The sequence below is a fragment of the Acomys russatus genome, chromosome 12, assembly GCF_903995435.1.
Source record: "Acomys russatus chromosome 12, mAcoRus1.1, whole genome shotgun sequence".
Lineage (NCBI taxonomy): Eukaryota > Metazoa > Chordata > Mammalia > Rodentia > Muridae > Acomys > Acomys russatus.
In genome coordinates, this window is record NC_067148.1 from 13,492,018 (window position 1) to 13,779,648 (window position 287,631).

General features: G+C 45.8%; 4 protein-coding genes and 4 non-coding genes across 9 annotated transcripts; 7 read left to right on the forward strand and 1 right to left on the reverse strand.

Moving 5' to 3' along the window:
- Window positions 1-44,057: 44,057 nt before the first annotated feature.
- Window positions 44,058-115,021, forward strand: Fzd7 (frizzled class receptor 7). Its single transcript, XM_051153869.1, is given in 3 exon segments — window positions 44,058-46,043; window positions 46,045-46,827; window positions 115,003-115,021. Coding segments are annotated over 2 exon segments (1,719 nt in total). The 5' UTR covers window positions 44,058-44,756; the 3' UTR covers window positions 46,477-46,827; window positions 115,003-115,021.
- On the forward strand, window positions 88,154-204,124 carry Kiaa2012 (KIAA2012 ortholog). The gene is made up of 22 exons (XM_051154533.1): window positions 88,154-88,648; window positions 90,594-90,860; window positions 107,778-107,937; window positions 111,386-111,541; window positions 115,477-115,616; window positions 116,773-116,935; window positions 121,351-121,485; window positions 122,307-122,447; window positions 125,308-125,369; window positions 126,941-127,250; window positions 147,518-147,597; window positions 161,345-161,482; window positions 162,039-162,116; window positions 172,505-172,571; window positions 189,439-189,529; window positions 192,204-192,369; window positions 193,267-193,381; window positions 195,529-195,866; window positions 198,586-198,785; window positions 199,573-199,745; window positions 201,019-201,241; window positions 203,832-204,124. The coding sequence occupies exons 1-22, from the start codon at window positions 88,565-88,567 to the stop codon at window positions 203,965-203,967; spliced, it is 3,423 nt and encodes a 1,140-aa protein (XP_051010490.1). The 5' UTR covers window positions 88,154-88,564; the 3' UTR covers window positions 203,968-204,124.
- A 2,046-nt stretch (window positions 204,125-206,170) lies between these two features.
- On the reverse strand, window positions 206,171-224,149 carry Sumo1 (small ubiquitin like modifier 1). Its single transcript, XM_051153870.1, has 5 exons — window positions 223,982-224,149; window positions 213,606-213,680; window positions 211,013-211,090; window positions 208,494-208,565; window positions 206,171-206,774 (listed from the first exon to the last, which is right to left on the reverse strand). The coding sequence occupies exons 1-5, from the start codon at window positions 223,991-223,993 to the stop codon at window positions 206,706-206,708; spliced, it is 306 nt and encodes a 101-aa protein (XP_051009827.1). The 5' UTR covers window positions 223,994-224,149; the 3' UTR covers window positions 206,171-206,705.
- An 11,324-nt stretch (window positions 224,150-235,473) lies between these two features.
- Window positions 235,474-260,541, forward strand: Nop58 (NOP58 ribonucleoprotein). 2 transcript variants are annotated; one of them, XM_051153871.1, is made up of 15 exons: window positions 235,474-235,730; window positions 239,067-239,143; window positions 242,234-242,286; window positions 247,047-247,168; window positions 249,064-249,200; window positions 250,226-250,290; window positions 250,981-251,115; window positions 252,059-252,204; window positions 252,878-253,004; window positions 253,835-253,998; window positions 254,958-255,092; window positions 255,348-255,409; window positions 257,516-257,649; window positions 259,585-259,742; window positions 260,428-260,541. In XM_051153871.1, exons 1-15 carry the CDS (start codon window positions 235,686-235,688, stop codon window positions 260,476-260,478), a joined length of 1,611 nt encoding a protein of 536 aa, XP_051009828.1. In that variant the 5' UTR covers window positions 235,474-235,685; the 3' UTR covers window positions 260,479-260,541. The 2 variants fall into 2 exon arrangements, with proteins under 2 accessions (XP_051009828.1, XP_051009829.1); XM_051153872.1 differs by lacking the exons at window positions 235,474-235,730; window positions 239,067-239,143; window positions 242,234-242,286 and adding an exon at window positions 242,332-242,624.
- LOC127196734 (small nucleolar RNA SNORD70) lies at window positions 241,009-241,095 on the forward strand. Its single transcript, XR_007831509.1, has one exon. It is a non-coding gene; the product is annotated as a small nucleolar RNA SNORD70 (small nucleolar RNA).
- Window positions 242,408-242,492, forward strand: LOC127196735 (small nucleolar RNA SNORD70). The gene has a single exon (XR_007831510.1). It is a non-coding gene; the product is annotated as a small nucleolar RNA SNORD70 (small nucleolar RNA).
- Window positions 252,258-252,337, forward strand: LOC127196737 (small nucleolar RNA SNORD11B). The gene has a single exon (XR_007831512.1). It is a non-coding gene; the product is annotated as a small nucleolar RNA SNORD11B (small nucleolar RNA).
- On the forward strand, window positions 253,062-253,145 carry LOC127196736 (small nucleolar RNA SNORD11). The gene has a single exon (XR_007831511.1). It is a non-coding gene; the product is annotated as a small nucleolar RNA SNORD11 (small nucleolar RNA).
- Window positions 260,542-287,631: the final 27,090 nt, after the last annotated feature.

Below are 287,631 nucleotides of genomic sequence, written 5' to 3' on the forward strand. Positions count from 1 at the left end.
CAAGGTGGGTTTAGAAGGAGGAATATATTACAGAAATTACCCTCCAGCCACCACCTTTGGAAACACAGGGCCCAGGACTCAAATTGTAAATATTTAACAGGGTGAACCCCTTTTCCTTCTGTCTTTAGCCTTACCCTGTACACATTAAAACTTATTCTCCTCCAATAACAAGGCCCACTGTGTTTCCTCTGGCTCTGTTCAGTTGTGTCCATAGAAGCACAGAAAATGCCCATAAACCCCTTTGGCCCCATAACACAATTGATGGTAAGTCTTTGCCCTTCAAGTTGCTACAGGCAGCAGCCCTGGGGCTGGGAAAGGCTTGAGTCTGCTCCTCAGATCAGGTCACAACAGAAAGGGGGCAAGAATCTGAGATGATTTCATTCATGGGGGAGGTATGCCTTCTTTCCCACAGCCAGTCCACACACAGCTGGAATATTCGAATTGGCAGCAGGTGGACACAGAAAAAGCATGGAGACTAGGAAGTAGAGAGCAAGGGTTTGAGGGCCCGATCTTTTCTCCCATCAGCTTCAGCAAAATGGAAAAAAAAAAAAAAAGATCCATCATCGTCAAGACGGACAAGGAAAGATAGGAGGATGGAAAGGCCACCATGCAGCAGTGTGGAGGAACTACGCGGCCGTGGACTGAGAAGTGTCTGTGTGGTGTGGGGAGGGTGGCCACAGCAAACAAAGCCAAGCTGTGATAAACCGAGGTAGAGGCAGTCACACTCTGTAGAGAGTCCCTCACTTGCATGATCCTGTTTGTCTCTTTGACATTAGCCTTGAGGATTAGGTGCAGTCTCTTTTACATATGAAATACGAGCCACACAGATATGATATGGAGAAGTGTATTGTAGGGGGAGGGGCACTCCAGAAAGAGAGAGAGACAGAGACAGAGAGAGACAGACAGAGAGACAGAGAGACAGAGAGAGAGAAAGAGGAGACAGGAACAAGAGAGGGGGGTAAGAAGTAACAGAGAAGCAAGAGAGATGAAAGAGAGAGACAGGTGCATTATTTGCCCCTTTTTTTTTCTTTTTTTTCCCCCTAGACAGGGTTTCTCTGTGTAGCCTTGGCTGTCCTAGACTCACTTTGTAGACCAGGCTGGCTTCGAACTCACAGCAATCAGCCTACCTCTGCTTCCAGAGTGCTGGATCTAAAGGCATGTGCCCCCTCGCCTGCCCCCGGCCCCCCTTTTTTTGAGACAGGGTTTCTCTGTGTACCTCTGGTACCTTTGTAGACTAGGCTGGCCTCGGACTCACAGAGATCCTCCAGCCTCTGCCTCCTAAGTGGCTATGTGCCACTAGGCCCAGAAGATTTGCCTTTTTTTGTTTGTTTGTTTTCCCTCGAGTCAGGGTTTCTCTGTGTCAGCCTTGGCTGTCCTGGAGTCGCTTTGTAGATCAGGCTGGCCTCGAACTCACAGCAATCCATCTGCCTCTATCTCCGGAGTGCTGGGATTACAGGCATATGCCATCATGCCAGGCTTGCCCTTCTTTTATACAGGGCAGCTAGCCCAGCTAGCCGCAGGCAGATAATGACGCCATAGGTTGCTAGGCAGACTGGGGGAGTATGCTAACAGTCTCCCTATGGAGGTGAGGAAGGAGTGCAGGAAGGTGAGTAACTATCTCAAGGCCACGTGACACAGCACTGATGGGGCCTTGCCTTGAACCTAGCTTCCTTATGTGACCTTGGGCAAGACATTTCAGATCCCTAAACCTTGCTCTCCGGAGAATCCAAAATACCATCCTTGACACTTCTAACAGGCTCTGTAACAGGCCAGTGTCCTCAATATCAGATGCCAAACAGCGTTTGTGAGGTGCACAACTCCCTGGCTGCATCATTCATCAGGCTTCCCTTCCAGTGTCTCCTGTCGGTCACAGCAGGGACCGAGCCTGTGGAGTCTGTGTCTACCAGCAGGAAGGCTCCTCACGTGAGCAGCTACAGGTAACGGAGTGGGCCAGAGGGGCCTTGGCTTCTTCTAAGCAGAGGTGCCCAGTCTCTCTGGCTCTGTAGGCAAAGCAAGAAGAAAAGCCACCCCGCAGGCTGCTCCACCCCACAGCCTGCTCCACCCTGCAGCTTGCTCACACGTGCAACCTCTGTGGCATCCTGCTTTGTCTCCAGCTTCTAGCATCTTCCCCCAGGGTGCTGCTCCGCTCCTCTCACGGGCCCTACAGAAAGGGAGCTAGGGAACTACAGAGTGAGGCAACTCAGCTGTCTGGGCAATCTCCCCAAAAGGCAATTTAAAAGCCATGATTCTGTGGAAGTTGCTGGGGACACTCCAAAACCAGAATGGCCTCAGAGACTCCGGAGCGATTTCCTGTCTCATCTTCATCCCCACCGCCGGCTTTTCCGAGAATATGAGAAGCAGGTATTCCGGAAAGCCGACGCTGACATGTGAGATTACATTCCAAGTTGACATAACACAACAAGAGAGAGGCAGGCACAGCGTGGGTAGAGGAAGGAGCCTGGCCACTAAGTAACTCTCTTGGCACAACCTGCCATGGAGGTGTCATCAACTTTTTGCCTTGGTTTCCTCCAAAGTAAAAATGAGGTCCAGTCTAGTCAGTGTGTGACCAGTTTGACTGTGGGAGGGGCTTAGTGACTTCAACCCCTAAAATCAAAACCCCCAGACCTGAGTTTCTGTAAAATAAATGCTTTTTCTTTCTTTCTTTTTTTTCTTCTTTCTTTCTTTTTTCTTTTCTTTTCTTTCTTTCTTTCTTTCTTCTTTCTTCTTCTTCTTCTTCTTCTTCTTTCTTTCTTCTTCCTTCCTTCTTCTTTTCTTTTCTTCTTCGTTCTTTCCTTTCTTTCTTCTTCTTCTTCTTTCTTTCTTTCTTTTTTTTTTTTTTTCTTTTTTTTCTTTCTTTTTCTTTCTTTCTCTTTCTTCTTTCTTTTTGTCTTTTCTTTCTTTTCTTCTTCTTCTTCTTCTTCTCTTCTTCTTCTTCTTCTCTTCTCTTCTTCTCTTTTCTTCTTCTTCTTCTTTTTCTCTTCTTCTTTTTTTTTTTTCTGCTTTTTGAGACAGGGTCTCTCTGTGTTAGCCTTGGCTGTCCTGGACTCGCTTTGTAGACCAGGTTAGCCTCAAACTAACAGCTATCCATCTGCCTGCCTCTGCCTCCCCAGTGCTGGGATTAAAGGTGTGTGCCACCACGCCTGGCTCTCATAAGTATTTTTTAATAAAAAACATTTACATTTAGCTGGGTTCAGTGGCGCACACCTGTAACCCTAGCTCTTAAGAGGCCAGAGGAAGGTACATCTCTGTGAGTTTGAGCCCAGCCTGGTCTACAAAGTGAGTCCAGGACAGCCAAGGTTACACTGAGAAACCCTGTCTTGAAACAAACAAACAAACAAAGTCGCATTTACTTACTTATGGAGATAGGGCACACATGCCAGGTCATCTGTATGGAGATAGGGCACACATGCCAGGTCATCTGTATGGAGATAGGGCACACATGCCAGGTCATCTGTATGGAGATAGGGCACACATGCCAGGTCATCTGTATGGAGGTCAGAGAACTGCTTTCAGAGGTTGGTTTTCCTCACTGTGTGGGTTTCTGGCATCAAACTCAGGTCAGGAGGCATGGTGCCATGTGCCCTTACCTCTGAGCCACCCTGCCAGCTGTCTTTCCCTTTAGAAAAAAAAATCATTTTATTGCGTTTTATGTTTATGAGAGTTTTGCCTTCATACATATCTGTATACCATTTGTGCCCCTGGTGCCCACAGAGGCCAGAAGAGGGTGTTGGATTCCCTAGAACTAGAGGTACAGATGTTGGAAGCTGCCATTTAAGTGCTGGGAACTGAACCCAGGTTCCCTACAAGAGCAGCCAGTGTTCTTAACTTATAAGCCGTCTCTCCAACCCAGTGGCACCCTTTTGAAAAGTATCTTTTGGAAAGAAAAAAAAAAAGAGAGAGAGAGTGTGTTTTATTAATTTATTTAGGTTTCAGAGATGTTTTAAAGCTGTTATTTTATAACTAAGAAGAAAATATAGTTTTTGCTCACTGGCTTCTATCACTGGGCCCAGGGGCTTCACAGACCAAACTCTGAGGCTGCGACCCACTGACCACATTATTGCAATCATGCCTCGCCTCCCCTAATATAACTTTATGCATCTTAGTCATAGCAGCTGATTGACGGGGTTTCAAGGCCTGGACCAGTACTGCACATTCCTAGTGACCTCCATGGGATGTCACAGTCACATTGGGCCAGGGAAGGTAGTCAGTGTGAGCCCACAGATCTGAGGCTACAGCAAAGACAAAGCCGGCCTGCTCACCCAGGGCAGGGTCCTGTGACGTCAGGTACAGCAGGCCTATTACCACTGCAACTTACAGCATTGTCCTAAATTAAAACTAATAGGTCCATTTATACATTACGTGATGCCACTTGACCGCCTACAACCTGCCCAGTGCTTCGATTTTAATTTTAATTTCATGGATTTGTAGCAATTGTCTATAGAAATGTGTTTTAAGAGAGGGTTTTTCCCCCTGTACAGTCTGAAATTATATATCCACATTAAAAACTCAGTGTCAATGCCCAGTATCTTAATATGTTTACATTTAATGTTTAAAAGAATGTTTCCTTGTATTTTCAGGTCAGCCTAGCATGGTGGTGCACACGGGAGGCAGGAGGATCAGGAGTTCAAGGCCAGCCTGTGAGATATATATATATATAAAACAAGTTGAAGGCCAGCCTGGTGACTATGATGTTCCTGGGTATTTGTTTTGGTTTTGGTTTTGAAGACAAAACAAAATGCCAAAACTCAAAACAAAATGGAAAAAGAAATATTTTTGGTCAAGTAGGTTTGTTTAAACTAAAAGAAATCTTTGTGGGAGTCTTTCTATTTTCAGTAAAATTTACACTTTTTTCAACCACGGCCCTTTGGACATATGACAACAACTTGCCCTTAATTATCCGCTCAGATCGCACTGTCCCTGACAGTGTCTCTCGGATGCCGGAGCTTGGGAATTCACCCGTTAGCAATTCTACTACTGACCGTCCCGTTCCCTCTTTGCTTTCTGGAGACAAGTAGACTAGAAATACTTAACTGGTCTAGAAGAATTCATCACTAACTGTGAAAACAATGATAAAACAATAATGGGAATAGCTGGACAAAAAAATATGCACTTTTCTAGTAACAAAAATATGAGGAAATGCCTCTTTTAATGCTAAGTTTCAACAGGAGAAGAGGAGATCATAAAGTCTCAGGATCTAGGAAAAGCCAACAAACACACAAACAAAAAAGCTCCACAACTTGATTCCTGATGTCACCGTGAATTGCCCTCTTTGTCATCTCCACCCACAGAGTAATGACAGACAAATTACATGCCCGAGGTCACTCTCTGGGATGAGGTCTAGACCGCCCTTTTCCTCTTCGTCCCAAACCAGACACTACTGAGCCAACAAGAATCAAGGGGAAAGTGGACAGGGTAAAAATAAATTTTTTTAGGAGTGCCAATGTTGCGTTTGTTAATTCGACGTGCAGGATCTTGCACTCACTGCAGCTGTGACACAATCCAAATATCAGGGATCATAAGAGATCTGATTTTTCCTGCTTGGAGCCATTATAGGAAAGATTTGTAAGAACACTGAGCTACCCGGCCCAGATGTAAAATAGTTGACGACTGTGAAACTCAGGCAAGACCAGAAGGCAGTAGAAGCTGACCTGTCCTAGAGAAACACTGGTCACGAGCCTGTCCAGCTCACTGCCCTGGCAAGTCTGGACATCCAAGAATATAACCAGCTGACCATGGTCAATGACAACTAATATCACTAATGAGGGCTTTGCTGTTCCGTTGGTTTTGCTTTTAAGTCTTATTCCTAGTCCTGAGTGCCGTCCCCCACCCCCACCCCCACCCCCCAGTTCTTCTGCCCTTTACTCAATAGTACTCATCAGATATAAATGCCACCTCATGGGTAGCCATGGCCTCGCATAACCTTGGCTCATGTTCTAAAACTTCCACAAGGAGCAGGAGATACGAATACGATTATGGAATTGCTGGGTTTAGGGGGTCAATTTTTGAATAAAAGGAAAAAGCCGGGAAATGTTTGGAGGATTGCTGTAGTTCGCATGCTTGTCCCTCGTGTTCACGTGTTCGTTTCTCTGCCTTCACAGTAATGACAGTAGGAGGTAGGGCCCGTGGACGTGGATTAAGATATGAAGTGGTGCCCTAAACACATGGGATTTTTTTGCCTCTAGAAACATAAGAAAGCAATTTCTTTTGTTTCTAAGCCACTCAGTCTGTGGCATTTTTGTTTCCTTGGTTTGGTTTGGCTCAGGGAGTGGGGGGAGTGTGGGGGGGAGTGGGGGATTTTGGGGGGCTGTTCCTGTGCACATGGAGGCTAGAAGTGAGCTGCTGAGGTTGCTGCTTTGGGTCTGTTCACCTTGGTTTTTGAGAAAAGGTCTCTCCCTTCGACCTGAGGTTCACTAAACAAGCTCGCTGGCCACCACGCCCAGGCATCTGCCTGCCTCTCTCTACACAGTGCTGGGATTACAAGCAAAATCCACCAAATTGACTTTTTACCTAGGTGCTCGGTTTCTGACCCAGGTTCTCATATTTGCTCAGCAAACACTTTACCAACCAACCTGGTCCTCCACCCCTATTCAAAAGTTTGTTTGTTTGTTTGTTTGTTTGTTTGCACTCCTGGGGATAGAAAGCCCAAGGTCTCATGCATGCTAGGCAAACACTATGTACCACGGAAGTTGTATCCCCAGCCTTTAAAAGTTCTTTTTTCACATTATGAAACACAGTCTTTGCTAAATTTCCAAAGCAGTACTTTGAGTTTGCAATTCTCTTGCTTTAGTCTCCTGGGGTTACAGGCATGCACCACCATACCAAGCCTAAAGTACTTTAGGCTAAAGTATTTTGCTAAAGCCACCTAGATGGGCTAAGATGAGGCGAGAAACATTTCAAGAGAGCAGAGAAACCTGATGTTGGCAGCAATTCCACATGTGTGAGCAACGGACAAGTGCCGGCCTTCTCTCCTTCTGCGGCCAGTGCATACTGAGGGACACAGCAGGAAGGTCCCAATACTATGACAACGAACGGGACACAAGCTGGGGTCCTCTGGCATTTATAATAGAAAGATGAAACACTGTCACAGTAGGGGCACACAGCAAGCTCTGGGGACAGCTGAGGGACAGAGCCCCAAAGCGAAAAGAAAAGAAGGGAACTCTGTGCTGCTACTACAGGTGAGCCTGTTATCCGGTTGGAGTTGAAGAGGGCAGCCTTTCTGGCTGAAGAATGCAGGGAAATGTTCAAGCTGAACAGGAAAGGAGACCGTGTCAGCTGACAATCTTAAAGCCAGAAGGGACAGCATAGGTTTGATAAGATCAGAAACAGGAGCTCACTTCAGGAGCCAAACTGTGACAGCACAGAAGGGGGGTAATTTCAGCAGATGGTTCAGACAACTCAGGGATGGGAGTTCTGACCTGGGGATATGAAATCCAACTGGAATCAATCCTGAAGTAACCGGCGATGCATGTAAGATGGGTTGGGGGTTAGAAGGAAGTAGAGTTGGGCGGAAGTGAAGATGAGAACTGAGGCAAGCCAGGGAAACAAGGGGCCCTGGAAATCAACAACAGAACGTTATTTCAGCAGTAGTGTTGACAGCAGAAGCCAGACTGCTCTGCTCTGGCAAGAAGTCTAGGAACTGGGTGATGCCAACTGTTGGCAAGGGTTGGCGATACAAGGACACGCTGATGGCACTATGTACTGCTTTAGCAGTCCTGGGGGAACAACTGGCACATTTGGGGAAAGTAAGTGGAGGAAGAATTTACAGCAAGCAATTCTACTCCTGGCTATAAATCTAAAATATGGTCTTCTAGCTGGTGATAATGTTGATCGAATGAGAAACTGGAAGCCATCCAAGAGCTGATCAGTAGCGAATGGGTAAGTCCAGTAAAAACACACCATAGGATGTGGCACAAAGCAATAAATTAAGTATACTCCTAACAGCTAAGAGGGATCTTTAAAATGTGGTACTAAGCCAAAAAAAAAAAAAAAAAAAAAAAAAAGCAAAAGACAAAATAAGTTGCAATGGCATTTATGCAAATAAAAGATACAGACACCAAACTTTTAGCATTTTTAGCATATCAGGTGGTACAACCCTCTCTGCCCCCTCCCCCTCCCACACACACTAAGGTCAGCCCCCATCACTTTCCTCTACTACATTATTTTTCCCATAGCACTTACCACCTTCCGATCTATTGATAATTTTCTTTTGTAAGGGGGGGGAAGGCGAGTAGATAGGGTCTCACTATGTAGCCCTGGCTGGCCTGCAACTCTATATAAAGACCAAGACGGCTTCAAACCTGCAGTGATCTATCTGCCTCTGCCTCTTGGGTGCTAAGACTATAGTTGTGGGCCACCGCGCTGATAGTTTTCTTTCTTTTCTTTTCTTTTTTTTCAGGTGCTGGGCATTGAATCCAGGGCCTTGTGCATGCTGAGCAAATACTACCTGAGCCCTCACCCTCACTGTCTTTTCTGTTTCTCAGCAGAGTCTAAGATATCCGCGCCAGCCTCAACCAGGATGGCATTGAGAATGGCCTTGAATTTGAACATCTGGTGACCTTGCCTCTGTCACCTGAGTGTTAAAATTACAGGTGTGTGCTGCCATGGTTGCTTATGGGGTGCTGGGAATAAAGCCGACTGTTTTCTATGTGTTAGATTAGCCCTACCAACTGAGCCACATCCCTGGTCCTTGCAGTCTTGTTTTTACCGTTATAGGTAAATGTTTACCATCCTGTGAGAATATACATCCCACAAGGACAGGGTTCTTTTGTTTTGTTTTGTTCTGTTCGAGACAGGGTTTCTCTGTGTAGCCTTTGCTTTCCTAGACTTGCTTTGTAGACCAGGCTGCCCTCGAATTCACAGTGATCTGCCTGCCTCTGCCTCCTGATGGCTGGGATTAAAGGCATGCGCCACCACAGGATTCTTTATCAGCTTTGTTCCCCAGTGTGGCCCGAGAAAGTCTGGCACAGAGCAGAAAACTCAACAAACACTTGTTGAATGAATTGATGACCGAGATAGGACATACCTTGTGCAAGACAAAAAAGATCCACTTTAAAGGCATTAAGTGTGGATGCCTATAGAGTGGAAAGTACACAGGGAATGAGAGACAATCCTAAAGCAGCAGAAGAGATGCTCAGGGGACAGTGGGAATGAAAGAGAGATAGTTGGTCTGGGGGGGTGGGGGTGGGGATGAGGCAGGAGCCAACTTGGGGGTGGGGAGTGCAGAACATTCAGGGTTTGGGCAGGTAGGTGGCTCCCTCTCCCACCTCCCAGTGTCAGTCCTGGGCCTGCACTCAACCATGCCCAGCCTTTCTAAGAGATCAGATACTGAAAACATAAGCCCAAGGCTAGTGAGCCCCTGTCCCAGACTCTCAAAAGTCTGAAAGAATCCAGCTGGCAGACCCTCCTGACTCATCTTTTTTCCCTTTTGGGGGGGGAGGGGCAGGTGGTGGGGTGGGTTTTGAAACAGAGTTTCTCTGTGTAGCCTTGGCTGTCCTGGACTCGCTTTGTAGAGCAGACTGATCTCGAACTTACAGCGATCCACCTGCCCCTGCCTCTGCTGGGCTTAAAGGCATGCGTCATTTTAGGAAAGCTATTAGTCAAAGGAATCTGCCCCAGAGACCACTCAGGCCCACAGAAGCTTGGGCAGTTTGTGGATTTGGAATTCCAACTAGTTAACATGCATTAGCAGCTTTAAAGCTCTACAAAGACTGTATTCATGCTAGGAAGCTCCTTACAAGCCATCACCGTCCCTCCCAGGGACATGAGAATTACCTGAGGAGCTTTGGAAAAACAATTCTCAAGCCAGATACCAATTGAGATTCTGACTCAAAAGATCCCTGGGGGTCTGTGAAACTGTTTTGTGCTGGTTTTCAATTCTCCAGGTAGTTGTGGCCTAACTTGGACCAAAGCCACTTCCGCCCCAGAGTGGACAGGCAGAACAACAGTTTGCACCTAGCATCTCTCCTCTCCTCTGGGAAAGCAGTAAATCTCTGGGAGAGGGGGTGGCTGGTGGGAGCATCAGAAGCCAATGCCACAAGAAACGCTGTGTGCAGGCCTGCAGACAATGGGCCCAAACAGCCCCTCAGGCCTGCTTGAGCATCCACATTCCAGGCCTACCCACCTGGGCCCTTGGTCACCAGGAGACCTCACGTGTACACACAGGCTACAACCTGCCCTAAACCCAGATCCGGCTGCCCTTCCCGAGCAAGCGGACTCTCTCAGTCTGCTGGAAACAAAGGCGATTGTTCTCTCTGGAATGCTCTGTAGGGAGGTGGGTGTCTGTCCATCCTCTGCCTCTTTCCCAACCTCTCTTCCTGCCTGGATTCCCGCCTTTAATCCCCGGGAGTCATAGTGTTCTAAATAGGGCTACCCTTGGCAGCTTCCTCGGTCCAAGTTGGAAGTCACAGCTGGTGTGCTCCTGCTTGCTACAGGGCTCATAATCCCCCAACTCTGAATGAGCGCCCTCAGCAGCCAGAGGCGCGTTTTCCACACTGGAGGTTGAGGTGCGGGTAGAGGAAGGGATTTTTTTTTTTAAACACATACTTAGCCAGGCCAAGCTTCCTGTGGGAATCATCCTATTATTGAAAGGAGGGTTGTGTCTGTCCCTGTCCCCACCCGATGAAACAGTAAATTGTAACAAGAGAATCTGGCTGAACAAGTTTCTGGTTCCTCGCTATCTTGTGGACAAAGAACTCTTTGAATATGGTTTCTGTGTTTGGCTTCTAGTGATGGAGTGGAAAGTGGTGTTTTCACTATTGCTGGAATTTTCTCCCTTCGGCAATGTCCAATAACAGCCGTTCACAAGGAAGGCAGCGTTGGGTCCCATGGGGGCAGGGAGGCCACGTGGCAGGAGCGCTCTGGCCCGACCATTTTCTGCTAATTAACCTGTGGATATTGATAATATTTCTCTCTGGGAAGCTGCTGTAGATAAGGCGTCTGTCCCTTGCTGGTCACCAAATCATCAATGAGCAGGCGGCCCCTTTTTAACAGGGTCCATAATCCAAACACGCTGGGAATGAGTGATTGGCAGAAAGTGCCCGCTTTAAAAGGAGTCCAAATCTAAACAGAATGTGTCTGGTTACTAACAAAATTAAATTACCCTCGGCTGAAGGAACTTCCTTTCCAGAGAAAACAAACTTACAGTTGCAGATAAAATAGAAACTTGGGCATAAATTCTTGGCGACTCCTAAGAACAGGCAAATTTATGAGCTTAATTTTATTTTGTGTTTTTCCCCCATTCTGGTATACTTTGTTGGTGAGGAAGTACAATATATATATATGGAAGGGAGAGCTATATTTGAAGGGTCAAAAGTCTAATTGACTAGTCCAAAGCACCTGGAGGCCCAGGTTTTATTTAACCTTCTCTGAGCTGTTCTGGGAAAATTTTTTTTTCTCCTTAGAAACATGATAAGCAGGCTGCTGAGAAGAGAAAGGTCAGGTACGGAATCTTCCTGGCCGAGATGGCGTCGCTCAGCTTTTAGGCCAGCAGAGTCTTGGACTCTGAGGAGAACAGATGGGTCTTCATGGGACCAAATGTTCACACAAGTAATTTGGACAAGTGCCAAGTGAGCGGGAAATGGCCCCTGGATCTAAAAGGCTTGGAGAGTGTTTAGGGAATTGCAGAGAACTCTCCAGAGAACAGACAAAGCCTTTGACTCAATCCAGGGCTAACCCATGAGAGAGCTATCCAAAGTACCCCTAAGCCGCAAACCCTGAGCCTCCACCCAGGTGCTGTTGACCAAAGCGCCTGCACTTCCAGTCTGCAGAGTTGGTTCCAGAGTATTCCTCTGAAGTGAGGTCTCCCCTATGAGACCCAGGCTTTAACAATGACACCCCTTTCTTGTCTTTGAAGTCAGTTTCTAATTCTCCTCCTTGATGGAGAAACTTTACCTCCCACATCCTTGGGGACCCTCTTAGCTACATCATGGTCAGAGAGTCCAGCTAGCCTCTGAAGAGACAAGCCATCTGTGTGGCTTTGTGCTTGGGGGGAGTGGGGATTTGCTTTTATTTTACTTTGAATGAATGTGCCACAATGTCCCATTAGGGAAGGTGCCCCCTCTGTCTCTCTTCCCTAGCCCCCCCCACCACCACCACCAAGCTGGGTGGGTTTCCAAGGGAGCATCTGAGAGAATATGGGTATGCATGTTCTGGTGCTTGGTGGGTCTGTGTGGCTGCAAGACAGTGGCCCGGTCATCACACTCCAGTGAGGTGTCCGCTGCAGTGCTGTGGGCAGTACAGTGGGGAAAGGCCCTCTGGCACCCACTCCTGTCCTTCTCAGGCTCCTGTGGTGTATGGGGTTGCTTGTAAGCTCTTCACCATGAGACCCTGTAGGCTCAATTTTTTTAATCAATTATATTTTATTATGAACTTATTAAACGAGTCTACTTTCCCTACCAAGCCCGACTAACCCAAATAATCAGAAAAGGACGTTAAAAAACACTACAATGAAACCTTAAGGATATCAGTCCCTGGCGTAGTCAACAGAATTTAGACCACTGAGCTATCAGTGAGCTCAATCAGGTTCTTTGTCACCATGTGACCAGTGTTGTGAGGACCTCAGTGTGCCCTGGGTGGCCATAATTAATGTGTCCCATAAGTATTGTTACCATTGTCGCCCATTTTTTTTATGTGCTTTTAGCCATTCTACTTAAGCGTGTTCCCCCCTCCCAGCTCTGCCCCGCCCCGGCCCCTTCAACTCACCGCCGTTCCTTAAAGCCCTCTTTAAGTCTGTAGCAGTGTTTTTTTACATTTCAGTTCAATCCAGAACAAATTTAATGAGAATCCTTTAACTTCATTCACTTCATATTGTTGATTTCCTGTGTTATAGACACCGGAGAGATAACAGCAAACTAGGCTGGCCTTCATCACTGAAGAGAAGACTGTCCCGGACAGTAATGACTATTTATTCCCCAGTCTTCCTGGACGTCTCTCACGTGTTCTCTCCCCCATCTCTTTGGTTCTGCTATAAAGGGAGAGCCTTGCTAAGTCAGCCAGAGCAGTGGAAAAGGAGCCCCTTGGTAAAAGCAGATGTAGGGTCAAAGTGCAGCTCAGTGGCTTCCTTGTTAGGTTGAAAGACATCAATTTACGTGACATCTCTGAGCAGCTTCCTCTCGCGGTGACAAGAAACCATTGTCCGGAGGGGTTCAGTGGGAACTGAGATACCAGACGCTCCGCTCAGTTTGCCATCTGACATGTGGTGAAGTCTAAAGTGGAAGAGGTGCGGCTCTGTGTCCGATCCTTGCTGCTGCCGCCGCTGCCACCACTGCGGTTGGTAACCTCTCTGTGCTCTGTGAGGTAAGGTGTCACCTCCGAGCATCAAGCACTAGGAAGAAGACCACAGTGGGGACATCTGGTCCCAGAAAGTCTCCCAGGGAGCTATCACATCATACCAATTTGAAATTCTCCCTTGCGGTGGCATTTTTAGGTAGCAAAAGCCAAGGTTCTGTCTGTCTGAAGGAAAAAATCCAGTTGGGTCTGCTGTTTTGTTTTTACTTACATGTGATTTTCAGCTGATTTCTTCCGCTTCTAGGAATCAGTCAGTCTTCTTTTTTAAAAAAGTATGTTCTCTGGCAAGTCTCTCATAAAGTAAAAAAAAAAATGCTGGGCTGGAGTTTTACTCTGAGTTACCAGAGGAGGGAGAGACATGACAAGAGCTGCCAGTTCACGCTTAAAAGAAATCATCGCCTCAAAAAAAAAAAGAAAGAAAGAAATCATCGCCATCTCAAAATGTCCCGTTGGAGGATGCTCGTTGTCTTCCTCCTTTGTCTCATCCCTCCATCATCATGTCCTTCCTCCTTTCTTTTTGTAGCTTTGTCAAGTCAGATGAGGCTAAAGAGCACAGGACAATTTGATATTTCCTTTCTTCGCCGCCTTTGATGAGCAGGAGAAAATAAATAACATGGTGGGGTCACTCTGCAGCATTTCACAGTTGAGTTTACAGTGGTCAAAAATACAGAAGACTTGCAGGGCTAGGGAAATGGCTCAGAAGCTAATCACACTGGCTGTTTACGCAAAGGACCATGGATTCTATTCCCAGCACCCACATGGCAGCTGACAACAGTCTGTAACTCCAGTTTCAAGGAATCGGGCACCACCTACTGGCCTCCTTGGGGAATCATGTATGTAGCACATAGACATGTTTGCAGGCAAAACACTCATACATGTGAAATAAAATAAAAATAAATTCAATAGGGGTTGGAGAGATGGTTTGCCAGTTATATGCACTTGCTGCTCTTCCAGACGACCTAGGTTTGATTCCCAGCACCCACACAGTGGCTCACAAGAGTCTGTAACTCCAGTTCCTGGGAAATTCAATGTCTTTTCTGACTTCCAAGGGCATCAGGCATGGATGTGACTGACACACAGACACACATGTAGCCAAAACAAAACAAAATAATTTTTTTTAAATATCTAGAAAATGTATTTGGCAATGTGGCCTTTTTTATACACAAAGATTTTTTGGTCTTTATTATATGTAAAGAATTTTAAGTTTTACAGCTAACCCATTAGAAAGCTCTGCAAGATAAACTGTATAGAAACTCTCAATACATTTTAAAAAAAAATTCCTTCAGCCAGGCATGGAGGTTCAAGGCCAACCTGGTCTACAAAGCTAGTTCCAGGACAGCCAGGGCTACATAGGGAAATCCAAACAAACAATCCAACAACAACAACAAAAAAAAAAAAGTAAGAAAAAAAAGATCTTTCCAATGCACAAATTTAAAATTTTTTTTTTTAGTGTTTAGGATTGAGGCTAGGCAAGTATTCTTTCATTTATTTCTATCTTAGGTCCCTAATTTATAATTTGAATACAATTTTTCTGGTGGGTTTTGGGTTTTGTGGGGTTTTTTGGTTTTGTTTGTTTGTTTGTTTGTTTGTTTTGTTTTGTTTTTTGACCTATTCAATACTTCTATTTCCCACTGTTTAAATCAAAAGGGAAATTTTGCCTGGCATTATTTATTTTTACTCTTTAATTCATATGCCTCTAGAGAATATGTTTTTTGTATGATTCTGTTTTTAAAAGCTTAAGGGAAACAGAAACTGAAATGCTGTTGCCCTGTAAGAGGTTGTCCGGAGGGGTCTCTCTTGAATCTTTTTTTAAGTCATACTTGAGGTCTTTGATGTTGACAGCCCTGAAATATTACCATGCAATTACGTCATAGCCATGAAATGACTTGTGTTGGCTAGCAACATGACTTTTTAAAGAGTTTCCACTAAATACACAAATAATGAAATGAAAAGATGTCGGAGATCTCCAAATGATTAGTGGTGGTATTAAAATGAGTGGTACTGCTATATACTGCAGCTCTAAGAAATCTATAATATTTATGACCAGACCTTCAACTGGCCAGTCTGTCTTCTCTTTTTATTTTCCCGTTTAAAATGACTAGTAATTTCTTCTTTTACTGTTTCACATGATTTGCTATTACCTCAAGACATCAGAGCCTTTGATTTTACTTTTTTTTTTTTTTTAAACCCTTCATGGGGGGAAAAAATCTGTATTCGTATCAGAGTCAATAGTGTAGCTGAGCTAAATAATATCACCTTAAACACTGGCTAATTCAAAAAAAGAAAGAAAGAACAGTACAGTAAGGAATGGTTCACATTCGACTGTGTAACTTGGCCATCCACCAAAAAGAAAGGGCAAGAAAAAAAACGAGGTTTTCAAGAATAGTTATTCTGGGTTGGAAGGATAGCTTGGGGTTAGCAAACTCACCGACCTAACACTTTAATGGTCTAATATACAATGGTTTGTGATGGCTTAGTCCCCAGCAGAAAGGAAGGCAGAAACAGAGGAAGGGGGGGCAGGTACTATTCCAGTCATCCATCCACCCAAGAAGTGAGGCCCCAGAGGCAGCAGTGAGGATACAAACCCTGTAAGCTCAGCTGGCTTTCCCTGCCCTTGTACTTCTTAGGTTGGAGTGCAAAAGCAGCCATCAGAGTGCATATAAGACTTAAACTATTAGGATCCAGCTCACTCATCTGGTTCCCAGCCAAAACTGAGCAAAACAAAGGGCGTCATGACCCATTGTTAGAGCTGTGTTGGCTTTGGTGAAGGAGGTCCCTGGATGGTAGTTTATAAGCCATGGAAGGGATTTTTTGAGGAAAAAAAAAAAACTACACTCAATGGTTTATCTGCCCTACCTTGTACGGAAAGTGCTTAAAACAGCATGTCCCAGTTAGGTCTATCTGCTGGATACAAGGCTCTGTGCTGAAATTACAAAGGAAAGTTCTAGACGACTTGGTGAGTATTTTAGAGACATCTGAACAAGGTTCTATAGAGGTACATTATGTACATATCTGTCGCACTGTAGGCCTGGCCACACTTCTGTAGCACGGGCCAGCCTTGCTATGTCCTTGATACGTCAGTGGCTGCAGCTCCAGAGAAAGTTTAGCTAACTGATCAGTTACTGACCAAACTTTAAATGAGAAGAAACGGAACCGATTTCTTTTTAGAACTAGAGAGTTTACTGTTGGGAGGTGGTGGTAACGGTAGGGTTTTGTTGTTGTTGTTGTTGTTGTTGTTGTTTTAGAACAAACTAGTTGTAAAAACAGAACTGTAGACAGATTTTGTTTGCTGGTCACTCAATTACATTAACAATGAGAAGGTTTTGTCCAGAGCCGGGCATGGTGGCACACACCTTTAATTCCAGCACTTAGGAGGCAGAGGCAGGAGAAACTCTGTGAGTTCCAGGCCAGCCTGGTCTATAGAGCAAGCTCTAGGACAGCCAGAGCTGTTACACAGAGAAACCCTGTCTTGAAAAAGCATTTAACAGAAGAAAAAGAAGGGGGCAGCAATGGAGGAGGAAGAGGAGGAGAAGGTGGCTTTGTCCATAGCATGAGCAGTTCGTATATGTTGCGCAGTCATGGGCCATAACAGCAAACATTAGCTGGTACATACACGCTGGGTTCAAGGAATTGCCTCCCTATCATCAAATAGTCTGGGGCGCACTGAATCTGAAAAACATCATGGCAAGCATTTCTCCCAATAGACGGTTTCCAGACTCCTCGACTACAGAACTGGGCAGTGGGTGGGGGCGACACAGGACTTGTGTCATCCTGGGGGGAGAATGTTGATTCTATGAAAATAAATTGGCAGTGGTTAAACAAAATATTAAGACCCTCCTTCAAGACCTCCACAACAATTTGAGGTCCTGATAGGCCTTCAGTGACCCTGCCTCCTGGTACTCCAACCCACTCATTGCCTGGCTCTTGCCCTTGATGGGCTCAATTGCAGCCATCCTCCTTCTCACACTGTGATTTTTACAGTTTCTTTATATATATATATATATATATATATATATATATATATATATATATATATATAATTCTTTTTATTTTTTTTAAAGATCTATTTATTATTTATACAGTATTCTGCCCACACATGTGCCTGCCCACCACAAGAAGGCACCGGATCTCATTACAGATGGTGATGTGCCACCATGTAGTTGCTGGGAATTGAACTCAGGACCTTCGGAAGAGTAGATGGTGCTCTTAATCTCTGAGCCATCTCTCCAGCCCAATTTTTACAGTTTCTTAGGGGGGAAAAAAGTTACTAACAGTCAAAGTCACTGCCAACCAAGTTCTGGTGTAATATCAAACTATTCCCCAAATCTATACTAACACATAAGATACAGCTCCATTATAAAAAAGCAAAGGGAAGATGTGGGTTCCCAAGCCAAATGAGGGACATCAGAGCACTGCCCATACCCCAGACATCTCTCAGAGAGCTCAGCAGGAGTGGGGCTGCTCTCTACCCAAATCAGGCTTGGGCCTACTCAACTCCATAGAGACAGTAGCCAAGTCGTGATAAAGTCAGACAAGCTTCCAGTTCACCACCAGAGAACTGGCTTCTCAGAAATCATGTGACTGGAAGTCTGCTAATTTGATACTCTTGGAATGTCCCTACCCCACCCCATAACACTTCCTCCCTTGACCTTTTCCCTCCCTTTCCCCTCTGACTCTGGCTATATAAGCTAGGCCCTATTTCAATAAATGATCTGTCCTCTGAAGCAGACTCCCAGATCGTTCATACCCGCCATACTCACTGCTGCCAAGACCCTGCTCCCCACATCCTCTGCGTCTTGAGACCGCCAGTGTGCAGAAGCCGATGGAGTGGGGGACCCACACGAATCTACCTGTTTCTAATTCAGTTCATTTACTCTTAAGCGTTACCTTGCTGGAATAGCAATATCCTATAAGAAATAAATAAACAAACAAACAAATAATAAAATAATTGCAAGCTCTCTTGTAAGTTTTGTAAGTATACAGACAGTACATCGAGCAGTGTCTCTCTTTTCCATCCTTCAGCTCCTGTTTGGTTCAAGTTCTGAATGAGTTTCATATATTCAGTTAGACACTCCAAGATGCTGGAAAGAAAATATACCACCCCTGATCAGGAGCAGAGAGCCAGACAGCAAACGCTGAGTTTCTCACAAGTCAGAGCTAAGTCTTCTCTCCCTCCTTACAAGATCAAATGGATACTGGAAGCGTTACATGCAACCCCACTGACAAGAGAAACAGGGTGACAAGGTAGGAATGTGACTTTAAATGGGGCCATCCTGCCTGGGAATAGTGTGGCTAGAGGGATTACACTGACAAGTCTTGGTAGCTTTATTTCAATATGCGGTAAGAAATGAGAAGCGCGTCCTCATTAAGGCTGATTTACTGGGGAGAGTTTCAGAATCCTCCTTCCTGCTTTTGGCATCATCGTCCAAGTCCCTCATGCTGGTCCATGAAGCTGAGCATCGTTAGCCTAATCATCTGCAGCCCTACAAGCAGGACTGTGCACACAGAAGGTTCCAAGGATGCTCGGCGGCGGTACTGACTGACTCTGGTGGAACAAAAGAACTAAAGGGTCATAGTCAGTGATAGACTTTGATGCAAGGTTTTTGTCTTGTTTTGTTTTGATTTTCGAGACAGGGTTTCTCTGTGTAGCCTTAGCTGTTGTGGGCTCACTTTGTAGACCTGGCTGACCTGGAACTCACAGAGGCACCCGCCTCTGCCTCCAGAGTGCTGGGATTACAGATGTGCACCATTGGAAGGTTTTAGATTTGGTGTTTGGGCATTGCTTTCCCCCTTCTTTTTATCATAACAGAAGAGGTAGGTGTTTTCCAGTGTAATAGAGATAGGCTGGAATTAAGGTCTAGCAAAGTATTTATTTGATCAACAAAATGCTTTACAAAGAACACTGCTGTGTTGCTCTGCTTTCTGTGGCTTTATTGCAGATTCATTCCTGCTGAAAACATCCTCTTTTTTCCTAGCTTCCCTGTAACCTTCCTAGAAGAAGAAAAAAAAAAAGGCCCTGACAGAAAGTTCCCATTACACAGAATGTTTGTTCATAGTGTGGTCATGTCGGCAACTTCAGCTTTAGGGGAAGAGCTGCGGTGACCTGCACTCATGTCTTTGCTCTTAGCTCTGGCAGAGACTATTCATTCACCCTAGAGGATGCACAGTCAGTATCTCAAGGCACTCCTCCAAGTGCTCTGCTGGAGAGCTAGCTGTTGAATCCCAGGGTCTGGCTGCAGATTCCCCCCATAGCGTTGGGTGTGTCTTGCCCCGAGCTTCTGCTTGTAGAGTAAAGCAGCTTGATGGAATGGGAACTTTAAACACTCTTCGGATGTTCCTGGTATTTGAATCACTCTCTAAATGTGTTTCACATGAAAAAAAAAAGTTTGGAATCATTTTTAAGGGAGCACGGAGGAAAAGATAGGACCTATCAAGCGAGTGGTGATCTTGCACTCTCAGCTGGAACCTCCAGGCTGAACTTGTCAGCCTCCTTAAGGATGCGTGACCTGTAAGTTGGACTGGAGACCCCACCGGGGACCTTGATGACCTCACACTCCTGCCACCCTTTTGTCTGAACACGTCTAGTAACATCCTTTGGGGTTGGTCTCAATTTATACAACTCTCTGGATACACAGACCAATATGAGGCCCAGCTGGAGAGTCATCCCATAGAAACATCAAGATCTTTACTGGCCGCTAGAATTGCCAAGGAAACGGGCATGGATGAAATCACTGCACCTGGGCTGTGGAAGTGAAGACCGCAGATTCACTAGCATATGCTGGGCTGAGCAATCAGCCTTGTGAGAGATCTGGAGGAATGACAAAGCTGGTGTGTGGTCAGAGCACACCAGAACAGCAGCTAGTGGGTGTGGTGAAGAGCTACTTAAGGTCTCGGGACTATGGCACACAGGACTGCCCCATATTAAAGATACAAGGGACAGGAGGAGATATTATTTCAACAAAAAAAAACCACTATAGACCTGCCAAAAAGATTAGAAAAGTAGTGACGGGCCAGCCCCAAATAATCTCCGAAAGAGCCATTCTTTTTAGAGATTTGGCAATCTCTAAGGTCTGCAGGTTCCCAGCTTTTTCTCCTTTGCACCGTACTGTGCTGAGGGATGGGGACTAATGTGGATTTATTAGGCCAAAGTGAACCGAGGTTAATTTAATTTTGAGGATTTCTCCACACGCCTTTGGACAGTTGGAGATATTCAAGGTTGCGGAAACAAAAGCTGAAAGTCCCTGAATTTAAAAATCAGCCCAACACTTCAGGGAAAGGGAAAGAAAAGTAGTGGTGAGATTGCGGGGGGGGGGGGGGGGGGGGGGGGGGGGGGGGGGGGGGGTCTTTCAGGCAAATTTAAATAAGAAAAACAGTGGGAGCTGGAGAGATGGCTCAGTGGCTAAAAGCACTGGCTGCTCATCCAAAGGTCCTGGGTTCTACTCCCAGCAACCACTCGATGGCTCACAAGCATCTATAACGGAATCTGATGCCCTCTTCTGTCCTGCAGGGATACATGCAATGGAATGCTTATATATACATAAATAAATAAATCTAAAAGGAAAAAAGCAGTGGTGTTTTCCCTTTTTTGAAAAGTCTCTGAGATCCTCTACACACACACACACACACACACACACACACACACACACACACACACAGTGAGGTGCACTGGGGCCTGCTCTGCTCTGACCCTGAAGGATTGAGTCTGCCTGAGCCCTAGGGCAACCACAAAATGGGAGACAGCTGAGTCAAGGCCTGGGCATCGGCCTTCAAAGGTCAGTCAAGCGAGCTGGTGAGTTTTCCTAAACAAAGAGTGCACACATGCAGGAATTCTTGATTGAAGACAAATTTCTATAAACATTTCCTTCTGAGCAAACGTCAAGGCTCCAGCTAGCTTTTTTTTTTTTTTTTCACCATAGAAGAGGGTAGGGGGAGGTGAATGGAGACAATTACACTCACTAGTTTGCTTTGTGAGGTCATAATGTTTCATTATGTGCCAGAAGTAATAACGTACACATTGAGACGGATAAATCGTCCAACGTGAGCACCAGGGAGCTTTCAGCTCAGTCTCCTGTTAGAAACAGACTCTGAATTCCTCTGCTCTTTTCTATTTCCCTAGACCAGGCTTTGCCCGATGATGGCTGCCATTTTCCTCAACTCATCTTCCTCTAGAGTGGAGGTAGGCTTGGCTTCTTCCGGAAGCTAAGTAGCAGGCTCCTCAGCAGCAGCAGCGGTGTCCATTTGAGGCCCAGGGGATAGAGGTGAAGGCTCTCAGTTCCTACCCTTGAGGAGATAGTTCACTGTGGGGAGCCAAGCACCGGAGGCTCCTCAGAGCCGTTGCTCCTGAACTGGGGCCACGGTTGCTAGGCAATGGGTTCAGAACAGTTACTCAAGTCAGGAAGTCAAGTCCTGCTTTTAGCTCTGCACCCTGACATGTGAGAGAAGTCACTTGTTCCGGATCCTCTGCCCACAGAGTAATACATATAATTAGAGAATTACTTAACGTCGTTCCTATAATGAGCATATGCCCGGATATAGTTTAGTGACTCGAATGAAAAAGGAATACAATCCTTCCTGGGTCTTCTTGAGTAGACCCACAATGCCCTCTCCCCACAGGTCAGTATTATTTCTTTGGTGTCCTCCAAATGCCATTCAGAAGTTGGGGGGGGGGTCTGTTGAGAGAGTGAGCAAATGACTCACAAACCAGCGCCTGGCATTTAAATGACTGTGCCATTCTCTGTCCTGGGTATCTGCCATCTTTCCCACTTAGCATCTATGGCCCGACCCCCACCCCCACAGCTTCTGGTCTGGCTTTGAGGAATGCTTGCTCCCTGTTGGGCTCAATCATGGTGATTTTTTTTTTTTTTAAACAAAGCTAAGTTATGCTAGAAACACAACAGCAGACGTGCGATCATAATAGTCTTGGAAATGGTCAGAGGTCAACTAAGACCGTAGCACCCCAAGATTACTTACTGGCTCCTAATCCTGGAATCTGCACTGCCACCTGTCCCCTCTGAACCTATGTTTCCTATTTAACCTCTACTTCTGTGGCTCTCTGCCTATCTTTATAATAAGTATCTTTTTGCTTGACTTAATGCCTCTTGTCTCAACCGAAATATTCTGACTACTAACATACACCTTCAGAATAGACTCTGGTTATTACAGAAGTCTTCCGGCTAGGAGTGATGCTAGGTGCTTATACGTTTAGTGCTGGGGAAGCTGAGTGGGAAGGTCACAAGTCTGGGGGTACCCTGCACTCTACAGAGACCCTGCCTAGAAAAACACAGGGGGGCAGCAGACAAAGGAGCTTGCTGCCAAGACTGACAACCTACGTCTAATCCAAAAACCAACACCCCCGAGTTGCCCTCTGCCCTCCTGTATGCAAGCACATACGTGGCCACAATAAATAAATGTGATTTCTATTGTTGTTAAAAAGAAAACAGATAAACTCTTTAAAATCTAGTGCAGTTTAAAAAGTTCTTTGTGTTTTCTTGATTTTTGCTTTTTTGTTTTTGTTTGTTTTGTTGTTGTTGGTTTTTCTTTTTTTTTTTTTTTTTTTTTTTTTTTTTTTTTTTTTTTTTTTCTCTAGACAACCAGACCCAAAGGCGTGAAGCAGCATGATCAGAATCCTGACGCTGGTTGGTTTCCAGCCCCAGGTGGGCGGACCACCTGATCAGAATCCTGACCCAGGATCCCAGGTGGGGGGTCCGCCTAGGTAGGAGCCCTTCTGCTACTCTACTGTTTCTGGTTTTCAGCATTACCTAAGGTTACACTGCCTTTTGCTGCAATGAAGGAACTGAAAAGCTGCCACAGGAGACTCATGGTCCACCCAGCCTGCAGCATTGATTGATGACTGTCAGGCATTTTAAAGAGAAAGTTTGCCACACTCCCTAAGTGACTGAGGGTAGCCGGGCTCCACTGGAACTTTAGTCATAGGCAACAAAATCAGAGATTTCACGTTTCTCAAAATATTATGCTTTTGATATATTCCAAATGTTTAAAGATGCAAACAACATTCTTAGTTCACAGACTGGACAAAAATAGGTATCAGGGTCGGAGAGATGGCTTAGGGGTTAAGAGCACTTGTTCCTCTTGCACGTGGGTGCACATAGTGGCTCACAACCATCCATAACTCCAGTTCTAGAGATCCAACACCATCTTCTGGTCTTCATAGGCACTTGGTATGCATGTGGTGCACACATATACATGCAGGCAAGTGTTCACACACATAAATATGAATAAATAGGTAAGCAAATAAATGTCTTTTAAAAATAAATAGCAGGCTAGATTTGACCTATTGGCTTTATAGTCCACCCACCCCAATTAAGCCACTTAGAGTTAGTCTGCTATTTGCAATGATACAACGAAGTTACCTGACAGAGTCAATACAGTTTTACAGACTTTTTTTTTTTTTTTTAAAGTGAGGCAGGGGCCAGCTACAGCCTGACCTCAAACTCCCAACCCTCTATCTCAGACTCAGCTGATCTGGGATTGCAGGCATGTACCTCCGCGCTCAACTTTCACCCCTATACTTTTTGACTATCTTACTATGTGGGAAGCATAGAGCAAGAGCTAAGGCGTAGCCCTTCCTCTCGGTTGTCTCATAGTCTAATTTGGGACTCGCAGAACTTCCACAATTATATTTTCAATGAAGTATTTAATTTTGCAGGGCAGGGGATCGAACGCATGGCCTCGCGTAGTCTCAGCAAAGCACGCTACCGCTGAGCCGTATCTCCAGCTCATCTTTATGTGGGGAAGGAGCAGCATTTATCAATCACTTGCTAGAGTATACAATTACCTTAGATAAATTATAATTTAATTTTCACTAACAATGCCACAATAGGCAGGTAGTGATGGTGCATGACTTTAATTCCAGCACCTGGAAAGCAGAGGCAGGAGGATCTCTGTGAGTTCGAGGCCAGCCTGGTCTACAGAATGAGTTCCAGGACAGTCAAAACTACACAGAGGCCGGGCATGGTGGTGCATGCCTTTAATCCCAGCACTCGGGAGGCAGAGGCAGGCGGTTCACTGTGAGTTTGAGACCAGCCTGGTCTACAAAGTGAGTCCAGGACAGCCAAGGCTACACAGAGAAACCCTGTCTTGAAAAACAAAAAAAACAAAAAACAAAAAAACAAAAAACAAAAAACAAAACCAACCACACAGAGAAACACTACCTAGAAAAACCAACAAAGACCAAATGTCATAAATTGGCTCCTTCTTACACTACAAGTGAAGGAAGTGGAGCCCAGGGAGAGCAAACACTTGGCCCCAGGTCACAGAACTCGACTTTATACTAAAACACCCAACTTAAGCTGAACCCTGGAGAGCCAAGAATTGTGTCGAGGGCACCTTCCCCAGCATGGCTGTCACCCACATTGTGATGCTGGCTGCCTACCGCCATCTTTCCCAGCTACCCAGGACAGAGGAATGAAAAAAAAAAAAAAAGCATCCCACCCTCTTCTCCCAGGTCTGGGAGCACCACATCTGCATCGCTCGCTCCTGAACTCCCACCGGATTCCTGGATCCCTCCTCATCTCCAGCTGACACTTCAGACTGTCAGGCAGCTTGTCCTGTGTGCTTCTTCACCCTAAGCTTTCCTGTTGTGGGGGAAACACAAACATCATTCTGTCTTTCAGAGTCCCCAGGGACAAACACGGTCAGCACAAAGCTGGGAAAAATAAACTGGCGAAAGAAGGGAGATAAGAAGAGAAACCAGGCAGCTAAAGATATAGTTCAGAATCGAGAGTCCCCTGATATGAATAGCAAGAAAACAACAACTAAGAAAGAAAGGCAGGCACAGAAAGGAGATGCCCCAAAGAGGCAGGAAGATCACAAGGTCAAGGTCACCCTTGGCTGCTTGCAAACTTCAAGCCACCCTGGCATATATGAGACCTTGTCTAAAGCAGAGGAGGAGGAAGAGGAGGAATTTTCACACATCTAAGAAGGGAAGAGGAAACAAGAGAAAGTAATTGCGGGGGGCGGGGGCACTAATGTTTACTTTTATATATGGACACACACATATTCTCACACACACACACACGTGACTCATGTGACAGGGCGGGGAACAAGGGACACAGAAGACAGTGGGGAACGAATGCAAAGCACAGTGGTTACACAGACGAAAACTATCAAAACCTATTGTTTTGCATGCTTGTATGGTATTTTTAAACTAATAGGCAAAGCAGGGTGGAGAATGATGCACTTAGCAAGTCGTCATTTTGTTCAGAGAAGCGACAAGCACTCATCCCCAGCTCTGAGAGACTCTGGGGAACCAGGTACCAGTGAGCCCTTCTCAACGAAGAAGAAAAAAGTGCGGGGAGGGGGCGGGGGGGGGAAGAGGGGGCGCAGAGGTCCTTGATGTTCAAACACAACCACTCAAGAAATTGCCCAAATCCGAGAACTAGTACTGTGAAAGGCACAGTGAAAGGACCAGCAATAAACACTGAGTCCAGTTAAACACGGAACGAGGACAAACGCTCTGGAGAAGCAATGTGCAAATCAGAACATAGATGCTATAAACCCAAACGAATTAAAAATCACAGAAGCAGCAAAGCTGGGAGACCAGGAAGAGACGTGGGCACACAAAAGCATCTCACTGCCTGGCAGGGGCATAGCCAAACCTCTCACCTGAATTTCCCACGGACTTTTTATTCTTTTGAGGCCAGGCTGGCCGGCCTAGCACTGTGTACAGGAAGCTGTCATGAATTTGCTGCCGCAATCCTCCTGCTTCTGCCTCCTGAGAGCTCAGATTCCAGGTGGGCACCATGATGCACGTACTTTTCACTAGTTTTCATCATCATTGCCGTTTTCTAGACTGGGATGATATTTTAATGACTTTTTTTTATTTAATTTTATTTAATGACTTTTTATTATTATTTTAATTATGTGTATGTGGTAGAAGGATGCATGGGGGCGGGGGCGAGGCTCAGAGGCCAGGGTTGTCTGATGCCCCTGGAGGCAGTGGTGAGCCTCCTGACATGGATCCTAGGACCAAATCTAATGTTTAGGTCCTCTGCAAATGTAGCATGTCCTCTGAGCCACTGAGCCACCATCACTCTAGGTCACTGGAATAGTTTAAGAATTAATGTATCTTCTTCACATCAGTAAAGTAATAGTTAAGGTTCCTTCATTTCTGTTTCTCTTTCTTCTGCTAATGCTCAGGTAAACCCAACACTATCTAACTTTTTGTGTATTATGTGTGTGGGGTGGGGTGGGGTGTGTGAGCAGGGGTTGAGGGGACCACATGAATGCCACCAAAGCCAGAGGACAAATCAATTCTCTCCTCCCACCTTCACATGAGCCCCCGGGGGATTGAACCCAGTTCCACAGGCTTGTACAACAAGTGCCTTTAGCCACTGAGCTATCTTGCCAGTCCCCCCTTTAAAATGATTTTTTTTAAAGCCTATGTAATGTCATCATGTTACTGTAAAATGCTTCTATGTATATACACAGATAGAATATGTACATGTCTAGAATATATGTCAGCTGTTACTCACTGGTTATTTTAAGACGGCAGCAACAATAGCTCATTCTTAGTATGGTTTCGCTCTGAGTCAAGCACCGTCTTCAAGTACCTCAGTGCATCATTGGATTCAGAAGGAGTGGACACCCTCCTCATCCTGTTTTACAAGTGAGGAAACCGGAGCGTGGAGCGTGGTGATGCCTCCTGCAGTTTACACGCTGGCAAGTGGTTGGGCTACGAATCAAAACCAGTAGCCCAGGCTGCGGAGTCTGTGTGCTTACTCATCGCTATATGCCTCGCTCCATAGGTATAGGTAGGTCACTGGCTGGTTTCATTGTGTTTGACATTTTAATTGATGATCATGCATGACTTTTTTTTTTTTAAGATCAAGGCTGGTGAAATGGCTCAGTGGGTGAAGGGAGTTGCCCCCAACTATGGCAGCCAGAACTCTATTCCCAGGACCCACATAGTGAAAGAAGACTGACACAAGCTGAGCTGTCCTCTGACCTCTAGTGCTCACTGTGCCATGTTCACACACACACACACACACACACACACACACACACACACACACACACACACACACACGTGCGCGCGCATGCATTCACACACTAAATTAATTAAAATTCTGTTTTAAAAGATCATTTTTTTTAAAGTGTCTACTCCTGCATGTGACCCAAGCTCACAGAGCAGAACTAAGTGATTTTTGTTTCTCTCCTCTCACTAATTTAGGCAGGCTCCTTGGAGGAGGTGTGTGGTTCAGCAGAGTCACTCATTCACAACCCACCCAGGCTTCGGAGCAATAGGTAGGCTGAAATTTTAATGCTTGTCATTGCAAAAGGATGATTCAAGATTTTTTTTTTTTATGGGCTCTGTGTAAATTAGCAAGAATAAGCCTCCTTAGTCACTAGAGTGAGAGAGCATGCACAGAAGGAGAGGTCAAGAGGCCCCAGCCGTACACAATCAGGAACCTGGGTCACTGTGCCTCTGAACAATTAGCCCAACTCACACAATGTGAACCATTCTGTATGTGGTAAAGGCTGACACAGAGCAGCTCCCGGGAAGGTGGAGGGACATCTATTTCGTGTCACCTGGGAACGGCGCCCACCTGCAATCCCATCTCTTTGACAACGGTTCTAAAGTGCCCTCCCTTGTCACTGTCACCCACAAATCTAATGACTACAGGCGAGAAGGACCACAAATGCCTAGCCCCTGAAACACAGAGACAGAGAGGGGCAGAGCAAGTTAATAAATAAAACAAGAGCCTGAAGGGAAGAGCTGCTTTGTCAGAATATAAATATTTCCCTTCCCCTTTTATCTTTAATGTAGTGTGAGAAGCTTATTAAAGGGAAATGCCTCCTGTCCCTGGAGCCCTCGCAGGAGCTTATGGGAAGCTGCGCACCCAGCCTGGCCCCACGCTTCTAAACTCTTCCCTGCTGGAAGTGAGTGAAAAGTGCAGAGCGATAAAGAAAGGCTGGGGAAGAAAGGGACGCCATTGTGGCCATCAGAATCCTTACCTTGATGGGCCTGGTGTCACGTTATGTTAATCGCTAGAAGCCACTGAGAGATGGAGGCTGAGGACCGCCTAGTCCTCCCTTAGAGATCTGGCCTCCACTTCAGGGAGATACTCACATTGCTATACTTACCCCCTCTGCGTGGCCAGAGAGTGACACCCTGTTTAGACAAAGGGGAGTTTGTCGAAGGGGTGAGCGAGGGAATTTTGTGGGTATCCTCCATGGAACCTCTGTGGCTGCACACTCACTTTTACAAGACAGCCAACACAGGCAGTTCCAACACCCAGACAAAAAAAAAAAAAAAAAAAAAAGCCCACCCTATTCCTAAAGAACAGAAAAATGGTTCCCCCTCATATCTCTCTTTTAAAAAAGTTAAGAGGAGGATGGGAACAGATCTGAGCGTACATGTAGGGATCCAGTATGTTGTTTTGGTATTAGTTTTGAGATAAGGTCTCGTGTAGTCCATATGTGTGTGTGTGTGTGTGTGTGTGTGTGTGTGTGTGTGTGTGTGTCACCATATAGCCAAGGAAGGTCTTGAACTTCTGTTTTAGACAGGGTTTCTCTGTTTCAGCCCTGGTTATCCTGGAATTTACTCTGTAGATCACATTGGCCTCGAACTGACAGAGATCAGCCTGTCCATGCCTCCTGAGTGCCGAGGAGGGGCCAGCACTGAATATCTTATCCTCTTTCCTCCACCCCTCAAGTACTGGGACTGCAGGTATGGATTACCGTCCACCGTGTGTGCAGTGCTGGGCATTGGACCAAGCACCCTGTGCGTGCTGGGTAAATAGCAACTGAGCTATACCTCCAGTCTGGAGCCGGTATGTTTGAGTGTCTTTCCACAAGGCTGTGCCGATTTTCTTGAACACCATTCTCGATCTGTAAGGACCAGCACAGGGCCTGGCCCACGTGGCTTTGTAGAATGATGGATGTGCACATGCATTTAAAACAATGAGAAGATGATAAGATTTTTTTTTTTTTTTTTTTTTTTTTAGTGGTTCACTCTTTCTGCTGCCTTTCTAAGAGCCCTGTTTTTCTGGTCAGGATTTGAGCTCCCCCAGGCTTGGGGGTTCTCATCATTACTAACATTTGTAGCTGTGCAGCCGTGTGTGATTTACAGGCCAGGAGGAAGGCCACTCATGCATCGGGTGCCACAGACTACCTGAACACTAAGGGGCAAAGAAAATAAGTTAAAATCTGCTGCCAGAAGGCCTATCTATCCTCTCGTTTTTCTTGACAAGTCTCCCAAGAGATCTTAGTTCCATCCCACTCTCCTCCTGAGCCTACCCCGGGCCACACATCTGTGCATTTTGATTTTATCCATGTCTTGAGTAGAACAGACATGTGTAAAGTCTGCCTTTCTAGCTCATTAATGCTTAGACCATATATGACCTCATCAAGGGTGGAGCTGAGGTACCACTCCTTTCTTCCTGATGTAGAACCTCTTTACAACCCACTCAGCCTTCCATCCCCCAACGCTGATGTCTTTTGGAGGTCTCATACTCGCTCATTTTTTGTATGGTGCACGTACCCATAGAATCTTATTAAAGATTCCACTACAAAGCAGAGGACTAGAGTCATTGCTAATTCCACTGAGCTCCCCCATCTTCAGAACCAATTACATCTTAGGGCAACGCCCGTGTTACAGACAAGCATTGATTCGGGGATGCTTAAGGATGCTTAGCTGGTTCCCAGGCAGCTCCTCACCCGTCCTTCTACACACTGCCTGGGAGCTATTTGAGCTACCTGATTTAACATTCCCCTCCTGCTCAAGCCCGCCCAGCCTCCCCTGGGGCTGCACTGGGAGCTTGGAACCATGAGAGGGCCTATTTCCAGGGTTCCCACAAACTATGTAGAGGAGGAGGTTTGGGGGTGGGGTGGCACACACAAATCTGACTGTGTGGAAGGGGAATTAAACATGTACTGTAGGGATCAATGGAAGCCTTGAGGAGGTGGACGTCAGTTCAATACAATGAAGGACTTTTTAACAATTAAAGCTGTCTTAGGTGGAGTGAGAGCTTTTAAAGATAGGCTCCCCTTCGTGAAGTTCAGGCAAAGGTGAGGTCTCACTAGGCAGCATGGTTCATTGGCCAGCAGCATAGGCACCTGACACTTGGCAGTATGATCAATTGGTACCACTGACTGCACAGGTTCGAATCCCAGCCCCAAATGTTACTAGCTTCACAATCTTGGGTGAATTATTCAGCCTTTCCCAAACTCCATTTCTCTCTCTCTCTCTCTCTCTCTCTCTCTCTCTCTCTGTGTGTGTGTGTGTGTGTGTGTGTGTGAAAACATATTACAAGGAATAGGGCATAGCTTAGTGGGAGATAAATTACTATTATTTTGTTTTGTTTTGTTTTTCAAGACAGAGTTTTTCTATGTTATCTTGGCCATCCTGGACTCACTTTGTAGACCAGGCTGGCCTCAAACTCACAGCAATCCGCCTGCCTCTGCCTCCCGAGTGCCGGGATTAAAGGCGTGTGCCACCACGCCCGGCAAATTAATTATTTTAACTGATGTGCAAGGGGCCCTGGGTTTGGTCCCCAGCAACACAAACCATTTTTTTTTTTAACAAGGTAAGAGAGGGCCCAGCAGCTACGAGCACTCTTCTAACGGACCCAGATTCAGTTCTTAGCACCCACGGGGCCATTCACACCATGTGCAACTCCACTTACCGGGCATCGGATGCCCTCTTCTGGCCTCCTTGGGGAGCCAGGCACACAAGTGGTACACAGACATATATGCAGCCAAAATAGACATGCACATAAAATAAAATTAAATGAAAACATACTAGAGGCTGGAGACATATCTCGGCTGTTGGTTCCCAGCACCTGCATAGTGGCTCATAGCCAACCAAGACTCTCCAGTTGCAGCAAAACACATCAGACCATCCCCTAACAGGCCTCCACAAGCACCAGGCACACACCTGGTATACATACATGCATGCAGGCAAGCCACTCATATGCATAAAATGTTAGAAAAAAAATAATGTTTTGAAAATATATTTGGACTGAGTGTGGTGGCACATACCTTTAATGCCAGCAGTCAGGAGGCAGAGGCAGGCAAATCCCTGTAGGTTCAAGGCCAGCCTTGTCTACAAAGTGAGCTCCAGGTTACCAGGCCTGTCTCTTCATCTCTCTGTCTCTCTCATGTGTACTCGGGTATGTGCGTGCGTGCGCGCGCATGTGTGTGTATGTGTACTAATCTCAGCAAGATGGCTCAGTGAGTAAAAATGGTGCTTGCCACTAAGCCTGACAACTTGAATTGGATCCCCACCGGTGACCCACATGGTTGTCCTCTGACAGGTGCACACAGGGAAAAAAAAATTCTCAGTAACTTTCTGGAATATTATAAGATTTCGGGGGATTTTTTGTTTGTTTTTGTTTTAATGTTTATCAAATGAATCTATGAACTGAAGAGAGGGCTCAGCAGTTAAGAGCACTGGCTGCCTTGACAGAGGGTCAGAATTCTGTTCCCAAGATCCACATGATGGTTCACAACCGTCTGTAACTACAATTCTACCATATGCTCCTGCATACATGTGGCACCCATACATACATTCACACAAACACATATGCACATAAAATAAATATTAAAAAAAAAAAAAAAGAATCTGTGCTGGATGCCTAAGTGCAAGGCCAGGCTGTGTAGAAAGATGAATTATTCTTTCTATATTAAGTAATATATAAAATTATTATGGTAACAGTTTTCTTTAACCAGTTAGTTTCCCAATGATTGACACAGAGAGACTATGATTTATTATGAAGCTGTAAGCACTGTATTGGGCAGATTCTAAGCTCCAGGGCCCTGAGCTCAGGCCAGCAATCCACAGACTGTGTCCATCTCGACTGAACCTGGGATTTTGTCTTTTCCTTATTTATATATAGCACAGTTCTTGGTTCCAAGACACCTGGCCCTAAAATGGGCATGCGTAGAAATAAACATGGAATGCCTAAACTATCTTTTCTGTATACAGACTTGGAAAAGCATTCTTTCTCTTCAGCAGCTCTTAGCAACTCATATGTATCTACCTCTGTGGCCTGTTAGCTCACCGGAAGTATTCATACAGAGGGAAGGCCAGCTTTGCTTGGCCCACTCACTCCTGCAATGTTGTCATTCACAGCAGCACGCAGAGTCTGCTGGTGGCCTTCTGAGGAACCACAAGCCTCCACCTCCTGGCTTCCTAAATTGCCTTTCTAAACCTCTACCAACCAGGCCTGGTGGCGCACGCCTTTAATCCCAGCACTCAAGAGGCAGAGGCAGGCAGATCACTGTGAGTTCAAGGCCAGCCTGGTCTACAAAGCAAGTCCAGGATAGCCATGGTTACACAGAGAAACCCTGTGGTGGTGGTGGTGGGGGGGTGTGGGAAAGCCTTCACCAATAGGTTTAAACCAAACCTTACTGTCCATTGGTCATTTACAGCCTGCCAGATACTAAGTTCATCTTATCATCCCATTGTAATCGTCACAATCCCAGGACACAGGTGCTAGTGTAATTACTATCACTTTACAGATAGGGGAAACTAAGGCTGCAAGAAAGAAATTGTTCAAAGCCACACAGCTAACAAACTACTAAATAAGGATTCAAATCCATAAAGTCTTGGCTTTCAACACAAACATACCCATAGACAGAGTGCAGAGGGGCCCCCACCTTCCCCTGACCCCCGCCCGCTCCTGGGGCTGTCTTGCCTTTCCAGCAGCAAAAATGGAACTTTCAAAATAGTTGGTGGGAAAATTCTCCTCCGCCTCCTAGCCAAGTGAGAAATGTGAGCTGGTCACCAGGGGAGGTGGCCTATGTGCTTTATAATGATCGGGCCTCCCACAAACACGGTGGACTTGCAACGTCCTCCTCTTGGACAGCTGGCTGCGGAGATGCCAGACAGGAAGGCAGCCTCACGAAGCATCCTTGGAACACCTGAGCTGACTGTTTCTCTCCGTGCTCTGCGGGCACTTTCCAGGCCAGACACTTAGGCTCATGCTCTTCTAGGCGGGCTAAATTTCAACACCTTTCTTTCCTTTCACACCCTCTCCCTCCCCCACGCCCTTATTAAAGGAAAGAAGTGGGCCCGAAGTTTGTCCCTTACAGTCAGTAGGGTCTGGTACCCCTCAATGACTTGGTATCCTCATCTGTAAAGTGGGTCAATTAAAGGGAGGCCTTTTGCAAGAGCTATTGTGGACGAAGGTTTAGAAGTGTGGGCTGAGGGTGAGCAGGATGTCTTTGGCATGGTGAGCATTAAATAAACGTTAGCAGTTCATAAAAATAGTAAGGATCCTGCTAGCCCCAGACGCTGGAGTCGTCAGCTGGCTTACTCCCAACTGCTCAGCTGGGAATTAAGCTAGGACATCAACATGCCAGGGTGCCAAAACAAAGCAGGACCAATATGGTCTTTAGAACTCGGGGCGGGGAGGGGGGGGGACTTTAAAACAAGGGGCCATCTCTTTGGGCCTGGACTGACTTTGTAAAAAGAAAGCTGGGGAAGAGGAGGGGTGAAGTTTCACAGGGAGACCAAAGTGCCTTTTGCCTAAGTGAGAAGTCTGTCGCCCCGCTCTTCTCTATTGGTTTCCTCGGCCTTCTGGGCAGTCTTGCCTCTCCCCCCACCCTACCCCCTCCCCCTTTTCAGCGGCAGGTCTGCTGCAGGCCACAGGAGCAAGCCGCAGCAGCCCCTTCCCCAGCTCCCTCCTGTGCTGCCGAGGTCAGCCTGGACCTCGGGCCGAAGCTCTCCCGCCCCTTCCTGTCCCTTCCTGATGAGGCCCAGCTGTGAGGGGGTCACCTCCGGCGACTTGGAGGCAAGCTGAACAGCGCATTCACCGGGCGTTCTTGCGGGTTTCCCAGGCTGAAGCCACCTTGGTTTAAAACAAAGAAACAAAACAAAACAAAACAAAACAAAACAAAAAACGGGCCCAGGAGCCTAAACATGTGGATTTTCTTTTCAGTCCTTTCCATCAGCTCACGGACAATAAAAGGTGAGCGTTAGTAAACGTTCAGATTCCTTCTGAAAAACAATCCTGAGTCATTCCTTGCTGCGGCCCCTCCCTTTTGATGCCCCTTAATCTTTCCTTAACATTTTTTACATGTGTTTATTTGTGTGTGTGTGTGTGTGTGTGTGTGTGTGTGTGTGTGTGTGTGTGTGTGTGTGGCACACGTGGCTGTGCATGCCACAGCACATGGGTGGAAGTCACAGGACTGCTAGCGGGAGTCAGTGCTCCTATCTACCAAGTGGGTTCCGGGGATGGAATCCAGGTCATCGGATTTGGTGTCAAGTGCTGACCCACCGCAATGGCTCCTTAATCCGTATTTTTAAGTAAGCGAAGGGGTCGTGTGAGCTTTTCTCAGATGCTTTTCGGTTTGAGTTGGGCCATAGTAACTCATTGACTTGGTTGTTTATTGGGCACTGGGCACCCCCTGTGTGCCTGGCGCAGCATTCCACTGCTAAATTTAAATAAACCTACCAATCAATAAAAAGAAGAACTGGTGGGTGAAGCAGGGATTAAGTGCAAGGACAGATTCCTCAACATATTAATAAGAATAAACTGAGATAGAAAGAACTCTGTTCCCTCCCCCCCCCCTCCCCCCCCCCCCCCCCCCCCCCCGGGCTTCAGCAGTCAATATTCAAATAAAACTTGCTTTAACCAGCTTTCCACTTTGCTAGCCAGAATCAAGGCTAAATTCACAAGGTAGAAGCAAGTCAGGGGAGGGTCTAAGACTTTCACCTGTAAAGGAAACCTCAACGCTCCCTGCAGGCTTGGTTCAGCTCACTTCACCCACGGCCACTTTTCAACCTGCCATCATCTGCCCTGAGGGGACAGCACCAGGTCACGCCCCTACTCCTGCACAGGTGAAGCCATTCTCAAATCACAATGAGGGGCAGCCAAGCTGTAATGATCTGTGTTTATTTAGCAAATGGGTTGATTGCCCCTCATTTGTGGAGATTAAGAGTTAATTTCCCAACTGCAAAGAGAACCGATTTCTTGAAGGGCATCCCCAGATAATTACAAGGTGGGGGTGGGGGGGGGGGGTGGGTGGGAAGCAAAACAAAACAAAACTCAAATGGCTCCCCACTTGTTCCAGCACCACCCCCACCCCTTCCCATCCTACCTTGGCCTTTGGGTGGCCTCTTCTGTCAAGTACTCAAAGGCCTTGGGTTCTCTGAGTTTTCTGAGCAAGGTTTTGGTAAACAAAGGCTTAGGGACGTTCAGCCCCCTTTAAACTGACATCTGGCAAGTTTGAGATCAAGGTAAGTTTCTCTCTCGCCTGCTCCCCTGGCTTTGAAAAAGCGAATGTTTTAAGGTCTGTACCCTCTCCCTTTCAGAGTTTTTAATCAAGTGGAGTGAAACCACTTTGTCTACACCTTAATTGAAGAGCCTGGCTCTAGAGTTTAGAGTGCTATTTATAATAATAGGGAGGAGGCAGCGAAAGGAGGGCGGGGGGTGGGGGGGCAGTGAGGAGATTAAGTGGAAATGTGAAAGGGAAGAAAAGCCATGCGCAAGGGGCCCTTAAGGGAAGGATGGGTTTCCTAACAAATTACACAGGTGGGGAGTCAGTCCACAGGCTTTAAGAGCCCCCCCACCTCCATGCCATACATCCAAGAGAACCCCAACTGTGGGGAGTCCAGAAATTCCCAAACAGAGGTAGAGGCTGCCATAGCCATATCACAAAGGGCAGCTTTCTTTGTGGATAGGCTCAGAGGTGACCAGGCTGGCCCTTAGCCAAGGGTGTGGAGTTAATCAGAGGGTCCCAGGAGTCTTCACCGTCTCTGAAGTACTTCCATTAAATTCTCTAGAGAGAGAAGGAATTCAACACACCATCTCCCGACTGGAACCCACTGACTTAATATATTTTTCAAGAAAAGGAAACTAGCCCTTTCTTTCTGTTTTGTCATCAACTATTTAAAATCCTGGCTTCATATTAGACCCTCTTGGGGAGCGTTTAACAGATGTTTAAACCGAGGGAAGCAGGTTTTTAAAAATTCATCTTTACCACCTTTGAAAGTCAATTCCTTTCCCCGCATACCACTTAATTTAGTTTGCGTATCCCAAGTCTGTGTTCGATTTAGACGAAATCGTCTAGCTTTGGCCCATGATTTTCAGGATCCTGAGGTCTTTTGTCCCTATCTGTATCCTGTACATCTGCCTTTTGTAAATCCTACCACCCCCCACCCCACACACACTAAATTTCAAATGATTGATGAACTGCACAATTTGATTCAACAAAGCAAATGTCCACCTTGGGGATGCCAGAGAAGAAAAAATAAAATATAATCCCTGCTGCGGTCACAAAGCAGAAAGGGAATGGGAGCATTATGGGCCAGGGGTGCTGTGACCAAATAGGACTAGGTTGGCTGCAAAACACAAGACCACAAACATTGAAAAGGAGGTCATCCTCATAGCATGGTGCCAGAGACCCGGACTCCCATCTCTCACTTCTTTCCCAAGTTCTAAACATTAGCAGACGAAGGAGAGGAGAGAAGGGAAGAAGGAAGGCAGGCAGGAAGGAGGTCAATACCTGTTGTGTTAGTGTTGCACACACAGATTATTGCTGACACCCAGGGCCGGGTTCAGCGGCTACCACAAGGAAAAGCAAGAAAAGATGCCTAGTAGATCATATGTGCAGCCAGAGACTCAGAGGCCAGTCGGTTTAGAAGAAGAGCAACACAAAGGTCTCCGCAGGACCGAAATGGGCTAGTCAGCGGGAGAAGATGCTTCGAGGCCCCTGATGATGATGATGCAGTCAGCTTTCTGAGGCTGTGAGCCCACCCACAGGACAGTCAGAAGAAACCCACCCACGTGCTCAACATATTCCAGGCCCTGGCATGTGGTTGGTTGGGTTTTCTCTAGTTGCTTAGTAAAAGATAAGTGGTCAGGTGGTTTCATTAGGGCATGGTAGGATTTTGAGAGCAGAAAAAGAGCTAAGAAGCATCTTCTTGCCTTGGGCCTTTGGTCTCCTGCTGCTGCTGCTGCTGCTGCTCTTCCTCCTCCTCCTCTTCTTTAATTCTTTACTATTTTATTTTTATTTTATATGTTTGGGTGTTTTGCCTCTGTGTATGTCTGGTATCTAGTGGAGATGGGGGCCTTAAAAAGGCATTTGATTCCCAGATTCCTGTAGTTAGAGTTAATACACAGTTGTACGCAAGGGTATGAGCACTAGGACTTGAACCCAGGTCCTCTGGAGGAGAAAAAAAAAAAAACTAGCTAATGCCCTTAACCACCCATATATCTCTGCAGCCCCTGGTCTTCTCTTCTTAAAACAGGTGGATCTAGTCCCTTCTTTATCTGCCTCTCAATCTTTTCTTTCTTCCCTATTTTTCCGCTTTGCCCTCCTGGCTTTCCTCCTATTGCTCCCGCTGCTACCGTTTCATTGCTCTCTACCTGCCCCATTGTCTGAACAGCCATCGCCTCCTCCCAGCGTCTGCTGCTTCTTGATATTTGCCTTTCATGTTCCCAGACCTCCCCCAAACAAAGGATCTAATTAGGTACCCAGCACACACACACACACACACACACACACACACACACACACCTGTTAGACAGTGGTTCATGACAGACAACCTCGTGGCTGGGTCACATATCTATTCATGACTCAGTCTACGAGGCCAGGGTTCATGTGGTCCATGGATGGCAATGTCAGTCCAAGGAAGTGAACTGTGGGAGTAGCAGCTGCTACGCTTTAGAATAGCAGCAGTGAACTTGAGCCTCGGAGATAAGATCCCAGAAGCGAGCTAGCATCACATCATACAGACAATGTCCAACCCTCTCTGTCTCTGCCTTCACCTCCCTCTTTCTATATCTCTCTGTCTCTCTGTGTGTGGCTCTGTCTGTATCTCTCTGTCTCTTTGTCACTCTCTCTCTCTCTCTCTCTCTGGCTCTGTCTGTATCTCTCTGTCTCTGTCTATGCCTCTCTGTTGTCTGTCTGTCTGTCTCTCTCTCTCTCTCTCTCACACACACACACACACACACACACACACACACACACACACACACACACACTATTCCATTACAGATCTTGTGTTTCCAGCCTTCATTTCAAAATGAAATCAGGCGGAGTGAGGACTCTGTGAAACTGAGGACATTCTGTGTGGTACCAGTGACACATGCACTGGTTTGGGATAGAAGTCCCCAAGCCTGACTAACTCAAAAGAATCACCTGGTGAGCTCTTAAAAAAATAAAATAAAAATCCCAAACCCTATGCCAGAGATTCTGACCCAACATGTCTTCCATGAGCTAAGCTTCTTAAGCCCCTCCCTTCCCCTTTCCCTCCCCTCTCCTTCCCTTATTCCATTCTCTCTCTCCATCCTCCTTTCTTCCTTATTCTTCGGATGATCTGGTGCCCATTTAGGTGTGAGCGCCATCGTTCTCCCATCTCCAGTCTTCTGGAAGATTCTCTGGGGGTTTCCACCACTGCTACTAGGGAGAAGCTAGGTGACTCGGCGGAGGCAGGGCAGGAAGTCAGTAGTGAAAACCAGAACCAAGCCAGCCTGCACTGGCCACCTCTGCATTCTTCCCACACCTTAGCACCACAGAGAGTGGCACTGAGACACAGGTGGCAATTACGCACAGTGCTGTGCCCTGATAACCCACACAACCCACGTCTCCTTCAGTCTGTATTCAAAACCGCTCTGCAGATGCAGTCCCTGCAGGGTTTTTTCCTGAGTTGCTGATGGTTTTACATGAAGCAACTTTCTCAACATTCTTTTTCCCTTTGTCCAAAGATGCGTGTTTGAAAAAAGTCCTCCAGAGTCAGGGTTCAGCCCTGACGGTAACAGATGCCAGTGGCACTGTAGCCAGTCAACACTAGTGCCATTCTTAGACTGCAAGGCCAGAAGCCCAAGAGCTGTTTCTCTCTGTGCCCTTGGCTACACAACACTCTGGCCAAAAAGCAAACATTGCTGACCAAGCACTCCCGAGCCTCCACACCTTGCTGCAATCTTTGTTGCCTTTTTTGTTTGTTTGTTTTGTTTTTGTTTTTGTTTTTCAAGATAAGGTTTCTCTGTGTAGTCTTGGCTGTCCTGGAACTCACTTTGTAGACCAGGCTTGCCTTGAACTCACAGAGATCCACCTGCCTCTGCCTCCTGAGTCCTGGGGTTATAGGCGTGAGCCACCTCGCCTGGCTCCTTGTTGCCTCTTAAGTGAGAGTAGCCCAGGGACTTTTCTCTGATGGACACAACATGGCGAACATCACAGGTTATCACTTCAGGCTTAGACTGCGGCTTCCCTTTTGAGTGTCAAAGTCCGAGGCGTTCTTGCTCTCACTCCCACACTCACAGCTCTCTTTCCTTCTGAGCCTTTACCCCAAAGGAAGTTACATGCTTTGAGTGTCCTCAGAGGAGGTATGAAGGACAAGAAATTGATGGATTTGGCCACCAGCCAGTAAGAAGCTGAAGCCTGGCCAGATGCTAATCAAGGTTGAAAGTGGGGCACTTGGGAGGCAGAGGCAGGCAGAACTCTGAATTGGAGGCCAGCCTGGTCTGCTCAGTAAGTTTTAGGACAGCCAGAGCTAGACAGAGAAACCCTGTCTTTAAAAAAAAAAAAAAAAAAAAAACCAACTTAAAAAAAAAAAAAAAGGAAAGAAGAAGAAGAAAGTGTGTCCTTCAGTGAAGCCATGACTAACCCTGCTTGCAACAAGCAGATAGAAAGTCCAGCTATGTTCATCCACGTTCCTCACTTTTAAACTGATTCCAAATATTTGTTATTTCTAAGCTGCTAAATTGGGGGACTTTTTGTTATACAACATAAACTGACTCATAAAACTCTTGACCAATAAGGAAAATGTCAAAAAAAAAAAAAAAAAAAGAAAATGTCGTTCCAACAGATGTCAGCAACGGAATCTGCAATGTAAACCATTTCTGCTCACGGACCAAACACAAGCACCGTTGCGGCACAGACTTCCTTGTCTTCCATCTGGACACGGGCATCTCTAACTTCTGTACCATTTGAAAATATTTTAAAGATTAAAAAAAAAAAATGTTTGGACGGAGAACAAGCCAACACCCTAAACTAAGATGAACACAAACTGACAGCAACCTGGCAATTAAATAGCTCAAATTGTCAGTGTGATAATGTCAAGACTGCCTGGCAAAAGAGAGGCCAGAAGAAAAGTGTGTGTTCCCAGATGCCCTTTCTGGTCTTCCATGGCTCATGCTTATAGCCAGAGTTTCACTGCAGTTACAGGGCTGTGGCACCATGTGGATATTTCAAATCCATCCTGACATCAGAATATGTAATTCAGCCAGATAAACCTGGGACCCAGCCAAAATAAGTAGTACTTGAAAAAAAAAAAAAAATGAAGCTAGTGACTACCACCATTTTCTTTGAGGCCAATACGGCTATGATGTGAAGAAACAAAGGCCTTTGTTATTTTAAAGGGCAGGGACAATTGGAGGGTTTGCAGCAGACAGTTACAAAATTTTCCACCCCTTGCTTTCCAAAGAAGATACCAGTAAGAGGCTCTGGGAGCTGGGTGTGGAAGGTATTGCTTGGAAAGGAAACTAATCCCAGAGAGAATGCAAACCAGCATTGCCACACTTGCCAGAGAGCCCAAACAGACTTGGTCTCACACTGTGAACTCACCTCTTCTGGTCTATTCCCTTATGACATGGCTCCTTAACACCATAGCATTTCACATCGAAAGGAACCTTTTTTCAGTTTTGGTTTTGTTTGTTTGCTTAATCATAGCATTTGACATCAGGCAAGCATAGAAAGTTACAGCAACTGTCTCACACTTTCTCTCCCCCTCCCGGCTCCCCCCTCTCTCACACATACACACACACACACACACACACACACACACACACACACACACACACGGGGGGGGGGGGGGAGAGAGAGAGAGAGAGAGACTGACAGGCAGACAGACAGACAGATAGACAGACAGACAGACAGACAGACAGAAACAGAGAGTGTTTTGTTTGAATCAGAATCTCACTACGTAAACCAGGCTGGCCTTGAACTCATGGAGATCCAAGCACTGAGATTAAAGGTATGTGCCACCACACCTGGTACAAACAATACATTTTTATTTTCTTGAAATAATTTTGGATTGAGATTTTTGTTTGTTCATTTGCTTGGGGTGGTGGTGGTGGTGGTGGTGGTGGTGGTGGTGGTGGTGGGGTGTGTGTGTGTGTGTGTGTGTGTGTGTGTGTGTGTTGGAATCTAGGGCCTCTCACACTCTAGGCAATTGCTCCATACTGAGCTACATTCCCCATGCCCAAACTGAGTGCTGCTGTTCTTGTTTTAAGTCATTTTTAAGAACAGTCTCCCCACCCCAACTCCTAAAATATACCTTTCTTTCTCTACTTCTTTTGCACTTATCTGCCGAGGATAAGTGCTGAGACAGTGGCATTCCCATGTAGCATGGGTTTCCTGTGCCTCGTGCATAGATTTCTTTAAAAATATTTTATTTCCTCCTATTGCCCTAACATCAGAGCTATGGGACCACAAGGATGAGCAGTTCATCAACTAACTGGTTTTTGTTGCATTTGAGGCAGTGTTCTGTCAGTTTTCATTTTATATGACAACAGGGCTTGTTATTTTTCCCTCAATAACCAGAGAAGAGTTAGATCAGAGGCCTGATGAATAAGCATGAAAATTTGATTTAAAAAAAGAGGACGCCCTGAACTCCATGGGTAGAAGAAATCTAAGTCCCCATCACCCACACTTTCAATGACAAAGCAAAACAGCCAATGCCTTAAACATCTTCCAACAAATGTCAACACAGCACAGTGGCAGGCAATAGGATTAATATTTTAGAAAGCAGATGAGGTCTTAAAGAAAGTACGTTGTTAAAAAGGAAAATGTTGCCTATTAATAATCTTTATTGCTTTGGTGTAGATACTCTAAAGGGAGGGGGAGGGGCGGGGCGGGAGGTGGGGGGACGGGTGTGAAGGGTAGACTGATGCTTAGAAGGATTTGGTGATGATTCCTACTGCAGGCCGGATGGAGGGTGTCTGGCACTCTGCTCCGTTCCAAGGGGTTCAGCTCTTTAGACCCATTAACACGAGCACAAAAGACAAAGAACTCTAAAGTGGAAGGAAAGAGCACAGCAAACCTCTGAGATTAAGTAAATAAAAGAAAATTAGAAGAAGCCCAAGTCTGCTAGAAAAGGGAATCCAATTAATTGTCTTAGATTTCAGAATCAGCTTTTTCCTAGACGGAGAAACCGTGTACTGGAGAGAGTTACTTCTGTCAGCATTCAACGGTCGAGCAGATCAAAAATCTCTCAAGCCCCAGCACCCAACTGAGACGGGCAATGGGACTCAGCCAGGAATAACGTTTATTTAAATAGTAAGACTGCAGAGACAGGAGCAGATTCAACGACTCAACTTGTCAATTCCTTGCACGGGAATTCATAATACTCATAATATTCCTTGCTGGCCCCAGTGAGAAGGGCAGAGGTCCCCTTTGTAACTTCCGACCCGTTCGGGGCAATCAGACAACGCGCACAAGCGCCTAGTGCCTGGAGCCGGGTTAAGATTTGACCGTGAACAAAAGAACGCTTGCCAATCAGAAAACTCTACCCCAGAAGGAAAATAACCCCTCTTTGTGTCTCCAAAGCCCTTTAATTAGCAAATGCCTTGGTTTCTAAGGCGCGTTAAAACTTTTCTATGTAGATTCCAAATGGAAAGATCAAATGGTTGCTTCTGCAACGAAGATGGGGTCCCCGAAGGCCACACACCGCAGAACGAAGAGAAAACAGGGCAACCGAAGGCTCTCAAGAAGTCGTACAGAGTTCCGAGGCCCTCGGTCTCAAATTACTTTCATAAGCATCACCCCCCTCCTAACACCCTCACCCCCACCCCGAGCTGCCTTAGAGCTTAAAAAGAAAGAAAGAAAGAAAGAAAGAAAGAAAGAAAGAAAGAAAGAAAGGAAAAGAAAAGAAAAGGGAAAAAAAAAAACAAACAAACAAACTCAGAGCCTCTCGGGCTCCCTAGGCTCTCAACAGTGTGCACGGGCGGGGTGGCTGGCTGATTGAGTGCCGCGCACCCCCAACTCTGGGCCCTCTCCTCCGAGGGTCTGCACTTCCTCCCGCCACAAGTCCGCCCCTCGGCCGACTCGAGTTTCTCCTTCCAGGCAGGACCCCTTATTGTAACTGGGGGAAGGGAGAGAGGATTGTGGCTTCACGTGGTCCGTTGGAGTACTAGAAGAAAAAAAGCGATCCTCAGTCGTCGTTCCAACCCCCGCCCCCCAATACCGACGCTAACCAAAAGCCTCCCGCCCAAGCCAGCCAGGCCGGGCTAACGTGACTCCCGGTCACGTCTCTCCGCCCAAGCGCTGCGCTATTCTCAGCTCCTCTCCAGAGCCTTCAGTCTATGCCCCCCTTCTGCTCAGGAATGTGTATTTTAGGGTACCCGGAAGAGGAACCAATCTTTCAAGCAAATTCCCTTTCTGATGCGTTTTTCTCCCCCGAGCAAATTCTGGGTAAAAGTTTTTCCTAACTTTTTTCTCCCAGTCCCCCGCCCCTCCCCTCAGGAATCCGCCCAGAGCGCCTCAGGCCCCGCCTTCCTCGTTCTTCTTGGCCGCCCCTTCCGACTTCCACCCAATCGAAAGGCGTCTACAGAGAAAACAAAGCGCGCTATTGGATCTCCAGAGGGCTCGGGGCCCGCCCCCGGAGTGGTTTGTGAATGGGGGGAGGGGAGGGGGCGGGGCGGCCCGGCCCGGAGCCCTGCAAGCCCGACGCTTCTTCTAGCCACCAGCGCGGCTCCCAGGCGTTACTCGGCGCTCCTTCCCTGGCGGGCGGCGGAGGACGCGGGGACTCGCGGGCTGGGACTACGCGGGGCAGGAGAGGCGGGTGCAGGCAGGCCGCGGGTGCAGGGCCTCGGCGCTTCGGATTCCGCGCAACTAGCTTTCCAAAAAGAAGTCTCCCAGCTCTCAGCTCCTGAGCACCGATCCGACTCAAAGCAAGAAGGAGCCGTTTGCCTGAAACTTGGGGCTGACCTTCCCCGGGCTGAAGGAGGCTCCAGGATCTGAAGAGGCGGCAGCGGCGGCCCGAGGGGCCTGGAAGCGAGAAGGCGGAGGAGCACCATCGAGGCGGCGGCCCGGGCGACCAGGCAGGGACGCGGGGCGCTGGCCTGGCGGAGGCCCGACTAGGTGTGGGGGACGTGCGCATCGCCGTGCGCCCGGGGCTCGAGAGACTTGGGCAAACTTTGAAGGGTAACCGGAGACGCTTGTTGCCCGTCGCCGCAGAGAAAGCCGCACCGTTACGTCTCGCCGGGGAGGGTAAGGCGACACCCCCCTCCCCGATCCCCCAGCCCAGGCCCAGGAGTTTGATCCCCCGGCGGCCGCGTGAGTGCCACGCGGAGGCGGCGGAGGCGCCCCCTCGGCTGGCGGCCTCGCCCCCGCCGTGCAGGCACCCTAGCACCCTCGGCTCCGCGCCGCCCACGGCCCGGCCTCGGCGCCGGGAGGACTCTCATGCGCCGGGCGCGGCGGCGCCTCCCTGCATCCAAGCCGCTCCCCAGCGCCTGGTCTTTTTCCTCCAGCTGAGAACACCGCTGCACTCGCCGCTGGCGATGCGGGGCCCCGGCTCGGCGGCGTCGCACTCGCCCCTGGGCCTTTGCGCCCTGGTGCTGGCGTTTCTGGGCGCGCTGCCCACGGGCACCCGGGCTCAGCCGTACCACGGCGAGAAAGGCATCTCGGTACCGGACCACGGCTTCTGCCAACCCATCTCCATCCCGTTGTGCACGGATATCGCCTACAACCAGACCATCCTGCCCAACCTGCTGGGCCACACGAACCAAGAGGACGCGGGCCTCGAGGTGCACCAGTTCTACCCGCTGGTGAAGGTGCAGTGTTCTCCCGAGCTGCGCTTCTTCTTGTGCTCCATGTACGCACCCGTGTGCACGGTGCTCGACCAAGCCATTCCACCGTGCCGCTCCTTGTGCGAGCGCGCCCGCCAGGGCTGTGAGGCGCTCATGAACAAGTTCGGCTTCCAGTGGCCTGAGCGGCTGCGCTGTGAGAACTTCCCAGTGCACGGTGCCGGAGAGATTTGCGTGGGGCAGAACACATCCGACGGCTCCGGGGGCGCGGGCGGCAGTCCCACCGCCTACCCTACCGCTCCCTACCTGCCAGACCCGCCTTTCACTGCGATGTCCCCCTCAGATGGCAGAGGCCGCTGGTCTTTCCCCTTCTCGTGCCCGCGCCAGCTCAAAGTGCCCCCCTACCTGGGCTACCGCTTCCTAGGTGAACGCGACTGCGGTGCCCCGTGTGAGCCAGGCCGTGCTAATGGCCTCATGTACTTTAAAGAAGAGGAGAGGCGTTTCGCCCGCCTCTGGGTGGGTGTGTGGTCGGTGCTGTGCTGCGCCTCGACGCTCTTCACGGTGCTCACCTACTTAGTGGACATGAGGCGCTTCCGGTACCCAGAGCGACCCATCATCTTCCTGTCGGGCTGCTACTTCATGGTGGCAGTGGCGCACGTGGCGGGCTTCCTCCTAGAGGACCGGGCAGTGTGCGTGGAGCGCTTCTCGGACGATGGCTACCGCACGGTGGCGCAGGGCACCAAGAAGGAGGGCTGCACCATCCTCTTCATGGTGCTTTACTTCTTCGGCATGGCCAGCTCCATCTGGTGGGTCATTCTGTCCCTCACCTGGTTCCTGGCAGCCGGTATGAAGTGGGGCCACGAGGCCATCGAGGCCAATTCGCAGTACTTTCACCTGGCCGCCTGGGCTGTGCCGGCCGTCAAGACAATCACCATCTTGGCCATGGGCCAGGTGGACGGTGACCTACTCAGTGGAGTGTGCTACGTGGGCCTGTCTAGCGTGGATGCGCTGCGGGGCTTCGTGCTGGCCCCGCTCTTCGTCTTACCTCTTCATCGGCACATCCTTCCTGCTGGCCGGCTTCGTGTCGCTCTTCCGCATCCGCACCATCATGAAGCACGACGGCACTAAGACGGAGAAGCTGGAGAGGCTCATGGTGCGCATCGGCGTCTTCTCGGTGCTCTACACGGTGCCCGCCACCATCGTCATCGCCTGCTATTTTTACGAGCAGGCCTTCCGCGAGCATTGGGAGCGCACCTGGCTCCTGCAGACCTGCAAGAGCTACGCTGTGCCATGCCCCCCGGGCCACTTCCCGCCCATGAGCCCCGACTTCACAGTTTTTATGATCAAGTACCTGATGACCATGATCGTGGGCATCACTACCGGCTTCTGGATCTGGTCGGGCAAGACCCTGCAGTCATGGCGTCGCTTCTACCACAGACTCAGCCACAGCAGCAAGGGGGAGACTGCGGTATGAGCCCTGGTCCTTTACCCTACCTTTGCCACTTCTACTCCTTTGTAGGAGAGGCAGGGTAGGGAACGAACTCCTGAGTGGGGGGTTGTTTCTGTAAGATACACTCCCCCCTCCCCAACTGAGCTTTAATCTGGAAGTGAGAAGTTGTTTGGAAGTGAGAAGAGATTTGGGGTGAGAGGTGGTTTTGAGAGGAGGCCTGAGTGAAAAGGCAGTGGATGAAAAGACTTCTGGCTTAAGACTTGGAGGAGGAGGCTAACTGTGAAAGATACGGGCCGGCTAGGGCCTAAGGGAAAGGTCGAGATCGGCAGAGACTGGTGAGTTCCTCCAGGCCCCAAAGCTGAGCCAGGGCTGTGAGTCCAGTTCCCCCCGCTGTAAGGCAAGTGGCTGTCCTCACTCCAGTGAGGCCTGGGGGGAGGGGCCTGATACCGCTCTGTCTGCAGCCTGGGCTTTGTTGCAAAGATGGGGGACCTCCTGCGGTGCCCTTGTCATGCGGTGGTCAAACCATAATCTCTTTTCACTGGGGCCAAACTGGAGCCCAGATGGGTTAATTTCCAGGGTCAGACATTACAGTCCTCCCTCCCCTACCCCTTCCCGCCTGTTTTTCCTCCCTCCTCCTCCTTTCAAGTCTAGTTAAATAAGCATTTGGAAGGCTGGGGAGGCCTGCCTGCTAGAATCCTAAGGCGCAGAAGGTACCGGGTTTTTTTTTGTTTTGTTTTGTTTTGGGTTTTGGGGTTTTTTTTGTTGTTGTTGTTTGTTTTTTTGTTTTGTTTTTGAGAGGAGGCCTAGGAAAGAAGTAGTAGTTAGGTCTGCTTCTTTTTCATTTTCTAGGGAAGGCAGGAGGCAGAGAGAAAAAAGAATGTTTTATTTGGTTTCATACCCCGAAAAGAAGTGATGACTTGTTGCTTTTCAAAAACAGGAATGCATTTTCCCCCTTGTCTTTGTTGTAAGAGACAAAGAGGGGAACAAAAGTGTCTCCCTGAGGAAAGGCTTAACTGTGAAGACAGCAGCTTTTATAGGCAAAGCAGCAGAAAGTTGAGGTTTCCCCTTTGGTTGTTAATTTGGTTGAGATAAACATTCCTTTTTAAGGAAAAGTGAAGGGCTGCGTGCTCTCCTACCCATTCAGCCAAAGGTTCTGACTTAGATAAAGGAAATGCAAGGAGTTTTGTTATTTGTTTTAAACAGATTTAATTCAGAACACATGATCTAACAGGCTCTGTTAAACTGCTTAATGAAATCTCCATTCTGCACACACACCCCAAATCCAATTCTTAGCTTCCCCGCACCCCCCACTTCTGCCAAATTTGGAGGGGGGGTGTTTTTTGTTTTGTTTTGTTTTGTTTGTTTTTCAGACAGGGTTTCCCTGTGTCGCCCTGACTGTCCTAAAACTGCCTCTAATAGATCCGCCTGCTTTTGCCTCAAGTGCTTGGATTAAAGGCACGGCACGGACCACCATGCCTGGTTCCCCTGTCCCATTTGTATCCTTCAAGATAAAAGAAGAGACATAGTGCTCACAGAGTCAAAATAAAAGAAAAAAAATTAATTTAAAGGCTTAAAAACATGTGCCCACTTTTTCCTTTAGTTCCATAAATCCATGTATAAGACACACAGGTTGCATGAAGAGTTGATGTGCAGAATGCTGGTGAAGGCAGAGGGGAATTTGAACCAGGTTTAAAGAAAGTCATTAAAGGAAGGTAAACTTCAAAGTGATTCTGGAGTTCTTTGAAATGTGCTGGAAGACTTAAATTTATTAATCTTAAATCGTATACTTTTTTTTTTCCTCCTGTGATAGAACTCTGGTTCCTTGGCATGATGGTGTAAGGCAGAGAGCATCATGGGAGTTAACCTTTACTCCACCTTTGACACTGACTGTCCCCCAATCTTGCAATGCTGTTCAGTTTCTCAGAGCAGTTTTTAAATGCCAATCAGGGGGCACTATCAGGAGCACAGATTACTCTATATACACCGCGTTCAGTTGAATGGCCCTGCTTCTACGTTACAGTGCTCTTGTATTTCTGAAACTTTCAAAGCAATCTCACTTGTCAGATTTTTTTTTTTTTTAACTGCCACTACACAGGTTTGGCATCCTTTGTGTTTTATCTCTCAAGTGCATGTGAAATTTGTAAAATAGAGACAGTGCAGTATGTATATTTTGTAAATCTCCCATTTTTGTAAGAAAATATATATTGTATTTATACATTTTTACTTTGGATTTTTGTTTTGTTTTGCCTTTAAAGAGCTACAATGAAGCCCACTTTATCACGTGTACAGATCACAAATAAATTTTTTAAAAAAATACAAAAGTGAATGTTTGTTTGCTCTTCCTGAGATAGTAAACCAAAAAAAAAAAAAAAAAAAAAAAAAACCAAAACCTTATTGTGGAAAGAAGGTATAGCTGGTGTGCCTGGGTGTGTGTCCCATAGAAGAGGCTGGTGGCTTAGAGAGGGTCATGAAGCCTTTGACTGCTTTTTCCTTTGCTCTGCTCTTACTTTTGTTTTCTCTTTCCTACCTCCCTGCCCAGTCTCATCTACCTCTAAGCTAGCGATTCCCAACAGTGTCAGACCCCTTTGGGGGGTCTCCTATCAAATATCCTGCCTAGTAGATACTTATGATTGATAACAGTAGCAAAATTACAGTTACAAAGTAGCAAGGAAATAATTTTATGGCTGGGGAAACGCCTCAGCATTAAGAAGGGGGAGAACCACTGCACTGAGCCTTTTTAAGTGAGAGGTTCAGATCCATGTCTCTGATCTGTAGTTTACTAACCTTAGGAGTCTAAGCCTATGTGTGAGAAGGTCTACAAGATATTTTTGGAATTTTTACTTTCCTATTGACCCTCCCCTTTGGGAAATGGGTATGTGTGTGTGTGTGTGTGTGTGTGTGTGTGTGTGTGTGTGTGTGTGTGTGTGTGTCCCTAATGCACCTCATCCAAATTATTAATATTTAAATGCTTTGAACTTGGGTGGCAGGGAGTGTTTGTAGAGCAGGGGTCACCTTTTTAGAACCCGCAGCTGGAAGCTCCCCTGTACCTTCCTGGTGAACCGAAGCGGAGGCCATGACTCAGCAGCTCTGTAGGAATGGACTCCAAGCCTGACCCTGAGGTGGCCTCAGGAGCCACTCTTACTTGCTCTTGCAGAGGCTAACTTTGGAATCAGATGCAACTGGGTCGCCCCTCAGGGAAATGGTCAAGGCAGTCTCATACTCCCAGACCTAAGCTTTGATAATGTTTTCATTTGTCTCTTGTTTAATTCGGGTGCCAATACCCTGGTTATGCCCAGAGCAGGCGGAGTGCTGATGTTTCTCCCGCCCCACACCGATTGGAAGTTTCTATAGTTCCAAAGTGTAACAGAAACAGTTCTGTTTTTGTTTTAATTAACAGGCTCACACAGGGCGGGCGTGTTTTACAAACGGAAAGAATGACAACCAATGACAGACAACTCTCTCCAGGAGGAGGGAGGCTAGCTAGATACTGCTGCAAAGCAGCATTGTTTGTTTGTTTGGTTTAGTTTTTGTTTTTGTTTTTGTTTTATAAATCTCCTGAGTTCTGAACATCACTATGGGTGTGAGGTCGTTCTAACCGGTAAAGAATTGCGCAGCAAAGAGAGAAAATTTAATGAGTTTGTATCTCTTAAGGCTTATCCAGTTTTCAGTCATAAAGTGACAAATTTTAGGTGAACCATGCCTCTCTTAACAGGGAATACTGTCTGTTAAAAATGTTTGCTTTCAGAGTAGCTGGAAAGAGTTTGCTGTTTTCCTCCTCCTCCTCCTTCTTCCTCCTCTTTTCTTTCTTTCCTTCTTTCTTCTTTATTGTAAACAACCAAGGAAGGCATTTAGACCTTTCTAAGGGAATCCTGTGGCTGCTCCTAAGAAAATACCCCTGCCTGTCTTTCACGGCTCCCAATGATGGAAGAGGCTTGGTCTCTAACGAGGGAACAAAAACAGCATGTGAAGAAATTGGTACCTGCTCTTGTTAGAAAAAAAACAAAAAACAAAACAAAACAAAACCCTACCTCCCTCTATCGTTCCTTCCACATGAGGATGCCCTGTGAAGTCAGCCCTTACCTACACATTTTAACAAGCCCATGGGTTTCCTTCAGAAGTTGCATTTTAGCAGAAACTAGGTGAAGGAGAGTGTGTGCGAGAGAGCAGAAAAACAAAACACACAAATGCAGTGCAACATCTAATCTTGGTAACTGGGTATGTGAGAACTCTTGGCAAGGAAAAACAGTGTCCTACTCACATCTTGCTCTTAAGTTTTTTAATGTACTTAGCATAAAATAGTGATACGGGACATTCTCTTGGTAGGGCTATAGTAACGTGACAGCTGTAGGTTTGAGTCCTGTAATTACACTCAGAAAAATCTCTTCTCACTCTCCCATCTTTAATTTCACTGAAAAAGCAGGTGGCTATTAATAGATGGTATATTTTTGTATATGCATATGTGAATGGTGAATAACAGTCTACAGGACTCCAGGAAATCCTAGAAGAGAGTGAAAACACTCCAGTGTACACTTAAATAAACAGTTCGTCCATGTTACACTGCCTAGCTTTTATGGCAGCTTGACACAGGCTAGAGTCATTTGGAAGGACAGAACCTCAGTTAAGGAAATGCCCCCACCAGATTAGCCTGTGGGCAAACCTGGAGGGGCGTTTTCTTAATTAATGATCGATGTAGGTGGGCCCATGGCTGGTGTGCCATCCCTGAGTGGCTGGTCCTGGACAGGAGCGCAAGCAGGCTGAGCAAGCCAGTAAATCGCACTCTTCCATGCCTCTGCATCCGTTCCTGCCTCCAGATTCCTGCCTTGCTTTCCTGCCCTAACTCCACTAAATGATGAGGGACAATCTGTAAAAGGGAATAACCTCTTTCCTCCTGAAGATGCTTTTGGTCCTGGTGTTTTATCACAACAATAGAAACTCTATGTATCTCCTGTTGCTTCTTTGTTTGTTTTTTGTTACCCCTCTTCAGTGAATTAAACTGATTTAAAAAAAAAACAAAAACAAAAAAAACACAACTCATTCCTAAGCTCTTCTTAATAAGTCATAGGAAATTGGTTTTTTGTTGTTTTGTTGTTGTTGTTTCCAGACAGGGTTTCTCTGTGTAGCCTTGACTGTCCTGAACTCACTTTGTGACCAGGCTGGCCTCGAACTCACAGCAATCCGCCTGCCTCTGCCTCCCGAGTGCTGGGATTAAAGGTGTGCGCCACCACACCCGGCCCAGGAAATTGAACCAAGTTAAAAGGGTTACCACCACAATGCCAGCTCTTTGATAAACATATTATATTTCTTATTCTCTTTTGTTATCTTTTGTATGCATGTGGGGGGGATATGTGGGTGTGTGAACTATGTATGTGAGTATGGGTGTGTCCACAGGTGTGTGTCCACAGGTGCACACATGTGTGAAGTGGAGGCCAGAGGTTGATGCTGGCTGTCTTCCTCTTTTTCTCCACCTTATTTGTTGAGACAAGTCTCTCAGCAGACTTGGAGCTCATCAGTTTGGTTAGAACGGCTAGGCAGCAAGCACCAGCCATCCTCTTGTCTCTGTCCCCTAAGTCCTACTGTTACATTATCACACACATGCAAGTACTCAAACACACACATACTTTTACATGTGTTGGAAATGTGTGTGGCGATCCTAACTCAGATCCTTGTAGTTGTAGGGCAAGGCAAGCAAACCATCTCCCTAGCCCCCTCTCTGGGGAGATAGATAGATAGATAGATAGATAGATAGATAGATAGATAGATAGATAATTGATAAGTAGGTAGATAGATGTGTGTACGTATGTACATATATATTCATTGTTGGAATTTTCTTACTATTGTAGTAGTGGAGAGGAAGCAAGTTTGACAATAGTCGTTTATTATATTTTGGGGGGGGTTGGTTTTTTGGGGGGGAGGTTGTTGTTGGTTGGTTTTTTTTGTTTGTTTTTTGTTCGTTTTGTTTTGTTTTGTGTTTTGTCTTTTCCAAGACAGGATTTCTTTGTGTAGCCTTGGGTGTCCTGGACTTGCTTTGTAGACTAAGCTGGTCTTGAACTCACAGTGATTCGCCCACATCTGCCTCCCTGAGTGCTGAGATTTAAAGCATGCACTGCTGTGTCCAGCTATATGTTCTATTTCAAAACGCAGTGCTCAGCAGCCAGGTCAAAGGTACCAGAGGGAGAACAGGTGACAGGGAGACAGACAGAGCTCTCCTGAAATAAGTCGAGACCCGGTTCAGAGGGACCACGCCCCCCAAGAAAGAATGAGCAAACTAAAAGCTACGATGCTGGACAGAACTGGCAAACATCAGGAGGGGACTCGAATGGCATTTGACCTGTTGTTCTAAAGGTTCATTATTTGACTTAATGCTTACAAGTCTTTCAACCCTGAGACAGAAAGCATTACCAACTGAGAGATGAGCTGAAAGAGTTGGTGAACGGCTATTCACTTGAGACGGTCTTTGAAATATATAAAGGTCGGGACTGGGCAAGTGTTTATTTGGATGGCTGCCTTAATCTAGCTGTGTGATGGTTTTGCCGGCGAGTTCATTACAAAAAGTAATTTAAAAAAAATCAATGAGGTATAGAGATGCAGGTACCAGGGGAGCGAGTGGTGTTCTCACACTGGCTATGGTATGCTGTCTGTCGTCTGCAGCCTAGCCTCCGGCAAGGTGCTATACAGGGCAGCCCAGCTGATCACAGAGAGAAGTCCAGCAAGGATTTGTTCCCAAGAATCCAGATTATGCCGCATGCTGCAACTCGTGTGTACTTAAAATCGCTTTCTTCTCCTGTGGTCTTGCTCTCCTCATCTGAGAAGACGGCCTCTGAAGTGAAAACCTTCCTCCAGCCTTCCAGGGGTGGCAAACACAATCACCACCATGTGGCACACCAAACCGGCACATTCATTTGTGGTGCACCCACAGCTTTCATAAACCTCCTGTAGGTCTGCCCTTCAACCAACCATGTGAGTATGTGCTCTGTATCTACAGAAGCCGCTTTAGACATGGTGGGGGTGGGAGTGGAGGGGAGACACAGCACGGCTCTGAAGCAGACTGTTACATCTCACTCTGGATAACCCACAAGGGTAAGATGTGGCAGATATCAAATGACTGTAATGCCAGCACTGGAAAGGCTGAGGTAAGAGGACCATGCCTTTGAGACAGGCCTAGCTGCTGTACAGTGAGGTTCTCAGAAACAGAGAAACAAAGGTTTTATTGCACATCGTCTTGTCTTCTCTCCAAGCATGCACCCATAACACAGCCAGGCTTAGGCAGTTTCTTGGAATTTTCGCTACTTGGTATTTTACAACCAAATCTACACTCAAAGGTTTGAAATGATAGGGACAGACATTTTTGCTTCTGACCTAGGCAGGAATTAAATGTTTCTCTAGCTTCCTAAAGCCGCTTTCAAAAGCTGCCTAACTGACAAGAGAAACTTGAAGCTATTATGAGGGGTTCGAGTGTGCTTAAGCGGAGGGGCTACTTAGCTGTAAGGATGCTCTCCGGAGCTCTGTTCTGCCGATTTGGCTGGTGAGCTGTCTCCAATGGCCCTGTGAAGCTCTTCGTCCTGCTCAGATCTGGGTCGGGTTCAGCTAAGAGTTCAAGAAGTCTTTAGAGATAAGCCTGTCTGGAGCAAGAAAGGGCATGTAAGAAGCAGAGACAGCCAGGCAGTGGTGGTGGTGGCAAACGCCTTTAATCCCAGCACTTGGGAGGCAGAGGCAGGTGGATCTCTGTGCATTTGAGGCCAGCCTGGTCTACAAATCAAGTCCAGGACAGCCAAGGCTACACAGAGAGACCCTGTCTCGAAAAACCAAGAAAAAGAAGGAAGGAGGGAGGGAGAAGAAGAAGAAGAAGAAAAAGAAGAAGAGACAGCAAGGCATGGTTGCATATGCCTTTAGTCACAGCATTAGGAATGCTGAGGTAGACTGTGAGTTCAAGGCCAGCTTGGTCTACACAGAGAAACCCTGCCTTGAAAAACCATTTAAAAAAAAAAAAAAAGCAAAAACAAAGAGAGGAGGGGGGAGGAGATGCGTACTACATATCCTTGAATAAATAGGCCAGCTGTCCAAGTGATCCAGTGCTACCGACTCATGGGGGATTTAAGCCCCAAACTTTAGCTTGACCAAGAAGGCCACTTGAATCAAAAGGACAGGGAGTAGAAAACACAGTGGCAACAAGGGAGGCATATGCCCCATAACCTAGCACCAACTGTGCTTTTCACATTGGGGGATGGTGCCTATAGCTGGGGAGGGTTGTGCACATAGCTTGTAGTTCTCGGTTCCAGGTCTGGAAGGAAAGCAAGTGGCAGCCAGTCCCTGACTAGCTTTTTACAGCAGATGTAGAGAGAAACTTTAGCTAAAAACCACGATTTTTTCCCCCTGAAGGACATTTTCTAGGGAACCATTTCGGTGTTGGGGGCCAGGAGGGCCCTGTGTTCAGCATAGTGACTAGTAAGATTTGGCCAGCATCCGCCAGGACAGCATCCTACAAAGAACAGCACCCTGCTCGCTTGGGCAGGGAGTGAATGGAAAACAGTGTTCTGTATTTTCAAAGCATCTTCCTCTCCCTGTGGACTTAAAATGCTAACAAATCAATATGGGTACCCTGAATGCTTTCCAAAGACGGGGAAACCACAGCCGTGAGTCTAAAAGCAGTTTATTCAGTGTCCCAAGTAATCCCAAGCCAAGCCGCAGAGAAGGATCCACCCAAATCGCCCTAAAACTGAATCTGCTTCTCTTTCCCCTAGAGCGAAAGGACTTAAATTTGTGGCATGACCAAAGCAGAGAGAGCAAATGGGGTGGGGGGTTGGGGGCGGGGGAGGCCAGAGATTGGTTGTGGCTTCGCACTGGCTTTGTAAGAGGGAACGTGATGGGATGGTATCGACGTGTTGTCAGGGGCAGTACAGGCTGGCTCCTTGTGTGTCCTTGATAATAATGATCATTATCTTTATCGAAGTTAACACTTCCTGAGCACCAACTGTATGCCCAGCCTCACACAGCCCTGCGTGCAATATGGTAGAACGGGCAAGACAACCTAAAAACCCCAACCACAGTTTTTGGTACCTAATAAGTGCTCAGTAAATATCAACATCTTTATGATTAATACACAGTGACATCACTTGCACATTATAACAGCCCTAGGAGGGAGGTGTAATCATCCCCCACGGGCGTGGGGCGGGGGGCGGACCCAGCCATGCAAGGTAAGCCTGAGAGTGGCCACCCGGGCTCTGGTTGCTGCCCCTAATCACCATGCCACAAATATTTACTGAGTTTTTAATGTCTTCCACTCTCTATTATTATTCCTCTTTAATTTAATCCAGAGCCATTCCAAAGGGAGGAAAATAATTTACATCTTGGCAGGGCAGAACTGGGGAGGGGATTTGCAGCGCTAGTTCCCAAAGAGTATTTGGTTTTTTTCTTAGAAAGAGGCAGAAGGCTCATAAATACTGTTTAAATGCTCCCCCCCCCCCCCCCTTTGGCATTTTGAGAGAGTCTGGCTGTGAGCTCAGTCTGGCCTAGAACATGTGGTCCGCCTGCCTCTGCCTCCTGAGTGCTAGGATGACAGGCTTGAACCATCACACCCAGGCGGGCTCATCCTGCTTGCCCAACATGAATTTTTACATCAAGGCTCCAGGACCTGGAAATAAGAGTTAGCTTGGTGTATGGGGCTAGAAATGCACTCTAACACGTAAGAGCTCCCAGGCACAGTCCCCAGAACCAAAGGAATGCATGAGGCCTGAAGGTCAGAAGTTCAAGGTCAAAGGGGGGGGCTGCTGGAGAGATGGCTCAGTGGTTAAGAGCACTTGGCTCCTCATTCAGAGGTCCGGAGTTCAATTTCTCACAACGACATGATGGCTCACAACCATCTATAATAGAATCTGATTCCCTCTTTTGGAGTATATGAAAACTAATATGCATAAAATAAATAAATAAATATTTTAAAACATAGGTTTAAAAAAAGGAATTTCAAGGTCATCCTCTGCTCCACAGGATACATAAGACCTATCATCATCATCATCATCATAACAACAACAACAACTGAGAATGGCACTCCTAACTGTCCAGCAAGTCTGGTCAAAGAGCCCTGGAATGTCACACGGAGAGCCACACGCCACCTAACCAAACCCCCACAACCAGCATGAGAAGCCCCCCTTTCAAGTTCCCAGGGAGGGGAGTCTGAAAGACTCTCAAAACAATATAGGCTGTTGCCATTGTACTCGGTTGCTTCCAGAGATTAAAAGTAGGTCCCTAATGCTAAAGACACCATAGACTTTGGACTCAGGACCCCAAAAATCTGAGCTAGATCCGATCAGAAAGCTTCTTCCATGAGGATTGGAAGGTGCGTGCCAGCTGCCAAGGGTGGGAACCAACCAATCGTCCTATCCCGCTATGGACCACAACAATGACCATCATGGCACAATGGCATTAAGGGGGTGCAGTAGTGGTGCACACGCCTTGGAAGTAAACAACGGCTCTCCAATTGGACTTAAGGAGCACTCAACAGGAGGGAAATCATGCCTGGTACTGGAAACTTACCTGACTACCCAGGGCTAAGGAGGTCATGTGTCTTAGAGGAAAACCTACTACTCTTGCCTTACTAAACCAGCGTCATTTTTAACTACATTCTAAATATGTACCCTTACACCCATTATATGCATATATGAATATATAATTTTTTTAAGGCCACAAATTCAAGACGGAGCAAGGAGGACACATGGGAGTAGTTGGAAGGAAGAAAGAGAAAGGGAAAAATGATGTAATTATTTGGGGTTTTTTTGTTTGTTTGTTTGGGTTTTGTTTTGTTTTGTTTTGTTTTTCGAGACAGGGTCTTTCTGTGTAGCCTTGGCCATCCTGGACTCATTTTATAGACCAGGCTGGCCTCGAACTCACAGCGATCCGCCTGCCTCTGCCCCCCTCCCCCGCCGAGTGCTGGAATTAAAGGCATGCGCCCCCATTCCTAGCTACAAATGATGTAATTATATCTTAATTAAGTATATATTTATGGGGCTGGAGACATGGCTCAGAGGTTAAGAGCACTGGCTGCTCTTCCAGAGACCTGAGTTCAATTCCCAGCAAGCACATGGTGGCTCACAACCATCTATAATGAGATCAAGTGCTCTCTTCTGACATGCAGGCACACATGCAGGCAAACATTGTACACATAATAAGTAAATAAATCTTTTTTTAAAGTATACGTTTATATCTTAACCATATATATAGTTAAATATATAAATAAATTTATTTTTATATAAAATATTTTACATTATACATAAAATTTATAAATAATTATATAAATAAAACAAATATAAATATTCATATATTAATTAAATGTATTTAACTATATATATGCGATTCCCTAGGAGGCCTCCTCTGCTGCTGTGGCTCCTTGCCTACCCATTCCAGCCCTGAAGGAGAGGGTGGGCTACAGGGAGACAAGGACTTGGTGGGAAAGTTCTGGCTTCTCGCTGACCAGGGCAGGCTGTCTCCCCCACTGTCTCCCCACTGGTGAGTCAGCGAGTGGAAACATGAAGAAAACAAGCCCAGCTCCATGGAAATCCCCTTCCTAGAGGCCAATGCCAGGAATTATAAACATGCTTACACTGTCCTTGTCACAGATAATTTCAATGTCATCATAGTGCAATTAAACTATTGACAGCTATCATTTAATAAGTGATTTGATTGATTTTTATTGTTAATTTTTTGTTTTTGTGACAGGGTTTCTCTATGTAGCCCTGGCTGTCCTGGACTCGCTTTGTAGACCTGACTGGTCTTGAACTCACAGAGATCCCCCTGCCTTTGCCTCCCGGGGATTTTTTTTTTTTCAGACAGGGTCTTCCTATGAAGATGACCTGCCTTCACTTCTTGATGTTAGGATAATGTAAAGATCTTAAAATATGTCCATTTTGTGCTAATCACTTGCATTGACTCATTTTGCCCATACACTAGGAGATAAAAAATGATTATAATTCTCATTTAATAGGCTTTCAGAAGTGTGCTGAGCATTAAAACCAGGCAAGCACTAAAGAGAGAGCCATGCAAGCTTCCTGCCTTAATTGCCCTGCATTATCCCAGCTACAGAAAGGACAACTGAGGCAAGAGGACACTCTGCTGGACCTTAAGGACCAAGAGTGAACTCTTTTCAGTATATGCGTCATTGACGGTCTCTTTTATAAACATTAGGGGCGAGAGGGGAAACAATTGCGGAGTATATAGTTAAATTCTTACAGAAAGTGTGTGTGTGTGTGTGTGTGTGTGTGTGTGTGTGTGTGTGTGTGTTGCCTTTAATCCCAGTGAGCTTGAGGCCATTCTAGTCTACATAGTAAATTCTGGGCCAGCCAAGGTGACAGAGTGAGACCTTGCCTAAAATAAAATAAAGGCACAAGTACACACGTTTTCAATAATAAATCCAAAGCATTTTTCAGAGAAATAAACAAGTGTTGCTTCTTCTTCTCCTTTTATTTTTTTCTTTTTCTTGGGGCAAGGGGCAAGGTCTCAAGTATCCCAGGCTAGTTTCCAGATTGCTATGTAGCCGAGCAACTTGAATTCCTGAATATCCCACCTTTACCTTCTGCATGCCAAGATTACAGGAATGCACCACCATGTCCAGATTATATGGTGGTGTGGCTTCCTGCATGCTAGGCAGACAATTCTTTTTTTTTTTTTTTTAAAGATTTATTTATTGCATATAAGTGTTCTATCTACATGTACACCTTGCAGGCCAGAAGAGGGCATCAGATCACATTATAGATGGTTGTGAGCCACCATGTGGCTGCTAGGAATTGAACTCAGGTCCTCTGGAAGAGTAGACAGTGCTCTTAACCACTGAGCCATCTTTCCAGCATCTAGGCAGAGGCTCTTACAACTGAGCTACAGGCCTGCCCAACTTTGTCCCTTCCGTGAGGCCGACTGTCCGGATAGGACGGCATCTGCATCCCTAGCCCATGCCCCTCCTCTGCATGTGTGCCTTGGCAGGCTTACAGGGTTTCCCAGCAAGACCACTAGATTTCCAACAGAAGGGACATTCCTGTTATCGAGGACATAGCAGAGACCAGAAAATAATCCCAAAGCTTTTCCTGAACATGAGTAAGGCCCGCTGATTAAAGGCTGAGATGGGTTCACATTCATTCTTTGATTGTTATTATATTTTATTTATTTGCATTGAGTGTGTGTGTGTGTGTGTGTGTATGTGTGTGTGTGTGTACACACACGTGCCATGCCACAGTCCGTGGGTAGAGATCAGAGGACAACTTGCTGGAGTTTGTTCCTTCCTCCTAGCATACGGGGACCAATCTTAGGCATCAGACTTGGCGACAAATGCCTTTGCCCAGCAGGCCACCACTGTGGCCCTCACAGCCAGCCTCAGTTCATCCATGTCTAAGTGCGCTTTAGGTTGCTTAGGAAGTCTAGCCTCTCACTGAAATTCAAGTCCTGAAGAGAATAAAAGACTTTGTTCACAGTATATGGCTGAGGCTATGGAGCTGTTAGCAGAAGCTCATTCCTTGTAAGGGTACCTTGTTGCCATTTTTTTTTTAAGATTTATTTATTTATTTATTATGTATACAGTTTTCTGCCTGCATGTCCACCTACAGGCCAGAAGAGGGCATCAGATCACATTATAGATGGCTGGGAGCCACCATGTGGTTGCTGGGAATTGAACTCAGGACCTCTGGAAGAGCAGTCAATGCTCTTAACCTCTGAGCCATCTCTCCAGCCCCCTTTGTTGCCATTTTCATCCCGATTTGCAGGTCAGACTTCCAAACAAACAAGCTAGTAGTAAGCAGCAGACTTTCCTTGGCTGTCAATGGATATGATGCTAGCTGGCCAGCAGCGTCCCCAGTTTCCAGCACAGCATGCGATTAGCAGCCATTCTTGCAGCATTCTCCAAAAGCCGAATGGCTTGATAACATTAAGAGCCCCAGAAAATGAGAACAAATGTCTCAGAGCGAGCCGCCTCTCAATTCATGAGGAAGCTTCATTTTACTGTCTGCACAAGTGTCTGGGAAGAGGAAGAGGAGGAGGAGGGAGGAGGCTGAAAACTAAACCCGCAAGTCCTTCATTCCAGATCTACTTGGAAAGTCCCCTCAAAAGAAGTGGGCTCTTGTTTCTCTTGAAGTGGAACCTATTTTTGCTGGAAGACTTAGCTGAAATGGTGAAGAAATTTGGTTCAGTTTCTTCCTCTCCGAGGAAGACAACAATTCCTCCACGCTCCAAATGGATTTTGGTCTACAACTTGGAAAAGTGTGTTCTCTAGCTCAGTGAGTCCCTCCATCAGCAAACCGCCCTGTTAGATACTAAAACTGCTGTCTCTCGGCACTGATGAGCTCTGTCTAAGCAGCTGAAGTGACTATTGGGGGTCCGGGGGCGGAATCCAATGTCTGACAGCCAATCAGAATACCACCTAGATGGGCTTTTGTTATTTTTAAATTAAGAAGCACAGTTTCTGCCTGTCGGAACATCAGGTTTGAATAGCTCTGAATAGGAAGACTCAAGTGATTCCACCTCTAGACAGTCATTGCATAGGAGGAAGAGTCTTTCAAGTCTGGCTATTTGAGTTTTAAAATTAAAACAACAACAACCCAAATATGTATCTTTCTACATAGAACCAGGCTTCAAAAAAAAAAAAAAAAAAAAAAAAAAGCCTAGAATAGGGTTAGCCTCCTTTTCCTCATTCCCTTCTTGAACCTAGAGATGTTTCTTAGACATTTTCTGAATAGAAGAAAAGAAAACACCTTTAATCTCGGCACTCAGAAGGCAGAGGCAAGTGGATCTCTCTGAGTTTGAGGCCAGACAGGGTTGTATAGTTATACCATGTTTCAGAAAAAGAAAGGAAAAGGGGGAAGGGAAGGAAATATATAGAAGAAGAAGAAGAAGAAGAAGAAGAAGAAGAAGAAGAAGAAGAAGAAGAAGAAGGGAGGAGGAAGAGGAGGGGGAGAAGGAGGAGAAGAAAGGGAATAAAAAGGGAATTCCAGGGTGGAGGGTGTTCAAAGAAGAGAGGTTAAGCCTGGAGGCACAGGCCTGTAATTCCAACTGCTCAAGAGGCTGAAGAGACAGATTACAAATTCAAGGCTAGCTTGGGCTACAGAATGAGTTCTAGGCCATTCTGGGTAACTTAGTGAGACCCTGTCTCTAAAAGGAGTTTAAGGAAAGTGGTGGAGATAGAGCTCAGAGGTAGAGTGCTTAACCTAGCATGAATGAAGCCTCAAGCACGACAGAAATAAAAACAAAAAACAAAACAAACAAACAAAACAACAACAAAACAACAACAAAAAAAAAACCAGAAAACCCACAAAGGAGCACACCACAGAGCAAAGCAGTAAGAGAGCACTCTGAACGCACCTTTCCTGACCCATGACCTTTTTTCCCCAACCTTTTTTTTTTTTTTTACAATAAACTGAAGGTCAATGAACTGACTTCTCATTTCTTTCTTTCCCAGTACCCCAGAGTCATGAGCAATGACAACAATCACGGGGGGAGGGGGGGGTGAGGACCATATACCTTTCCTCATTGTCTCTCAGCAGCCTCTCAGACCAATAAATACACTGTCTCCATTGTAAAAAAGCTGAACTGGCACGGGGGCACCGGGACGCATGCCTGTAATCCCAACCCTCGGGAGGCAGAGGAAGGAAGGCAGATCTCTGTGAGTTTGAGGCCACTCTGGTCTACAAAGAGAGTCTTGGGCAGCCAAGGCTACACAGATTAACCCTGTCTCAAAAAACCAATAAAACAAAACCAAAAAGAAAAAAGAAAAAGGCTAAAGACACCAAGAGGTCAACCTGCCCAAGATCTCTTGATTTCTGCACTGTACTTTCATCCCTCTCCTTGCTTCCCCCCCCCCCCGACCCCCATCTAGACATGACTGCCAAATTCATTTTTGTTTTGTTTTGTTTTTCTTGAATTTACAGAGATCCACCTGCCTCTGCCTCCCGACTGCTGGGATTAAAGGCCTGTGCCACCATGCCTGGCCATTCTCAGTCTCCATAGACTGACTCCTTTCTTTGAAGTATCATTGAAAGTGTGGTTAGCTCAAGCCGTGGGGCTTTAGTCAGGCGGTTACTCCATATCGTGTGTCACTTGCTAACAGGGAATTAGACCCTGCTTTTCTATGCCCTGTGTCTACAGACCTCGTCCCACATGATAGGGTGTCGCAGGGGGATTGTGGAGACTGCTGGGGTTAATCCAATTGGAGCTGAGGTAGTTTTGGATTTAGTCCATATCTCCTTGTGTTCTGGCATAAAAGGGTTAAGTGCCTCCCCTGGAAGGATAGGCACAGTGGTCCCCCAAAAAAAGCACCACCCAAGTCAAGATGGCTCACTGTGTGTGTGCTCTGCAGCAGTGTCGCTTTTCACCCTCCAGAATTCCCTGTGAGTATGAGAGACAGGGACGGAAGTCTAAGGAATGCGAAAGTAGGCTGGGGGGAAAGGTGGGGTAGAAAACGTCTGTGTGTGTGTGTGTGTGTGTGTGTGTGTGTGTGTGTGTGTGTGTGTGTAAGTGTGGAAGATGTCACCACTTGCTGTTTCAGCTTAGAGAAATACCTTCAGCTCTGTTTTTGAGTGTCTATTGCTAAATATAACGAAGAGATATATGAATATTCAACAACCCAACTAGCTTCTCCACCACATAGCCTGAGCTGCTCAAGCCATCCCCTCTCCCAAACTAGGTAAGAAGTTGGTGTTTCAAAGCCTTCCTCAGATCTACCCACTCTATTAGTTATTCACTGTGGACTCTAGTGCCCCTCCCCCACCCTCTGCCTTTCTCACTTAGATCGATATAATGGCCCCTAATGAGTTAGACTTCTTGCCTCATTTTGGTGCCTCATCCAGTTGACTGCTGCTGGATACCAGACGGAACATGTGTCTCTTCCATGTTTAGAACCCTAAGCAAAGCCTAGGCTCTCCTGCCTCACCATTTCCCACAAAGCAACAGGGGCTCGCCATGACGACCCGTCACAGGTAGGCTCCTATGGAAGGAATTTGTTGCTATCACAATTTTTAGAGAGGCAAATGAACATACCCTGCTTCCCTTGCTGAATTCTCTGCGGATCCCAGAAACAGGTAGGAATGTGGCTGTGCAGGAAATCAGAGTGAAGGCCTGGGCCTCCGTTCTTCTGCGTTCCCCTAGGACAACTAAATGAAGCCCAAAGAGAAGGGTCTGGGTTTAAAGCTGCCTTGAAAGCAGAGACTATTCTATTTAACATCCGGTGTTCTCTCTGCACCGTATCTGTACACAGCGGATGCTTAGTATGCCGAGCCAAATAATGTCCCCAAATGTGTGTGCTTCCTAGAGCCACAGAACCTAACTGCTTTTGGAGAAGGGATGACAACTGATGCAGTGAGTTAAGACAAGGTCATCATCCTGAGGCAGATGGGCTTCCCTCTGATGCACCATCCTTCCAAGAAGCAGAGAAGAAAGAAGTGGAGGAGATGCCATGCAGTGACAGAGGGAGTCAGCTTCCCAGGACAGCTTGGTCTTGTTGATATCTTGCTGTAGACTCTTGTTGCTAGAGCACAGTGCTCATCCTTGACCCTTGATGAGCACTTGCTACAGCAGCCCTAGGGAAGCAGTGAACTCCCTGAATGCCTCTCGGATAATTTTTTTAAAAAGAGGGGAAGGGTGGAATATAATGATCACCTGAGAGAAATTATTTAGAACTAAATCAATATTAACTCCTAGAACTAGGATTTATAAATCACCAGCCAATATCAGATAGTCAACTCAGAACTGTGAGGGACGAGGAAGCAATTACTTAAGTTTAATTTGAGTTCTACAGGAATTTGTTTTTGTTTATTAAAAATCTCAAGGTAGGGCTGGGTATGGTGGTGTATACTCTTTAATCCCTTGGGAGGCTGAGACAGGTGGATCTCTATGAGTTTGAGGCCAACCTGGTTCATATAGTGATTTTTAGGCCAGGCAAAGCTACATATTGAAACCCATTCTCAAAAAAAAAAAAAAAATGTATATATGTATATAATCCTGTCTGTCTGTCCTAGACTCGCTTTGTAGAACAGGCTGGCCTGGAACTGACATTGATCCGCCTGCCTCTGCCTCCCAAGTGCTGGGATTAAAGGGGTGCATCACCACGCCCATCTCAGGGTCCCTTTTTTCTTGTCAGGATTAACAGAGACATAATGGATTTCAAGGAACCTAAAGTGACAGCAGTAATTGAATCTTAATGCAAACACTCGAGGAACTCCATTACAAAGGAAAATCAATTTGTTAACAATTATCCACTTGTGCTGACGTCCTGTATTGTATTTAGTCAAGTTATATTTTACCAGTTTTAATGGATCCTATTTTTCAGCCAGTTTAACCACCTTTCAGAGAGATTGCTGAATCCTAACCTGCAAGATACAGAGTCTCCTCCCTCCTTCCATCCCTCCCTCCCTTCTTTTCATACAGCACGCACTGACCACCTGTAGTGGACCAGGATGGACTAAGATGAGTAACTTGCATTGGATTAGTGTAGGATCCCCACTGCAGCCACTGGGGCAGAGCCGCCTCTGGGAAGCTGAGATTGCTTTGGTGTTTAGCGGAGGAGCACTGAGGAGCAGGAGGGAGATAACTGACAAGAATGACTGTCCTTTGCCTTCCTCCTGGGAAGTGAGAACAAGATCTGTGGCCACTGCGAGCTCTCTCTCTCTCTCTCTCTCTCTCTCTCTCTCTCTCTCTCTCTCTCTCTCTCTCTCTCTCTCTCTCTCTCTCTTTTAGCCTTTAAGGAAAAGATGCCCCAGGAGGGCATGGAATCAGATCCGTTTGGCGTCACCCTGGCCATTTGGCACTGATGTGAATATCATGCATGCTTCCTTTTACTGTCCCAGAACCTCGAGGACTTTTTTATTTTTTCTTCTTCAGCCCACCAGGCAGTTCCTGCCACCATCTCTAGAGCCAGGAAAGAGAATCTAAAAGCTGTGTGCCAGGAGCCGTCTTTTAAAGACAACTGTTCTCTTGCTTTGCAAAAAAACAAGCAAACCCCCACAAGTCCAGCCATGCTCCTTGGAAGTTTGGAGTAGCCGGTTTCCCCCTGACGGCCGTGTCCTTGTCACCCTGCAACCCCGACGAGCCCCTCAGCTGAGGTAGAGACAGCAAAGAAAGAAAAGGAGGACCCGGTTTCAAGTTTGACACTAGCTTGGATATCAGAGCCTGATATTTTGTGTTCTTATGTGTAGATTAAAAAAAAACAATGCCATTTTTTAAATTATTTATTTTTATGTACCATTCAGCATTTGGCCTCCATATATGTCTGTGTGAGGCAGTCAGACCCACTGGAATTTGAGTTACAGACAGTTGTGAACTGCCATGTGGGTGCTGGGAATTGAACCTGGGTCCTCTGGAAGAGCAGCTAACGGTCTTAACCACTGAACCATCTCTCCAGCCCCAACAATACCATTTTTAAAAAGATTTGTTTATTTATTTATTTATTTAGTATACAGTGCTCTACCTGCATGTACACCTGCAGGCCAGAAGACGGCATCAGATCACATCATAGATGGTTGTGAGCCACCCTGTGGTTGCTGGGAATTGAACTCAGGACCTCCGGTCGAGCAGACAGTGCTCTTAACCTCTGAGCCATCTCTCCAGCCCAACAATACTATTTTTTAAAAGTGCAGCTTTGCCCTTTCGTTCCTCTGCTCTGGAGTGGCTCACAGTTGAGCTCAATGCTAGAAAGTTACTTGGAAAACACCTCCAGGTTCTTCCTGGGCCCCTAAAAGCATAGTTCCAACCATCTGCCGGCAGGAAGTCCTAGCTGTGAGTGGGCCATCCCACAGGATCACAAGGGGTGGAGAAATGAAAGAACGAGGCCTTTTCTGCCAGCCCACGATCTCAGGGTACCTTTCTTCCCCATTCCAGCTTACTCTTGACTCAGAACTTCTGGAAACCAATGGAATCGCCATTTCAAGGCCAAGATGGACAGAAGGGAAGCAAAACGAAACTCGATCTCCTCCTTCTGCCCTCAGAGTGCAGATGGAGCCATGCTTCTGTCTTCTGGTCCATCTGTGTGCTCACTTTGTCTCCTGTGGCCATCCTTTCGCAGCCGGTAGACCCCACCGGAAAGGAAGCGGAATAACAGTCCGCTGAATGATGGCAAAGGCGCCACTGTTGGCACACACGCTCTCTAAGATTTGCTGACACGTTGGCTCCGTGCATACTGCGCTGGCCCAGCTCTCTCTCCACTCATGGGGGTCCTTGGTCCATGAAGATGGCTTGAACAGCTCTTTGATGGTAGTGAGGAGCAAAGCCTTGCTCCCACCTTCAAAGTGCTGGGATTACACGGCAATCAGTCCTCAAACCTGTGGGTTGTGACCCCTTTGGACTTCAAGCGACCCTTTCCCAGGGGTCCCGTATCAGATATCCTGCACATCAGATATTTACAGTATGATTTGTAGCAGTAGCAAATTCACAGTGATGAAGTAGCAACAAAAATTGTTTTATGGGGCTGGAGAGATGGCTCAGAGGTTAAGGGCACTGACTGTTCTTCCAGAGGTCCTGAGTTCAATTCCCAGCAACCACATAGATCTCATTATCTCATCTATAATGAGATCTGATGCCCTTTCCTGGCCTGCAGGTGTACACTCAGACAGAGCACTGTATACATAATAATAAATAGATAAATCTTTAAAAAAAAATTGTTTTATGGTTTGTGCGGGGTGGAGGGTGGGGGGGGCCGGGGGTTGGATTAGGGTCACCACAACATGAGAAACTGTATTAAAGGGTCGCAGTGTTAGGAAGGCTGATGACCACTGGATTGCCAGCGTGAGCCTGTGCTCCTGGCTTTGGGATAGCAGTTCTTCATGTTAGGTTTCTTGATGCTGAAGACTCCCATGGGGTTCATGAGCATAAAGCCTTCCAAGCTCTGACCCTAACCTGGGATGGCTGCTGCAGTGTCACCTGGGACTCAGGCAGGGTCCTCCAGAACTTCCAGGTGTGTGGTTACTTAGCTTCTTACAGCTCACCTCATCTGTGTCAAGCTGTACCCAATCAGCTTTGCTGACCCTGCTGGCCCAGGGTCTCTTATGTGTGGCTTTAAGCAGAAAGCTTGAGGACGATGTTATTTGAACTCATGGCCTCATTCCCAGCCTCCCAATCTCCATCCATCCCGGCATTTCGTGTCCTTTCATTTTCCTCACCTTGTGCTTGACAACGCAGTTTGTGTTTACACAGAGTCGTGGAGCGCTCAGTGTTTCTTAATAAACACTTTCTTTCCTTTTTTTTAATTAAAATACCATTTATCAGTATGGCGGCTCGTGCATTGCCATGGCGTACCTGTGGAGGAGAGGGGACGACTTCGTGGAGCTGGTTCTTTGCTCCCACATTTGCGGGGGTACCCAGGGACCAGGCTCATCGGGCTTCACCCACTTTACTTCCCTCCAGCCTGACATTTTATTTAAAAAAAAAAAAAAAAAAAAAGATTATGTTTGTTAAGTCCTACCTCCGACAACTTTGAAAGGCACAGTTAGGCTCCAACTGCTAAATTTCTCACTATTGACTTGCTCTCGTTTTTTCCGTCTAGTGGCTCCAAACGTGTAACCGTATGCAGAACCACCTTAAATGACCCCTCCACTCTAACCTACGATGCGGTGATCCATGTCCCCAGGATATAAGTATTTATATCACAGGCTCCATTTCAGAGCTGTGCGGCTCTTGTGAGCCTTTCCCTGAGAATAGAGTGTCCAGGGAGCATGTTTCGTCAGAAGGAAGTAGGAAGGGATAAAAGAGGCTCCCAGCAGGTTCGAGCAGCGATGTGATGCCCCGGAGTTGTTTAAATACATATTTAGCATTTATTGAAAATGGCTTTGATTGCAGGAGAAAATTAATTAAAGCAGACGAAAGGCTTCTAATCAGATTTATGCTATCTGACTGTAATTAGACCTGGCTCCGAGGCCATCCCAACAAGTTTATTTGGAGAGGAACAGAGATCACTGTTTGTTGGAATGGCAATAATTTGGGTTCCTTTAATTGACTCCTGGTGTGAAGACGTTGATGCCTGCTGTTCTCTAAGAGGCAACGTGGAAAGTTTCCAGGAAAAGTTCACATTCCAAGGGCAGCTTTGGAATCTACTTTCCATTGCAACCCAAGTCATCCTGCCGTTGGGACTTGACTTTGTACCAACAAAATGCCAGCTCTCAAAGGCAGGCTCCCCAGGCAGCAGTGACCACAGCTGCTGTACTAGGGCCTGGGTAGGGAGGGAGCCTGGCACTGAGCTGGCCCATCGAGATGCTACAAGGCATTGCCCCAGCCTTACCTTCCCCGTGTCTAAAGCACTAAGGGCACCAGTTGCGGCTCCTGGAGCCCAGAGATGCCAACTGGGAAAACGAATGAATATTTTCATCCTAGGTCTGGGTCTGTAGGGCAGAGTCATGGAGCGGGAGAGAGGGTGGCGGAGGCAGGGAAGGGGGCGGAGAGTAGCGGGGGGGGGGGGGGGATAAGGAGAGAAAAGTGCTGATACTCTCTTCCCAATGCTCCCAAATCCAAAAAGCATAGCAGCCAGTTGCCTGATGAAAGTGAAAACCTTCCATGAGAATTTAATATGGTACAAAATAAAAACAATGCAAACTTGCTTGAAAGCAGAGGTACATTTGAAAATTCCTCCCAGAGCTTGGCATATCTTTTCTAGAAAGTATGGGGGGCGGGGCAGGGAGGGGAGTAGAGACTGGAAAATGATGCTTTCCATGCCTGGTTCCTGGGGCTCAGGACAGAGCTCCGTTGCCAGAGTGCTAGCCCCAGAGTGGACCCGGCTTTGGGGTCATCCCAGCACTGGATAAACTGACTGTTTGTGTTCACCCAGAATCCCAACACTCTGGGAGTGGAGACAGGAAGATCAGAGGACATCCTTGGCTAAGTAGTGTGTCTGAAGCCAGCCTGGGCTACATGAGGCCCTGTCTTAGAAAGAAAGAGGTGGGGGGGGGCAGAGGAAGGAAAGAAGAAAGAAAGAAGGGAGGGAGGGGGAGAGAGAGACAGAGAGAGAGAGAGAGAGAGAGAGAGAGAGAGAGAGAGAGACAGAGAGACAGAGACACTTAGTTCAATGCCTGGCTACCCCTGAAAGCCTGATGACCAGCTCTCTTTGCAACCATGACAGCTGCCATTTGTACCTCACGCCTGTGGCACATAACTTGGGCTAATCCTTCCAACCTTGGCGTTTCATGGTATTGTCCTAGCCATACAAACAGGAAGGTGAGGCTCAGAGGTGTTAAGGAACTGGCCAGGATCACATGGCAAGTTTAGCCAATGGCTGAGAATAACTCCATCGTCTGTTCTTTGCTGTGTCTGGCCTGGAGTACCTTATTCACCATTGTCATGGGCTGGCCAGGTAGGCCCTGCAGCAGCAGCCAGCTGTTCCAGATGTGAAGCCACACGATGCTTTGCTGTCTGGATTCTTGGGTTCCCCTAGCTCTCTTTAAAAGGGAGCAGGACTTTATATCTCCTACTTCTCACCACTTTGCTTTTACCTTTCAAGAAAGTGAACCTCAGCTGGGCATGATGGCACGCGCCTTTAATCCCAGCACTTGGGAAGCAGAGGCAGGCGGATCGCTGTGAGTTCGAGGCCAGCCTGCTCTACGAAGTGAGTCCAGGACAGCCAAGGCTACACAGAGAAACCCTGTCTTGAAAAAACAAAAACAAAATGAACCTCTACCAGTCGGAGCCAAAACTAAAGCCCTTTTCCCTTTCTCCATCTGACAAATGTGGTTACAGGGGACCAAGGACATGCCTGGCCCAGGAACTAGGAGAGCAAGAGCTGGGAAAACGAAGTTCTCAGCTGTCCTAATTCCTGACAACACCCCTCAAAAACACACCCCTTGGTGAGTTCATGGGAAGAGCCTTCTTCCGTGAGAAGGTGGGACATGTCACATGATCAGATCCACTGTGTGTGCGTGTTATAGTGTGCGTGCATGTGTGTGAGAGTGTGATGTATGGTGCATGAGTGTGTGTATGTATGTGTAAGTGTGTGTGTGCTGTATGATGTGTGAATATGTGTGTGAGAGTGTGTGTCCGTGAGAGTGTGTGTTTGTGAGTGTGTATGTGGTATATAGTGTGTGAGTGTCTTGCAAGTATGTCTGAGAGAATGTGTGAGTGTGTGTGTGTGAGAGAGTGTGTGTAGTATATGTTATGTGTGTGTAAGAACATATCTGAACGAGTGAGTGTATAAAAGTGTGTGTGTGTGGTGTGTGTGAGTGTGTGAGTGTGTTAGTGTGTGTGAGAGAGTATTGTGAGTGTGTGTGTACATCCTCCAAGGCTCTTTTATATTCTAGGTAAACACGCTACCATCTGAATTGCCCAGCCCTTGGTTGTTTATTTGTATTTATTTTAGATAGGTTCCTACTCAATAGCTCAAGCTAATCTCGAATTTGCTATATAGCCCAGGCAGTCCTTGAACTCAGAATCCTCCTGTCTTAGCTTAATGAATACTAGTATTACAGATCTGTACCACCATAGCCTGTCAGGGGCACCTTAAAAAAAAAAAAAAAAAAAAAAAAAAAAAATATATATATATATATATATATATATATATATTCCATCAAATTATTCTGCTCATCAACATCTTCAATGCTGTCTCATCATCCCTTTATGCTGACTTACAAGAGACCACATTGTCTGGCCCCTACTTACCCTGCTGTGCTTGCATGTGGTTTGCCCCCCACCTCGCCCCACAATGTTCATGTTAGAAATGTGGTCCCTGGTATGGTGATATTAAGAGGTACTTGGGAAGTACAGCCTGATGGGAGGTCATTACATCATCACAGCCCCTCCCCTCAGATGGGACCAAGGTAGATCCTAAGAGATTCTCATTATAAAAACACAGGCCAGCTGGGCGTGGTGGCGCACACCTTTAATCCCAGCACTTGGGAGGCAGAGGCAGGCAGATCGCTGTGAGTTCCAGGCCAGCCTGGTCTACAGAGTGAGTTCCAGAACAAGCTAGAGCTACACAGAGAAGCCCTGTCTTGAAAAACTATTTTAAGAAATTATTGCATGTGTATGTATGTGTGCATGAGTGAGTGTATACACACTGCATGCGTGCAGTAGCTCTTGGAGGTCAGAAGAGCTATTGAATTCCTTGGAACTGGACTTATAGACAGCTGTGAGCTGCCATGTTGGGTGCTGGGAGCCAGTGTGGGTCCTCTGCGAGACTAAGAAATTCTCTCAAGCACTCAGCCATTTCTCTAGCTCCAATCATTTAATTTTTCCTGACAGAATGGCTTTAGCAACCAAAACTAATTCATCCAGTGTGTTCTTTCCAGAAGATCTGGAGGATGTTACTTCCTGCAGAAATGCTAATGTGTGATTACAGAAAACACACACACACCACGACCACCACCACTACCAACAATAACAACAACAACAACAACAACTCATGGCTGTTGCAAGAAAGAACAATTTGCTCAGTTAAATAGCTCTGTGTGAGACCAAAGCTTTATCATGTAACATTTTAACTATTTACTGATATGCTTACAATCCCACTGGTCTCCAAGCTCTCTGAGAGATGGGGCTGCTCGTCACGTCTTATGTGCAAATCGTAGCTCACGGCAAGGTGCATGTCAGTTGTTTAATGCATGTTTCTGGAAAGGGAGGGAAGGATGGAGGGAGGGAGGGAGGGAGGGAGGGAGGAAGAAAGTTAGTTTCAAGTGAGAGTGCAGTAATATCCATGATGAAATGCCCAACCAACCGGCGGTGTATTGAATCATGGATTTTTGTTGTTGTTGTTTTTGTTGGGCTCAACTGTTGCTTTTCTAATTTTCTCTTTGAAGACCTGAAGAGGTTTCAGTGCAGAGAAACCAGGTGGTACATAGCTAGCTAACGACATAAGCATGGCTGGGGATGTAAGCCAGATGGTAAGCCTTTGCCTAGCACTCACAAAGCCCTGGATTCAATCCTAAGGACCACACAAACCTGGTGCGGTAGTGCATGCTTGTCCTCCCAGCACTTATGGGGCAGGAGCAGGGGAGCATTGCAGATTGAAGGGCACCCTGTGCTGCTGCATGGCAAGTTCCAAGCCAACCTAGGCTATAAAATAAACCGTTGTCTCAATAAACCAACATTAAAACTTTAAAAGTTAAGAAGAATATGCTTTAATTTTTTTTTTAAAAAAGATTAGCTGTATGTTAGGAGAATAAGTATTTTGCCTGCATGTATATAGCTGGACCAGGTGCCTACCTGGTGCCCTCAGAGGTCAGAAGAGGACATGGAAGCCTCTGGACCTAGAATTATGGGGAGCTGTGAGCTGCCACGTGGGTGCTGGGAATTAAACCCAGGGCCTCTGCAAGAGCAACAAGCGCTCTTAACCGTTGAGCTCTCTCGCTGTGCTTTCCTGTTACTAGAGCTTATTGAAAGTCATTAACAAGGAAAATTAGAGTGTTTTTCTAATTATTCTCTAGGCTTGCTCTTCGCTCCCCCCTGTCCCCCCCACCCTTGGTGGGAATTTCCCACAGACACTTCCTCCTAGTTAAAATGTCTTTTTTTTTCCCTAGTAGCAACTTCTGAAAGACAGCAGTAATTAGGAAGATAATTGGGAACGAATACTCAAGCAAATGAAACAGGAGCTTTGGAATGCCCTGGGGATGCCGACCTGGCACCATCACAAGACTTGTGTGTCCATCTGGGTCCTCCCAGAAACAGATACCAAGACAAGATTAGATGTGTCTGAGATTTATTAAGGAAAACACCTGTGAGGGAAAACGGGGCAGGAGCCAGGAGAAGCAGCAGATAGGGCCCAGATCCACCCATATGAAAGGGAGTCGGGAGAAAAGCAGGAGGGGTGGAAGTGTTTTAGAGTGCTGTGCCATAGGAGGAAGGTTTCGCAAGGTCACTGGGAATCCCGAAGCCAGTCACCCATCGGAGGTGCGCCCTGTCTGCAGTGTCCCCAGGGCTTAGCCTGTCTGTTATGGTTCTGCCCGCATACTCAGACATGGGTTAGGAGCAGCTTTGGTACAAATGTGGTGAGTCAGAGTGGAGCAACGGGGGCCCTTGTCACTTCTGCTCCTCGGAATTGGTGATGTTAAGAGGTGCTTTTACATGGCTACCCCAAGCTGTGTCCTCTCTTTACAAGTCCTACTTAGACCCTATTTCTTCAACATCCCTTTGAGGGGCACCTGCTCCCCTACCCTTGAGTTCTCATAGTGTTGTCCTCATCTCTCTCTTACACAAATCAGTGCCTGGGTGTGTGTTTGTGTGTGTTTGTGTGTGTGTGTGTGTGTGTGTGTGTGTGTGTGTGTGTGTGTGTGTGTCTTGCTATATGACCTAGGCTGACCTCAAACTCTCAAAATCCTGCCTCCTGCTTGCTGAGGTTACAGGCATGCGTCACCATGCTCAGCTTCAACTTAACACTTTTCATCTTTCATTATTTTCTTGAGATACTTTCTACTTTACACAACACACTCAGTACAAGTAACCTATTAAGACTGTTCTGTGAGGGCCTGAGATAGATAGTAGCTTGCCTACCTACTCTGGGTACTAGAATCTTCACTGAAATATTCAAGGTTTACTTCGTTACCTCTGTGTGTGTGTGTGTGTGTGTGTGTGTGTGTGTGTGTGTGTGTGTGTGTGTTCAGGTATGTGCATGCCACAGTGTACTTGTAAAGGTCAGAGGACAACTTTTGGATGTCAAGTCTCACCTTCCACCCTGTGGAGACAGACCTTCTCAACTTAGAAGTGTGTATAACCACTGCATCTGGCTTTTTAAAAAATTTTTACTGTAAATTTTTAATTTGGTAAATTAAAAATAGTTGTAATCAGCATAAAAATATAAATGACAAATAGTAAAAATGATATTTAGAGTAACTTAGACAATGGATCATTACTCAACAAAAAGATTTTACCAGTGAATGACAGTAAATCAGTATAAATATGGTCAAAGGCTTTGAAGAGGTTACTTTAAAAGGAAAGAGGTGAATAATCATATCAAATATGTCTCCCATTAATGAAAACATTTTATATGCACAGTCACCTTTCATCTAATAAAATGCCAGTCTTGACCAGGCACCATGGCTGGCTGAACACTAAGGAGGTTGAACAGGAGGATTGCCAGGGGTTCCCAGTCAGCCTGGATTATAGGGTGAAACATAGTCTTAGACCAAAACAGAACAGTAAATGTCGGTCTTTACACAAAAATGCACATTGTTGTTCCAGGTGAGAAGAAGAGTATCTCTCACATAAGGAATCATTATAAAAATAGGGAGAGTAGTTTGGTAATTTGTTGTCTTTTAAACTCTTTTTTTTTTTTTTAACTTTTATTGAATATCTATGATTTACATGACATGCACCAAAATCCCTCTCCTCCCCCCAGTAAAACAAAACAAACAGACAAACAAAAAAAATCTTGTCACAGAAGCTGTAGTGTATCACACAGTATAGCCTTTTGTCCACATATGTTTACTTTCAAATGTTCATTGCTACGAGTCATGGGTCTGGTTGGAGGCCTACACTGTCATTATCGGATCCTCACTGGGACTGCTGTTGGATATCCCGTTGTTGCCGTGTGTCAAGGAGATTCTTAATCTTTGAATCTGCAGGTCCAGCCCCTCTATATATTCCAGCAGGTCATACATGGGGTACATGTTGGGTTGAGGTTCACTCAGAGCCCTGGATCAGGGCCTGCTCCCTTGTCTTTAGGACAGGGCCCACTCTCCCACTCCTGTGTCCTCAGGGCGGGCCTGCTCTCCTGCTCCCATGTCATCAGGTCAGGGCCAGCTCTCCTGCTCCCGTGTCCTCAAGGCAGGTCCTGGTCCCCTTTTCCCATGTCCTCAGGGCAGGACCAGCTTACCCACTCCCATGTCATCAGGGCAAGGCTGGCTCACCTGCTCCTGTGTCCTCCGGTCAGGACAGGCTCTCCTCCTCCCATGTCATCGGGGTGGGGCCGGTTCTCCCACTTCTGTGTCCTCAGAGCAGGGCCAGCTCTCCTGTTCTTGTGTCCTCAGGGTCAGCTCTCCTGCTTCCATGTCCTCAGGGCCAGCTCTCCTGCTCCCATGTCCTCAGGGTCAGCTCTCCTACCCCCATTCAATTCTTCAGATTGTTGCTGGCCGTCAAGGCCTGGATGGCCTCCTACTCTTGTAGGTACTGAATCTTGTGGGCCATCAAGCAAGTGGCAAGTGGAGGCCCCTCAAAGTCTTTGTTGAGTAGCTCGCAGAAACCATTGATGCTGGCCCAGCTCAGCTTCTTATCCCGGGGAACTTGTGGCTCTGTTGATTTGCACCTCCTGGGTCTCTGGTTCCATTGCATGTTCCATCCGCCTTGGGCCCCCACCTCAGTGCTGCTGCTAGTATTCACCTCTGCATCATCCAGCTCTCGGCACTGAGTGTGGCCCCAGCCCATGAGAGGAGGTCCATGAGGCCTGTGGTGTGGGCGGTGGAGTCCTCACTGGGGCTCAACTCGAACAGCACTCCCTCCTTGAATGCACCGCACCTGGCTGCAACCCAAAAGGCAGCAGTGGCAGCCCAGGGTCCCTGGGAACTCACCTGAGTGTGGTCCCATGGTCCTGCAGTCCGCAGGAGGGCATGGACAATCCACATGACAGGATTTCCTTCTTTCTGGGAAACACCAGCACTGTGTTTTGGAGCTCTCAGTATGGTCCTTTGGTGGCTGTGTAGTCACTGCTGTTCTGCGGATCAGACACAGTGTGCGATTGACGCCATCTTGGATGATCTCGGCTTGGGTATTTCTAATACATTGCGCTAAGTGTTTCCTCCCAATCAGGCCACTCTCCGGAGTGAACATTTCTGTGAAGCTCTGGAACACAATCATCCTCCTCATAATGCACTGAGGACCTCATCTTTCGAACCCCACCCACCGCCACATCTGACTTTTTACCTGTAGAGGAATTTGAATTCAAGAACATGGCTGCTCTGGCAAGAGATCACATCCAAAGACCTTCTAGGCCTACATGATCTGTCTGGAATGCAAACTCGCCTTTAATCCAGGAAACAGGCATGCAGATCTGAATTCAAGGCTGGCTTGATACAGAGCAAGTTTCAGGTAAAGAAAAGCTGAGGTACATGCATGGTGGTACAAGGCTTTAATCCCAAAGAATGAAGGTAAAGTTAGTTTGTAGAAGGAAGCACCAATGTTTGAAAGTGATGTCTAATTGAGTGGCAGAAAAAGTGAAGAATTTGAGAAAGTTTTAGCAGAATAGTATACGCTCAACTCTCTCAAGAAGAGAGAGAAAAGGGAGCTATGTAGGGCCAGTGCAAAGAGAGAGGAGGCAGTTTTGCCACAACAGTAATAGAGAGACAGGTTGCAGAGAGCGAACCAGCTAGACTCAGGTGAAGACCGAATGAGCCAGAGAATGAGAAGGAGCCAGGAAATTAGAGCAGATTGTTGGAATTAGTTTGAGGCCAACCAGAACAATTTAGAGGCTGAGAGAAAAGTCAGATTGAATAAGTTAGCTGGGAGAGGAGTTTGAGCCAGAACAGCTCAGTTGAGCCAGCCAGCTATGAGCTCAGAAAGGACCAGAAAGGGTGAGCTTATTAAGCATTAAGTCTCAGAGGCTGAGAACATTCTGGGCCTAGGTGAGCAGAAAGAGGCAGTGACCCTCCCAGACAACAACTAGAACAGGTGACTAAAAGTTCCTTTTACGTCTACCTGGTTCCAGGCAGGACTTGAACCTGCATCTTCAGACTTACACAGCTAGTGCCCTTAATTGCTGCTCCCACTCCCTGACACCCCATTTCACTTTTCTTCTCTTTTGAGACAAGTTCTCATCACATATCTGAGAACAGGCTCCAAGTCCCAGGCGTGTGCCTCTGCACACCGGTCCTGAGGGGGCTCTGCCTCACCCTCAGGGTCTCATTTGTACACTTGGTGACATTTCTAAAGTTGAGATTCCTTTTATAATTTTGAGTAATTGCCAAGTGCTGGCAGGAGAGCAACTCGGTGCTAGCAGGAGAGCAACTCAGTGCCGAGTTGTCATCATCTGCCCCATGGGAGAACTCAATAAATAGAGTGAAGCATATTTACAATAAGTGAATATTCAGTATTCGTTGCTGAAGGCATGACTGACGACATTGCTATGTGTTGCAACAAAACAAGTCAAGGGCTTCTCATGACACAGGGGTGGGGGTGGGGTGCCAGCCCACACAGTAGGCCCTGTACTTATACAATAGAAATTGACCAATGTCTCAGGAGAAACAGGGCTTTTAAAGTTAAAGATGGTTTGAAGGAATCAACTCATTTATTGCAAGGTTACCATAGAGCACAGGGCATCCCTCAAGGGGCTTCTGAGTGACTTTCAGAGGAAGCTTCTAGAGACAGACAGTCTTATTAAAGGGAGGACAGACATGAGGTTAGCCAAATAGGAAAAACAAATGAAATCCTGGTAGGACTCCCACCAGGGCACCCAGCCTCCACTTGCTAAAGGGGCTGCGAGCTTAGCTCCACCATGCATCTGAGCACCCCCACCCACACAGCTAAGCAGTGTCGCAACTGTCACAAAGAATTCAAAGAAGCCATAGCCTGACTTTGAAAGAGGCACATCCCCAAGGCCAGACATGGTGGCGCATGCCTTTAATCCCAGGATTTGGGAGGCAGAGGCAGGCAGATCTCTGTGAGTTCGAGGCCAGCCTAGTCTACAGAGTGAGTTCAGGACAGCCAGCCAGGGCTGTTACACTGAGAAACCTTGTCTCGAAAACAAACAAACAAACAAACAAAAACCAGCATTAAGCAAGTAGTGTCCTTAAAAGGCATCTTGAGACTGAGGAGCTAGAGTTAACCCAATAAGTTGGATTACTTCCTTAACTCTCCACATTGATTGATGCTGAGAGGAATTACTGAGAATGATCAAATCCACACCCTGGAACAAGAACAGGAATTCCGCGGAGAACAACGCTGAGCTGGCTGATCTCCGTTTATGTATCACACACGACTCGCTCTCCTCCCTCGCCTATGGAAGACGTCATTCACCATCCATGGAGCGCTGTGTTAAACTAGGCCAGAATTCTACAGTCACTTCCAGCTGTGTGTTCTAGGAAGCCGCCAGGGAGAAACTGACTTGGGTGTGCCTCAAGGAGCCAGCATGCTACCCCTGTGTTATGTTCTTAGGTGGAGATGAGCTCCAAAGACACCACAGAGGATTCTAACAGCCCCTTGTTTTCTCTGGCTTTACCCTAAGACATTCATGAAACTCTCAACAGGAAGAGTGAAAAAGAACAGTCTGGGATTGGCTTGGAATTGCCGTGCAGACTCTGTGGTTTCTAGAACCAGTCTCCCGCACCGCTTTGGCCTACCCCCATTTTGTTATTAAGCACAAAAAGTGCTGTGTTGGGTGACACAGCTACCATGCGTGATAGTATTGATACTTCGATGAGATTTGGAGGTACTATGGAAACATGCCTCTGGGTGTGTCTGTGAGGATTTCCGGAAAGGTGGGAAGACCCACTCGGCGCATGGGGCAGCGCCATCCTAGGGCTGGGGTCCTGAGCTAAACAAAAAGGGAGAAAGCCAACACTGGCCTCTCTTAATCCCTGATGAGATCAGTTGTCTCACACTCCTGACTGTGACAGGCCAGGACCTCAAACTGTGGCCCCAAGCGGTCATTTCTTATGTTACTTGTGTCGGGTAGCTTGTCCCAGCAACAAGAGGAATGTAGTAGTCCGTACATAGCCTCTAAGTCACCCATCTGCCAACTGGTGTATTAAAATTATTTTCTTCCTTATAATTTGCATGCAGGGCAAGATGGCTCAGCAGGTAAAGGTGCTTGCCACAAGGCTGACAACCTGAGTTCCAGCCCCAGGACCAATTGTAAAAGGAAGATATCAAATCCTAAGAGTTGTCCTCTGATTTTCATAGTCACACCATAACAATGAAAACACACACACACACACACACACACACACACACACACACACACACACACAGGTAATATTAGTTTTAAAATATTTTATTATTATCTATTTTTATGTGTATGGGTATTTTGTCTGCATACATGTATATAAACCCTGTTTATGCCTGAGGCCTTCAGAGGCCAGAAAAGGGCCTTGGACCTCTGGAATTGAAATTACAGACAAGCCTGTAACCCCAGCACTCTGGGAGGCAGAGACAGGTGGATCTCTGTGAGTTCGAGGCCAGCCTGGTCTATAAATCAAGTCCAGGGTAGCAAGGGCTACACAGGGAAACCTTGTCTTGAAAAGCCAAAATAATAATCATAATAATCATAATAGTGATAGTAAAAATAATTAAATTACGGACAGTTGTGAGCTGCCATGTGAGTGCTTGGAATCAAACCTGTGTCCTCTCGAAGAACAGCCAGTGTTCTTAACTGCTAAGGCATCTCTCCAGGACCCTGTAGTTAAAAATAAATAAATGATCTTCAATTTTGCTCCACAGATTCATGCTGTCTCATGTACTGACTAATGAAAATGTCAGGTGTTTTATATGATGTGATACTTTGGTCTTCAATTGCTCTGTTATGGATAAGAACCACTTCCTGCTTATAGTCCTGGATGAAAATGAACCCCCTTTTCAGAGACTCTTCAAGCATTCTGGGTCACACTCTCAATCTGTATTTACTTATTATGTATACAGTGTAAATATGTATTTACTTATTATGTATTTACTTATTATGTATACAGTGTTCTGCCTATATGTACACCTGCACGCCAGAAGAAGACACCAGATCTCATTATGGGTGGTTATGAGCCACCACGTGGTTGCTGGGAATTTGAACTCAAGACCTTTGGAAGAGCAGCCAGTGCTCTTAACCTCTGAGCCATCTCTCCAGCACACATCCGTGGTTCTCAAAAATGGCTGAACACTAGAATTACCTGAGGAGCTTCCAAAGTTTATCAGCGCCTGACAGAAGCAGGGACCAGACACGTCTTCTCTGATAACAGGCCTTCCTGGTAGACACTATCATCTCCCATTTTCCAGGCAATGGAGGTCAAAGAGCTTTTTGCACACCTAATAAGGAACAGCTCGACATGCATAATGTTGAGTGTCCTCTGTACCATATCTTGACAGCATATGGCATAGCACCACAACCCTAACCCCACTCACCCTCACACAGGCCAAAGAATCAGACCATCCCCAAGCAGCAGGAAAGACCCCTGCTCACTTCCGACTCTTCCATTCAAGGCAAACACCCGCCCTGTATCCTTGAATCCTCCCTCTCTTGCCCCTCCTATTTCATCTCCACAGTGAACAGGGTGCGCAGCCCAGAGTGGGAGGCCAGGCCGGAAGGCAACATCTTTGATCGACATGGCTACTATTCGTTTTAAGCGTTTTTTATTTCCCGATCATGCTCAGGCCCGAGAGTTCTGTGAGTCTACGTGGATTAGATGAAATTTAGTATTTTTCTTAAAAGCCAGAATGAATTGAGCCGATTGACAAAGCAGTTGAACAAAAATAGCTTGCCTCCTCCCTCAGCTCTACTCCGTTAATTTTCATTTTATTCGGAGTCCAGACAAAACAACCCTAAGTGGTTCTCAGTGAATCTGAGAACCCCGGAAGAGCTCCCTTCTTTATTAGAGTCACTAGCCGATTTTTCCCCCCAAATACTGCATCAAGAGCTCCTTTTTGCTGCAAAATTGCTGCAAAATTTGAGCTGCCAGACATCCTGAGGGAGTGGGGAGAGGCTGCCAGGCTCCCTGGATTCTAAGGAAGGCCGACTTTGCCCTGCCTTGCTCCTGACTGGGGACAAGCCATCCACAATCTGGATTTCTTGTCTGGGTTCAGTCAGCTCCGTCACAGCACAGACCAGCCCAGGACGCAGCCAGTGAATCACGGGACTGAGGGATTTCTGCCTAACAAAGACCTCCAGCGCTGGGAAACTTTCTCGCTTGGTCCCAGTGGAAAAGCAAACCATTTGCACCTAGTCCTGACAAAAACCAGAGCATAGCAGCTGTACTAACCGCGGGCACAGCATGGCGGCGGTACTTGGCCTCACGTACCAACTGCGTCCCAAGATGCAGAGGAGATGGTGATCAGCAGTAATGGTGAGCGGCTCTGTCGGAGCTTTCTTAAGAAGAAAGCGCTTGGAATGAGCCAATGAAAGCTGTTGCCAGGGAACCAGATGCCATGAGCCGGCCACTCCAGCAGTGTTAATACAAGCATACAGGCCTGGAGTGCTGGAGTGAGCATTAAGTATACTTGGCAGCTGAGTCCTACAAGGCCGATTAACCCTTCATGCACCTAACCAGGAGCAGGCTGTCAGGGAGAAGGAGGGTGAAATCCAAACAGCCAAGACACCCCTGCTGCCAGCACATCCCACTGAAATGACAATTGCAAAGCTGTCCTCCCTGTTCGACTGACAACCCTCCCCCCCCCACACCCCGGGACACTACTGAAGATGTGTAGGCATCCCTCAGAGGCAATGAGCGAGGGCTGGCTATCACATGATCGCAGAGGGCACTGCTCATGTCTGCTATACTAATGACTCCTCTCATCTTGTGGCCTGGCGTCTTCTAGCCATTGGCCTCAGGAGGGCGACTCTGCTGCCCCATGTGTGTTGTGTGTGATGAAGAGGACCAGCTTCCCCCCTCCCTAAGAATGTATCCTCGGAGCCTCTGGGCCATTCAGAGACTGGCAGCCTACCCTCACTTTAAGATGCTTGTCTGTAAGGGCAGTAGGTATAGGCTAGCCCTCTGGGGAAATGAGGGCCGGCCAGTCTTGCCATGGGTGGGTCTCCTAGCCTACCTCCCAAGGGTGCATGCCTTTCCTTTCCTTTTTTGTCAATCCTAATCAGGCAGTTGCTCTGGGACCCATTTCTGCGCAGTCTAGTTGAGCAATCTCTCCTGAGGAACTTGCAAATTAATTTGCAGGAGAATCTGAGCACTTCCCTAAAAGAATCTACACAGGCTGAGCGTGGGCAGTGAGGGTTCCTGGAAGGTTAGGGGCTTCTTCACCATGTGAACTCTAGCGACCCGTGGGCTTTGCAAGGAAGGCTCAGAACGCCACCAAGCTTCTTGATACCATTACTTTTGTGTCACACTATCATTCTAGCTCTGTTTGGGCCACGGGTGGGGATGTAATTTGAACACTCAAAAAAAAAAAAAAAAGTCTTCCTAACGTGAGCGAATAATGTTCTAGTTACTTACTGTCTCTACATGTGAGAGCCCCTTGTGAGGCGTGGCCTTCAGAGCATCATTTGTACAGTTAAGACCTTACTTCTGTCGCCTAACAGCTGGGAGCTGCTCCTGCGAGCTGTGTTACCAGACAGAACTAGATCTTAAACATTGCTCGTTCGCTGCATACTGCAAGGCAGTCTGGCCCTTACACCAGTCGCTGTATCCATTAAGTAAACATCATTATAGCCGGGCGTGGTGGGGCACGACTTTAATCCCAGCACTCCGGAGGCAGAGGGAGGTAGATTGCTGTGAGTTTGAGGCCAGAATGGTCTACAAAGCAAGTCCAGGACAGCCAAGACTATACAGAAAAGCCCTGTCTTAAAAAACCAAATAATAAGAATAAGAATTATTATTATTATTATTATTATTATTATTATTATTATTATTATTATTATTATTATTATTATAACGCTAGCCAATGAAACTGTTTTTGTTTTGTTTTGTTTCAGACGGGGTCTCTCTCTGTAGCCCTGGAACTCACTATGTAGACCAGGCTGGCCTGGAACTTACACAGATCCTCCTACCTCTGCCTCTAATTTCAGCATTTGGGAGTCAGAGGCAAGGAGGATCTCTTGAGTGTGATACCAGCCTGGTCTGTGTGAGTTCCAGGCCAGCCACGGCTACACAGTAAGACCCTGTCTAAACAGACGAACAGGACTATAAGCCAATGACACCGATGAAACACTCTAACTCTGCTGCTTAGTGGCTCTAGGCAAGCAGAGCCATGGGTCTCTGTGAGTGACTTCCGCTCTGTCTCCCCTTAGAGCTGAGCTCGTGGCTATCCTGGTCTTCCTTCCTGATCAGTTCCCAGGATTCGCTACTTTTGTTCCCACTGACGGAGCAGCTGGCTAGACAGTGACTGATTCCTCTCACCTTATGAAAGCACCAAGAACATGGGATTGTGTCTCTTCCACAAACTTGCTATCTCCCCACCATAAACTTAAGAGTTTGCAATTACTATGACTATCTCTGATAAGAACATGATGCCTGGAGCAAAAAGATTTTATTTGTTTGGTTGGTTGGTTTGGTTTTGTTGCTGTTTTGTTTTGTTTGGGGTTTTTTGGGGTTTTTGTTTGTTTGTTTTTGTTTTAAGGAACCAAGCATTTTTTTTACTCCCAAAGCAAATCCTTCAAACAGATCTTGAACAAGCAGCTCTCCAGAGCTATCTCCTGAACCAGCCAGGGAAGTGTAGTGGCCTTGATTTATACCTAAGAAAAGAAAGGATATGGGAGCCCAAAACAGCTGCCCCTTACGAGATTCCAGAGAATTATATGTTGCTTTTTGCACTGTCTTTTCCCATAACTGGCCTGAGCCACATGAGAAAGCAGCTCCAGTACCTGAACAAGCCACGGACTCATCCTTAGCAAGCCTGTGCTTTTTCTGACAAGCCGAGAGGGCTGACGCTCCCACACTGTTGTTTGCACGTGCTCTGCCTTTTGTGTACCGAGTCTTGGGTTGGTTGGTGCTTTTAATCTCTGAGTCGAAGCTTTGTACCATGGCCAGACAAACTACCAGCTTCCAAGACAGGCTTTGACCTAATGTTCTCCCTTTATTTCTTTCTCTTAATGGCTCAAAGGTAATTACCCATCTCTTTGAGCATGTTGCAGAGCGAACACCAAATGGTCAGTGAGCTGCTACTATGTGCAAAGGGTGCCACTGGGGAGATGTAGACTAAGATCCAGTGCCTATCTTCTGTGAAAGAGCCCTCACTGTATAAGGCAGCATTATGTGTCAAATGCAGAAGCTGTCTTTTTTTTTTCATTTTGACTTTTTTCCTGTGTTTGTAGGAGGCCCCTGTGGTGGGCTCTCTTGACCTTCATTTGACCTTTCTTGGACTTTAAGAAGTTAAGAGCTGACCCAGACAAATCTGCAGGTCCACTTGCAAGGAGTGGCGAGATGACAGTAGAGGGAGCTCTGAAAGGCAGGTCAGAGGCTAATGTCCTCCCTCCACCTTCATAGCAGCCCCCCCACAGCTAAAGAGGAGCCACAGGCAGGGCTCTGTCCTGACTGCTGCGTATTAGCCTTAAAGAGGTTTCTTGGGGATAGTTGCCCCTGCTCTAGTATAAACAACAGGTCAGAACCAACTTCAGGGAAGGTCCCATGTCGCCTCTGCCTTGCTCCATGGCCTTGTGAAACTATGGGAAGTAAGAGCACACCGGTGAATCTGGCCGACTGAAGACAAAAAAACCTACACGATCCACACGTCTATGTCGAGGGATTTTTTTTTTTTTTTTTTAATCCCGATGCAGCCTTCTCAGCCACTTTTGCAGAGTGACATCCATTGAATCCAACTCTTTGAAACAAAGGGCAGATTCCCAAACACAGAGGGGAGGCGGCATCTATTTTCACCGTTTCATGTGGTTTTTATTTATTTACAGAGTACCAAGGTTATTCATGATGCTTTACAAACCATAAAAAGAAAAAAAAGAAAAAAAAAAAAACAAGGCCTCCGCCCTCTGGAACTTACAGTGTAATTTAAACAGACACGCTGCATGGACTGGCAGGTCAAGCCCGTCAGGGGATGGCGGCAGTGTTGCATGCCGTGGGTGTGGAGGACTCTTTCAGTTATAAATAGTTCCCAGTTACAAGGGCCTTTCATCTGGGATCCCCAAGCACTTTAGAATAGCAATAACCTCTATTGCTTTCTAAACGCACTTTCCATAAACTGTTGTGGAGACTGAGTAAATGCTTTTAAATGCCTATTAATTGATCTGTGGATCTGCTCATTGTCCGTATTAAACAGCACGGATGTAAACACGGTGATTTAGGAGAGGCCTGCTGTGGGCCGCGGGCTGCCTCCTCACAGATCAGGACCCCACAGTGGTCTAGCTGCCTTGCCCTGGCCTTGAGAGAGCTGCATGGGCACCTGGGTATTTTCTCAAGTGAGAGACTCTAACTAGACCCGCACAATCATTTCCCAGTGTCCCGTCCTCCATCTGCAGGCAAATCGACACTTCAGAGTTTGTGGAACTCACAGGAAGAACTTTCCCTGGAGAAACAGGGTCACCTGTCAGCTTCTTCTCAACCACTCCCCCATGCCCCTCTGAGCCATCTTACTCTCTTGTAAGCAATGTCTTTCCCCGAAATGTTCAGATTTCTGTTTTCTCGCCACTTATGGCGTTTCCCTTTCTATATTTCACTTGATGGCCGTTTAGCAACGGACTAGTCACTCCTGACCTATTTGACCAGTTCATTCAAGTCCACATGAAGACTGGTCCCGAGAGGTCACCCAGAGGTTCATGAGCTAAGCACCCTCTTCCTGCTGCCTTTTACAAGGCTCTCAGACTTGCCTTTCTAAAGCCCGGGATGGAACCTCGTCACCTCTTTGCTTTGAAAACCCCACCCGAGTGGACAAGAGGGACAGGAATTCCAGATCTCCATGGCTACGCAGCAATTTCAAGGTCAGCCTGGGATATATGAGACCCTGTCTTTAAAAAGAAAGGAGGGGAAAGGAAAGAGTTGAAGAATAAAAGCCCAGTGGATATATGGCCTTCCTGGTCATGGCTGCCAGAGGGGTCGTATGCTTGCCTCCTATACTGTCTTCTTTTATCCTCACTATCCCATCTTCCCACCAAACTTCTGCCCTTTCATGTCCCATCCTAAGACCCTTCCTGTTTGTGGCCTTCCACGGGCCCCCAGCATCCATGCCCTCCCTCTGCCACACAGTCCTTGCCACCTAGAACACCTTTTGTACACCACCTCTGGGGACACAGCTGTCTTGCAGGGAAAGGATGCTCTCCTAGGCTAGGGTTAGCTCAGCTATAGTTACCACTAGGGAAAGGTTTGTCAAAGGTCTTTTTTACACTTGGAAGAGGCATTGAAGGGGAAGACCAGGGTAACTGTAGCCTAAGACACCTGGAAACTACTCAGAGCCCTGATTTTGCAGGATTTTGTCTCACCTGTTGTGAGGTGGTCACTTTAGGATAATAATGCTGACCACTTGGATTAGCAAGTGTTCAGTTCAGTTTTTTAATATTTTGCTATATATTTGAAAAAAAAAGAATTGTGAGAAAAGATACAGAAGCTTGCCATTTTAACCATATTTAAGTCAACAGTTCCTTGGCACCAAGAACATCCCACCCTGTGGTGAGGCTATCTCCAGAACGATTTTGCCTTGCCAAAAACATTATCCACAGAACGCTAACTTTGCTGTCTCCCTCCCCATCCCCCTTCCCAGGCCCCCCCCCCACATCCCCATCCCCCTTCCCAGGCCCTGCCCCCACATCCCCAGCCCCCTTCCCAGGCCCCGCCCCTAGCCAACACCAGCCCCTTTCCCAGGCCCCGCTCCCACGCCCCCACATCCTTCCCAGGCCCCGCCCCTAGCCACCACTAGCCCCCTTCCCAGTATCATGAACCTGACTACTCATGTAATTATCACCACCCAATATTTGACCAGTGTTGTCACTGGCTTATTTCACTTAGCACAATGTCTTTAAAGTTTATCAGTATGGTAGTACACGGCTTAATTTCTCTTTTTAAGGCTGAATAATGTTTTATTGTATTATATGTGCTTTGTTTCACCATCTCTGTATCACTGGATAATTGGGTTGATTTCACATTTTAACTGTTGCAATTGGTGCTGCCGTGTGGGCATGAGGAAGACAAATCTTAAGCTCTACCTTCAGAAATTACTTTTGGGAATATACCTGAAAGTAGACTTACTGAACAATGTGTTCATTATGTGCTTGTTTTACTTAGGTTTTTAATTAGATACTGTATGCCATTTTCATTGAGCATGCATCTTTTATTTTTATTTTTATTTGTTGTTGTTCTATTTGCTTGTGAAGCATTACCTCACAGTTGGTCTGTCTAAACTCAGTTTTGAACGGCTACACTTGGCACCTTAATTCCTCCAGGCCCAACTCTAGATGGTCTGAGCCAGTCAGGGACAGGGTGGGGGAGGCCTCCACCAAGAGGGAGCTGTTAGGCCCACAGGTTGTTGCACTTCTGAATACCAACCAGCAGGGGGCGGAGCCACAAAGAACTTGTTTCCTTGGTCAAAACTGGAGCCTAACCACTTCCTGCCCCTACGGGACCTTGTGTTCACTCAGTGTCACCACCAAAGAGAAGCAAGTGGGTAAGTTCATAACACGATGCTGAGGGGTACTGCATTATGCAAGACAGTCACACCTTGCAAGACATTTGACATCCTAGGCACCAAAGTGGTATGGTCATATTGGGGTGTGTGTGTGTGTGTGTGTGTGTGTGTGTGTGTGTGTGTGTGTGTTTGTGTGTGTCTGTCTGTGTGTGTGTTGACAACTAAGATGTCCCCCATTGAGAACTGGGTATGCAATGGAAGCCAGAGCTTCCCAATGTCTCCCAGTCATCGCTCAGGCACAGTCATTAGTAAAATGAAGCCACAGCCAAGGGCAATGTCACAGATGGACACAGATGGAGTCTGTTAATACTTGACAGTGACAGCTTCATGTGTCAGGAAAAAGGGGAAGACACTTGCTAAAAGCAAGACGAGCACACATCAGGGGCAAAAAACAAGAACAAAAACAAGAACAAAAACACATCAACACAGCCTCCCACTCCACCTCCTGATACGTCCAGTGGACAGCTCCCACCCCCACCCCCACCCCAGCCAGTGAGTTAGCAGAGCCTTTAGCCTCCTCTGCCTTCCTGGGTTAAACTTCATTTCCCTGTGCTGCCACAGCAACCGGAAACAACCTCCACTCACAATGAGAAGGATGGTGCCTTGGCCCAGATTTGTAGATGCACGCCCGCAGCCTGTAGCAGGGCAACCAGATCTCAGAGACAACAAGGGCTCAGAGGAGCAGAGAGTCCACACAGCCTGCCTGCTGTCTGAGGAGCCAGGCCTAACACAGCCTGCCTGCTGTCTGAGGAGCCAGGCCTTACCGTTTGGTTTTTCTCCCCCACAAAGATGCGCTCTGTCTAAACTGTGTGGCTGGTGGCTGTTACCCGACTGCTGTGTGAGAGGGAGTATAGTTCATAAAAGACCCTATGTTCCCAGTCTCCTTCAGTTTGCTGTTTAGCTCTGGAAACCCTGAAGTGTGACCAGTTCTCAGCCTTCAAAACTGAGATGAACTGCCCTTGAGAGAGAGAGCCATCAGGGAAACATGTTCACCCTCTCTCTCCTGAGCCGAGGACATGGGAAGTTGGTCCAGAAAAAACAAAAGCTGGAAGTCTATTTTGAACCAGAGGTGAGTCTTAGAGCTGGGGCGTGGGGGCGGGGTGGAGGGCACATTCTGAAGATGGGGAGGCCTGTTCTGTCTTTTCGAGCTGTGTTTTAGTGAGTGTTGGACCCAAGATGGTGCAGGTCACTGGTAGATCTTCCCTCTGTTTGCCTGATTCCACTCCCTCCCAAGAATTGCCAAGGGACAGTCTGCCTCCCTCACACTTGCTTCCTGCTGCCTCTGCTCGAGCCTGAAGGAGCATCTAGGTTATCTGGAGACCGGACATTTGGTCCAAGATCAGACTTTGCACCTGGTGTTTAGGAGCGCTGACAGCTGCTGGCTTCGAGGAGCCGTGCTCGGTGGTTGAAACGCTGTGTGTTTGTGTGTGTGTGTGTGTGTGTGTGTGTGTGTGTGTGTGTGTGTGTGTGTGTGTGTGTGTGCCTCTCGATGGCTTTTTTGGAACGTTGTGGACTTCAACCCGCTAGTATTTATATTTAATGGAGGCCAAAACAAATCTCATTTTAGAAGATTTTTCAAGAGGTGGCAAGAATCCCCTTGTTGTGCTCCTCGAGGGCTGCCAGGAACAATAAACACATCGGGGTGCTTTGCAAATCCGCAGGACAGAGATCTCCATCATCGTGGTAGTTTGACATAATATTGGACCTTCACTGCATTAAAAGATATATAAAGCTTCAAAGGACTCCAGTGGCCAATGGCGTACACTTACAGACTGGCTATATAGCCACTTTATAAGCTCCTAATTAGCCAAATTAGGCAGCGTTCCACAGAGTCTGGAATGTACAGATCCCCTCCCTGTGTGTAGCTAAAATGGTGGCGGATTGGAATAGCGTCTCATGTTTAAATTAGTTAATAGCCCAGGTCTAGTTGTCAAGTCATCTACAGCCCTTGATAGTTCCGAGTCCTTGCTTGCATGCCAGGAGATGTAACTAACTGTGGCCTACATAGTGCTCTGCTGAAAGCCTCTAGTCAGGCCCAGCCCTTCTGAAAGTTGTGTGGAGTAAAATGGAATTGTGTACTAGGTTCTACTAATTTTTGCTATTGTGTCGGTTTCTGTGTGTGTGTGTGTGTGTGTGTGTGTGTGTGTGAGTATATGTGTGAATGTGTATGTGTGTGTATATGGGTGTGTGGGTATGTATGTGAGTATGTGTGTGTATGTGTGTCCATGTGTTTGTGTGTATGTGAGTATATATGTACCAGTTATGTATGTGTGTATGTGTGTTTATGTATGTGCACATATATATGTGTATGTGTGCATGAGTGTGTGTGTGTGTATGCATGTGTGTGTTTGCATATGGGTGTGTACACATGAGTTCAGGTACCTGAAGAGGCCAGAGGCAGTGGCTCCTCTGGAGCTAGAGTTACAGATAGCTGTGAACTGCCTGATGTGAGTTCAGAGGCCTGAACTTAGGTCTTCTGGAAGAGTAACAAGTATTCTTAACCACTAAGGTGGTTCTCCAAGCCCATGGTTTTTTGTTTTGTTTTGTCTTGTTTTGTTTTTTGAGTCAGGGTCTCTCTTTGTTGCCCTGGCTGTCTCAGATAGATATTTAGACCTACCTGGCTGGCGTCAAACTCACAAAGCTCCATCTGTCTCTGCTGGCATTAAAGCCCTGCCACACTATAGCCAGAGAGTCTACTCCTAATTGTTAATGGTCATTCAGAGAAAAATTAACAACTGAAGAGAAGAGAGAGGGGGTGAGCAATGAGATGGCTCAGTAAAAGCACTTGCCACTCAAACTGACAACCTAAGTGTGGTTCCCTCAAGCCCTAAGGTGGAAAACAAAAACTGGCTTACCCACATGTCACCCTCTGACCTCCTTACATGCACACGGCACATGTGCACGCATGTGCACACATAAACAAACAGTTTTGGAAAGCCAAAAATCTTTACACAGTGTTTGCTGTAGGAGGATCCTCCACAGTGTCTCAATCGAGGCATTTTCTTTCATTAAAGGACTATTTGAACTGGAAGTCCCCGGAAGACTGCGTCCTGGTAAGCAAGGCCCAGGATGGGGACAGTGCCAGCCAGAACCCCTGGAGCCTCCTTCTTCCTAAGACCTTCAGCACAAGAAAGGGGGCACTGATCCTCTACTCAGAAGGGCTAGCCTTGTCCACATGGCCACCCAGAGAGACGAGGGGAGATCACAGGAAGAAGCCGGACCTTGAACTGCGCACGCTCCAAGACCTCAGAGAAGCCATCTTGGCATACGGAAGGAGAAAGGTGGGTTTGGGAAAGATGGTGTCATGTGCTCATAAGTGCAATCCCAGCTTTGGATGTAAGTAACTTCTTGATCCTGAGGGAGGGAAGACATGGAACTCGCAGGCCTCCACTTCAGTCATCTTGCCCTGTGTGCTGAGAACTACCATCCTAAGGCCCACATGTCATATATGGGGGAAATGCCGAAAGCAAGAAGACTGGAATCCTACCAGTTCACGTTTCTCTTTTAGTTAGTGACACAAAATCACATTCACATCAAGAGCGGAATCAGAACCCTCGAAACCCAGGTCCACAACCACAAGCATCACCATCTACCTCTGATGTCCCCAGCTCGTAGAAATAAGAATGCTTTAAGTATTTACCTTCGGCCTTTTGGCATCAGCAGAAGTTACTTACTTTTCCCATTCTGTGTTTTACTATTAAGGGGAAACTCTGCTCTTTTCTGGTTCATACAGACGTGCACTTGGCCTTCTGCTTTCTTTCATACAACCACATGCATCAGCCCCAAGACAGGCTGGGAAGATATGTCCCTCGGTGAAATTCTAGATTAGAGATGGTGGGTGGGTTACTCCCTAGTTTCAAAGTCTCTCAGTTCTAATAAAGCTTTGGCTTTGATACTAGGTCCTTCACACACTGGCTCTCTCTTCCATGCCCTGCCCTGTACCCCACTTTTTCACACACACACACACTCTACCTCAATGATGGACCCCTCAGAACTAACCCACAGACTACCTTGTTATGGTTATTTTTTTACAAAATTGTGTTTGTTTCTCAGTTTCTCCCTTAACCCAGCTATCACTCAAAGAATTGAGACTATATTATGTTTTTTGTAAACAAGCTTCACAACACAATAACTGACCATTTATTACTCAATTTTTAATCCTCTAGGCTAATCTGGATTCCTTCCAATATAAGCCCCAGAGATACTTGCACTTTGTGACTTTCCTGATCCAGCTCTTCTCTCCTGCTCTCTCCTGCTCTCTCCTGCACCTCTGCCCACACCTGAATCCTCCACTTCCTCCTCTAACTCCTCCCCTGGCTGGCAGGAAGTCCAGTCCTATTCTCTCCTCTGCTCAACAGTTAGCCGTAAATTGCTTTATTGGCATATCAGCAGACAACCGGGGAGTAGCGTTTACACAACATTGAGACAGGAGATTCTCAGAACAAGGCTTGCAACCAGATATGGGGGTGGGGGTACAGAAGCCGGCATTTGAATTACACAATAACCTTATACCTACACTAGCTCACCCCTACAGCTCCTTTTTCAACGATACTTTTGTGCATGCCTCTGGATAACTCCTACACATCTGTCAAAACACAGCATGTCATCTCACAAAGTCTCCCACGTCCCTGGGCAGAAACACACCTGGCTTCCTCCCTCGCAAACATCCCCATCCCATGATGTGTTGAAAGTTCAGTCTCCTTGAGCTTCCAATGGGATAATATGTCCTCTAGGACAGGCACTGTGTCAACTGACTGTGCGGGCTTTCAGTGTTTTCATGTGTTAATTATCAGGCGCCTGAGTCACATATCTGCCACAGGCAAAACAAAAGCCTCTGACCAATCGCCCCACTGCCCTTTACCATGAAATCCTGAGTAAACTCTTGAATGACGGGGAACACTTGTCAAATGTTCATTGTTACTTTAAGCTATTATTTAATTTGACCCTCCTCCATGCTCCCATGAAGTGCAGTTTTTCTCAGCAACCTTCCTTATCCCCAGCTAGCCATCTTTTAAAGACAGAGTCTCACTGTGTAGCCCAGGCTGGCCTCCAGCACTTGATCATTCTGCTCTAGCACCATACGGGCCCTTTTACAAAACAGGAAACTGAAGCTTTAAAGGAGTTGTGTGACTTCCTGAGGTCAGTGAGTGGCAGAGGATTCAAATCTCATCTGTGTGTCTCTCCACCGCTAGCATGGATATCCTACTGTGTGCCTCACCACCATTAACATGGATATCCTACTGTGTGCCTCCATACCACTAGCATGGATATCCTACTGCGTGCCTCTCTACCGCTAGCATGGATAGCCTACTATGTGCCTCTCCACCACTAGCATGGATAGCCTCCTGTGTGCCTTTCCACCGCTAGCATGGATAGCCTATTGTGTGCCTCTCCACCGCTAGCATGGATAGCCTACTGTGTGCCTCTCCACCACTAGCATGGATAGCCTACTGTCTATGAACTTGAAGGGACTCTAAAGGCCATTGTGCCTGGCCAGTTTGTTTTCCACACCTTTCCCTTGCTCTGCTGTGTTCATAGGGTTGACCACAGGCTCCATACAATTTCAGAAACATCTTTGTTAATGAGCTCTTTGTCAATAGGGTTCATGGAAAGGAGACTAGGGGCGGGGGGGGGGGGAGAAAAAGGGAAAATCCAGAAGAGCCACCCACCTTCCATTCCATCCCAGTTGACAAGAAACACCTGTACAACCTAACCTCTGTGGTCCAGCTTGCAGCAGGCAGGCCCACACCGGCCCCAGGCTCTTCTGGATGACCCTCAATCCCGTTCTTCTCTTGGTCTCTAGAATGAGGTGGAGTCAACTCACCAAGATTGCAGATCTCAATATTATCTCAATATGTATTTGACTTCCACACACTCCAATCACCTGTGTAAACAACACCCTAAACTATATTCCTTCTGTTGTTAACATTTGTTTGTTTGTTTGTCTGTCTGTCTGTCTGTCTGTCCATCTGAGAGGACATGCATGCCATGTCATAAGTGTGGAGGTCAGAGGACAACTTCCTCCCACCATGTGGGTTCCAGGGATCAAACTCAGGTCATCAAAGGTTGCCAGGCAGCTGGGCAGTGGTGGCGCACGCCTTTAATCCTAGCACTCGGGAGGCAGAGGCAGGAGGATCGCTGTGAGTTCGAGGTCAGCCTGGTCTACAAAGTGACTCCAGGACAGCCAAGGCTACAAAGAGAAACCCTGTCTTGAAACTCCTCCCTAAAAAGAGGTCACCAGGCTTGGTAGCAAGCACCCCTATCTACCTGCTGAGCCATCTTGCTGCACCCCTTTTATATTTAAATACTTAAAGTGGTTTTTGTTTTCCCTGGCTGGAGTAACTTACTTCCCAGACAGAGAATCCTTTCCATGCCCTTGAACTGCCTATCCATATGGCTACTTTTTGTGTTGGGGGGCAGGGGAATAGGCAGGGAATTTACTAATTTATAAAATCAATTGTTCCAGCAGAGACAACTTTGTCTCTGTCTTTGGTGACATTTGGGCTTTATAGAGGAAGGGAGTTCTCACCCTCCAGTACCTGTTTCTAGTTAGGACTCAAAGCTGTAGGATACAGCGGTATAGACTAACTCTAAATGGCTGGGAGGGAAGTGGTGTAGAGAGGATTTGGAATAGTAATAGGCAGACATTTAAGATTAGGAAACAGGGCCTGGCACATGCCTTTAATCCCAGCACTCAGGAGGCAGAGGCAGGCAGATCTCTGTGAATGCAAGGCCAGCCTGGTCTATAAAACGAGTCTAGGACAGCCGGGGCTACACAGAGAAACCCTGTCTTGAAAATCCACCCCTCCTCCCAAAAAAGACTAGGAAACAGTATTGTAGATTTTACAAGGGAAACAAGTCAAGAGACCTAGGATTGCGTGAGATGAATACTTCAACAGAAGTGAGCTCCCAGAAGGAGAGCTATGGACTCCAGAAACCCAGGAGCCTAACACTCACTTCCAAAAGCCTATAGGGAAACAGTCTCAATCATTCAATCTGAAAAGTAACATGACCTTTCTGAGGGACATTTTGGCAAAGCCTAAAAAGAGTTGATACCCTTTGATTCAGCATTTGGCTTTTAGAAGCTCCTTAGAAATGAAGCCAAGATAAGCCCTAAATGTCTACTACAAAAGCACCATATCTATCACTATGCAGAACCCTGGACACTAAATGTCTCACAAGTGAATATTGATTAAATGAATGACAGTACCACCATGTAACAGATTCTGGGCAGGCAATAAGCAATATATTAATCACAAATCACATGAAAAAATATTCACAGTCTCCTTTTAAAAGTAGACTACAGCCAAGCATGGTGGAGCACACCTTCAGTCCTAGCATTTGGGAGGCAGAGGCAGATAGATCTCTGAGTTCGAGGATAGCCTGGTCTACAGAGAGAGTTCCAGGACAGCCAGGGCTACACAGAAAAGCCCTGTGGCTTGATAGATAGATAGATAGACAGATAGATAGATAGACAGACAGACAGACGTGTGTGTGTGTGTGTGTGTGTGTGTGTGTGTGTGAGAGAGAGAGAGAGAGAGAGAGAGAGAGAGAGAGAGAGAGAGAGAGAGAGAGAGAGAGAGAGAGAGAGTAGGGAGATTACAAAATAGTGTCCATATGTAAGTTAAAAAAATTACTAATGTGTGGCTTAGTGATTAAGAGTGTTGGCTGCTCTTTCAGAGGACTAAGTTTTGTTTCCAGCCTGCAGGTCAGACAACTCTCTACTATCTGCAATTCCAGCTCTAGGGGGTCCAGTGGGTCTCCTTTGGACACTGCAGGCACCCATACTCACACATATACACAAATTAAAAATAAAAATATTTCAGGGTAATAGTGGTGCATGCCTGTAATCCCAGCACTCAGGACGCAGAGGAAGGCAGATCTCTGTGAGTTCAAGGCCAACCTGGTCTACAGAGCTAATTCTAGGACAGCCAAGGCTACACACACACACACACACACACACACACACACAAATCCCTGTCTCAAAAAACAAAAACAACAAACAAGCAAAGTAAAATACTAAAGTTGAAACACTCTTGAGCATTTGCTGTTTTAGGTGGGGTGGAACTGTAGCTCAGCAAACTTCAGAAACAGAGTCCACCATTAGCCACGCCGTCTTCCTCCAGGTCAGGCTGTCTTTGTCTAAATAAAGGAGACTGGTAGTTAAAAAAGGACCACACTCAATGTTAAAGAGCTCAAATGAGGAGGTGGACGGTGACGCCTTTATGGTAGGGACACTTAGTGAAAGTCTATACTGGCTGGGCCAAGAATCGCAACTCCAATAATCAAGACCCCATACAGATCTAGAGAGAGTTTAGCATAGGGGCTTAGGGGTCATATGCGTGTGCACAGCACCTCTGGTTGTGTGCCAGTCTGAGGGCAAGCATGCAGTGACATCTCTGGGTCCACTTGGCAGTTTTCCTGATGACCCAGCTTCCTAAAGAGCAAGGATCAATGAATGTCAAGTGAAAAGACAATTGACCTCAGAGCTCTCAGACCTCTGCAGGCACACCGGGGCCTTCTCTTGCTTTTTGTTCCATTTTGTTTTAAGCCAAGGGAAGTCTCAACACTCTCGCAGTTGAAACCATTCCGGAAGACTTTTATTCATTCAACATCTCCATATTTAGCAGTCACTTTGCCGTAAACCCAGATAGCTGTAATTCGGGGCAGTTTTTAAGTGAAAATATGGCTACAGTCTTGAGGCACAACTGAATATCCCAAAGGGTTTCTAAAATTGTCGAGTGTATTAATTTTCAAATTGTTTTTTCTTTCTCGCTCTTATGGTTTTAACATTTTGTGAATCTGTCAATACTTTTTAAATGCCTGCTTTAGCCAGGCATGGTGGTGCATGTCTGTAATCCCAACGCTCAGGAGGCAGATACAAGCAGATCTCTGTGAGTTCAAGGCCAGCCTGGTCTATAGAGTGAGTTCCAGAACAGCCAGGGCTACACAGAGAAACCCTGTCTCAAAAAAATAAACAGAGTTGCCTGCTTTAGTACTTTTGGCAAGTACTTACCAACCGAATTATCCCCCCCAACTCAGACAGATGTTTTCTGAATGTTAACTGTAACGGGCATCTTATAGACCAAATGTCACTTCACCTGAGCAAGGCTATGGTGGGGTGCTAGTTTTACCTCTGTTTTGTAAGAAAAAAAAATGAGACTTGAAACTAAATAATTTACCCCAAATTACCCAAGCTACGCAACTGGAATGGGAGCTTAGACAATTTGTTCTAAGGCTCAGCTCAACCTCTAGACACTACATCCCTCAGAGGAGAAATGAGTCTCCGCATTTCTAGCAATATGTGTAGGAAGCAGAGCTGGGGCTGCAGGGGGAGGGGCGGTCCAGCTCGTACTTGTCCTGCATGTGTGAGATCCAGAGTTTGCACGCCAATCCCCCTGGCACTATGAGAGAGGGGAGGGCGGGGGAGAGGCAGCAAAGAGACAGAGAAGCAGAAAGACGGATACAGACAGACAGACAGACAGGCGAAAGAGAAGAGTGGAGGGGAGAGGGAGGAGATCTGAGAGTCTTCCAGCACATTCCTTATACAAACCATTCACAATTCTAAGGAAATGAATCAGATTTTCATTAAAATCTAACTGGATTACAAAAAACATTTTCATGCTATATGCATGGTCCAGTGGACTCTTGTTTTTATATTTTTTCATCTATTGGTTCCCTTGTAGAGCTAAGAGAGGCTATTTACTTTTTCATTTTAATTTTTCTTTCTCATTTACTGTGTGAGCACACGCACGTTTGGAAGTCCGTTCTCCTCTTCCGCCTTGTTAACCCAGCATCCTTCCTGTTTCTCCTGCTGATGTACCTCTTGCTCTAGCCTAACTGGCTCAACAGCATCCAGACATGCTCCCAGCTCACCACAGGAGTGCCAGGATTACAAATGCACAGCACTGCATCCTGTTGTTGTTGTTGTTGTTTTGTGTTTTTTCGAGACAGGGTTTCTCTGTGTCGCCTTGGCTGTCCTGAAACTCACTCTGTAGACCAGGCTGGCCTTGAACTCACACAGAGACCCACCTGCCTCTGCCTCTGCTGGGATCCACCTGCCTCTGCTGGGATTAAAGGCGTGCACCACTATGCCTGGCCTGCCTCCAGATTTTTTATATGGGTTTCAGGCTTGCACTGCTAACAACACCCTTTATGCTGAGCCGTCTCCCTGGTTCTGAAGAATATTTATAATGATGACTAATGCCTAGAGCTTATGATGACACCCGTTATTACTCTAATTAGGTTGTAGCCTTACTTAATTCTCACTTTATAAGGCTTGTAGTGTGTGTGTGTGTGTGTGTGTGTGTGTGTGTGTGTGTTAAAGTGTACACAGATTGGCTGGAGAGATGGCTCAGTGGCTAAGAGTACCGTCTGCTCTTCCAGAGGACCTGAGTTCAACTCCCAGCAACCACATGGTGGCTCACAGCCATCTATAATGCGATCTGATGCCCTCTTCTGGTGTGCAGGCGTACATGCAGATAAAGCAACTCATATATAGATACACATATATAGATATAATTTTATCATTTTTATGTGCACAATATACTGCTATTAAGTGCATTCACATTGTTGTACAACCATTACTACCATTTACTTCCATACTTTAAAAAAAAATTCCAAAACTGGGACTGAGGGAGTCAGCTGTGAAGACATTGGGTCTCCCCCATTCAGCTGAGCTAACACCTAACCAACCAGCCCCGAGGACAATGCCTAAGACAGAAGACACCCCACAAACAGTGGTCAGGCGAGCATATTCATTGCCAGTGGTGTCGGCCAGTGGTGTCGTGAGGAGCCACAGCCTCCACCCAAGAGGAGTCCACGGACTGGTGAAGAAAGCTAATAGTGCCCAAATGACACTTGACACAGGCAGTCTTTGAGACAAGCTGGAGTACAACACTGTGGAACAATTAAAGGGTGTGTGTGTGTGTGCGCGCATGCGCGTGCTGTATTATTGTTTGATTTTCATTGTATATATTTATGGGGTACCATGTGATAATTCGACATGCTGATGAAATGTGCGCTGATCAGACCAGGAGAGGTTGCATCCCATTTAACTTCCAAACGGAAACACCTCACAGTTACCATCCCGTCTAGCTTCCCTTAAACATGGCCCAAAACCTCTTTTTTTTTATATAATTTTAAAATTATTTTTATTAGTATGGTTGTTTTGCTGGCATGTATGTCTGTGTGCTGCTTGCAAGCAGAGGGCCAGAAGAGGGCATTGGACCTCCCCTGAAACTGTCCCAGACAGTTGTGAGCTGCCATGTGGGTGCTGGGAACTGAACTGGGGTACTCTAGATATTAGTCATGACTACAGGTTTATTAAAAGTGCTCTTAACCTCGGGGCATAGTGACACACACCGTTAATCCCAGCACTCAGGAGGCAGAGGCAGGCGGGGATCGCTATGAGTTGGAGGCCAGCCTGGTCTACAAAGTGAGTCCAGGACAGTCAAAGCTACACAGAGAAACTCTGTCTTGAAAAACAAAACAAAAGTGCCCTTAACCACTGAGTCATCTCTCCAGCCACTGTCTTAAACCTCTTCTTAAGCCAGTACAGTGGCCTGCGTCTACAGTCCACATACTCAGTTTAGCTGAGCCAAGAAGATCTTTTAAAGCCAGAAGTTCAAGACCAGCCTGGGCAGCATAGTAATTCTATCTCAAAACCCAAAGTCAGAAACAACAGCATACAGATAGCATTGAGGTCCTTTAGATTACTAACCACTTCTGGGCCTGGCTCCGCAGCTAACACAGACCACCAGGCTGCTAACCACCTCCAACTCCCAGCCTTCTGGAGGGAAGAACGGGTTTTACATCCATTCCTTTGAAGGGAAAACCCTGTGTGCTTAACATTTCTGGTTTCGCTGGAGATCTGTGGGTACGAGGGCCTTTGTGCTCTGTTCCCAACACCGTACACCCACTGATGGACGTCTAGGAAGAGTCTATATCTTAGCTATGGATGTGCAGGAATGGTGGTTTTATTTTCTTCAAGTTCTGTCAGGTAGTGACTTTGGTGGCGGATCTGTTTTCAGGGGGGCGGGGTGGAGGGGTCCCCATCCTGTTCTCCACAGTGGAGATGCTGACCCACGCCCTCGTCAACAGTGGTAAGAGTCCCCTTTGTCCCAGATCTCACCAGTACTTGCTATCTGATCATTTTTGTCCTTTTTCAAAGACCAGATCTTGTATCTGATCTCAAACTAACCATGTAGCTGAGAGTGACCTTGAACTTCTGATCCTCTGGCTCCCATCTCTAGAGTGCCAGGGCTTTCGGGCAGCCACGCAACTAAGCCACATCCCCAGATGTGTGTGTGTGTGTGTGTGTGTGTGTGTGTGTGTGTGTGTGTGTGTGTGTGTGTAAATCAGAAGACAACTTTTTGAAGTGAGTTCCCTCCTCCTACCATGTAGGTCCCAAGGATTGAACTCAGCACATCAAGCTTAGCATCAAACACTTTTGCCTCCTGAACAATCTCCCTGGCCCTTTTTATTCTTTGTTTTGTTTTGTTGTTTTGTTTTTCAGAGCTGTGGACCAAACCCAGGGCCTTGCGCTTGCTAGGCAAGCACTCTACCACTGAGCTAAATCCCCAAGCCTTTTTATTCTTTGTAATAATAGCTTTTCTTTTCTTCTCCATCTCCTCCTCCTTCTCCTCCTCCTCCTTCTTCCTTTTTCAAGATAGCGTTTCCTCTGTGTAGATTTGGCTGTCCTGGATTTGCTTTGTAGACCAAGGTGGCCTAGAACTCAGATCTTCCTGCCTCTGCGGGAATTACAGGTATGCGCCACCAAGAACGGCTAATAATAGCCTTTCTAATTGGGGTGAGGCATCTCTCATTGAAGTTCTACTGCTAACAGCACTAAGCACTTTTTCTCACAAGTCTCCTGACCGTTCAGATTTCTTTTGAGAAGGGTCTGTATAAATTGCCCATTTTAAAATTGTATTTTTATTGACTTTTTTGAGTTTCTTCTATATTCTGACTGGTAATCCTTTGTCAGAAGAAATTCTTTATTTAAAACATTCGGTTCTGCAGGCTTTTCCACTCTGTTGGTTTTCTGTGCTGGAGCTTCTGAGTCTGGTGTAATCTCATTTGTCTAATTGTACCTTTGTTGTCTGTGCTCTCAGCGTCTTCGCACCTGGCTGCCACTGAGAGAGTCTAGAGTAGCTTCTTGGAGGAGGAGGAGGAGGAAGAGGAGGAGGAATTTAAATGGAATCTTGTGGTAAAAATAAGAGACACAGGCATTGGTAAGCAGGAGCCCAGAGGGAACAGAGGGAAACTCGGGGAATCAGCCAGGCATAAATTCTTGGCTGCAAAATATTTTTGGAGAATCTGGTGAAGGCTGAAATGTGGAGGGCTTTGACTACTAGCCCTGGTCTTTCTGGGCACCTCTCTTCACCCCCTGTGGACTTCTGCACCCAGAAGCTGAGCCACTCTCTGCAGTTTGGCCTTCCTGAGGGTTCTGGGACCCTGTCACCCTTAGAGGGCGTACAAGCCTTAGCCACAGCCTCCCCCTCTGTGCTGGGACGGGTGGATGGCACTACAGATGCAAGGAGGCACAGGTCTGGGAGTCTGCTTCACCCTTCTGTCTTCCTAGGCCTGGTAGACGTGGAAAAGGCAGCCTGTCAGAGCAAGCCTCTCATTAAAGGTAGAGGGTGCCTAACAGGCTGCTCCACGCATACTAATTACTTGTCTCAAATGGAGCCTGGGTTGACGGGGCAAAGCCAAGGCAGGCTGAACAGGCTGAACCCACTGCAACACAGCCAGCCTCCTGCTGTCTTGTTTATTTCCCTCTTCCAGAAACTCCCTCCCCGGCTCCCTTCTGTCTTCCTTTCTGTTTTCAAGTAACCTCTGAGTGGATGGTTAGATGGAGGGTGCTCCTGGGGAAAGAGGACTTAGGAAAATATGGGAGAGAAGAGGGAGGGCGGATGCAATAAAGTTAGTTAATTTTTAAACTTTCCCTCTTTGTAGGTATAAACTAACCATATGGCTAGAATTTTGATTATATTTTTTTAAAAGAAAAAGAAAAAAAGAATGATGTGTATTCTTGTGCCCAGCCATGTAATGTTGCTCTTGCTAGCATTTTAATATTTTTGTTTCAGTCTTTCCGCAGTCATTATACATAAGGAAGGCACGTGCTCAGGGGGTTGTGGTTACTCTAACTCGTTGCTTCTGTGTTTTGCTTTCTTTCCACTCATGTTCTGCAGACTGGGAACATGAAAATGTCTCCAACTCTAACCAGCCTCCTCGGCTGTGCTGCTCTTCTCTGTGCCCGTGTTTATCCAATGAGGAGGCTTATTAAATAACTTCACAGTTGTCACTCAAGAAATGACCAAGAGAAACTTAAGAAGACCTTAAAGAAACTGGGGCTTAGGGGATGTGGTGGCTCGAGCCAGTAATCCCAGCACTCGGGAGGCAGAGGCAGGTGGATCTCTGTGAGTTCGAGGCCAGCCTGGTCTACAAAGTGAGTCTAGGACATCCAAAGCTACATGGAGAAACCCTGTCTCGAAAAACCAAAAATCAAAACAAGAGGAAAAAAGAAACTGGGGTTGTCAAAAACAAAAACAAAACCACACAGGAACACATGTACACACACAGACACCAACCCAGGATGTCTTTTTCCTAATCCCTAGAGCCTGTTATGTTGCAGGGGACGGGTTGAGGTTGCAGACAGAATTGGAGGCTGCTAATCGGATGGAGTTTGTTTTGATTTTTTTTCTATTTGCTGAGGACTGAACCCAGTCTTGTACATGCTCATCAAGTACTCTACCACTGAGTTCTACCTCGGCCCTTGTTTTGTTTTGTTTTGTTTTGTTCTGAGACAGGGTCTCATCATAGAGTTCAGGCTGCTCTTAAATTCACAGTCTTCCTGGCCCTACCTTATATACTCTGGGATTACAGTACCTTGCTGGGCTTAAAACTGTAGATTATCCAGCCTGGTCTACAAAGTGAGTCCAGGAAAAAAGTAAAAACAAAAAACACTACCAACAACACCACATCTGGAGATTATTCTGGATTTTCTTGTGGGGCCAATGTACTTATGAGGATTCTTGAAATGGAAGGACTAAAAAGGGAGAGCCAGAGAGACCACAGCATGAGAAGAGACCCCATCCAACGTCACTGGCCTGGAAGAGAGGCACACATAAGCCAAGGAATACACGCCTCTTTAGAAGCTGGAAAAGGCTTCAGGGAAACAGTTTTCCAGAGATCTCCAACAGAACACAGGCCTGGCCGCCCCTTGGTATTAGTTCACTGAGACCCATTTCAAACTTCTGAACTGCTCGAAGAAGTGGAAGATAATCCATTGTTAGCCGAGTGTCAGCTGAGTCACTCCTTGTGAGTGAGTTGTTATAGCAGCCACAGGAAACGAATACAGTGGCCAAGATCAGCTTTCAAAGGCAATATGTAAGGAGTCCAGATTCCAAGGCAAGGCCTTCCCTGGCTGGTCTTGGCAACTCCTTGCACCTTGAGCAAGCAGCTCAGCAAAGCTCTCGCTGATACCTTAGAAATACCGGTACACAAGGGCTGCAAGGGGGGTCTTGTGCAGACATTGTGCTGTCTTAGCAGAAGGCATATAGCACCCGAAGAGGCTGACACGGGAACACTCAGAGGAGAGGCAGCTGAAGCAAACGGCTACAGAGAAGAAGTGAGATGCTAAGTCACCTGCAGCGGGTCCTCTGTCTAGTCGCCCCATGGGTCCAGAGATCCCACCTTGGCTCAAAGCAAAAAGAAAGTCACCAGCACACCAGTCTGACGTGTCTATCCCTTCTTTGAGGAAGACAGGATCTTCCAGAAGCTCTCAAGAGCCTCCTATCCAATCTCTTTGTCCAGACCTGGGCCGTACAGTCACTTCAAAATGCAAGGGATTCTGGGAAATGGGCTCAGTTAACAACAAAAATCAAAATGAATTGGGAGTCTGTTAGTAAGCAGCAGTATAAGGAAGAAGCAGTTCACAGTTGCTGTAGGCCCCACCCTGAGCAAGGCGGAGGAAAAAGGCTAATGTTGCTGACCACCTGTTAGAAGTCTAGAATACACTTACTCCTTGGCTTGTTACTCTTTCTGCTGAGCAAAATTAGTTGGGAAGTAATTAGTTTGCCTAAGGACCTGTGCTCAGCAGGAATGGATCTCAACGCTGGTTTGCAGTCTTGTTCAGTGTGCTTTCCTCGTTCCTACTGAGAGCTAGGGGAGCTGCCCCGTGTTCATATGTGCAAGGCAGGTAGGCAGGAGACCATGAGGAGTGATCTGTGTTCATATGTGCAAGGCAGGGGTACGGGAGACCATGAGGAGTGAAGGGAAGGAAACGCTCACCTGCCAGAACTGGACTTAGGAGGACACAGCTCACTTCCAAGATTTTATTCACAGTACCAGAAAGCCCTAAAAGAGGGCTGGCAAAATAACTCAGCCAGTGGGCTCAATGGTAGGAGCAGAGGACAAAGCTGTCCTTTGACCTACACACACACACACACACACACACACACAAACACACACATGCACATATACACACATACACTCATGCACATATATACAGACACACATGTGGAAACACATGCACACACACATAAATGTACACACATAGATATGCACATACACATACAAATATACTGACACACACAGACACAAAGAGTCACATGCACATACACAAATGCATGCACATATACACACGTACACATACAATGCACACACATTCACATGTACATACACATTCACACACATTTACACACATTTACACACACACACACACACACATACACACACACACACACACACACACACACACGCGCGCGCCCTGAGAGAGCCTGATAACATAGGCTTGAAGTTGCACTCGATTCGTGAGCCTGAGGCAGGATGATCCCAGGTTCAAAGCCTGCCTGGACCACTAAAATGAAATCCCATCTCAAGACAAAAAAAAGGGGGGTAGGGGGAAGCTAGGGATGTTGGTTGGTAGTAGAGCACGTGCCTAGCATGTGTGAGGCACTAGGTTCAGTCTACAGGATGGACCATGGGGAGCCATAAAAGACAAGAATTACTTTCTTACTGATGAGATTATATGACCTGGGTGACCGAGACATGGCGCAGCAGGGAGCAGAACTGCGTCCGCTTAGTTATTGATTCCCAAATGATGTCTTTCTGGGACCTCCGGAATCTAATTCTTGTAGGCCATGTGACTCCAAATTCACCAGCTTCCTACTCCTAACATGCTGTTAGCCCCACTTTGGGGAGGCTCCGACTTGCCCATGATCACGAAAGCCCAGAGGCAGAATGAGCCACGAAGGCTGACACCCTGACCGGACATCCGGACTCCGACTGTCCCGGGCTTTCTCTTTTAGCTCCGGCCCGATTCTGCTGGGCCTTCTGCAGTCGCTTCACATCTCCTGTGCCCATTACTGAGGCTCAGCACGTGAGACAGAAGTGAAAGACTTCTCAGAGGTACAAAGGTTCTCACTGCCTGTGGAACTCAGGAGTCATTGAACCTCTGAAATAAACGGCTCTGTTACAAATTCCGCAACCCCCCCCCCTCCCATACGTGAGCTAACGCACTTTCTTTCTCGCTATGTTAGCCATCAAATCGCGTTTTGCTGAATCCTAACAAGCATGACCACGCTGGACTGTAGTCTCACAGCTCTTATTCTCCAGAACATTCGATGAGGCGCCTGCTTCAAACCATCTTTTGTTCCATTATCAAGCAGGTCCGTGGAGCTAAGTGCTGGCCCACTGACGAGATGGTCTGTTCTTAGGGAGCACCAGGCTTTGCGCCGGTGAGGGGCCTAAAGCTTTGAGCTCTGTCTGACTCCAGGGCCAGCCGGCTGAGCCACTACGGGGCACACACGCTCTGTAGTGGTTTAAATATAGCCAAGGTCCCACGTGAGACACTTAACCCCAAACACAGCACTCAGGGTGGGACCTTTAAGGGACGATTTGAACACCGAGGGTTCTGCCCACATAAAAGAATTAATGTAATTATCAACAAGACGGGACTAATTACCAAGGGTGTCAGCTCCTGATTAAAGGGTTAAGTCCAGCCCCTACCCCATCCCCATGCCTGGCTCTCTTTTGTGACGAGTGTACAAGCTCCTCTACGTTGGACAACCTAGATCTGTAGGAAACCAAAAACCTCTATTCTTTTTTGATGCTTTATTTGTTTTTCTGTGTAGCCCTGGCTGTCCTGGCGCGCTCTCTCGCTCTCTCTCTCTCTCTCTCTCTCTCTCTCTCTCTCTCTCTCTCTCTCTCTCTTTGGTTTTGTTTTTTTTTTGTTGTTTTTTTGTTTTTTTTTTTTTTTTTTTTTTGGTTTTTCAAGACAGGGTTTCTCTGTGTAGCCTTGGCTGTCCTAGACTTGCTTTGTAGACCAGGCTGGCCCCGAACTCACAGCGATCTGCCTGTCTCTGCCTCCAGAGTGCTGATTAAAGGCCTGTGCCACCACACCCGGCTCTGGCACCCTCTCTGAAGACCAGACTGGCCTCAAACTCAGATTTCCTCCTGCCTCCGCCTCCAGAGTGCTGGGATTAAAGGTGTGCGCACCATCACCTGGCCAAACCTCGATGCTTTATAAATTCCCCAAGCTCAGATATTGTCCCAGCAGCAATAAATGGGCTAAGATACCCTCCACCTTCCCAGATTGCTTTGCGGCCTTGTGGGAACTGCTTACCTAAGGCACAGTGCATCAGTACTCTCATACCAGTTCTCACTGGAACACTGTGGTCACTCTCATGGATGGAGCATCAGTGAATGTGGGTGAGTGTGAGTGTGTGTGTGTGTGTGTGTGTGTGTGTGTGTGTGTGTGTGTGTGTCCATTTATATAAATGGGTTTAGAAAGCAGAACTGTGATTATCTGGTGGGTAGAGGGAAGATGCTGAGGAAGTGGCTTAGGAAACGAGCTGAGCAGATGAGAATAGTCTGCATTTTATTTTCCACGGTGGTTACAAAGGCATATATAGTTGTCAACTTTCATTAAACTAAAAATCTGAGCTCTTCGCTTGTTATATATAAATTTTGTCTTCCTTTAAAACGAAATTAAGGGGGGCTGGAGAGGTGGCTTGGCATTTTAGAACATTCATTGCTCCTGCAGAGGACCTGGCTTTCGTTCCCAGCACCCACATAGTAGCTCACAACCATCTATAACCCCCATTTCAGGGTATCCGAAGCCCTTTTCTGACCTCAGCAGGGATGAGACACACACAGGGTGCACTTACATACATGCAGGCAAAACACTCACTTATATAAAATAAGGTAAACAAATCTAAAAAATTAATTTTAAGAGCCTGGATTCTGAGATCATGTTCTGCCAGCAATCATGGATGCCATGATCAATTAGTAATGTCTGCCGCCTTTGTGTGTGTGTGTGTGTGTGTGTGTGTGTGTGTGTGTGTGTGTGTGTGTGTTATTCCTGGACCCTTCCTGCGGCCACCGCCGCCACCACCACCACCACCACCACGACCACCCTTTCTCTGTGTAGTGCACTGTCCTGGAACTCTGCTCTGTAGAACAGGCTGACCTTGAACTCCCAGAGGCCAGCCTGCCTCTGCCTCCCTCCTGAGTGCTGAGATTAAAGACATGTGCCGCTGCCACCTGGCTGTCCATGGGCTTAATCAATCATCTCTGCATCACTTAAACTCTGCCCACCTTACCAGATTACAATGAGGCCAAGGCTCGCTATACAATACAAATCCCAGGTCAAGCGTTGGGTGTTGTGTATCTTTTTTCCCCCACATGTCTTGCACTGAGGGGCTGATCTGGGAAGAAAGAGTTTCAGAAAATTCTCTCAGCCGAAATGAAACACAACACCGTCAAATCTTCTCAAATGCTGGGCTCCCTGTGCACATGGACAGGCTTTGTCTGCCTCGGTTTTCATATGAAGAACGCTGCCGCGGCAGGCACACTTTCCGCTGTATCAGGCCGTTTTGAAGGAGCTGACAGGATTTCCACAGCTGAAGCGATTCTTCTGGGGCTTTATTCTTTCCTAATGCTCTAGCTCAAGATGGGGTCTGGCACTTGTCATTTCTCCTTCCCCTCTGACTGTGTGTCTTCAGGAGCCTGCCAGCGTTTACTCTCTGGGCTTTCAGGCTGTGTTTACCAGCCAAGGCATCTGTTCTTGGTGCCTTCCGGCCCCTTCTGGGAGTTTCTAAACTGCTGCTGAGGATTGGCCTGATTGTCCTGCATCAGGACACGTCTCAGGGCCCAGGTGATGGCATGTTTCCTGATTGGTGTCTCCACAGACAAAGCAGGACAGAGCCTGGCAACCTTACCTCTACTTCCGAAGCAAGCCAGAGAGCCAGACCCAACGGCGGATCCAGCCCGGCTATTCGGCCAAGAGATACCTCCGAGGCCTTCTGTGGACATGGCCCCCCGACACCATGTACAGGCTGCAGTGTGCAGGTCAGCAGGAAAACGAGAGGGAGGGAGTGAACCCCAGTCTCCTCCACCTCCCAATCTGATGTGAAGGTGTGTTTCCCATTGATGTCTGAAGCTCCAGGGTTTAAGGTCCAGTTCCACACTATGGCCAAGTCCACAGTCTCCATCCCAGCTAGTGTGTTTTATCTTCCTGACATTTGTGGAAAGAAGGACCACCTAAGTACCTGTCCCTGCTCAAGCGGCTCATCCTTACCCAAGTCCAGAACTTGCTTCTCAACCTGCTCCAGGCAGAGGCCTCAGAGATCTTCCATCTTAAACCCATCTTGTGGTGTTTTTGTTCACAAGACAAAACAAAAAGGTCAAAAGACACAAGAGTATTCATTAGTCCAAGGTCAGCCAGCCAGTAGTAGAGCTGGGCCCAGAAGGCAGATATTTCCTGCATCCACACAGCCTCACACTCTTCCCAGAATTCCCAAGTTCCCTCTCTGAGGTCATCTCGGGTCCTCTTTAAAATGGCCCACTCCCGTCCTGAGTGAGATGAACACCCCTCTGGCTGAGAGAAACCCCAAATGCACCCTGCAGACTTTTGGAAACCTGAAGTGGGAATTCGAGTCACTAGATTCGACACACTACGCCCACCCAAACAGAGAAAAATCACAATATTTGGGACACATTTCTACTAAAAAGTATTCATTGTTTACTTGAAATTTAAATTTAATTGGACATTCTGTGTTTTATTTGGCAAACTACTGGGGATGAGAGGTGGGCGGTAGGATGGGCCAGGCCTCTGCTGCTGCCCGGTCCTCCAGCACCAACAGGACCAGAGAATTCTGGCTTGCTTCTTGTTTTGTAGGTGTACCTGGGAATGGAGAGAAAGCAGCTCCTTGCGCAGGAAGTGGTGGCTTGAAACAGAATGAGCCGTCTGGGCTCATCTGGCCACTGGGTTTACTTTCAAGGCAGTGTTGCATGGTTACAGGCAGTTCTATTTACTCCACGTGTGTGTGTGTGTGTGTGTGTGTGTGTGTGTGAGAGAGAGAGAGAGAGAGAGAGAGAGACAGACAGACAGACAGACAGACAGACAGAGAGACAGACAGAGAGACAGAGAGAGACAGAGAAAGAGAGAGGCTTCTCAACCAAAAAGGTGGGTGGGGCCAAGGCAGAGCAGGCTACAGTCCCACAGCCTGGGCCAATAAATACCCTCAAGAAAGGTTAACACCTTTTAAACAAGGGCAAAGAGATCTCAGCCCCATCCATGACATCCTCTAGCTAGCATGTGTGGCCTCAGAAAAGGTTCACTACCTTCTATGTGTGGGGCCCTCGCCATAGCTCCTTGCTAAAGCTTCTCCTTTAAAGGCCCACAAGCTGGAGCAGCAATTGTGAGATGCCAATGCCAAGGAGAGGCAGTGTCACTCTCTTCCCCTCCCATTTCAGATTGCACTCACTGTGTGACATTAGTAGTGATGTCCTCCTGTCACGGCTTCCTGCCCCTGTCATGGTGAATCCACCCCACACTTCAAGCTTGTTTCTTCTCTTTTTCTTCCCTTCCTAAAAGTTGTTTGCTTGTGTGTTTGTTTTGTGTTTAGAAACAGGGTTTTATATATATCCCTGGCTAGCCTGGAAATTGATATGTAGACCAGGCTAGCATCAAACTCATACACATTTTCCTGTTTCAGCCTGAGTGCTGGGATTAAAGGCATGAGGCCACCATGCCCAGCCTTAAAAAGTTTTTTTTGTTTTGTTTTGTTTTGTTTTTAATTGATCTGGAGAGATGGCTCAGAGGTTAAGAGCACTGGCTATTCTTCCAAAGGACCTGAATTCAAGTCCTTTGATTATGGTGGCTCATAATCATCCATAATGTGATCTGGTGTCTTCTTCTGTCAAATAGGTGTACACGGCAAATAGAGCATTTGTATAAAATATATATATGGGACTGGAGAGATGGCTCAGAGGTTAAGAGCACTGGCTGTTCTTCCAGAGGACCCGGGTTCAATTCCCAGCACCGACATGGCAGCTCACAACAGTCTGTAACTCCAGTTCCAGGGGACTCGACACCCTCACACATTCAACTAAAACAGCAATGCACATTAAAATAAAAATAATTAAAGAAAAAAGCCCATGGTATGGTTAAGCATGCTGGTCCAGATCTAGATTCCCAGCGCTCTGGAGGGTTAGGTAGGAGGATTGCCAGGAGTTTGGGGGGCAAGTAATAATTAACACCTGTCTTGGGGAAAAAATCCATCCCTCCAGCATTTTAGTGCTTGTATTCAACTTTCCTCCAAGTTAGCAAATATATGTGTGTGTGTGTGTGTGTGTGTATGAATAATTTTTAAAGTTTTAAAAATTAACATTTGTCAGTATGCAAAGTAATGAGTTTCACCAGAATGCCTTCATACATATGTCATTAGAGCAGTGGTTCCTAATTGTGTGACCCTTTAATACAGTTCCTCATGTTGTGGTGACCCCCCCCCCAAACATAGAATTATTTTCATTGCTACTTCATAACTGTAATTTTGCTACTGTTACAAATCATAATGTAAATATCTGGTATGGGGTCCCTGTGAAAAGGACCCTTCAGTGCCTTCAAAGGGGTCGTGACCCACAGGTTGAGAACCACTGCATTGGCACGTGGTCTTCTTCCTCTCCTGCCTAGCTGCTTGTCATCCATCTTTATTTACAGTTAGTCCCCTCTCTGCCCCCTACATGGATCCATTGCCCTATTTTTCACCTCCCTCAAGATATCTTCCTGCCCTCTCATGAAGCCCTTTTTGGTTTCATAACCTACATGTGTGTGCATGTGCACACGTGCACGTGCTCACACACACACAGATATACATATATATAAACAAACATACAAAATTTCTAATCTAGACTGCACAGACACGCCTAAATTGACTACAAAGGCTTTTCTAACAATCCCAGCCACTAAATGAGCTTCTGGCCTTCTGACCTCACGTCACACTGATACTCAGAGCTACAGAGTTGAGTGCAGAGAGATCCATCTCTCCAAACAGCTATGAGGAATCCATGCCTCGTTTCCCTGCGTCTGCCCTGTGGCCTAGCAGAGGGCGGCTCCTTAGCGAGACCTCAAGAACTGCTACAGAAGCAAGTGAGACATGCCAACTTGCCATTAGCTCTCTCTTTCTGAAGCAAAACCAGCGAGCAGGCTAGTCAGCACTAGGAAGCAGCCGTGGTTTGGGGTTTGGTTTGGTTTTTTCCCCCAAGAAGGACCTCGTTCCTGGGAATGGTGACATAAGGCTAAGGGCTCAAGTGGTCCAGAAGCACCCAAGGCACGTGACAGATCTTTCCGTGCATTCCATCTGAGCTTCCCAACCGTTCTCACCTTCTAATTGTCCCCTTTGATGTCTGTTCAAAGCCAAGGCTACTACAAGTGGGGGGGACTTGCAGTGTTCTCTAGAACTCCAGGCTGGCTCCCATACTTGATGACATCAATAACTCGCGACCTGTCCCTCAGGACACATCAAGGATTCTGTGTTGCTCCAGGACAGTCAGCTTGGAATGCCCAAGAATCTCAGGCCACAGCAGGATCTTTCAGGTGTACCCCCAAAATACCACCTCCTGCCTGTCATCCCTTCATTTTGGATTCAACAGAGACCATCTTATGAACAAGGTAACTGCTGGGGTTTTTTTTTTTTTCTTCATTTTTCATGTGTATGTGTGCTGGGATGTGCATGTGTGTATGCATGACTGATTGTGTGGGAGCACATGTGGGGGGGGGAGTATGGGTACTCACGCACGTGTGTGCAGGTGTGCTGAGGTCTGAGGGACTCTTCCAATGTATCCACTGAGGCAGGTTTCTCAATCAAACCCAGAGCTCATTGATATGGCACTCTGGCTAACCAACTTACCCTAGGAATCCCTATCCTCTGAGGCTGGATTCTAAGCAGGCTGTCATCTCCATACAGCGTTTAAGTGATTTCTGGGAATTCAGACTCTGATCCTGACACTTACATGTCTGGCACGTTAGCCACTGACTGAGCCCTTCTCCCCAGCCCAGACCTCTTGATTTCATGACCAGTTCAGTTCACAGATACTTGGGTTATTTTTAACAGCTTAAAATAAAGTTTCAAATGCCAAAAACAAAAAACAAAACAAAACAAAAGTGGTGCATGCCTTTAATGCCAGCACTCAGTCAGGAGGCAGAGGCAGGCAGACCCCTGGGGAGGGGTATCAGAACTTCACAACTGTGGGATCAGTGACTTCACTGACACCATCTACCATCACACGGAAAACAGAGTCAGGGCCGACTAGGGAGTATGGTGACAGCCTGAGACTCAAAGCCGTCTGAGCTCTCTGAGCCTCAGCTTCCTCATTTATAAAACTGAGGCGCTGCATACCACTTACACTTCATAGGACTGTATGTGGGTGTTCAAGGCCATAGTGCAGTCCCTGGCACACAGCAAGTGCTCAATAAATGTTAATTACAGACCTCACTAGATATTTTTTCCCAGCATAATTACTAATTGCAATGGCCAATTGCTGGTGATCACAGGGCAAGAACAATCAATGTTAAAGAATTACATGGTGCTCAGAGGCTGAACCTTGGATCCCAGTGTTTTCATTGGTTTAAATTTCATTTCCCCTTAACATCCCTCTGTTTGACTTTTATTTCTTATTTATTTATTTATTTATTTTTATAGGGTTTCTCTGTGTAACAATAACAATCCTGGCTGTCCTGGATCACTGTTTTAGTCCAGGCTGGCCTCGAACTCACAGCAATCCACCTGCCTCTGTCTCCCAAATGCTGGGATTAAAGGCATGCGCCACCATGCCCAGCTTTTTTTTTTTTTTTTTTTAATACATAGGAAATGACCTGGTCGTAAGGCTCAGGTCCCCAGCAATGAGTGATTAGCCAAGCTCTGCTCCCTGCCTCCTCAGTTTACTCATCTATAAAGTGGGAGCCCCGGTATCTTCATCCAGCCTCCACCCCCCACCGTCATGGACTTCTGTGAAAAATCACAGGAGGGCTGGGGAGATAGATGGCTCAGTGAGTAAGAGCACTTGCTGTGATGGCAAGAGGACCTAAGTTTAAATCTCCAGCACCCAGTTAAAAGCTAAGTACGAGCACTCGGGAGGCAGAGGCAGGTGGATCACTGTGAGTTCGAGGCCAGCCTGGTCTGCAAAGTCCAGGACAGCCAAGGCTAACACAGAGAGACCCTGTCTCAAAATAATAATAATAATTTAAAAAATTAAAAATAAATAAAAACAAAAAGCTAAGTATGTCCATGAGTATTTGGAACTCCAGCATTTAGGGATGGAGGATGGTAAAATCCCAGGGCTTGCTGGCCAGTTAGCCAAGATGGAGAGTTTCTCAGTCAGTGAGGGAACCTGTTCAAACACTAAGATTATAAAGAATCAAGAGTTAAAATAAAGCACAGGCCATTAATCCCAGCACTGGAGAGGCAGGGGCAAGAAGACCTTTGTGAGTTCAAGGCCAGCCTGGTCTACACAGCAAGCTCCAAGACAGCCAGGCCTATGAGGAGAGATACTGTCTCAAAAAAGAAGATAAGAAAAGGAAAAGAGAGAATGATAGAGGAATATTTTTGTTCTTGGTGTTTTCTATATGCCCAGATGAGAGAGAGAGAGAGAGAGAGAGAGAGAGAGAGAGAGAGAGAGAGAGAGAGAAGAAGAAGAAGAAGAAGAAGAAGGAGGAGGAGGAGGAGGAGGAGGAGGAGGAGGAGGAGGAGAAGAAGAAGAAGAAGAAGAAGAAGAAGAAGAAGAAGAAGAAGAAGAAGAAGAAGACCACCATAGGGGAGGGCAGGGTAAAAGCTCCCTGCTAGTTCTGAATTGCCAGTCTAAAGCACAATATTGGGATGGTCTGAGTCCATGCTTGATGTACATAAAAATGTAGGTTTGTTCTCCTTTCAACAATCAAAATGTCTAGTGCCTTTCTTGCAAGCCTGGTTCTTTTTTTTTTTTTTTTAAAGATTTATTTATTTATTATTTATATAGTATTCTGTCCACATGTATGCTGCAGGCCAGAAGAGGATACCAAATCTCATTATAGATGTTTGTGAGCCACCATGTGGTTGCTGGGATTTGAACTCAGGACCTTTGGAAGAACAGACAGTGCTCTTAACCTCTGAACCATCTCTCCAGCCCCGCAAACCTGGTTCTATTAAGTGTAAACTAACGTCCCTGACGATGCTTTGTGCTGAGAAGTACCGCTCTCACACAGACTGAGTCACATATTCAATCTCACAGGCAGGGAGAAGTGACCTGTGCACACACTCTACCCACAGCATGTAGGTATTAGGCATGCGGATGTACACAGCTGTCGGGCAAGTATCCATTTGGCCGGAGTTTCACCTCCTCCACCCTCAGAAGTGTATCCGACTCCAAGTGAATCTAACTAGGAAGGTTGGATCTCCAGTCTGGCTTGGCATCAAAAGATCATTCTAGAATTCCTCCAAAGATCTTTAGTGCTATATACTTACTCTGTGTGGGGTTAAGGTCCTCTTGTGAACAGGCCAACATGGCCCTGGGCTATCTAACCATCAAGTTCCTGGGCCATAAAACCCAGGGAGACTTCTGAACTTAAAACCTGAGCTGTGTCTTGTCCGTTAACACTTCCAGCATCACTCCCAATCAGATGCCCTGCAGGCAGAGGAAGGGGGCGGGGAGAACTGCCCCCTGCAACCCCAGGCTTTTGACTCTAGAGCCAATGCCACCACCAAGGATGAGAACGATGGAGGCAGGTGAAGCTGACTGTGGGGACTCCCAGGCGTCCAGCTCTCCATCTCACACAGGGCACTTGAGGTTTCCAGAGCCCTTAGTTGAAAGGCAGACCCACATTGTTCCACAGCGCTGCATGCTGGGAGTAGAGGCAGAGCTGCATGCTGGGAGCGGAGGTATCCCTACAACTTGTCTTCAAACAAGGAAGGCTTGCCAGGCTCTTTCAGCAATAAATCTACCTTGAGTAGGTGATGAAAGTAGCTGCAGGACCCTTTAAACCATCGGTGAAAGATTTAACCATGCCGCAGTCAGCTGTTGACTCAGACCCTTCCTGCAGCCTCAGATGGGGTGAATCCAGAGCGAGGCAGCAGTCTTAGCCCCCTACGGTCCACAGAGGTCTTCCCCCGTCCCCCCCCCCCCCCCCCCCCCCCCCCCCCCCAGCAAAGCGTCAAGGAGACGCCCAGCACCCCCAAGGTCCGGTTTCTAATTCAGCATTTCAGTGGCTGCAGGTCAGGGCTGTGGGGTCACTCACTACACCACACGACCCCACCACCCAGGCTCCCCTTGCCCTACGCACAGAATGGTCACTGTCGTTACCTGCTTTGAGGCCCAGCCAACTCTGTAAGGAAGTGAGGGCAAGAAGTTGGGATCCCCGTTTTACAAGTGAGGAAACATCTCCAAGAGCAAAGTTTCCACCCGTGTCTCCTGACACCCGGGGGAGCCCTGTGTCTACCCTTCCCGTGGAGGCAGAAACGAAAGCGCCAGAGGAACAGGGGCCTGGGCTGCCCTTGCTCTGAGAAGCCAGAAGGAAGGAGCAGTGGCGCCACGCTGTGTCTGAGGTCCCCAACTGACCCACTGTGCCCTTTGCAGGTCAGCAGGGCCTGGATGAAGGGGAAGATGGTGCAATCACAGACCAGGGCTCTGCAGCTGCCCAGACCCACCGCCATCAGGGGCCTCACCTGATGTCCCTCAGGAAGCAACCACGGCGGGAAGATGGAACCCGGGCCGAGGTACCGCTTCTGGAGGGATTCCTTCTGTTCTTCTTGACTTTAAAGGAGACGCTCCCTCTTTTCGCCGTTGCTTGAGACTCGCCAAAGAAAAGAAGGATACTTTGACCCTGAACACTGTCTCCTAATTTGTCACCCAAGGAACCTTGACATTGCCCAGTGCTCCTTTTTAAAATTTATTTTACGTACAAGTGCTCTACCTGCATGTACACCTACAAGCCAGAAGAGGGCGTCAGGTCACATTATAGATGGTTGTCAGCCACCATGTGGTTGCTGAGAATTGAACCCAAGTCCCCTGGGAGAGCAGATAGTGCTCTTAACTGCTACGCCATCTCTCCAGGCCAGCCAGGTGTTCCTTTTAAAGGAGGTTTTCTGCATGTAAACACACCTGGGAAATGCAGCCCATATATCCCCCACCTGGAAAGTCACAGTATGCTTTGGATGCTTGCAGAGGTCCTGGGATGATATGGCCAGTTTAACTGTCAGACTCCTGGTTTCCCACAGTGCTGAACCAGATTCTCCTTGACACGCCCCCCCCCCCCAACCCTATCTAGGCAGCTGTGGTCTGTCCAGAGAGAAAGAACTCGTGGCCTTGGACTTGGACTAACTTCTTGCTACTTAGAATAGACTAAGAACTTCCAGCCTGAATGAACTCTGAAGAAATGCTTTATAAACTCTGTGTGTGTGTGTGTGTGTGTGTGTGTGTGTGTGTGTGTGTGTGACAACCCCCACTCCCCGCCCCCACCATAAGCATTGTATGTCAGACATTCCTTCTTTGGTCAATAACGACATGTTTTGTAGTAATAAACAAACAGCATTAGAGACCATGCTTCAGGCTGGAGAGATGGCTCAGACGTTAAAAGCACTCTGTCAACTCTTCCAGAGGTCCTGAGTTCAATTCCCAGCAACCACATGGTGGCTCACAACCATCTATAATGTGATCTAATGCTCTCTTCTGGTGTGCAGGTGTACATGCAGGCAGAGCACTGTATACACAATAAATCTTTTGAGAGAGAGAGAGAGAGACCATGCTTCTGTGACCTTGTTCATCCTCCCATTCTTCAGACAGATTTCATCCCTGGATCCACAAGGTCTGACTTACAGAGGGAGCTGCTTTAGTCGCTTATGTTTACCAGCCTGTGTGTCTGTCGTTCCCTAGGATGCATTGGTGGAGAGCCACGTCCATGTCCACGCTTCAGAGGAAAGTCACAATGGAAAGACACAGCGCGCTTCCTGGAAGGCCCTTGGGCGTGCCCGAATCGGCTACCCTCAGCCTTCTAGTGACAAGCCCCTCTTCACGTTCTACTGTGGAGCTTTCCCAGGTAGAAAGGCAGGTCTCAGGGCTAGGAAGCCCGAGGCCTGTGTGACGGGAGCACACCTATGCAGCTTCCCTTGAGAACACAGGCTTGCCAGAGGTTTCCTCCCCCTGCCACTCACCCTCGGAAACAGCCGCAGAGTCCAGTTAGTGCGAGAATGAGACTCTGCAGGCTCTCCCCGCCTGGTGCTCAACCACACAAATTCTCTCGTTCAAGTACTGAGTTTGAATTTTGCTGAGGCCGTTTCCTGCCGTGCGGAACACCACCACTCTGAGGATAACGCCACCAGGAGACACAGTGGGGGTTGCATGGGGACATGTAAAACATGCTGTGGAATTCCCTTCCCATGTGTAGTTCTCAGTGTATTCTCACGACCACCTGACTCAGCCAGCCAGAGGCCAGAAAAGAGACTAAGGGTCCCCTGCCTGCCATGGCCAGCTCAGTATCCCTCTGTCTCCCTGATCTTCTTCTTGTCCGCTAAATTTGCATGAAGCTTGTTTCCTGTTCATCTATAGACATACATGATATGTTCATTGTATGTACAGAAGGGGCCCTCGGGTTAGGGTGTGGTGCTATAGACTTGTAGCCCAAGCACTTGAGGAGCTGAGGCACCAGCTAAGACCGCCCTGCATTGCACCAAGAGTTTTAGGATAGTTACCCTCGGTGACAATATGAAGCCCTGCTCAAAAATTAAAATAGAGGGCCAGAGCAATGGCTCAAGGGTTAAAGTATCTGCTGTTCTGTTCTTCCAGAGGACCCCAGTTCAGTTCCCAGAACCCACGCTGGGTGGCTCACAGCTATCACAGCTCCCCGTTACTAAACCCAAGGAGTCTGATACCCTCCAGCCTCAGCAGACATGAATACACACACACACACACACACACACACACACCACACACACATACACACACATCACACACACATACACACACATCACACACACATACACACACACAACACACAATACACACACAACACACACTACATACACACAACGCACAATACACACACACAACACATACACACCCCACACGCCGCACCCCACATACAGCACACACACACAACACACACAGAGAAGACACACACACACACATACCACACACACACATACACACATCACATACGCATAATAAAAACAAGTTTATAAGAAAAGAAAGAAGGAGTTAAAACTCAACAATTCACCCATGCCCACAATTGACAAGTTCTCATTCCTACCTGTTTCTGCAGACAAACAAGGGAACATGAAAGCCCACAAGGCCAGAGGCAGCTGCGTGTCACAGGACCCTCCTGCTGAGAGATGCCTTTTTCCTCCTATAGCATCTGCCGCAGGCTCAGAACAAAGCACCCTTGGGGAAACAACGAAAAAGAAGGTAGGGGAGTGTGTGTGTGTGTGTGTGCGTGTGTGTGTGTGCGTGTGCGTGTGTGTGTGTGTGTGTGTGTCTTGTGTGTTACCTATGGGTGTCTGTGTGTGTATGTGCAAGTGCATCTGTGACTGTGTGTGCATATGCATGGGTGCATGTGTGTGCACATGTGTTTGTGTGTGTATGCATGTATGTATGTGTGTGTGGTTTTGTACATGCATGTGTGTGTGCCTCTGTGTGTGTATATAATATATATGTGTGTGTCTGTGTGTGGTGTCTGTGTATGTACATGCATGTGTAAGTGCATGCATGTGTATGTGTGTCTGTGTGTGTGTTTGTGTACACACATGTGTGTTCCTATGTGTGGTATCTGTGTATGTACATGCGTGTGTGTGTGTGTGTGTGTGTGTGTGTGTGTGTGTGTGTTTACTCCCATCCTCGCAATGAACTCAGATGGCTGTCCGTGAGCACACAAGGTAGAGTTGGAATGAAGATGCTGTGGTAACTTACTGTTGGAAACCCCGAGTTTGAGCGGCCCCCAGTCATTCCTCAGAGCAGAACCCTTTGCTCCGTCAGAGGCCAGGAAGTCTCTCCAAACAGGTGAGGGCAGAGTTTGAGCTTGTGAGCAACTGGTTTGCTACCAATTAAAGCCCTGGGGAAACGGACTCCAGCGATGTTTGCTCAGCTGAGGCTCTGTCACCTCTACAAATGTCGGGTGGTTCGGCAAGCTTGTGGACTCTTTTCAGGAGTCAAGAACAGGGCCAGCAACATGGCGCGGCCCGTAAAGACTCTTGCCACAAAGCCTAATGACCTGACTCAATTCTGAGACTCACATGACAGAATTACAGCACTAACTCCCACAATTGTCCCCTGACGCCCACATGCACACAGTGGCAGACGCCTACTCACAAATAAATATAAGTAAATAGATAGATGTAATAAACATTTTAGTAGTCAAAACCACCCCCTCCTTCAGACGGCTCTGGCCATCTCTGGGCTGACCCTGCCTCGTGATTCCGTATGGGACTTTAGCATGTAGGAAGCTTCTACTGGATAACGCGAGTAGAGTGGAAACTCCAAAACGTTCCGCCCCCCTCAGCCGCTGTGAGAACGTGGGCAGGCCACTCACATCTTCTAAGCCACAGGGAGCCTGTCTGGGGACAGATAATGATGGGAACCTCACAGAGCTGGCAGGGGCACAAGAGATGATGCACTTCTAGGACTTTCTTTGAGTCCAGTGGAAAGCGCCGTAGTGAGGACTCGCACCATTATAAGTGGCCCTGCAGGGCCACAGGCAGTCTGAGCACCTCTGGTGCAAGTAAGGGATGCTGTTTTCATTCTGTTCAGGACTGTCTAGGTGGTCCTAAGTCTGAGCTGTCTTCCCCGGTTCATTTGAGCCAGGAGTAGAGAGCAGACATGAACTCCAGCGTCTCCACCCGGTCCACACAGGCCTGCAGAACACCTGAGCTCTCACATCAGCCAGCCCAGGCCCCAGCCAGGCTCAGAGGAAAGGGCTCCTTTGAAACCCACGCATTTGTTAACATAGGAAAGCGATATTTTCCACTGGGTTAAATCTCTGTGTCAATTTCTAATTAGAATAAAGAAATTAAGGCTTGGCTTGTCAGCCACCCCTCACGCAAGCAGTCTGAATTCCCACACAGCTTTCTCAATGCTACCCTTGTGAAACAGAACCTACAAGGTCGTATTCAAAGCAGGGCTGTTTGTTGGTGGGCGACACCTGCACGGGAGGGTCCCCAGGAACAGACGTCCTATGTGCGTGTGTTGGGCTAATCATTTTCTTAATGTCTCAAAGTTGTAAATATTACTTTGCATAAACTGAGTAGAATTTCCTTCCTCAGTCAACCCCAAGCATGTAGGAGGCTATGCATGCTCCTGACTTCTGATTTTCTTTAAAGCACTTGGGGGTGGGGGTGGGGGCCAAGAAAATCTTTTTTATTTTTCTTTCTGTGAAATCAAACTCTCTGAAAGCCAGCGCCTACACACCTCAGAGCGCTAAATTCATATGCCAAATGCTGCAAGCAAAAAGTGAAGTGTTCTGCAGTTTGACTGGAGACTGGAGAATCCAAGTATTAACCTACAGTACCCCCTAACCCATGTGCGCCACATGTGATACATATGTGATCACATATGTGATACACACACACATAAGCCACACACCACAGACATATACACACACATGCCATAAACATATTAAATATGCAGACATCCCATACACACATACAACACAAACGTGCAGACACACAGATACAACACACCCAACCCACACAAGTCATAAAAATAATCTGTATTCCAAACACTAATTTAATTATGTATATTAATATTCATTTATACTCCTGACTTTGCAGCTAGGCAGGATGACCACACTCTTATTTTAAGCAGGAAATTGAGGGCTCTAAGTCACCAAGGGCACCAGGCACAAATGACTAGTCCCGTTCTCTGCCCCTTCTCACCTAAAGTTGAACAGTGTCCTTCTTGTCTCCTTAACAACCTGTGTGGAGACTCGTTTGTCACAGAAATCCCAGCTGTGACACTTCAACCCTTATCATCGTTCACAGTCACATAAAAACTATTACTCTCTCAAAGGCCCTTGTGGTGGGGAGAGGGGAATTTGAATTTGGAGCAGCGTCTCTTGAAGCACAGGATGGCTTTGAATTTGCCAATTCACTGTGGATGATCTAGAACTCCTGATCCTCCTGCCTCCACTTTCCATGTTCGGGAGTCGCAGATGTGGACCGCCACACCTGGCTTTCTCAAAGGTTCTCAGACTTATCACGTTTGATAAAACTCAGAAAAATCAGGCTGAAAGGGCGAGGGCATGTGTGGAGCTCCCTAGAAGCATCAAAGCAACACACACCACAGCCATCAGTTCGGGCTTCCAGCTGATTACTTGGGCTTCTAGCAGCTATTAGTACAAAAAATACTGCAAGATACAGTATCATTTGCCCTTTGCGGGCAGGGGAGTTTGGAGACCTGCCGTGTTGGTTTTGTGTTTAAACTTTCTTCAGGCACCAAGGGCTCTGAGATTACCGCCTCTTTCAGAAGACACACCCAGAGTCCTCAAGCCCCCGAGGAGCCGATTTAAAGGCCGTGAACCCCCACTGGAGCTCGTCGTCATCCCGATGGAGATTCGGCTCCACGTCCCACAGCCCCCAAGAGAAAAGGCCTGCAGAAGAGGTGGGTCCCTGCTCATGGTGCCTCTGAGGAACTTGGGCAAGCCAGAAAGGGCTGGGAAGTGGGGGGTCCCTGCCAGTGCAACCCATCCCAAAGTGATGGCTGGGCTTCCTGGGGTGGTCCTCAGGAAAAGATCTTTTCCAAACGGAGGAAAAGCAGCAAAATGTGTAAGTCTCTTCTGATCACACCCAATTCGATTTTTAACTATCTGCCAAGGCCCTCGTTATGCCATTCCTGTTACTCAACTAGGAAAATAAGACAGACAGATACAGAAGTCCAGTGTTCCACAAATAGTATAAAAGTGCAAGCTGGGGAGGGGGGTAATAAAAATAAAATAATAAAAATTAAAATAAATAAATAAAAATAAACAAAACAAAAAATGCAGCAACTGAAAATGGTCCTAATTAGGATTGTTATTGCTGAGAGCAGGGAAGAAGGAGAGAGGGGAGGGAGGAAGGGGAGAGGGCAGGGAGGAAGGAGAGAGGGCAGGGAGGAAGGGGAGAAGGCAGGGAGGAAGAGGAGAGGGCAGGGAGGAGGGGGAGAGGGCAGGGAGGAAGGGGAGAGGGCAGGGAGGAGAGGGAGAGGGCAGGGAGGAGAGGGAGAGGGCAGGGAGGAGGGGGAGAGGGCAGGGAGGAAGGGAGGGAGGGACAGTCAGGTTTAGTCATGTCCCTGCCCTGGAACACTGGCTCAGTCACAGAGCCACCCTGGAGTCAGAGAATGAACACAGATTTATCCAAGCCCCATTGTGCAAGCAAGGGGGAGCTGGGTCTCCACAAAGACAGGACACGTGGCAAAAACAACTTAGGTTTTTCTTTTCCTTCTAGGTGCTCAGCTCCCAGAGTCGGAACCAGAAGAAGCCATGCCTTTGTGGCGCCCTCTCCGGAAGCGTTTGTTCTTAGAAAAGCCAAGGGGGATAAAGGTGCATCCCTCAGGGGACAGCGGCCAGGACACGCCCTCCCCTCAAGGTACCAGATCCTCTCTCCCTCCAGGACCCCACAGGAACCTCACTCTAAATGGAAACAAAGACATAGGAGGGTTCCCAGCGGAGAGACAGGAGGCTGCCAGGGAGGTTAGTTCACGGCCAGCATCTTGAAGATGGCTGTCCTGTTGCTCAGCAGCGAGTGCCTTAGCCCACCAGCTTCCGTACAGCTAACAGTGTTCAGCTCTCAATTGGCTCACTCACTAGATCATGCCCCTATAATATTTTCTGGTGACAATTGTACAATGGCACCTCATTGGCTAAAACTTTGCTGCATGCCCTGTTGCTAATCCTGAAATGTCATCTCTAATCTTTTATGAATATGTACTTACTAATTTAAAAGGTTGTGTAGAAGTTATGCACATGGGGCCAGGTGTTGCAGGGCACACCTTTAATACCAACACTCGAGAGGCACAGGCAGAAGGATCTCTGTGAGTTCGAGGCCAGCCTGGTCTACATAGCAAGTTCCAGGACAGCCTGGGCTACAAAGAGAGAGACCTTGTCTCAAAATTTTTTTTAAATGTTTAAAAATAATAATAAGGAAGTTATGCACATAGGCGTTGTTTGTTTGTTTTTTCAAGACATGGTTTCTCTGTGTATCCCTGGCTGTCCTGGACTCACTTTGTTGACCAGATTGGCCTCGAACTCAGAGATCTGCCTGCCTCTGCCTCCCAGAGTGCTCGGATTAAAGGCACGAGCCACAGCACCCAGCTCACATAGGTATTTTGAAGTTCATATTTTATTTATTAAGTATACAGTGTTCTGCCTCCATGTAACACCTGCATTATAGATGGTTGTGAGCCACCATGTGGTTGCTTGGAATTGAACTCAGGACCTTTGGAAGAGCAGCCAGTGCACTTAACCTCTGAGCTATCTCTCCAGCCCTTAAAGTTCCTATTTTAATGCAATATGTCAAAAGTGATGAGTCATATGTGGAAAATTCTCCATTTTCAGAAACCTGAGCCTTCTCCCAACATGTACAAGATGGCAGGCTCATGAGTGACAGGTGATTACCAGGCACCTCAGCTGGAAGCAGAGGGGGACACATTGGCTTGTGTTACAGTCCCCTCTGTGCTAGGCTCTGCTCTCGGGTTTTTAACACACATTCTCTCAGGTGCCCCTCACAACAACCCTGCCTTCATTTTACAGACCAGAAAATGTAGATGCCGAGAGCCAAGGCCACACAACTCCAAGTGGCCTGGCTGAGACTGAAGGTCAGGACCTCCGAGCGTTCAACTCCATGTTGTGCCCTTTACCCTACACTGCCCTTGAGAAAAGACACACCGAAGAACTCAGGGTGTTCTTCAAACGTATTATCAGTGGCGCACGCCTGTAATCCCAGCACTCAGGAGGCAGAGGCAGGTGGATCGCTGTGAGTTCGAGGCCAACCTGGTCTACAAAGTGAGTCCAGGTTAGCCAAGGCTGCACAGAAACCCTGTCTTGAAAAACCAAAAGGAAAAATAGAAAGAAAAGAAAAAGGTATTATCAGAGCAGAGGCTTAATAGGCCTCTTATGTGAATGGCAGCCGTCCACTTTGTAGCTTCTTTAGATCTCGTACAGGCAGGGACCCCGTTCTGTCACTGTCCTGTTCATAGCCAGAGCCACAGAGATGAAGAGGCACAGTGGAGTTCACTTCCAGCATTGCTCATCCTGTACCTGCCCTCCATTCCTTTTGACCTACTGTCTTTACCCACTAGGGCTGAGTGCCAAGAGCTAGCCCATCTTTAGCTGCTACGCCGGGTAGAAGCTGGCCTAAGAAGTCTCTGATGGGTTAGGGTGAGTTAGTTCAGTATATGACCTGACCTTGTAAGAACGGGAGCCAAAGGAGGTCATAAGTTCAAGGCCATCCCCAGAAACAGTGACATCCCAACTCAGAAAAAAAGGAGGTGCCAAGGAGACAGGCTTTTTCACAGACCTGGTACGGGATATTAAGAACTGGAAAGTGGGCCTGTCCCATGGTTGCACACCCCCAATCACATACCCACATACACACATACTTTATTTTACTGCAGTCTATGTGGGGGTGGACATCATACATTCTATCAATATAAAATCTCCTCTCAGCCACAGTACAGTGACCACTTTCAAGAAAGTTAATAGTAGTGCAGAAATGTTTTCCAATATAAAACCCATATTCCAAATGTCCTACTTACAAGAACAACATTCTCTGTTTGTTGTTTTTTTCCCCAAACCAAAATTCAATTTCAGGACCACGAATTACATTTAGTTATCACCTCTCATCAGGGCTTTTTAACCTGTAAGGATTTTCTAGGTATGTTTTTGTTATTTGGGTTGTTGCTGCTGCTATAGTTTAGCTTTGGTTTGGTGTGGGGTTTTTTTGTTTGTTTGTTTGTTTGTTTGTTTGTTTTTGTCTTGTGAGACAGGGTTTCTCTGTGGTGTGGTTTTTTGTTTGTTTGTTTTGTTTTGTTTTGTTTTTTCAAGACAGGGTTTCTCTGTGTAGCCTTGGCTATCTGGTCTCACTCTAGACCAGGCAGGCCTCGAACTCACAGAGATCCACCTGCCTCTGCCTCCCAAGTGCTGGGATTAAAGGCGTGTGCTACCACCGCCCAGCTGGTGTGGTTTTTTGACACAGAATCTCACATAGAAATATAGCCCAAGCTGGCTCCAAACTCACTGTGTTTCTGAGAATAACCTCGAACTCCTGATTCTCCTGTTTCTATCTCCCAAGTGCTAGAATGACAGTTGCTCATGGGTACATCAGGTTTCCAGGCTAGTTTTTTATGACATCAGTGTCACTGTGTTCCATAGGGGGTGATGCTATGCACTACTGAGCCAAAGGTGGTGTCTGCCAGATTTTTCCACTGTGAAAACACTTCTTCTGCCAGGTATGGTGGCGCATACCTTTAAAGCCAGCACTTGGGTAGCAGAACCAGGTAGGTACATCTCTGTGAGTTCAAAGCCACCCTGGCCTACATAGTGAGTTCCAGGACAACCAGGACAATGTGGAGAGACTCTGCCTCAAAAAAAAAAAGTACTTCTTCCTTTTGTAATAAGTAAACACCCTGCGAAACTGAGATTGTGTGTGAAGCCAGCTTTTGAGCCTCAATGGAACAGTTGTGTCAAATGTGAAATCACGGCCATTGTCTCTGAAGGGCAAAGCCAGGCTTTTGGAGGTGAGGGCCAGTCCCTGCTGGGTCTGAGAGGAGAGAATGGGGGTGAAGGGTAAGAGGGGCTTTCTGAGGCAGAGGCAGGCGGATCGCTGTGAGTTCGAGGCCAGCCAGGTGTCCAAGTGAGTCCAGGGCAGCCGAGGCTACACAGAGAAACCCTGTCTCAAAAAACAAAATAAAACAAAAAAGGGGCTTTTTGGTGTTTTTTATCAGTGCTGTGGCCCTCTGTCTGTTTACCATCTGGATGGTGGCATATTTGGCCCTCCATATCCATGCTGTCACGCTACATGCACAGATTCAACCACTGAAGTATTTGGGGGGGGGGGGAACTCTCAACTGTAGGCCAACAATGGTGGCACATGCCTGTAATCCCAGCACTTGGGAGGCAGAGGCAGGCAGAACTCTATGAGTTCAAGGCCAGCCTGGTCTACGGAGCAAGTCCCGGACAGCCAGGGCTATACAGAGAAACCCTGTCTCAAAAAGAAAACCCAAAACTGGAGCCTGGAGAGATGACTCAGTGGTTAAGAGCACAGTCTGCTCTTCCAGAGGTCCTGAGTTCAATTCCCAGCAACCACATGGTAGCTCACAACCATCTATAATGAGATCTGGTGCCCTCTTCTGGTGTGCAGGCACACATGTGGGCAGAACACTGTATATGTATAAATAAATCTTTTTTTAAAAAAGACACAAAAACAAACAAACAAAAACTCACTCAACTTACTAAACACCCCTTTCTTTTTATTTTATTGCTACTTTCCCCTAAACAGTACACCATAACAGCTATTTCCATAGCATTTACATTGTATCAGCTATTTTAAGGAGCCTAAAGACAAGTGCACAAGGGAATCCAAGTAGGTTATAAGTAAATACTAAGCCACTTTATATAAGGACTTAAGCATCCACAGTCTACCCTGGAGTCAACAGGCAGCTATACTTCGTCCCCTGCCTACCTTGAAAAGAGAATGTGGCCATTGGCTACATTGTCTAGCAAAATGGTTTTGTCAGAAATCTGTGTCTAGCTGGGTGTGTTAGCATAGGCCTGTGATCCTAGCATTTGGGAAACTGAGGCAGGGAGACCACACTTTGGAGCCAAACTGGGCTTCGCAGTAAGCTATTGTCTCGAAAGGGAAGAAAACTGTACCCCGTCATCAAAATCCCTAGAGCCCTAAAGCAGGAATCTTGTGCTCAGAACCTGGGGAGGGGGAGGGGCTACAGCCTCTAGGCCACTCCCACCTATCATGGCGGTAACAGCTATCGCTTCTCCCGTTCTTCCCGCTCTGGGAATTCCTCAAAGGAAGGGGCCCGTGTTGTAGCCAAGAGCAATTTCACTATGTGGCTCCCTACTCCTTAGCAGGCCTGGGAAAGAGAAATGAAGCTGAAAACAAATCGATCCATCATTCTAAACACAGTGGCTGTTTACGAAGCCAGAAAAGCACGCTCTGGTCTTCCCGATTCGAGCGTATTCCATTCATGGTTTTCCCATTTTGCTTTAGAAAGTGGTGATATCCTGGCCCAGAGCATAAACCCATCACCGGGTCTCCTACCACCGATTAAAAGAAAGAAAAGCCCCAAGATCCAGAGGGAATTGGGCAGCATCAGGACACCAGGCTGCAACAGTCCCATGGGTCGCCAAAATGAAAGGACACCGCCCGCAGGACCAGGTAATCATCGCGAGGTGCTCGGACACTCTACCCCACTGTCTTTTCTGTGGCTCCTGTCCGGGGCTGCAAGGCAGCCATGAACTAGGTCCTCGCCGAAAAGGGGAAATGGTGGGATTTCCAACTGTATTAGTGACACTAATATTGAGCCATGCCCCTGAAGAGTCTGAACTTGTTTGGAGGGTTTGATGTACCTTCCGGCAGCTATGCGAGATGACTTGGGTCCCTGAACTCCTAAGGCGCACACCACTTAGACACTTGGCAGTCAAGGAGGGACGAAAATCAAGACCAACACTGCTGGCTGGAGAGATGGCTCAGTGGTTAAGAGCACTGATTACTCTTCCAGAGGTACTGAGTTCAATTCCCATCTATAATGAGATCTGGTGCCCTCTTTTGGCCTGCAGGCATACATGCAGGCAGAGCACAATGTACATGATAAATAAATCTTAAAAAAAAAAAAAAAAAAAAGCAGCACAGTGCGGTAGCCACTCACACAGGTCTTTGAACTGTAGAGTGCAAAAGTTTCTGAGTTACCCCTGAAATCTCAAGAGAGACTCCATGCTAGAAACTCAGGTGATTGTCAAAGAAGTGCAGCTGGGGGCGCTGGAGAGCTGGTTCAGCACTTGCATGGTGGCACACACCTTTAATCCTAGCATTCAGGAGGCAGATTACTGTGAGTTCGAGGCTAGCCTAGTCTACAAAGTGAGTCCAGGACAGCCAAAGCTACATAGAGAAACTTTGCCTTGAAAAAACAAAACAAAACAAAACAAAGTGTTTGTTTTTTCCAAGGCCTCCTGCTCTGTTGCCAGCACCCAAGTTGTCCACAATCATCTGTAACTCCAGTTCCAGGGAATCTGACTCCCCCTTCTGGACTAGGCAGGCACATAGTGTATCTACATACATGTAGGCAAAACGCTCATACGCATAAAATAATAAATCTTAAGATGTTTTTTAAAATGCAGCCAGTTCAGTGTTCCTCCTCCCTCAGAGCCTTGGGTGACTTCCTCCTCTGAGGAGCACCAGATGAAGGAGCTAGCAAGCACGGAAGAGACAGATTATGCAAAGCAAGAGGCATCTCTGTTTCTAGCACATTCACCCTGAGAAAGAAGAAACTGAGGGCCTGGGAGACAACAGTTAGACTCCTTTCCTTTCATGCTACTTGGTTTTTGGTTTTGGTTTTGGTTTTGGTTTTGGGGGGAGGGTTGTGTTTGGTTTTTTTGTTTGTTTTGTTTTGTTTTTTCAAGACAAGGTTTCTCTGTGTAGCCTTGGCTGGCCTGGACTCACTCTGTAGACCAGGCTAGCCTCGAACTCACGGCAATCCGCCTCCCTCTGCCTCCTGAGTGCTGGGATTAAAGGCATGCGCCACCACGCCCGGCTCCTTTCATGCTACTTGGAAACTGGCTGCCTCTACTTAAATCAATCACTCTCTCCCTGCCATAGCTAGCTTCCTGTCCAGCTCTCATTCTGTCCCCAAAGCATGTGGGTCTGAATTCTTGTAAGCATAAATTAAATCTGTAAGTCAATAACTCCATTCTGTGTTTACAGTCTCACTCAAAATCAAAGTCCCTCCTTTCCACCCATATCTTTCTACTCAAATACCTTTGAGGTTTTTGTTGCTCTTGTTGTTTTTTTCTCATCGTCATCTCTTTACACATGATACAAATGGCCCAAGCTTAACCAATGTCCCTTCTTCACCAAGGGTCATTCTGGAGGTCAATAGCCCCAGAGAAGTCACAGCAGACATACACACCTGGTCTTGGATAACCTCATAAAGGGAGAATGTGATTAGACTGGAATAGCACAGCCATGGCTGAGACAAGCGTATATACTCGGGGGGGGGGGGGGGGGGGGGGCAGGGGGTGTACATGTGTAAGTGAATACATGTATGTTCATGGATCTCAGAGTGTGTAGTATACATGTGCTTATCCGTTCATATAAGTACATGTGTGTGCTGTATTCGTGATACATCCCTGTATGTGTCTAAACATGTCTTAGTACGCATCTAAGGTGCGTTCAAGCCTATGACAGTGCACATTTCAGTGCATGTATGTTTGGGGTTTGTTTGTTTGTTCATTTTTGTTTTGTTTGTTTGTTTGTTTTTCGAGACAGGTCTTCTCTGTGTAGCCTTGGCTGTCCTGGACTCCCTTTGTAGACCAGGCTGGCCTGGAGCTCACAGCGATCCACCTGCCTCTGCCCCGCGAGTGCTGGGATTACAGGCGTGTGCCATGATGCCCAGCTTGTGTGCCACTGTTTTTATGTGACACGCTTATAAGCTTGTATGCCTGTATGTATGTGGCTGTGTACATGTACATTTGTCTTTTGCGAGTATGCACATACTTTGCACATGTGTATGTACCTTTATGTACAAGTATACATATGCATATGTCTGTAAGTGAATTTCGTATATGCCCCTCAGCATCTACTCCAGCTGGAGGCCTGCTTTCCTACTTACCCCTTTGCCTTGGAAACAGGAAAAGCAAAAGCAGTACAATATGAGCTATGTGCAGCCTCTGGCCCCGGTTTCTGTCACAGACCTAAAATCCCATGCACTTTCCAGATAGAAGTGGCTCTTCTTACTCATGGGGACCCTCTTTGATAACAATGGAATTTATGCTACTGGGGCCACTTATACTCAGAAGGGCACACCCCACCCTGTGCATCTCATCACCTGGCTGTTGGGCTATATTCCCTATAACACATTAGTAGACCTAAGTGCCTGCGAGTGAGTTCTGTGAATGTCCCAAGAAAGTATCAGATTCAAGGAGGGACCTGTGGAAGCCCCACTTGAAAACTGGAGGGTCAGGAGCACAGGACACAAGTCGGGGCTTGTAATGGACAGCTGCAATGGGAACAGCCTTGCAGGTCTGAGGCATTAACCCCAGGAATCTGACATGAGCTCAAGGGAGCAGCATCAGCATCAAACTGTAGAGGAAATGTGGGAAGCCCCACTGTGAGCTGCTAGAGGTGTGTCTCAGTGAGAGGGAATCTCCACGCGTCTAGTCACAAGCGTATTCTAGACTGAGACAGAGAGCAGAGAAGGAAAACGAGCTCTTCTTTCGTGTAAGTTTACGTCAACACATTGAGTCTCTGCTCTCAAGGATGAACAGCCTTGTGCAGCCTGGGCTGGAGTTCCTGTGCAGTCCCAACACTTGATCCTAGTCTGTGGCTATACACATGGAATGCCGCACAAAGGCATTGACTGTGAGAAGAAACAAAGGCAGGAGTCACCAGATCCTGTACCCAGGGACTAGGCTGCATTCAACTGAAGATGGTCCCCCACAGACCTAGCCCCGCCCTCAAAATGCCCAGCACTGCCACCTTCTCCGGACTCTTCATGGGTACAGTGTAGACTGGTGGAAAACCCCTGCCCCCATCTCATCCTGGCCCCAGAGGACTGGGCCTGGACAATACACCTGCTCTGCCAGACACCTCTGAAGCTTGGCAACCACAGAGCTTATCAGAGTATCCATCCAAGTGCCCACCTGGGCTCACGAGAACACGGCCAGACTTAGCCTCTCCCAGCTGCACTGGGGCTAACGCTGCCCATACATGCATTTATTTTCAAGAAGATTGCAGAGGTCCCGCCCTGAAACACTTTTTGCTGTATCCAGATGATGAAAATGTCTGCCTGCCCGTCCTGGGACTCATGGGGATAGAGGCACTTCCGCTGGGACGAGGTAAGGTAACACATTCCGACTCAGCCCGTTTTCAGAGGGGAAAAACTTTACCTTCAGTTCCCAGCAGCAGCAGCAGCAGCGGAGACATCATTAAAAACAGACATGAAGCAGCCAGCTTTTCCCGCTCTCTGACACAGAGGTTCCTCTGTGGTCCAGACACAATAACCCTATGTTCGAAGAACAAGTTCCCTCTTGCCGGAACATCTGGAGACAGGAGTTGCAGAGGAGATCTACTGTGCCATGCTGCTGCCTTGATCAGGATGATAAAGCCCTTTTGGTATTTGCCCAAACTAAACACTGCCTTTTCTCTTCTTTCCAACCACGCTCCTGAGGTGGAGGTGGCTAACTGGTAATCCAATCAGGCACCCTTGTTATGTGTGTTGGTTCACTGCTATGAGTCACCTGGCTCCTGACAGACAGACAGCAAGGCAGTTTCCAAAACCCCTTTTGGCATGGGAACTTTTTGGAAAAGAAGTGCTGGCTCTGGGCAATAGCCATTTTACAAAGGAAAAAGAAAAGAAAAGAAAAGAAAAAAAGAAATGAAGCCGGTGAGCGTCAACCACCCAGAAACCCTCAGGATGGGCTTGCATGAGTTGTGTGGCCAGCAGGCCCCTTGATGAGGAAGATTAAAAGCTGCACGCATTGGTGGGTTGTGTCACAACTGGCTTAATGAGTGGGGCCTGGGTGCAGAGCCAGATTTCCATAGCCCTGGCTTGTCCTCTGTGTGGCCCGATGATGTTACTATGTTCATAGTTCCTCACCTGCAATGACAAGATACTCACAAAACTCACACAGACACACACACACCACACACCACACCACACCACACACATATACCACACACACATACACACACACCACACACACACACACAAACACATCACACACACACACACTACACACACATACCACACGTGCCACACACACACAATACACACACACCACACACATACACACACTCCACACACACAAATTCACACACCACACACACACACACACATGCATGCACGCACACACATACCTTAATTGCATCTTATAGCCTGCGCCTATTGCTGTAAGTTCCACCCACTGTAAGGGCTTCTGGGAAGTATGATGCATTTGCTTCTAAATTCAGTATCCAAGATCTTCCATCACCATTTGGGTTATACCAGAAGGTGAGTTTTTAAATATCTTGGGTCTGAATCTGTTGGAGCAGGAGTGAGACAGTTGGAAGGACAGTGCGGTCCAGCTGGTGGGACAGCAGGGAAGCAAATGGGACTTTCACCAGCCACACAATTGTCGGTGATGTTCTAGAAGCAGCAGTTTCTCTTTGGACAATGCAAAAGCAAGTAGCAGAAACAGAAATCTTTAAGTATTGAGTTTGTTGTTGCCACTGTAGGCACAGTGTTTCTGGTGCTTCCTGCAGATGCTTCAGTGTCCCCAGCACCCATCACAGTCACCCGCACATGAAGTAGCATTACAGTGCGTGTTCACCGAAAAAGAGTTCACTTGGACTTGCAGTAGAGTGCCTGGCATGCACAGAGTCCTGAGTTCGAGTCCCAGCAAACCCCTATCCCCCAGTGCCAGAGAAAGGAAAAATAAAACTTAGGCTACACAGAGACTTGCCTGCATCTTCTCCCAGCCCCAAGGGTGACACATTCTCTCTCACTCACTTTTCAAATTCAAAAGCGTCCATTGTGAGCTTGCTGAATGAATCAGCCGGGCACTCTCCAGCTTATGCTGCACACAGCTGCTTGACCTTCCGTCTCGGTGGAGATTGGATGGTGCCTTAGAAAGTGAGGAAAACCCTTACGTTCACATCTCCCTGCAGTGACCCAAAGAACAGGTCAGCCTTTCTAAGAGACTCCATTAATTGAAGCACATTTTTCAATATTGTACTTATTTATACTTTGTGTATGGGTATTTCCTGTGTACATATCTGTGCACCATGTGCACACAGTACCCACAGAGGCCAAAAGAGGGCATCAAATCCTCTGTTACTGGAGTTTCAGATAGTTGTGAGCAATGCGTAGGTCCCAAGTTCGAGCCCAGGTCTTCTGAAAGAGCAGCCGGTGCTTCTAACTGCTGAGTCTTCTCTCCAGCCCCTGAAGGATGTTTTTGTTGTTGTTTTATTTTGAATAGTTTGTGGATTTGGGGGCTTTGGTCTCTTGATTTTTGGTTTGGTCTCACAGGACTTGCTCTGCCACAACGGACTCTCAGATCCATTTGTTTTGTTTGTTTGTTGTTTTTTGAGACAGGGTTTCTCTGTGTAGCCTTGACTGCCCTGGGCTCACTTTGTAGATCAGGCTGGCCTCTACCTCCCAAGTGCTGGGATTAAAGGCGTGTGCCACCATGCCCAACTTCAGATCCATTTTTTAAAGTTTATTTTACTTACTTATATTAATTTTGGTGCTAGAAATGAAGCCCAGGGCCTTCGGCAAACTAGGCAAAAGGTCTGCCTCTGAGCCGCATCCAGCCTCAATATTCACGGCCACTGTTTCCACACGCCCTTTCCAATACCACCTCCCACATGTTCAGCGTGGCCTCCGGTGATCCCTCCAGTTTTCCATTAATGGCCCAAATGTTCAGCTTCCAGTCTTTTCTCTCCAAGCCTTTTCCTGAGTCATCCCCCAAATATTCAGACAAGATCTAAGTTCATCTTTTCTAGGACATTTTCCTGAATAACTTTACCCCCCACCCCTCCATACAACCGCCTAGACGTGCTCTTGCTCCTTTCCTCTCTCTCAGCCCTACCTTTGTGATTTTGGCTTTATCTGCATCTGTTTTCAGTGTGGCTCCTAGGGAACCCCTTCTTTTTACCATATGTCCAAGAAATGCATGTTGAGTGACTGAATACCTCAGGTGCCACACAGAAGAGTTCTTTGGGGGAACATAACAAGGTTTTTGTTTTGTTTTAATATTTTTTTAAAAATCTTAAGTAAAAGAAGGAATATGATCTGTCTGATCTTTCTGGAACTTTAAGGCTCTGTCAACAAGTATTTGGAAATAAATTCTTAGGCAATTAGATCATGATAGTTTGCTTTCAAGCAGCAGAGAGAGATGAATATAACCTTTAGAAGAAGAAGAAGAGGGAGGAAAAGATGTGAAGGCTAGGGCTGGAATCTGACTCTCTCGTTCATGTCGGGTTATTGCAACACTCCCAGAACTCAAAGGCTTACGAAAGGAGAAGTTGGCTTGGAAAGGTCTAAGTCAAACATTGGCTACGCTCTCTAAATTGCTTACCCCCGACACAAATCCTCAAATATTCTTCTTGTCGCCGTGCCAGTGGCACACACTTCCCCTCAGGAGCACTTCTATCTACATGCTTCAGCCTGAGAGACACTCAGAGACGTCTGTGCCAAGGATTCTAGTTGGGACTTCAGGTTCCATATAGATTTCACATTTCCAAAATCTCTTCCAAGGTTCTCAATTAGCATTCAGCCTTGTCCTAACTGAATTTTTTTTTTTTTTTTTAATTTAACCCAAAATGCTTCTCATTTGCTTATTTGTTTGTTTTCCTCCGGCCTTTTTGTTTTGTCATTTAATTAGCATCCTTACCCTGGAAACTTTTTCTGGTGCGGCAGTTTTAATACACGCGCTCAAACTACTTGACCTATCTCCCTTCAAAAGGATACAGTGGTCAGTGTCTAATAAACATTGATGTGGACGGAGGTAAGGCGTGTCCTTTGGGAGTAGGGTCCGTCCCAGCCCACTCTCCATTGCCGGAACAGAAGATGCAAGACTGGGTGGTTTAAAAAGAAGACAGACTTATTTTGGATCATGGTTTTGGAGGCCACGCAGGCCATGCAGCAGCAGCAGCAGCAGCAGTATGCACTGTGGGGAGGGGACGGTGAAAGGAAGGAAATTTCAAAGGGGTGCAAGCCAGTTCACCTGAGTTCTGGGAACCCGCTCTTACAGTAACTGCCGCAGTCCTGGAAGTTCGAATGCCCTCATTTCTTTACCAAGTAGCCCACCCTAGGGAAGCATTGTTCCCTATTGCTCCCTGAAGGCAAAGCTCACACACCCATCGAAGGCCTCCTCCTCTCTTAACTCTTATGGCACAGGATGGATCTAGGTTTAAGGTGAGAAGGAGGACATTTTTGTAGGAGGTGGTTCTTTGCTTTAATTTGGTTTGGTTGTTGGTTTGGTTTGGTTTGGTTTTTCAAGACAGGGTTTCTCTGGGTAGCCCTGGCTGTCCTGGTACCTGCTCTGTGTACCAGGGTGGCCCCTCGAACTCAGGGATCCTCCTGCCTCTGCCTCCTGAGATTAAAGGTGTGCACCACCACTGCCTGGCAAGAGGAGTTTTTGTTGTTTTGGTTTGGCCTCGCTATGTCACTCTGCCTGGTCCGCAGTTCACAGGGTCCTTCCAGCCTCAGCCCCCCAAAGCCTAGCTCCCTGATATTGCAACAGTGACCTTAGGGATGGCCCATCCCAGATTCCCAGATCCATGTCACTCCCAAATTCCACCCCAAGTTTGTGAGAGATTAGAAAGTTGTATTGCTTCAACTCACTAGTGTGAGGGAAATTCATGTTGCAATAACAGATCGCTCATTCTCTCTGCTGAACCCCGAGTTGGGGAGAGGGGTCTTTCCATGCTGGTGGACATGGGACAGAATGCAGTTTCTCCCTGAGCAGCTTATCTCTTAGCAGCTGCTGTCGTAAAGATGATGCCTAGAAATGTAAGGAACGTCTTTCAGTAAGTCTGTGTGTGGACAAAGAAAGAGCCCTCAAGTAAATGCCCCGCAGTCCAACGACAAGCCCTACCACCTATGGCTTTGGTGATCACGGACAAATAACATCACTGGTGTGGACCTCAGCTTCTTCGTATGGAAAAAGGAAAGTTGCTTTGAGATTCAGTCCTCCAGCACGTGTCCTGTGGGTCGCCTGTGCCTGAGAAGGCTGTGGGCAGCACACAAAGAAGGAGAGGTCGAACGTATTTGGGGTTGAGTAGACTAGAGTTGAGCAGATTCCTGTTGTAGAAGCATGCCTCCTAGAGACGCTTTCCAAATTTGCTTGGTCACTGAATACTTGTTGTTGTTGTTGTTGTTGTTTTTAGCAAAATGTCACATGGATCTAATCATTTTTTTTGAGATGTACTTTGGAAAACACTGAATAGTAGGTCCTAGGGAGCCTTTCAGGAGTGTGTGTGTTTCTGCATGGGCCTTCTCCAGAAGATTCCCTCAGTATGGACGCTTCTGCTCTCTGAGCCTGAAGCAGGGTGTTAGCTTTCTCTAGCTTCTGACTGTTCCTGCTTCCCTTCTCCAAGCACCAGTTCTGCATCACATGGCGCACAGTGCTTGCACCTCCAGGTGGGAAGGAGAGGAAGGTGAAGAGGCGGAGGCCCGTGTGGTAATAGCTCATGCTCTTCCTCTTACCCGGTCAGTGTTCGCTAATTACCCATAAGAAATAACGCTGGCAGGTGTTATCAGTTCTACTGATCTCTGATCAAACGTTTGAATAAAGAAAAACATGGCAGGCTACGGTTGTTGGGCATCCAACCTTCCTGTACTGAAGACACTAGCCGGCTAAAAAAAACTACATTTCCCACGTAACATTTGCAGCTAGGGGGTTTGAAGTGAAATTGTGCTCTTCCAGTGCTTTGATCGCATGAGATTTGGACGGTGGAAGTGAGGCAGAGGCATACAAGATTGGGACTGCTTATGTTGGCACCAAGCTCATGAAGACAACATTTTGGGGTTGTTGGTTGGTTGGTTGGTTGGGTTGGTTTTTCGAGACATGGTTTCTCTGTGTAGCCTTGGCTGTCCTGGATTCACTTGGTAGACCAAGCTGGCCTCAAACTTACAATGATCCACCTGCCTCTGCCTCCCCAGTGCTGGGATTAAGGGCGTGCGCCACCATGCCCAGCTGAAGACAACATTTTGAAAGGCAATGTCTTAGTTAGGGTTCTGTTGCTGGGAAGAGAAACCATGACCACAGCAACTCTTATAAAAGAAAACATTTTGTTAGGGCTGGCTTCCAGTTCAGAGGTCTAGTTCATTCTCATCATGGAGATGTGCAGGTAAACATGGTGCTGGACAGATAGCCAAGAGCTCTACATCTGGGTCGGAAAGCAGCAGGAAGAGAGAGTGAGCCACTGGGCCTGGCTTGAGCTTCTAACATCTCAAAGCCCAGCTCTGGTGACACACTTCCTCCCACAAGGCCACACCAATCCACTAAGACCTCACGCTACTCCCTTAGAGTCTGTGGGAGCCATTGTCATTCAAACCACCACAGATAGTTTCAGCCAATTCGCAACCTTGTTTCTTTCTTGACTACCTGACTACCTGAGTGGTTTCTGCTCTGCAGTGGACCCCTCGCTGATAAGCAATCCTTAGAGAGACTACAGGGAACCCGCAGTCTCCCATCAGCCTCAGCTCTAGACTAAACCTCATCTGTCTCATGTACCCCAGTGTTGAATGCTTCAGAAAGGACAGCTTGTCAGCAGTGTGTCCCAGTTTTCAGAAGAAAGCCAGGTTCGTTTCTCTCCCCATTAAGAAACCAGTAAGGCCTCCACAACCCACACTGTCCATCCTTTGATGGCCAGCATCAAAAGTTCCTGTAGGCACTAGGGACTGACTCTCCTGCCTTTTATTTGTTTTGGGTTTTTTTTTTTTTTTTTTTTTTTTTTCCTTTTTCTTTTTCAACAGGGCCTCACTACAAAGTAGACCCTGAACATGCTGTCCTTTTTACCTCAACTTCCGGAGTGCTGGGAGTATAGGCCTGAGCCATCACACCTGGCCCCTTCCTTTCCTTTGGCAAAGGCCTCTTGAGATCTGTGAAAGGTGACATCATCATTCCTCTATGAGCCCCACCCAGAGAAGAAAAACCTCAAAGAAAATTTTAATTTTTTTTTTTCTCTGAACCTGCTAGAGAACGTATAACTGTGGATTTAGAGTCTCCCTTGTGTAGCGCACACTGGCCTCAAACTCACAGCAACCCTCCCATGTTCTGGGACTTCAGGTGTGTGCCACCAGACCTGGCTCCGCAATTCCTCCTTTGAGGAAAAAGCATAGTAATCAATTTCTCTGTGTTGTTGTTGTTGTTGTTGTATTTCGGTTTTGTTTGGTTTTGGTAGGTTGCTTGGTTTGTTTGTTTGTTTTTCCCTTTCAAATGACAATGCTTGTATCACTTGCATCATTTTTACAGAGCCTGTGAAGGTACCATCCTTCTGTCCTTCCCATCCTGTCTCACACACACACACCACCACCACCACCATCACCACCACCACATCCCTCCCAGCGTATCCACAGCCCAGCTTACACTTCCATTCCTAAAATGTTGCCTGGATTGTAGAGTGTCCATACTAAGCTGTTTGAGCCCAGAAAACAAGTGTGAAAACCATTTTATTTTATAGATAAGAGACCTGGGAGCCAAAGGTGTGTGATTTTTTTTTTTTTTCAGTCATACAACTTCTGTGTGGTAAATCTGGACCACAAGCTCCTACGGGTTGTTAGGTCAAAGTCCTCCTCACGTGCCATGTTGCCCCCATTTTGTTTTGTTTTTGAGACACGGTCTTGCTATATATCCCAAGTTGGCCTTGACCCCACCACCTTTCTTGCCTTCTCAGACTCCTAGGTGCTGAGATTACAGATGTGTGCCACATCTGCCTCACTTCCTTGATTTCCTAGACCCTTGTTCGTCTTTCCTCTTTTAGATTTAAAATTCCTCTGATCTACTTCCAAACATCCCAGAAAACACAAGTGGTCCTTACAGAAAACACTCATAAATGTCAGAGCTACCAACTGTTCCCAATGTCCATCCCTCCACTATTTCTAGAATCCTCATCCTTGACTGTTTGTGGAGCATGTGGACACCTAACTCGGGATTGTATTTCCCTGCGTGGTGTGCCCCTAGCTCCGGTTGTGTGGTTAATATGAACAGCAACTACGCGTGTGGCTTCCAAGTCATTTCTTTAGTCTTTCTTCCTCTCTCCTTTACCTTTGCACTTGACTGTGATGGTAAAACAGTTTCAACCAATGGGGAAGAGAATCATATACTATGAGATGACAAAGCGATAAATTATAGCCAACCAGGTGCCCACATAACTTCACTGATGCCAGTCCACACTGTTTTGCCCACTTACCTTTGGACTCTTTTTTTTTTTTTTTTAATCATTTATTTTTATTTCATGTGCCTTGGTGTTCTATCTGCATGTATGTCTGAGAGAGTGTCAGGTCTTGCTGTTACAGACAGCTGTGAGCTGCCATGTGGGTGCTGGGTATAGAACCCAGGTCCTCTGGCAATGCAGTCAGTGCTCTTAACTGCTGAGCCATCTCTCCAGGCCCCATACTTCTGGACTGTTATGTGCAGGAGAAATAAATGAGTATCTCTGGGAAGCCATCTTGTTACTCCTCCGTAACACCCTTTCGTCACTCACTTCCCAGCACTCTGTCTAGTGCACAGGGACCTTACAATCCAGGTGGGAAACTCGTCACCAGCAACTGTGTCTACCGCAAGGCAGAATGGATCAAGGCCCAAGCAACACGACTCAGGGCTGCTAAAGGAGTGACCAATTGTAGCCTAGGGAGAGCTTTTAGGGAGGGCCTCCCATTTGCACGACCCTTTGAGACATCAGGGGAAGTGAGCAAATAGTGAAGTAGGGTAGATGGACTGCTGTGGACTTGCGGGAACAGAGATAAAGAGAGGTTAGGGAAGCAGGGAGCTCTGGCTCCATATGGGTGTGCCAGCCTCCGTGAGGGACCAGTAAAGAGGCACAGGGCTCCAGCCACCCCTGGTCCACACAGCAGCCAGTGAATAGCTGGCCAGAGACTCTCCTCAGGGCTGCTGCTGTCATGTGGGGATGAACTCAGAGCAACCAGAGACAAGCCTGTTTGTAGAGTGTCCACAAAATTGGCTACAATTACCCTATTCTGTTTTCACTTTCCGTTAAGAAATTACCAATGTGGGGGGGGGGGGCTGTATGTCTGGTATATTGTAATTAAGATAAAACAACAGTTAAGGCCCTGGAGCCCGCATGTGCCACCCCCACCCCCACCCTCACACCCTCACCCCTTCACCCCAGCAGCACCCACAGGGCCACAGATCCTGTAGCTTCCTCATTTCCAGTCACATTTCCACCAGCTTAAAAAAAAACAGCCATGTGCTTGCTGTAAACGCAGCAATGGCTGGGGGTTTTGCTGTAGAGAAATGTTTGGGCTACCTAACTAGCAGTCAACTGTGGCATTAAGGACCTAAGGAACCCTGAGAGAAGATTTCTTGGGAGCCAGGAGAGAAAAGGAGAGAGAGAGAGAGAGAGAGAGAGAGAGAGAGAGAGAGAGAGAGAGAGAGAGAGAGGAAGAAGAGGAGGGGAGGGGAGGGGGAGGGAGGGGAGAGAGGACTCCTCCTGCATTCACCCACTCCCACTCACACGGGGTTTCTCTTTCAGGACTGTTCTAGCCCCCTTTTCCCTTTCAACCACCGGACCGCTCAATTCTAGGAGGGAAAATTAACATTCATTATGCAATTTATCTCTCTCCTTTTAATCCAGAGTGTCTGTCTCCAAGGTCCCTGCTCAATAATTAATGTTTGTTCTCATTTTCCATTCTCCAGAGCATCTATTCTTGAACTGGAGGGTCAACAATTAACACTAATTATGGCTTTTTCTCCCTCCGCCGTTGGCTCTCTGGATTCCAAATTGGCTTCTCAAGCCTGGGTTCTGGGCGTGCCTGTGACTGCTTGTGTGCGCTCGCCCGCAAGCTGAAGGGAGAACACAGGAGGCTACGCCACTGCGGCTGCGCAGATCCATGCTGCCCCTTCTTTGGCAAAGTCTGGTATACTTATTGTCAGTAACAGATTAATGAAGCAAAAGGAATTTTAAAAGGAGAAGTACTTGGAAATGAGCCTAGGTGGGTGTTTACCTGGGAGCTATGTCGCTCCTAGCTTAAATTTTCTAAGCTGCTTTGTGAATTTTTTTTTCTTATTACTCCCACCGCTTCTCTCCCTCTCTCCTCCCCCCCCACCATCTCTGTCCAGTCTTCCTCAGTTCCGCCTTCTTTATTCTTTCCAGCCATAAAAGCATCATTCTTTAAACTCATTTTCATTTTGGCTAACAAGGACAGCTACAGTAATTCTCACCCCGAGTGACTCTAACAGATTGGGAAAAAAAAAATAAATACATAAATAAAAATCTGTGAAAAATGTCTGTCCTGGCCCCAGCCACCTTTTGTGTGGAAGCTGTCACTGGAGACCCGGGCCTGAGGTGGCATCACACACCTGCAGCTACCACTGCGCATGTCCAATATCAACTGGCCAGTGCTCTTGCTGGTCAAAGCTTCTCTGCTCATAGCTTCAGCACCCTGAGTCCTGCAGGGCTTCGCCTTTAAACCCCTTAAATAAAGTCTCCTCTGTGGCTTTTGAATCCTCCTCTCTATAGGCATCCATACCGTTTCAAAGCCATACATCTCATCACAAGGCTTAAATCCAAGCATCCATTGACTTACTCTTTTTCCCCCGTTATACACTAATGAAAGTAGGCCTTTTTTTTTCCCCCAAGTTTTTCATACTCTTAGTTAAAATTCTTTCTTGTTTTTCAGTCTGGGACTCTGTCCAGTCTACTCATCATTATAAAGAGGAAGGACCCCAATACTCCTGAAGAATCAGCTTTCTCTTTAAAAAGTCACCCCAACTTGTCAGCGTCGTTCAACTCATGAATGTATTATGTCATACCTAGCTCTCCAGAAACACTAAGCCCCTCCCCTCCCCACCCCACCCCTGAGCAAATATACCAGTAAGTAGGAGACGATGAGGTGGCTGTTGCCCCCTACAGCGGGAGCACAGTTCAGCCTGCACAACTACAGACTAGGACGCTGGAAACCCCTCTGTGGCTCGTGTCTTAAATGGAGGGCCGAGGGCAATTCTGCCTCCCGTTACTCCACAGCCTCTCTCCCACGGAGAGATGCAACCCTTCACCGCTCTTCCTCCAGCCGCAGGCATGGCTGCCCGTTTCAGACCAGGATGAGGGCATGATTACACAGGCGCCCTACTTCTCCTAAAAATAGTCTCTGGTGAAGAGTAAAACGTGTGTGGTCTTCCTGGTTGCTCATTTCAGGGGAGGCAGCCATGAATCCTGAGTGAGGAACCTGCTGTAGTAACAGGACGCAGCCGACGGAAGCTGGCTGGCCACAGCTGAGTGGGAGGTGTTGCTTTTCCTAGGGATTGCAGAAGTGGGGGGGGGGGCACAGCCATGTGCTCTGTCCCCAGCTGGCCCTACCTGTTACCTCTTTGCCAGGCTCCTCAGTGACAAGTGTCTGTGTCTGTTTTGTTCAACGTTAATGTAGAAGCGGGCTATACAGCAGTTCTTACATAGGAGCCCTGTTGTAAAGATGATGGAAGTGATAACGATGGTAGCAGTTGCTGCTACAGGTTTCTGGTGTGTTGGGTCCTCCATTTCACCAGGTCTCGCCCAGTGCCTCTTCCGGTTCTCAAAGCAATACAGCTTTGCTGGGTCCATTGGTCAGCTCACTGGCCATAAGAAAAAGATCTTACCCTGTCTGGGGCCCAACACCCCCCACACACACATTTGTTTTTAAGGAGAGAGATAGATAACACTACCCTTCGACTGGGTGACGCTTCCTGAACTGATTGCAAAGAAAAATTTTAAACATCTGTCATGAGAGTCATCTATAGAATTGTCATACATTTTTTGGGTTTTTTTGAGAACTTTGTTTTGATGAAATTTTTTAGATTAAATAGATAGGAGCTTAAAAATAGTACACAGTTGATGGGCTTTGTGGGTAGTTTCAACTCTTTGGAATTGTATTTAAAAGTCAGGGACACACTGAACAACAATAAAAAATAAAAGCATAATAAAACAAGTCAGGGACACATTGAACAACAGTTTTTTCAAGGCATAATATTACAAAAAAAAAAGTCAGGAACAAGCAGCTTGCTCAACCTAGCAGGAAATAGAGCGCCCACAGACCTAAGCTTCGCAGGACCTGGGACCCACTGTTCTAGCAACTCAGACAGACACAGGGGAGGGGCTCACAAGGAGGAAGACTTTACACTATACATTTTAAGGCCCGCACAGATTTTAAAAGAAGGGAATTTCTCTTAAATAAAAGTTTAAAACATTAGCTTTTCTTTTATCACAGTAACTAAAGGTTTTAAATTTCATTAGCCAGCAATCCGTAAATATCACTTTGTGTCTCACTGCCCTTTGGGAGTGTGTGTGACTGGAACGGGAGAGACTGCTCAAGGGTGTCTGCCCTCTTAGTCTGGGTGTCTTTTCTGCTTCCTTCACACACTGCCCTACGGTCTGAGGGCATCAACACTGTTGCTTTCCCCACAATTCTTCCCTTGAAAAACTAATGTAAGCACCAACATTGGATCATGCATGACAAAAGAATAAGTAAGGTTATTTTACAAGACACAAAGAAGTTGCTCATTCATTAATTCGGCCAATAGCAAATGACCATCTGCCAGCAACAAGCACTACACCAGGCACGATAATGCAGTGGAAGAGACAAAGCCGCACCTTAAAGGTGGACATAACGGTAGATGAGTGAGTTGATGGCTAAGTACAAATTATGAGGTATGGAGGTTGTTGCTTTTGGAAGGAAAGAAAAAAAATACCTATAGCAGAGTTTCTGTGCATCCGTGTAGGAACTAGTCAAATGGAAAAGAAAGGATTCTAGAGGGAAGGTGGCCTTGGGAGTGTTAGGGAACACGGCAGGACGGGGAGAGAGATGAGCAGCTTGTAATTCCTGAACAGCAAAAGCACAGGTAGGGTGAGGAAGACAAGAGGAGAAGTGGGCCGTTCAGGGCAGCCATACCCGGCACATGCTTATGAGTCCTGTGACAAGTCCTCACTGGAGGGTTTCTTAAGTCGCCAATATTTACTGCTGCACAGTTGAAATTTAAATTTCACAGTGCAGCTTGGTTTCCATTTTAGGCTTGGTAACCTGCCACGAGCCGTTGGACTTCTCCATTAAAAAAAAAACCCAAAAATTATGAACTTTTGAAAGAAGTGTATAGTCCCCAACCCAAAAGTTAGACCCTAGAGGCTGAGCTAGGTCTAAGAAATGTAAGTAAAGAAAAGGACTGATATCCCAAATTGGAAGAAAAACACTGCTCTCACATTTGCAAGGCACGTCCATATTTAAATTCTGACTGAGTCATATTTTCTAGACTCCTTAGCTGGACCTCCCAGGGGTCTGTCTTTGGCCTGGAGGCCGTCTCAGGTCCCTAGCAATTGTTTAATATGCCTATCTCACTCCCCTTCTCAGCCAAAAAGATTTAAAAGGAAAATGTGTAGCATAAACAAAGTCTTAAATCTTATCCTAAAAATCTGATAATAGCATCACCAACATGCCTTCTTGGGTCGTGGTCTCCTGTGCTCAACAAACACCATAGGTCATAAGCATCTTGAGTCACATCATATAAAATATTTTTAGATATTTTTAAGGAAAGGTCAGATGCTCTGCAGTCTCCTTCCTTTTATAGCTACGTTTACCCTGGGAAGAATTTTTTTTTAAATAAACTGGAATTTGCATTTTCCATTTATGACCAAAACACAAAGCCTTGTAGGTACCAGGGCTGACACAGTGAGTCTTCTCCTACTTGTTGCTGCTGGGGGTCAGCAAGGCTCTGCACAAAGCCGGTGAAGGCAAAGGCACTCTGAGGCCTGTGTGTCAGCAGATAGTATCTCGCGCCTGCCCTACGGTGACACTGCAAGTTAGGAAGGAAATTCTATGACAGCAGCCCGGCGATCAAAGGGTGTGCTCTTGAGAAATGGTGTGTGGAAAAAATGCCCCGAACAGATTTCAAGAGGCCCCTGCCAGCACTTCCAACAGTTTCTGCCCTGGTAACCATTTGGCTACTTTGGAGCCTGCAGGCCAGTTTACCAAGCCCTGACACGCTCTCGGCGAAGGAGCCAGGTGGCCCACCTGTCCTGATAAGGCGGCTTCCTCGGAGTTAGGCTTCTATTCTGCTACCAGATGGGTCCCATCAGGGTCTCCCCACTCCGGGAAATAAGCACTCTGAAACAGCAGGAGTAAATATAATTGTATTTCATTTTTATTTAAAACAGTAATTTGGGAATTAAACATCGTCAACACAGATTTAGATAGGAAGAAGTTTAAAGGAGCCGAGTTCCACGCTAGAATCAGATGCACGCTCCACCTTCCAAGGTCTAGGTGTTTGGTAAAGACGGCGGCCGTGATTTGAAGAAGGCAGAAGAGGCCCGCCGAGGATAAAATCCCTCTAGGCAAGGTCACCTCCGAATAGCCCAGTTATCTAGTGAGGAGTGCTATCTCCTCACTAAAAGCTGGTGGTTAGATTAATGAGAGTATTTGAAAGTCTGCTCAGTCTTGCTGGTGAGCAGCCAGGGAATGTGTTTTCTGTTTATCTCTATAGCGGCAGACATACTGACTCATCGAAAGGCTGTGTGCGGTTTCAGGCAGCCCCGAAGGAGAGCGGAAGTAGCGTGAGGTCTTTGGTTGAGCGCACCAGCTCCAGAAACAGGAAGAAGGCCCCACCCTAAGTTGACAGCCAGTGGCATGGGTTGCTCAAGAGGTAGATCTCCCCATATTGCTCCAGGAGGGAGTTTTACCACCCCCACCACCCCACCACCCCACCCCCTTTATCTCACAGGAATGTAGCTGAGGTCTCAGCTCGTCCTTGATAGCGCGGACCTCGGTAAATCACCAAGGTCTTGACCCAAGAGATGAGAAGTCCTAAGTGGTTTTTCAGTCTCCTATCTAAAGATGTGTTTACATTTCTTGAACTCTGGCTGGCTGACTCATTCTCCTGCTACGACAAGACCTTCTCTTATGTATGCATGAGGATTTTATACGTGTCGTTTCTGAAAGGCCCAGGGTCCTGCTCTCCAAGCCGCTGCGACGTGAACCTCATCGAAGCACAGTTCTTCTGTGTGGGTCTGTCCAGAGGATGGAGCCTGGCCAGGCAGCTGGGATGTGGCAAGCACCAGCGAGGCTAGCGGGAGGAGGCAGCACGGTGCAGCAGGGAAACAGGAGACACCGCCCAGAACACTTGGGGTCTGGTACCTCGTCTAGCTAGTTTAAAATAAGGTTGTAAGCTTGAAGCCACAGAGACCCATTCCCTCTGAGCCTCAGTGTCCCCGAATGGGTTTTAAGTTTATGCAGAAGCCATTCTCAAACCAGGAAGAAAGAAAATATATAGCCGGGGAAACCTCCCCCCCCAAGACCAATGAGACCTAGAAGAGACATACACTGTCTTGGAATCAAAACAGTGGGGATGGGGCGTGGATGTGGCTGCATGCGCCTAAGCATTGATGCCTGTTGGGAAGAGGGAGAGTAAGTCCCAGGAAAGAGACTAAAACTCTGCATCTATAGAACCATGTGCTCAGCTCAATGTGACTCCCCCGCCCCCGCCCCAAGATTAGCATCTCTTTATGAACATACCGCCACCCAGACAGCACCACGGAGCCCATGGCCTTAGTGCTTCCACAGAACTTTACCAGTTGGAGCTGGGTATGGTGGCACGTGCCTATAATTCCCTCACTCCGGAGATAGAGGAAAGAGGATGAGGAATTCAAGGTCATCCTTGGCTATACACTGAGCTTGAGGCCAGCCTGAGCCACATGAGACCCCATCTCCAAACCAGAGGGCGGGATGCAGGGGTTAGCTACAGATCGATGCTTGTTAGGAGCACTTGCTGCTCTTATAGAGGACCCAAGTTCAGGTTTCAGCCCACACCCACGTCAGGTGGTTCACAACTGCCTCTACGTCCAGCTCCAGAAAGGTCTGACACAATCTTCTGGCCTCCATGGCAACAGGCATCCACAGGCACAAACCCACGCACACTGGCACACACACACACACACACACACACACACACACACACACACATACACACACACGTGATTTTAAAATTAAGTAAATTGCAAAAATATCATGAGTTGCACAGCCAGTTGTGCCTTTGGAGTCCTACCTATAGTAACCAATGGCAGGAAGAACAACAGAAATTACAGGCTAATGCCACACTGGCTCAGGCCGAGGACGCCACGCTAGCCTTTGCCTCTCTTGGCTGCACCGTCTCACTCTCCTGTTGGCCTCCACATTTGAGGGGGAGGGCGAAATCTCTGATCTCTCCCTGGAAGCTTTCAGAAGCATTTTCCTATTTCAGCAAAGAGCGATCATACAAAAGTTATATTCAACAGCATAGCAGGGCTTTTTTTTTCCCCCATCAATATTTCCTTTTTAATTTCAGCTTTATCTGAGCTCCAATGGCACAAAGAATCTACCTTTGTTCTTTTAAATACCAATCAAAAAATTTTTTTAATTCTATTAAGACAGGGTTTCTCTGTGTAGCTTTGGCTGCCCTGGACTCCCTTTGAAAACCAGGCTGGCCTCAAATTCACAGAGATCCACCTGCATCTGCCTCCCAAGTTCTGGGATTAAAGGTGCCACAACACCCAGAAAAAAAAAAACAACTAAATTTGAATATAAAATTTAACCCCACTCAACAAGGGGTCTACAGAGACTATAGCAGGTGATGCCTGGTAACACCATGGGTGTGTGCTTATAATCCTTAATGCACATGAGCCAAGCATGTATGCATATGGCTCATGTGAAAGTTCATGAGACCTAAATCTGGCACCTTGACCCCCTTTCTCTCTGACTTTCACCATAGAAAACACTGGATCCAGAACCAGCCTTCACGGAAATCTTTATGAGGGCTCCTCTCCTTTGACCGCAGCAGCTAAGCACCAGGTACAGTATGGACTCTGAACAAGCATGACACTGTCCGGGGTTCTTGTTCTGACTTGCTATGTGACCCTAAGTGAGACTCTTCCTCTTTCGGGGCCTTGTTTTTCTCCTCAGTAAAATGAGCAAGTAAAGTGTAACACCACCAGGTTCCTTTTACTCTCAAGCTTGGGATTTGGATTCTGTTGTTTGCGCAAAGAAGCAAAGTTGACATTCCCCACACTTCTACAAAGTCAGGAAGGGGAAAAGAATACAAAGAACAGTGACAGGTAGGCAGGCCACATTTTCCTTCCAAACCGGGAGAGAAAATAGCGATCATGTCTTGTTGCTTGTCGTTTTTAAATCATCAAGGATAGGAGATAGGGAGATGGCTCCATCGATAAATGGCCTGCCGAGCAAGCAAGCAAGCAAACATGAGGGTCTGAGTTCAGATCCCCACACCTCACATAAAAAGCCTGGCAGGCACAGCACAGTGGTACACACCTGTAATTGCAGCACTGTAGGAGGTGAAGAGGAGACAGCCAGATCCCTGGAGCTCACTGGGCAGTCAGCCTTGCTGACTGGATGAGAACCAGGTTCAGTGAGAGACCCTGTTTCAACAAATACCATGGAGAAAGATACAGGCAGACACCAGATGATGTCAACCTCTGGCCTCCAAGCACATGTACACACACCCAAGAACACATACCACACAGACACACACACCCAAGAACACACACACACACAGAGGGCTAGGATAATTATGAAGGAGAAAGGCTTTGGATAGCTTGGGGATATCTCATGTTTCCATGAAATGTGCACAGACTTATTGGTAAGTGAGCCTCCATCGGAAGCTCTGAGGGTGACGTTCCCTTCCGTCTCTCAAGAGAAACTAGTGCGGAATTCCTACAGCTGAATCCAGGGACTGGGAGAGTGAGGCAGATGCTGCCACCACTGCTCCAGGGGACTCCTAGGACTCTCCCCTTGTCTGGCAGCTTGGAGGGCAGGCTCTCCATTCCACTCTTATCTCCAACTTCCTGCTGCCTGCCATCGGCCTTTCCTTCCTTGCCCAGCACTTATCAACAGAGCAGAAATGAGTCTGTTTGCATGTGTGTTTGAATTGAGCTCTCACGGTAAAACACCAGGCCTGAATCGGGCCTCCACTGAAGCAAAGCACACCCAGGCCACCTCTCCAGGACTGAGGAACCACAGAAACAACATATACTGTATGCATACACACACACACACATATATATACATATATATATATATATATATATATATATATATATATATATATATTGCATCTGTTGTATATTCTTTGCCTCCATTAAAGACAGTCTTCATATGGCATCTGAAGACCTCGAGTTATAACAATAGCAGTAATAATTAGAGAGCTGTGACTAAGAAAATACAATATACTTTGGTAGTCTCATAGCTCCAAAGGCCATGCAAACACTGCCAGTACTCCCAGCATATTGCAAACTCGTGCAGCCCTATAGCTCTACTGGGTGAGGCTGATAGAACCTGTGGATAGTGGCCCAGACATGACAAACTAAACCAGACTAAATTATGAACTTTGCAGTAAGACTAGAACAGAGCCTTTAGGTCTTACGCTCCAAGCCTGGTTTATCTGCAAAGCTTGTTGGTAAGTTCTCGAACTCTGAGAATGCCATGTGCCTCCTTTGCAAAACTGAGGAAGGGTCCCCTTCTGAGCTACTTGGTCATCCTACATTTAAAAGGAGCCCCAGGAGGAGAAGCCATATGAGGAAACGTCTAGGGGAGCCCAACCAGCCCCCAAGCCAAGAAAAATGGGGTGGAGGGTGCAGAGGGACTTCCTCTTGCTGCTCTCACCCCTCCCCCTTACTTCTTGAGGCTAACCGACCCTTTATTAGGTTAATCACTGCCTCGGATTTTAACTACTTCCTCAACCTACTCCACACAAATGACTAATTTCATGTTTACTATAAAAGCATCTGGAAAGGATTTAGAAACAAATTTCTACCCAACAGACTTGAGTTACCTACCTTGATGGGCCACTGGCCCAAAGCGTACTTTCCCTGCCTCTGCTAGGGCCTTTACTTGCTCTGAAGCTCGAAGCTGGCTTGCAGCAGCAACAGCTGCAGCTGCGGCAACTAAACCCTTCTTCCTTTCCTATTGATCCCTCCCGGACTGGCCTCCTACCACCATCCTTTAGGGTCTGGCCACGTCATAAGTTCACTCACCCAAAATAAGTTTGTTTTGTTTTTTGTTTTTAAGTGCTAGCTGAGAATCCCAACCCTTTTGGATACAGCCAACCTTTGAGAAGTCACAGGCCTAGACCGGGAAGGCTGAGGGAGAGGAAGCCTGGCGGTGAAGTCCAAGTTCATCGAGTCCCCCGGGGTCCGGAGGCTGCCTCGGGCGCCCCCTCCCGGTAGTATTGAAAACCTCTGTTCTGAGTCTTAGGCTGCAGCCAAGCTAGAGGCCAGAACTGGTGAGGGGCTCGCGCCTCCCAGTACCGTTTCCAGGAAAAGGCTCCCCCAGGAACCCCTTCCACACCTAACCAGAGGTCCCGGCCCTCGGTGTCAAGTGCATCAGTGAAATGAGCGCCATCACAGATGCCATCAGCAACTTCCTTGGAGATAGAAGAGGGGGTTAAGTCAGAGAAACAGGGATGGGGGTGGAAACTACAAGGGGAATTTGGAGATGAAACGAGCAATGAAAAAAGAGAAAGGAGACAAGTAGACGTGTTTCAACTCCAAGCTCCCATTTCCCCTTTCAAATGAACGGCCTCCCTACTGTGAGCAGAATCAAGTATTTATGAAGGCATTTTTTGCATATTAATAGCTGCATGGGCATGGTGCCTTGCCATCTCTTAAATCCTAAAGGTATGGTGCCCTTTTTTTAATACAGGTCTTTCCAGCTCCTCGGAATCTGGTTTTCTCCTTCAGATTTATTCCCCCTTCTGCCTTGTGGCTCCCCCTGGGGCCCTACAAGTGATTAAGAGAAATTAGTTCCCGGGCTGCCTTCAGAGACCCAGGATCGCTCTTCCCTCTGCGGGTAACTGACATCAATTGCCAAGCGCTTTTCCTCGTCCCCAGGGCCTCTGCGGAGAGGCTGGAGGTTGGGTGAGGTGACCAGCACCTAAAAAGAATGTTAAAATTGTAAATGAAAGTTCCAGAAGGAGACGTTAATACCATGCATCTGTGCAGTGAAAGGAGAAAGTAAAACTAAAAAGGAGGGGGGAAATGCAATCACTTCATTAACCTTGCTAGTACTGTCTAGCTGCAGTGAGGACTGCATTCCATTTTTAAAAGGAAAACATTGAGAGTTAGAAACATAAGTAAAAGACAAACATTCATGTAAAAATAAGAGGAATAGGCAAGAATGTGAGCTCTGGGTCCTTGCCTGCCACGGGTGCGGCTCTGGGTGTGATCTGGAACTTTCTCCCCACCACACACACAACACTGCTTTTGATCCCCGGGACCACATAAAATCAGGTCTGGTGACACACACCTGCAATACCAGAGCTTGGAAGGTGAGGCAGGAGGCTCGGAAAGTCAAGACCAGTACACAGGACACAGCAACTTTCAGGCAGCCTGAGCTATGTGATTTCCCTGGACTCTGTGGTTTGACACTGGGCAATATTAAGGCTGGTGAGGAAGATCCAGCCTAGGCTTTGCAGAATGGTGCGTACCACTCCTGGCTTCCACACCTTTCTGAATGTTGCCTGGGAAGCAAACCAGACTCAGCCCCACCCCCTTTCTCCTTTCTTTTTTTGTTGTTACTATTTTTTGTTTTTGAGACAAAGTCTTACTATGTACCACGTTAGGCTCGCCATCCTCCTGCCTGACTGAAATTATAGGCATATGCCACCACACCCAGTTTGACTGACTATTTTGAAAGTGCAAAAATCAAAGTCATAAGTCAGTCGTGATTGCGTCTATGGTTGCGGCTTGTGTGTGTTTTGTGCTTAAGCATCCGTAAGGGAAAGCCACCGCAGGCAGGGAGCTTGAAATTAGGCTGTGCTGGGTTCAAACTGTACTGTGTTTCCCTGGGGTTGTTGTTTTTGTTGTCTCTCCATTTCCTTCTTTATTCTCTCATGAAAAAGAAAAGACAATCATACAAAGAGTTCGTTCATTTTCAAGATGGCCATGGGTGCATAACTCTTGGAATCCAGGACCCTAGAAGCTGAAACAGGGCCTTGACTACTTCAAAAATAGACTGAGCACACTGACTGGAAAAACCAAAAGAATCAAATAAGTAAATAAGATTTTTGGTTGGGGGGGTTGTTTGTTTATTTGTTTGTTTTTGACAGGGTCTCACTATGTACACAAGGCTGGCCATAGACTCACAATCCCTTCAAAGTGCTGGGATTGGAGGCATGCACTACCACACCCAGATAAATAAATAAATTTTAAAGTGTACATTGTATCCAGGGGTAGCTAAAGTGACCCAGGAGTCACAATGTACAGCAACAGGTCCTGCACAGCAAGCTAAGCAACAACAACATCTCTTAACACGACTCCTTTAACAGATTTTACATTAATCAGATTTATACTGGGCTGTTGCATGGGGCCCTCAGGATTTACCTTTCAAGACTTCAATTCCTTTTCAAACATTTTATCCTTCTAAGCCTCGGAGGTCAATGAATTCGTCTCTTATTTTCGTTTGCACCTCAAGTATGACCCTCTCGTGCCCACTCAGGTCTATATATGTGGGACAAGTGGGTCTCTAAGCCCTGGTTTGCAGAGCTGTGAGGCCACAGAGGTCGCCAGTGGAGTATCAAAGTGACTGAAATAATGGAGTGAGCTGATGGCAAGATCAAGTTATGTTATTTAAATGCAGCTTTATTGGGAGCAGCAGGGGAAGGTGGAGAGATAGGCATGCATGGAGAGAGAGAGAGAGAGAGAGAGAGAGAGAGAGAGAGAGAGAGAGAGAGAGAGAGAGAGAGAAGAAGAAGAAGAAGAAGAAGAAGAAGGAGGAGGAGGAGGAGGAGGAGGAGGAGGAGGAGGAGGAGGAGGAGAGAAACCAAAATGCCTGGATTGTATAGTGAAGAGCCTCTGGGGGAGGGGAAGCCCTGCCCCTGGGCTAGGGAATTCAGGGGAGAGGACAGGGTGTGCCATCCACACCACACAGCAGGTAGAGACCTACCACAAAGAACAAACTCAATCCCTAACTAGATTTCCCAAGAATCACTGCATCCCTTTGTCTAAAATAAAGCATCCAGGCTTGGTGGTGCACATCTTTAATTCCAGCACTCCGCGGGCAGAAGTGGGCAAATCTCTGGGAGTTCAAGGCAAGCTGGTCTACATAGTGAGTTTCAGGATAGATAGATAGATAGATAGATAGATAGATAGATAGATAGATAGACAGACAGAGATAGATAGATGATAGACAGACAGACAGATAGATAGATAGACAGACAGATAGAGTTTAGAGCAAGCTTCACCTGTCTTCCCTTCAAACTCCTTCCTTTGTTCAAACCAGCTTGGACTTAGAAAAGACAAGGACCCTTTCTAACATGCTACCACTCCTTAGGTGTTTTGGTCTGGAGTTTTGTGGTTGCTTTGTAGAGATCAGAACTCTGGCAATGCCCTAAAAGTCTTGTTAAACTGCAATGATGTCCTTTTTCATCACATCACAGAGCTATTTCGTTTTCCACCTAGCCTAGCTAGTTCGGGGTTTGAGTTTACTGTAGCACCAGTTTGTATCTGCTCTATGTGTCTTCCATTTATCTGTTTTTGGATTCCCAAGGGTAGCCTGTCTCATTCCAACTACGATAGGACTTGCGTCAAATAAGGCTATGTGTACATCATCTGTCTCAGATGTGATGTTTGAGGTTACCATGACCTTTCCTCCTTCCAGACAATAAGCCCGTATACTCATGTGTAGATATACTGTGTTTTGTACAAAAGTAACCTTTTTATCGGGGGTCCCGATGATCCATGTTGTACCTTGTCGTCTAGTTAACTTTTTTTTTTTTTTAGAGATAGGGTTTCTCTGCATCATAATCCTGGCTTCCCTGGACTCACATGTAGACCAGGCTAGCCTTAAAATCAGAGATCCAACTCCCTCTGCCTCCCGAGTGCTGGGGTTAAAGTGTGCCACCACTGCCCAGCTTGGTTAACATTTTAGTAAGCTCCCAAGCTTTAAACCTAATTTATCTTAGTATTCTATTGTCTGACATAATTCCTGGTATATGAAAGCCACTGGAATACAAAAGACTTTGTTGATATGTAAATTTTTATGTTCAAGAAAATTCACAGTCCATAGAAATACGCAATCCATAGGAAGAGTCCACCGTCCTTGGAGGAGGGTTCAGAGGTGACCTTGAGCCGACTTTCTCCCACATCTCCTGCAGCCTCCAGGGCTGTGGAAAGCCGGTGGCCATCCGGACTTGATTATCCCCGCTCTAGAAAAGCTCCAGGTCATGTGCATATCTGCAGATGTCACTTGGCATCCTTAGGAGAGAGATGAGCTCTAGCATTGATTCCAACAACTAACTTTCTGTATTTCCTATGAAAGGAGGAGGGAACGGCTCTATGTTCCCTTTCCTGCAAAAATCTCTCTCCCTCCCTTTCCCCCCTCTCCACCCCCTCCTCTCCTTTTTTTTTTTTTTTTTTTTTTTTTTTATAAGTACCTCTTTGGTTGTGGAACTTGATTCTGAAGACCTGGGCAAACTTCCTTTCTGGCCTAAGTATACCCAAATCTGTCCACTTCTTAACTCCCTAGACAAGTCAAGGACAATTTTCTACAGTTTTGTTTTTGTTTTGTTGTTGTTGTTGTTTTGTTTTGTTTTGAATTATAAAACCAAAGTGTTCTATGTTGGATTTACGTGGCTACCATTATTCCAATAATCCTGTACTTACTGGCCTCTTGGTTGCTGGTGACACACGATAGCTGACGCCTTAAGCCCTCTTTCATTTTTCTTTTTATGTTGGACAATTTCAAACATAGGTAACATAAAGGGACTAATACAGTGAGCATCCAGGTTCCTGCCCACAAATCTGAACAATTGTCTCCCTATAATCTTGAGAGAGGCTTTCTGAATAGTAGGTAATGGCAGCTGATGGTTTAGGGGTTCATGCAAAGGACTTAGGGTTATCTCCCTCAGTATTTATATTGTGGGTACAGTTATGGCCTCTGTTTCATACTGGAGCCCCTGTTCACAGTGAACCACCCTCCAAAGAGGCCTGGCAGAAGACTGGGGAGCCCAAAAAAAGCCATATTTAGATGGCATCTTCCTGCTTCCTGGCTCTGTGGCTTGGGGCACATTACCTAACCTGAGATTCTGTTTCCTCCCATGTAAAAGATGCCATTTCCCCTTTGGGGTCCTGCAAGGATTATATGAGTCAGCATACAGCCAGGGATTGGCCGGCTCTGAGCACAGGAGGAGGTTCACGATATGACTCCTGCTCTCTTACTCCCCTGTTGTCTACCCTAAAGGTTATCATCAGGTCGGACTCAGATGGGAAGGAAGGAAGCAGGGAGTTTGGGGACTAGGATCACCCACCCCAGAACAAATGCCAGGGAAACCTTAGAAGTTAGGGACGAAAGGGCTGGGTGGAAGGGAGGAGGCAGGAGAGAAAAGAGGACATTTTTGTGTTATCTTACTCCAACCCTCTTCTGTCCCAGCATTGCTGGGACTAGTTCAACTTCACAGTCTTTCTAAATTATGGGGTAGATAAGCTTTTATGGCCCAATCTGGGAATCAAAGCACCACTGGTAAGTTGATTTCTCTAGTGACTGATTTAAAATGACCCTTTTATCGTGGAATCAAGTTGAGGTTCCCTGTCTGTTGATCGTCAGACTGAAGAGGTCACACCAACAAAACAGAGTTGGGGGTGGAAGGCCTGAGTTAGAAGGAACTGGGGGGGGGGGGTCTATTTCCATCCCCTCCCCCACCCTTCCATCTCCTGTCCAAGGCAGACTTCACTCAGACCTAGGAGAGGTGCCCGCCTGAGCCCGCCTAGACACCCCCTCCTGGAAAACACTGGGCTCCACCTCCCTAGGGGCATGGCAGATTTCTCTTTTGGCTCAAAAGTTTTCTCCTTCCCCCCCCCCCCACCCCCTCCAGCTAAGCCAGATAAACAACGATTGTGTTGTGTCAACAAAGCACTTAATTAAATTGAGGACAATATCAATTAGAATTCCTGGATAAGATTTGCTTGCAGATAAGGGAAACCCTGGGGCTAAAGTGCCCAGTGGTTCATTACTGAAAATCTCCCTGAGAACAAGGAACTGAGCACCTTTCTCTAGGTTGAGAAGCAGGCCCAGAAAGCTTAGTGACTAGGCAAAAAAAAAAATCCCTGAAATTAGCCCTCACTAAGGCAAGGACTAGAAGTTGGGGCTGCTTTTCCTTCGACCAGGGCTTGCTAGTTGTGAGTTAATTTGCTAAACACTGAGGAGACTATGCCAGCAACTTTTTTTTTAAGATTTATTTATTTATTATGTATACAGTGCTCTGCCTACATGTACACCAACAGGCCAGAAGAGAGCATCAGATCACATTATAGATGGTTGTGAACCACTATGTGGTTGTTGGGAATTGAACTCAGGACCTCTGGAGGAGCAGTCAGTGCCCTTAACACTCTGAGCCATCTCTCCAGCCCACCAGCAACTTTTATAGACTTGAGATATGGAAAAAGTACATGAAGGGCTTGGGGATATAGTTCAGTTGGTAGAGTTATTGCTTGCTTAGTGTGCATAAGATCCTGGGTTCAATCCTTACCACTGCAGGAACTGACATGGTGCCCTACATCTGTAAACCCAGCTCAGGAAGCAGAGGTAAAAGCATCAAGATCGTCCTCAGCTATTTAGGGAACTCAATCAAAGACAGCCCAAGACCCATGAGACTCCATCTCAAAAAAGGAAGGAGATGGGGAAGGATAAAGTGCTGAGGACCAAAATTCTTAACAGGAGACTGAACAAGGAGCCCCCTTGACGCCTAAAAGCCAACTGTCTCCACCATGCCCACTGCTCCTAAAAAGTCCCACTGGGGATCTGGAGAGATGGCTCAGAGGTTAAGAGCACTGGCTGCTCTTCCCAGCAACCACATGGTGGCTCACAACCATCTAGAATGAGATTTGGTGCCCTCTTCTGGCTGCATGTGTACATACAGGCAGAATACTGTATATATAATAAATACTTTTTTTTTTTTAAGTCCCACTGGGCACATGTTGCCACGCCCACACATTCATGGTGAGTGAGTGGAGCGAGAATGCTGAGTGCATTGATGGCAGGCAGGGGTGGGCACGGGGTGAACTACGTCGTAGGCTGACTGCAGACCCTTTGCCCTTGGGAGGCTGGGTGGTGAAGTAAGATCTTCCAGTCCTTTGTGATCTTCTCTGCACTAGACTGCTCTCCTCTCCCAGGCAGGGGAGACAAGGTAGGAGACCACTCATGGGTACCTGGGCGGGAGGGAGTCGGCAGTGTCTGCAGACCGCAGCCCTCACAGACAGCCGCTCTCTTGGAGAAGCCAGATCACCAGGAGCCAGCAAAGTTTCAAGTGCAAGGCGGCCCGCCCCTAGGCCTTAGGTAGCAAAACCGAGGGAACTGGTCAGGCCCTTTATTTAGGCTGAAGTTCTCATTTTCAGGATTTGCTTGTGAGGAGAGAGGTTCAAATCCCCGGTCCGGTCCTCCCCCTCTACATCTAGAGACTGACTTTGTTGGGTCTTCCTTCCCCACCAGCGTTCAAAGCTCCCAAGGATAGGAGAGTTAAGTCCACGGAGGGGGTCTGATGGTCAGGACTCTCATTTTTGTTTGCTCACAGAAGGGGATAAATGCCCGAGTGCGCAGAGGTTTGATGTGACAGAGAAAAGGACCCCAAGGGGGATTTAAACCCAGGTGTCCCCACTGCTCTGCTCTGCTACTTTTCCAAGCATTAAGAGAATGGTGAGGTGTCCCGTCCCACCCGCCCCACCTCCCCCAATTCAAATCTTGGCTACCCAGGCTCTCCCTCCCCCCTCGAGTTTCCTTCCCCAAAGCTCAGCTGTCCCACAGGTTCCCAGAGACTCTTGGCAGCTTGGCTCTCAGAGGGGAGCTGTGAGCTGCGTGGGAGGCAGCGAGGCAGTTAGCCGGCCAGAGTGTTGCAGCCTACTTAATGAGGGACAGGAGCTCCTGCTGGAGTCATTAAGCGGCAGCAACAAAGGTGGGGAACCCCAATTAGAAAGGAGTGGGAGACATCAGGAGGAGGCCCCTCGGGACAGATCCTTGTCTTGGGTGACTCTGTGGGACTCATGGGTGGAGTAGGAGCTGGGTTCAGAGTCTCGTTTTTTAAAGTAAGATGTCCCAAGGTCTGTTTGGAAGAGTCACTTGTGAAGCTTTAAGAAGTCTCAAGGGAGGAGGGGACATGACTGGGGGGTCGGGTGATTCTCCCGGAGTGTACCGTTCAGATATTTCAACCAAAGGGAATGATAAGCTGTTCACTTAATTTTAACGGACACCCCCTTGCAGTTCGGCTTCTGTGTGTTCCTAGGGATGTCTGGACACAGCCAATGGCCCCTCCTGTTGATAGAGCAGCTGAATCTCATTATGTTTACAGCAAGATAATAATCCTGGGTTTTCCGTGGCTCGCTCTGTCAGAGTGTAAGATTAGCCCTTGAATTCATTAGCAGCCGCCTCCTTTTAAATGTCAAGTAACTGCTTAAATGCCAAGCGCTCACGAAATGCCTTTCTGCGCAATCAAATCAGCTATACCAGATTAACTAATTCATCTTCGTTGTTTCATTTACTAAAGAGAAATGATTCCAGGTGTTTGTTTGTTTGTTTGTTTTAAGCAGAGCCTAAAAATAGTACAATATTTACAGCGCAACATAGGGAAGGGAGCTGGATGAATTTTGATTTTTCTCGGAAATATGTCACCTTTCCATCAGTTTCAAATCATTTCCACCAAAGTGTGCGCATGAGAAACAGAAACAGCTTTGGGCCTCTGCTTTCTTCTAGCCACAACCCCCCTGCCCCTCTGCCTTCCTTTCAGTTAACCCTGGGCTGCCTTCTCCTTCCTGCACTTTTAGAGACCTTGACCCTGGGTTAACTCTCTACGCTGCTGTCTTTGCTCTCAACATACCCCAGGGCTGCAAGGGTCTGTTTTGACTGCCCTGCCCTGCAAACACAAAGGGGGAGCTCACAGGGTCAGGATGGAGGCCCAGAAGGCTGGAGCAAAGGCAGTCTGGAAATCAAGAACTCTCCTTTTAAAGAACCCTGCCTGAGTTGGACCTCCAAAATAATCAGATCTAGGAGCTACTGGGAAAGACAGATGGGGTCTAGGCTTCCTCCTTCTTGCCAACCCAATGTGGGCTCTACCATTACCTCCTCGGAGAGGTCCTCCCTGACTGGACCAAGGCATACCGCCAACTGATGCCCCCATCAGCTGCCAGTCTCTCACTGTGTCTTCATAGATGACTCACCATCTAAAATCATCTGCTGACCTGTGCTGGCTTGTCCCTGGTAGCCACTCTAAATACCTGTTTTTTAATGAAAAGACACAAACCACCCAAGCACACGGGCTGCTTTTTCTGCTTCTAATTCTCTGACTTTTTCTCCTCTTATCACCTCTCAGAATCCTCTTTATGTGTTTAATCATCTTTACTCCTCCCGGGCTCTATTTTACTATCATCCATTTGCAGAACCATTTGATGATGATGATGATGATGACATCATCATCCACCACAACGACAGTACTCCTGAAAGCGTTTCATCACGCTACAATTAATGGCTCCTAAATGACAAAAGAGATGAGCAGAGTGGCCAAGAGAATTGTTAGAGAAAAAGACTTAAGAGTCAAGAGGTGGGGGTCGGGTGGGGGGGCAGGGAGGACTCTTCTCAAAGCCCTTGACTCCCAGCTCTTTTACGTTGAATCCCACATAGGAGCTGAAGTCATTCCAGGCACGCTCCAGCCTAGTCTTTCTTGGCCATGCCCTTGTCCTCTAAGCCAAACACAAAAGTCTTCTGTAGATAACACAGAAATGTATCTCAAATCACACCGCCTGATTTCCATCATCCAGGCAGTGATCCATGAAGGATTGTGAGGCTAGCCAGCTTGAATCCTGTCAGATGCTAGCTTGAACCAAAAGCTAGCTCTCATTGGAGTTAGAAGAAGGCAGGGAGGGAGATCTCTGCCTGAGAAGCTAAACAGATATATGGCTAAAATGACAAAAAAAAAAAAAAAAAGATGTGTTTTTCCAGAAAAATCTTTATCTTTAGACATGTTTCAAAACAAAGGAATGTGGTTGCTCACTGGAATGACGGTCGCTCGTGAGGACCCACCAACTGGTAATTCCTCATGAATTCTCCTTACGAGTGTACAAATGTTATGGGAGGGATGGTTTACAGCTTTTTTTGTCCAGAGAGATAGACATCTAGAGTCAGTCTCCTAGAAAGTATGGAACTGATCAAAATTCCCACCCAGGGTGACCTCATAGCACATCATTAACGTATGCGGACCCCCCTCCCCAAATAAATAACTTTCTCTTTGCAAATGAGGGGATCAAGGAGCACTTCCTGTGAAGGGTGCTTCCTGTCCCCTCCCCATTTGAGGCGAGGTAAGCCCCACTCATGGCGGCCTCTGCTAGTCTCCACTCAGCCTTTCCTTACTCTTCACCTCAGGCCAAGTGTGAATCCCACGCAGTCCTTGGCTTCCTTCTTCGTTCTCGCTTCCCTTTCAGCGGAGTTCAGTGTGCCCCTCCCGAGGGTACACACGTCTGCTTCCCTCATTCCGCACCATTTTCCTACCTCCTCCTGCCGTGCATGAGAAAGATGCCCAATACGTATTTGTTGTATGACTGAAAGAAAGCAAAAAGACCAGCATCGGGCAAGAAGGCCCTCATAAGCTCTGTAAGATGGTTGGCCTTCCTTCATTCCACAGGCAACGGCCTTTGAGGGTTCGAAGCGGAGGCCGGGCAGGCGTGACCACATCGCTTCTTAGATCACCCAGTTTGCAGTGGGAGGCGCAGGCTGGAAGGCAGCTTCAGGCCAAACTTTCAGCGCTCTGAAATGTGACACCATTTGCTCGTTTTGGTGACCACAGAGAGTGTGTGGCCCAAGAGATCTTAGGGCCCCTGCGGCCTCCCAGGCTCCTGTCTCGGCCCATTCTTCCTTCCGTCCCTGCCGCATTTGTTCAAATCACTCTTCCGAACACATCAAACACGTCTCAGCTGGCAAAGGAGCCGAACTCTTGCTGTCGGCATACGTACCGCAGGACAGACTTGATGGCCATTCGGGGGGTGGGGGATTTTTTTTTAAAGCCCCATTTTAAAAAGGAGTCTAGATATGAAGACGCTGGCTTATGATCCCAACACTTTTGGAGGACAAAGCAAAGGAATCACAAGTTTGAGGCCTGCTTGGGCTACACAGAGAGGGACTGTCACAGGAGAGAGGGGGAAAAAAAAAAAAGAAAGAAAGAAAAAGAAAAAGAAAGAAAGAAAAGAAAAAAAAGTCTTGCCTTGCTTGGGCAGTGATCTGAACTCTTCCGAATGCCACCTAAATGGCTTTGGGCAAGTTGGTTTCCTGGTCTGTGATATGGGGGCAGCCAGACGTGCCTCCCAGGGTCGCTGTGTACAGTAAGTGAATTAATTACCATGCCGGGAAGGTCCCTTTTCCCACTGCTCTGGATACTATTAGCTGGTCTCTACATCTGTGTAACCCTGTGTCCCCAACGGGCAAAGTAGATGTTGCCTATTCCTGATGCCATGGTGAAACAAAATGCTTTTTATAAATATTAGGGGGTTTGGCCCAGCTCTTGTTGCCCTGTGTATTATCCCTATGAAATTCGGTCTTTCTGCTTCTCTCCCAGGGAGCCCCGCAGTCCTTGGAGGCAGCAGCTCAGAAGACGGGAGAGCCTCAAAGTTGTATAAATAAAGGGCTGATATGTTCAAACGGAAAAGAATTTTACACACGCAAGCTGCACATCGACATGATGCCGTTCCTGAAGGTGATCTCACACTGAGAAGACAAGGGGTTTATAGACACATACACGGGGATGCCGGTTAATACACTTCTGCATGCTACAAAAACAGCTCAGAAGTCCCTCTGCGCTCTTACTCTATCTAAAAGGGCAGAAAATAGGCGGCTTGTAGCAGATGAAGACAGAACAAATTAGGACAGTAATCCCAGCCAGCCATCGGGGACAAACCGGTTGGGTGTCTGGTGTAGGTAGTGGGGGACAGTGGAACAGAGAGGAAAGGGATAACTTTGAACTGCCTCCTAAAACAGGTAAATAGGATTCATTTCATCCTGACAAGTTCCCCGCGTAATTGCTACTGTTTGTGCCCATACCTTGGTAGAGTGATGCTCCTAAGACCACTAATTCTTGAGTTAATTATTTCAAAGTTGGCTGTAGATTCTCTCCCGGGTACCGGCTCTTGCTTTCTGTTCTCTAACAGCTCACTGATCTCCCAGGCTCAGCTTTGCTCCTGGTTAAGGGCACAGAGCACTCCTGAGGTGAGGTTGGCATGAGTCCCCCTTTGCTGCTCTCCCTCCCCCTCCAGCATGGAACTCCGCCCTGGTCCATGGCCCCTGTTCCACAGCTGAAGGCCTTCCCCAGCCCCTTCTTTGTCCTCTTCTGGGTATGCTGAGCTAAAAAAAATGGTCACAGAGTCAAAGACACCGACTAGAACAGCACCAAGAGAGGCGTGGAAGGACTTCCGAGCCTTCACACTACAGTTAGCAGACACCATCCCGGGCCCTTGATAAGAAGGGACAAGGAAAGACAGACGGACACAGGACAGGACAAACGCTTGAGAACTCATGATGACATCAAGACCACTCTTAACATCGGCTAACCCAGAATTCTCAGGCCATGCTTCTGTGGACTTCCTTGAGCCAATTCTGCAAGGCGGGGCTTTGACCTGGAGCCGTGTGGGTAGTCAGTGGTGCTCACAAGCTTGGGATCTTAGCAGCTGGGAAGTAGAGAGAGGGAGTTCAGGAATTCATCCTCACTTTCAGCTACCTAGGGAATCTGGTGCCACCCTTGAGCACACAAGAGCCCACTTCCTAACAAACAGAAAGCCACCTGTAAGTTGACCCCAAATCTATTTGTCTCTGTGTCTTTCCCAGCCTTCCTCCTGTGCTCTTGTAGTGGAGGCAAGATGGCTACTGGCTTGGATCCCATGTTCTAATGAAGCCACTGGTCCAGCCTGGATCCACAGAGAGTGACAATGCGGAAAAGGCAGATGTCTTTTTTTTTTTTTTTTAACATGAGACATGCTCTGTCTCATGTACACCTGCAGGCCAGAAGAGGGCATCAGATCACATTATAGATGGCTGTGAGCCGCCTTGTGGTTGCTGGGAATTGAACTCAGGACCTTCGGAAGAGCAGTCAGTGTGCTTAACCTCTGAGCCATCTCTCCAGCCCAAGACAGATGTCTTACAGGGCACTTAAATTACAAGACAGGAAGATGATTTCTGTACAGCAGAATAAGAGATGTTTACTATAAAAATCAAACAAACAAACAAAAAAGATGCTAGTGAAGTCATTCCGCCCCCCCCCACTTTTTTTTTTTTTTTTTTTTTTTTTTTTTTTTTTAATTTCAAGACAGAGTTGCTTTGTGTAGCCTTAGCTGTCCTGTAACTCACTCTGTAGGTCAGGCTTGCCTCAAATCGAGAGATCCACCTGCTTCTGCCTGCAGAATTCTGGGATTAAAACCGTGTGTCACCACGCCCTTCCCTCCCCCTCCCCCTTTCCTCCCCCTCCCCCTCCCCCTTTCCTCCCCCCCATACCCTCCCCATCCCCTCCCCATTTCCTCTCCCTCCCCCTCCCCCCACCCCCTCCCCCCTCTCCCTCCCCCTTCCATCTTCCCCCCCTCCCCGAGACAGGGTTTCTTTGGGTAGCCAGGCTGGCCTCGAACTCATAGCGACCCGCCTGCCTCTGCCTCCCAAGTGCTGGCGTTAAAGGTGTGTGCCACCACGCCCAGCTGAGCCCTTTTATTCTTAGCAACAGTGTTGGTTTTGCCTTGGAGCTTAAAAAAACGATAGCTGCAACCGTCTGAAACAGTGAGCGTGTCATCGTTATCACTGTTTACCCGTTCGTTTAATTACTATTTTGAGAAGCCTAGCCCCTCCTGAGTATCTGGGGGTCTGTCCATGAACAAAATAGACTGAGGTGGGCTGAGACTAGACTGTAGCTCAGTTGGAGAGTGCCTGCCTCACATGCACAAGGTCCTAGGTTCAATCCCCTGCACAAGCTGATGTTGACCCCAGGTTCTGTTTACACAGATGTGTTCCACTACCTGGTGAAAAAAAAAAAAAGAAATAGGTAGGAAAGGCCATGACATGGCTGCTCCTAGGTAGTGGAGGAGGAAGTGTATTATAGTGATGTGGGAGAGCATAGTCAGAGGCAGACACATCTGGGAGAGTCCAGTGTGGTCCTGACCCTGAGCCATTGGCAGGGGAGGGGAAGGGAGAGCAGGAAAGCAGCATGGGGGGGGGGGCGCAAAGGTACAAAGAGAACAAAAGGAGGAGTGGGTAACTAAAATGCATGAATTATATAGGAAAGGGCCTCTGGAGTAAGGGCAGGCAGGAGAGTTCAGGGTAGAGGTACAGATAAGAGCACAGGTAGAGCCGTACCCTGGAACAGGTAGGGACAGAGGGATGCTGGGAGAAGCTGGTGGCCAGGTCTGCTTTGATATGTTCAATAGGCACCTCAGCCAATTTTCCGGGCTTTGAAACTTAATACCTAGAGGATCGCTGCCAGTGCCTTCTGTGGTCACATCAGAGGGGGCTTCAATGAATTGAATGGGGGTAACAAGGCCATAAGGCTTGGCTTAAGACCCTGTCCAATCCCAGCACTCGGAAGGCAGAGGCAGGTGGATCGCTGTGAGTTTGAGGCGAGCCTGGTCTACAAAGTGAGTCCAGGACAGCCAAGGCTACACAGAGAAACCCTGTCTCGAAAAAACAAAAAAAAAAACAGTAGTAGTTTGCAAACCCCAGGGCTTCACACATCTGGAGTGGCCTTCTCACACTCCGAAACACTATTTCCTTTTTGCAAAATGGAGATGCTAAAAGCAATCTCAGCACACCTGCTTCTCAACTACAAGGTGAGAATCACATAAAATAACAGTTTTATAAACATGCTCACGGCTGTAACAGGCTCAGCCCAGGAGAGGAAGGAACACACACTTGGGCCCCATAAGGCCAAGCCCCTCACACGCTGAAACTTGCTTACACTTCCAGCAGTGTTCAGATTCCCCTCACTGGAGAACGCCAGGCTTACCAAGTACCCAGGCCATGGCTGACGCAGGGAGCTACCAGGCTTACCGACTGCCCAGGCCATGGCTGACACAGGGAGCTACCAGGCTTACCGACTGCCCAGGCCATGGCTGCCGCAGGGAGCTACCAGGCTTACCGACTGCCCAGGCCATGGCTGCCGCAGGGAGCTACCAGGCTTACCGACTGCCCAGGCCATGGCTGCCGCAGGGAGCTACCAGGCTTACCGACTGCCCAGGCCATGGCTGCCGCAGGGAGCTACCAGGCTTACCGACTGCCCAGGCCATGGCTGCCGCAGGGAGCTACCAGGCTTACCGACTGCCCAGGCCATGGCTGCCGCAGGGAGCTACCAGGCTTACCGACTGCCCAGGCCATGGCTGCCGCAGGGAGCTACCAGGCTTACCGACTGCCCAGGCCATGGCTGCCGCAGGGAGCTACCAGGCTTACCGACTGCCCAGGCCATGGCTGCCGCAGGGAGCTACCAGGCTTACCGACTGCCCAGGCCATGGCTGCCGCAGGGAGCTACCAGGCTTACTGACTGCCCAGGCCATGGCTGACGCAGGGAGCTAGTGAAAAGCTAGTGAAATGCAGTGTGAAGTGGGGTCTCTCAATTCTGCTTCTGCGAAAAATTTAATTTCACACCTTTGCTCTGGCTTCAGAACCTAAGAAGAAAGCAGCGATTTGATAATTATTTCAACTTTGAACAATCCACAAAACACTTTATGATTTTCGTTTCTTCATTATTTGTTCTGGTTTTTGTTTGTTTCGAGACAGGGTTTCTCTGTGTAGCCTTGACTGTCCAATTTTTTTTTTTTTTTTTTTTTTTTTTTTTTTTAAGGTCAGAGCTTTGTTTCATTTCAACAGTTTCTGTTTTGTTTTGTTTGTAACATTTATTTTTTTGGGGTGTGTGTGTGTGTGTGTGTGTGTGTGTGTGTGTGTGTGTGTGTGTGTGTAATGCACCCACCACAGAATGTGTAGGTCAGAGAACAACTGCTTAAAGTCAGTTCTTTTCTTCCAGCATGTGGGTCCTGGGGATTATACTCGGGTCCCCAGGCTTGGCAAAAAGTGAATTAACCTCTGATCATTCTCACTAGCCCCACTATTGTTGTTGTTGTTTGTTTTGTTTTGATGTAGCCCTGCCTGGCCTACAACTGCAGAGATCTGTCTGCCTCCCCCAATGCTGAGACTGAAGGTATGCATCACTACCACTGAACAGTGGTGAGTGATGGAGCACACCTTTAATCCCTGCGCTTGGGAGGCAGAGGCAGGCAGCCTGGTCTACAGAGCAAGAGGATAGCCAGGGCTCCACAGAGAAACCCTGTCTCAAAAAACAGAAACAGAAAGAGAAAAGGAAAGAAAGAAAAAGAAACAAGGAAAGAGAACGGTGAAATGTCAGCGTGCACGATTGCTCGGTGGCGGAGCTGGAGAGATCGCTCTGAGAGGAAAGAGCACTAGATGCTCTTCCAGAGGACCCGGGTTCAACACCCAGAACCCACATGATGCCTAACCACCATATATAACTCCAATTCTAGCAGACCTGATGCCCTCTTCTGGCTCCTGTGGGCAATGCACACATGTGGCACTGTGCAGGCAAAACAGCCATATACATGAAAACAATTTTTTTTAAAAGATAGCTCAGTGGGTACCTGCTACCAAGCCTGACAACCTGAGCTTGATCCCAGAACCCCACATAGTGGGGGAAAAAAGAACTGAGTCCCCTGAGTTGTCCTCCGACCTCCACAGGTGCAGACATGCACGTGCACACATGCACGGGTGCATTAAAAAAAAAAATTGCTTTGGGGTATCAAATGTCATGTTACACAGAATTTCCAAACGTATTTTCCAAGTTGAACACTTTGGGAGCTCTATCATCTGTTTATTTCCCAACAAGATCTTTTGCCCTTGAGTTTCTGATCCTCCTGCCTCCACGTTTCAAGTGCTGGAACTTGAAGCGTTCGCCACCCTGTCCAGCGCTCTGTGTGTTATTTATTACGTTCTCATCTCACTGATGGAGGGCCTAGGGCAAGTCACGAGGCAACTGGAGACAGACAGAAGTCCCTCCTCTTCCTTCTGTATCCTGGGTGCCCCATCTCTTGGGTGCCCTGGAAAAGCCTGATGTGGGCAGAGACGCACCATGCCCAGATGGAGTGCCCGGCTTGAGGGTGGAGGGTCAAAGCTGCTAGAGGTTTTCCAAGGATGGATAAGTGGTGAAAACTGATAAGCGGTTCCTGGTCCGTCAGTCATAAGGGCAGGAGCTAGGATTTGAGAGCAAGCTTTAGACTCGACTGCCTGTGTATTTCTGGGAACTGCCTCACATATTGTCCCAGAATTTCTTATGTTTGTTACTCTAACCGAGCCCTACCCAGGCCTCTAATTCCACACCGCTGTCATTGCTTTTTCTAAACACAGTGTTGTCACCAGTTTGCTTGAAAGCCCTTACCATATCCACACAGACTCTGCAGTTCAATTCCCATCTTTGAAGATGTCTTTCTTTTACAAGTAGAAAAGTGTAGCAGATTCAGTTTTTCTAAAACTTCAAACTGTACCATGCAAGATGAGGCCTATATCCAATTTATGCAGGCCGCCACTGCAGCCACCAGGCTCCCACTAACAAACCCTTGCTGTTCCAAGGCAGGGCTTGGAATTGCCCTGCCTTCCCACTCCTGCAAGACTTCACACTGTGCCTGCCGGTAAACAACCCTCCTGAGCCTAATTTAGCTTCACCTCCCTTGAGGTCCTGGGGAAACCTGTTACAATCCATCACAGCATTTACACTCTGTCTTACAGCTGTGAGGTCTCTTGTCATTTTCCTTCAAGAAAGGGAGCGTCCCACAAATAAGTCTTTCAACTTTGTGTTCCCAGGGCCTAGCACAGTACTTGGCACATGGCAGATACATGTCAGTAACTGTCATTTGCTGCAGAAACAGAGGACAGCCAAATCAATTAAGCCAGAGTGACAGACTGGAGATTTAAATTGTCATCTTTTTTGCTCACTCAACAAGATGAGCCTCTATAATCCCAAAATGTGCAATCTGAAATGCTCCTAGATCAGAAAAATCTTTGGATAACAAAAACAAACAAACAAAAAGCCACAAATGCAAATTTCTACATCTGAGCTTATGTGATAAGTGACAGTAAAAATGTGTGTAAAGACCAGACGTGGTGGCACACCTTTGGCACCAGCACTCGGGAGGCAGAGGCAGGCGGATCTCTGTGAGTTCAAGGCCAGCCTGGTCTGCAAAGTGAGTCTAGGACAGCCAAGGCTACACAAAGAAATTTTCTCTCGGAAAAAAATTTTTTAAAAAAATAAAGAAAATGTTGTGTAAAATTATCCTCAGGCTGCTTGCCCAAGACATGTCTGAACATAGGTGGATTTTGTGTGTACATTTGAGTATCTTTCCCATGATATCTCACTATTTGTATGTGAGATATTATTCCGAAATCCAGTGTGTGTGTGTGTGTGTGTGTGTGTGTGTGTGTGTGTGTGTGTGTACTCTGAAACACTACTAATCCCAAGTATTTCAGACACTTGTGTTTTGATCACTCAGTTTAGTGATTTCGTTTTAGTGTTCTGTTGCTGTTTGTTGGGTTTTGTAGTATTGGGGGATTGAATCCTTGTCCTTGCATGCTAGGTAAGGTCTCTACCACTGACCTACCCATCCAGCTTCTGATTTGGAGTCTTTCAGACAGGGTCTCGCCTGAAGCTGTGATGGGCCATCTTGAATGTCAACTTGACTGAATGGAGAATAGCCTAGAAGCGGGGAGTAAAGGCCATGGTGTCTGTGAGCACCATCCCAGGGAGGATTAGCTAAAGTGAAGAAGGCCCACTGTGGGTGGCACCATCCCATAGGCTGAAGGTCTGGACGAAATGGAAACGGGAAAGGAAAGAGCCACTGAGAGTAGAATTCTGTCTGCCTGGCCACCATGTAAGCCATTCTTCTGCATGCCTTCCTGGCACAGTGGACTGACTCCTTGGAAACTGGGAAACCAGCTCTTCCCCTCCCCCCTTTAAATTGTCTCTCCCAGGAAGTTGTCAGAGATGGAGGTTTAACACTGTTAAAGCCCAGGAGCCTGGGGCACCTGAGCTTCTCTGGTTTAGCCTCCTGAGTACCAGGGTTAGTTTTAGTTTTCAGCTGAAGTTTTGAATCTGATGGCTCAAAAAAGTCTTTTTTTTTTTTTTTTTTTTTAAGATTTATTTATTTATTATGTATACAGTGCTTTGCCTGCATTTGTGCCTGCATACCAGAAGAGGGCATCAGATCCAAGTATAGATGGTTGTGAGCCACCACGTGGTTGCTGGGAATTGAACTCAGGACCTTTGGAAGAACAGTCAGGGCTCTTAACCTCTGAGCCATCTCTCCAGCCCCACGCCCCCCACCCCGGAGTCTTTTTATTCTTATTCATCCGGGCTTGGTGGGGCTCATGGCTTCACACTTACTATGTAGATGACATTGACCTCCTGATGTTACCTCCGCCTCCAGAGTGCTCGGACTACAGGTGTGTAGCACCGTGCCTGGCCCTGTGTGCCCTCGCCGAAGTGTGGAGAGCAATGCAAGCAGATAAGTAGTAGACTGGATTTTCAGGGAAACTGGTGTGTCATTCATTACACACTGTTCAGAGTCTTATTCTTAGGTTTCTTAGAGTTCTGTGTCACCTCAGAGATTTACCTTGCTCTTCCTAACCTGCCATCATTAATTTAACTGGTCTCCAGTTGATAGGCCATGTGGGCTGTTTCCCACCTGTTGTAACAACAACAACAAAACCCTTAAGTACATTATTTCACATGTGTGTTCATATGCATATATATACGTGTGTGTGTGTGTGTGTGTGTGTGTGTGTGTGTGTGTAAATGACAGGCAGAAGCCAGGCAGTGATGGCGCACGCCTTTAGTCCCAGCACTTGGGAGACAGAGGCAGGTGGATCTCTGAGTTCGAGTCCAGTCTGGTCTACAAAGCAAGTTCAGGACAGTCAAGGCTTTAGAGAGAAACTCTGGCTCAAAAAACAAAACAAGGGAAAATATAAATTGCTGATAATGTTTATTATTAAAAGCCTATAATTATCACAGTTTTTTGGTTTTGTTTTGTTTGTTTGTTTATTGGAGGGTTTTGTTTTTTTTTTTTTTTTAGTTTTTCAAGACAGGGTTTCTCTGTGTTAGCCTTGGTTGTCCTGGACTTGCTTTGTAGACCAGGCTGGCCTCGAACTCACAGTGATCCACCTGCCTCTGACAGTGGTTTTATTTAAGCCTCTATCAAACAATAAAAGACACACCTGAAAGATTGTAGACAAGCCTCATTCCACCTGGGCCTGGGCAGATATTAACCCCTAAGCTTACCTTGTTACCACCCAGCCCCTCATCCCATGCCTCTTCCTTACTCATGCCCATCTGGGCTGCTTTCCATCCGTAATTCCGTAAGGACTTGCACATGCTTCCCATCTGGCCTGTGTCTCTCCAACACCGGTGATCCAGCCACGAGGTTCTCCCCTTGCTAACCCTTGGTGGTCCGCCTTCCTTCCTCTCTCCTGCTCTTCCCATGATCCTCTACGTCCTCCAAGCACAAAAACCTTCACCAGGCATACCTCACTTCCGCCCTGCCCTGCAGCCTTATTTAGCAAACCGGTACATTTGGTATCTGTGACTGACTGCTCCTAGAACGGTAAGGATGGGAGGGGAGGGCATGGGGGAGGAGGGACAAGATCGAAAGGCTTTATAAACAAGGGGGTAAATTTGATATATTATCTAGTTTCCTAACTCAGCAGGTTACTATAACTGAGGAAGGTTTTCACCATGTTTTGTTTTGTTTTCCCATGTTTGTTTTTTATTTGTTTGTGTGTGTCTGTTTGTTTTAAAGTTTCTTTTATTCCAGGACAGTTTTTGGTTTTGTTTTTACTTTACTTATTTAGTCTTATTTCGTGTTATTTTTACTATACTGGGCACACCTGCTTTGTCTCCATAATGAGAAACCCAAAAGAAAAACAAGTTATTCACCCTGTAGCATTGTCAGCAGAAGCCATCAACTCTAAGCCCTAGGCCAGCAAGAAGGAAACACAGAGGGGATGTTGAGGAGAAAGCCTTAGCACCGAGGTTCTCCACCTCTCTAAGGCTGCAACCCTTTAATACCGTTCCTCACATTGCAGTGAGCCCCAACCGTAAAATTAGTTTTTGTTGCTTGCGAGATGGCACACGCCTTTAATCCCAGCACTCAGGAGGCAGAGGCAGGCAGATTGCTGTGAGTTCGAGGCCAGCCTGGTCTACAAAGCAAGCCTAGGACAGCCAAAGCTACACAGAGAAACCCTGTATCAAAAAAAAAAAAAACCTAAAAATTAGTTTCTTTGCTACTTCATAACTATAATTTGCTACTGTTATGAGTTGTAATGTAAACATCCATGTTTTCCGATGGTCTTAGGCAACCCCACCCCCAAAGGGATCTCAATCCACAGGTTGAGACCCACTTCTTAGCAGAAAATAAAATTTCTCTTCCCAACGTGGGCAAGTTGATAACAGGTAGAAACATGATTGTCACTAAAAGGTGAGCCTATCAGGAGGGACCTCCAGGGCCTACACCACGCAGTGTCTCAATCCGGCTGCAGAAGGGGTAAAGCCAGGAGCAGCCTCGTCAACAGCCCAGGGGCTCTCCACCCTTGCCAGCTCCACCTGCTGTGGTTTTGGGGCTGCTAAGGAGCTGCCCTTCAGCTGCTAGAGGACGACAGGGGCTCTGGACCCAACTGTGCACTGGAACAAGATGCCTTAAAGCCACACTATCCCCACAGAGTCCGATTTTGCTTGGCGTTTGATCCTAGGCATGGTGTTTCCATTTGGTTGGTTTTGGTTTCTTTAACTCTTCAAATAACTCTGATGAGGCGCAGCTGAGATGAAAAAGGTCTGTGAGGGGTGGGGGTCCCAGACAGTGAAGTTGCTGGTGTGCCTCGGGGAAAAGAGGGAAGAGGGTGTCAGATGAGAGAGGAAAGCCAGTGCGTGGCAATCCTGGGAATGCCACCTAGGACCTGGCTGACCCTTTGGCTTCCCTGCTTTTCCTTGGCAGCATCTATTTGTTCTCAAGATAACGGATGAAATCCTTACCTTGCCTTGGGGGCTCTGGCTCCTCCCCAACCTTCCCAGTTGTCTCAGCCTTTACTCCCTCTCCCGCCAGCCCTCTGTCAAGTCCCTAGGGGTGCTTCGCTCCCTCCCACAAGTTGGCCTTGGCCTGGGCCATTCTCCTTCCCTTCTCTCAGTAAACATCATACCTGGGCCTTTGAACGACTAACCAAGGCACCACTGAGATCAGCGGGACTAAGGTTCCCACAGTGTTATGCGCTGCCCTGTCCACTTGGCTCTTTAAAACTGATCTCTGGGCACTTGAACTGAGAAAAACACACAAAGAAGATGAGCTGAGGGTGTAGGTCAGTGGCAGAGGAAACCCCGCGCCTGGCATGGGCAGACACCCTGGGTATAATCCCCAGCACCACTAAGCAATGGGGGTTGGCGCACACCTTTAATCCCAGCCCTTGGGAGGCAGAAGCAGGAAGATACCTGAATTCAAGGCCAGCCTGGTCTACAGAGTGAGTTCCAGGACAGCCAGGGCTACATAATAACACCCTGTCCCAAAATAATGACACTGAGGCCCAGCACGGCTAAGAAAAAAAGGAGGTAGGGCGACAAGGGAACTTGGGTCCACTTTACCCAAAGGGCATGGGCAGAGGGTGTTTGCGTTTGTAGTGTCTCATTGTTCGTTGTGGTGTGCTTATCCAACAGGAACCTGAAACTGACTCTTGTGAGGAACCAGGAGGACCCTATGGAGAAAATGACGAAGACGGACAAGGTAGAGTGCGCTGGCTCCGGGTGTATACCATCACTCAGCCTAGGATGAGCTCTGTGCTGTACAGACCCATTAACAGAGAGCGGGCTTTCCGTTTCCCCTCAGACTGGGACCTGGAAGTAAAAACCAGAGCGTTTTTACTGTTGCAAGCAAACGGCTGGACGTGCTTTCTGTTCTTGGATTACTTTTTAAAAGATGTATTTATTTATCATGTATGTATACAGTGCTCTGTCTGCATGTACACCTACAGTCCAGAAGAGGGCGCCAGATCACATTATAGATGGTTATGAGCCACCATGTGGTTGCTGGGAATTGAACTCAGGACTTCTGGAAGAGCAGTTAGTGCTCTTAACCTCTGAGCCATCTCTCCAGCCCTTGTTCTTAGATTACTTAAAGATGTCTTTCCTACTAGAGACTGCAGACTGATGCAAGATTAGAGACTTCAGGATGTTACCAAAATGCCCACGCCACACTCCCACCCCACGCATGCGTACTCTGTCCTCGTACTTTCATAGAGCTGTGGATATCCTTGTGAGGAGGCTGGGGTTCCCTGGCTGGGGTTCGCTGCGGAGAGAGATGCTGGTGCAAGAAAGCAGGACCTATCCATCATCTTTAGAGACCTAGCTGTTGTCATCCACAGCCCCGGGTGGTGAGAATGCCTTGATATGCCTTGGATAGTGGCACAGGCCTTGAATCCCAGCACTCAGGAGACAGAGGCAGGTAGATCTCTGGGAGTTCAAGGCCAGCCTTCTCTACTTAGTGAGTCCCAGGACAACTAGGGCTACAAAGAGACTTTCTCAAACAAACAAAAAGGATGCCTTATTGGTGGCTTCCTTCAAAACCAAGTCTTTATGTTTGGTTGTGATAGGTGGTGGTAGTTCTAGGAAATACTGAGCCTAAGACCACTGGGTCTGGAGGCACAAATAGTTGATAGCCCAGAGATGGAATTAGACTCTAAGCTCTTTTGCAGAGCGCCTGGACATGTTACATGGTACTCCAGTCAGCTGGGCCTCTGGCAGCGGAAGTTCTTTATCCTTACTGCTTCTAGTCTCAGTGTGTGACTCTGGCCACCCTGGAACTCACAGAAATCCTCCTGCCTCTGCCTCTGGAGTGCTGGCATTAAAGATGGGTGCCATCACGCCAGAGTCCTCACTGCTTCTTGTGGAGGTGGAAACCCACTTAATATCTCTAAGGGCAGGTCCCAGGCCACAGCGAAGCCATGTGCCTATTGTTGCTATACAAAAATGTCCAGCAGAGGGAGGCCGTGAGGCTGATCTCCAGCCTAGGCCTAAACCATAAAGCACTCAGGGACACTTGTTTTTCTTACTTGGCCCATTTTAAAAAGTCACAGGCGAATGCGTCACTTACCCAGGCTGGCAGCTGCAGGTCTGTGCTACTGAACTGAGCTTGAGCCTTGGAGTGGACGCTCCACACCTGGCATTGTCATCTGCCCCAGGGACTGATAAGAGCACTCCCTCAATCGGGCACTAAAGCAAATCAGCATCTTCCTTCCTGTGGTTGCTATTTACCGATCTGTCAAACGACACCGATTCTTTCTGTCTCTATTTAAAGTCAAGGTTTTGGGTTTTTTGTTTGTTTGTTTTTCCTCGTTTGCCTTTCACGATTTCTTTCCATTGACATCCTAGTCAAAAATAATAATTTTTGTACTGGTTTTGTTTTTTCTAAAAATTGTCTCCTTAATTTTTATTTGTATGTTATTAATATTTATTTTATGTGTATGGGTGTTTTACCTGCATGTCTGTGTACCATGTTCATGCAGTGCCTGAGGAGACCCGAAGAGGGTGTCAGATCCCCTGGAACTGGAGTTATAGATTATTGTAAGCAAACCTGTAGGTGCCGGGAATAGAACCCAGGTCCTCTGGAAGCGCATACAGTACTCTTAACCACTAAACCACGCCTTATACTGTGTAGCCTTGATTGGTCCAGACTCTCTTTGTAGACCATGCTGGCCTCGAACTCACAGAGATCCACCTACCTCTGTCTCCTGAGTACTGGGATTAAAGGCATGCGCCATCATGACCAGCATTATTCTGATTTTTCATGATGTTACTTTGTGGCAGAGTGAGCCCTGGGTTGGTCAAGATTTTAGGCAAAGATTCTTCTAACATGAGGAGGCCCTGTCACCTCTGTCTTCAAAGCTGAGTGACACTAGCCAGGAAAATGTACTCTGACCTTCAGATCCTCCCTATTGTAAATCACACATCCCAAATGTGACAAGGCTCCAACGTCTCCGCCAAGTGCAGCACAGGCTTTAGGCACCACAGAACGCGGCCCAAAGTAAGCAATGCCTGAGTCAGGCAAAACAGATTTCCTGTCTCATGACGCCAGGCCAGGCTCCGGCCGGCCTAGTCCTCGGAGCTTGGCCAGACCTCCTCTCGTGTGTGAAATGCCACCACAGTCAGTCACAGAAGGCATTTGCCTGTCCTGAATGACAAATGTTAGTTTTTAGAAAGGATTTCCGACCTTGGAAAGCAAGAAGAAGGAAGTACTAAGGAAATGCTTTTAGTTGTTTAAAGAACAGGTCTCCTGTTTGAGTCTTAATGGTCAAGTTGTTGTTCCTACTTTAAATTCAGTAGTGGTTGTTGTGGCTTACTGTAAGGCGTGAGGCAGCGCCTGGGGTACAAGGCCGTGTCAGAGCAGTGGCCTAGGATATGCCAAGCCCTGGGTTCAAATCACCACCCACACATATATTACACATACATACATGCATAAGTAAATTTTTTTCAGAAATGAGTGAGCTACTGAGAGGATTTAGGAGTTTGCAAGTTTCCACAAGGCAAAGCCAACCAGCCACCTCTAAAATCCCAGCAGATTGGGGAACTAGCTCTTGTCCCAAAGTCCAAGGAAAGAATAAAACTTCAATTCTAGTTACTTCCTGGACCAATGGTTCTTAAACCTTAGTACACTTCAGAATCACCTAGAAGTTTTGTTTTGTTTTTGTTTTGAGGCATGGTTTCTCTGTGTGTAGGCCTGGCTATCCTGGAACTCAGTCTGTAGGCTAGGCTGGTCTTGAACTCAGAGATCCTGCCTCTGCCTCCCTGCACGCTAAGATCAAAGGCACAGGCATGTGTCACCACAGCCATCACAGCCACCGCAGCTCAGCCTTACAGGGAAGGTTTGCAGTGGTTTCTAGTCGTCATTGGCTGCAACTCAGCAGTTGAAAGGCTAAGGTGTGAGGCATGCAAATCCAGGGCTAGCCTGGGCTACAGACACAGACCTTGTTTCCAGAATTAAACAAAGAGGGTTGGAGAGATGGCAACGTTGTTAGGAGAGCTCTCTGCCCTTCCAGAGGCTGTGAGTTCAGTTTCAGCATCCAAGTCAGGGGACTAACGACCACCTGTAACTCCAGCGCCAGCACATCTCTGTCGCCCTCTTCTGGCCACCAGAGGCAACCACACACATAGTATACACTTAACACAGACAAATCATGTACATATACCAAAATACAAATAAATATTTTATAAAATTATCTTAATTAGAGGATACAAGCAAACAAAAGCCAACCTGAGTGAGAAAAAGAGATGTCTGGATTTCTCTGCAACATTTTTAGTCTCATTTAGACCTGGGCAGAGGCCTGGCAATATCCATTCTTAGTGAATTCCTAACTTGGTGCTGGAGGCTCAGTATTTGTTTCTCTGAATTCTCTAGGGTCTATTTAATCTGCTCTTTTGGGAAAAAAATAATAGTGTTTTGGGAAAGGAATTGGTGAGCAGGCACTATTTAGAATATGCTTGGAATACCTGTCTCAGGGGTGGGGGGCCAAAGGTCACTCAATACACTGTGAGGCATACACCAGGCACAGGGTTCAGTGCCTCGCACCTCATAAACTGTGCGTGACGGCACTTAGGTGTAACCCTAGTACCCAGGAGGTGCAGCCAGGAAGGTTGGAAGTTCAAGGTCACGCTGGCTATGTAACAAGTTCGAAGCCAGCCTTGGACAGTTAGACCTTATCTCCAAAAGACAATAGAAAGAGAGCGCCTGCCACAGACTGAGTGCTCCGGAACACTTAGCTATGTGCTCGTTCACTATGTGTGTGCATGTGTTAGGTATGTGCACATGGATGCAGGTACCCATGGAGGCCAAGAGGCATCATATCCCCACCCCACCCCACCCCTAGAGTTAGAGATGTGTGAGCTGCCTGAAATAGGTGCTGAAACCACACTCAGGTCCTCTACAAAGCAGTCAGGATGTTTAACTGCTGAACGGGACCATCTCTCCAGGCACCATTCTGTGTTGTCCAAACCTGGATTCTGTAGCCACACTTTCATCCTGTCCCAGGTCCACATAGTGATGCCTTTACTTTTAACCACTGGGACATTTGCTCTTTGATGGACGTACTTAGTTCTCTGTTGAAATCCCTCTTTAGCTGCTGTCCAGACATCCCTGTGATTAAGAGCACTGTTTACGACCGGGTGTGATGGCCCACGCTTTTAATCCCAGCTCTCGGGAGGTGGATTGCTGTGAGGCCAAGGCCAGCCTGGTCTACAAAGTGAGTCCAGGACAGCAAAGGCTACACAGAGAACCCCTGTCTCGAAACCCCCCCCCAAAAAAAACTGCTTATGGAGTCTTACTTCCTGGGTTCAAATGCTAACTTCACCACTAGCTGTGAAGCCTTGAAGACATTACTGAATTTCCCTGGACATCTATTTTCCTTCAGCTAGAAAGTGAGGAAACAATGATATTTATCCCCTGGGGTGGCTGTAAGTACCTATCCCAGATGGTCCTCAAGATGTGTTATTAGCAAAAAAAAAAAAATAATAATAATAATAATAATAATTATATATATATATATATATATATATATGTATGTATATATATGGGTAGTTGAGACCTAGGCTGTCCTCAAACTCACTATGCAGCTAAAGATGACTTAGAACTCCTAGTTACTTCCGCCTCCCAAATGCTGAGATTGCTGGCGTGTGCCACCATGCCCAGCAATCTATTTAAGAACAAACAGAAAAGAACCCTTTAATTACATGGCAGTAACATGTATTAGTATCTTATCAAGAAAGCGTTGTTCTAACATACTGTCCAAGCCAGTGCCGTGGCAAGGCACGTGGTGCTGAAGACCCGATAAGCCTCTCTCTGCCTTAGTCCCTTAGGTATAGACCCGAAGCGGGAGGGGACCCCGGGATGAGTGAGGCAGCCTCAGCAGCCTCTCCGTTCTGTGCAGAGGGCACAGCACCGCTCCAGAGGGTCAAGGGCGGTAGTGCTCGCCGTAACTCCAGTGCACAAGCAAATGGCCATACATATGGCTAGCCTGGTCTACCTATTGAGAGACTGTCTGAAGAAATAAAACCGTTCCTTGAAATGTGGCAGAATGCTTTAAGATTTATGCCAGACAGCCAGCTCAGGCCCTCACGCAGGCCAGGCAAAGCCTCCATCGCTGAACAACCTCTCCAACTTTACCTTAAGGTGACCCAAAAAACGTTCTCTGACCCCGCCTGAGGTAAATGAAGTCGGGAGGGAACAGCCTAAGTAGTGACCGGAGGGGTAAACCTCAGAGAACAATTAGCCACTCCCACAACCCCATTCAGAAAGAGAAGGCCCAGGGTATGCCACCTCAGCAATGTGTGCGGCTGCAGGGATGGCTCCGTGGGTAAAACAGTGGCTGCCCTTCCGGAGTGCCTAGGTTCAGTTCCCCGCACCCACATGGTGACTCACAGCCATCTGTAACTCCAGTTCCAGGGATCCAACGCCCTCCTCTGGCCTCAGTGCACATACCTGGTGCACAGATAAGCATGCAGTCATTGCGCGCATATACATAAAATAATAATAAAAAAGGAGGGATGTGGGAGCATTGTTCTGTCTTAACAAAGGCTAAGTAACATAAGCAGGAGGGAAGGCTTATTCATGTCTGCCTTGAGAACAAAGCCAAGCCAGCAGGCAGGTAGAGGCAGGGAAGTGCCACCACAGGAAGCTATCCAGAGGCCCCAGGCCCAGCTTCCTTCTCAATACTTAGGAATTGGTTCCCTGTGCTGATTCAGCGCCTTCCTCACGCCACAGGACACGGGAGGAAGGGTCGCTGGTGGGTGCACTACCACCTTTAAATTTTCATATTTTTAATGTATTTATTGGGGACAGGCGTGGCACATGCCACAGCACGTGGCCAGGTCAGAGGACAACCTGCAGTAAGTAATCAGCTCTCGCCTTCCACCATGTGGGGCCCAGGAATTGAGCTCAAGCTGTCAGGCCCCATGGCAAGTCCTTGTTTTAGGGCTTCTGTTGTTGTAATAAACACCGAGATCAATCCCCTGGACCGCGGGGTGTGGTGGCGCGCACAATTTTAGTCCCAGCACTCAGGGAGGCAGAAGCAGACGGATTTCTCTGAGTTCGAGGCCGGCCTGGTCTACAAAGTGAGTCCAGGACAGCCAAGACTACAGAGAAACCCCATATCGAACAACTGGAAAAAAAGAAATACATCCCCACCAGCCCCCCTCCCCCACAAGACCCACCCAGCTGGGAAGCTGGGTAAGCCAGGGTCCTGCAGGCTGAACTAACCTAAACACAAGGGGGCGCTGTTCCCAGAAGCAGGCGCGCGCGCGCACTGCGGGTCAGGCGTGTTTCTGTTCACGTTCCTGCCTCTTAGACTCACAGGCCAGCTCTTCAGCTCAGTGTGTCTTCCCTCTCCCTCACAAACAGCAGGCTCTAGCTGCCCACGCTGTGGCTTGCCTAAGAGGGGCTAAGATACCCCTGCCTCCTCCACTGGTCTTTGTGGTATCAAAAGAAGACAAAGAGAAATTTAATGCGTTTGTGAATTGTGAGGTGGTGTGATTCCCACTGACCCTAACAAGAGCTGCCTGGAGAGCTGGGCTCTCGACTTTGAAAATAAGCCCTTTATTAGGAAAGCATCCCACGCTGTCTGCTTCTCGTTATTCTCTGCTTCCCCAAGAGACCTGAAGTCCTGCTTAGTTTCACATACGTGTGTTGGATAGCCACCAAGTACCACGCTATAGCCCCATGTGCCCCTGTGTTTGCCTGCCTTGTCTCGATCTTGCATACATTCCACAAGTGAGCGAAAGAATCAGACAAACAAATAGGCTGCGTTTTCAGGAGATTCCCAATGGCCATGCCAAGCTCTGTAGCCTTGGGAGCATACAGTGAGGATTTCCGCGCTGGGCACCACACACTTCCCTACGAGGAAACCGGGCCTGATGGAAAAATGAAGGTCACAAACCCACAACCGGGGGCACTCAAAGAAGCCACGGCCACCAGCCAGCACACACATATATCTCCACCATAGCCAAAGAAACATCCAGCAAGGTGGGGAGTGCTACAGGGATAGGTCACGCTGGGCAGCCAGCTTCTAGACAGACAGCTCACGGGCTCTGCTGACCGTGGTGGCTGCCCCAGGATGTTCAGGGCATAAGTGGATATGACCTGTGCATCCACAGGGTCTAGACCAGATGTTTCTGTGAGGACCGCCTGCCTATGCCTTCTCTGAGGCTTGTTAAAAATGTGGGTGCTGAGCTCTCTCCCAAGACCTACCTATGCTTTGACAAGACTCTTGGGTGGCCAAGTCTAGTGGCACAAGCCTGTCACTCCAGCTACTTGGAAAAATAAGGAAGGAAGATGGCAAATCCCAGTCCTACCCGGGCAACTTAATAAGACCGTGTCTTGAAATTAAAAAGAAAAACATGGCTAAGCTAATAAATAACAGAACCTCAACAAAGGTGAAAAAGAGGACTGGGGGTGTAGATTGTTGGTAGAACACTTGCTTGGCGTAAGGCTGTAGGCTTGTTCCACAGTGCACATACACAGACATAGTGCATATGCTCCTGAAAACACACACACCCCTCAGATGTTTCATATACAAATTGGTATCTGAGAAACATTGGTGCCAACTCGCTGGAAACACAGAAAATTATAAATTCAGAACCCAGGGGTTCACTTATCTCTTCAGCTTTGATTAGGGCCAAGACTGAGTATAGGATGAGTCTGTTCTCTGGGCCTCTGTTTCCTTACCACAAACCAAGATGGTTTACCTGCGCCTGCCCCTCTGCCCTTCTCACACTGTTGCTCCAGCACTAGCCTCTTCCACTGCAGCTGCTGACAGGGCAGGAAAAGCCAGCCTGCCCTCTGCACTGCGTCCCACCTAAGGCTCTGCTGCTCCCAGGCCTCTGTGGGTAGGCCATCACCACTAGCCCAAGAGGGGGCCTATTCCACTGACGTAAGGCCTTGGGTGACCCCTCAGCCCCCTCACTGAAAATACAGAGCTGACTTGCTAATCACTCTTCATCAGTTTTTGGTAATTTAATTATTTTTTTGTTTGCTGAGTTGTTTGTTTGTTTGTATATTTGTTTTTGAGACAGGGTTTCTCTTATAGTTCTGGCTGTCCTGGACTCAGTATGTAGACGAGGCTGGCCTCGAACTCACAGAGATCCGCCTGCCTCTGCCTCCTGAGTGCTGGGATTACAGGCATGGGCCACCACACCCGGCCTGAAAAATAAAATGTTTATTGGTATGGATGAGAGCATGCCTGGTTCAGCCACCAGCCAGGCCTTTCCATGTCCTTAAGCACTGACTACATGAATAGATGGATCTTTTATTCACTTTAACAGCAGTTTCTGGTCCCTGCCGAAATTCCTCACTGCCTATGGTTGGGGAAGGCATTTCCCCGACTGCAGCTCTAGTTCTGATTGGAGGAGAAAGACGTTCCCATAGTGCCTGAGAGAACACAGCGATAGCGGTGGGTTGGAGGAGAAAGACAAGAGTCAGTAAGGGTGTCCACGTCAGCTTTCCGTCACCAAGACCAAATAGAAGAGAGGAGTCAGCCAGGCATGGTGGCTCATATCTTTAATCCCAGCACTCGGGAGGCAGCGGCAGGCGGATCTTTGTGAATTTGAGGCCATCCTGGTCTACAAAGCAAGTCAAGGACAGTTAAGGCTACACAGAGAAACCCTGTGGCAGAGAGGACATAGCAGGGCAGAGCTGCTCACAGCCAGTAGCTAGGAAACAAAGAGACAGAGGAAGGAGCCAGTGTCCCAGGATGCCCTGCACCATGAGTGGTGTAACTTCCCCGAGCTTCCTGCTAACTCTCTATAGCCTTTGGAGGACATTTTTAAATTTTAATTAATTTATTCAAATTACATCTCAGTTGTTTTCCCCTCACTTGTATCCTCCTGTTCCTCCCTCCTCCTCTCACCCTATTCCCTTCCCTAGGTCTGTGACTGAGGGGACCTCCTCCCCCACCATATGGTCACAGCCTATCAAGTCTCATCTTGGTAGCCTGCTTATCCTTTTTCTGTGTGCCACCAGGCCTCACCACCAAGGGGAAGTGCTCAAATATGGGGCACTAGGGTTCATGTCAGAGTCAGTCCCCGCTCTCCATATAACTGTGGAGAATACCCTGTCCATTGGCTAGATCTGACTAGGGGTTCAATGTTTACTGCATGTATTGTCCTTGGTTGGTGCAGTAGTTTGAACAGAGACCCCCTGGGTCCAGATCCACCTGTCATGATGTTGTTCTTGTAGGTTTCTAGGACCCTCTGTATCCTTTTATTTCCCCATTCTCCCATGCTTCTTTCACCTAGAGCCCCAATAGGAAGTCTTTACATCTATCCCAATTTCCTGGTAAGTGAAAACTTCATTGGATATCCCTTTTGGGCTAGTGTCCAGTTACACGTGAGTATATGGTTTTGGAGAGATCAGGGATACAAGGCACATACCTAAATATACTAGAAGTGGAGGACATTTTAGATCTAAATCATATCTGAGGGCTTCCTGGAGGATATAACACCTGCCACAAAGGAAGGAAGGACATTACTGAGCCTGGAGTGCACCAAACAACAGAGTACAGCAGTTCCTGTTTTTGTTTTTTTAAGATTTATTTATTACTATGTATATAGTGTTCTGTCTGCATGTACATCTGCAGGCCAGGAGAGGGCATCAGATCACATTATAGATGGTTGTGAGACACCATATGGTTGCTGGGAATTGAACTCAGGACCTCTGGAGGTGCAGTCAGTGCCCTTAACCTCTGTGCCATCTCCCCAGCCCCCAGCAGTTCCTGTTTACTGCCTGTGGCCCCAGGTAAACATCTACAGTGTGTTCCGCTGCTCCCTGTGGATCTCCATGTGTCAGATGAGAAAATTAAGGCAGAGGGGTGGGGTAACACGTCCTTGGTCACCAGCTGGACAATAGTGAGGCCTGAGGTCTGACTGCCCCACCCCCCAGGCTCGGTCTGCAGAGCCTTCTCATGGTTAATAAAAGACATCAAAAGGAGAGTGTAGGTCAACACTTTTGGGTAGAAGGGGATACAGCAGGAAGGTCGAGAAGAAATAGGGATGTAAAGACAGACAGACACAGACAGATAGACAGAGAGACACACACACACAGTTCCAAAATGATGACAGTTTAAATGAAGAATTGCTTGGTGCTGGAGATGGAACCCAAGGTCGTTTGTTTGTTTGTTTGTTTGTTTTTGTTTTTTGTTTTGTTTCTCGAGACGGGGTTTCCCTGTGTACCTTGGCTGTCTTATACTTGCTTTGTAGACCAGGCTGGCCTCGAATTCACAGCAATCTGTCTGCCTCTGCCTCCCAAATGCTGGGATTAAAAGCCTGCACCATCACTGCCCTGCTTGGAACCCAAGGTTTTATACTTGCTAGGCAAGTGCTCCACCAATGAGCTAAATCTCCAGCCTCATTCCAGGGCTCAGACCCCACCTCCCCTAGCCCTGCAGGACTTTTTTTTTTTTTTTTTTTTTTTTTAATTCCCTTTGAGAAACAAAACAGCATGGATTGTCAAACAGAGAGGACCAAAAGACAAATAGACCTATCTCTGGCGGTGGCAGCTGGCTCCAGGGCACAGGGCCACAGCTCCTGACAAAAAGGAAAGTCCCCTGTGGGGACATCAGGACCCCAGGCAGGGGTCTCTCTACAGTGTCCCTGTTAAAAGTCCCTTCCTGGATTCTTTTCTTTTCCTCTCTGAGTAGCTCATGACGCTGCTACATGCTGGGACTGCCCATGGATTCCATGTGGGTGGGCTGTGGAGACTGGAAAAAAGGTGAGAGAGGCAGATAAAGCCCTCTTAGGGAACCGCGGGGACAATTCAGACTTTTAAATTCACACAAGTTTTCTTTGGGTCTGTTTGCCACACGGTCACTGGAAGAGTGGAGAAAAGAGAAGTAATTTTGGGTATACTCAGTGTTTTGTGTGTTTCTGTCTTGTTTTAGCCTCACCATAACTATAATATCTAAATTACTTTATCCCTGCTTCACAGGTGAGAAAAGTGAGGCTCTGTCAGCCCTTCCCCTTTCTAGTGTGAGCTGAAATACAAAGCCAGGCTTTTTTAGTTGCTATTTTATTGTGTTAACATTCAATACAGCTTTCTCCAAGCCTCTTGACTCTTAGAATAGAAAGACTGACAAAGTCAAGGAAACACACACACACACACAGCAGCAGCAGCATTTTTTTTTCCAAACCCAGATGAATCTCAGAGACTGTTTAGAATCCCTGGAAATTTCTTTCTATTGCTGGTGAAGGAAGCTGAGGTTGCCAAGTCAGGAAAATTGTGCAGTCCCTGCTAACTAGTAAACTCACGGTCCCTGGAGCCTGTGGGCATCTAGTTCAGTCCCAAGAGCTTTCCTGGACACAGCTCTGGACTCCAGGAGCAAATAGCTGAGAAGGAACAAGAGCCAAGATGTCCAGCCCCCACAATGGAGGGAGCTGAGGTTGCCAAGTCAGGAAAATTGTGCAGTCCCTGCTAACTAGTAAACTCACGGTCCCTGGAGCCTGTGGGCATCTAGTTCAGTCCCAAGGGCTTTCCTGGACACAGCTCTGGACTCTAGTAGCAAATAGCTGAGAAGGAACAAGAGCCAAGATGTCCAGCCCCCACAATGGAGGGAGAGGCTGGAGGCAGGGTGGGGGGGGGTGGAGGGGTGGGGGAGGTGGGGGGGGCCGCGACGGTGAGGAGAGGGATAGCATCTCCTACTCAGCTGTGAAGGTGAGACCTGTGTGCACAGGAGCAGAGTGGGGCTCTGACTTGAGGGTCTGGAAGGTGGCACCATATGCAGGAGCAGCCTCAGGAAGGCCACCAGGCTCCCTGTTCCCAGTTGCCCCTGGAGGACCCCCACAGACACGCTGCTAGGGCCTGCTGCATCTTTTAGGTCTCATCTTTAAAATCATGCTAGTTCAGCCATATCTCTTAGGACTGTGTAGCTTTCTTCATAGAATTTTTTTTAACCTTTTTTATTGTTTTTTTTCCTTCTATATTTTTATTTATTATACATACAGTACCCTGCCTGCATGTGCACCTGCATGCCAGAAGAGGGCACCAGATCTCATTATAGATGGTTGTGAACCACCATGTGGTTGCTGGGAATTGAACTCAGGACCTTTGGAAGAGCAGACAGTGCTCTTAACCTCTGAGCCATCTCTCCAGCCTCTCTTCGTAGAATTTTGCCACAATCACTTACATATATAGTTACATGTATGCACGCATGGTTTTTTAAAATTAACTAATTTTTTTTCAAGACAGGGTTTGTCTGTGTAGCCTTGGCTGTCCTGAACTCACTTTGTAGACCAGGCTGGCCTCAAACTCACAGTTATCCACCTGCCTCTGCCTCCTGAGTGCTGGGATTAAAGGCGTGTGCCACCATGCCCAGTTCTAATTTTTTGTTTTTAATGTTATGTGCATTGGTGTTTTGCCTGCATGTATGTCTGTGTGAAGGTGTCAGATCCCCTGGAACAGGAGTTACAGACAGTTCTGAGCTGGCATGTGGATGCTGGGAATTGAGCCTGAGTCCTTTTGAAGAGCCGGCAGTGCTCTTAACCACTGAGCCACCTCTCTAGCCCCTGTTGAATATTTTAATTGGTGATCAATGAGAGAGGGCCTAGCCCATTGTAGGTGGTGCCACCCCTGGGCAAGTGGTCCTAGGTTCTGTAAGAAAGCAGGCTGATGGCTGGAGAGGTGACTCAGAGGTTAAAAGCGCTGCCTGCTCTTCCAAAGGTCCTCAGTTCAATTCTCAGCAAACACATGGTGCCTTATAACCATCTATAATGAGATCTGCTGCTCCCTTCTGGAGCTCAGATGTACATGCAGGTGGAGTACTGTAGACATAATAAATAAAATAAAATCTTTAAAAAAAAAAAAAAAAAAAAGCAGGCTGAGCAAACCATGAGAAACAAGCCAGTAAGCAGCTTTCCACCATGGTCTCTGCATCAGCTCCTGCCTCCAGGTTCCTGCCTGGCTCGCCTTCCTGCCTTGGCTTCCCTTTATAGACTGTGATACAGGATATGTAAGCCAAATAAACCCTCTCCTCCCCAAGTTGCTTTTGGTCACAACATTTCATCATAGCAGCAGAAAAGTCGCTAAGACAACAGTATCACACCCCAAAATCCAAAGCATTCCTTAATATGCTTGACCATGTTTTCATAGGTTCACATTCTTATTGTTTAATGGTTATAATTTGGGGGTTGGTTATAATTAGTTGATATGGCCTTTAAGTGTCATTTGAATTATAAATTCCACTCTATTTCATTTAGTTTATGCTCATAAAACTGGGCCACTTTGTCCTGTGGCATTTCCCAGGTGTTGGTGCTGCCGTGTCCTTCAGTTGCAGTTTCTTGTGTTTCCTGGCTTTCCTGTTCCCTGTCACTGGGTCCTTGGCTTCAGGTTCCCTTCCTCCCTTGGCAAGGCCAGTTCTATCTCTTAGGGCATGGACTGCTTCCTCGTCTCTTCATGAGGCCAGTAGTCACAGACCCGTCAGCAACGGAGCTGGCAAGATCATGATGCCATACAGGATAATAATATCAATCCTTCCTCAATTACTAGCAGGGAAACTCCAACAAAGAGGATGGATATTCCCCGTGTGCTGTCTTTAATTACCCAGTGGTATAGTTTACATAGGGAGGCAGGACAGTTGGTCCATCTTTCCCTTTAGGGTCAGTTTTCAGTAAGCTTGGCTCCCTCGCAGCCCCCTACAACGTTCTTATGGATCTAAACACGGAAAAGGATAATTTTGAGACAATACACATGATTTTACTTCAATTAAATAAAAATAGGCATGAATAAATATAATCTCTAAAACCTTGGATGTAGTGCTCACAGATAAAAACAGCTTCATCATAAAGATGACAATAGTGGCATTTGGGACCAGCCTGGATGACCTAGCAAGATTCCTTTTTACAAAAAAACAGAAAACAAACCACCTGGTCGTGGTTGGCACATGCCTTTAATCCCAGCGCTCAGGAGGAAGCAGAGGCGGGTGGATCTCTGAGTTCAAGGTCAGCCTGGTCTACAAAGTGACAGGACACCTAAGGCTGTTACACAGAGAAACCCTGTCTCAAAACAAAACAAAACTAAACTAAAAAGGAAAAGAGAAGCTGACAGTCCCTTCAACACCGCTCTTGGAAAGCTGAGGCAGGAAGATAAAGTTCCAGGCAAGCCTGGGCTACATAGTGAGACCCTGCCTCTGAAACCAAACCAAAGGCAATTCTATCACCAGGACACCACTCTCATGACAGCTTAGTGTCGACCGCTCAGTGTGCTAACTGCTGCGGAAGCAGGCTGTTATCCGTCAAAATCAGCCTCCCCGGCTTGCTTTCTCGACACAGTACCATTGGCTTTTCCACATTTCTCACAATTCTTCCATGAATAAATGCTTCGTTTCTTTTTTTGTTTGTTTGTTTTGTTGTTGTTGTTTTGTGTTTTGTTTTTTGTTTTGGAGACTGGGTTTCTCTGTGTAGCCTTGGCTGTCCTGTGCTCACTCTGTAGACCAGGCTGACCTCGAACTCACAGGGATCCACCTGACTCTGCCTCCCCAAGTGCTGGGATTAAAGGCGTGTGCCACCACGCCCGGCTAATGCTTTATTTCTTTATTGGGAAAATGTGAATCAAATATGTGAGACTGTTCAAATCTCACATGACTGAGTGGGATGTCTATGGGTAATGAGCACACAAGATTTTTATTCTACACTCTGCATAGTTATGATATTTTATAGATGTCTAAATTTATTAATGCCTAAATATCAGGTTATTTTACTAAGGAAAAGAAATCCACTTCTCTGGCTCGCATACCCATAGCAGTTCAATCCTGATCACAAATGGTGAAATAACACTAGTGTAAGCCTCCGCTTCTGGACAGTACAATTGCACCCTCTGGTGGTCATCCTGTGCTCTGCACCCAAGTTCAGAAGGCAGGGTGTGCCTTCTTCAATGAGGATGTCTAGTCTGTCCTACCTCCTCTCCACTTCCACTCCCACCCCCACCCCAGGCAGGCATGTTGGGGGAAGAATTCCTCACAGAGGTCCTCTTGTCATGGAGATACCTAAGGTACCGCTAATGTCACATATACAAAGCCAAAGAAATTCTCAGGTGCATTCCTCAGCTGCATTGTACACTGAACAGTATGTCCCCACACCAAAGGAGGTCCGTGTGTGAGGGAGTGAGTGTCACCTGAATGTGTGAGAATGGCAAAGGAGCCCTGCGGGGTGGGGGAGCACTGACTGCACACCAGAAAATGCTCGGCCATGATATTAGAAGGTTGGCAGCGCATAGGATATACACAGGCCTCCCCCTTAAGGATGACCCTGTTTAGAGCAGTTTGCATTCTAGTGTTATCACCATACTGGGGCTTTAGGGAAACAATCTAAGCATACATAAATCTTCTAATTTAACATAATATTCCTTTGTCTATTTTCTCTTCCAATCTAAGGATTCCCGTCTAGATTTTTGTGATTGTTGTTTTATTTTTGAGACAAGGTTTTTTTTGTTTTGTTTTGTTTTGTTTCGTTTTGTTTTTGAGACAGGGTTTCTCTGTGTAGCCTTGGCTGTCCTGGACTCACTTTGTAGACCAGGCTGGCCTTGAACTCACAGTGATCCACCTGCCTCTGCCTCCCCAAGTGCTGGGATTAAAGGCGTGCGCCACCACGCCCAGCCAGGTTATTTACTTATTTATTCGGTGATCTGTGTGCATGTACATCTTCAGGCCAGAAGAGGGCATCAGATCGCATTATAGATGGCTGTGAGCCACCATGTGGATGCTGGGAATTGAACTCAGGACCTCCAGAAGGACAGCCAGAGCTCCCAATCTCAGCCTTCAGCCTTTCAGGCCCGGAGCCCTGGTCTAATATTAACTCTGGCTGGCTTGCAACATGAGGCACTTTTCTGTAGTATGTATATTTTCTGTTGGGTTTTTGTTGTTGTTGTTTTGGTTTTTGTTGTTGGTTTTTGTTTGTTTTGTTTTGTTTTTTGAGACGGGGTTTCTCTGTGTTATCTTGGCTGTCCTGGACTCACTTTGTAGGCCAGGCTGGTCTGCCTCCCAAGTTCTGAGATTAAAGGCATGCACCACCATGCCCAGCTATTTGTTGTTATACCATAAATACTTCCACGCTTTCAGTATTTATCCTTGTAGCCACGGCTTGCTTTCTTCTCTTTCCTATTTAGCAGTCTTCTTAGCGGTACTGAGGTTTGAACATAGGGAGAAAGAAGCTCCATCTCTGAACTACAGTCTTAGTCCTTACCTATAATTTTAAGCACCACGGTCACGTATAAGTCACTTCCCAAGTTTTGTTGGGCGGCCTCTAATTTTTCATAACCAACAAATAAAATAAGATGTTGCACACATTTGCCTGTTCTTTTGAACTGTCTCCTTCTGATAAGTATCCAAGTGAGAGTCCTGATTAAAGGATAAAATATCTTCCTGGTTCTAGACACATGCTGTCCTATCACTTTCCTAAAGGACATTTTAGTAATTTTAATGTCACTTGCCACAAACCAGAACCCCCTACAGGTTTGTCACCCTCGTCTTCACTGTTTACAGTTCACCAGTAGACATTTTTCCCTTGCCTGGTTTCCTTCTGGGAAAACTGCCTGGGCCACTCACTGATGGAGGATAATGTTTTCACAGACCCAGAGCCAAGGACCGTGACCTTTGACCCCGCCGGTTCTTCCCTGGCTGAGTACAACCAGACCTCTGAGGCTGACATCTTGAAAAGCAGGTAAGTGTGCAACTTGTAGCAACTCGGGCTTCTCTGCACACATTGTGGGGTTTGTTTTCATTAATTTGCTTTCTGGTTTTTGCTTTTTGTTTGTTTGTTTTCTGAGACACTTGAGATAGCACACTGGCAGCTGGGATTAAAGGAAAGAGGCCCCTTAAGGGGCCACTTAAGCCATGTCCCCCAGGTTAGGTAGGGAAGAGTAAGTTTAAGCATCTAGCAGCCACTTTCTGGTGTGTTTTACGGAGCCCCTGGAAGGCAGAGCACAACCAGCTCTTCCTGGTTCCTGTCTTCCGGGTTCGTTAACTCTGGATGGAATAAAGATGACCAGACATCACCGTGGCTCCTTCTCGTCCCTGCCAACACAGGGACAGCTTCCCTTCCCTACGTCCTTACTATGAGCTCAGTGGCCTGCAGCTCAGGCAGCCTGACCCAGTCCTTTGTCCTCAGTTTCCTTTGCTTGTGGCCTTTGCTGGAGATTTTTTTGCTGCCCACTGGAACTGGATCTCATAGTGGGCTCCATGAGCCTGGGGTGGCCAGGGACGAGCAGGGTAAAGACGCTCTTAGGTCAGAAGGTTTTGTGCCGAACAGAAGCAAACGGAGAAGGGAGCCTCAATAACTGAGGCAGCCACTAAAAAATTGTGCTTTGGGTTTTTTTGGTTTTGTTTTTTGTCTGTTTGTTTTGTTTTTCTATCCTCTTTTTCCCACAACATATTTTAACTTACAGCTGCCCTTCCCCTAGCCAAAGCCAATGAAATATTCAAACAGAATTCTTTTTTTTTTAATTACGAGAACAATAAAAAGCATAAAACACTTCACAAAGTTCGTTACACTTATTGTGACTAAAACTCAGATTTAACGCAGATTTCTAAATGAGAAAGAGAAAAGCAGCAATTCGGTCAGGTCCATGGTGTTCCTTTGCAGCCTGCTTGTTCCTTGGGGGGAAATGGATATTTTCCTAACACCGAATTCTAAAGCAGACTTCCGGGAGTTTTTATAGAGTGACAGAGAACGATTTAAAGACTCGTGTATTTACTGGAAATTCCATCTACCTCATTCAACAAATATTTCTCAAGTTTCCACAGGAAAGCCTTGAGATAGCACACTGCAGTAAATAAATTAACTAAAAAGGACAAAAAAAAAAAAAAAAGACCCAGGCCAATTGCAGCACCCAGCAGGCACCCAGCATCACTGCTGCCATCAGGTCAGTGATAGCTATGACACTGGGACACACAAAACAGGGCACACACAAGCTGTAATGGCTGTATCCAATGAAGAATGAAACTCAGAGAAGCCAAAGAAAGGAATAGTTCAATTGCATGTTTTTGAGGTCATCTTTCTTAAAGGCCCCTTTCCTTTCCCAGCCATGCCTTTGCTAGAAGACATATCCATTGTGTGATTCCAATGTTAGTTAAAGGCATAGAATGTGGGGGTGATCTGACTGTGACATGTGGGGGTGATTGCTCCATTGATTGATCACCAAGGATGATGCAGCTGACGTGACTGACTGGCTAGGCCTGTGTTCCCTCCCTCCCTCCCTGCTCCCTGCGTCCCTCCCAGAACTGCCAGCCCCACTAAAGAGGACGCCCTTCCCCAACAGAGGAGACCCTGCCTTTCTTTGGTCAAGGGTATTGGAGTAGTTACACTTCCCTGCTAAAACCTCCAAGCAAGCTCCCAACTAAAGGTGTAAACATGCAATGAAAAGAAGTAAACTATTTCTGGGCTAGAGAGATGGCTCAGTGGCTGTTTTTCCAGGAGACCCAGGTTCAAGTCCCAGCAATCACATGGCAGCTCACAACCATAACTCCAGTTCCCGGAATCTGATACCTTCACACACAGAGACAGATAAGCAGGCAGAGCATCAATGAACACGAAATAAATAAATCATTAAAAAAAAAAAAAATCACAGGGCTGGAGAGATAGCTCAGAGGTTAAAAGTACTGACTGCTCTTCTAGAGATCCTGAGTTCAATTCCCAGCAACCACATGGTGGCTCACAACCATCTGTAATGTGATCTGATGCCTTCTTCTGGCATACAGCCGTACATACAGGCAGAGCACTGTATACATAAAGAAATAAATAAAACTTAAAAAAAAAAGGGGGGATGGGGAGAGCCGGGGATGGTGGCACACGCCTTTAATCCCAGCACTCGGGAGGCAGAGGTAGGCGGATCGCTGTGAGTTCAAGGCCAGCCTGGTCTACAAAGTGAGGCCAGGATGGCCAAGGCTACACAGAGAAACCCTGTCTCGAAAAACCAAAAAAAAAAAAAAAAAAAAAAAGAATCCCAACCAAAAAAAGAAGCCGGGCGGTGGTGATGCACACCTTTAATACCAGCACTTGGGAGGCAGAGACAGGTGGATCGCTGTAAGTTCGAGGCCAGCCTGGTCTACAAAGGAAATCCAGGACAGCCATGGTTACACAGAGAAACCCTGTCTCGAAAAAAAAAAAGTAAACTATTCAATAAAATATTACTACTACTACTACTATTACTGCTACCACCACCACCTGAGGGAAATCCCAAAAGTGAAGACCACCATGTGCCTTATGCAGGAACACCGAAGAGAAAGTTGACTATGTCAAATATCCCAACAGCCAATCACAGATGCTCTGTCCGGGTTTGTTCCCTCCCACTTAACCTTTTCCATTCAGTTGGTCTGCTGGCTTGCTCTTTTCCCAGGGACAGAGATCACAAAGTGTACCAACCGCGTAGAGGACGTGTAGAACATGAGCCTGCATCCCCAAAGAAGTTGGGTTCTGAGCCTACATCTCTTCTCCCAAGAAAAAATAAGAAAACGGGACAAGCAAAACTGTCCAGCCAGCAGACCCCAGCGGCTACCAGTCACGTGAGTGTGCAAATGAAGAATCTGTTCCAGAAATCCTGCCTGGGCCTCTCACGCACCATGTAAACTTCTGTAGGCTCCTTAATAGATAAGAGCACCTGACTAAGGGGCAGAAGGGGCTGAGGTCCAGCGATGGTCTGCTCACTAGGCCCTGTACCTTGCACTAGGCTGCATCTTCCTGAAGGACAAGAGCCCCAACGCCAAACAAAAATACAAGTAGGTAATGATGGCCCCATTCAGCCATCTTCTTTTAGGGAGAACCTCCATATTGTCACAGCCCATAGGGAAAGGTGAAGGATGGCATGGCTCATGCTACCTGCCTGGGGTCTTCTCAAAGTTAGCGCACGATGCGGCAGTGAGCAAGGCTGGCTCTGATTCCAGTCAGTTGGCCAGCAGTGGCAGCACTGTCTAACAAATGTGAAAACTGCTTTCTTTGCTTGAAGCTCTGTAGACCATGACTTGGCATCAAAAAAAGAAGGCAGGCCAAAAAGGGTTCTTATAGCTGGGCGTGGTGGCGCGCGCCTTTAATCCTAGCACTCGGGAGGCAGAGGCAGGCAGAGCTCTGTGAGTTCAAGGCCAGCCTTGTCTACAGAGTGAGTTCCAGGACAGCCAAGGCTACACAGAGAAACCCTGTCTCAGAAAAAAAAAAGGGGGGGGCTCTTATTTACTCTTTTCTCCTCTGAAATTATTCTTAATTATTTTAAACAAAAGGTGTCTTCTTCCAATCTCCCTATTGGCTCCACACTGGGAAGCTGATCAGCTGACCATCTGCTTCACCCAGAACTCCCCTGGGTCCCATTCTAGGCCTCCGTTGCCTTGTTCTTTCGGAATAACCTTCATTTGATACACTCTTTTATTTTCTATATGTATCACAGTCCCCTTCCTAAATTTCTTCCTTAGGGAAGGAAGTTGGTTGACAAGGCTAAGAGGAAGAAAAGAACCAAGACAGACAAGGGCAAAGCATCCAAGAGAGAGAGAGAAGGAAAGGCCCTGGGGCAAGCAGAGGCCGTCCGAGGTAAGAAAGCATGCCTGTGAGGAACACGCAGACTGCTGACAGGTGCGGGGACAACGGGGAGAATGGGCTTGGTCCATTCATGCCGGCCGAGCTTTGCAGCCTGATTTCGCAGCAGTGTCTCGGTGTGCATGGACAGAGGAAAGCAGGGCCAAGCAGAGAGCTGTGATGACCATTGACAGGATAATAACAGCACTCTGCAAGTGTAGGAGTGAATGCCACCATGCTGGCTGTGTACCCGAGGCTGAGATGGGTTGGGCAAGTGGCATCAGAGTAAAGGTGGACTCAGGGGTTTGTCCTTCGTAATGTGGCCCCATACACACTACTGCTACCATTGTCAGCTAATAACTACAGGCTGAGACCTGTAGTCTGAAAAGCTGAAATGCAAAATGTCCCCCAGGTCTGAAACTCTCTGAAAATCAACAAGATGCCATAAGTAGATTCTACACCTGACCTCCTAAAAATACTGTACAGGGCTCGTGGGTACTCTGCCTGGGTCTTGCAATACATTTGGCCTACAGTTTTATTTTGATTCTGAGTAAAACTCCTTGCTGCTTTAGGGAAAACATATCAAAATACCCTCAGGCTGAGGGTCAAAAGTGTGTATGAAGCATTAGCAAACTGCATATTTAGACTTAAATGTCATCCCTAGGATATTATATTATACACTTTTTTTTTTTTTGGTTTTTTGAGACAGGGTCTCTCTGTGTAGCCTTGGCTGTCCTGGACTCGCTTTATAGACCAGGCTGGCCTCGAACTCACAATGCTCTGCCTGCCTCTGCCTCCCAAGTGCTGGGATTAAAAACATGTGCCACCACTACCGGGCAAAGTTTACTTATTTTTTTAATGCATGTGATTCCCTTTTTTTTTTTTTTTAAGTTTTATTTATTTATTGTGTATACAGTGTGCCACCACGCCCAGCTATTATACACATTTTATATGTGTGTAAATATTCTAAAGCCAGAAGGCTTCTGGTCAGACACCTCAGAAAGGGGGTGCTTAGCCTAGGCACCCCAATCTTTAAGTTTCAGGCAGTGAGAGCAAAGGAAGGGTCTGACTGCTTCTCCTACCAACACACTTCCCAGTCCCTCTGCACCTCACAAAACCCCAGATGCTTCTGAACCACCATCTGTTAGCCTAATACTCACACCCATCCTTTGCTGCGCCCAAGATTCAAAGGCCTTTTAAACAAATCACATGTTGTTGCAAGGACAACACTGAGTACACCCCTGGTGACAGATCTGGCTTTAGAGTTTGCTTTTTAAACTCTTGGTGAATTTATGCTTGTGTAGCTCTTAGCATCGGCAGAAACAGGAAAAACAAATGACCTTGGCCCTGGGAGTATTAAACTTCACCCAGGTAGAGCTGTGACCTCAGGGCAGGACTTCTCAGATATGCAGAGAGCCTCCCTGGAGTGCTGCCCACTGCAGGTCAGAGGGGACCTGTCCCTTGCTTCCAGGGCTTCAGATTGACAGTGGAGCCCCAGGTACTAAGCACAAACCCTACCACTTAGCTGTCCACCCTAGGTACTAAACACAAGCCCTACCATTTAGCTGTCTACCCCAGGTACTAAGCACAAGCCCTACCACTTAGCTGTCTACCCCAGGTACTAAGCACAAGCCCCACCACTTAGCTGTCTACCCCAGGTACTAAGCACAAGCCCTACCACTTAGCTGTCCACCCCAGGTACTAAGCACAAGCCCCCACCACTTAGCTGTCTACCCCAGGTACTAAGCACAAGCCCTACCACTTAGCTGTCCACCTAGCCAGGAATGCAGCCTTCCCGTTATATACTGCTGAGGGAGTGACTCCTTGCTGGTCTAAGTACAACGTGGGCCTGCTTTTCTCAAGTCATTATTACAGTGCAGAGTCTATTCTCCCATGAGTTCCCCACTTCATCCCACCAAATGCCTAGTCTTAAAGGACCCAGTGTGGTGGCGCACGCCTCTCATGCCAGGACTCCAGATGCAGAGGTATAAGGTTCTCTGTGAGTCTGAGACCACAGAGACTAGTGTGTACAACGAGTCCCAGGACAGCGCAACCCACAGAAAGGGACCCTGCCTCAGAAAAATAAAGTTACTAAAGAGAACCGAGTTGAGCTCACATTTCTTCTGCTCAGCCACACCTCTGTCCCCAATCTTTTCCCCCAGGGAAGTCAAGGGATCCGAAAACTGAAAAGAAAGCAGAGCTAACTCCAAAAGAAAAGAAACCAGGAACCAAAACAAAAAAGACACATAAGAAAAGGAACAAGAAGAAAGCAGCAGAGCTGAGGCAGCTGGATGTCACTAACTTCGAGGAAGTGGGTGGCAACTCAGAGAGAGGGCTCTTCTACTCACTCTCTGCCACTGAAGACTCCTCGCTTTGCCCAGAATCTGATGTGCTGGAGAGCCAGGTTTCTATAGATGGAAGATTATCACCCGTGCAGGCCACAGGTGTCACTAGCAACATGAAACCTGAAGAAGAGAGAAGCCCTGAAGACCCTTCCCAGGTATAGATGGGCAGGTGTCCCCCGCCCCCAGGGAAAGTTCTGTCCTCACTTGGCAGAACTGCAATGTGAAAGAAATGTCCCTACATGGGCTGTGGTTTCTGAAACAGACCTATTTCATAGTGGTCTTATTTGTTTCTACTTTGGTACCTTCTGACCCCAGTTAGAAGCCACAAGGAAAGAGACTTCAGGCCTCCAAAGTGAGTGTGGCATTCTGTGATGCCCCAAACTGCCAGGGAGTGTATCCAGCTCTAGAAAGTAGGAGGTAGGTATGGCAGCCATCTGTGACAAGTACAGGTCTCATTGGGGCAGAGAAAGGTAGACACACCTGGCGGTGGCGGCACATGCTTTGAATCCCAGCACTCGGGAGGCAGAGGCAGGTGGATACCTGTGAGTTCGAGATTAGCCTGGTCTACAATGTCCAGGACAGACAAAGGTACACAGAGAAACCCTGACTCGAAAAACGAGAGAGAGAGAGAGAGAGAGAGAGAGAGAGAGAGAGAGAAGAGAAGAGAAAGGTAGACACACTGGCTGTGTGGCTGTGAGACCCAAGCCACATTCTCAACTTGGCCTGGCACATTACAAAGGCTGTAGTAAACAGTAAACAGCTGGACCAGACAGCTCACACAAACTTGTGTCTGCCCTTGCAGGGTGCTTTAATGAGCTTCTGTGTCCCGGTAGCCTTGATGCTAGGGTGCAAGTCTAAACAGAAACAATGAATGAGGAAAATTATTCTTGGAATTCTCATTAATTAGTCAAAAAGAATAGCATCCATACACATCATATTTCAGTCCCTGTTTCCTCTACTGTTGGAATCTTCATTAGGATACACAACTGTATGTAGAGCCTTTGAATTCCAAAATATCCTGGAACAGCACAGCACACAGGCCAAGGCCCTATAGATACATCTGCATAAGCCCTACAGCACCTCATTCAATCTTTACATCCGCATTTATGAACTAAGTGTAGTTAGCCTCGGATTAATAGACCTAGAGACCGGAGCTCCAAGCAAAACGGCAATTGCTAGATGCTCCACAGCACTCAGTGGCTGAGCCAAGGCTTGACCTCAGGTCTGTTGACTCCAGGTTCAAAATGCTCATCACTATTTTAAGTAACTGCTTATTTAATAGCACAGTGTTTTCTAGTAGTTTCAGGGACCTTTTCCCTTTAGTGCCCTCAGGCCTCCTTAGCTGCCCAGATAGCAGAACTCTGCTCTGCACAACGGATGAAGACTTTCATCTGTGAGCAGAATTTTCTAGATTATTAGCATTTCTTAGATTTGTTGTCAATCCATAGTGGCATGCTGCCTCTGGAGAACCACGGAGTTTGGACTCCAGGTAGCACAGGGTCCTATGGAGAAGTTGTTTACCTGTGTTCCCCATCTAGGAATGTGACTGAGAAAAAAAAAAGATTTATTTTTTTTAAAGATTTATTTATTTATTATTATGTATACATTGTTCTGCCTACACAAACACCTGCAGGCCAGAAGAGGGCATCAGATCACATTATAGATGGCTGTGAGCCACCATGTGGTCACTGGGAATTGGACTCAGGACCTCTGGAGGAGCAGTCAGTGTCCTTAACCTCTGCGCCATCTCTCCAGCCCCAAAAGATTTATTTTATAAACTGGAGAGATGAGCACTGGATGTTCTTCCAAAAGTCCTGAGTTCAATTCCCAGCAACCACATGGTGGCTCACAACCATCTATAATGAGATCTAGTGCCCTCTTCTGGCCTGCAGGTGTACATGCAGGCAGAACACTATATAAATAATAAATAACTTAAAAAAAAACATGTAAAAGAAAGCAAAGAAAACCATTCACTGAACAGCGGTTAATTCAGTCTGACTCCTCCTCCACAGGCAAGACTGCATCTGGTAAAGCAGCTCTTATCAGGACCCTGTCCTCCAGCCCTAGCTTTGAAGTCTTTTGTTTGGTTGGTTTTGTTTTTGTTTTTTCGAGACAAGGTCTCTCTGTGTTATCCCTGGCTGTCCTGGACTCTCTTTGTAGACCAGGCTGGGCTCGAACTCACAGAGATCCACCTGCCTCTGCCTCCCCAGGGCTAGGATTAAAGGCATGCGCCATGCCAATGCTTTGAAGTCTTTAAAACTTCAGGAGCACCTTCCTCCCACCTCCTGGAGATTTTCAAGTGTTGGACCAAGTGGAGCTCTGGCATAGTTTAAAGATCCTTGGACAATTGTGAAGTGCAGCCTAGGGTTGCAGACGCCAGAACGTCTGACACAGGGAACATTTTGTTTTTTGTTTTGTTTTGATATTTATTATTTATTTATTATCATGTATACAGTCCTCTGCCTGCATGTACACCTGCAGGCCAGAAGAGGGCATCAGATCACATTACATAGATGGTTGTGAGCCACTATGTGGTTGCTGGGAATTGAACTCAGGACCTTTGGAGGAACAGTCAGTGCCCTTAACCTCTGAGTCATCTCTCCAGCCCACACAGGGAACATTTTGATGGCACCTGGGTTACCACAGTGAGTACTGGATGTAACCATGAAGGAGACCATATCAGGAAATCTGTGCTCCCCTCAACCCAAAGCAAGTGAAAGACTTGAACGTAGGTCACTCCAACTCCGAAGCGAGGTAGGCAGAGGCAGTTTATGCCACTGTGGTAGTAGTGTGGAGATCTCTGGTTAGAGGAAAAATCCTATCTGGGGTGCAGCTGGGTCCGTCCCTTCCACTGATAACACTCTGGTCTCTTAGGCCCTCCTGGAGAAGAGGCAGCAGAAGGCTTCTCGGGACAGAGTTCGAACAGAGAGGGCAGAGATGAGGTGGCTGGAGGTGGAGCGGAGAAGAAGGGAGCAGGAGGAGCTGAGCCGACTCCATCAGAAGCAGCTGGAGAGAGCAGAGAAGATGAAGGAGCAGCTGGAGCTAGAGCAGCTGAGGCGCGCTGAGGAGATCCGGTGGGCCAGCAGCCTGAAGACACAAGGCAGGGCAAACCCTCACTAGGAGCACAGTGCAGCGCTACGGCTCACAGCCTAACACCATACCATAGGGACAGCCTGGGCCAGAGAGAAGGCTGAGATACAGTCTGGATCACAAGGGTCACCTAAGATAGATGCTCACAGGGAACTCCCGGGAAGGCTTTGAGATTTGGTCCAGCATTTATCAAGCTTCTGGCACTGTCTGTCCTGTGTTAGGCCCTGTCACAGGTCTTCACTCTCTAACTTACTCCCCTCCAACCCTATGAGGCAAGAAGTTCAAAAATCCACACTTTAAGGATGGTGGGGGGGGTATATCTATATGGGCGTGGTGGTGCATGCCTTAATCCCAGCACTCGGGAAGCAGAGGCAGGCAGATCGCTATGAATTCGAGGCCAGCCTGGTCTACAAAGCGAGCCCAGGACAGCCAAGGCTAACACAGAGAGACCCTGTCTCGAAAAACCAAAAACCAAACCAAATCAAAACAAAACAAAACACACACACACACACACACACACACACACACACACACAAATGTATGTATGTTTAAAACAAAGAGCAGAGAACTCAAAGCTCTTAAATCCTGAGCTGTATGTGAAACTTCTAGATTTCTTCTTCCAGACTCTTGCCTCTACCTCTCCCCTTCAGTCCCAGCTGTAGGCCTATTCTCTGGAGGGGCGCTCCCTGGGGCCTGAGGGCTGAGGGCTACAACGCCAGTTGGCTAGCCCAGTGTTTTCTACCATTCCTCTGACATCTCCCATGTTCTCAGCCTGAGAAAGCAGAGGCTGGAGGAAGAGCGGCAGCAGCAGGAGGAAGCAGAGAGGAAGCGCAGGCTCCAGCTGCAGGCAGCCCGGGAGAGAGCTCGGCAGCAGCAAGAGGAGCTCCGGAGGAAACTGCTAGAATTGCAGAGAAAAAAGCAGCAGGAGGAGGTGGAGAGGGCTGGTAAGGGGATTCCTGAGCTTGGTGTATCTTCTATCTCTTGGCCAAAAATATGTTAAATCCACTGTGGGACTCGTTTATTCCTGTCCTAGGCCTTAGTGCACAAAGCACTTTGGCATGTATACGCTAGTTTTGTTTTTTTCCAGAATGGTAATTATGTCTGGCTATAGTGGGTTGTTATGGAAGGATGGGATGTGTCTGGAAGGCTCTAGTGGAAATGACTGCAGGGTCAGATTCCTGGTTCTATAAATCGCCCTTGTCAGCATTCTCAGGAGCTACCCAAACTGCTTTTCCTACTCCCTTCCCTTCCCTTCCCTTCCCTTCCCTTCCCTTCCCTTCCCTTCCCTTCCCTTCCCTTCCTTCCCTTCCTCCCTTCCCTTCCCTTCCCTTCCTTTCCCTTCCTTCCCTTCCCTTCCCTTCCCTTCCCTTCCTTCCCTTCCTTCCCTTCCCTTCCCTTCCCTTCCCTTCCCTTCCCTTCCCTTCCCTTCCCTTCCCTTCCTTCCCTTCCTTCCCTTCCCTTCCCTTCCCTTCCCTTCCCTTCCCTTCCCTTCCCTTCCCTTCCCTTCCCTTCCCTTCCCTTCCCTTCCCTTCCCTTCCCTTCCCTTCCCTTCCCTTCCCTTCCCTTCCCTTCCCTTCCCTTCCTTCCCTTCCCTTCCCTTCCCTTCCCTCCCTTCCTTCCTTCCCTTCCCTCCCTTCCTTCTTCCCTTCCCTTCCCTTCCCTTCCCTTCCTTCCCTTCCCTTCCCTTCCCTTCCCTTCCCTTCCCTTCCCTTCCCTTCCCTTCCCTTCCCTTCCCTTCCCTTCCCTTCCCTTCCCTTCCCTTCCCTTCCCTTCCCTTCCCTTCCCTTCCCTTCCCTTCCCTTCCCTCCCCCACCTCCTCTCCCCTCCCCTCCCCTTCTTGCAGACAGACAGTCATAACTTCCAGAGAGTCTCTGGACACACCTTCAGGTGTGGGTCAGATCACCTTCCAGTGCACTTTTCAGGACGAGGGTAGAAAGTGCAGCAGATGGTGCCGAGGGCAGCTCTAGAGTCTAGTCAAGTAAAAATGTTTCTCTCGATGCTGACCTGACACTCCTCCACATGCATCCAGCACACCACCCTGTGAAGGCAGCAGACTCTGGGGAAAGCTTCCCTAAGGCTTTGACAGGGGACTTGGATTAGTAAACCCAGAGGCTGTAGCAGATTAGCAAAGTAGACCAGAAACACCAGGGGCTCTGGTGGTGTCCCCACTGCAGCTCTAGTGGTGCCCCCCGCTGAGCCCAGCTTTCTGTTCTGCAGAGGCGGAGAAGCAAAGGCAGAAGAAGGAACTAGAACTGCAGTTAGCAGAAGAACAGAAGCGCCTGATGGAAATGGCTGAAGAAGAGCTGCTGGAGTACCAGCGGCAGAAACAAGAAGCGGAAGAGAAGTCGAGGCGGGAGGCTGAGGAGAGGAGGCGGCGGGAAGAGGAAGCAGCAAGGCTGGCTCTGGAGGAAGCCACGAAACTAGCTGAGGAACAAACCAGGTAGGTACTGGAGAGGGACAAGCCAGCTGCCGCCAGGGCCCGTTTGGAGGCCAGTGCCAACGCTGCTGACCTGGCAGTGCCTTGAAGCGGGCAGTTCTCTCACCCCCTACACGCATAGCTAGAAAAGTAAAACACAAAGAGCCGTGCAGGGTGGTAGAATATCTGCACTGTGCGCTGGATTCACTTCCCCAGTGAAAGAGGAGCAAGATCTCCATCAGGACCAGTCAGTCAGTGACTTTGGCCAATACCAAGACCTATTATGCAAACAGTAGAGTCTAGGAGTTCAGAACTAGGTAGGTATTCCCGTTCTAAGGGTAGGATGGAGAGAGGCTGAACAAGAAAATATTTTGTTTTTTAACTGAGCAACAAAATGTTATACAGAAACATCTTAAAGATGTGACAGGAGGACTGGAGAAATGGCTCAGAGGTTAAGAACGCTGACTGCTCTTCCAAAGGTCCTGAGTTCAATTCCCAGCAGCCACATGGTGGCTCACAGCCATCTATAATGCGATCTGATGCCCTCTTCTGGTGTGCGGGCATACATGTGGACAGAACACTGCATAAATAATAATAAATAAATAGCCAGGCAGTGGTGTGGCGCATGCCTTTAATCCCAGCTCTTGGGAGGCAGAGGGAGGCGGATCGCTGTGAGTTCGAGGCCAGCCTGGTGTATAAAGAGAGTTCCGAGTTCCAGGACAGCCAAGGCTACATAGAGAAACCCTGTCTCAAAAAAACAAAATAATAATAATAATTAATAATAATAATAATAATAAATCTTTTTTAAAAAATATGTGATAGGAAATGTATTTTAGATTGGCAGTCCAGAACTTGCCTCTCACAAGGGATGTCACTTAAGGGTGATTTTAATAATATGAAGTTAACCACAGAAGAATGTAGGTGAGTATGTCAGGAATGAGCAGTAAGAGAACAGTGTGTGAGAACAGAAAAGAGGCTGACATGTTGAATGAATAAGCAGCCGAGCGTTGCAGGAAGGAGGGTGAACAGCTGGTACTTTGGATGAAGTCAGGGAGGTAGGCCAAGAGCAGACCTCATGGGTGTCACATTAAAAGAAACTACTCCAAGTAAGTCACCTAGGGCCAAGAGCGCTGTCATCCTTTGCAGTCACCGACACTGGAAGGTGAGCTGGCTGTGGTGGCGCAGGCCTCTCATCCCAGCACTAGGCAGGCAGAAGCAAAAGGGCTCTCGGAACCAGGAGAGCTGAAGTAAGAGCCTCTCAAAACCGAGGGAAGAGGTACAACCTCTTGAAGGATAGAGTGACAACCTGGAAAATCGTGTCCCCGTGGTTACATGTAAATACTTCTCCCCACGGGACAGTTTTTAATTCCACAAATTAAATTGAATAATACTCTTTAAGAGGTCCAGAAAGAGAAGGCATCAAACCTCTCAAGACTTTTCACCAGCCTCTCATTGCGCCTCCCTAGCCTCTGTCCTGCTGTTAGGAGAGTTGCCATGGGTCACCGAGAAGGTGCTAACAGCCTCAGTAGTGTAGCACCCATGCCATGGCAGTAGTAACAAGACAAAAAGCAAGCTACTAGAACCCCAGCTTTCCGAGAAAAACTGATGGTCATTATTGGGGTACTAGAGTGGTTATGTAAAATGAAACCAAGCAACTAACAGAGTAATGGCTAGCCTCACCCCAACCAGGACTCGAACTCAGTGCCAACTGCCTTCACTTCAGTTGCATCTGTGCTGTCTGTCCCTGACTTTTAACTGCTGTTTCCTCATCTCTAAAGCAAGAGAGTCCACTGTAATCCCAGCACCCAGGCAACAGGGAGACAGGTGGATTTCTGTGAGTTTCCAGGCCAGTCTGGTCTAAATAGCAACTTCCAAGACAGCCAGGGCTACATAGAGAGACCCTATGTCAACAAAATAAAAACTAAACCAAACTAAAGCAAGCAAGCAAGCAAGGGAATCCCTACCAGCAACACAAGTTTAAGAACTGAGATTTTTTTTTTTTTTAAGATTTATTTATTCAGCCGGGCGGTGGTGGCACACGCCTTTAATCCCAGCACTTGGGAGGCAGAGACAGGTGGATCGCTGTGAGTTTGAGGCCAGCCTGGTCTACAAAGTGAGTCCAGGACAGCCAAGGCCACAGAGAAACCCTGTCTCAAAAAAACAAAAAGAAAAAATATATATTTATTTATTTCTGAGGGTTGGGATTTTAGCTCAGTGGTAGAGTGCTTGCTTAGCAAGTGCTAGGCCCTGAGTTCGGTCCTCAGCTCTGAAAAAATAAAATAAAATAAAAAATATTTAGTTTGGAAAAAAAAAGATTTATCTATTATGTATACAGTACTCTGTCTGCTTGTATCCCTGCGGGCCAGAAAAGGGCATTAGATCATATTATAGATGGCTGTGAGCCACCGTAAGAACTGGGAATTAATTATGCCTTCCTTTTTACTTTTCTAGTAAGAATCTCATGATGCCTCAAGTAATCTTCCACTAAACCCCACAACCAACCATACGATCATCCACTAAACCCACAACCAACAGCCCAAACCCCAAACCCTACCAACTTACAAGACAAAATGCTTACTCATTTTTGGAACCGGGGGTGGGGTTGTTTCCTCAGGCAAAAAGCTGCTTTGGAGAAACACCTTCATTTTCAAGAACTCTTTAAGGAAGCCAGTGGCCTGCAGTGGACACAGAACGTTTCCAGAGCATGGGTCTACTCGTATTTCCAGTTCCTACAAACCCCCAAGCCCTAAGGCTAGAAGCAGAGTAAGTTGCAAAATGGTGAGAGAAAAAGCTACACTTTTATAATAAAGCTCCAGCCTGAGTCCGCTAGTTCCTTTTCATTTGGCTTACCTCAGCCCATACCTAGGACTTTCTTTACCCTGGAAGCTCTCTCCCAGCATTCCTACACACTCCGCAAACTTTTTACTTATTTAAATCCATCTGTGTTCTTTAGAGCCACCTAACTTCAAAAGCCTTGTAGCTTTCATTACCGGTCCACAGAGCCAGCTGGAGGCACTAAGTCTTAGGATTGTAGGATGGTCTATGCATTTCAATGTGCTCAACTGTTGATGGTGAATGGAAGTACTTGTTCTGCAATAACTCTGCATTAGTTGAGAGGAGCTAATCATATTAGAAATCTCTCTAAACTGGGCACACGCCTGTATTCCCAGCACCCATGAAGGCAGAGGCAGGTGGATTGCTGTGAGTTTGAGGCCAGCCTGGTCTACAAAATGAGTCCAGAACAGCCAGGGCTACACAGGGAAACCCTGCCAAAAAAAAAAAAGAAAGAAAGAAAGAAAAAGGAAGGAAGGAAAGAAAGAAAAAAGAAGGGAAGGGGAAAGAGAAGAGAGAGAGAAGAAAAAAAAATCCCTCTGTAAGGCAAAACCACAATTTTATCCTGGGTATCTAAATCGAAGGCATTCAGAATCACTTGACACATGTTCAACTGAGCAAAATGAGCTATTTTATAAGGAAATTCTCACTCCTCAAAGTGCAAAGTAGGACACGACACTCAAGCACCAGAGTGGCTGCTAAATACTCCTTGGGGTCCTTTTCAAATACTATTACATTGTTGATTCCAAGTGTCTATTTTAACGGCATTGAATATACTTTAGACCAACAGCAGAGTGTAATTTCTGTAGAAGACCGCTCCAAATTATTTCTACAAAAACTCATCTTTACCACTAAATGCCGAGAGCCTTCATTTGGAGATGCCAACAAAATTCAGATGCTTAACTATATTAATGAATTCTGGATGGCTCAACCAACCAGATTGGTTGATCTTAACAAATGATACAGCTCAAAAGACTTTCTACAACCTGATTTCCAGTTATTATTTAAGGAATGTAATAGTAAATACCAGATGACAATCTAAAAGCTCCAATTTGTACAATACAAATTAAAGCTAGGGTCAAATATAAGAGTTTTCAGGCAATCTGCTTTTTAAGTTATTATTTTATGTATGTTGGTATTTTGACTGCACATGTCTGTGTGACGGTGTCATATACTCTGGAACAGGAGTTATAGACTGTTGTGAACTGCAATGGGAGTGCTGGGAATTGAACCTGGGTCCCCTGGAAGAACAGCCAGTGCTTTTAAGCACTGGGTCATCCCTCCAGGCCTGCAATCTGCTTTTTGAGCAGGTTACCTAAGCAGTAACAACTTATAAAATGCACCTAAGAATGGTTTTTATTTGCTAGTCAGGTGGCACTGTATTTAGGACAGCATGAAATTAGATATGAACACACACACATATATATATGTGTGTGTGTGTATATAATATTCTGTGATTCACTGGGATTTAAAAATTATCCTAGGGGCTGGAGATATGGCTCAGAGGTTAATAGCACCATTCACTCTTCCAAAGGTCCCGAGTTCAATTCCCAGCAACCACATGGTGGCTCACGGCCACCTATAATGAGATCTGGTGGGCAGACGCACATAGGGGCAGAATACTGTAAAAATAATAAATATTATTAAAAAATTATTCTAAAAGGAAAAAAAAAATAAAGCCAATGGGGTATCATATCTGCACTATCCAGGAATAGCACAATCTAGAAAGCCACCGCACTGAGTGTGTGAGCTTAACTTAGTGCTTCATTCAGACAGCACTCCACTGCTTCCACGTCAGTAAGCTCATTACATTACTAAAGAAACAGACTTATGCAAGAAAATCCTAATGGGGCATTTTCACTTTTATCCCTACATGGCTAAAATAAAGAGCTTTAGTACGGTTTTTACAAATATTGTTTATTTTAATGAAGCTGGTACAGACGATGTCCCTTGAAAACCCATGTCCCAGGCCAAAAAGTACAAACAGAATCAGAAGGAGCAGTGTCTGCTGCATACACTTCTGCATAAGTAACTTTATTAACTGATGAAAATTAGAGCTTTCCTGGGATCTTCTGACCAGACTGTCTTCCTCAAGACACCTTCTCTCCAGTGAGGCCTTCTTCCTAGTTAGCTGTCACTCTCACTGTGTCTGTCACCTTGACTACAGCATGTTGTTCTTCTTTTGGTCCAGACCCTCAGATTTTAAGAGTAGCTTCAAGCTGAGGAAGGCCATTTTTCCACAGTTCAGTTCTCTGAAAAACTTCCACCTCCCACTGAAAATCACAGTCCAGGAGTGAAGCAACCACATGCTGGAACTTCAGGGCCAACTGGGAGGTCACAGGAAAGCTTGCACTGGCCGGTCTACCATCACAAACCTGAAAATGCACAGTCCTGAAAAGGGTGGCCTCTCTGTGCACACATCAGAGTTTTTAAAAGAAGAAGGGCAATATTAAGGGAGCTGAGGTCTGGTCACCAAAAGTCAGCACAACAAAAACAACCAATAATGAATATTGAACACTAGAATTCAGATTACCAGATGTTCTAAAGAGGTGGAGTGCCAGTATTCAATTTTCATTTTGAACACCACATTACAAAAGAACTATTTTTAAAAATAAAAAAGGATTGAGGGAAAAGGGGAAAAAATAAAAAGAATTATCTAAACCGTCGAGTGACCCCCCGTTTGTTCCTGATAAACTTCAATCACATCTTCTTCCTCCATCCCCAGCTAGAAGAAAGGAAAAATATGTTAATACTAGACTATAAAAGCATTACTTTTAATTTTTAATATTTTATCTATTTATTACATAATGCGTTATTCCTGAACACTAGAATAGGACACTGGATCTCATTATAGATGTCTATGAGCCACCATGTGGTTGATGGAAATTGAACTCAGGACCTCTGGAAGAGGAAGCCAGTGCTCTTAACTGCTGAGCCATCTCTCCAGCCTCCAAAAGCATTATTTTTATTTGGCTGCAATTATATACCCACTATTTTATGGTACAAGAAGATACTTATGTCACCTGTAATTAATAAGCTTCTAAAAATGAAAATATTATTCTGAGATGCTACCACGGGGGAGGTGGAAGAGGAATACGGAGTTCCAAGGCCATCTTCAGTTAGTTCCAGGCCAACCTGGACAATATAAGATTGTCTGGAAAGGCTGGGCATGTTGGCGCATGCCTTTAATCTTAGCATTTGGGAGGCAGAGGCAAGCAGATCACTGTAAATTTGAGACCAGCCTGGTCTACATGGCAAGTCCAGGACAGGCAAGGCTACACAGAGAAACCCTGTATCGAGAAGGGGGAGGGGGAGGGAGAGAGGGAGAGAAAGTATCTGAACAACTGGAAGAAGGCAGAGGCAGGCTGATAAATCTCTGTGGGTTTCAGGCCAGCCTGGTCTATTTAGTGAGTTCCAGGACAACAAGGACTATATAGCAACCTTGTCTTGAAAAACCAACCAAAGAAACAAACAAAAAACTAGAAGGGGAAAAAGAATACTTTTCATCTAAAGAACATTAAAAATTTAATGTGATGGAGACTGTGGCAGGTATTTTAAGTTTGAGGATTACCTAGGCCATCTACCTAGACCTTGTCTCAAAAACAAAGGCAGCCAGCACACCTTTTAATCCCAGCACCTAGGGAGGCAGTGTTAGGCCAACCTTGATGAGTTTGAGACAAGCTTGCTTACAAAGTGAGTTCCAGGACAGCCAAGGCTACACACATAGTGAGAATAACAACAACAGCAAGAACAAAAGCCAAGCACAGCCAGGGATCAGTAGAGAGGCCTGAGCAAAAAACCAAGCAGGGCAGCGATGGCGCACGCCTTTAAATCCCAGCACGTGGGAGGTAGGGTCAGATCTCTGAGTTCAAGGCCAGCCTGGTCTACAGAGTTCCAGCAAAGACGGTTTCAAAGAGAAACCCTGGGTTGCGGGGGGGGGGGGGGGGGGGGGTTCTTTGTATGTTTATGGGTGTTTTGCTGCCTGGAGCACAGGGGAGTCAGAAGAGGGCATCATATCCCTCAGAACTGGAGTTACAGATGATTATCAACCATCATGTAGGTGCTGGGAACTGAAACCAGGTCTTCTGAAACAGCAGTAAGTACTCATAACCTCTCAGCCCCAAGGAACTTTTTTGTCCCCAGGTTGTTGAAATGGGCATAGAACCCACCCCCAAGATGCCCACAGATCAGAATGACTCCCATATATGCATCATGGCCCCCATGGACCTATGTGTGCATTCAAATACACATACACATAATAAATAAAAATTTAAAACTATTCCCTTTTCCTCTTTTATTTTGGTGCTAGGGATCAAATTCTGGAACACTTGCAAACTAAGCACATGCCCAGTCCTAACCGTTTTTATCCAAAATCCTATTTTTTTTTTCAAAATCCTTTTTTTTAATTTCAAACTTTTGATTCAGGAAAGAAAAAAATACTTACTTCTTTTGGAGTATGATTATCTGCAATTCTCTGACCTTCAAAGAGAAACCTGAGTGAATTCATTGGAACACCCTAAAAAAAAGAAAAAAGTGTGTGTAAAAATCTTAGGTTATGCCAGGCCTACACAGAGAAACCCTGTCTAAAAAGACTAAAAAAAGAAAAAGCGGAAGATGGTGAAACATGAAAGGCTTAAAAAGCCATATAGATCATAGGATTAGATTGCTGATTCAATTATAATTATCATATAATGGGGACTAATTATTTGTTAGGAAGGCCTTCATGTACCAAGTACTTTATATAGCCATAATGTTCTTTTTGTTGTATGTTTTTGTTGTTTGTTTTTTTTTCGAGACAGGGTCTCTCTGTGTAGCCTTGGCTGCCCTGGAACTCTCTTTGTAGACCAGGCTGTCCTCGAACTCACAGAGCTCCGCCTGCCTCTGTCTCCCAAGTGCTGGGATTAAAGGTGTGCGCCACTATACATGGTCAGAATTTTCTTTGCAAAGACTCAAGAAGGTATTATCACCTCATCTTCATTTTTGTAAGGCCTGTAGGTAAGAGAAGCTAGGTAAGAATTTTAGCTCAGACGACTGATAAACCTGTCTTCTCAACCCTATTGTGCTCATTTCCCACTTTGAGCTAGCATAAAAGGAAAGGTCTTGGATATGTGTATGCCCGTATTAGTTTCTAACTATATAAGCAAAACTAGTTTTAAACATTAAATCTAAGCTGGGCGTAGTGGCACATGCTTTGAATCCCAGCACTCGGGAGGCAGAGGCAGGTGGATCACTGTGAGTTCGAGGACAGCCTGGTCTACAAAGCGAGTCCAGGACAGCCAAGGCTACACAGAGAAACCCTGTCTTGAAAAACAAAAAGACAAAAGACAAACAAGAATCTGAAGAATTGGATAATGCAAAAGAACTAGCTAGCTAAGGCCCAGCAGTGTGAACGTGTGTGTGTGTGTGTGTGTGTGTGTGTGTGTGTGTGTACACACACAATATTTAGAGCAGGTTAGGTCTAAATGCCCCAAAAGATGTATGTATGTGGGTGTGTTTGTGTGTATGTGTGTGTGTGTATACATGTATGTATGTATGTATGTATGTATGTATGTATGTATGTATATTTTTAATAAAATTTAATTTAAAAAACTATTTAACTTAAACACTTTTATCTGGGGGTGTTTAAAACACTGTCTCTGAAAAAAAATTACAAAGAAATTAAAATATACCAACTGTGGTGACATACACCTTTAATTCCAGCACTCAGGAGGCAAAGGCAAAAGGGTATCTGAGTTCTAGGATAGCCTGGTCTACATAGTAAGTTCCAGAATAGCCAAGGCTACATAGAGACCCTGTCTCAAAACAAGCAAACAAAAAGTTCAACCTTGGTTATCTCTGTGTATTGTTTCCTTCTTGTTTTGCTTTTAGTTTTATGAGACAGGGTTTCGTGCAGCAGAAGATAGCCTTGACCTCTTCATCTCCTGTCTGCATTATGCCATCTGTGTTGGGATTACAGGTATATCTTACCATAACTAGCACAATTTCCATTACGACGTTCCTTTCTTTTCTTTTTTTTCACAAGACAGAGTCTCTCTGTGTAGCCTTGGCTGTCCTGGAACTCTCTTTGTAGACCAGGCTGGCCTGGAATTCACAATGATCCACCTGCCTCTGCCTCTCTAGTGCTAGGATTAAAAGTGCACCATCACACCCAGCCCCATTTTTCTTATTTACAGGTATTTGTGTATTTGAGGCAGGGTCTCACTCTGTAGCCTCGGTTGTCCTGGAACATTTTATGTAGCTGAAGATGATCTTGAACATTTTCCCAAATTTTATTATTTGTAAGTATAAGACGTATGTATTGCTGTGAGTTCCAGGCCAGCCAGCCTGGTCTACAAAGTGAGTCCAGGACAGCCAAGGCTATGTCTAAAAAAAAAAAAAAAAAAAAAGAAAGAAAGAAAGAAAAGAAAAGAAAACAAAACAAAAGAAGTAGAAATATTTTAAGTACTTATTTGTTTGTTTGTTTTTATGTATGGGGGTGTTTTGCCTGCCTATATGTCTGCCCATCACTGTGCAGTACTCACAGAAAGGCATCAGATCCTCTAGGATTGGAGTCGCAGAGGGTTGTGAGCCACCAAGTGGGTGCTGGGAATCAAACCCAGGTCCTTTGGAAGAGCAGTCAGTGCTCTTAAGTGCTGAGCCATGTTTCCAGCCAAGAAAATATACTAATTATAGATTTAAATTTGATATGAGACATAAAACTCAATACAATCACAGGGAAATTTCACAGTAATCACAAAAAAAGGCATGTCTTTATGTTTATATACAGAAGTAAACCATCTGGACAAAAATATTCATTTTAGTAGTCAGTAAAATCGAGTTAACTTTCAAACTATTTCTATATTCATTAATACAAACTTTGAAATGGGATAACTGATAACATTAGGGTGTTTTCCTTAAGCTCCTAATAATGAAAATAGAATGTCTTTTGGCAAAGCACTGTCTTTAATGTCATAATATACAAACCTGTCTTTGACAGTATGATTCTTTGAGTTTCTTGAGATGTGTTGTCATTTTCACTTTGAAATGTATCTCACTGCTATCCTAAGGAGATAAAGGGAAACATTATTCCTTCTTTGTCTACATTACTTAGTTACTTGAACCTAACCATTTAATTATGCCTTGTCAATTATAGTTTTCCACAAAAATATTCTTTTTACTATTCCTAACTAGTTTCACTAAAACAGTCTAACCAAATTCCAAGTTACTTTTTAACAATCCATTATAAAAATTAGTAAAACAAAAATGTTTTAGGTATCAAAATTATTAGTATAAATTTGTATGTCAAAGGATACATTCTTTCATTATAGCATATACATCAAAATAAATACTGTGAAAATAAAAATGAACTGCTACAAACCTTCACAAGCAATCAAAACACAGCTTTTCTACCACTAAGTGACACAATGAATCTGTTATCAGAAACATGAATAAACTTCAGTAAGTCAAACTGAAGGTTTGGGGCTAGGCATGTTACCTAGTGGAGTATTTGCCTTGCATACATAAGATCTGACATTCAATCCCCAGCATGCCTCCTATTAAAATGATTTAACTACAGACACTTTTCTTCTACCCAGATTTTCAAGCAAATAATAATCAGAAAAAAAAAAAAAAAACCTAGCATTTGCATTATCATAAAATTTTAAAACCAATCCCTGTGAATATACATCATGTTCACAAATGTACATATTAACATATTTAATATGCTCATGGTTATAATTTCATAAGATAAAAACATCTACAGCATGCCTAATGCAATACAATTCCAAGCCAGATACAACAGCTCATGTCTATAATACCAGCACTCAGGAGGAGGAGACATAAGTTCAAGACCAATCTTGCTTACACTTTAAGTTCTAGGGCAGCCTGGGCTACACAATGCTTTAGCCCGGCACATGGGAGGCAGAGGCAGGTGGATCTCTGGACAGCCACAGCTGTTACACAGAGAACCCTGTCTCAAAAGGAGGGGTGAGGGAAAGATCAATGTAACGAAATAAACTTGTACCTATAGTTAGTTGATTTCTGCCATCTCTCTGCCAAGACAGTTTAATGTGAAAAGGTGCCTTTGTGGCGCTGGTAGGTTGAACCCAGGGCCTACATGCTAGATAGTTATTCTACCTCTGAGTTTATGATCCCAGCCACTTCTTTTTTTAATGTTTTGAAATTAAAATATAATTCCATCATTCTCACCTTTCCTCATGCAAGCCCTCTTGCACACCTCCCTTTCTCTCAAATTTATGGCCTCTCACTTTTCTTTCACTGTCGTTAGACACATGCACACACACATAATCCTAAATATATAAACAGAATCTGCTCAGTATGTACAATGTTACTTGTATCTAGATGATTTCAGGGCTGACTACTGGTATTATATAACCAGTTCACAGCCACTCTTCCTGAAGAAGACTATTTCTCCCACTGTTAGAATCCCTTAGTTGCCCACAGCTCTTTGTATAGTGTTGGGCCGTATGAGTGTTCCCCCTTCCATGTTAGAATGTCCTGGTGATGTCTTTGTTTAGTTTTTTTTTTTAGGCATCCATGATGGCATTTCATCCTAGGCAGGCCTTAAAACTGAGATTCTTCTAACTTAACCTCAAGTAGCTGGGATTACAGGCCTAAACTATCAGGCTCTTCAAAGATGGTCTTTTTAACTAATGGCCCAGGAAAACACTCATACAAAAATAACTGAAAAATAGTAATAAAAGATGCTACAAAGTGAGTCCAGGACAGACAAGGCTACACAGAGAGACCCTGTCTTGAAAAGCAAAAAAGCAAAACAAAACAAATATATATATATATATATATATATATATATATATATATATATATATATATATATATATATATAATAATAATAAAAGATATAACTCTAAGAGCTAAACTGTAAGACTCTCAGAAGAAAGCACAGGTATAAATCTTTGCAACCCTGGATGATAACAGTGTATTTCACTAGCAGGGCAATGGTAGCGCACACCTTTAATCCCACCACTCAGGAGGCAGAGGCAGGCCGATCTCTAAGTTTGAGGCCAGTCTACAAAGCAAGCCCAGGATAGGCAAGGCTACACATAGAGAAACCCTATCTCAAAAAACAAGGACTTTTTTGGTTGTTTTGTTTTTGTTTTTCGAGACGGGGTTTTTCTGTGTAGCCTTGGCTGTCCTAAACTCACTCGTATACCAGGCTGGCCTCAAACTGACAGCAACCTGCCTGTCTCTGCCTCCTGAGTGCTGGGGTTAAAGGCATGTACCACCACGCCTGGCCCTGCTGGCACCTTTTTAATTCCAGTACTTGGAGGAAAAAGCAGATGGATCTCTATAGTTTGAAGTCAGCCCAGTCTACCCGTTAAGTTCAAGACCAGGCAAGGGCTTCATAGTAAGACCCTCCCTTGAAAACAATCAGTATCAGCCTCTTTTACCCCCAACAGATACATGTACAGTAAGTGAAAATGCAATTTAAAGAAAAAGAAAGAAACCGCAATTTTAAGTAACTTGTCTTACTTAGTATTTTTCCTGTGTGTTCACACACTGGAAGAATGTCAATAGAGAAAATAATGAAACTCACCTGTCCAATAACTTTGAGTTTAATGTATTCTCCTTCCTTCTTATCCCCTAGGTCCTCAGTTGAAGGTTTTGCCTCCTGAAAAAAAAATTTCCAGATTAAAATTTCCCAAATACTATGTTAAGTTACTTATGAGAACCCATTACATTTCCCCAAGTAACAGAGTCTGCACCAGAGAATACAGAGAGCATTTACTTCTCCACCACTCAGCTGTTCTTCAAACTCCCCATTCACTAAAGAAAAAGAAACAGAAGATGGAGGTGGTGGCGGTCCAGCACTGGGAGGCAGAGGCAATCGGATATTTTTTTGTTTTGTTTTTTCGAGACAGGATTTCTCTGTGTAGCCTTGATAGGAAATCCTAGCCCACTGTGGGCAGGACCACGCTTAGGCAAGTAGTCCTGCATTATAATAAGCAATTATAATAAGCAAGCAAGCAAGCTGAGAAAGCCAGTAACCAGCATTCCATTCCTCCAAGATTTCTGCTTCACAGCTCCTGCCTTCTGGTTGGTTCCTACTTGAGTTTTGCCCTAGCGAACCACTGACTTGGAAATGTATGCAAGGTTTGGTCTGGTCAGTGGTTTTTTTTTTGTTTTGTTTTTGAGACAGGGTTCTCCTGTGTAGTTTTCGCTGCCCTGGACTTGCTTTATAGACCAGGCTGGCCTGGAACTCACAATGATCTGCCTGCCTCTGCCTCCCCAAGTGCTGGGGTTAAAGGTGGGTGCCACTATGCCCAGCCAGAATGGGCCTTTAGTAATCTCAGTCTCTCTTCTCTGTCCTGTTTTGTTTTGTTTTAAGTAGCCAATACAGAATAGTAGAGGATACTAGTTATAAAACTAGTTATAAAAGCATTCAGTCTAAGTAGGTCATCAAAGAAAGGACAGTTCCAGAGAGCTGACTGGCTTGGCTAGCAAGAGGTTACAGCCAACAGAGCATAAGAAAGTAGTGACAAATTTTCAGGGCTGAATCACTAAGAGATTGACTCTTTATAACTGGAAAGGTAAAAGAATTTACCAGGAACTAAGCACTATCAACTCTCCAAGGAACAACATGGGAACAGATGGCTATTCTGGAAAATGAACTAAACTAGAAAACATAGAAAACACAACAGTTTGCATTTGTAAGTGTACAAAATTCACAAGGGTACTATGTACTATTTCAAGTCAAAAGAACTTAATAAACCAAGAGCAGTGGTGCATGCCTTTAATCCCATCCCAGCACTTGGGAGGCAGAGGCAGGTGGGTCTCTGTGAGTTTGAGGCCAGCCTGGTCTACAAAGGGAGTCCAGGACAGTCAAGGCTACACAGAGAAACCCTGTCTTGGGGGAGAGGGGGGAAGATCTTCACAAAGATGCATCGTGGCAGTCTGTACACAAACAGTTCAATCACATGGATAGAGCATCTCATTTAACTAATTTGTTACTAGTCCTTTCAGCTACATATGGATTGCTAATTCTTTTGGTTTGGTTTGGTTTTGGTTTTTCTTTTTCTTTCTTTCTTTCTTTCTTTCTTTTCTTTTTTTTTTTTTGGAGACAGGATTGCTCTGTGTAGCCTTGGTTGTCCTGGACTCACTTTGTAGACCAGGCTGCACTTGAACTCACAGAGATCCACCTGCCTCTGCCTCCCAAGTGCTGGGATTAAAGGTGTGAGCCACCACTGCCCAGCTTGGTTTTGGTTTTTCAAGACAAGGTTTCTCCGTTTAATAGCCCTGGCTGTCCTGGACTCGCCATGTAGACCAGGCTGGCCTTGAACTGAACAGAGATCCACCTGCCTCTGACTCCCAGTGCTGGGATTAAAGGCTTGTGCCACCATGCCCAGCAACTGAAAGCGGACAAACTCTGGGAAAATACTTTTCCTCCTCTTCCTCCTTCTTGACTTTTTTGTTTCTCTTTTGATTTTTGAAACAGGGTCTCTTTATGTACTCCTGTCTGTCCTGGAACTCACTCCATATATACAGTAGACCAGGCTGGCCTTGAATTCGAGATCCTCCTGCCTCTGCTTCCTGAGTACTGTGATTAAAGGGGTATGCCTGGTTTATTTTTTAATATACTATTTTGCATATGGTCTTGCCTGAACATATGTCTATGTACCACATGCATGTAGTGCCCAGAGAGGCAAGAAAAGGGCGTTGGATCCCTGAAAACTGAAGTTACAGGTAGTTATGAGCCATCACATGGGTGCTAGGAATCAAACCAGGGCCCTCTGAAGAGTACTCTTAACTGCTAAGCCAACTTTCCAGTACCTATTTATTTGATTGTTGAAAACATTATTATATTCCTTTTGAAAAATAGGATACAAGGCTGGGCCTGGTGGCATAAGCCTTCAATCCCAGCATTCAGACTGACCTCTGTGGTTTGAAGCTAGCCCAGCTAGGACTACATAGTGAGACTCTGCCCCTCACACACACAAAAATAATAAATAAGTAATAAATAAATAAGAAGGTGGGTAGGGAGAAAAGAGAATAAGAGAAGTAGGATATAGTACTATAGGTACATTAAAAGAAAAAAAAAAATCCTTCCCAGGGAGTTTGCTGTGAGATTGTGGACTGTGTCTCATAGAAATGTCAGAAGCCACACATCCATGAAGTCTTATCAACATGGATGCTTAAACAAGACCTGAACAAGGTGACAGCAGCAGACATGCTAATGCAGATGGGGCAGGGAGAACTCCTAAGAACTACTAAGGAATGCCAAGAGTAAACAACAGTCTTACAAGTAACAGTATACAGACTGTGTAAGTAATATTTATGTACTTGGGAATATACATACACACATGTAACAAATAAAGAGGCCAGGAATTTCAAAGAACAAAAGGGACGGTTTGGAGGGAGGAAAGGGTAAAAAGGAATAATGTAATTATAATTTTAAAAAATTTTATAGCCCTATTTACATGTGAATGCCTGAAAGTCAGGCTTGGAAAACAAACAGGATCTCTTTGAGTTCCAAAGCGAGCCAAGGACAACTAGGACTACACAGAGAAACCTTTTCTGGAAAACCCAACAATAAAAAAGGAATGGTGCAGGATGCTGTAGATTTAAAAAAAAAAATAAAATGAGCTATGAACTATAAAATACACTGTAAACACATTTAAGTTTTCTATAATAAAAATTTTCCACTATAAAATGTATTTAAACTTAAAAAAATATTCTTTATTTCCTAAGAAGGCCCGACAAAATAAAATTGAGCAATTTTAATTCTTCAATCCATTATTAAAATGTTAAATCTGGGTGTGGTGGCCCAGGCCTTTAATCCTAGCACTTGGGAGGCAGAGGCAGGAGGATCGCTGTGAGTTCAAAGCCAGCCTGGTCTACAAAGTGAGTCCAGGACAGCCAGGGCTGTTACACAGAGAAACCCTGTCTTGAAGAAACTAAACAAAAACAAAAAAATGCCTGAGCAAGATGGCTTGGTGGACAAGGGGTCAAACTGAATGAAACAGAACAAAAGATCTGGACTAGAATAGATAAGCCATAACTCACTTTAAAGGTTAGGTTAATGCCGGGCGGTGATAGTGCAAGCCTTTAATCCCAGCACTCAGGAGGCAGGTGGATTGCTGTGAGTTTGAGGCCAGCCAGGCCCGCCAAGGCTACACACAGAAACCCTGTCTCGGGAAAAAAACAAAAAACCAAACAAACAAACAGGACCATTATTTCTCCATGTGTAAATGGGCCTTTAATACCTGTCTAGTGAGACATGAAATAAAATAACCTTTTCTTTCTACATTTTCTCCTACCTATACTCAAATACAAGCTATATCTACACTTGTTTCATGAGGAAAAACTAGCAGCATACTTGTTCAACCTAAGATCTATCAATCCCAAAGCAACCCTGACAAAAAGTACTATAAACAAGTATAGTATCATTTGGCTTACTTTTAAAGCAAGTCCTGTACTCAGTGGCTCTTCAAAGATGTAATCAACACTCAGAATGCTGAGGGAGAAAGACTGCCACAAGTGTGAGGCCTGCAAGGGCTACAACGTAAGAACCTGTCTCGAGCCAGGCAGTGGTGATGCATGCCTTTAATCCCAGCACTCAGAGGCAGCCAGAGCTTTTTGAGTTCAAAGCCTGGTCTACAGAGTGAGTTCCAGGGCAGCCTGTGTTACAGGGCTATTACACAAAGAAACCATGTCTTGAAAAAACAAACAAAAGAACCTGTCTCAAAAAAAAAAAAAAAAAAAAAAGCCTATATAACTACTTTGACATACTTCAAAAGGCAGACTCTCTGTATAAATGCCTTGCAGTAAAAATAGTCTGGAATGTAATATAACAATGACATTCATTGGGAGGCTGGAGAGATAGCTTAGAAATTAAGAGATCTTGGGTTTTATGCAAAGTGCTGGAGTTCAATTCTCTCACAACTAATTGTAACTCCAGCTCCAGGGAATCTGATGCCTTCTTCTGGCCTCCTTGGGTACCCAAACACATGTGGCATACACTCATAGGACATATAAACAGAAATAAAACTAAAAAGCAAAAAGCAGTAGTGTGTGTGAGCTAGGAAGATGGAACAGTGAATAAAAGTACTGCCAAGCGGGCTGGAGAGATGGCTCAGAGGTTAAGAGCACCGACTGCTCTTCCAAAGGTCATGAGTTCAATTCCCAGCAACCACATGGTGGCTCACAACCACCTATAATGAGATCTGGCGCCCTCTTCTGGCTTCCAGGCAGGATATTGTATACATAATAAATAAAGAAATCTTAAAAAAAAAAAAAAAAAAAGTACTGCCAAGCTTGACATCCTGAGATCAACTCCGAACTCTTCACACACAGTGGAAACAGAAAGCCAACACCACAAAGTTGCCCTCTAATCGGCAAGTGAACTCATGGCATGTGTGTAAACAAAGACACATACCCACAAAAATAAATATAATAAAAAGCTTAAACTACTGTCTATGGGATTCTCCCCATCCCATTTCTGTGGCTTGAGACAGGGTCTCACAGAGATTATAGGCATTTGCCAACGCACTCAGCTCATCTACGTATTTTAAACACAGTGCAGTGTGTGTGCAGTGTGGTGTAGTTGCAGAGGCAAAGGCAGAAGGGTCACTGTGAGTTCAAAACCATCCTGGTCTGTCTCAAAAAAAAAATTGTTTTAAATCAGTACATGGACTCTTGATCACCTCAACACACCTTTAAATAACTGATTCTAGATCCAGCAGGAGACCAGAACTCCACCCTTCCTCCTTCCTTCCTGTCTTTTCCTTCAGAGCCTCATTAACTCCAAAAAGGCAACTAAATGCAGAGTCAAGAGGAAGAAGAGGGGGAGGGGTCACAACATATCTCTAAAGACATTCTCCAGAAATATCCAAGTTTTGAACCACAAAACTAAGGTGCTCAATAATATAATCTGTCAACTTACTTACAAGTCTGTTAAAAATTGAGTATCACAATTATCTATGAAAATATTCACAAGATGTTTTTACTATCATCTACAGCAATCCAAATGCATGGCTTGAGAGGGCTCCATGGGTAGCAGCACAGGCTGCTCTTCCAGAGGACAAGCCAGGCTTAGTTCCCAGTTCACAAGGCAGCTCACAGTCATGCTGAACTCCAGTTCAGGAAGGACACTTGATGCTAGTGTGACTTCCAGAGGCACCAGGCAAGCATACGGTACATACACATACATGCAAGCAGAGCACTCATAAAAATGAAATAAAGCTTTTTTAAAAATTAGAAAGAGAGCCAGGTGTGGTGGCGCACGCCTTTAATCTGTGCGCTCGGAAGGCAGAGGCAGGCGGATCGCTGTGAGCTCGAGGCCAGCTGGTCTACAAAGTGAGTTCAGGACAGGCAAGGCTACACAGAGGAACCCTGTCTCGAAAACCCAAAGAAGAAGAAGAAAGAAAAAAAAGAAAGAAAGAAAGAGAAGAAAAAAAGCAAGCCAGGTGGTGGTGGCGCACACCTTTATTCCTAGCACTCAGGAGGCAGAGGCAGGCGGATGACTGTGAGTTCGAGGCCAGCCTGGTCTACAAAGTGAGTCCAGGACAGCCAAGGCTACACAGAGAGACCCTGCCTCGGAAAAAAAAAATTAGAAAGATACTTATGTAAGGAACATTATATGCCAACGCTGTAACAGAGCTAACAGAAATACTATAGGAGCATCACAATTATTTGAAAAATGTTTTACTCTCGGAGTGTGCACGCGTACACCTTTAATCTCAGGTGTCAAGAGGCCATCCTGGTCTACATAAAAAGGCATTCCAAAATAGCCAGGGCTACAGAGACCCTGTCTTATTACCCCCAAAACAAAATAAAATACATTGAAATTCCAACTACTCAACTGTGAACACTTTTACCCTATCACACTACACTATAAAAGTTATAATCAAAATGTTGCATTATAAGCAGTTTGCAGCATCTACTAGCAGCACTAACTCATCCAAGAAGATGACAGAATATACAGCACTCCTCTCCTAGGACATGAAATAACTAAAATATCCACTACTAACTAGCTGCTAACGTTAACTGCTATAGTTTAACATGTTCTAGTATTTGGTATATATAACTTATAACTTACATTTTAATACACAACCATTTTTTATTTTCCTGCAAACTGAAACTGTTGCCAGGATCAGCAGAGATTAATAACAAGAAGCTATAAAGAACACTGTAGAAACTAATGCTATTACAGCAGAGAAACACAAGCCACGTGGTAGACTAAAGATAACTGCAAGTTCTTTTTTTTTTTTTTTTTTAATTTTTAGAGACAGGGTTTCTCTGTGTAGCCTTAGCTGTCCTGGACTTGCTTTTGTAGACTAAGCTAGCCTGGAACTCAGAGCAATCTACCCGCCTCTACCTCCCAAATACTAGGATTTCAGGCATGCACCACCATGCCCAGCTTGCAAGTTCTTTCTTACTACTGCTACTCAGTGGTGGCTCATGCCTTTAATCCCAGCACTCAGGAGACAGAGGCAGCTGGATCACCAGCCTGGTTTATAGATTGAATTCCAGGACAGCAAAGGCTACACAGAGAAACCCTGCCTCAAAAAACCAGAAAGGACGTCCACTTATTTTAAAGTTACAGCAGGATATGGTGGCATACACTTGTAATCCCGAAATTTGGGAAGGTGAAAACAGCAGGATCATTACCAGCTTAGATACACAGTGAGATCACCTCAAAACAAAGAGAAAATCTGAAATTATTATTTGAAGTCACTATTTTAAGCACAAGATAAAAAGCTTCCAATTCCAAGAGTGGCCTCAGAAAATAAGATGTACATGAGCACTAGAGCACCCAAGGAATTCTTGTGTTTAAGACACACACATTATCAATACACCCCCAACCTGAGAGCATACACTCTAGGCTACCTTCCGAGACAGTTCAGTCTCATGCTTTTGCTATTACACAGCAGTATCTGGTGGTTCCTGCTCTCACTTATTAGCCAGCCTCTCAGAAGCAAGGATTCACTTAACCGGCATCTCTAAATCTTTAACATTCAATTCAGAACTTGTTCTGGGAACTAATAATGTAATAATATAGTCATTCAGCCTAATGCAACAGTTTCTAAATCTAGTAACAGACTCTCAATTATTTAAAATCCTATCAACAAAGAAGCAGTGGTGTACACTCGGGAGGCAGAGGTAGGCGGTCTGAGGCCAGCCTGGTCTACACAGCAAGTTCCAGGACAGCCAGGGCTACACAGAGAAACCCTTGTCTTAGAAAACTAAATAATAAATCCCTAAAATGTTAGCATACATTTTTATCATTTTTTAAAGACAAAATCCCTAAGAATAGCACTATTTCATACTGTTGCAAACTGTTTTAATGTGTAGCTCAATTAAAAAGGACTTGTTTTGCCAAGTGTGGTGGTGCGTATCTTTAATCCCTGCACTCAGGAGTTCCAGGCCAGCCAAGGCTACAGAGTTAAGAATCCAGGGGAAAAAATAAATAAAAGAAAGAAAGGTGAAAAGATTTGCTCCCATTTTTTTGTCACGTTTCTAAAAAAATTCACTAAGCATCCATGAAAGAATGCTAAGGGCCAGATGTGCTGGAGCACGCCTTTAATCCCAGGGCTCAGGAGGCAGAGGCAGGTGGATCGCTGTGAGTTCGAGGCCAGCCTGGTCTACAAAGTGAGTCCAGGACAGCTAAGGCTACACAGAGAAACCCTGTCTTGAAAAACAAAAAACAAAACAAAACAAACAAACAAAAAGGCTGGAAAGATGGCTCAGAGGTTAAGAGCAATGTCTGCTCTTCCAGAGGTCCTGAGTTCAATTCCCAGTAACCACATCCATCCATAGATGGCTCACAACCATCTATAATGTGATCTGATGCCCTCCTCTGGCCTGCAGGTGTACATGCAGGCAAAGCACTGTATACATAATAAAAAATCTTTTAAAAGAATGTGAAAAAAATAAACCACACACCAACTAGGTGTGGCAGTGTAACTCTAACCCCAGCTACACTGCAAGGCCAAGAAGGAGTACTCCAAGTTCAAAGACATCTTGTGCCACAGAGTGAAGTTCAAGACCTACCAAGGCAACTTAGACTAAATAAAGAGGAGACATAAGGATTTAGTGGCATAGTGCTTGCCTGTCAACCCATGTGAGGCCCTATGTCCACGCCCAGTAATCCTGGTGGAGTGAGTCCTATAACATAGTGTGGCTTCACAGATCCCCTGAAAACAACCTGTGTCCTAGGGTCCTTTTTTCTTTCTTCATTTTCTTTTTACAAGACGATTTCAAGCTGGAGCAAAAATAATCCTAAAACTTATTGTATAACTCTTTCTGATGTTGCCTTTTCATCAGGCTAACATGCTTTCTATCTAGTTCCTTCCAAAATAAAAGGCGGATGAAACCAAGCATTTACACTTGATCATTGCTCCCTGGTAACTAAGTAAACAACTGTCTGAGCAGATTTCTCATAAAGTAGTTTCTATCCCAAAATAGGAATTAACCCAGATTACTCATAGGTAAATCCACCCACAACTAATCGACAGTATGGGTAGGCTATAAAAATAGAAGCACCCTGGCCGCTCTGTGGTGAGGCACCCAGGAGGCAGAGACAGGGGGATCACTATGAGCTGGGGGACAGCCTGTCCTACAGAGCTCCAGGACAGCCATGGCTATACAGAGAAGCTCTGTCCTGAAAAAAACAAAAAATAAACGGGGGGGGGGAGGGAGAGACTTTAATCCCAGCACTCGAGAGGCAGAAGCAGGTGGATCCTTCTAAGTTCAAGGACAACCTGGACTACAGAGTGAGTTCCAAAGCTACACAGAAAAAACATTTCTCAAAAAAAAAAAAAAAGAAAGAAAGAAAAAGAAAAAACAAACAAACAACAAAAAAACAAAAAGGGAAATAAAAAGTAAAAGTTCAACTACATTGTGGAGTTGAATGGAAAAGTTTAATAATTATCACTAAAGAAGTAAAAGTCAAAAGTGACAACAGCACTTTACTATTACTTGGCAGCTTTCTGCAAATATCCTGCAACTGTACAACACGCATAAAGTTTTTTCCCTTTCCTCAAAAATATTAGTCCAGGGACGCCTGGAACTGGGGGGTGGGGGGAGGGGAGGGTCTGGTGGTGCACATGCTCAAGATATGTCGTTTACATGTATGAAATTGTCAAAGAACAACAAAAAAAAATGTGCTATATTTTTAAAAGGACCAATCATCTGCAGGTTAATGCCCAGATGAAATGGCTTACTGGTAATGGTACTCTTTAACAGTTTGTTGTTTCACGGTTACGCTGAGCGCTCCAACAACTGGAGAGTTGGTGGACCAATCCCGAGTAAGAAATGGAAAGTACAGAGAAAGAGCCGACCGCTCCGCACCCCCGGATGGGGTTAAAAAAAAAAAAAAAAAGCCTCAGAAGTGAGCAAAGGTGGACTGGCCTCCCAGGCAAACACAACGGAAAGCAGCGTCTTCGGGGTTCCCAGGAACCTCACACAAGGCTCCCTCGCCGCCCCGCAACGCCCGGGACCAAGATCCCGAAGTGGAGTCGAACCGCTTTTCAGGGCCACCAAGGCTCGCAGTCAGGGAGTCCCCTCCCGTTACATAACTGGGCCTAGAGCCTCGCTTCTGCCATCAGTCCTCGGAAAGGAAACGGTCGTTTTCCCTCCGGTGGCTCTTAGGGACCAGGGAGCGGGCCTGGGCCCCCGGCGGACCCGTGAGAAACCTGGGAGCCGTCGAGAGAGACGCAGCGGCCGGCAGCGTGGGGACGGAGGGGGGGAGCGCGGAGAAGGCCGCGGGGGGCGGGTGGACCCGGGAGCCCCGCGGTCCCAGGAGGCTCGGCTCGACTCGGCCAGGCCATCGGCGTCCCTCGCGGCCCCCTCCTCACCGGCAGCCCCCTCCCCCCCCCAGCCGCATCCCCTCCCCCGCGCCTCCGTTCTCCCCAGCCCCCAGCCTCAGCCAGCGGCCGACCGCCGTGAGCCCCGAGGCCCTGGCCCCGGTACCTGGTCAGACATGGTGACGGTGGCTTCACCCGGGGGGTCTCCGCACCACAGCGGCCTCCGGCAGGTAGAACCTCACTCTGAGGTTTACAAATCCGTCTCTACCCCACAGCACAACACCGCGGCTGCAGGGACTTCCGCTACGCCGCACGTCACTTCCGCTGCGCGCAGGGGAGAGTTTGGGAAGACGGGAAAAGGAGGCGGGAAAAGGCCTTGAAGAAGGCCGGGGTCTTCTGGGACGTACATTGCTTACCGGGAGCAAGAAACCGACTAGGTGTTCCGCCGGCGGGAGAACTAGGCCCGCTACCTTCTTAGCCCTTAGGAAGATGTGTGCTTTGCCCTTAGCCTGTCTGATTGGGATCAAACTGACAGCCTGGACTCCTCTCTCTTGGACGCCTTGCGCTCTTCTGAGGGTTGAACCAAGATAATTCTTTTGTCTCTTCCATCCTCCCTAAATATACTGAGTTACTAGTATAAGCTTTCTGTAACCTCCTCTTGCTTGCTGCCGCCTCACTCACGACCTTGGTTAAAAACTGCAAGGAAAAGATGACCCCTCAGGACACATCTTTTTTATTGATTGGGTTTTTTTTTTTTTTTTTTTTTTTTTTTTTGAGGCAGGGTTTCACTAAGAAGCCCTAGCCTTTCTAGAACTCGGCTATGTAAACTAGGCTAGCCTCAAACTCACAGATCCTCCTGCTTCTGCCTCCTGAGTGCTGGGATTAAAGGGGATCACTACACTCAGCTCTAGGACACAGTCTTGGTGGCTACAGCTTACTAAAATGCTATTGAAGGGGTTTTTTGGGTTTTGTGAGTTTTGTTTGTTTTTCGAGACAAGGTTTCTCTGTAGCCTTTGCTGCCCTGGACTCGCATTGTAGACCAGACTGGCCTGGAACTCAGTGGGTCCACTTGCCTCTGCCTCCCAAGTGCTGGGATTACAGGTGTGCGCCACCATGCCTGGCTTATTGAAGGTTTTTTGGTTGGTTGGTTTTTCAAAGCAGGGTTTCTCTGTGCACCCCTGGCTGTCCTGGACTCGCTTTGTAGACCAGCCTGGCCTCGAACTCAGAGATCTGCCTGCCTCTGCCTCCCGCTGTAAAAAGTTTTAAAGTTGTAGGCGGGAGCTACCTACAACCCATGAGTTAGTGGCCTTGTTTGTAATAGAAACGTCTTCCTTTCAATACAATGATCTTCTTGCATTCAGGGAAGATTAAGGAGAGAAAAAAACAAAACAAAACAAAAAAACAGAAAACTCACCAGGCACGGTGGCACATGTCTATAATCCCAGCACTCAGGAAGACAGAGGCACATGGATCACTGTAAATTCGAGGCCAGCCTGGTCTACAAAGTGAGTCCAGGACAGCCAAGGCTACACAGAGAGACCCTGTCTTGGAAAACCAAAAAATACAACAACAAAAGAAAAAAGATTTAAACTACAGGGCCAATATGGTGGCATACGCCTTTAATCTCGGCACTCTAGAGGTAGAGGCAGGTAGATCTCTGAATTTACAGCCTGCCTGGTCTACACATAGCAAGCTCAGGGACAGTGAGAGCTACACAATGAGACCCTGTCTCGAAAGGAAAAGGAGTATAGAGTGGTAATGGAGAGGTGGCTCAGTAGGTAAGAGCTCGTACTGCCCTTCAAGGAAACCAGATCCAGGTGCCCGCACCCACATCAGGTGGCTCACAGCCTCGGAATCTGATGCCCATTGCCTTCTACTGACACCTGCATGTTCATGGTACAAATAAACCTATTCAGCCGGGCGGCGGTGGTGGCACACGCCTTTAATCCCAGCACTTGGGAGGCAGAGGTAGGCAGATCTCAATGAGTTCAAGGCCAGCCTGGGTCTACAAAGCAAGTCCAGGACAGCCAGGAATACACAGAGAGACCCTGTCTTGAAACCCCCCCACCCCCACCCCCCCAAAAAACAAATAAACCTATTCAGGCTGACACATATACACTGAAATAAAAGATAAATCTTTTAAAAATGTAACCTGCAACATTCAGACATTTAATAAATAGCAACTCTATCTTTTGAGTCTTTTTGTTTTGTTTTGTTTTTTGAGACTGGGGTTTCTCTCGTAGTCCTGGCTGTCCTGGACTCACTTTGTAGACCAGGTTGGCCTCAAACTCACAGAGATCCACCTGCCTCCGCCTCCCGAGTGCTGGCATTGAAGGCATGGGCCACCACGCCCAGATTAATTTTTTTTTAAAGATTCATTTCTGTATTATGTGTACACTGTTCTGTCTACATGTAAGCCTGCGCACCAGAAGAGGGTACCAGACCTCACCATAGATGGTTATGAGCCAACACAGGGAATTGAACTCAGGACCTCTGGAAGAGAGCAGCTGGTGCTCTCTACCGTTGAGCCATCCCATCTCTCCAGCCCTAAACCACGAGTCTTAATTCTGTGTTAGAATGTAAAACTGTAGATGGTCACAGAGATCTGCCTGCCTCTGCTTCCCTGGGATTACAGGCATGTGCTACTGGACCAGCAAAAAATTTAAGCATTTTATTTTTATTATTTTATTTTGGTTTTTCTTTCTTTTTTTTTTTTTTTTTGTTTTTGTTTTTGTTTTTGTTTTTCGAGACAGGGTTTCTCTTTGTAGCCTTGGCCATCCTGGACTCACTTTGTAGACCAGACTGGCCTGGAACTCACAGTGATCCACCTGCCTCTGCCTCCCGAGTGCTGGGATTAAAGGCATGGGCCACCACACCTTAAATCTTTTATTTTTATTTAGTTAAAAGGGGAGAAATGTTGCAGGATATTTGATCACACTGTGACTCTGAGATTGTATTGTTTATTTAAAAAGCCTGTTTCTAGTTGTGGTGTGGCTCAGCCCTAGCACACACCTTTCATCCAAGAGCTTTCTGATTGAATATTATAAATAGGATTAAATAAAGTCAATCATAGGTCAAGAGGTGAAACAAGTGACCAGTTGACAGGGAGTGAACATAGGGAAAAAACAGAGAGAGAAAGAGGAAGTCAGGAGGACAATAGATAGACACCCAGGAAGTAGAAGGGGGAGACATTCAGTTTGAGGGGCTTTTTGAGATATCAGCTGAGGAGGAAGGTCAGCTGGGTGCTTTCTAGGAGAGAGGGCTTTCACCTCAGCAACTGGCACCTCAGTCTTTTGGTTTGGTTTGGTTTGCTTTGGTTTGGTTTTTTGAGACAGGATTTCTCTGTGTAGCTTTGGCTGTCCTGGACTCACTCTGTAGATCAGGCTGGCCTTGAACTCAGAGATCTGGCTTCGTCTGCCTCCTGAGTGCTGGGATTAAAAGCATGTGCCACTCCCTGACTGGCTCCTGAGTCTTTATTGGTAAAATTGAACAATTGAGATTTTTGTTTGTTTGGTTGGTTTTTTTTGGTTTTTCGAGACAGGGTTTCTCTGTGTATCCTTGACTGTTCTGGACTCACACTGTAGACCAGGTTGGTCTTGAAATCACAGCGATCCACCTGCTTCTGCCTCCCAAGTGCTGGGGTTAAAGGTGTGTGCCACCACCACCTGGCCCGAGATCTTTTTAAAAGCAAATATATATATATCATATGTGTGTAATATTATTATCATATTTCATAAGATGAAAAGATGGGGGCAACACTGAACAATGTACACAAGAGATTAAATTCTGATTTTAGCCTAGACAATTTTAATTGTTTCTTTTGGTGATTTACAAGCATAGAGAGGGCAAAAGAATGAAATCATAAGGGACCTTCACAGCCTGTGAAAGTGGCTAGGTGTAGCTGAGTGGTAAAATGCTTTTATAAGTCCTTAAGTTTTAGCACCTGCAATTTCTGAACACACGCGCACGCGCACACACACATACACACACACACACACACAATGTATAGTCCAGGCTGGCTTTGATTCCTATATTAGCCTTCCATTGCTGGGCTCACAGGCTTGAGCCAATATACCCTAAGTGTCTCCTGGTGAACCTAGAAATTGTTCTAGGTAGACTCTCTGGTCAGCAATCTCCAAGGATCCTCCTATCTCCGCTCTGCTCCCAGCACTGGGGTGACAAAGGAGAGCTCCACACCTGGTTTTTATGTGGGTACAGGAATCCAGGTTCAGCTCCCCATGCTTTCAAAGTGAGCACATTACCTTCAGAGCCATCTCCCCACCCCTGATCACCATTTTGTTGAAATTAGCTCTCATGAATCCTAGGCTGACCTGAAGCCTACTCACCATATACGCTAGGATGACCTTAGACCTCTGATTGCACTGCCTCCATCACCCAGGGCTGCAATCACACGTGTGCGCTGCCATACCCGCTTATGTCCCACCCAGTATTTTTCTTGTGCCATACAAACACTCTCCCAGATGAACTACGACCTCAGTTGTTGTTACTTAGGTAGCGGAGGCAGGAAGATCAGAAATGTATGGTTTCCTCAGCTACATAGTAAGTTTGAGGACTGCATGAGACACATAAGACCTTACACCCCCCCCCCAAAAAAAAGGCAAAACAGAACAAAAAAAAGTTATTGAAAAAAATTAGAAAAAAAGCTGGATGAGGTGGCATATGCCTATAGTCCTAGCATTTGGGAGGCAGAGGCAGGAGGATCGATGTGAGTTCAAGGCCAGCCTGGTTTACAAAGCAAGTCCAGGGCAGCCAGGGCTACACGGAGAAACCCTGTCTCAAAAATATAAATAAAAAATAAAATAAATAAAAAAGAAAGAAAGAAAGAAGAGCAAAGATAGATGGAAGTTTGTTTATTTTATCAAGACAGGGTCTTATTTCTGTAGCCTAAACTGGCCTTGAACACAAAATGATATTTCTGATTTAGCCTTTGGGCTCTAGCATTACAGGCCCAAGCAACCACACTGTTGACGTTGAGGGATGGTTTGTGCACTGTGTACACAAATGTTGATTTCTGTATCCGGAGATCTGGTTGCAGTCTGGACATTGACATAATAATTTCTGTGAAGCATCTCATGTCTCAGGGTTGTGTAAAAATTGTTCTCCATCACCTCTCATTGGTTAATAAGGAGCTGAACAGCCTAGAACTGGGCAAGAGAGATAAGGCAGGACTTCTGCTCCCAGTGAGGGGGTCCCAGGTGGGGGGCAGAGGGTAGAGAGAGAGACAGAGACAGAGATAGAGAGAGTCGCCAGTGAGGGGGGGGGTCCCAGGTGGGGGGCAGGGGGTAGAGAGAGAGACAGAGACAGAGATAGAGAGAGTCGCCAGTGAGGGGGGGTCCCAGGTGGGGGGGGCAGGGGGTAGAGAGAGAGAGAGACAGAGACAGAGACAGAGACAGAGATAGAGACAGAGAGAGTCGCCATGAGGGAGCTCACCACCAGAACATGGATGGAGCAGGAGTGGCCAGGGTGAGACTATGATGGCAGGTCACTGGGCATGTGGCTGGGAAGTAGGCCAGTGTCAGGATTAGTCAGGTTAATTTACATTGAGCTAACTGAGAATCTGCCCAGCCATAGTGCCTAAAGCTCCCCCTACCACTCCCACCCCCCTCTCCTGCAGACAGGGTTTTCTTTGTGTAGCCTTGGCTGTCCTGGACTCACTTTGTAGACCACCTGCCTCTGCCTCCTGAGTGCTGGGATTAAAGGCATGCACCACCACCATCCAGCCTTCAAGGTTTTTTTTTTAACAGATTTATTTATTTTTATTTATACAGTATTCTGCCTGTAAGTATGCCTACATGCCTGACAAGGACATCAGATCTCATTATAGATGGTTGTGAGCCACTATGTGGTTGCTGGGAATTGAACTCAAGACCTTTGGAAGAGCAGCCAGTGCTCTTAACCTCTGAGACCCTGGCCCATGTTTTTTTTTTTTTTTTTTCTTTTGTTTGTTTGTGTGTTTCTTTGTTTTTCAAGACAGGGTTTCTTTGTGTTAACCTTGGTTGGCTGTCCTGGATTCACTTTGTAGACCAAGCTGTCCTCGAACTCACGCAATCCGCCTGCCTCTGCCTCCTGAGTGCTGGATTAAAGGTGTGCATCACCAAGTCCAGCTTAGACTCATTTTCTAGCTCACTGCCTTTCCTATATTCTGAAGTTCTGACTGTTGTCACTGAAGGTGAAATTAATTTCCAATATCCTGTAATATTTCCCCATCTCCTTACTTCCAAGCTTAAATTTCCCAATGCTTATCATCAATTATTCTCCACCTCTGAAATTGTAAATGCAACCCATCTTCTTGCCATAACGCATCTGGTTTACTATAGCAGGGATGTTTTTCAAGGCAAAGAGTAAAGAAGAATAAATTCTCTTTCTTGGAGGTTCCCTTGATTTGAAATCTCCTGTAGCTGGTGGGGTGTGGGGTGCAGCAGCACACATGCGTGCACACATACACATGTTTCTTACATTGGGGATCAAGCCAAGGACCTCATGCTTGCTAATATCCTGCCTTACTCAGCTATGTTGCCAAGGTTGGCCTTGAACTCCTTGATTGTCCTGCCTCGTGTCCTAAATGTGCTCACCAACATGGCCAGCACCTAGCACAAAATCTTCATAAAACTGAAAGGGTCTCTTTGTCACCTGAAGATGTATATAGCTCGATATTAGAATATGGGAATCATGAGGTTGAGACAGGGTTTCTCTGTGTAGCCTTGGCCATCCTGGACTTACTTTGTAGACCAGGCTGGCCTCGAACTCACAGCGATACGCCTGCCTCTGCCTCCCGAGTGCTGGGATTAAAGGCATGCGCCACCACGCCCGGCTCTGAATCATGAGTTTTTATCTCCTGCAGAAGGGGGGATGGATGGATGGATGGATGGATGGATGGATGGATGGATGGATGATAGATAAATAGATAGGTAGATAGGGTGGTTGGTTGAGCACTGCTATTGCTTCCTAACCACAAGAATGATAATTATCCATTTAACCTACGTTGATTTAAAAAGAAAAATAAGCAAACTTGCCCCTCCCCTCTGGGCATGGTGCACAATTGTAGTGCTGGCACTGAAGAGGTCCTGAAGGAGGATAGGAATTTAAGACAGACTCAGGTTACACAGTAAGAGTGTGTGTTCACAATATAAACAAATAAGGTCATGAAATTCTTTGTAAGAAAAAAGGTTTATTTTAGTACATAGAAAGAGCAAATCAACCAGGCAGTGGTGGCACATGCCTTTAGTTCCAGCACTTGGGAGGCAGAGGGAGGAGGATCTCTGTGAGTTCAAGGCCAGCCTGGTCTATGGAGAGAGTTCCAGGACAGCCAGAGCTGTTACACACAGGAGCGCTGTTAGCAGGGGGAAGGGCAGATGAAAGCCATACTAACCAGGCCATGTCGTGGGAGAAGAGGTCAGAGAATAGTAGGCAGAACTCAATTTTCCTTTTCTTTGTGCTGGGTATCAAACTCGGGGGTGAGGCTTAGCAACAGGTGCCTTTCCCTGCCAGCCCTCTCCATCATGACAAACTTCTATGGGAACTTGCCTTCTAGCTGGGACAGAGACAGAACTGCAATTTGCAGAGAGAGCTATGTTTTTTATTTTCCTCTTCCCAGGTTAAAACTGTAAGTCCTTATTACCTGTGCTCTCCCATAGTCTCCTTTTCAAATCTGTATTAGTTTTATTTGTGTGTGTATGTCTGTGTAGAAGCCACACATAAGTAGATGCTCAAGGAAGCTTACAGAGCAGGAGCCGGGCGTGGTGGCGCACGCCTCCCAGCACTCGGGAGGCAGAGGCAGGCGGATCGCTGTGAGTTCGAGGCCAGCCTGGTCTACAAAGTGAGTCCAGGATGGCCAAGGCTACACAGAGAAACTCTGTCTGGAAAAACAAAAAAACAAGCAAAAAACAGAGCAAAGCAGGTACCATGGACCCAGAGTTACAGGCAGCTGTGGGCAGAATTCTGGGGTCCCTTGGAAGAACAGCTGAAGTGCTCTTAACCGTTGAGCCATCTTCTCAGGCCCTCATATTTTCCTTTTAATATTTCTTGATACCATTTCTCCTTGACCCAGTACTTTGTTTAATAAGGCACCTCAAGGAATTTTCAGACAATCTCTATATTTGGCCAATATCCAAATCTAAATCTGACCCAGCTCTGAAGGATAGTATCGAGGGTATTGTTTAAGTTGCAATTTTCAAGGACAAATTCTGGAAAATGCACACAAGAGATTTCTCATTGAATAAATAGTGTGGGTTCCTTTTAGAAAAAAAGAAAAAAAGTGATACACAGAGATCTGCCTGCCTTTGCCTGCACAGTGCTGGGATTAAAGGTTTGAGTCCCCAGGCCCTGGGATACAAATGTAACGAAAAGTGTAACCTTGGGTTTTCGTCCTGTGCCCTATTTTCTGAAACAAGGACCTGAGACTTATTGTTGATGAATAAATGCCTAGGGCATAAACTTTGACTCTAGTGTATGTATGCCATGTGGCTAGTTACCACTCTTCAGTTTCATGTGTCTGCCTTCCTCAGAATCTGGGGCAAATCTCTCCCTCCCTCTACCCCAGAGTTTGTCCCTCTCTGCTGGAACTCCCACCTCCTATTTCCTGCCTCGGCTAATAGGCCATCGGCTTTTTAGTCGCAGGGGATGCTTCCATACAGTACAGAGAATTTTACTCCCTGAAGGAATTCCTTTATTTAAATATTTTTGGGTTTTTTGTTTGTTTGTTTGCTTGCTTGGTTTCAGAGACAGGGTTTCTCTGTGTAGCTTTGGCTGTCTGGGACTTACTCTGTAGACCAGGCTGGCCTCAAACTCCTAGAGATCCACCTGCCTCTGTCTCCCTAGTGCTAGGTTTAAAGCCTTGTGCCACCATGCTGGGTCGTCTTTATTTAAGTGTTACAACTTACCTAATCAGGGGACTGGAGGCATGGCTCAGAGGTTAAGAACACTGTCTTCTCTTCCTAAGGTCCTGAGTTCAATTTTCAGCAACCACCTGGTGGCTCACAACCATCTTTAATGAGATCTGGTGCCCAGGCATACATGTGGACAGAATACTGTAAAAACAATAAATAAATATTTTTAAAAATTAAAAAAAAATCTCCAGGACACAGAGCTAGAAAAACAAACAAACAAAAATAATAATAAATTGAAAGAAAAAAAAAAAAAAACCTCACCTAATCAGCTACACACAGAAATCCTGTCTTCAAAAAGAAAAAAGAAAAAGATTACCTAATCAGATCTTATCTGATGAACAGCACCATGTACATATTTGGGCACAGGTAAGCATAAACCTCAGACAGAACTGTCCAGGAAATGACACTTATATTAAGGACACAAAATACAAAAACAGTAGGAGTTGGAACTATAAAGAGACAGTACTTGGGGCTCATCTATCTACTCACAAATCCTTCTCCCACATCAAGTTATTTTGGTGTGACTCTCTGCCCATTATACTGTTGTTCCTTTCTGGGTTCTCTCGTCTCCCTAAAAATGATGAATTTGACTACAGCTCTGATCAGCTGCACTCTTGCCTGCACACTGGGAACCCCTTTCGACTTCCTCTTTATCCATGCTGTGAAATTGCTGGAGAACATCAAGTTACTTAATCTCCCACAATCTTCAGGAGATAGCAAATTAATGTTTAGGCCTAGAGAAGCAAAGTTTTACTTCTCTTGGAAGCCAGATTTATGGAAGAACTGGGGCGTTTAAATCTAGCCGCTGAACATAGACGGTTACACACTCTGGAGGCTGAGGCAGGAGGGCAATGAGCCAAGGCCAACCTGGGCTACGATACAGAGACCCTGTTTCCAAAAACACCAAAACAGGGCTGCGGGTGTGGCTCAGTGAGTAGAGTGCTTGCCTACCATGCAACAAGCCTTGGTTTTCATCCCCAGCACCAGTAAACTCGGTGTGGTGGCATGTGCCTATAATCGCACTACTGTGGAGGTGGAGGTGGGTGGGTCTCCATGAGTTGGACGCCACCATGGTCCACATAGTTACAGGGCTATATAGAGATCCCGTCCAAACGAACAAACAAAACTTCAAGGTCATTCTCAGCTACATAATGAATTGTGGGTTTTTGTTTTGTTTTGTTTTTTGTTGTTTTGGTTTGGTTTTTTTGAGGCAGGGTTTGTCTGTGTAGCCTTGGATGTCCTGGACTCAATTTGTAGACCAAGCTGGCCTTGAACTCACAGCAATCCACCTGCCTCTGCCTCCCGAGTGCTGGGATTAAAGGTGTGCGCCACCACGCCCGGTTTACATGAGTTCGAGGCCAGGCTCAGATACATAAGACTTTGTCTTAAAATAAACCCACCCACTGAGGCTGAAAGTTCCCATTAAAGAAATTAGAGTGAGGCCGGGCGTGGTGGCGCATGCCTTTAATCCCAGCGCTTGGGAGGCAGAAGCAGGTGGATTGCTGTGAGTACAATGCAAGTCCAGGTCAGCCAAGGCTAACACAGAGAGACCCTGTCTTGAAAAACAAACAAACAAAAACAAAACAAAAATAATAACAACAACATCAATAATAATAATACTAATTATAACAAAAAGAAATTATACTGAGACATGTTTAAATTCATACTTTGGGATTTTTTGAGTGTTTGTTTTTTGTTTTTTTGAGACAGGGGTTCTCTGTCTAACTTTGGCTATCCTGAACTCGCTTTGTAGACCAGGCTGTCCTCAATCTCACAGTGATACACTTGTCTCTGTCTCCCAGGTACTGGGATTAAAGGCGTGTGTCACTGTGCCTGGCTACTTTGGGATAATTTTAAATACAACAAAACCAGAAAATATATTTATAGCTACAAAAGAAATCTGTGGTAAAAACCAGTTTGGCTAGAGAAAAAGACCAACCAGGAATGGTCCTGGTTATAAAAGTCTTTGTAGCTGAGGGGAGGGTGTACGTGTGCTGGTGGGGGTAACCGGGTTGGCATGGTGGGGGTCGGGGTTGGCACTGGGGAGGCAGAGGCAGAGACAGGAAGATCTCTGTGAGTTTGAGGCCATCCTGGTCTACAAAGCGAGTTCAGGACAGCCAAGGCTACACAGAGAAATCCTGTGTCGGAAAAAAACAACAAACAACAACAAAGCCCTTGTGTTGGGGCTAAAGGTTATAGGCCCTTGCTGAGGGCCTGGCTGGGTCTCAGCTCCCAACAATTCCACTTCTACAATTCTTCCGAGCACCAGACCCTGAATACAATGCGCTTATATACAAACATGCACATTTCATACAGATAAAATAAAAATAAAGGTGTATTTATTTATTTAATCAGTGTTTTTGCCTGCATGCACACTGGCATACCAAGTGTATGCCTGTTTCCCATGGAGGTAGAGTGTCGGATCCCTTGGAACTGGAGTTAAGTCATGGTTTTGAGCCCCATGTAGAATATGGGTCAGGAATAAAACTTTTTTCCTCCCTGAGACCATTTACATGTCGGGGCACGGTGTAGTGTGCTGTAGATTACAAATAAATACATATTTAAAATTATGTATTATAATCATAATTTACACAGAACGTGTAAACTGAGAACCCAAAAACCGTGTCTGGGTAAGAAGTCTCGCGATATTTTGATGCCGCCTCTCTCCCTGGTCTCTTCTGTTGGCGGGGAAAACCCGGAAATGACTTCACGCTCCGCGGCAGTGATTGGCCGGAAATGACGTTACGTCCCAGAATCCTTGGAGAAGGAGAAACTCCTACTTGCTGCTCCATGCGGAGAGGTGTGGAACGTTTTGCCAACGTGGGCTGCGTTCTTGCGTGGAGGCAAACGCGTTTGCGCTTTCGCACCTGAGGCCTAGCTGGCCTTCAGTGGCCTAGAGTTTAGGTTTTTGCAGTGGCGCAAGGGCTCGCGGCTAGCCGCGTAGCGTCCTGACCCGGCCTCACCATGTTGGTCCTGTTTGAAACGTCCGTTGGCTACGCCATCTTTAAGGTAGGTGAAATGGAGATGTTGAGCCTAAAAGCTTGTGTGGGACAAACAGGGAGCTGGATAAGACTTAAGGAGCGGTCGCACAGCTGAGCACATTTGAGTATCTTTCAAATCCCCGGGCTCTCATAGGATGTGAAAAGTCAAGAGCCGGGGTGGTCAGGTGAACACGTGGCTCAGCGGACTTTTGGGCAACCATCTCTGCTTTAGAAGATTTGCTCAGTTTAAAAAATGGGCAGCAGCCTTTTTTACAAGAGACAATAAGGCATTTATTTAATATTCATGGTGCTGGGTATAGAACCTACGGCCTTGGATATGTTAGGCCAGCACCCTCTCACAGAGCTACAACCCTTAATCCAAGGTCAGTTAATTTAATTTTTTTTAAATTTAAATTTTGGGCTTTTCACTGTAGCCTTGGCTGTCCTGGAATTCCCTCTGTAGACCAGGCTGGCCACGAACTCTTCAGGGATCACTCTGCCTTCCAAGTGCTGGGATAAAAGGCGTGCACCACCACCGCCCAGCTTTCTTTTCGAGGCAGGGTCTCTAGGGTCGGCTGGCCCGGAATAGTCTATTTATATTTAATTAGATTAAAGCCAGATCCCCAAGATTAGGATCCTTTCAGACATGATTGTAAGCTTTTGAGGACTGACTCGTGTGGTTTGTCTTATTAAAAGATTGCCGTGTGACGGTAACAGGATGAGGAAAGAAAGAAGTATCCTTGTGCTTTAAATTTATACAACATGAATGTTAGGTCGCAAACTTAGGCCAAATGGCTTGGGTGCCTATTAACATCAAAGCTGACTCTGGCCGCCAGTCCACTTGCTACAGAGTCATCCTGGCTTCACTGATTCCTATATGACCCAGCCATTTTGTCTACTCCCAGCTCTTGGTATTCTTGCTCGCCTGGTCCCTCTGTTTTCTTTCTAAAGTTATTTTTAGTTTATATGCCTTGGTGGTTTTGCCTGCTTGTATGTCTGTTTGAGGGTGTCAGATCTTGGAGTTGCAGACAGTTGTGAGCTGCCATGTGGGTGCTGGGATTTGAACCCCAGTCTCTAAAAGAGCAGTCAGCACCTTTTCCCACTGAGCCATCATCTCTCCAGCCCCTAAATAGGCAAAGTTTAAGAATTAGCTTACAAGTTTGTCTGTATGGAAATCGTTGAACACTGGGATCTTCCCATAATGGGATGCTATTGAGATGTGGGGAACATGAGGAAGAGAGGCCTCCTCACGTGGTAATCTGTCTGCTGAGCTCTGCAGCCCTCAGCAGCCCTTTCTGTTCAGAGGGCCTGGGTCAATTCCCAGCTCCTGCCTGGCAGGTCACAGCCCTCTGTGACTCCTTCCAGGGGATCCTGCTCGTTCTGGCGAGCGTGCACAAACATCTAGGCAAAACACCCATATACATAAGTTATAAAATAGAAAGGGATTAAAGCATAGAGATTACATTTAATTCTATATTAATACATGTATCTGAGAGAGTATCTCATGTATTCGATGCTGGCTCAAACTTCTGTGTTGTCAAGGGTAACCCAACCTTAAATTTATAATCCTCCAGCCTCTACCTCAACAGTGCTGGGGTCATAGGCATACTCCCACCTTTGGTGCTGGGGAGCCAACCAAGGACTTGCTGAGTAAGGCCTCTTAGTAACTGAGCTAACAATAGCGAACCCTTAACTGCAAAGTTCCATAATTGCAGTGCTTTCTTTTGTTTTTTGGTTTTTCGAGACAGAGTTTCTCTGTGTAGCCTTGGCTGTCCTAGACAAGCTTTGTAGACCAGGCTGGCCTTGAACTCACAGTGATCCTATTGCCTCTGCCTCCCCAGTGCTGGAATTAAAGGCATGTGACACCAAGCCTGGCTGCCGTGCTTTCTTTTCATGGGGAAAAATGCATATGGTATTATAACTGAGTAAGTGTTAATGTGTAACTGCTCGATGATAAGGCTTGATAATTGCCAGCTGTATTTGTCATAAAATTGTACACATAACTGTATACTGCATTGTGTCACAGTTAGCATGTTCTATTACAATGCCAATTAGATTAGCCTGTCATTAATTGTAAAACATCCCAATTTCAGGCGTGTTGGTATGGAGAGCATTGATCTGCCTTATCCTGTTCTTGGAGTTAATATATCATGCACATTATTGGTGTTGAAATGAAAATCTTTAATTTGCTCTTGATTTTATGCGAACTTATATAAAGTCTCAAATGTGTTATAGGTTGTAGCTTATTTGATAAAGAATGCTTGCCTAACATGCACAGAGCCCTGGATTGGACCTCACACAGTGCATAAACCAGGGTGGTAGCACATATCCTATAATCTAGCACTGGAGAGGTGAGATAAAGGTTTACTTTAGATTATGTATGTGTTCATATGAGTGCAGGTGCCTGATGAGCTAGGGGTACCCAATAATGCTGGAGTTGTGCGCTGTTGTGATCCACCCTATTTAGGTGCTGGCAGCCTAACTGGAGTCCTCTGGAAGAGTAGCACATACTCTGCCACTGAGCCATCCTCCCAGCTCCAAAGTATTTTATTTAATCAATTAACTCTACTTGTAGAAATCTGTCCTTAATGTGTATTAATACAAAAAGTGTGTTTAAGAGCTTAGAGGAGTGCCGGGCGTGGTGGCGCACGCCTGGGAGGCAGAGGCAGGTGGATTGCTGTGAGTTCCAGGCCAGCCTAGTCTACAAAGTGAGTCCAGGATAGTCAAGGCTACACAGAGAAACCCTGTCTCCAAAAAAAAAAAAAAAAAAGAGCTTAGAGGAAGGGCCAGGCTTGGTGGCACACATCTTTTGTCCCAGCACTCTGGAAGCAGAGGCATTCCATCTCTGTAAGTTTGAGGCCAGCCTGGCCTACAAAGTGATTCCAGAACAGCCAAGGCTACACAGAGAAACCCTTTCTCGGAAAACAAAAAGCAAGCCAGGCATGGTGGTTGCACGCCTTTAATCCCAGCATTTGGGAGGCAGAGGCAGGTGGATCTTTGTGAGTTCGAGGCCAGCCTGATACACAGAGAAACCCTGTCACAACAACCAAAAAAAGAAAGAAAGAAAAGAAAACAAAAACAAAAGAGCTTGGGGAACAATAGAATAAAATTTAAAAACCAGTAAGGACAGAAAAGATTATATATTCACACAAGTCTAGATTGGTAATAATACAGGAAAGGTTCTCAAAGACCGTAACTAGGTTTAATTTGAACTGTTATTCTGGCCATAACTTAACGCTGCTTAAAACTAGCTCAGTTCAGTGGAAGAAACACCTCTCTACCCATATTTTACGTGAGTAATTATAACTTGGAAGAATGCAGTTGTATATGTCTAAACTGATTGAAGAAAACTGGTTTATTGCAGGTTCTGAATGAGAAGAAACTTCAAGAGGTTGACAGTTTGTGGAAAGAATTTGAAACGCCAGAGAAAGCAAATAAAATGTAAGTAATCTTGACACTGAGAATTTAGGTGTTTACATTAGTTTGTGGGTGCCTCCCCATATGTATGTTATTTTCAGATTTTTGATTTTTTTGAAATCTATTATGAATAGTGTTAGTATGGGTTTAATTAGGCTGGGTTTTTTGGGGGGGTTTGGTTAAGATAGGGTATAAACTTTTGCTGTCCTGGAACTAGCACTGTAGATCAGGCTAGCCCTGAATTCACAGACCTTTGGAGTGCTGGGATTAAAGGTGGCAGTTAGGGCTGTTTTATTTGGAACACAGCCCATCACAGCTAATTTGTATTGTAGACCACAGTGGGCAGTACCCCACAGTTAATATTTTATGGGATATTTGAGGACACTACTGTGAATTAAGTAGAAACAGTTTTTCATTTTTGTTTTTCGAGACAGGGTCTCTCTGTGTAGCCTTGACTATCCTGGACTCACTTTGTAGGCCAGGCTGGCCTGGAGCTCACAGCGATCCGCCAGCCCCTGCCTCCCAAGTACTGGATTAAAGGTGTGTACCACCATAACCCGGCGTAAACTATTTTTTAAAAGTAGTAATTGTATAAAGCATGGGGGATTTTAGCTTTCTTGATTTTTTTTTTTGTTTTTCGAGACAGGGTTTCTCTGTGTAGCCCTGGCTGTCCTGGACTTACTTTGTAGATCAGGCTGGCCTCGAACTCAACAGAGATATACCTGTTTCTGCCTCCTGAGTGCTGGGTTTAAAGGTGTGTGCCACCATATCCGGCTGAGTTTTAGTTTTTGTGGGTTGATAATTCAAGGCTTTCTCACTTTATAGTGTAGTCATCCTCCATAACTTTTATTCCTACCTAGCCCTTAGGTATAATAAAATAACTAGGTTGTAAATCCTTGAAAAGTATTTCTTGTTTCCTCAAGGTCTTTCGACAAGACAAAAATACAACAATGGTAACTAAATGGGCTGTGGGGAGAGGTAGTAGGTTTTCCTCAAGGTAGAGTCAGGATTGGTATTTCACCATTTGCGAATTACCTTGTGAAATAGCCCACTGGATGAATGTAGTCCTGAGAAGAAACTCTAGGACCCCATTGGTTAATTATGGATTTGGAGGTGTCCTATCTATGGATGTCCATATTTGGTCATTCACCTGCTATTGTAATAAACAGAAAACAGTAAAGAATGGTTAACGAACAGAAAGGGCAAAATGAAATATAGTCATATTTTTTGTGGTGTTCCATATGTTTAAGTCTCTTGGTGATTTGGAGAGAGGTTTGTGATACACTGAGGAAAATCACACTTAAGAGGAATTGGCTTAATATGACCCCACTTATGTCTTTCTGTATCCTTGAACATTTAGACAACTTCTGCGAGGCAGATTCAGCTTCATACGTGCAGGAATGGGGTGAGAATAGGACAAAAAAGTATAAAACCAGTACTTTTTTCTTATTAGCTGTGTGTTTTAAGTGTGCTTTTGATGGACTATCAGGTCCACCTTCCTGGGTAATACTGGCTAATACTGGTGGGGTTTTTGTTGTTTATTATTATGTGTATGTATGTGTGTGCCTCCCTCTCTGACGAGGGCACCAGATCTCATAGATGGTTGTGAACCACCATGTGGTTACTGGGAATTGAACTCAGGACCTCTGGAGGAGCAGCCAGTGCTCTTAACCTCTGAGCCATCTCTTCAACCCTTTGTTTTGGTTACGGCTAATACTGGTTTTGTTTTTGTTATCATTGTTGTTTGGTTTTGTTTTTTGTGTTTTTGGAGATAGGGTTTCTCTGTCTAGCACTAATACTGTTTTAGAATTATAAAAGACTTAATTATTTTCCATTTTAAAGGAGAAAAACATATAAAGCATATAACTGCTTTCGTTGGCTAATCTTTATTCATTGTTGTCAATGATGTATTCCTTTTGGAACTGAATCCAAGTGATTTAACAAAAATTCGTCACTACCACTGAGACAACAATGAATTAACTAACACATTTCCTTATACAGAAAGCATTATCATGCATGTCAACTATGTAGGTGATAGCACAAAGCAAGTCTGACAATAAGCCCCCCCTCCCCCCCATGTTACTTGTACTTGGTGTGTGTTTGTCTAGGTGGAGTGGTGATGCTGAGGATAAAACGCTGGTCCTTGAATATACTAGGATGCTCTACCATTGAACTAAATTTCCAACTTTTTTGTTTAGTTTTCAAGACAGGTTTCTCCTTGTAGCCTTGGCTGTCCTGGAACTCAATCTGTAGACCAGGGTGGCCCTGAACTCAGAGATCCAACTGCCTCTGCCTCTTGAGTGCTTGTATTAAAGGTTTGCCGCCACTGCTGCCTAGCTAATTTCCAACCTTTAAAAAAAAAAAGTTTTATATTCATTGGTGTGTCAGATGCCCTGGACAGTTGTGAGTTGCCATGTGTGTGTGCTGGGAATTAATAGTCCTGGCTGCCTTGGAGCTTAGTTTGTAGACCAGGCTGGCCTTAAATTCAGAGACCCTCCTGCGTCTGTCTCCCAGATGCTGGGGTTAAAGGTCTGTGCAACTTTATCTTTTCTCTTTTTTGTTTGTTTGTTTTTTGCTTTTGGTTTTTTGAGGCAGGGTTTCTCTGTGTAGCCTTGGCTGTCATGGCCTTGAACTCACAGATCCGCCTGCCTTGTGCCTCCCAAATCGTGAGATTAAGGGTGTGTGCCACCACTGCCTGGCGCTTTTATTTATTTTTTTGTTTTGATTTGTATTTTTAAAAAAAAAATAGGGCTGGGCTGTGGTGGCTCCCGCCTTTAATCCCAGCACTTGGGAGGCAGAGGTAAGTAGATTACTGTGAGTTCGAGGCCAGCCTGGTCTACAAAGTGTCCAGGATAGCCAAGGCTACACAGAGAAACTCTGACTTGAAAATCCAAAAAAAAAAAGTTGAAACAAGGTTTAAGTACTTCTGGTCTTGAACTTGTTGTTTCTCTTGGGATGACCTCAGAGTAGCTGGAATTATAAAAGTGTCACTACATTTAACAAGTTTTACTGGTAGTGGTTGCTATAGAAACATCTGGCTTCTATTTTCTGGCTATTGAAGCTTCTGCAGAATTATTATGTTACAATAATGTATTTGTTCTCTTCCAATTCTAGAGTAAAGCTAAAACATTTTGAAAAATTTCAGGATACAGCGGAAGCATTAGCAGGTAAAGTAAAATAATTTAAAGTAAGAAAATTTTCTTCCTTCTTTTAAAATTAAAATTTAGTTTTTTTATTAAAAGGTTTTTATTAAAAGGTTGTTTTCTTCAGATGCCTGAGTTAATCTTACTCAATGTTGTCAATGATGCATCCTTAGTGGAACTGAGTTTAAGTGATCTAACCCATTCGTCACTACCACTGAGACAACATTGAGCCAGCTTTTTTCACCATAGGGCTGGTTTCCCCTGTGATGAGAGATGACAAGTGGCTAAGTTGATCTCCCTGTGGAAACAACAGCCCAATGCTGAAGCACAATTCAGTAAAAGCTGTTCTACAAGGGACCAAGGTAATGTGGTCACGCACCCAAAGCTCTAATGATTTTATTAGTTCATAGGTAAAGTTGAGGATGGCCACTTGAAGTAACTAGGGATAGTAAAGCTCTCCAGAGTGTACAAAAGCATATCAATACTAAAAACTGAAGGGAATAGAAGTAAAATATATATGTGCACACATAAAACACCAAAGGTCATGAGAGTTTATGTATGGGAACGTTGTTTAAGTTAAAAGAAGGATGATAGGGGAGCAAGCATGTTCATTGTCACTAATAATTAAATTACATGATGTAATTTAATAAGTTGATAGAAATAATAAGTTTTATATAATTTAATTAATAGAATTTAAGAACTAAGGACTATAAACATGGTTTAAAACTAGGTAAGAGCTGGGGGCTGGAGAGATGGCTCAGAGGTTAAGAGCACTGACTGCTTTTTCAAAGGTCATGAGTTCAATTCCCAGCAACTACATGGTGGCTCACAACCATCTATAACGAAATCTGGTACTCTCTTTTAGCCTGCAGGCAGAATGCTGTATACATAATAAATAAATAAATTTAAAAAAAGACTAAGCAAGAACTTTATAGTTCTAAACACATCTATAAATCACACATGGGGAAGAGATACTGTTTTTTGATGGGAAACTGAGATTCTGTCTAATTATTCTGGGCTATTAAAAGGTTCTCTATCCTTGTAGAAAGATGGGTTAAGTAAGGGAAGCCCAGCATTGAAGCTCTATAGACTTCGCATGGTGGCATATGCTTTGACTTCAGCACTGTAGAGATGAAGGCACCTGCGATATATAATGTGACTTTGTCTCAAAAAAAGGGGGGGGGCTTTATTTTTATTTATTTGTTTGTTTGTTTTTTGTTTTTTCGAGACAGGGTTTCTCTGTGTAGCCTTGGCTGTCCTGGACTCGCTTTGTAGACCAGGCTGGCCTCAAACTCACAGCGATCTGCGTGCCTCTGCCTCCCCAGTGCTGGGATTAAAGGCATGCGCCATCACGCCCAGCAAAAGGCTTTATTTTTAATGTTGTGTTGTTTATGTGGTTTTGTAATCTGCTACTCACAGGCCAGAGGCATTGGATCCCCTGTAGCTAGAGTTACAAGTGGTTGTGAACTGCCCAACCTAGGTGCTAGGAACCAAACTGAGGTGCTCTGTACAAATAGTACTTGCTCTTAAACCTTTTTTTCTTTTTAAGATTTATTGTGTGTGTGTGTGTGTGTGTGTGTGTGTGTGTGTGTGTGTGTGTGTGTGTGTGTGTATACACACACACACAATATATTGTATATTGTATATATATAGTTCTCTGCCTACATGTACACCCACAGGCCAGAAGAGGGCATTAGATCACAGTATGGATGGTTGTGAGCCACCATGTGGTTGCTGGGAATTGAACTCAGGACCTCTGGAAGAGCAGCCAGTGCTCTTAACCTCTGAGCCATCTCTCTAGCCTGCTTTTAAACTCTTAAATCCTTCTACCCACCCTCCACGTATCCTCTTTAAAAATTCTAGGGTTCTTTATCAACCTATCAGTAACCAGAGTCTTCTATATCTCTAAAGAACAACATAGTTATGCTACCGTTAATGTTTGTTTTTGTTTTACATTTTTGTTTATTTGTTGGACTACGGGTCACATTATTCAAGTGGAGATCAGATGACAACTTTGAAGAGTCAGGTCTCCCCTTCCATGTGATCCTGGGTATTGAACTCTAGTCACAAGCCCTGTTTGAGACAGGGGTTATCTTTGTGGCCCAGGCTGGCCTCAGATTTGGGATCCTACCGTCTAAGTCTCCTGAGTGTGCTAGGATGTGCCTCTTGGCATACTTTTTTGTTTTTCGAGACAGGGTTTCTTTCTCTGTATAACAGCCGTGGCTGTCCTGGACTCACTTTGTAGACCAGGCTGGCCCAGAATTCAGATCAACTGCCTCTGCCTCCTGAGTGCTGGGACTACAGGCGTGCCCTACTGTGCCCTGCCTACACTGTATTTTTAAGACCCATTCATCATAGTTAATGGAATTTTAGTGAGATCCCAAGGATTATGGTGTTCCTGTGCTTCAGCTTTAGGGAACATTATTTATATAGTGTGCAGCCTGCTTCTTCCTAAGTTGAGAAGCATTATAGCCATGATCCCAAATGTCCTCTGAATTCTGGTTTGTGTGTCTTTACTCTCTTGAAAGTTTCTCTTGTGTGGCCCTGGTTGTACTGGAACTCAACTCTGTAGCTCATGCTAGCCTGGAATTCAGAGGTCTTCCTGCCTCTGCTCCCCGGTACTAGGATTAAAGGTGTGGCCGAAAGCAAGTTTCTTTACTACTAATAGCTATTGATAGATCACAATCTCTGAAATGGTCTTATGCGCACTTATGTTATAACTGAGGGAAATTACTGAAAGTATGTCAGGAATGCCATCATAGAAACCTCTATAACCAATGTCTTAGGTTTTATGAAATGCATAATTTTTTTCTTGGCAAAAGAAGCTGCATATGGCTTCTTTCTTTTCATTTTTTAAATAATTTTTTAATATTTTAAGGATCTTGTTTATTGTATTTGAGTACTCTATTTGCATGTATACCTGCATACCAGAAGAGGGCATTATATCACATTACAGATGGTTGTGATCCACTATGTGGTGCTGGGAATTGAACTCAGGACCTCTGGAAGAGCAGGCAGTGCTGTTATCCACTGAGCCATCTCTCCAGCCCTGCATATTGTTTCTTATAAGGCAGTTTGAGATGTGTCTGTAGCTGAGATGACCTTGTAACTAAGGAAGACCTTGAATTTCTGCTCTTCTACCCAGGACTTGAAGCCTTTTGGGCAAACACTCCTCCAGTTAATAGTGTCCCATGTCGTGTGAAGCAGCTGATGTGGGAGCAGGTACACGTGCTGTGATACGAGTACGGAAATCAATTTTGTGAAGTCATTTCTCTCTGTTCACTTTATATGGATTTCAGGGGCCAGATTGAGTTACCCAGGGTGAATAATACCCATTTTACCTACTCAGCCATCTTCCTGGTTCTGTAAGGCAGTTGTGACATGACAGAACCAAAACCATAACAGAATACAATTAAAATTTTGTAACTTTAGAATCTGGTGGTGTTTGGTGTTAATATTTTGTTTTGGGAGTCTTATTTGTTGTGTTTGATAGAGGTATTTGTTCCTCTTAACATTTGATTTACCTGGGTGGAGTACAGTCATGTCAGAGGCAACTATTGAGCGGCAGTTCTCTTCATCACACAGGTCGTGGGGGGGGGGGTCAAACTTAAGGGCTTAGCTTTATGGCAGAAGCCTTGGACCATTCTGGTGTCTTGCTGGCTCTGTTTTTGTTTGAAGTTAGTTATAGGGGCTGGAGAGATGGCTCAGAGGTTAATAGCACTCACTGCTCTTCTGAGGTCCTGAGTTCAATTCCTTGCAACCACCTATAATGTGATCTGATGCCCACTTCTGTCCTGAAGGTGTATATTCAGACAGAGTACTGTATACATAATAAATAAATCTTTTTAAAAAATACTTACTATATTTGAATAGGTGTTTTGTCTTCAGGTACATCGCACACCAGAAGAGGACATTGGATCCCATGGGGCCATAATTTTAAATGTTTGTGAGATGCCATGTGCTGATGCTGGGAATTGATCCAGCCAAGGCTACACAGAGAAAGTTTATCTTGGGGGGAAAAGATACAAACTAGAGATGGGCTGGAGAGACGGGCTGTTCTTTCAGAGGACCCAGGTTCAAGTCCCAGCACTCACATGAAGCTTAGAGGTTGTTGTAATCCCAGTTGGAAGGGGTCTAATACAGGCCCCAACCTTGCAGACGGTGCACAAGTATACATGCAGGCAAAATAGACCCATACATAAAACAACATTTATGGTTGAACTAGAAACGTGTAATTAAATTTAAAGTGTTTTTTGTTTATGTGGCCTTTCACGTGTTAGCAAACACTCCATCCCCTGTCCAAAGACTAAAGGAAGGAGTCACTTTATTAAAGGTAGATATTAATGCTGGCTGTGTTAGAAGAGAGAATGAAGTAGTCAGGTATAATAGGACGTTCCTAATCCCAGCACCTAGAAGACTAAAGGCAGGAGGACCGCAGGTTTGAGGACGGCGGAGGCTATAGAGTGTGGAACTTAACCCTGTTTACTACTTTCTTTACTTATTTATTTGCTTGTTTATTGGTGGAATCTCACATCGTCATACCTTGGCTGGCCTTAATTCAGATCCTGCTGCTTTTTTCTGCCTCCCAAGTACTAGGATAAAAGTTGTGTGCCATCATACCTGGTATTTATGAGTGGGTTTTATAAACCATTTACATGGTCATTTTATTTAAAAAAGAAAAAACTAACCTTTGAGCCTTTTAAAGGGAAGCATCTTTTTTACTTTAAAATGTACATCAGAAGAGCTCTTTTAGTTAATTCTTATTTTTCTGTTTTCCTGAAAAGCATTCACAGCTCTGATGGAGGGGAAAATCAATAAGCAGCTGAAGAAAGTTCTGAAGAAAATAGTAAAAGAAGCCCATGAACCTCTGGCTGTAGCTGACGCTAAACTAGGAGGTGTCATAAAGGTAAATTCGGACTGAGGATGTGTCATGGAGGGCAAGTCAGGAGTCTTGATTGCTGTTAGAAGTACAAAGCCTGACCTTTGTAATAAACAGGTTGTCACGTGTTCTCAAAATTCCCAGCGCTCGGGAGGCAGAGGCAGGCGGATCGCTGTGAGTTCGAGGCCATCCAGGTCTACAAAGTGAGTCCAGGACAGCCAAGACTACACCCTGTCTCAAAAAATCAAAAAAGAAAGAACAAAGCAAAAAGATAATATAAGCTCTAATACACTTGTAATCAGTGTTCATACTGTACATTAATACTGTGCGTGGGTGGTATTTGAGGGACACACTCATAGGGAAAAGGTAAGATTTATTTATTATTTATTTATACAGCATTCTGCCCGCATGTGTGTTTGTACCAGATCTCTCATAGATGGTTGTGAGCCACCATGTGGTTGCTGGGAATTGAACTTAGGACCTTTGGAACAAGCCATCTCTCCAGCTCCTACTTTTGCAATTTCAAAGTTATATAAAAAGCTGGCGTTGTGGCTCACTGGTTAGCTATTAGTTTCCTTGTAGAGGACCCAGCTTCAGATCCCATCACCCACATACACAGCTCACAACTGCCCATCTGTCAGTCCTTCCAGGGGATCTGAAGGCACCTGCACTTATCTAGTGCACAAAACTCAAATAGATGCATAAACAAAATTTAAAAGTCTTAAAACCGGCAGTGGTTTGCTCAGTTTAACAAACAAGAAAAAGAAAATATGTTGCTTTATAGCTTTGAAATCATACAGCCTAGTTAGATGGGTGATTGCTTTTGTTGTCGTGGAAGTTATTGTTTCTTCATGTACTTGGAAGCTCTTTGGGGGGAGGGGTATTCAAGACAGGGTTTCTTTTTAGCCTTGGTTGACTTGGGATGGATGCGAAGAGCAGGCTGTCCTTGAACTCACAGAGATCTGCCTGCCTCCCGGAGTGCTGGGATTAAGGACATGCACCACTACACCCAGCCCTTTAAAGTTTTTATATTTGATTTCCATCAACATTTTAATAAACATACTGTGTGCAACTAAGACTATATATATCCTTAGACCAATACTGTTTGATAATATTAGAAATTACTTGAGATTCCAGTGTGGTAGTCCATGCCTATCATTACAGGAGGCTGAGGCTGGATTGTCACTGTGGGTTTGATGCCAGCCTGTGCTACATTAGTGAAGTCTTAAGAGTATGCTATCTGAAGACCCACACAGATGGATTTTCTTTTTTCTTTCTTTTTTGGGGGGGATGTGTGGCTTTACGATACAGGGTTTCTCTGTGTAGCTTTGGCTGTCCTGGACTCACTTTGTAGACCTGTTGGACCTCGATCTACCTGCTTCTACTTGTCAGAGCACTGGGATTACTGGTCTGGTTTGCATCACTACACCTGGCTTACAAAGATGGATTTTCTGTTTTTTGTTTTTTTTTTTCTTTTTTTCTTTTTTTTTTTTTTTTTTTGTTTTTCGAGACAGGGTTTCTCTGTGTAGCCTTGGCCATCCTGGACTCACTTTGTAGACCAGGCTGGCCTCGAACTCACAGCGATCCGCCTGCCTCTGCCTCCCGAGTGCTGGGATTAAAGGCGTGCACCACCACGCCCGGCTACAAAGATGGATTTTCAACAAATCCCCCCCCCCCCTTTTTTTTTTTTTTTTTTTTTTTTGGTTTTGGTTTTGGTTTGTTTGGTTGTTTTGGTTTTTGGAGACAGGGTCTCTGTGTAGCCTTGGCTGTCCTAGACTTGCTTTGTAGACCAGACTGGCCTCTAACTCACAGAGATCTGCCTGCCTCTGGCCCCCCCACCCTTCCCCTAGTGCTGGAATGAAAGTTGTGCACCACCACCACCTGGCTCCAAATCTTTTATTTTAATGTAAATGTTCTTATAGGAAAAATTAAATCTCAGCTGTATCCATAGTCCTGTTGTTAATGAACTTATGAGAGGAATCCGATCGCAAATGGATGGCTTGATTCCTGGGGTAGAACCACGTGAGATGGCAGCGATGTGTCTGGGATTGGCCCACAGGTAACTACAGAAAAACAGAAGTATGCTTACCTTTTGGTTTTTCCCCATTCGTTTTTCAAGACAGGGTTTCCCTGTGTAGCCTTGGCTGTCCTGGACTCACTTTGTAGACCAGGCTGGCCTCGAACTCATAGCAACCCACCTGCGTCTGCTTCCCGAGTGCTGGGATTAAAGGCGTGCGCCACCACTGCCAGGCCAAAGTATGCTTACTTTTACACACACATTTACATACTTGCAGAGAGTAGAAATAATAGAAATACTGACCATAGTACAGATCTATTCATCCTCAGCTAGGTAGCATGCCCATATGAACCCTTCTAAGTAGATACAAAGATCGATATAAACAGATGTAAAGCATCTTACTAAAACATCACTAGCCAGCCATATCATTACAAACCTGATTTTGTGCAGCATATTCATACATAGCAGATTTTCCCCCACTTAAAACAAAGTAGGTAGAAATAGAGATATAGAACTAGAGAGACCCTTTAAAGATTAATTTAGTAAGCTGAGCTTGTGACATGGCTATAATCCTAATGCTTGAGGCTATGGCTGAGGCCTAAGCCATACAGTGACCCTCCATCTTGAAAGAACGAGGAATTTCAAAGGTTAGTTCTGTTTGTCAGGTATTTGTCAATACCCCAGAACCTACATGAAAATCCTGGCCATGTTGGCACTTAAGATTCCCAGGAGGGCCGGGCAGTGGTGGCGCCCACCTATAATCCTAGCACTTGGGAGGCAGAGGCAGACGGGTCTTTGTGAGTTCGAGGCCAGCCTGGTCTACAAAATGAGTTCAGGACAGCCAAGGCTACACAGAGAAACCCTATCTAAAAAAAAAAAAAAAAAAAAAAAGATTCCCAGGAGGTAGGGAGAGACAGGTATGTTCCTGGAGCTCAGTTGTGAGCCAGCCCAACCTGCTCTTAGTTCCCATGCACATGAACACACTATCAGGGAGAAGGTGAAAGTGGGGAGCGGTAAGGGACTTTAAATGTTTGTATCTGACTATTTACTTTCTCTTCATCTCCCAGCCTGTCTCGATACAGATTGAAATTCAGTGCTGATAAAGTAGACACAATGATTGTTCAGGCAATTTGTAAGTACATGATAGTATCTGATCTGCTTAGTTTTGTTTTTCCCAACTGTTGTTACTATTTCTGTCTGTTGAGAATGAAAGATGAACTAGAACTTCAGTGGGAGGAATATTGGGAAAGCAGAGTATTTGACTTTTTTTTAAGGAAAGCAAAACAAAAACACTCATTGGGTGCCTAGAATAGATACACATAGGGAGTTAGTTTATCGTTGCTATCTATATTATGTGGCTTTGAGCATTCCACTGCATTTGTGTGCGGGTCAAAGGCCCGCCTCCGGGGATCTTGCTCTCCCCTTCTGCCATGTGTGTCTTGGAGACTGGATTCAGGTGGTCAAGCTGGCAGCAAGTTACTTCACCCACTGGGCCATTATGGGTTTTTTGTTTGCTTGCTTAATGATGGAGTCTCACTATGTAGCCATGGCTTGCCTGGAACTCCAACATCCACTTCTCGAATGCTTGCATTAAAGGTGTGTGCCAGCACACATGGTTCCAGAGCTTGCTTTTTAAAGGGTATGAGATTTTCAGTTTGGGGGACAATGGAACTATTCTGAAAATAAGGTATTAAAGATTGTATGGCAGAAATGTACTTAATGCAACTAAATTTCTTGAAAATGCTTTAAGGTAATTTGTTACGTGTGTGCTAACTACTTACTATCAGTTTCTTATTAGTTCTGTTTTTATTTCATTTTGCAGCCTTGCTAGATGATTTGGATAAAGAACTAAACAACTACATTATGCGGTGTAGGGAGTGGTATGGCTGGCACTTCCCTGAGTTAGGGAAAATTATTTCAGATAATTTGACTTACTGCAAGTGTTTACAGAAAGTTGGTGAGTCAATTGTTTATAAAATTGAAAGAAATGAATTTGATATAACTCAGTAGAGTTTATAACTGTTCTATATCTGTTGTTTTGAAACAAGCTGGACGTTCAACTTTGTTGTTTTGTTTGATCTTTGGTTGGTTTTTGAGACAGGGTCTCTCTGTCCAGCCCTGGCTGTCCTGGAACTCAGTCTGAACACCAAGCTGGCCCAAAACTCAGACCTGTCTGCCTCTGCCTTCCAAGTGCTGGGGTTAAAGGCATGCGCCTGGCCATAGTGTTGTGTTTTTTGTTGTTGTTGTTTTGTTTTTTTATTTATTTATTGTATATGAACGCTCTGTCAGCATGAACTCCTGTATGTCAGAAGAGGACACCAGATTTCCTTATAGATGGTTGTGAGCCACCATATGGGTGATGGGAATTGAACTCAAGACCTCTGGAAGAGCAGACAGTGCTCTTAACCTCTGAGCCATCTCTCCAGCCCCGTAGTGTTAAGTCTTAAGTGATCTCAAGATGTATTATTAACTCTGGTTGTGAGGTCCAGCAAAAGTTCCAGTTAGACCATAAAAGATAGAGGCAGACTGTTCTCTTGAGTTCAAGGCTAGCATGGTCTACAGAGCTAGTGCCAGGCCAGACAGGACTACACAAATAAACTCCCTGTCTTGGATGGAAGGATAGTTTCAGAATATTGTATCCTCACATGAGATTACCCTTACCCCTTTTCTCATTTGTCACCTTTTCAGAAATATATTTATAAGATGCTTTGTCTTTTATCAAAATAATTTTTTGGAGAAAGTTTATTTTTAAATTAAGCTTTACATAAGGAAAGAAACCAGGCCACACTTTTTCAGTTGTATACCTGCTCCTTTCTTTGAGTTATTTCTGCTTTTTGGGGAGGGGAGGCAAGTTTTATAATGGAGAATGATTCTACACCTCTTCTACAAACATTTCATAGGTGACAGGAGGAACTACGCCTCTGCCACTCTTTCTGAATTGCTGTCAGAGGAAGTAGAAGCAGAAGTGAAAGCAGCTGCAGAGATATCTATGGGGACAGAGGTTTCTGAAGAAGATATTTGCAACATTCTCCATCTGTGTACCCAGGTACAGAACAGCACAGCCTGTAGTTGAGGTCCTTTTGGTCTGTGATGATGTGCAGATGGCAATGATGATTTTTGTATTTGTTCACCTGACAGTACATGAAGGTGTTCAGTCACTACCTCATCTGATGCCATCTTTTTGTGCTTATTTAGGTAGGGGTGGTGAGAGAGATGGTACGTGGTGTAGTTTAGATTAGGGCATTGCTTTTGTTTGATGAGCTTTTGGCTTTATGTGACAAGGTCTGTCTACATAGCTCAACATGTCCTAGAATGCAATATGTAGACTAAGCTAGATTGGAACTCACCGCTCCCAAATGCTGTCACTGAAAGTGTGTCACCACCACTCAGCCTGAGCATTCTATTCTGAGCAGTGACTTGTTCTCGTTCATTAAGGCTACAAGCATGTTTGGGTTGAATTCCGTAATTCTGAGATTTTTGCAGTCCTCAGTCCCTGAGTGCTGAGGTTATAAGGATGTCCTAACATGCCTAGCTTTCTTTTTATTTTTAGAGGTGATTATTATGAAGTCTTAGGCTGGTCTCCGGTTCCCATGCTCACGTAATCTTGCCCCAGCCTGGTAGTATTGAAAACTGTCAGTGACCTGTGAAGTTTTTTAAAATGAATTGATTATGTACTCTTCATAACATTTGTGACTTCCTCATTTTATTCCTTATTTTAGGTGATTGAAATTTCTGAATATAGAACTCAGCTGTATGAATATCTACAAAATCGAATGATGGCCATTGCACCTAATGTTACAGTTATGGTTGGAGAGTTAGTTGGAGCCCGGCTTATTGCTCATGCAGGTGACAGTTCTAATGTGATTTGTAAACATGAGTGTAACACTACAGACTAAGGACCATGTGTTCAGTGATGATTTCTGATTCTTTGCCTGATTTCTTTTTGAATAATGAGGGCATCTTCAGTCACTACCTCTTCTGAGACACTGGTCCTTTGTCAAGAGGATAAAGTTAGCTCACATCATATTTAAGTCATAAGTTAGTCCTCAGCATCAAAAGGGAAAGTTCATTAGACCAAGTTTTGAATGAATTTTTAAAATTACAGTATTAACTGGATACACTGCTATGCTTCACAGAAGATCTCTTGTTAAAGCTGAAGAATTCTTTCAGCAGTATCAGAGAAAACTCCGTTCAAGTCTCCTATGCTGTAAAGTCAGGATACTGTGGGCTGTTTTCATTTTCTTCATCTGGTTTTCATTGGTAGATAACCTGAAAAACAGTGAAAATGCCTAGACTAGCTTATTGAGTTTGTACCATTAGTGTATTATGTATTTCTAACAATATTACATCTAGATATGTTTTCTCATTCGCCTCTACATCAGGGGTGAAAAACAGTGCCGGCTAGTTACTATTGATGTGGCCTAATGTGTCTATAGCAATAGCGCACTTGATTTTCAGAGTCTTAGAAGATGGAGCAAATTGCTAATGTCTGTGTTGTGTCGCTCTTGTGAGCATGCTGATTAATGTATACTTCCAACTCCCCAGTTGCTCACTTTCCTTGCACTAGGAATAACAAGGAGTGTCAGGGCTTTCGGGGGATTCAGCACACTAGAACAGAGTCCTGAGCATACCTAGAAGCATGTTTTTTAAAGTCTTTTTCCCCCTCCTTTTTAAAGGTTCTCTTTTGAATTTGGCCAAGCATGCAGCTTCTACAGTTCAGATTCTTGGAGCAGAAAAGGCGCTTTTCAGGGCGCTCAAGTCTAGACGAGACACACCTAAGTACGGGCTCATTTACCATGCTTCTCTCGTGGGCCAGACCAGCCCCAAACACAAAGGGAAGGTGAGCTGCAGTTTTCCCACCTTTTGTTTTTTAACCCTTCAAGATGTTTTACTTTATATGTGTTTGCCTGTATACACGTATCCTCGTATCTGAAGGCTAGAAGAGTGCGTCAGATCCCTTGGAACTGGAGGTTTTGGTGGTTGTGAGCTGTCATGTCTATGGTGAACTGTATATCCAGTTGGTAAAACCAACAGATGGTATTAATATCTGAGCCATCTTTCCAGCCCCTAGCTTACTTTCTTTTTTCTTCTTTTTTTCTACTCATTTTCCCCTACTGAAATTGGTTTCTTTTAGTTTACTAGCATATTTAATTCGTCCTGTGTTTGGCAAGAAAACCAGTCTACTGACTTTTACATATATTAGGTATAGCATATACAATATATTGAGCATTTTCTTTTAAAAAGAAAACAACAGATTTGTATGACTATTTTACACATTTCTGTGTTTCTGTAGATACCTAATTGAATAGGATTAAGCTGAAATTTTATGACATTCATAACCACCAATAGGAATAAAGTCGTAAATACACAACTGAAATCGGTTTGAAGAGCTCACAAATATTTACAGTGGTTAAACTTATCCTTTTCCCCCATCTGAGATTGACTTTAAGGCATCACACATGCTGGGTACCAGCTATACCACCCAGCTGCGTTCCCAATCCTGAAGAAACTGTCTTTTAAGTGTGTGTGTGCATGTGCCCACAGAGATCAGAGGACAGCTCACAGGAATCGGTTCTTTCCTTCCCTCATGTGGGTCCTGGGAATTGAACTGGGGTCATAAAGCTTGGTGTTGAGTGGAAGGAAGAAAGGGGTAGAAAGACTTAAACTAGAGCTCACAATCATAGGCATAGATTAAGCTATGGTGATTGACTTATCATTTTCTCCTGAGCAAACCATTGGGAGGATCTTACCTATCCTTGGACAGGACCATTCTGCCTTTGGTTTATGTTTTCTTATTAGATCTCTCGGATGCTGGCAGCCAAAACTGTTTTGGCTATCCGATATGATGCTTTTGGTGAAGATTCCAGTTCTGCAATGGGAGTTGAGAACAGAGCCAAATTAGAGGCCAGATTGAGAATTTTGGAGGACAGAGGGGTAAGGGCCATACCATATCTGTGGCAGATGCTAATTTGTCAAAAAATTTAATGTTTTATAAATATTTCATGAGCACAAAATTGCCTTTTAGCACTAAATTTTTTTATATTTCTTAGTGAAAATGTGATGTTAAATGTGTTTGCCATTAAGACCTGCTTACTCAGATTAGTGAAAAAAATTATAAGCTGCCACATGCTAGATGATGTGTTATAGATTTTAACTTAATTTAACTTTAATTTTCATTTTTCTTCTTAGATAAGAAAAATAAGTGGAACAGGAAAGGCATTAGCAAAAGCAGAAAAGTATGAACACAAAAGGTAAAGTATTTGAAGGGTGAGAAGTTGCTTTTGTTTAAATGTTTTCATAGCCTGTTTTTTGTTTGTTTTTAATTGTAATTGTAAACGTAGGCTAGAAGTGTGGATTGCCCTGTTTGAAAATTGGCAAGGGGCTGGAGAAATGTATCAACAATTAAGAACATTTGTTAAGGTCATTTGCAGACGACCCAAATTTTGTTCCCAGTACCATATGGTGGCTGACAACCAGGCACACTTGTATACATAGATACATAGATATACATACATATAAGCAAAACACTCAAATCATTTCCCCCCTTTTTAATGATGAGGGAGTTGGAACAATGGCTCAGTAGTTCAGAGCACTTACTACTCTTGCAGAGGACCTGGGTTTGATTCCAAGCACCCACATGGTAGCTCTTATATAAATATCAAAACACTGACACAGGAAAACAATGAGTCTTTTTTTTTTTTATAATGAAAAAACTTCATACATTTAGGCTGTCTATTTTGAGAAATGCATGCAGTTGTAGAATTGCTAAGTCAAGCTGACAAGATTTTTTTTGTGTGTGAGTCAACAATACTTAAATCTTGTGTTATTGGGAATATCTTGATTATAGTCACCACCATGCTGTCTATATATACATTTTAATATAATTTTTCCTTGCTATTTAGTTTTCCACATTCACTTTTTTTTAAATCATTGACAAGTTTTATTTTGTTTTTTGCATGTATTTGTGTGTGTTGGGTGTGTTTACGTGGGCAAGCTGCAGCACTCCCATGGAGGTCAAGAGGACAGTTTTTATAAGTTGGTTCTTCCTCTGAGTGGTCTCTGGGGATTGAAATGAGGTTGTCAGGCTTGACATCTGATGTTTTTACTCCTCGAGTTCTTGGATTTAATTCAGTTACTTCACTTCCTCCTCTGTAGTGTGCCATTCATCTAAAAGCTATTAAGAGATACTAGAATGGCTGGGCATGGTGGCGCACGCCTTTAATCCCAGCACTCAGGAAGGAGAGGCAGGAGGATCGCTGTGAGTTTGAGGCCAGCCTGGTCTACAAAGCGAGTCTAGGACAGCCAAGGCTACACAGAGAAACCCTGTCTCAAAAACAAACAAACAAAAAATGTATCTAGAATGAAACCTTTCTAAAAAACATTGACTGGCTTTAAAAATAATAGTCCCTAGTGATAAAGAGTTTGAGACCATACTTGCATGTAGAGGGATGTTGTGGTTATCATTTGAGCTAACGCGGGATATTTGAGTTGCAATAACTGAATGGGATTTGTATATCTTTTATAATAAATAATATATAATAAATAATCAAGGTCCTTTAGTGAACCACTTGGGAAATGGAGTCAGTATGACTAGAAATGTATAATGTTCATACTTGCCTTAGCAAGTTGGAGGCCAGTGTGAGCTAAACAGGACCCTTTCTTTTAAAAAGCAAAAAATGACATACTGCTTTCCTCTTAGCTGGCCTGGAATTCAAAACTACATTACAATCTCATTTTCTGGGCTTTAGGCTTATGCTACCATCCTGTAATCACAGGGTGTAAGTGGACAGAGCAGTATTTAATTACATCAATTATAAGCATATAGAGCCCATATGTAGTTGATTTGCTTGGCTCTTTTATTATTAAATGGTAGACACCTTCAGCTTATAAGGTTAAGCAACCATCCATCTATAGCTCTGCTGGACAGAACATTTCTCCCTCTGTTTCAGATTCCTGTACCTGAATGTGCATCAGTGATAAGATTTAATTTCTTTTATAGAGGATTTGTGTGTCACTTACCACTTACTGGCTTGTGTGAAGATTTGTCGTGAGATGTGTAACTAAACATTTACTCAGGGCAGTTTTAGTTTCTAGTTAGTTGGAAAGTAGTTTTACTTGATCACTTTCCTTTGAATGCTGCTGTTTTTCTATGTAATAGTAAGTGCCTAGTTTGCTAAACCCGGATTTATTTGGCTTACTTCTTAGAGTGTCATTGACCTATCTAAATGTCCCCAAAGCTACTAAATTGAAACAGCATTATGTGCTTTTGTATTGTCCAACAGCATTTGCCTTTTTCTTCAATTATTTCAGTTACAGGTATTTGTAAAGATTTCCCACAATTTACTTGATTTTTTCAGTGAAGTGAAGACTTATGATCCCTCTGGTGACTCCACACTTCCAACTTGTTCTAAAAAACGCAAAATAGAAGAGGTAGATAAAGAGGATGAAATTACTGAAAAGAAAGCAAAAAAATCCAAGATTAAAATTAAAGGTTAGTTTGAATTTGAAAACAAGCGAGACCATTGCATTTTTGTTACTTTGTTGGGGATGGGGGAGCCTGGCACAGTACACACATGAAGGTCAGAGGGCATGTGTGACTGGGTCCAGGAAATCAGCAGACTCAGGCCCACGGGATTCCATGCAACTGCCTTTACCTGATGAACCATCTTCTGGCCCCAGTTTTCAGTTTGATTTTTTTTTTTTGAAGAAGAATACACTCATTTATCTTGATCATTTAAAAAAAAAAACCTGTAGATTGCTTAAGTATTGGAGAACGGCCTACATTGCATTCATTGAAAACAGGTGGTGTTACAATATGTTGTTTTGTTCTTTGGGAAATTAGGGTATTGTTAAATTAGAGTTTACAAGATAATATGTCTTTAAATATGTAGAATTCAGTATTTTACTAAATGGACAATAACTTTAGAATGGATGGTGAACTACTTCTAGAGTTAGGTGGCTTTTAACTTAGTTACTAGAAGGTTTGGATTGTGATTAAGAAAGGCAGAGGCAGGTGGATCTCTGTGAGCCTGGTCTACAGAGTGAGTCCAGGATAGCCAGGGCTACACAGAGAAACCCTGTCTTGGAAAAGAAAGGGGAGGAGGGCTGTAGGTTTGATGCAGCAGTGGTTTTCTTCCTTTTCTGGTTCATAGACTAGAAGAATATCATATTGCAGCCTGCTGTTCATGATCAGAGTATCTCAAAGACAGTTACCAGTGGAGATAATAAACCATCCCTCATTTATTGTACCCGATAGTGAGTGCCTGCTAGTCTGGTCAGAGAAAAACTTGATCCCATGATGAGTTTCTAATGCCGTTGTTATCGAAGGTTTATTAACAGAAGTGGGCTCCTTGGTAGAGAACCTATCACGAAATTATTTAAAGCTTACATTTCTCTTTTGATTCTATTTATTATTAAAAATAGAGTGCTCTGCCCGCATGTACACCTGCAGGCCAGAAGGAGAGCATCAGATCACATAATAGATGGTTGTGAGTCACCATGTGGTTGCTGGGAATTGAACTCAGAACCTTGGAAGAGCAGTCAGTGCTCTTAACCTCTGAGCCATTTCTCCAGCCCCAGAGTGGTGTTCTTGATTAACAATTTCAGCTGAATGTCGGCCTATTGGCTCTCTTGTGCACCTGCCCGTCATCTACTCAAATACATGCTTCACCAAATTCTTGCATACTCTTGGCTTGGTACCACTTTCCCTCCATTGAGCCTTGTGTTGAGACTCCTCTTTGATACTTCGTTTTTATCCTTAGTATTATCATCTTTTGCCCAGTATATTTATTTCCTGTCTCTTCCATCTCTCACTGACAGTGCATAAGGATAGTGTCCCTGTGGGTGCTGTGGCTGTGCACATGTACTCTAAGAGCCTGGAGATGAACATTAGATGTGTTCTACCCCAGTTTTGTTTTGAGACAGTGTCTCACTGAACTTAGAACTCTGTGATTGGGTTTATTGACCAGCAAGTTACAGGAACAGTTTCTGCCTTCCCCAGCTATGGGGCTACAGGCTTGCAACACTATGCCTGACTTCTTACTTGTGCTGAGGAGCCAAGCTTAGGTCCTTACACTGTACAGTAGGCACTTTACCTATAGAGCCATTTCTCTATCTTCAGGGTCAAAACTGTAAATCCAATGAAACCTTGTTAAGTAGGTGAAGAAATTCCCACCTCTTGACTTTCCGTGGCCTATGTAGCTTATTGACTCTGTTTTCATGGTGGACTTGTATTATTATGTAACAGCTGATCATGGAAAAATTGCTCCTCATCTTGGTCTAGATTACTTTCAGGCGATAGCGTTAGACAAGGAGGGAGAGCCCTTACAAAATGCTCATAATGATAAGCTGCAGAGTTGACTGTAATGACAAAAACATTTTAGTGTTTTGAAGGAAGTACGTCTAATACGATTAATTCTTATGCCAGCTGAAGTAGAGGAGGAGGTGGAGGAGGCAGAGGAGGAGGAAGAACAGGTAGTAGAAGAGGAGCCATGTGTAAAGAAGAAAAAGAAGAAGGACAAGAAGAAACACATTAAGGAGGAGCCACTCTCTGAGGAGGAGCCATGCGCCAGCACAGCAATTCCTGTATGTTTGGTTGTTTGCTTGGGCTTTGTGCTTGGTTTTGTTTTGTTTTTTTCTTTCTTTCTTTTTTCATTCTTTTTTTCCCCCCAAGATTTATTTATTTATTATGTATATAGTATTCTGCCCACAAGCCAGAAGAGGGCACCAGATCTCATTATAGATGACTATGAGCCACCATGTGGTTGCTGGGGATTGAACTCAGGACCTTTGGAAGGAAGGGCCATCTCTCCAGCCCCTGGTTGTTGTTTCTTATCTTTTGAGTTTATTATAAGCAGGACATTTAAAACAAACTTTAAACTTAGATGTTAATAATAAATACTGCATTCTTGGTCCAAAATGGCCGGGTGTTTCAGAGGAAGAATGTAATAGAAAAATAAAACTCCCTAATGGTATTTTTGTTACAGAGGCCACTTCTCAATTTTAGTTATTTACTACGAAAAGAGTTGAGTGTAAGGGAGGGAGGAGTGTGGTTTGGTTTTGTTTGCTTACTGTACTAAGGATTGAACCTAAGGCTTTATGCATGCAAGGTAAGTCTTGTTACTCCACCACTGCCCAGCTCACAGGTTATTGCAGTCTTAGGTTTTAGAACAAATTTTGTTTTCTAAGAGTAGATTTTGCACATTTTAGGAAAGGTTGACTTCTATAAGATTGCCACTATTTCGAAAGCATTCTTGTTGGTTACTTTCAGAGTCCAGAGAAAAAGAAGAAAAAGAAAAAAAAGAAAGACGCTGACAACTAATGGAAAGGAACTGTAACTCTGTCACCTGGTCGCATCATGCTTAAGATTCAGTTGGGAGCATATCAGACGCTCTACAGAACAATCAAGGAGGTTGAATCCACAGTGATTATCTAGCTTTTCAAACCTTTTTTGTGTCTTGACATCAATTGTTAACCTTAGAGTCTTTGATACACAAATAAAAATATTTTCTTTGTATTATAAGGCAGTTCTGTGATCTCTTTATATTTTAAGTAGAGAATCTTTAGCCGTTTCTATGTTTGGCTTAGATTTTGATCATTATTGTTGAAAAGTGAATTGCCAATGATTGCGAATTGGAAATAGCTTTTTTGGAAGGTGTGAAAGGAAGAAAATGGTGTACTTTTGATGTATGGCTTTTGAAACTAAGTCTCATTGCCTATACTCATTGTGTGGCCAAGAATGACTTTGAACTTCTGATGCTCCTGTCTCTTCCTCCGAAGTGCTACGATTATAGACGTGTGGCAGTGGTTTTATGAGCTGCTGGAGATCCACAGCTTTATTCGGGCTTGCCAAGCACTACCTACTGAGCTACATTCCCTGGTCCCAGTGATTTATTCTTAAAGGCTGTGATGAAATGGGATTGAACACAGAGGCTCACATCTGAACTGCAGCTTCAGTTCCCTGCCTGGGGAAGTGTCTGTGTGTCTGTGTTTTTCTTGTATACATGTGCATGCCTTATGCCTCTGGGGGCCAAAAGAGTCCCTTGGATCCCCTGGAGCTACAATTATGGATGGTTGAGAGCCAGCGTGTGACCCAATGTCCACTCTAAGATCAATCAGCCCCTGCCCATGTTTAAGCTAAAATGACTTTCTCTAAAGGGAAAATAAGACAACTGGTAATTTACGTAAGCTATCTGATAGAAATGTTGGCTTTTCTTAGCTATTTTGACTCAAAGTTTCAGGGGATTTTGTCATGACTATTGGTCATTGTTTTGGGTTTGCTTGTTTGTTTTCCTCAGACAGGATCTTACTGTGTAGTCTGGCCGCCTTGGAACTAAGAGATCCACCTCTCAAATGCTGGGATTAATGATGTGCTGCCACCACAGGAGCTGTTCTTGCCCTTCTTAAAGGTTCAGAGTCTTAACTGCTAGCACACTAAACAGGCATGGAATGCTGCTGCTGAATTTTATGTCTAACTTAAATGATATATTTTATGTTACAAATACTATATATGAAATTATTTGATTAGGATTGACTGAGCTGCAAAATTTAGAGTTTCAGATTAGATCTCAACTATTGTGCCTTAGGCTAATCTAGAGTGTTGAGATGTGCTGCCACACCTGCCTATAAAATCTCTTAGAATTGACTGTTGGTTGAGAATATTGCTCAGTAGGTAGAATGTCACCTAGCATGCAATGTCACTAGCAACAGAAAACACTTCTTCCATGCTAATGTAAATGTGTTTCCTGGGATGAACTTTCTGTCCCTTTTTTCGTCTGGGTCCTCGGTTTCACAAAATAGAGGAGAGCTCTGTCCCCTCCACCTTCAGGCAACTAGTTACACTTCTGTTGGGGTTCTTTTGTTGCCCGTGAAAAGTTATCTTTAGTCCATTTGATTCTTTAAGGCATCTTTATTTTATTGTTGATTTTTGGAGACAGGGTTTGTCTGTTAAGCAGAGGGCTGCCTGTCCTGAACTCACTTTGTAGACCAGGCTGCCCTCGAACTCACAGAGCTCCACCTGCCTCTGCCTCTGCTGGGACTAAAGGCATTGTGGTTTTGTTTTCTTGGGTCCTTATATATTTCCTGGCCTGTCTTGGTGTATAACCTTAAGTACAATCATGACTGTATAGCTCATGAGGGAGGGGGACGGAGGGGAGGAGAGGGCACGACTAAGTTTCTAATCAAGCTAAAGAATGCTGCTTAATTCGATCTTAGCACTCAGGAGACTGGGGCAGGAGAATTGCTGTAAGTTTAAGGTCAACGTAGGCTGCATAGTAAGTTTCAGCGCAGTCTGTTAATATAACAAGACACCAGAACAAATAACAAATGTTTTCAGAAATCAAAATTTCAAGGACATAGGTGAGTTTTTTCCATTTTAAAAAGTAACATTTGGGGGCTGGAGTGGCTCAGTGGTTAAGAGCGCTGGCTCCTCTTCCAGAGGTCCTGAGTTCAATTCCCAGCACCCACATGGTGGCTCACAGCCATCTATATTATGATCTGTTGCTCTCTTCTGGTGTGCATGAAGACAGAGCACTCATATACATAATAAATAAATATCTTTTTTTTAAGTAACATTTGGGAGGCTGGAGAGATGGCTCTTAGCCACTGAGCCTCCTACCTTATGAAGTTATTGGCATGCGTCGCCATCCTGATCTGACTGAGGTACATTGCCAGCTCCTAGTTTGCTAGTGATGATGCTGTGCTGATTGCCTTTGTCTTTGTTGGGTAGCTTGTGTTTGCGTAGTTTTAGAGCTGCATGTGGTACTGTGCTCCTTTAACCCCGGCATTGGGAAGCAGAGGTGGGGGTCATCACAAGTTTGAGGACTGCTTGGTCATCGGTGAGTTCTAGGCAGTCCAGGCCTGCATGGTTAGAACCTGCCTTTGCCTCATTTGTGTGTGCCTACAAGACATTTCAGTAATTTATTCCCACAACAACTGAATAAAGAAGCTTCTTCGGAAGCTGTCTTTGATTTTGTTTTGTTTTGTTTTGTTTTTGTTTTTGTTTTTTTTAAGTGATTTTTTTTTTATTAATTTATTCTTGTTACATCTCAATGTTTATCCCATCCCTTGTATCCTCCCAATCCCCCCCCCCCCCCATTTTCCCATTATTCCCCTCCCCTATGACTGTTCCTGAGGGGGATTACCTCCCCCTATATATTCTCATAGGGTATCAAGTCTTTTGTTTTGTTTTGTTTGAGACAGGGCTTCTCTGTGTAGCCTTGGCTGTGCTGGACTCGAGTGGTAGACCAGGCTGGCCTCGAACTCACAGCCATCCGCCTGTCTGGGGTTAAAGGCATGCACCACCGTGCCTGGCTACTGGAAGCTGTCTTTTAATAGTCTCTTTAAGATAGTTTTTCCATTTCTTATTGTGGGTGTATTATTGAATGAGCATTTTCTTTATATAAAAACTTTAGGGACTTTTTTTTAATCCTATTTGAAATGAATACGATCGCTAAGTGTGCTCTGAGCCAGTATTTCTTATACTTGGGAGGTGACAACAGAAAGATGAGTAAGTCATCCTCAGCCACATAAAGAAGTCTTATCTTTTGAGTTTTATCAAGAACCTGCTCATGAGCTGATTACCAAAGCTTGTCCTCAGCTTGATTCTGAATCTGGAATTTTCTGCTCCTGGTCTTAACCAAGCCACCAAGCCTTGTGAGCCCCCATCGATCAACTGGAAATGACTCCCATGGGTCTGACTTTGCTGTTACAAGTACAAGGGCTTGTAGTGCTTGTCTGAGTCTTCAGGAAATTCAGCTTTCAAAATTGGAAGGTGAACTTTCCCATAGATTCGAGTGTATCTTCTAAAGGTAACCAAAGACAGACGCGCTCATAAACACGGCCCTGGGGTGGCTGTTAGGTTTCAAGGTAATTGAGCAGTTTGGATATGAGTTCGAGTACATGCCATCACTTTTCAAGGCCAATTCGTGTGTCAGTGCTACTGGAAAGGAATAGTAGATCTTGGGGGTTTTTTTTTGTTTGTTTGTTTCTTGAGACAGGGCTTCTCTGTGTAGCCTTGGCTGTCCTGGACTTTGGATTTGGCTGACCTTGAACTCGGCAATCTACCTGCCTCTGTGGCCTCCCATCCCCAAGTGCTGGGATTATAGGTATGCACCACTGCATCCAGCCAGAATAGTAGATCTTTTTTTGGTTTTCGAGACAGGGTAGCCTTGGCTGTTCTGGATTCATTTTATAGACCAGGCTGGCCCCGAACTCATCGATCCAGCCTCCTGAGTGCTGGGATTAAAGGTGTGCGCCACCACGCCCGGCTCAGAATAGTAGATCTTAATGCTAGGAGTTGATCACCTAGCACAGTGTTATCTCTGCAAGTAATGATTTGAGTTTCATATTTACCATGTATTCAGTAAGAGAATTTTACATGTTTGATCCAACCTTTCAGTATGTTTTCCAGCATAATACCAAACATTCAGATTTAGAAGTGCAACATGAGAAATTAACTGGATGTGCTTGTTCACATTCCGGGGGCCTTTTCCTTCTAGGGCCTTCTTTTATTACTTTTTCTTAAATTTCCATTCATTCTGCTTTAAAACAGGGAGTTGAGGCTGGGAAATTAGCCCAGCTCTTGCCTTGCAAGCTTGAAGATTCCCAGAACACAGGACATTACAGGGGAAGCCAGAACAGCTTGCTCAGCCACCCTAGCCGCCTTGGTGAGGTCCAGATGACTGAGAGTCCCTTCTCAGCAAAACCCTGGGGAGTAACATGCAGGGTTGTCCTCTGCCTGTTACGTACATGTACAGACACAACACACCAAAACTACCTTGGTGTGGTGGACTAGACCTATAATTATCACCTAGAAAGGCTAGGGCCAGTAGTTTGGAGCCAGCCTGAGCTGTTCCTGCTCAGTGAGGCTATGTCTCATTGAGATGTGTGAGTAGAGACACAAGAACTTTGTGACTGCGCAGTCATCCTAGCAGTAAGAAAGGTCAGGAGATGCAGGCAACCAGGGTTTTTTGTTGTTTTTTCTTTTTGTATTTTGTTTTTTAAGATCACTTTATTATGCAGTGTTCTGCTTGCAGGTTATGCCTACACACCAGAAGAGGGCACCAGATCTCATTATAGATGGTTGTGAGCCACCATATGATCTGATCCCCTCTTTCTGGCATGTAGATATACATGAAGATAGAACGCTGAGCACTCAAAAATAAATCTTTTTTGCTCTTGCAGAGGAGCTGAATTCAGTCTGGTGGTCCGAAATTATAGCTCCAAGGGATTTGACTGACTCTTCTAATCTCCACAGGTACCCTACATGTGAACAGACAGACTTTGCCATAAGTCGTTTTTTAAGTTTTTTGTTCTGTTTTGAGACTGCGTCTCGCTGTATCTGTGGCTGGCCTAGAATTCACAGAGCTCCACCTGCCTCTGCCTCCCAAATCCTGGGTTTTTGTGTGGTTTTTTTTTTTTTCCCCCGTTAAGGTCTTTGTGTTTTGGTTTGGTTTTATGTTTATGAGTGTTTTGCTTGTGTGTCCACTTGTGTACCACATGCATGCCTGGTGCCTGTGGAGGTCAGGGGAGGGCACTGGGTCCCCTAGACCTGGGGTTACAAACGGTTGAGAGCTGCCATGTGAGTGCTGAGAACCCAATTGAGGTCCTCTGCAAGAGCTCTTCATGGCTAAGCTCTCTCCAGCCTCCTGGATGCTGGGGTTTTATGAGTGTGGACCACAACTGACATACATTGTGAGGTGTTGGTTTCTACGTCAGAGACTGTCAACAGTCCTGGGGATACTTTGCCAGTGTCCCATTCCACCCTCCGATGCATCTCCCACCCTTTTGAAAATTTTTATTCAGGGCCTCCCTAAATTGCCTGCGTTAGTCTTGAACTCTGTAGCTCAAGGGGGCCTTGAATTTGTGATCTTCCTGACTTAGCTTCCTAAATACTTGGAATTATATACCTACCACCAGGCTCAGTTTGTAACCATCTCTTCTACATAGAATATATAAGCAGTTGTGGTCATTCATTGAAGTTTTATCTTTGTATAGCTGTCTGTGCCTTTGTGCCATTCCCACAGAACTGATTATTTGCAAGCAGCCCACAAAGCTTAAAACAGATACTACCTGCCCTTGGGAAAGACTTTGTGAGACTTCTGGTTTGGATTAAAAGGGTTTAAAGCTGGGCATGGTGGTTTCACACCTGTAATTTCAGCACTGGGGAGGCACAGCAGGTGAATCTCTGAGTTCGAGACCAGCCTGGACTACAAAGTGAGTTTAAAGAGTCAAATACAGTGTGTAAGCCTTGATTTACCCTGGTTCTATGAGAAAAGAGATTAAAGGTCTTCAAAGAAATGATGTAAATGGTGCGTGTTGCTTTAATTGTAATAATGGCACTATAGTTATAGAAGAATCAAGATAGGAAGAAGTATTCTGACATCTAATTAACTTTCAAGTAGTTCAACAGAATTCATGGCTATAAATAGATGGGGCAGTATAGCAAGATGCTAACAGTTGTTAAACGTGGTATATTGCTTTGTTGTTTGTCACGCGGTGTGTCCCTTTTTCTTCCTGTATCATTTAAATGGTCGTAATAAAAAAAAATCTTGTTTTTAAGAACCAGCGCATGCTGCTTATTTTGATTTCAGTTTCTAAATACTTTAAAGATCTTTATGAGATTATTTGCCAACAATTATGTGGGACATTGTTACTAACCAGGCGCTGGTCAGGATAGTAAGGCAGCCTGAGGAATCAACACAGTGGCTCTGCCCTCGGCCCTCAGACTTCACAAGATGAAGCTCAGGCACTCCTGATGGACAAGGCTTAGGCTGCCTGACTTCCTGAGGGAGAGTCTGGGAAGTAGCTGGAGAGAGCTAAAGTGACAGTGAGAATTGGGCACAAGAACCAAAGGAATGAAGTAGAAGTTGAGCCTACGAAGGGAAGCTAGTGCCTATGGTTTCCTCACCATAAGATGATGTGCATTTGGGGGCTGGAGAGATGGCTCAGTGGTTAAGAGCACCGCCTGCTCTTCCAAAGGTCCTAAGTTCAATTCCCAGCAACCACATGGCGGCTCACAACCATCTATAATGTAATCTGATGCCCTCTTCTGGCCTGCAGGTGTAAATGCAGGCAGAACATTGTATACATAATAATAAATAAATCTTTTTAAAAAAAGATGATGTGCATTTGAAAAACAGAGGACAGAAGTGGCAACAGAGACTGACAGGTAACAACGATAGCCACATCTTCTATCTTTTGTTTTGTTTTGAGACAAATTCTCTAGTCCTTGCTGTCCTGCAACTCGCTCTGTAAACCCCACTGACCTCAAACTCACAGAGCTCCACCTGCCTCTGCCTCCCAAGTCTTGGGACTAAAAGTGTCTACCACCGTACCTGGCTTAGCTACTACATTCGTCTTGCACCCCAAAACTGCCTTTATCTGAATATTGGCAATTAGGTGCTCACCAGTGACTGTGGCATAGAAGTACAGGAAACAACACATCATTTGCAACTTGGGCCCTCAGGAAACTGCCAAACAGGAGAAAATGTTCTTGACTACAGGAAAGGAACCAGCCAGATAAAAAATGCATCTATTTATATTCTTCCCCCTCCCCTCCCCACCCCCACAGGGTCTCTCTGTGTAGCCTTGGCTGTCCTGGACTCACTTTGTAGACCAGGCTGGCCTTAAACTCACAGCGATCCGCCTGCCTCTGCCTCCCAAGTGCTGAGATTAAAGGCGTGTGCCACCATCACCCAGTTTATATTCTAAAATCTACTGGTTAGCAACCAGCAGGACAGGGCTGGAGAGACACAGATAACTGTCACTATAGACCCACCAGTGGTCATAAAAAAAAAAAATACATGGGGAAATTTAAGTTTTGGGGTTTGGTTGTTGATTTGGTTTGGTTTGAATATCTGAGTGCTTTCCCTACGTGTGTATGCGTATGCCCTACATGCATGCTTGGTACCTCTTAGGCCACTAAATCACATGCAAATGGAGTTACAGCTGCAAAACACCATTTGGTGCTGGGAAGCAAACTAGCAAGTGCTTTTAACCACTGAGCCATGCCTCTAGGCCCACAAGATAACTTCCTTAGGTGTGGAGGGAAATTCCTGCAGTCCCAGCACTTGGGGGTAGGCTGAAGCAAGCAGGAAGACCATGTTCAAAGCCAGCCCAGACTAGATAACAAAACCATTTCTCAAAGTCTGCTCGAAGCCAAACATGGTGACACATACTCAAAAGATGGGGATCTCCTAGTCTACAGAGCAAGTTCCAGACCAGCCAGGGCTACACACCAGGACCCTGTCTAATGGAATACAGTCAAGTATTGTTACTCATCCACTTAGAACTCAAGAGTTAAGTATTCCAGATACAGCCAGGCAACATGTCACAGTATCTATCAGCCAGCAACTTACCAGACCCATTTCCTCTTCTGGACATAGACTATATCTTTTATCCTTCTTGGTAGTTGGGTTTGGCCACATCACCAAGTTCTGTAAGTGGAGTGCAGCAATATCACTTAGAAATCTGCCGTATATGGACTGGAGAGATGGCTCAGTGGTTAAGAGCACTGACTGCTCTGCCAGAGGACCTGGATTCAATTCCCAGCACCCACATGGCAGCTCACAACTGTAACTCCAAGATCTGATATCCTCACATAGACATACATGCAGGCAAAACACCAAAGCACATAAAATAATAATAATAACAACAACAACAACAACAACATTCTGTCCCAGACAGGCTTCTTGCTTCAGGTAGACAGTGTCCCTGGAAGTACTGTTAAAGGGAAAGGGAGGTCAAGGGTCTGGAGAGTTAGCTCAGCTGACAACGTTGCTGCACAAACAGGAGAGCCAGGGTTTGACACACGTGGCATGGTGGTGTGCGCTTGTGATCCCAGCTAACCTAGCCTACTTAGTGAGTCCCAGATCTTGTCTCATGAAGGAAATGGAGGAGCTGGAGGGGGTGGCTGAGCAGTGCAGAGTGCTTACTGCCTTTTCAGAGGACCAGACTTCCATTCCCAGCACCCACACTAGGCAGCTCACAATCACCTGCCTCCATGGGCACCCACGCAGATGGCACTTATGCACAAATACATAAGTGAAAAAAAAAAATAACAACAACAAAAACCATAAAAGACTAACAGTTCTAGGTTACCTGGGCATCCACACTGAGATCCTGGCTCAAAACAAAACAAGTTTTCGCTTTCAAGTCCAGCAGATGGCTCAGCAGGTAAAAGGCTTGCCTGGTGATCTGAGTTTTATTCCTAGAACTTAGGCAAAGATAGAAACACCTCCACATACCAGGCACATGTACCTTCCTATACACACACACACACACACACACACACACACACACACACACACACACACACACACACATCTTCATATCTTTATTGTTGCGGGGGGGATGGCTAATGGTTAAGAGCACTTGTGTTGGGCATGGTAGCACATGCCTTTAATCCCAGCACTCTGTGAGGCAGAGGCAGGTAGATTGATGGAATTGGAGGCCAGCCTGGTCTACAAAGTGAGTGCAGGACAGTCAGAACTGTTACACAGAAACCATATCTCCAAAACAAACAAAACAAACAAAAGACAAAAAAAGGAAAAGAAAAGATCTGATCAGCTGGGCTGGAGAGTGTAGGTGGGACTTCCAGGCCCAGAGAGAGTCTCAGGTAGGGACCAGAGAGAAGAGAAGCAGGAGCCGGGACGTGACTAAGATGACGGGTAAACAGCTATGTGGCAGGATGTAGGCCAGGCAGTATTGTCAGGTTAGAGGAGCCCAGCTAGTGCCTGAAGCTTTTAATAAATAGGAAGGTCAACACATCATTATTCAGAGAAGGCATGGAAAACCATATAGTTATAGTTAGTTCACAGGCATCTAACTCCAGCTCCAAGGGATCCAAAGCCTCTGGCCTCGGCACCAGCGCTCACATGCACATACCCACATGCAAAGACACGTATCTATACAATTAAAAATAATAAAACCATATTTTTTCTTTTTTGTTGGTTTGGTTTGGTTTGGTTTGGTTTTTGGTTTCTCTGTGTTAGCCTTGGCTGTCCTGGACTTGCTTTATAGACCAGGCTGACCTTGAACTCACAGTGATTCTCCTGTCTTTTCTATATACTATCTAGTGGGAAAAACAAAATGCAAGACAGTATGAAAATGTTTTGTAAAAAGTTTTCAAAGACGTTTATTAATACATTTTTGCATTGTTAGCACACATGACGTCTTGACTTTGAGTGCCACACAAAAGGTTTAAATTTTAGTTTACAAATGGTTTTGGTTTTTTGTTTTGGTTTGGTTTGGTTTGGTTTGGTTTTTTAAAGATTTATGTATATAGAGGTTCTGCCTGCATGTACTCCTGAAGGCCAGAAGAGGGCACCAGATCACTTTATAGATGGTTGTGAGCCACCATGTGGTTGCTGGGAATTGAACTCAGAACTTTTGGAAGAGCAGAGCAGTCAGTGCTCTTAACCTCTGAACCACCTCTCTAGCCCCTTGGTTGTTTGTTTGTTTGTTTTAAGATTTATTTATTATTATGTACACAGTGCTCTGCCTGCATGCACACCCACAGGCCAGAAGAGGGAATCACATCACATTATAGATGGTAGTGAGCCATCATGTGGTTGCTGGGAATTAAACTCCCGACCTTTGGAAGAGCAGGTGGTGTTCTTAACCACTGAGCCATCTCTCCAGCCCGCTAGTTCACAAATGTTAAGTGAGAAGTTCAAGATTTGCATGTGGTCCTCAAGGCCAATGACATCAAGGGAGGAGCACGTATAGAAGTAGAGCTTGCAAGACTAGGTAGGGAGGCAGTCTTGCTCTTTTATTATAGTGTCTTTTGTCAGAAGTGACCCACGATTCTCCCTGGCTTCCTTCTTGACAGCAGCGCCCCCAGTGACCTAGTCACTTTCCACTTCAGGCTGTTGCCACATTGAGGACCAGTGCTTTCAACATACGAATCTTGGGGGGTGCACACTCAAACCATCTTCAAATTCTAGCAGCATGTATGCATTTACTGCAGTCCCCAGACCTGTGTATGAGAAATTGTCACCTTTGGAAGAGATTAGATAGGAAAATAGGAAGGCTGGCCTCAAACTCACAGAGATCCACCCGCCTCTGCCTCCCTGAGTGCTGGGACTATAGGCATGTACCACCCCCTTCCAGCTTTATTGTTTCATTTTTAATTTCAATAATGCAATAATGTTAAGGTGGGTGTCAGGACATGATCTGAACCACCTCACCAGCTACTTGTTTCAGTTTTTAAAAGTCCTGTTCTGTGTCTGCTATTTTTTAAACATATTTTCCTATTTTGAGATATAAAATAGACGAGAGAGGGCTCAGTGGTTAAGAGCACTTGCTGCCCTTGCAGAGGGACCCAGGTTCAGTTCCCAGCACTGACAGGGCAGCTCGCAACTCTCTGTAGCCAGTTCTAGGTGAGCTGATGCCTTCCCACCTCCTCAGGCACCAGGAACACATGCAGAAGAAACAGTCACAAACAAACAAACACTTAAAGAAAAATAGCTAGGCAATGATGACACCTTTAATCCCAGCACTCAGGAGACACGCAGGCAAGCAGAGCCCTATGAGTTCAAGGCCAGCCTGGTTTGCAGAGAGAATTCCAGGACACCCAGAGTTCCATGGGGAAATCCTGTCTCAAAAACAAACAAAAAAAAAAAAAAAAAAAAAAAAAAAAAAAAAAAAAAAAGAAAGAAAAAAGAAAAAAAGAAAAGAAAAGAAAAATTAAATAAATAAATAAAAGAAAGGAATGGAAAGGAAATAAAGAAAAGAAAAAGAAATCGAGCTACAAGCAATATACACCTTATGAAAAACTGTAGCACTATTAACTGTTTTGTTGTTACTGTTTATTTTTCCCTGCAGAAGTCATCAAGGGCTTTTGGGTTTTTTGTTGTTGTTTGGGTTTTGTTTTGCTCTTGTTTTTTTTTTGGGACACAGTTTCTCTGTGTATCATTGGCTGTCCTAGACCAAGCAGGCTTTACACTCACCAAGATCCACCTGCCTCTCCCTCTTGAGTCCTGGGATTAAAAGTGTGCGCTTTTGTTGCTCTCTGCTGTTTTGTTATGCTTTGAGATAGGGCTTTGCTTCGTGGTCTCTGAACTGCTGCTGGAGTCAAGTGATGGCCCTGCCTCTTGAGTAACACGCTGTGGTTTCTACAATATCATCACCAAGATTTCTCCAGTAAGGAACAAAATGGGAGCCCAGCGTGGTAGCGCACACCTGTAATCCCAGTGCTCGGGAGGCAGAGGCAGGCGGATCGCTGTGAGTTCGAGGCCAGCCTGGTCTACAGAGTGAGTCCAGGACAGCCAGGGCTACACAGAGAAACCTTTAAAAAAAAAAAAAAAAAAAGGGATGCAAAGAGTAGGAAAGAAAAGTTTATTTAGATCAACTGCTTCTGAGTTCTCAAATATCATTTATACTCCAATCTGAGAAGTCACCACAGGTCTGAAGTTACTGAAGCCTCAGCCTCCCTTGATAGCAGAAGTGGAATATATATACATATATATATGCATATATAATTAATATATATATATAATTAATGAAGTATAAATTTCCTACCCCTCTCTACTTGTTCTATATGGGGATTGGTCATTCTCTTAAGTCTTCCTTAGAATCTGTCTTTTTCTTTTTTCCTTGGTTTTTTGAGACAGGGGTTCTTTGTTAGCCTTGGCTGTCCTAGACTCTCTTTGTAGATCAGGCTGGCCTCGAACTCACAGCGATTCACCTGCCTCTGCCTCCCAAGTGCTGGGATTAAATGTGTGTGCCACCACGCCCGGCTCGAATCTGTCTTTTTCTGTACTTCACTTTTCTTTGGAAACTTTGTTTTTATTATTGTTGTGTGGCTGCCCGTGGCAGTGCACCTGGCACAGCATGTGTGTAGTGGTACCTACCAGTCAGAAAACAACTTTGTGAGGGTGCCTTTCACTTTCCACCTCTGTATAGGTGCTGAGGATCAACTCGGTTGCCCAGGCCTTATGTCAAGCACCTTTACTAGTAGATTAGTCTTGCCTGCCCCTTCCAGTTTTTCTTAATCTCTCATCAATTCTTGAAATTGGCTTTCCCTTCCACTTCCCAAATCACAGATGTTTTCTGCCCTGTGAAATCTAGGGACTGGCTGACCAGAGTGTTACTGTAATTCTGTTCTGGAGAAAACCCTTTCTTTGACTGCCAGGAATCTCAGCTTCCAGCGGGGGAAGGGGATGCGTGGCAAGACTTTGACATGTTGCCAAGCCACTGCCTTCTTTTCCCCGTTAGCCATCTGCAGGCGACTGACTGGAGCCCATGGGTTAAAACCACAGCACCCAAGCCTGGAAGGGCTGGACTTCTGGGTATCCTAGGGGTTGAGGCTAGTAATTTTTCTACCATACAGACAGGACCTCTTTCAAACCACAAACCAGATGATTTAAATGCCTTCCAAAATGATAAATCAAGGGGACATTGTTGCTCATGGATCAGCCATGTTGCAAAGCCTGTTAGGGTTTTTTGTTTTTCTTCCTTTTGTCTGAACTAGAAGTTAGAAGTGGAAATATAGTTCTATGGAAAAGCATTTTCTGGCATGCACAAGGCCTTTTTCTGGCTCCCACGGGCTCTGTTCATATGCGGTACACTAGCATGCACGCAGGCAAATAGTCACACACATAAAAATAAAGTCTTTTTAAAAAGAAAGTGGCCGAGTGGTGGTAGCACACAGCTTTAATCCCAGCACTCGGGAGGCAGAGGCAGGTGGATCGCTGTGAGTTTGAGGCCAGCCTGGACTACAGAGTGAGTCTAGGACAGCCAAGCCTACACAGAGAAACCCTGTCTCGAAAAACAGAAAGAAAGAAAGAAAGAAAGAAAGAAAGAAAGAAAGAAAGAAAGAAAAAGATGGAGAGCCATTGGAGAAGACAGCCAGCATCAACCTTCATACACATGTCCACATGTGTCCATGCACATCCTACCAAGTGACCATGCCCACATTAACTGTCGTGTACAACAAAAACCACACACCCACACACACACACACACACACACACACACACACACACTCACCAAGAACACTAAAGTCTGTGGAATATAGGGGAGAGAGCAGATGGCTCTCAAGTACCTTTGAACAGCAAAGTATAGGTGTGATGTGACGGGAAAAAGAGGCCCATGGAAACACATTAAAAAGGATCACCAAGTCAGAGAATGTCAGTATGAACTCCTTCCTATGTTTTTGTTCTTGTTTTTGTAGTGACTTTACTTCATTGGTTTACAGGATTTTTTTTTTTTTTAAACTGGATTTTGTTTTTGTTTTTGAGACAGGGTTTCTCTGTGGAGCCTTGGGTGTCCTGAACTTACTTTGTAGGCAGTCTGCCTGCCTTTGCCTCCCAAGTCCTGGGATTCATGGCAAGCGCCACCACACCCCAGCAAAGAGGAACTATTAAGGACTTGCTTACCCTATCTTGGCAGAGCTCAGCAGTCAACTCAGCCTGCATACAAGTTTGCCTGTTTTAGGCAGAATTCTGTCTGTGGTAGAAACAAGGACATTGTCTTTGCCTTGGTGGCTAACTTGCCACATTTGAAGCCATTTGGAGGTTCTTTGATGCTCATCTTCTTTGAGGTAAGCTGGGTGCTGCCAAGAGTTGATCTGTCTTGTCAAAGAATGCCTAAAATAATTTTTTGTCTTTTTTTTTTTTCCAGAGCTGAGGACCGAACCCAGGGCCTTGTGCTTGCTAGGCAAGCATTCTACCACTGAGCTAAATCCCCAACCCCCTAAAATAATTTTTAAAAACTTTAAATGCCATATTTTGTAGGTCTCTGAGGTTTTTGAAGACCTAGCTATTCATTTTTACATTGTCTATCTATAGAATCAAGTCTATCTGTTAAACCTAGGATGTATATTCCTGACCTAAATTAGACTAGTATCTGACATGACCATGAGTTGATCAACTAACAATTAACTTGCATTATTTAATTATCTTAACAGTTTGTAATAGCAGCTTTAAAGAAAGATTTATTTATGTATGAGTGCTCTATTTGCATGTATTCTGCAGGCCAGAAGAGGGCATCAGATCCTCTTTTAGATGGTTATAAGCCACCATGTGGTTGCTGGAAATTGAACTCAGAACCTCTGGAAGAACAGCCAGTGTTCTTAACTGCTGAGCCATCTCTCCAGCTCCATAATAGCAACTTTTTTTTTTTTTTTTTTGGTTTTTCGAGACAGGGTTTCTCTATGTAGCCTTGGCTGTCCTGGACCTGCTTTGTAGGCCAGGCTGGCCTCGAACTCACAGCGATCCACCTGCCTCTGCCTCCCGAGTGCTGGGATTATAGGCGTGCGCCACCACGCCCGGCCATAGTAGCAACTTTTAAAAAGACTGAAAGTAAACCTTGTTTGTTTATTGTTGTTGTTGTTTGTTTGTTTGTTTAAATAAATATTTTCTTCCCCAAGATCCTAAGATCTTCTTTTTTTTTAAGATTTATTTATTATGTATACAATGTTCTGCCTACATGTGTGCCTGCCCACCAAAAGAGGGCACCAGATCTAATTGTAGATGGTTATGAGCCATCATGTAGTTTTGGGGAATTGAACTCAAGACCTCTAGAAGAGCAGCCAGTTCTCTTAACCTCTGGTAGTAGCAGGTTTTAAAAAGACTGGAAGTAAACCTTATATTTTTAAATGAGCTAAAAAGGTCAATATAAGGTATTGACCTTATACAAGAGTTTAAATATCTATGTATGTGTGTATCAATAATAACTTAAAATTTGTATCAGTATACAATAATCTGATAAAACCAATTTATCAAAAATGACCTTAGTTTCATATCAGTATATAAAGTTCTATACCAATATATAAAAAATATTTGAGGCTGGGCAGTGATGGTGCACGCTTTTAATCCCAGCACTTGGGAGGCAGAGGCAGATGGATCTCTGTGAGCTTGAGGCCAGACTGGTCTACAGAGCCAGTCTAAGACAGCCATGGTGACACAGAGAAACACTGTCTCAAAAAACAAAAAACAAACAAACAAACAAAAAAACATTTGAGAAAGACAAAAGTTCTATAGTTAAAGCAGATTCAATAAGCTACCCTTTTCTCTGATTATTCCTATATACCATCCCTTGAATCTAAGTTCTTGTACCTTGTTTTTCCCTAATCAAGACTATTAATAAACTTAGAACAAACTTCCCTAAATGACAACCACATCCAAATCCTATTAAATGACCAAAACTGTCCACTCCAATCTAAGGAAATGGGACAATTGTTGTTCTTTGGATTGCTTCCTGCTGATTTGGGGTATAGGATATATTTGGGGGGTCCAAAGAAATTGGAAAAAATGGTTAAGCAAGCTACCAGTAAGCCTGGTGGTAGTGGCGCACACCTTTAATCCCAGCACTCCGGAGGCAGAGGCAGGTGAGTTCAAGGCTAGCCTGGTCTACAAAGTGAGTCCAAGACAGCCAAGGCTACACAGAGAAACCCTGTCTCAAAAAACAAACAAAAAACCAAGCTAGCAGTAAGTAACATGTGTTGTTCAGTCTCTACGTGCTGTGAAAATGTAGGCTTAAGTGAAGTCCTGTTTGGAATAGTCTTTGATCCTGGACAAATTGGGCTAGCTGCTTTGAAGCTGTCCTGGAAACAAGTTTTGATGAGACGGCAACTGAAGCAGGCTGAGGTAGGATCATAAAAGATGCTGGAATGAATGTGTCTCAGCACCTTCAGGATGAATCTTGTCAGGTCTGATCCAATTTCCAGTGTTTGGTCCTTTCCATTCTGTAAACATATAAAGTCTTACAAGTAATATACAGTTCTTCAATTGCACGTGCATGGGACATGCAAGTTGCATGGGTCAGTTAAAGATGATTTTTTTGCTCTTTGAGCAGAAGAAAGAAATCCGTCTTTAAACCAGTCTGGATTGCACCCCAAACTGTAATCCACCAAAATCTTTTTGTTTGTTTTTTTTGAGACAGGGTCTCTCTGTGTAGCCTTGCCTGCCCTGGACTCCCTTTGTAGACCAAGTTGGCCTTGAACTCACAACAATCAACCTGCCTATGTCTCCTGAGTGCTGGGATTAAAGGCGTGCGCCACCACCCCTGGCCAATAATCCACCAATTTTTATCTATGCCATTTAAAAGAATGGCAGGATAAGTCCTGAGGAATTTGTAGCAATTAAGATTTTTTTTGGCTACACAGACATTTACATCTCAGCCGGTTGTTAGAGTTGTTCCCGTCGAGGGACCAACATATTCATTACCTGCTTTGGTCTTGATTTGTTTCTTCTTGTGTGTGGCCAAGATCTTCAGAGTTTTTGCCTTGTCAAATCTGATTTTTGTCAGTCTGGACAGACTCCATCATTTTTTTCCTCCTGTATGAACAAACACAAAGCACATTTCCCAGCTTAACACATTCTCTGCTCTCCATTCTGAGGGGTTAGGATGTATTTGAAATAGGCCGCAGACTCCGACTTGAGGATTGGGAACAGCTGCTGCGCTCCCCCACCCGTCCCCCCTCCGCGCGCCTTGCTCGTAATTTAGTTTGAACACTTTCTAGTGAAGAGCATCCTGGTGGCACTCGCGGAGCCTGACCTAGACCATGTGTGCACGCAACTGCTGCAGCAGGCTCTCCCAGTAGCCCTTCCTTGTTGAGGTTAGGGCTGCCAGCATGGATCTTGCCCTTGATGCCCTGGAAGATGGCCAGCAGCTAGCTGGTTGTAAGTTTTCCCCTTGAACACCAACTGCACATCGGAGCTGACCGAGGTGTTCATCCCTCCTTCACAGATCGCCTGGGCCTTTGCCCGAGGCCTCCAGCTTGCGGAGCTTGGCAATCTCAACCTCTGTGATGATGGTCACGTCCTGCCAGTAGTCTGTGTTCTTGCCCTGCTCCAGTTCCATGCTCCTGGATGTCCTCTGGCGGGTCCTCCATGACCATACCCGTGAGGCCCTCGAGGAAGGTGTAGAGTTCACGCACCTGCACTTCCGGGTCATCTTCGTCCTCTGCACTGATGTACTTGACCAACAGGTCAGTGGGCTTGGCCGACCCGTCTTGGATTCAGATCTTGGAGCGAAGCTTGGTCTGCCGCAGGTGGAAAGTATTCCTCTGCTCCATCCAGGGTCTTAAATTGGTCTGTCTTCGTCTCCCGCTGCGGAAGCTGCTGCTCCTGCTTGGCTTTCTCCCGCTCCCTCCCTCCCAGGTGGCTGATGCCTTTCATCTTCCAAATGAAGGTACGGAACAGGTTGTTGTCTCCAAAGGGGTCAGCGGTGTTGGTGTAGCCTGTGTACCCCTCATGCCAGCCCACCTTCTCCTTCTTGTGATCCCCGGCATCCTTCTTGGCCAGTCGTTTTGCGTACTTCTTCTCAGGCATCTCCAAGGCTTTGAGCAGCTCTTCTTGCTCCATAACTCTGGGGGGGAGGTTCCTTCCCCCACCCCCGGGTTGTATATTTCTAAATGTGATGTGTTGTTTTAAAGAAATGAAAATGCCAACAGTTTGATTTTACCAAGGAAGACTCAAGAACCAGATGCTGGGGTGAAAACCTACTAGTTCAGAGAGGCAGAGAAAGCATCCAGCTGATTTTCCTACTCAGCTCCTGTCCCAGAAGAAAAACCAAAAATTTCACCAGCTCAGTTGACACCCCAGGAGGAAAAAGCCAAAAATCCCAAAGCCAAAGGTTTGCTAGCTCTAAAAGCCCAAAGCTTGCTAACTCAAAGCTCAAAAGCCTAAGAGCCTCCTTCTTCTCCATGCTGTCTTAAATACACTTCAACTCAAAGTTCCTCCTAATTTTTAATCCCTGTCAGATGGTTTCTTGCTCTGGGTTAACTTTACTAAATCCTGTGTACAGAAAGCTCTTGTATTAAAGGTGTGTGTGTGTGCGCGCCCGCGCGCACGTTCGAGCTAGGGCTGAGCCACACCTTAATCACCTGTTTACAATAAACAGAAAGTTTTTGGATTAAAGGTGTGTGTTAAGGCTTAACCATGGCAAACAAGAAACAAGTTTTTATAGTTCACAATCTTGGCGTTTACAACGGGATCAAATATCCTGCAACACTGGGATTATAGGCATGTGCCACGGCACCCAGCTAGGAGCGCACTGCTCTCGCTGAGGGCCTGAGTTTGATTCCAGCACCCACCCAACTCACAAATACTATGACTCTAGCTCCAGGGGATCCAACACCTCTGGCCTTATCCAGAAACTGCACACTTGCACACACTCACACAACAGAGAGAATTAAAAACAGAACAGATCAGCTGGTTGGTGGTGGCACACACCTTCAATCCCAGAGGTGGCAGCAGGCTGATCTCTTGAGCTGAGGCCAGCTTGGTCTACGGAGCAAGTTCCAAGAAAGCCAGAGCTACACAAAGAAATCCTGTCTCAACTAAGACCAAACAAACAAAAATCTAATCTTTTTATTTTTTTAATTTAAAAAATAAAATGTCTCAGAAGATACATGATTTTAAGCATGTCAGAGGGACAGAAGGATGGAGGACCAACAGAAAGAGCTCTAGAAACCCAAAAGTGGGATTGGGGCCCCCAAGATGCCTCAGTGGGTAAAGGCACTGGGTGCCAGATGGGGCAAGTGTGACAACTTGAGATGGAGGAGAGAGCCAAGACCACAAAACTGCCCTGGGACTCCTACATTTATACTATGGCATGAGTGCCGCTACACACAGAGAAGAAAAGAAGGGAAGGGACCAGTATTAGTCCTTTAATTGTAATAAGTATGTGGGTGTCATGATATGTTAAGTAGGAGGAAACTGGGTGACAGGTCTGTGTAATTCATGACTACATTTACAAATTTTCTGTATTTGTATATTGATTCCAAAATAACACACACACACACACACACACACACACACACACACATATATGTTGTTGTTTTTTTTTTTTTAATCATAAAAAATGGAAGAAAGTGATTCTCCCACCACAGGTTGCAGAATCCATTTTTTTAAAAATTTATTTATTGTATATGAGTACTTTATCTGTAGAAGAGGACATCAGACCACATTACAGATGGTTGTGAGCCACTTGTGGTTGCTATGAATTGAATTCAGGACCTCTGGAAGAGCAGGCAGAGCTCTTACCCACTGAGCCATCTCTCCAGCCCCTGCAGAATCCATTTTAAAATAAATTATTCTTCTTTGAAAGTGTCCTAACGTAAAGAAAAGAGGCCAGCAGGGTGAAGCGCTCTTAGAAACAATCCCTTAGCTTTATACATCATGTTTTAAGGCAGAACACATTACCCTTTGGTCTTAGCAAGAAAACGTCAAACCATTCTCATGGGCAACATAAGGGCCTACCTGTCCTTGCCTGTGGCTTTGCTCATCTGCCCTTGGTTCCTCATAGGAACTGGGATTTGGCATCTAAAAGAAATATTTCTCACTGGTTTCTTCTGGTAGCCTGGGGCCTCCTAGAACCGGGAGGTGGGGGAGGGGTGTGGGGTGGGGGGGTGGAGCTGCGGGCCTGGGGGTGGGGGTGTGAGGCGGGCAAGCCTTCAAGCAGAGCCCTAAGCTTGAGGAAGGCCAGCAAGTGCATGATTAAGCTCAACAGCTTCCTGCCTGATTTTTCCTTCCTCCGCTTGGCCGCACAAGCACAAAGTTCTGCAGATAAAAGGCTTCCATTAATACCAAACCAATGGAAGCCGAAGAGATTGTTTACTGTGGTTAGGTCATAACTACAATTTCTCCTTTCTTCCTTTTATTCCTTCCCCCTCGCCTTCTTCAACTGTGCTTAAAGTCAGGGTTCCCACTCCCCTGACTTATTTGTCGGGATTTATGTTCTCATTAGGCCTAATTTTAAGTGTTTCCAAGAGAGTAGAAGCAAGTGCCTTAAGGCCTGGCTTCTTTTCCAGTTTCCAAGCAAGAAAGGGGCAGACACAATAAAAACAGTCTTTCTTTCCTATGTAGCGTTACTATTTTGTACTTCACTGATACCTACGGTGGCAGTCAGGGCTCTCTAGAAGAACACGACCCACGGAACGGCTATATGTCAGAACGGGAATTGTTAAGCTGCCTTACACAATATGGTCTGGGTAGTCCAACAAGTCTTTACAAGGGAGAGGCTGAGAACCTGTGGTTGCTCAGGCCACTAGGCTCAGTGCCTCGGCTAAGCAGGCGCTCTGCCAACTGGGCTCCCTCTCCAGCCCTCCTCATACTGAATTGGATTCTGGGAAGCTTTGTCTTGGAAGCTTACAATCAGTGGGCTGGAAGAGGCAGGCACAGCGGGGTAAATAAGTAGCTGCCTACTGACAAGTTTTAGGTAGAGGGATGTGGTTATTAGAAAGGGAGTCAGAAGGGCTGCTTGAGGACAGGAAATGAGAAGGAGTTTTTGAATTTTGTTTTGTTTTGTTTTGTTTTTGTTTTTTTTTGAGACACGGTTTCTCTGTGTAGCCTTGGCTGTCTTAGACTAACTTTGTAGACCAGGCTGGCCTCGAACTCACAGCGATCCGCCTGCCTCCGTTAAAATGTTTTAAGTAACATCAAAGGGTTACTACAGTTAAATCTTATTTTCTTTTTTTAAATATTTATTTATTATGAGTACTCTGTCCTCATGAAAACACCAGAAGAGAGTATCAAATTCCCTTACAGGTGGTTGTGAGCCACCATGTGGCTGCTGGGAATTGAACTCAGGACCTCTGGAAGAGCAGTCTGTGCTCTTAACCTCTGAGCCATCACTCCAGTCCAACTCTGTAATTTTTTAAGGCATAAAAATTATCTCAAAATCTATAAGATTGTTATGCATATATAAATTTTCTGTTGTGGTACTAGTAGTTGTACAGAGTATTAACTAGTTTTAAAAATAAGTTTTATCTGACTTCCTGTAAATGTTTCCAGGTTTGAGTCTCAAGCAAGTAACTAGAAACAAAGTTTGTGTACCTCAGATGTACTTACTTAATAGATTATAGTTCTCAAACTTTTCTTGGATATGCTGAATATAATATTCAAAATATTTAGTTTTTTCCGAGTGCTGGGATTAAAGGCGTGTGCCGCCACCACCCGGCTAGGTTTTCTACCACTCCTAACAGTAACCTTTCAGAAAATGATGGGCCCCCAACAACGAATCCACCTCGATTGAATAACACCAACCACTGGGAAAAACTGCTCCATGCTTCTGCTGCCTGGTTCTGTGCAAACAGTGGACACCTTTGAGTTGACTGTTATGTTCTGCCTAGTGAGGATTGCCCCTGAGCTGACAGACACCACCCAAAGATCAGCTTCAGTATGCAGAGTGCTCAGGACATTCAAACTGCTGAGTTCATAGGAGACTACAGGAACATTTTACAGAACTTCGAACTCAAAAATACTTAATCCTAAAACCGCCAAATGCAGAGCCGGGAGTGGTAGCCCACACCTTTAATCCCAGCACTAGGGAGGCAGAGGTTGGTGGATTGCTGTGAGTTTGAAGCCAGCCTGGTCTATAAAGTGAGTCCAGGATAGCCAAGGCAACACAGAGAGACCCTATCTCGAAAAGCCACACATACAAAACAAGACTGCCAAATACAACTAAGATGGACATCGTGGAAAGTGTGGCAAAAACTTCTTCATTTTTGTAAATGGTTTTACTGTATTAGAGTTAAAAATCTTTTCTTTTTATTAAAACAAAAAGGGGTATATAGAAATAATATAGGAACAATAGTGAGGAAAGGGTAGATTATTGAATTTACTTTGTTTGTTTGTTTTGGTTTTTGAGACAGGGTTTTTCTCTGGCTATCCTGGACTCACTTTGAAGACCAAGCTGGCCTTGAACTCACAGCAATCCACCTTCCTCTGCCTCCCAAGTGCTGGGATTAATGAATTTACTCTTATAGATCTTTGTATATTGATACAAAGTTAAACTTCTATTTGGTTATATTGGTATAAGTCTTTGTATATTGATACAATGTTAAGGTTATATTTTGGTTGCAACATACTATGTATCAACTCTTTTTAAGGTATTGTACCTATGTAATTCCTTTTTTGTTGTTTTGTTTTTCAAGACAAGGTTTCTTTGTGTAGCCTTGGCTGTCCTGGACTCACTTTTAGACCAGGCTGGCCTCAAACTCACCTGCCTCTGCCTCCCAAGTACAGGCATGCACCACTATTCCAGGTTTACCTATGTAATTCTTAAAAATATAATGTGCAGTTCTAGTCCTTTTGAAAGCTACTATCACAAACTGTTCAGGATAATTAAGAAATGCAAACTAATAGTCAATCAAACTTGTGGTTTTGTTAGGCACTAGTTTAGTTAGTCACAGATGTTTTCTAAGTTAACCAGTCAGCATATAACTAGAAACAAGTAATTTATATATACTAGAGATAGATATATAATCTTCAAAAACCTCAGAAACCTGTGGAATATGGCATTTATAGATGTTTTACTAATTTGAGAATTTTTTGACAATGAGACATGTCAGCTTCTGGAAGCACTCCCTTTCAACTTCGAAGAAGATAATGAGCATCAAAAAAATTCTCCTTTACAAGATGGCCTTATATGTGGTAAGCTAGCTATTGGACAAGAATTGCCCTTGTTTCTACTGCAGACAGAATACTGGACAAACTGGGTTCAGGAAAGTTGACTGTCAATCTTTGCAAGGAGAAAGTAGGCAAGTCCTTCATAATAACTGCTTCACAGGAAAGTCTGCCAGATATTCTGAGCCAGGAGACTGAAGTTGATGCTCCAACATTATAGAGATATCTTGGGTGACTGGCCAGGCAGCCAGCATTATCTATCATTTCTATAGTTTTGGAAGCTTCTTGCTCTGTACTTCCTGTTTATTCAGATAATATTTATTCTTCTCAGGCCTCTGATGATGTTGAATACTAAATAGTTATAGTTTTAAGTTTAAGCTTAAGTTTAGAATGTAAGAAGATGTTTTAGGTCTAAAAAAGTATATTTTGATTGGTAGTGCAAGGTTGTTTTTTGGTTTTGTGTTTTGCTTCTTTTTTTTTTTTTTTTTAGTTTTCCCAGAGAGGGTTTCTCTATGTTATCTGTGATCTGCCTGCCTCTGCCTCCCAAGTGCTGGGATTAAAGGCGTGTGCCACCATGCCCTAGCACAGTAGTGCAAGTTTTGATTTTAAGTGATTTAGGTACAGAATTTTGGATCCACCAAAATAGGATAGATAGTAAAATCTTTAAGGTTGCTAAATACATATGGACTAAACATTGTGAACATAATTTTTAGCTAAAATTGTAGTTTATTGATGTTAGAGAAAAAGCCTTTTATTTAGACAAAAAGGGGGGAATGTTGCAGGATATTTGATCCCATCACAATCCCAGAGATTGTGAGCTGTAAAAAAAAAAATTGTGAGCTGTAAAAAAAAAAAAATTGTTTCTTGTTTGGTGTGGTTGAGCCCTAACACATACTTTTAATCCAAGAACTTTCTGTTTATTGTAAACAGGCAATTAAGGTGTGGTTCAGACAGCCCTAGCACATACTTTTAATTAAAGAGCTTTCTGTACACAGAACTTATTAAATCCGGTGTCAAGAGGTGGAGCAAGAAGCAGATTGACAGGGATTAAGGAAGTAGGAGGGACTTTGAGTTGAAGGGTATTTAGGACAGTGTGGGACTAGAGAGATGGCTCAGAGGTTAAGAGCACTGGCTGCTCTTCCAGAGGTCCTGAGTTCAATTGCAGCAAGCACATGGTGACTCACAACCATCTATATATGATCTAGTGCCCTCTTCTGGCATGCAGGTATACATGTAAATGGAGCACTCATATACATAAAATAAATAAATAAATTCTTTTTTTTTTTTTTTTTTTTTTTTTTTTTTTTGGTTTTTTTTCGAGACAGGGTTTCTCTGTGTAGCCTTGACCATCCTGGACTCACTTTGTAGACCAGGCTGGCCTCGAACTCACAGCGATCCGCCTGCCTCTGCCTCCCGAGTGCTGGGATTAAAGGTGTGCGCCACCACGCCCGGCTCAATAAATAAATTCTTAAAAACAAAAAAAGACAGTGTCGGTAATAAGAAGGAGGCTTAGAGTTGGGCATGGTGGCACATGCCTTTAATTCTATTACTTCAGAGACAGAGGCAGGAGGATCACTGTGAGTTCGAGGTCAGCCTGGTTTACAAAGTGAGTCCAAAACAGACAAGGCTACACAGAGAAATGCTGTCTCAAAACACCAAAGAAGAAGAAGGAAGAGGAGGAGAAGGAAGAAGAAGAGGAGGAAGAGAAGAGGAAGAGCAGGAGGAGGAGACTTTTAGGCTTTTGGGCTTTGATTTGACAAGCTTTGGGCTTTTTGATCTTTGGCCCTGGGTTTATGGGATTAAACGTATATATAACACCACAGCAGGGCTGGCACTTTGCTTTTCAATATCGTTTGTATTATTTCCATCAGATTTGAATTTCTTTAAATATGAGCTGGGCTTTGGATATGAAGTGCTTCTTACAGGCTTGTGTATTGGGAGTTTGGTTACTTGCTGAGAGGCTCTGGGAACTGATTGCATCTTGAGTGTTCTAATGTGATTGGCACATTTATCACTTCATAGATCCATAGAATAGTTGGTAAAAAAGAAATAGGTCACTGAGGGCATGTACTTGGGGACTAGCCATTTCCTCTTGCTTTATCAGCTTCCTGTCTGTCATGAGATGAGTAGCCTGTGTTACCTACTCCCACTGCCAGCACCATGGACATCAGGCTTTGCCTGGCATAAAGCCAAACATGATGTACCAAACCTCTAAAAGTGGGGGCCATAATTATCTTTCCTCTAGAGAGTTTGTAATAATAATAGCACTAATAAAATTATAAAAATATTTTTATATTATTTTATATAGATTTATTCTTACTTCACGTGTGAATGTTATGTATGTATGTATGTGTGTATGTATGTATGTATGTATGTATGTATGTATGTGCATCTTATCTGTGCATGTTACCTGAGGGGTCAGAACAAGGTATTGAAACCTCTGGACTTGGAGTTACATATGATTGTGAATCACCAAGTGGGTGCTGTAAACCAAACCCGCGTCCTCTGCAAGAGCAGCAAGTGCTCTTAAATAAGCCATCTCCCCAGTCCCCAGGAAGCTTTTTATTTTTATTTATTTATTTTTTTCCAGGAAGCTTTTTAGGTTAAGTATTTTATCACAGCAATGTGAAATTCTTTTTTTTCTTTTTTAATTAAAAGTGCAGCTAAAGGGACATAAAAGTGTTTGTGCTAGGAGCTGGGTGTAGTGGCGCACGCCTTTAATCCCAGCACTCGGGAGGCAGAGGCAGGCGGATTGCTGTGAGTTCGAGACCAGCCTGGTCTACAAAGTGAGTCTAGGACAGCCAAGGCTACACAGAGAAACCCTGTCTCGAAAAATAAAAAAAGTGTTTGTGCTGTTTAGTGAAACTGTACTCCTTCTCTAATAGAAGAGAGAATCTGGGCGTGACGGTCCTTGCCTGTAAACTCAGCACTCGGGTGGCAGGAAGCTCCGGAGATGGAGGCCAGCCAGAACTGCATGATGAGACTTTGTCTCAGCAAGGCAAGGCACGCGAGGACTTGGGTTTGATGGACAGCACCGTGAGAAAGAAGAGGAATGTCTAGATGCTAATGTAAGGCCAGAGAGGCATTACACAGGAAATGCACCTGGCAATGGAGTGTGCGGAGCACTAGATGTGGTACCCAGAAGTATCTCTTTTACCTCCCTCGCTTCTCCAGAACAAATTTTTTCTAACACCTCTCTTAGTCTGGTATGTAACACTCAGGCTGCCTGAGGCTGTCAGCATCCACTTAACTAGCCTCTCTCTTCCCTTAACTCCCATGACCACTGAGGCAGCTGCCTCACAGATAGCATATTCCTACTATTCTATGTACTAACTGGTAAGGTACAAATATAATAGAACTGTGCAGAGGGCAGTGGGAGCCAAGGAGGGGATGACAACTCCCAGTGCTTTTACTGGGAAGGTTATAGGATAACTAGGACTTGGAGAACAGGTAGTTTTGCTGGGAAAACAAACAAACAAAGCTTTCCTTTATTTTTATTATTATTATTTTTTCTTTTTTTTTTTCCAGGCAGAGTTTCTCTGTATAGCCTTTGGCTATCCTGGAACTCACTCTATAGACCAAATTGGCCTCAAACTCAGAGATCCACCTGCCTCTCTGCCTCCTGAGTGTTGGGATTTAAGGCATGCACCACCACTCAACTTTACCTTTTGTTGTTGTGAAACAGGGTCTCACTTTTAGCCCAGGGTAGCCCAGCACTGGCTATGTAGCCCAGGCTTGCCTCAGACTCTTGGCAATCCTCCTTCATTAGTCTCCCCAGCCTAACATAAATGCCCACCTAAGGCTAACTCACCAGGGACAGCACTGTCTATATAAGCTAGTCAAGTTGGCTCACTTCACAGATTGACCAAAGGCTTGGGTTCCTGGCAGAAGGGGAGAGAAAGGTAGAGACAGATGACTGCTTATCTCTGGGTGGATATGGATTATATCTTAGACATTTTCTCTTGCTTCTTCAATACATGATTATAGTGGAACTCAGAATGATGCTAATCTTAAGGGAAATTAAAGAGTGCTGAGCTATCAAGACCAATATAATAATGGTGGCTCTGCGGTGGGGAAGTAATAACAATATTCTACCTTTATATGGAGTCTTACAG

Bases quoted from the DNA above. Each gene is read 5' to 3' on its own strand.
- Kiaa2012 (XM_051154533.1), top strand. From the start codon at position 88,565: ATGTTCACCCTCTCTCTCCTGAGCCGAGGACATGGGAAGTTGGTCCAG. The intron at 161,483-162,038 runs GTGATCTCACAC...CTCCCCCTCCAG, and splicing joins ACATGATGCCGTTCCTGAAG to CATGGAACTCCGCCCTGGTC. The intron at 193,382-195,528 runs GTAAGAAAGCAT...CTTTTCCCCCAG, and splicing joins GCAAGCAGAGGCCGTCCGAG to GGAAGTCAAGGGATCCGAAA.
- Sumo1 (XM_051153870.1), bottom strand. The intron at 211,091-213,605 runs GTGAGTTTCATT...TTATCTCCTTAG, and splicing joins AACTCAAAGTTATTGGACAG to GATAGCAGTGAGATACATTT. The intron at 206,775-208,493 runs GTAAGTATTTTT...CCTTTCTTCTAG, and splicing joins ATAATCATACTCCAAAAGAA to CTGGGGATGGAGGAAGAAGA.
- Nop58 (XM_051153871.1), top strand. From the start codon at position 235,686: ATGTTGGTCCTGTTTGAAACGTCCGTTGGCTACGCCATCTTTAAG. The intron at 253,999-254,957 runs GTGAGCTGCAGT...TTTTCTTATTAG, and splicing joins GCCCCAAACACAAAGGGAAG to ATCTCTCGGATGCTGGCAGC. The intron at 255,093-255,347 runs GTAAGGGCCATA...TTTTCTTCTTAG, and splicing joins GAATTTTGGAGGACAGAGGG to ATAAGAAAAATAAGTGGAAC.